This window comes from Acanthaster planci, linkage group LG10 (assembly GCF_054643075.1).
Source record: "Acanthaster planci isolate LZ-2023a linkage group LG10, COTS_SCS, whole genome shotgun sequence".
Classification (NCBI taxonomy): Eukaryota; Metazoa; Echinodermata; class Asteroidea; order Valvatida; family Acanthasteridae; genus Acanthaster; species Acanthaster planci.
In genome coordinates this window covers 10771557-11033980 of record NC_141786.1, presented here as the reverse complement: position 1 = coordinate 11033980, position 262424 = coordinate 10771557, and the positions used below count along the sequence as shown (strand labels likewise).

At 40.6% G+C, this 262424-nt stretch overlaps 11 protein-coding genes, 1 long non-coding RNA gene and 2 pseudogenes across 24 annotated transcripts; 8 read left to right on the top strand and 6 right to left on the bottom strand.

The window, feature by feature from the left end:
* Window positions 1–25630: 25630 nt before the first annotated feature.
* Window positions 25631–38854, bottom strand: LOC110983916 (uncharacterized). Of its 3 annotated transcripts, none has more exons than XM_022243587.2 (10): window positions 36875–38854; window positions 35484–35606; window positions 33550–33638; window positions 31216–31276; window positions 30935–31026; window positions 29580–29678; window positions 28777–28977; window positions 27889–28104; window positions 27301–27357; window positions 25631–27029 (listed from the first exon to the last, which is right to left on the bottom strand). In XM_022243587.2, exons 1-10 carry the CDS (start codon window positions 36942–36944, stop codon window positions 26877–26879), a joined length of 1161 nt encoding a protein of 386 aa, XP_022099279.1. In that variant the 5' UTR covers window positions 36945–38854; the 3' UTR covers window positions 25631–26876. The 3 variants fall into 3 exon arrangements, with proteins under 3 accessions (XP_022099279.1, XP_086998133.1, XP_022099280.1); XM_087142007.1 differs by having other exon boundaries at window positions 30947–31026; XM_022243588.2 differs by lacking the exon at window positions 35484–35606.
* Window positions 38855–39064: 210 nt separating this feature from the next.
* On the bottom strand, window positions 39065–48684 carry LOC110983926 (uncharacterized). The gene is made up of 9 exons (XM_022243603.2): window positions 48348–48684; window positions 47456–47578; window positions 46601–46689; window positions 44698–44758; window positions 44438–44538; window positions 42649–42879; window positions 41056–41262; window positions 40488–40553; window positions 39065–40243 (listed from the first exon to the last, which is right to left on the bottom strand). Exons 1-9 carry the CDS (start codon window positions 48412–48414, stop codon window positions 40091–40093), a joined length of 1098 nt encoding a protein of 365 aa, XP_022099295.2. The 5' UTR covers window positions 48415–48684; the 3' UTR covers window positions 39065–40090.
* A 6171-nt stretch (window positions 48685–54855) lies between these two features.
* On the top strand, window positions 54856–62617 carry LOC110983902 (gamma-butyrobetaine dioxygenase-like). Of its 2 annotated transcripts, XM_087142005.1 has the most exons (7): window positions 54907–55004; window positions 56173–56248; window positions 57285–58057; window positions 58741–58846; window positions 59116–59318; window positions 59967–60133; window positions 61454–62617. In XM_087142005.1, exons 2-7 carry the CDS (start codon window positions 56180–56182, stop codon window positions 61609–61611), a joined length of 1476 nt encoding a protein of 491 aa, XP_086998131.1. In that variant the 5' UTR covers window positions 54907–55004; window positions 56173–56179; the 3' UTR covers window positions 61612–62617. The 2 variants fall into 2 exon arrangements, with proteins under 2 accessions (XP_022099250.2, XP_086998131.1); XM_022243558.2 differs by lacking the exon at window positions 56173–56248 and having other exon boundaries at window positions 54856–55004.
* Window positions 62618–63521: 904 nt separating this feature from the next.
* On the bottom strand, window positions 63522–67032 carry LOC147797749 (uncharacterized). The gene is made up of 2 exons (XR_015426638.1): window positions 66806–67032; window positions 63522–64119 (listed from the first exon to the last, which is right to left on the bottom strand). It is a non-coding gene; the product is annotated as an uncharacterized LOC147797749 (long non-coding RNA).
* Window positions 67033–73987: 6955 nt separating this feature from the next.
* LOC110983903 (uncharacterized) lies at window positions 73988–78130 on the bottom strand. The gene is made up of 6 exons (XM_022243559.2): window positions 77951–78130; window positions 77264–77367; window positions 76789–76920; window positions 76101–76292; window positions 75654–75776; window positions 73988–75396 (listed from the first exon to the last, which is right to left on the bottom strand). Exons 1-6 carry the CDS (start codon window positions 78009–78011, stop codon window positions 75268–75270), a joined length of 741 nt encoding a protein of 246 aa, XP_022099251.1. The 5' UTR covers window positions 78012–78130; the 3' UTR covers window positions 73988–75267.
* Window positions 78131–92722: 14592 nt separating this feature from the next.
* LOC147797748 (uncharacterized) lies at window positions 92723–101004 on the top strand. 7 transcript variants are annotated; one of them, XR_015426805.1, is made up of 5 exons: window positions 92723–92859; window positions 94723–94836; window positions 99456–99508; window positions 99805–99906; window positions 100000–101004. XR_015426805.1 is itself a non-coding variant. In XM_087142425.1 (4 exons), the coding sequence occupies exons 1-4, from the start codon at window positions 98925–98927 to the stop codon at window positions 100172–100174; spliced, it is 417 nt and encodes a 138-aa protein (XP_086998551.1). In that variant the 5' UTR covers window positions 97749–98924; the 3' UTR covers window positions 100175–101004. The 7 variants fall into 7 exon arrangements, 1 of the variants encoding a protein (XP_086998551.1); XR_015426807.1 differs by lacking the exon at window positions 99805–99906; XR_015426806.1 differs by lacking the exons at window positions 92723–92859; window positions 94723–94836 and adding an exon at window positions 95283–97485.
* Window positions 101005–102820: 1816 nt separating this feature from the next.
* Window positions 102821–113497, top strand: LOC110983921 (uncharacterized). The gene is made up of 3 exons (XM_022243593.2): window positions 102821–102979; window positions 104480–105631; window positions 110558–113497. The coding sequence occupies exons 2-3, from the start codon at window positions 104482–104484 to the stop codon at window positions 111175–111177; spliced, it is 1770 nt and encodes a 589-aa protein (XP_022099285.2). The 5' UTR covers window positions 102821–102979; window positions 104480–104481; the 3' UTR covers window positions 111178–113497.
* A 3318-nt stretch (window positions 113498–116815) lies between these two features.
* On the top strand, window positions 116816–121291 carry LOC147797747 (uncharacterized; annotated as a pseudogene).
* Window positions 121292–132102: 10811 nt separating this feature from the next.
* Window positions 132103–160677, top strand: LOC110983928 (E3 ubiquitin-protein ligase TRIM56-like). Of its 2 annotated transcripts, XR_015426749.1 has the most exons (5): window positions 132103–132792; window positions 134116–135396; window positions 137249–141657; window positions 157284–157530; window positions 158093–160677. XR_015426749.1 is itself a non-coding variant. In XM_022243604.2 (3 exons), the coding sequence occupies exons 2-3, from the start codon at window positions 134118–134120 to the stop codon at window positions 137869–137871; spliced, it is 1902 nt and encodes a 633-aa protein (XP_022099296.2). In that variant the 5' UTR covers window positions 132103–132792; window positions 134116–134117; the 3' UTR covers window positions 137872–141984. The 2 variants fall into 2 exon arrangements, 1 of the variants encoding a protein (XP_022099296.2); XM_022243604.2 differs by lacking the exons at window positions 157284–157530; window positions 158093–160677 and having other exon boundaries at window positions 137249–141984.
* On the bottom strand, window positions 144236–149270 carry LOC110984917 (BEN domain-containing protein 5-like). The gene is made up of 6 exons (XM_087142479.1): window positions 148961–149270; window positions 147537–147670; window positions 146561–146879; window positions 145753–145856; window positions 144620–144991; window positions 144236–144247 (listed from the first exon to the last, which is right to left on the bottom strand). Exons 1-6 carry the CDS (start codon window positions 149181–149183, stop codon window positions 144236–144238), a joined length of 1164 nt encoding a protein of 387 aa, XP_086998605.1. The 5' UTR covers window positions 149184–149270.
* Window positions 149260–154887, top strand: LOC110984916 (uncharacterized). The gene is made up of 3 exons (XM_022245551.2): window positions 149260–150458; window positions 150719–150841; window positions 151661–154887. Exons 1-3 carry the CDS (start codon window positions 150246–150248, stop codon window positions 154040–154042), a joined length of 2718 nt encoding a protein of 905 aa, XP_022101243.2. The 5' UTR covers window positions 149260–150245; the 3' UTR covers window positions 154043–154887.
* Window positions 160678–207182: 46505 nt separating the features above from the next.
* Window positions 207183–212317, top strand: LOC147797746 (uncharacterized; annotated as a pseudogene).
* A 1246-nt stretch (window positions 212318–213563) lies between these two features.
* Window positions 213564–262209, top strand: LOC110983887 (uncharacterized). 3 transcript variants are annotated; one of them, XR_015426817.1, is made up of 4 exons: window positions 213564–213800; window positions 220080–220141; window positions 227835–227921; window positions 228869–230532. XR_015426817.1 is itself a non-coding variant. In XM_087142505.1 (4 exons), exons 3-4 carry the CDS (start codon window positions 239080–239082, stop codon window positions 259314–259316), a joined length of 1626 nt encoding a protein of 541 aa, XP_086998631.1. In that variant the 5' UTR covers window positions 213570–213800; window positions 220080–220141; window positions 239078–239079; the 3' UTR covers window positions 259317–262209. The 3 variants fall into 3 exon arrangements, 1 of the variants encoding a protein (XP_086998631.1); XR_015426818.1 differs by lacking the exons at window positions 227835–227921; window positions 228869–230532 and adding exons at window positions 223362–226399; window positions 227303–227828; XM_087142505.1 differs by lacking the exons at window positions 227835–227921; window positions 228869–230532 and adding exons at window positions 239078–240067; window positions 258679–262209 and having other exon boundaries at window positions 213570–213800.
* LOC147797745 (uncharacterized) lies at window positions 214785–219342 on the bottom strand. Its single transcript, XM_087142872.1, has 3 exons — window positions 219203–219342; window positions 217002–217120; window positions 214785–216595 (listed from the first exon to the last, which is right to left on the bottom strand). The coding sequence occupies exons 1-3, from the start codon at window positions 219270–219272 to the stop codon at window positions 216269–216271; spliced, it is 516 nt and encodes a 171-aa protein (XP_086998998.1). The 5' UTR covers window positions 219273–219342; the 3' UTR covers window positions 214785–216268.
* Window positions 262210–262424: the final 215 nt, after the last annotated feature.

Sequence of the window (262424 nt, the reverse complement as noted above, 5' to 3'; positions counted from 1 at the left end):
CGATCAATCGTTCCCTTACATCGACCGATCGACCTCTCTTGGTCGATGAAGAAAGAGCGATAAAAAAGAGCGATGAAAAAAGAGCGGCGACAAAAGTCCGATGACGAAAGACCGATGAAAAAGACCGTTGAAGCTACAACAATGTCAACGTTAACCAACCCCTCCCAGTATCAAATGAGGCACGTGTTCCCTGTAGTATAGCCCACCAGCACTCAAGGCCACCCGTGTTCATTACGCGTCGGTCTGGTCTGAGCCAATAAATTGAGTTGTCAGGTGGGTGTTAATATCAGGTTAAAACCACGAAAAGAATATCATTTCTATTCCCCTAGATTGGATGCCAGTTGTTATGGGTCGCTTCCTAGCGGGTGTGGCCAAACATATTTGCTCTCCATAACACTTCCATAACACTTACGAACACACTATTTCCTTCTGACTTATCTCAATCTAATTTTTTCAACGAGTTTAATTACGAGCAATTCACAACAGGGCGCCTCCAGGAGTTTACCAATCACAACGCGCAAAATCTGTCGACCCTTTCCTATTGTCATTCCTGATCCCCTAAGACCATAATCGAATACTGATCAGTCGAAAATACCAAATAGAACATGCTTCTCGGCGTACAAAAGGAAGGATTGTGTTTAACGTTTGTTTTACCGAGCTCCCATGCATGTTCATTGAACATCTTGTTTCTCTTTATTAAATTGTTTAAGTAATTTTTTTTGCCCATTCTTATAAGACATGTTAATTTCTTTTTAAGCTTTATGTAGGCTGATTTCTTATGAACTGTAGGATTCTCAAGATATTTTATACAGATTTTTTTCTCTCTGATTGAGTTATAGATTCCTCCCGTTATCCAAGGTGCTTTTGACTTATTGATACGACTTCGGAGCTCACACTATGGAATTTTTTTGTCATACAGAATTTAAGAGATTCTCGTTGGCCTCATTGACATTATGTGGCGCAAGTTCATTTTAATCTTAGTTAATGTTTACAGGCTACTAAGGAAATGTTCACGTTTTTCTATGTTTTTAATTTGTCATAATACTAGGTTACAAAACTTCAGAAGTTTCTTTATAGGTTCATTTAATCCTCTCGTGCCCATTCATCGGTCAAACGATGATGTCCAGAGATTGTATCAGCGGTTGTAGTGCAAATGCTACGAAATCCTTTGTTTTCTCTAAACATCCAGGGCGATAGTCTTTTAGGATCGACGAGACGCTCGCGATTATACACTCTCCTTGTATTGACATTACAAGGAGAGCAAATATGTTTGGCCACAGCCGCTAGGAAGCGACCCATAACAACTGGCATCCAATCTAGGGGAATAGAAATGATATTCTTTTCGTATTTTTAACCTGATATTAATACCCACCTGGCAACTCAATTTATTGGCTCAGACCAGACCGACGCGTAATGAACACGGGTGGTCTTAATATCAGGGTAGGGTTAACAGCAGGTTAAACTCACGAAAAGAATATCATTTCCATTTCAATATCAATTTTGCGAAAAGGCATCCTTTTTGTTCTGTTTTTGGCGAGCTTTTTGCAACTTGCAAAAAAAGGCATTGTTTTTGTTCTGTTGTTTTTTTGGGGGGGCTTTTTCGTATTTTGCAAAAAATCCATTTCTTTTGTTCGTTTTTGGCTTTTCCACAAGTTGCAGAAAAGGCATTCTTTTTGTCAGGGTTTTTTGCTTTTCCGTAAGTTGCGGAAAAGGTTCATTTTGTCAATTTTTTGGGCTTTTCTGCAAGTTGAGGAAAAGGCATTCTTAGCTTTTTGTCCATTTTTTTCCTTCCTTCTTCTTCCTCTTCTGACAAAAACTCCATTTGTTTTGTGCACGTTTTTTTCTACCCACGACTTTGGTCTCTTAGCATCCTTAGATCTTCATCAAACTTATGTCAATGAACAACCGTTATGCATAGATGGTCCTAGAACAAGTGATTTATTATTGATTTTTCAATATTTATTTCAGTCCATTTACTTTGTACACGTTTTTGAGGCGTCATTTTGGTTACCTTCGATGGTTATCAAAGTCATACCAAGGAAGGAACTCGACACAAAGATAATACTGAAATAATGACGTCATGATGACGTCATTAATTGATTTGTTATTGACTTTTCAATTTTTATTTCAGCCCCATTGACTTTGTACACGTTTTGAAACCAATTGACTTTATACATACAAGTGCTGCCTAAGCGTTTGCATGCGCATGCCCTTTACGCTAACAGCTGATCTGCTCGATCGGTCGACGTAAGCGTTGTCGTGCAGTCTTATTGCATAATTTGGAGGGAAGGTTGCGAAGAAATCGTGCAAAATATCGAGAGAAATGAACTCTGAGATTTTGTGTTATCAGGCCTCAACCAATTGTTTAAAGCAGTACTCAACACCAATCGTTCATACATGTATCGACCATTCGCGTGGTACCTCACGTCTACACATGGATTCGATCGGGACGATGTTTTCCACGGGCCCATGTGTATTCTTAGGACCTCTTCATGCTCTTGGGACCTCCCGGACCTGAAATTGCAACAGCTGGATTCTTAAATTAATGGACTTTGCTTGATCAGAGGATTCCAAAGTAATCCCACGAAAGCTGAACTGAAACCAAACTCACGAACCGGTGCAAGAAATTGCATAAGAAGTTGACACCGAATGGGCATGATCACTAGTGAACATGGGTTTAACGTACGGAAGCCCGTTAGGGCCACGTGTCTTTCTCCTTCACGGCGGTGCGTTTCTCTTTCACTGCGGTGTGTTTCTCTTTCGTTGTTGCCAGTCACTTGCGGCCGCGACTCACTTAACTCGCAGCCGCGACTTATTTATGCTCCGTGTCACTGTGATGACTTTGTTGTAATCGGATTAATTTCCCAAGTGTCTACAAGCTGAGAGCATGGCGCTAGATTAAAGATCAAATAATGTTTGCTGGTCATTTATGAATGTATTTAACTATATGCATTTTCTAATAGATCTTTGCCAGAACCGACAACGCCTTACGGTGAGTATGGCTATAGTAAAATGTACCTCCACAAAAACTACTAGTTCAATAGGCCGATTCGTTGGACCTGATTTTGATTTTGTCTTTTTAGTTTGAATTTATCAAAAATGTATGAATGACGACAAAAATACATGTATATGAAATGAGAATTATCATTAGGTACATGGTTCACAACGACCGTTTTTTTAATTCTCACTCGGACTCAATCGCCAACTTATTGTATGCTTTTGCTGTATTTTATATTTTTTTCACTTAGCTGTCTGCTGATGCAAATTCATAAGCAAAACTGTGTATGCTTAGCTGTGGCTGAAATGGATCGAGGTGTAATTGAGGCAACACTGCAAGATTGGGAATCTGTGGATCAGGATGACCTGTTGGACGTCCTTGATCGTTAGGAAACTAAAACTGTGGTCCAAAAAACAAAACATGGACCTAATTGTAAGAGAGATTAACAAACAGGAGCTTGTGCAGAAGCACATGGATGCTCATACGCTGTCACGTATCTACAGTGATCTGCAACCAACATCAAAAAAGGTTCTCAAGGTGCTGACCTTTCCGGAGAACATGGACGCAAATGGCAATACCTTGAGCAATCATCTCTAGAGACTCATTCGAGAGTTTGATCCAGAGCTACTGGCTCTCTTCCTTCGATGCTGCACTGGCTCAGATATGATGGTAATGAAGTCGATATAAACGGTGTCTTTTGTCAAATCAGACTGGTCTTGCATTGTTCGCTCTCTAACATCTCACACATGTGGGGCAATATTGGAACTGCCAGTCAGCTTTAGCAAAGATCCCTACTTGTCGGTAAGGTCAGAGTTTTGTACTCTTCTAAGAAACCGATATTGGCGAACGGACATCGTGTAGATTAGGCCATTGCCCATCAGCTCACACATACTGCACAGAGTTGTTGACCTACAGGAAAATTGTAATACCAGGTAATAGTTTGGTATTGTGTGTTCAGGGTAATTTGCCTTGTTTGTTTGTTTGTTTGTCCACGGAGTTAGAAACAATATCTTGTTCTTTCATCGTGTCTTAGTTGGAAACTGTATACATGTACCATAGGTAGTAATTAATAACATTTACCGGTTAAATCTAAATTGTGTTCAATGTACTTAATTTCATACTAAATGTTAGTACATGTTTCATATCTCTATATAATTTAGTTCAAGCAATTGTATTGATATGCACGCAGTGATTTACCAGTTAAATCGAAAATCTAATCTGGTGTGAATCCGGTTTAAATTTTCTTGTATATTAAAAGCTTAAAATTATACAAATGTACAATCAACGATCATTTAATTCATTGTTACTCTTTAAATTTCTCCTACATGTTTGTTAGTTGTTCCAAAAACTGCAGTTTCATTTGAAAGTTACCAAACACTGTCAGTAATCACGAGGGCAAAAACAAAAATGAATCAAAAAGCTGCTGTGACAAAAGGTTTATTAAGATTTTTTTTTGTTCAGCAAAAGGTTCATTTTCGGATTACAAACACTGCTTACTTTCTCCAGGCCTTGTGTCATGTGAGCACTTCCACGAGATTGGTCGAATGTCACACATGAGGAATAAAAGAAAAAAAAAACAAAACAACAACAACAACAACAACAAAAATAATAAAAAAAACCCAAAGACCCAAAGGGTTTCTTCTGGACAAACACATTTGCAACATAGTAGTACATAGAGTCAATTAAATACATGATTAGTGCATTATTATACTTTGAGCATAACTTTGACATGTACAGCTAGCGAGGCCTATTAAAGATTCAGCAAAGAACACGTGTTTGTGCTTTCTGTTATTTGTGGATGGATTCAATTCTGGGAGACTCACTTTCACAATAATTCCTTATTAGGTCTCTCGGTCTTAATTTTGTGCGTGTCACGTCCTTCATGTCCAATCTGATAGCTCTATTAATCCACCTGCGCAGTCTAAGGTAAAGGTTAAGTGCCTGCCGATGATCCCGGGGCTCCCTTATTCCGTTATCCGCCATGTATCTGAGGCAAAGCTGAAAGACATCTTGGTCGCAGGGATAGTCTTTGAAGATGCGTTCATCCAGACATGGCTGCAGCTGTCTAGGATTCACACCAACGAGGTGATTAGTGCGACCCTGTAACTCTGGCATCATGTACAAATACATCGGTCTTCCACTGACGATATTCACTCTTTCCGAATTTCTGATTCTATGGTAGTTCCACTCAACTAGCTCTTCCCGAAAAATGTAAACATTCAATATTCTTTTATTTTTATAAAATAACAAGGGCATTGGGTACCCAATTATTGCAACACGAAGCATCCCAACCAACGGTCGGCAAACAACGTTCATGTACTTTAATATGCAGTGTGTGTTCCTACCTGTATTAACTTCATGAAACAGAATTGTAACACAATTATGTCTACGAAGTCGCCAGTGAAGGCCCCCTCGTCCTTCAGCAGCCCAAAGAAATCCATCCAGTACTGGGTGAAGGACTCCCGCAAAAAGCTCCACCAATATTCTATCCGCTGCTTGTGTTGACTCGTGCCACATATGAAGGTGTTGCTTGGTTCCAAAGTCACCCCTAAGAAGTTTTGGGTGTCCCATTCGGGCGACTACTTCCTCCACATAGTATCCGCCGATAACGCGTGGATCGTTGCTGGTTTTGTAAACGTTTAACCAAACAACAAATCTCGAGAAACTGTCAATACAGCCATGTATACATAGGCCAAAACGCTCCAGTTTATCATAAGAATCGATATGCCAGATGACATTGAGTCCTCTTGCAAAATAGGCATGTCTTCTCAGTCGTCGGCGTCTGCGCAGCAGAAACCCTCAGAGCCCCGAATTTGCATAAGTCCAAGGGCAGTTTCGCGGGAGACTACAAAGCCAATTAGCTGCATACACCTCTGGTGCATCAACCTGTATCCGTGCCCACTGCTGTTCCTGATATTGTCCAGTATAAAATTGGCAACATCTACAACGTCAGATTTGTTTTTCCGTCGAAAAAGGCCAAGCCTACGTAGGGTGCGCTTAAGAGCCCGCATGCTGACAACGATGTAATGGTTTAGTGCCAAAGCCTGAAGTATTTCCTTGTTTTGAAGCCCTAGCTGGAAGTAGAGCTGGATGTATTTGTCGCCCTCCATGTTTCGTCTGGATTTCACACCTGTGAAAAAAATCAGTTAGAAAAAACTTCACATCAAAATTTAACAACGGCGTGCACTTATGCATTTGTTTAATCGTGCGTATAAATCAATCTGCTTTGTAAGGATGTCCGTAACACGCGGGTTTAATACAAAGTTATCCCTTCAAAAAGAAGGAAAATGTATATAACGTTTATAAAAGTGTACAGCGTTTTTAATTTTTGATGGCCCTATGTGATGGTAACAACTATTGGGACAATCACAAGCTTCTGTAAGCCAGTCATCTTTGGCCGAGCCTTACTGTATAGTTGGGTTTGACCAAAATATATATTTGACCATTGCTATGAGTGGGCGTAACACCAACGTACATGCACATTCCCAATGCACTGTTGCAGAATGTTGGCTTGGCAGTAATCATGCATTAAAAGGCAAATTTGCTTCAGACGTGGTTAAATGTGCTCAATTATGTACATGTACACTGCTCTATATAAGACTGCCAAAATTGACATGAAACCCTCCTTATATTGCATGGAAAATTAAACGGTGGAAAGATGCATTCACATATAACATGTGTATATGCAATTTGGTGTGAAGCAGTGTTTCTTTTAGGATTAAAATAAGTTGCGTCTTATGATTCTTGAGAGTGATGTCAACGTACGTGGATATTTTATAATAAAGAAATAAAGTTTTCCAGAACGCCACAATGCTCTATTTAAACCAACCATAAATCGTTTCCATCAGAACAGGGGAAGGTTAATAAATTTTCATCACATGTTACATACCAACAGCTTCTCCACATCTTAAAAATATCGGTTCATTTTCGGTGTGAATCTTGGAAGCTACTATACTTGCTTTCCATGTTACAAACAGTACAACATACTACGCCAGTTAAGTAAGTCGCTGCCGCGAGTTAACTAAGTCGCTGCCGCGAGTTAAGTCAGTGGCGGCCGCGAGTTACAGCCAACAACGAAAGAGAAACGCATTGTGGCCTTAATGGGCTTCCGTATTAACGAGCCATGTCATGCATGCCGAGCCCAACAGAGCAGACGTACGTGCAGCGCAGAAGGGGAGCTGGGCTTGGAGGCTGGCCTTGCATGAAGTGCTGGAACCGGTAGGCGAAACATTCTCCATTGCAAGTTTTTGGCTGCACCCAAATAAGCTCTGAATTTGCACCGGCAAAACTTGAACTCTAAGAAGGGCCAGTTTTTAACATTAAGATATGGTCACCCCGATCATGTCAAGGTGATTAACAATGATTATGTACGTCATACGTGTTCAGCACAATCCTGACAGCATCTTCTAAATATTCATTAACCCCCTCCTGAGTACATTATTCAACGGTTTTAGTAAGATGTATTTTATTCAAAGGCAAATCTAATCCGAATGGAGAACAATACAGAGGCCCTACTTGTACATTTTCAGACGTTTTACAGGGGTGCTGAAGATAGGCATGGAACTGACTAAAGTCCCTCAAGACACTCACGATGCATTCCGTGTTTCATATCTACCCCCAAGGACAAACATATCTAATCCTCCAAGGACAAACCCATGTCATTACGGGTTCATGGTAAATATCCAAACATGTATGAAATTTGAATGCAGACCTATAATTTTTTTATAAGCTGTTTATACAGAATAATTGAATTTCCTTATTTGCTTTGTGTGTATAGGTATCCTTCATACTACTGCTGGAATGAAAGCTGGAAAATGGAGATAAATCTGTTCTCCATGTTATTTCTGAACATTGAAATTCAACGTAAATGCAGTTACATATAAATATCAGAGGCACAAGTACCAACGATAAAGGAAGCTACATGCAATAAAGCACGGGAATTAACAGGTGATGGTGAAAAGGCCCAATGTTGCATTGACATACAGACAGATTGCCAGTCATGAATCAGTTTGTGTGTGTGGGGGGGGCATCCATGTTCTATCATGCCAGGTCCCCCACTTTAACATTCAGGTCCCCACGTACTCCCTATTTAGTGTTGCTATACCAATGAATGCATACATGTGCACATGTGCGCCGTATTCTTTTTCAGGTTCTGACACAAGTTTTCCCATGCATCAACTCAGAAGCTGGTGCACCTGTAATATTTAAATGTTTCCTTTTGCAATGAAACAGATGTTCATCAGCACAGACATGAGGGCGGTCTTCACACGTGTCCCTGGTGTCGTTTATATGGAAGTGCAGTTGAAGCAGGACGGATCCTGAGAAGGCTGGGAACAGCTTCTTCAAAATACACGTAGCAAGACTGCAACCGACAGGAAGTGAGATTTACTTGTATATGTAGATGTAACTGCAATAATTTATTTGGAAGACAATGGCAGAAATAGTTCAAACTGGTTTCGGAAGAACAGTGCAAAGTTATCAGTGAAAAAAAATCCTGATATTTTCAATCGGTCCCCTTGTCATTTGAAGTCTCTGCAGATCTTCAAAACGGAAAGAAGTTGGCAGGTTTAATATGATACACTTCAGAAAAAATGCCCTAAAACATGAAGACAGTGTGTTTCCTTCATTTTTTCAAAATACCCAATGTGTGTATTTCTTGTTATTCCCCAAGACAAAACCATGTTATTACCAGCTCACTGTGTTTGATTATCTATGTGTTGATATCAGCTGAATATTTCAATTTCCTAATTTGTTTCTTGTGTATAGACATCCTTCATGCTTTGTTTAAGTGAAAGCTACAGATAATAGTTCTGCATGTTTGGAATTCAGCATCACTGCAGTTACATGTAGATCAGATGCACGGCTACCCATGATAAAGGAAGGTGCTGTACAGTGAAGCAAGGAAATTAAAACGAAATGGTAAAAAGGCTTACTGTTGCACTGACATACAGATTGCCAGTTTGGATTTCTGCAGTCATGAAGCAAAGTTTGTGAGTTTATTTTTGCATTCCATTGGGAAACCTAGTAAGTCCCCGATTCATAGAGCATCCCAGATTGACAACTGTGTACAAAAGATATGGTTTGTCTTCTAAAAAAGTTGTAGTACAAACAAAGGAGGAACAATAGGGGCTCCCCATTATACACACTTGTGTGGGTGTGGGGGCATCCATGCACCGCCATCATAAATGGTTCCCTCATTAGTACCCACTTGCCCGGTCCCCTACTTTAACGTCCCAACGTACCCATTCAGCGAAAACCGAAGGTTGCTCTATGCCAGTGATTTGTATTTGTGTTCAAGTTGTGAAGTTAGTTTTTCCATGCATCAACACATGTACCTGTAATAAATGTTTTCCTTTTTGCGATGATGCAGATTGTAATTAATACAAACAAGAATACGGTTTTAATCAAAGTGCTCCAAACAAGATTATCAGAAATACTGCAACCGCCAGGAAATTATTTGATTTGCGTTATATGTATCTTTCACACTGCTGCTGAAGTGACAAGAGATAAATCTGTTCTCTACGATGTTAGTTTTAGGGATTGGAATGCAACGTCACTCTGTGGTGCATATCAGAAAGGAAGCTGTTGGACAACTAAGCAAAGAAAGTAACAAGGTAATTTAATTAAGAAGGCCTGCTGTTGGATATTGACACACGAAAGATGGCCAGTTTGATGACTGCAGTCATGGAGCAAAGACAGGGGACCCCTGCATGTACTAATGTAAATCATTCAATGTTCAACATCCATGAGACAGACGCAGTCCCTCTTGTTTTTAGCTGTTTCGGGTATTGGCCGAAATAGCTATTGTGTTTATTATTTTTGTTTCTTTTTAGCTGTTTCGGGCACCGGCCGAAACAGCTGTTGTTTTTGTTAATTTTTTTTTGTCTTTTTTTATTTCTTCTTTCACATCAAATCCCATTCGATAACATGGGTTTTCGTTCTGAGCAGGACTTCTACTCTTTTGCAATTTTTGATTGACTTCAAACTTGGCAGGTCTTTGGACAATCATCAAAGGATGGTCCTAGAAGAAATTTTTTGACGATGGCGTCATCATGCAATTTCTTTTTGAATTTTAAAATATTTAATTTTTCCTATTGACTTTGTACACGTTTTCAAGGCACAATTTTGAAACCTTTACGATGTTTGATCGTATCAAAGTAACAGCCAACAAATACCCTGATACAAGAATTATTTTAAGTAAATAACATCATGAGGACGTCATCATGTGATTTGGTATTGATTTTTCAATATTTAATTTAGCCCATTGACTTTGTACACAAGCCAGCATTTGGGTTGGTTTTAGAGGTTTGATCAACTTCAAAGTTACAGTCAACAAAGACCCTGATGAAAGAATTTTGCAAAATTTATGACGCAACGATGACGTCATCGCCTATTTTAAATTAATTTTTGGATATTTAATCTTCCCCCATAGGTTTGTACACGTTTTTCGTCAGCCCGTCCTTGGGACTTTGGTCAACCTGAATTATTTCCTCCAATGTACACTTGAAGTCCCTCCCGAAGAGAGGCTCTAAAGAAAAATCGTCAAAGTAACATCATTTGGGGTCATGTGACATGAGATTAAAGCTGCAGTTTTTTCCATAGGTTTTGTAAGCGGTTTTTTACTGCGCAATTATCGACCTTAATGAGAGAAGTCCTGATTTTCAACAGAATGTCCTATATTGAACCATAGCTGGCGTTGTTGCACAAAAACGTTAAGACTACCTGAGCTTCGTTTTTTGTCGATCATGTGTGAGCAGTCCTCAACTTCAACCGAGAATTACAACCAGAACGAAGGAGAAATCAGACTAAATTTTCCCTTCCGGTCGAGTGCAACTATACCCAAGACTCAGATTAAAATTAAAGGAGCAGTTTTCCTGCATACGTGTTTCTAGTCCGTTGACTTTGTACACGTTTTCGAGCCAGAATTTTGGTAATTTTGCAATGTTTGATCGTTCCCAAAGTGATAACAAACAAAGACCCTGATGCAAGATTTATTGGAAAGGACTGACGTCATGATGACATTATCACCTTATTTTATATTGATTTTTAAACTTTTATTTTTCCCCATATGTTTTGTACACATTTTTTTAATTAACACAAGTGAACGATTAGTCTTTTACGTCAGCTTGAGATTACTAAAAGAACGAAAGAGAAATCGGGTACTTTACGCTGTGTTATTTGACTTAAAATATGCCTAAGAGTCCTGATATGAATTAATATTTCGCAAAATTGTTCAGGTTAAGGGAAAATCACGTGACATGTACTTAAAGAAGCAGTGTTTCTTCAAACGAGTTTATGGCCCATTGACCTTGTACACCTTTTTGAGCCAGGATTTTGGTAATTTTGCGATATTTGATCGTGGACAAAGTGAAAGTTTACAGAAAATGGTCTTCCGACCCAAATGCCATTTGTTTTAAGCATGTTTTTCTGCCCACGACTTTTGTCCCTTAACAAGTTCGAATGTTCTTCAAACCTATGTCAGTGAACAACCCTTATGCCTAGATGGTCCTAGGACAATGACGGCATCAAGTAATTTATTATTGATTTTCAATATTTATTTCAGCCCATTGACTTTGTACACGTTTTTGAGGCATCAATTTGCTTACTCAGCTATTTGCGATCGTCATGAAAGCTCCACCAAGGAAAGACTTTGGGGCAAAGATGATACTAAAATTACTACGTCATGATGACGCAATCAAGTGATTTATTATTAAATTTTGAATATTTTAATATTCCGTTAAAATTCACATAAAAATCAACTGTGGCAGTAAGTGCCAGGACAAACTGTGGTCTTGAATTCTCGTGTAGGTCAAATAAGGTGACCCTTACTTCCGGTACAAACAGGAAGTGGGCATATTTTTTAAAAGTGGTAAAAGCCATTTATTTTTTTTCCAACGGAGTTAGTATATCGGTGTTGGTGCTGGGTTGAAACCCTGCTTATATCTTGACGAGGAAGTGCTTTAGGCAAATACTGAGCTCATTTAGTGATGACGTCATCAACAATCGCTTTTTTCATAACGGACATTATCGAAATGTCAAATGTTAATACTTGTGCCTGCATTCTACTTCTTGGTTAATTAAAAAAGGGGCATGACACCTGATGATCTGCGTGGGGACGTATTAATTCAGTCCTGAACCCCAAATAGGACGGGTGGTGAAGTCAGTGACAACACCTTTTTTTTTATTTTGGGACAAGAAGTCCCCAGGCAGGCTGGCCACGCCAGACCACAGTTTTTGTGAGAGTACGACTCCCCCTGCCTGACCACGGAACCTATACTAAAACCAGTCACAAAAACGACAGAGAACTATTTAATATCCCACAAACAACAAGAGCCAAAAAATTGAATTAAAAGACAGCAAAGCGTTCTAAATGAAAATCTACAGAGAAAAACGAGTCACATATACTAAGACCAAAAAAGTAGCAAAGAAAAGCACTAAGTCTGTCCCCCAAACCACAGTATGGGGCTAGACCTGTCCCGCTGCAGGGATTCCCTAAAGGACCCTACAGCATCGGTGATGTTTCGACCTTTCCAGAGGACAGGCCCCTAAATCCTTAACCCTTGGGAAAAAGGCAAACAATTTTGACCCAGACTGACTTAGCACCAAAAACTACGGCAAAGGGGCAAAACGCCTCAAAAATAGAAAGCCACTACAAATAAAATAAACGGTAGTTGTGGACAAAAATGACACTGCCCGACCTACTCCATCATTTAAAAAACAGATCTCTATCTAGTCTGCAAAAATTCGCCTCAACACGCGGTTTTAAAAAACGCTTCGAAATACGTAAAACAGAAACCGGGTCAACATTTGTACCGTCGTACATAGGTTGACAACGACATTTACGAGAATATGCCATTTTAATGTCGAAATAACAAACCAAATAAATCTGTCATTGATATTCATAAGGTTAAGACCATCTGTAATGAAAATGAGTGAAGGGGAAATAGTGAAAGTGGGACCGGAAACGGGAACTCCTACATAGGTAGCCAAGTCCAGAAACAAAAGAACAGGTTCATAGCAAGTGAAGAAGTCATTCAGTGCAGCTGCAATTGAGTCTTGGACATTTGCCACGGCCGATACCCCACGAGGACAATCGCTGAGCTGTTTTGACAGCCTTCCATGGAATTCGCCAATTGAAATCTCGCAGAGAGTGGTCGAGGTGGGTTTTTTTTACTAAACTGCAGAACAGAAAAGAAAGCATCTGAGCAAGGCAGAATAGCTGGAATTTGATTAACAAGAAGATTATTCACATCGTGTACCGTAAGGCTGTTCCAGTTGATTGAACAAAGATAAGGTAAAAAACGAATTACAGAACACAAGGTAGAATGGAAAGGTGGAACAGAAAAGGAATGACGACGAAGATGTGAAGAAAACACAGGTGGAAGAATGTCACGGAGGGAAACAGAACACCAGCAAGCGGCGAAAAAACCCAAGGTGGGGTGTTAGCACGAACAAAGGACCACAGACCTTTGACGAAAATGGCGTCCGATTTCAGCCTCACGCTGGTAACACCCAGGCCACCGCGTTCCGTTGGCTGGCAGACAGTGGCTCGGCGAACCAGTTCTGTTTTACCTGACCACGAAAATGGAAAAATGATCTTGTTAATCTTCCTTTCTGTGGAGACTTGCAGAGGATAAACAGGAGAAACATAGAACAGGTGAGAAAGGAAGACAGTATTGATAACTAAAACTTTGCCAATAGAGAGGGGGAACGACGCTTCCAACTCTCAACACAGTATTGGAGTTTATTTCACCGGTCCTCCCAGTTTTTCGTGGACATGTCGCCTTTGCCTATCCAGAAACCGTTGATGTTGATTGGCTCCCTTGTCCACAATATAGAACAAAGATCGCACAATATTTCATTAAAATCACCTAAAACAAATCCTTTTGACTAATTAACATTAAGTCTAGAACCACTAGCACCTTGGAAATGACCAATAATATTAAAAAGTTTAATTAGCGAAGTAGCATTACGTACAATACAAGTAGTATCATACGCATACTGCAAAATTTTACTATGGATGTTACTGCTATCGGGGATGGAGATTCCTTGAATGTCTTCATCATTATGAACAGCCGCCGCAAAGGTCTCAATGAAAATAACATACAGGATAGGCGACAATGGACATCCCTGCCGGACACCTTTCTGTAGAGGAAAAGAATCAGAAAGAAATCCATTGACCAGAACTTGACTAGAAATGTCTGTATATAACATACAGAGCCATTTGATATAATTAGGCCCAAGTCCGAATTTTACAAAAACTGTGAGAAGAAAATTCCAATCAACACGATCAAAATCCTTCCGTTGATCGAGAGAGATGAAAAGTGAATATAAATGTCTCTGCTCGGCATAAAAACAAGGTCACAAAGAAGGCACGCATTATCATGAATGGATCTACCTTAGTTTGGAAAGGACTAATGATAAGGACTAATGCTTTTGCGAGCAGTTTGTAGTCAGCATTCAGCAAAGAAATGGGCCTTTTATTCTGAGGTTAGGTACAATCGCCTGACTTATCCAAGAGAGTGATAATTCAGACCTTTGCAAGTTGGATAAAACCTGTAAATTAAAAGCATAGTTAAAAACACCAAGAAGGTCAGGACGAAGAAGGTCCCAAAAAGTGTGATAAATTCCTTAGGTAGACCATCGCTGCCAGGGGACTTACCATTCTGCATACCGCGAAGAGCAGAATCCAGTTTGGGAAGAGAAAGAGCCTCTTCAAGACTTTCTGCACTCCCCTCAAAAAGAAAACTAGAAATCTGGTTGATGAAAAAGGATTGACAACTCTCAACAGTGCTATCTGAAGAAAAGAGAGACGCGTAAAAGTTTCTATGAACACACAGAATTTCCTGGGCCGAAGAAGCAATAGTTCCATCTGGCCGTTGCACAAATGGAGAAAGCTTTTTTTATGATTATATTCAGATCTAAAAAAAAAAGACTAGATGGATGCTCCCCGTCGTTCAAATGTTGAACCCGGGAGCGTACATTTGCACCTTCTGTAACGAAGTCGTCGAGCTTGGAGAGCTGATGTTTAGTAGCACGATAATCAATAAGAAGATTGCAATCATTATTCCCACTGTTAAGAAGATAAGTTATATGGTCTAAGGAAGACAAAAGGTTTTGTTTTTTCCTATCCCGAATTTTGGAGAGACGATAAGAATGAGAAATAATCAGTTTCGTAGAACGAAGTTTTACATCCTCCCATCATTCGAGAAGATTATCGAAGCCATCCTTTAAAGTCCCCCATCCTGCATAAGCGGATTTAAAATCAGATTGAAAAATGGGATCCGAAAGAGTGGAAGTATTACATTTCCAGAATCCGCTGCCTCTTCCTGGAACAGAAGCGGGCCTTAAATAAAGGACTGCACCGTCATAGTCAGAAAATGAAATAGTCGAATGAATAGCAGAGAAACAAGTAAGAGAATTGGAAATATAAAAACGGTCCAACCTACTGCAAAAAGAATTAGAGGCATTTCTCCAGGTATACTCATGAAGATTAGGGCTAGAGACTCGCCAAGGATCAATAAGTGACATGTCACATAAATGGTGGAGTTCTTGGGAACCAATGTCAAATGAGAGCGATGAGGGTCTTATCCAGTCTAGAGAAGACACAGTTGAAATCACCTGCTAAAATAAAAGGACCACTGCCAGTGAGAACATTCGATAAGTTAAGAAACAACGTCCTCGTATGGAGAGGGTTATTCGGCGCGTACATGCCGATGAGTTTAGCACACCAACCTGGGCCATTGAGGGAATAGCAAACAATTCTACCTTGCAAATCTGTCTGAAAATGAGAAATTGAAAAACTGTTACGAGGTTTAAAAAGAAGAATTGAATTATTAAGATTAAAAGCATGCTGACGTTTTTACAGTCCAACATACCGTTAACATTGAGGGTAAGAAATGAAACCATGAAGTAAAAAGGGAAAGAACCCTGGAGAAATGCCATAAGGAGAGAAAGGATTTAGAAGGACCAAGAAAAATTACAAGAACTCCAAAAAGAAGTCCGTCTTTTCCTTCAGAGCAAGAGAAAAATGTTTTCTGCCGATATGAGTGCACCACATGTCTGGGTAGTAAGCAATGAAATTACACCATGGACATCTAATCTGTGAAAGGTACTCGTCTTTATGGATATTACTTACATGCAAGTGAAAGGGCACTGAACAGCCCGACATCTTACCGGTTTGGAAAAACTGGCAAGGTCCAGAGCCATCAAGTGCTGCCGAACCTTCTTTTGGACCTTGGAATCTATACCGACCGCTTCATCATCAGAGGTGGAATCCTTGTCGAAAGTAGACTCATCTCCTGAATTCTCAGAAGAAAAGAGGTCAAAAGCAGAAGTGGGAGAAGAAGAAAGAGTCCTTACCGGGTCTTTCGCTGGACAAGAATCCATAGAGAGACACTATCTAAATCTGAACCAAAACGACCCGCTGCAGTGGAAGCTGTTTCTCCACAGCTTCCAGCCGACGAGGCCATCGGCGTTGCCTTCTTTCCAGATGGCTGGACGGAGGGAGAACTGGATCTTTGTGCAGCTCCCTTCTTTCTCCTGACCACCCGAAAACCGTCGTTAGATTCAGGTGCCTGAACCGACTTGCAACTATCCCGGTGGCACACCAGCGATGGCTGACCGTTAACACCATTGTAGACTTCACAATCTAGAATGGAAAAAGGCTTGGAAAAGGAAAGAGGAAGTTTACATGAAAAACAACAGATACTAGGATGAAAAGGACCAGCACTCTGTTTACATTTGAAACACTTCCTAGCTGGCAAAACCTTTCTCTTTAAGCTGGCATCAGGAGCAACGGCTATTTGATCACCTGATGAAGTAAAGGGCTTGCGCGAAGCCGTACTCCACCGCTCTATATGGTTGTACTGCCTTGGTAGAAGATTTAGGGCAATAGCAGAAGCCAATCTGAAGACATTTAAAACATTTAGTCTTAGTACAGTATCTTGCATACTGCCCTTTTTTCCACAACGGGCACACGTGCGAATTTGACCTGGATACGAGACCCATGCATTTCAGTCCCCGATACGAAGAACAGTGCGAATAGGCTTGGTCAATCTTATTCTATACTGCCTTGTACCGTTGAACACTGTGGGGTTGTCCCCATAAGTCGTAAATCGACCGGCAATCACCTCGCCAAACTCATTGAAAATACTGCGAAAAATGCTGTCATGAATACACATGCTAATATACAGTTGAGACGGTTGAGTTGAGAAGACGGGAGAGCAGGGTATGTAGTAGATTGAGGGCTGGTTGGATGGCGGGACACATGATGAACAGATGGACGACAGTTTTTTACTATCCCCACCATCTGCAGGAGGGGAGATGCCAGAATTCAGATGATGAAGAACAGGCAGAGAATGCAGGAAGTTGTGATGTAGACAGAACTGAACGTCGCCTTCTTTCTTGGAAAAGGGGAGCGTGTAGATTTAGTTTCAGGGGATGGAGAAACTACAGTTCTTGAAAAAGCCGAGTCGATGCCAGTGGGTGATTGCGGTGGGAGGGTGAGAGTTGACAGAAACGTTGAAGATAGCGAGGGTCTGTTGAGGTTGGGAGCGATGAAGAAGGGTATTGGAGTGTCTGGAAAGCAGGGAACGGTGCAAAAAGGAGTCAGAGGAGGAAGCAGACCGGAGAAGCCGAAGGGAGAAAGAAAGACGAGCGGAGGGCGAGATGAAGATGGTAAAGCGACTCGTCAAAGAGGCGGAGGGAGGGACGACGGTTTTTGCGAGGAGACACAAAAGGTAAATCTTGGGCTTTCAGCCAGCGACCGGTGGAGTGGTGAAGGAGATGGCGGACAATCCTGATCCCGCACGAGACAAGTCGAAAACAGGTGTTCCCATTGTCAGCCGCATTTTCGAGAAGAGCACTATTGATAGGATTGTTGACAACATGGCTGATCGAATCCAAAGGTATATCGATCCGAGCTCCGGATGCCATCCAAGCACGCTGTAGCTCGACAAAGAATGGAGGAATGCTGATGACGACAGAGATTTAGACTGAGAGTGAGATTTTTCTAGGTTGAAAAAGTAAGAAGAGCAAGTGTCAACCTCATTGATATGTTGAAAATGGGCCCTGACGAGGGCACCCCGTGCTTCATTATTAAGAATCTGATTTAATTGATCGCTTTGTTCGTTAAGAAGACGTTTGGTATCGTCATTAATATCTGGCGCAGACAGAAGGTTTTCTATAGTTTTGTTAATCCTAAGCAGGGTGTCACGTTTTTCTTTAGGTACTTTTGACCCGTACATTTGGGTGAGAGTTTTTATTTGAATCTTGCAGAAGTCCCACCACGAGCAAATGTCGGGGAATTCATTTCGTCTCTCCCTCCACCCAGTCCAAAAGTCTGTTATCGTTTCCCTGTACGCTCGATCGTCTAAAAGAGAGTTATTAAAATGCCAATAGGCGCTCCCTCTACAAGTGGAGGAAGGAAGCTTAATGGTGACAATCACAGCCGAGTGGTCTGAAAAAGAACATGGAAGAATGTTACGCAAAGAGACAGAGGACAAAAGAGTAGTGGGAAGATAAAAACGGTCCAGTCTTGCTTTTGAATCGCCATACTGGCTGGAGGGGTTAACTCTATACCAAGTGTATTTTTGTTCATCAGGGTTCCGTCTGCGCTTGACGTCGTACAAGGAAAGTCATATGCAGCAAGGTATGAGACGGAGATAAATCCCCTGCTTTGTGTTGGTCATTGCCTCGCAGGAATCTGGGGAATTCCTTTCAGACATCTTGGGGGGATGTGTTAAGTAACAATAGTCTGAAATGTGTATAGGGATTGGACATGTTGGGGGGTATCCCTCGGTCTCATTTCTTGATGGGTATAAGGAAAGTTTGTTTAGAATATTTTTTTAGAGCCAAGAAAATGTTGGGGCGATGCTTAGTAGGCATGCCTAAGTGGTCTAACTCAGGATCAAAGGTGCAATTAAAGTCACCTCCGACTATAACGACACAGTCACTGATTGGTCGCGATGCTTGTAGTAAATGCAGTCGACGGCTTTTAAGGCTTCACTGTCAGATTGGGGGATGAGAATATTGTACAGATAAAATATGACGTTATTTTGAGAGATGTTAGTGTAAGTAACATGTCCATCATAAAAAAGCAAGATTCAAGGACAGGAATATTATTTTTTATTAGAGTAGTGACCCCGGATCCACGCGAGGGGCTGGGATTACAGTAGGGTGTATAGCCAGGCCATGAATTCCAGGATACAAACTGATCGTTTAAAGTATAGGTTTCCTGGAGAAAAATGAGATCCGTTTTTTTGCAAAGCGTGTTCATATAGGTGTGGAGAGACGAACAGCCCCTTGCGTTCAAAGTCAGCAGTGACAGTGTCATTATAAAAATATAAAAAAGTGAAGTGAGTAAATTCCACAATGCGAAGAAGAGGAAGGATTAGACATCTAGCTTTTTAACGAGTTTTAAAATCCTCTGCTGCAAGTTTCGTTTGAGGAGAGGGCTGTTTTTCAGGAGTTTCAGTTGAGCAACAAGGCCGGGAATGTTTGGGGTGAACTTCCGTGCAACAAGTTCAGATTTTTTGCTGGATTTGACGGTTTTCAGGAAGGTAAGGAGTTCGTCGGGTTTAGGGAGCTCGTTGTAAGTGGGGAGACCCGCAGAGCCGAAGGGATCATCGTCGGCCTGCGGGTCCTCCCACAGCGTCGAGTCCGTATCGGTGCCGTCAGCCGCGGAGGCGGGCGTGGAGGGGGTAGGAGCGGGAGTGGAAGGGACGGGCGTGGAGGGATTGGAAGAATCAGCATCGAGGGCCTGGGAGACGGTGGGAGGGACGACCTGCATCGGGGTGCTGACTTTCCTGGCAATTTTACAGACGGGAGAGGGAGATGAGACGAGTGGTGTCAATGGAAGGATCAGAAGGAGGAGATTTCTTCTGTTTAGTCACGTCCAAGAAGAGGCGGGAGGGGACCGGCGGTGTTCCCCAGATGTAGACTTGATTTTCCTTGGAAGCAGCTCCGGCCAAGGCACCCGTCGACGAGCCGCCCGGGGCCGCAAAGTCCGACCCGACGCCCGCAACAGACGCCGAAACAGTCGCACCGGACGCCCCACAGACGCCAATGAAGGAGCCCCGCGGTCCGCCCCAACAGAAGCCGGTGCAGAGGCGCCCCCCCCCTCCACGACGCCCACGGAAGCCACCACCTCCGCGGACAAAGCACAAGACCTGGCCGAGGCACTAGGCCCCGGCCGAGACGTGCAACTCCGGCCCGCAGAAGCAGCGCCGGTTGTCGGAGAGGAGGAGACCTTGGATTTCTTCCGGGGATGCTTAGGGTCTGATTTTCCGTGTACGAAGGTTGGGGGTGGGTTGAGAGGGTTGGAGGGTTCCTTTTTACTGGCCCAGCTGGCCAAACTCTCCGCAGCTGAAACACCGAACGGACTCGGTAGAAATAAACACTTGATAGTTCACTCCATTGTATGAAAAATGGATGTGATCGGGGGTGTGATATTAGCGTTGATCAAAACCTGAACATGGCGGCGGAAGACATGATGGGTGACAATTCCTTGTTTTTGAAACCCAGGGGAATGGGACAGATCTGGGAAACCACTTTACAGAACGATGATAGATTAGTGACAAGAACAGAATTTGGGAATTCAGGGTATACGTTTGAGACAGTAATTCGGGTAGTAGGACGGATCAAGGGAGTTAGCTCGAGGAAAGAACCGTCTTGGTCGAGTCCGCGCTGGACAGCGTCCACGACGGCTTCCCTCGAGCTGAGATAGATAACGAGAGGCAGAGACGATATCTTTAGCAGGGTGAACATTACTGAACAAATCGATGTAGGATTGTACGGACAAAGAGTCAGTGGCACGGAAGGTAACACCATTGTTCCTGGTGACGTTCTTGAATGGTTCGTCACCAGGAACAATGGGCTTGGTAGGAGTGGACGCCCGTACGGTTGACTGCCCCTGAATAGCCGGCTCCGCCTGACTAGCCACGGTGACCAGCCAAGACAATGGCATAAAACTAATTTAAAACAAATCAACTAAAAAAAATTCTATGTGGCTCAGGGAGGGTTACTGGAAGGAGAGGTGGAGGGCTTGCGTCACGAGGCAGAGGGACTACGAGCCATATGTCGCCGAGGCGAGCTGCTGCCCCGGACTCAAGCCGGGCTGAGAGAGGGTCCAAGCTCCTGGAAGGGGAGGGAGGGGGATAGAACAGTGATTAGATGGTCCATGTTATCATACGATTGACCACAGTAAAAAGAGAGTCGTTAATATATCACTTATTAAAAGATTTGTTCACAAGGAAAAAGACACGTAAATCAGGTTGAAAACAGACCACGTGAAAATTACAAATGAAGAAGGAATACAACCAAAAAGTTACTGAATAATCATAAGAAGAGCAAGAGGCACAAATTAAAGTACAAAAAGGCCATTAATTGGAAAAATATTAAAACAAGATCATTGAGGAGAATGATTACAATAAAATGTACAAGTGTCAAATGTAGCCAAAAGCTTGTAATCAAGGACAGGAGCAAACTATCTGATTAACAAAAATAAATTAAACAAAATGGCATACAACAGAATTGTAAATGAGAATTAAACTAAAAGAAAGGACAGACATAAATAAAAGACTACAAATTTTACCAAAAAATACACTTGGATAAACAGAAGTAAAATACGCATGTACGTTAAAGTATTAAAGATAATAAAAAAAGAAAGAGATACGCAGAGAAAATTGTAAATACGAAGACAAGCTTTTCGAAAATTTCACACAATAGTTACTCGTTTAGTAGAAATAAACGAAGGCAGTGTTAAAGAGAGGGGAGGGAAGAAGGGTAAAGGGAGGGAGGGGAAGGGTACTGGGGATCCCGGCATCACTGGTGTGGGCATCTTAAACGTCCACTGTCGGGAATTCCCCGGTTGGGGAGTGGTAGGACCGCCGAGGTGGGCTGTGATTAGATCAGACATGTTATCTTGTTGTTAGCTACTGTAAAAAGAGAGTTGTTTATATAGTATTTTTTGAAAAAAAGATCAAGAGAGGAGATCAAGCGGTGATAGTGATATTCGATGACAATTTTTGATTTTAGGCGGTGGGACCAGACGAGAAGAGGATTGGAAACGGCAGTAGAAGGATAGGACCAATAGATGACGTTTTTAAGGCTGACGATGAGATAATTTGCGAGTTTGACCGCGTCCCGGTCCCGACTCCTGGCGTTTGGGGTCGGGTTCCACTAGAGGTCAAAGTTGAGACGGAGATCGGGAAAAAGACGGGAGAACAGGGTATGTAGTAGGTTGAGGGCTGGTTGGATGGCAGGGCATAGGATGAACAGATGGATGACAGTGCCTTATTCTCCGCACCATCCGCTGGAGGGGGAGATGTCAGAGTTGAGATGATGAAGAACAGGGAGAGAAGGCAGGAAGTTGTGAAGCAGACGGAACTGAACGTCGCCTTCTACCTTGGAAATCGGGAGCTTGTAGATCTAATTCCAGGGGATGGAGGGACTACAGTTCTTGAAAAAGCCGAGTCAATGGCAGTGGGCGATTGCGGTGGGAGTTGACGGAAACCTTGAAGATGTCGTAGAGAGTCTTTGAAGATAGCGAGAGTCCGTTTAGGTCGGGAGGGATGAAGAAGGGTATCGGAGTGTCTGGAAAGCAGGGGACGGTGCAGAGAGGGGTCGGAGGAGAGAGCCGACCGGAGAAGCCGAAGAGCGACGGAAAAGACGAGCGGAGGCCGAGATGTAGACGGTAAAGCCACTTGTCAAATAGGCGGAGGGAAGGACGACGGATTCTCGAGGAGACAGAAGACAAATCTTCGGCTTCCAGCCAGCGACCGTTGGAGGGGTGGAGAAGATGGCGGACGATCCTGATCCTGCACGAGAGGAGCCGAGAACAGGTGTTCCTATCGTCAGCTGCATGTTCGAAAAGAGTACTATTGATAGGAATGTTGACAACATGGCTGATCGAATCCCAAGGTATGTCAATCCGAGCTCTGGATGCCGTCCAAGTACGCAGTAGCTCGCCATAGAATGGAGGAATGCTGAGGAAGAGTTTTGGTTCGAGATAAATTTGGACAAGTTGAAAGTCAAAGTCGAGTTTCTTGTAACGCCGTAGAAAATAACTGACCATGGTGTAGGCAGGATGTAGGGCAAAGATCAAGAAAACATTGAATAGTGGAAATTCTGTTGGCAAGCGTGCTTGCTTGGATGCAGATAAGACTGAGTCTGCCTTTGTCGGTTCTCTGATAAAGAGTTTGTTTTTTGAGCCAGTGTAGTTTCCTGGACCAGAAGGAGTCGACCAGCAGGTCCTGGAGTTCGCTAAGGATATTATCTTGGGGAAAAAAAACAGCCAAGCTGTGATTGAGTTTAGAACCTGCAAGTTGATTGGCTATGAGAACTTTGCCTTTGAGAGAGTAGAAGAATGACGTTTCCATTTTGATTTTCTTTACAAACAATCCAGTTTTGCTGAAAGTGAGCATGAGTGCTTCCCAAGCCAACTCCGAAGAAAGTGAAGACTTCATTATTCAACTGAAAGTTCAGGGGCCGGTCGACATGTCTGGTCCAGGATCCAACCCCATCCCTGGGACTTTTGAGTATTTACATTTGCAGCTTAGGGTCTCCTGAAGAGACAATAGGTCTCACGTAGAATACTAAAGCCGGTGACAGAGGTGATAAAAATTGAAATGTCGTCAGGGTATGCCGAAACCGAGCAATAAATTTCAGTACCAGGAAGAAGGAAACTGTGGCCGTTTAAGTTTTGACGTAATTTGTGGAAAAAGGGTTCGACGGCAATCGAAATAAAAGGAGGGTACCCCTCGGTCTCATTTCTTGCTGGGTATACATGGCTCTCATCGTTTTAAATGGGTAGCCGTGATCAACATTGCCAAAGGATTTCTTTTGGTCCAAGTTGACTACAGCCAGGGGAACATCATTGGAATTACAATAGTTGATAATTTCTCTCATGAGTTCCTACCAGGAACACAGTAACTCTAGTCCTGGTGGACCATAGAACCAATACATTGTTTAAGACGGTTAGCAAGCAACTTGGCAAAAGTTTTGTAATCAGTATTGAGGAGTGAGACAGGACACCAATTGGCAATGTCACATAGATCACCTTTTTTTTTAGGTATGAAAGTGATGATAGCTCTACGGAAGGAGGGTGGAAGAGCTCCGGAGCTGCGGGCGGAGGACAGAACGGAAGAGAAGTCGTCTTTAAAAGGGGCCAGAAACCCTAGAAAAGTTCAGATGTAAGACCGTCTAGGCCGGGCGTTTTGTTTTTGCCAAGTTGCTTGACCGCAGCATCCAGTTCTTCAGGGCACGAAGGAGCGTCGAAGTTCTCCGAGTCGGCCGGGTCTAGTTTGGTTAGATCATTTAACATTTGGTCGAGGGCGCCCTCGTCAGTCTTTGATTGACTATACTGATTCTGATTAAAGTCCCGGACGTTTTCATTTTTTTTAATTTGAACGGGGTCTTCCGTGACATCACAGGAGAGCGAGATTTCTCGATATTAAAGAAATAATACGAGCAGGTGTCAACCTCATTGACATGTTAAAAACGGGCTCTAACGAGGGCACCCCAAGCTTCGTCATTGAGAATTTATTTAATTCATTTCTTTGTTCTTGTAGGCAACGACGAGTGTCATCAGTAAAGTCTCGCGCAGACAGAGGTTCCTCGATAGTCTGATTAATTCTGGAAACAGTAGTACGTTTTTCTCTAGATATTTTCTTTCCATACATTTGGGTGAGACATTTGATATGTATTTTTCCAAAGTCCCGCCAGGTGCAGAGGTCGGGGAATTCGTTTTGTTTGTCCCTTCAGCCCGTTCAAAAATCTGCAATGAAATTCCTGCAGGCCTGATTGTCCAATAAAGTGTTCTTGAAATGCCCCAAGGCGCTTTCTTTACAATTGGAAGAAGGAAACTTAATAGAGACGGAGACGGCCAATGATTAGGGAAAGATTTTTCAAGACGAGACGGAAGAGAAAAGAGCAGTGGGAATATAAAAGCGGTCCAGCCTGGCTTTTTGAAACACCGTGCTGGCTAGAGGGATTACTTCCACACCAGGTGTATTTTCTTTCAGAGGGGTTCTGTCTACGCCAAACGTAGTACAGTGATAGTTTGTTAAAGGCATTTTTGAGAGCCACGGAAATGTTGGGGCCATGTTCGGTTGGCATACCAAAGACGATCTAATTTTGGATCAAAAGTATAATTAACATTACTGCCAACAGTAAGGACACCGTCACTGAGGGGGCCACTGTGAAAGGAAAGTTGTTGATGACTTTTAGAGCTTCTTTGTCAGATTGAGGAATTAGAAAATTATACAAGTAGAAAATAACTTTGCCACGTGAATGCTTAATAAAAGTCAGGTAACCATCAAAAACAGAAGTATATTCAAGAACAGTGAAATTGTTTCTTACAAGAGTAGTGACCCCAGCACCACGCGAGGGGCTGGGATTGCAAAAAGGGGTGTCGTTTTACCAGGAATTCCAAGAGGGATATTGTTCATTTAAATCACCGGTTTCATGAGGAAAAATGACATCCGGATTATTGCAAATTCTATCGGGATATGTATAAAGGGAAATATTTTGAACAGAAGAGGAACAGCCCCTCGCGTTGAGTGTGAGCAATGACAGTGTCATTACAAAGAGAACGAAAGAGAAGAAAATTCATAATAAAGGCAAGAGAGATTACACATCCAATTTCTTTATTAGTTAGTAGATCCTCTGTTGCAAGTTTTTCAGAGGCCTGAGTAGAGCTACAAATTTATAAGACCTGACAGGCCCAAAACGGTCTTGCTTGATCTATAATAAATACAAAATACAATAATTAAGTCAAACTATAGTAACAAACTCTTAAGATACACAAATTCTCCACTTACTCCGGAGCTCCAAAAGACACACATCTAAGCTAAAGAAGAAGAAAAAACAAAAGAAAAGAAAGGAATGACTTTTTCACAAAATTGCAAAAAAGCCAAATATAAACGGAAGATAAGAAATAGAATGACTTTTGGGAAAATTGCAAAACCCTCCCAAAATAAAGAAAAAGAACTACCTTTTTGCAAAAATTGCGAAAAAGACCCAAAAAAATTCTTAAGGAAAACAAAAGTTGTTTCCGCAAAGTCGCCGAAACAGCTAATAACAAGGTTTCATCGAAGATGACGTAGGCTCACGAAAACGTAACAAATACTTGGTATAAAAATGCCTCCAAGATAAAAATGCTTCCGTGTTCGTAAACGGTAAACTCAACATTAACAATATTGTAGACAGGGGCATAGATGTTTTTCACCGATTTCATATAAAGATGGCATTGCATAAGTACGTACTTCAGTTGTTTTGTAATTACTATTATTAAAGATTACAGATGATAAACGAGACATTCGCACGAAGACTCAAATAACAAGGGTTATCCCGGTTTTAGATAAATCCAAGGAGACGCGTTTCAAATGGGGCCATCACACTCACGCAGAGGTTTTAATTTTAGCGAATGCACGTCTTTTTGCCCTGTCACAACATCCTATCGGTTCGAGAGGAATGCAACGCGCGTGGTACCACATGCGTGCGCACTGGATGGTCCCACAGTAATAATACGGCGTCTAATTCTAGTCGTCTATACACCATGAGTTAATCTAATACTTCTTTAGTTTTAGCGACTTCCCACTATGGGGTGTATACATTTAACCAGAAATGCCTGAATATGATGAAATACAGGGAACTTCTTTGTACATATTTTCTGTGGATTTAAGATACTGTTTTCAAATATCTATATTAAGATACACTTTGTCTCGCTGAATATTATATAAAAAACTATACATGTACTGATACCTTTAATGGTAAAGATTTAGTCGCGAGAGAAAACGTTTGAAACAATATTGTTCAGAAAATAAATGTTATATCCAGTACAGTTTTCGCTACCTTTATCCCCTCTACCACTCAGCTATGCTATGTTTCCTTTACCTTTAACATTGTTCTTCAGTTGTTCTTTCAGCTTCATATTTGCTTCGGCTTTAGCACGAAGTTCTATGCCGATGTCATTGGCCTCTTTCTGACGTCTGTTATGCTGGGCCAACAGTTGCTTCTTGGTCATTTTCTGTGGAAAAAAAAACACAACGGAGTGCGCATGCTCATCATCGCAATTTGTCCCATGAAAGCTTAGCCGACATTGCTGTACATAATCATACACCATGTATCTTACAATACAAAATATCCATCGTCATTCAAACCAGTTGGCCTATGAGATACAGAACATTTCTATTTCATCATCCGGGTGATAATTGCCAGTGAAGACTTATCAAATTAAGCAAAAAATATCTTTGTTGCAGTAAAGGTTTTTTGGTTTACTGATCGACTCCTTGACATACCGCCGGAGTGCTGACGACATAGGCAGGCGCTTTTTGGGGCTTTCTCCAAAGTTTGTTCTGAAGAGGAAATGAAATGGGAAACAATGTGCATGAGTGGAAACCACCTTAACACCAAAAGAGTTGGGCGGAATTTGCCCTTCAACATTTTTTTCCGATATCACTAAAGTGTTCAACTGACCGTAACAGCGAAATTATTATGTGAAAATATTTTACTGACAGGGATATGCTTTAAATGCATGCTAAATTTTAAAAATAGAGCAATGGGCAGCTGAGATCGCGGGTGAAATTTGCCTCCCCTACTTGGCTGTGAAATTGTCCAAAAAAACTCAGCTCTTTTAGAATTAACGTAATAAACTTACAATGCTTTCTGCCCTACAGCCACGTATTACCTATTTGCTGTTTCCAAATTTGTTTCGTATAGTAGATGAAATGAGACCTTGGGCAGGAGTTTCTAACTTCAAAAGCTAGCTGTCAGTAATAATTCGTTTATTTGGTAAACTGAAACTAAGTGCTGCATTTAATTTTTAGCTATTTTTTTCCAAGTTTACAATCAAATTTTATCTGAAGTTTTTTTTATCTATAAGTTACCTGATATGACTTGGTGAACGCATTGGAACGCTGGCTCCATTCGCTATCAGCCACTTTACTGACAGTCTCCCCTGTGCCTTGGCTTAGTTCCTCTGCAGGGCTTGTTGCGTCTTCCTGAGGCGCATGCTTGGCCGGCTCGCTAGGTCGTGGATGCTGTGGTTGCGCATCCAGAGGAGGGTCGGGAGTTGCCTCTCCGCTTTCTGGCCGCACATCATGCTGTGGATTGCACAAACACAGAGAGACATGTTATACGGTCGATTCAAAATAGTGCGCACCCATGAGTCTGCAACTCGTTGGGCAATCACAACGCGCGAAATTTGTCGACCCTTTCCGAACGCGCATTGTGTCCACAGATATTTCGCGCATTGTGATTGGCCGACGCGTTGCAAACTCTTGGTGGCGCAATATTTTGAGTCGCGCGTATTGTGGCTTTGGTCAAATTGATTTGGGCGTTGCACGAAAGGATGCTACTTTTACAATGGCACAATTTAAGAAATTGATGGGCCACGAGCCTTCACGAATCTTGTAACCCGTGGAAACTTACGTAGTAACCTCGTAGAACTTAACACAAGTCCCAACTCTAAGATCGATCCTTTACCTTATACGCGTTCTGAGATCGTATTCACTAAGCCCACCTTCACAACATAAATCAAAACTTCCACAAATAAATGCCACCAAAGCTTGCTCACGCACACAATTCATGGTGCAACAGGACATCCTGAATTGTTTAGTCCAATCTGAATGCTGTTTACGCTTGTTCTGCAAAGGATTATGAATAATTGAGAACACAGAATGTAAAAACAATGGTGTTAGCTTAACACCCTGAGTTTTATTAGAGGAATACACCAGACTGGGCACAGTCGTCTAATAACAGCAAGAGCAGAGTACCTGCTGTGATTTGTAGGATCGGTAGGAGAAGTTGTGGGAGTTCTCAGAAGGCCCGCAGTCCGCTTTAGGCTGGCCTGCTGGCTTGGTGTTCTCACTCCGTCGAGGCGTGGCCCTCTGGGGCTGCTCGCGGGATCGATGGGGAGTATAGGAGGCCCAGGGAGGGCTTGGTGGACGTTGCTTTCGCTGACGATAATTACTTGACTGCCAACAATCCAGAAGGAATTCAATGAAAAAGGAAATGAAGATTTCTACGAGAAAGAGATTTGTCCCGGCATTCTTAACAGAGACAGCCGAAATCAAATTGCTGATTTCCATTATCGTCGCTGACAGTTCCATCTTCCTTGTTTTTCATTTCCTTGCCTCTCCTTTGTTGACTGTCATAATGATTCTCTTTGGTAGTTTCAACTTTCAAATATGCAAAAGGGACTGCCTATCCCTGTCTATCGGCTAAAGAAAGCATCATCATGGAATCTCTTGCAGGTGCATGCAATCTTTGGGCTTCAACTGTATTTGTTAGCGAAGGGTAATTTCCTTCTAGGCCGACATTTGAGTGTTGTTTTGGAAAAATACCTTTTCCAAAGTTGGATTTATATCTTGTTTCTTTCTTTGCCGTTTATTCATTGGTGCTCTTTCATTAGGTACATGGTATTTATTTTTAAATGAGAAAAGGTGTTTACTAGTAAAACTGGATCAAACGGCCTCAGAAAGAATAAAAAAAACCGACAACTGTTTAACTGGTATTTTGTACATTCAAATTGGAAAGCCAGTCCTGTAACAAGGCAACAATTCTTTTGACAACATACCGGAGTGTGAACTTGGGGTCGAGTTTGATGGTATCGCCGTTCACCTGATGTGCTCTGGTCGCTGCTTGCTGGTTGCTGATGTGCCCGGTCACTGTATTTCTAAAACCACAAAAAATACGCACGGTTACAACAGAACAATTGTGCCCGCTAAGTCACGTGACCTAGAGTGGATGTCAAAGATCAATAAACCTGACTTTTTCTCATAGCATATAGTGGGTTTTGAGTGTTATTTCCTAAAACATTAAACCGACTTTTGATGTAGTACTCAATACATCAGTATTCTGAGTAATTTTCCGACCGTTGGCTCTAGATTTGGTAAATTACACTTATGACACTTTTTGCTAAGGGGTTAAACCACATTGTTGAGCTTTCTTTTCATGGTGGGGGTTGCGAGTTTGGTGTAGAGGTTTGCGGCACCATGCAAGGATATCCTTGCATGGTGGTACCGGAAACCTCCATACCTAACATGTTTGTTAATGTTTGATACCAACTATAGGTCACATGCTTTGTGGCCGCAGTCGGTCTATTCAAAGAAATTTGGTTGAGTTTGTACTATCCCTCATCTCCAGTGAGTACCCCCGTTATTGTCACAAGCACCGGAATTTACATAACCATAATCACTTCTTGAATGCTGCAAGCAAAAGAAATTCCTCAAGGCATCTCAACTCGGAACTGAATGTGAAGCTTTTTCCGCCTCGGTATTTTCTCTAAATGTATCTGCGAGTTCCTCTAACATCCTACCCATTCTTGACTGGAGAAAAGCAACTAACCCAGAAATGCCTTTCTCAAGGACACGCACGCCGCACACTGGTATCTAAGAATGAACTCAACATGTGTTACCCGCTATTCCCAAGGCAGGCAGAAGAAAGTATTAATCGATATTTGACCATCCTTCGCCCCCACTGTTATTCTGTCTGCAGGAAGCTTTGGCCATTACGGATAATAACAACAGAGGAACTCACACGAACAGAGGAAGTTGCACTACATCGGGGATATAAAATTAATTAATTTAATTAGCTTCAGTCTGGTTTTGGATTGTGGGTAACATAGTTATGTTGCCCAAGAAGCAACAAATTTTCTTTAGTATTTCCCATAAGGGCAAAATACCTCGGTCACAGCGATGATAAGGGAGAAAAGTAACCACTACACAAAATTGTAGCTGGCAGCTGAGATTTTGTCCTGTGAGCTAGAAATTATGAAACACTAAGAAAAGTCACGAATGGTAAAACCTCTTCCGTAAATCGACGGCACGAGTGAGCAATGTCCGTACACCACTGGTCAAGAATGAACTGTGGCAAAGCAGATAGCTCTCTTGTGCCTCTGGCTAGCTAGTACATGGAATTACGAAGAAATACCGGTCTGAATACGTTGTTGTTCATGAAGAAAAAGTCATCATCGTCGTCTTCATAGGTGCGCATGCGTGGTGAAAAGAGCGGAACTCCAAACACTGCAAACAAAAACAACTCAAGATTGATATTCTAGGCCTATACACAAAGTTAAAAAGCAACCACGCTGCTGTGGGTGGAACGTAAATATAACATCATGACTGATTCTCAAAAAACATCGTGTTACTCATAAAAAGGAAGCAGCTGTAATTATGTTTTTCTTAAAGGTTCTTAAGAGGAGCCGGACATACATGTCCTGAAGAATGCTTCACGCCTCATGGCCTCCCTTCTTCGTAATTCTTCGCGTAGCATCTGTAGTAAAAATACAATGTTCAATGTATGTTACCGTGGATTACAAGGCGGTGCACAAAGTTAAATGTAACTTAATGTAACAAAGTCAAATAAAAAAAAGTCTGCGAATGGAATAGTCATCCGTAATGTCTTGCAGTGAAAATATAAAAATCTCCATAAACCTTTTCATATTGTCTTTATTTCATGGGAGGTAATCCGAAAATATTTCTCATCCATTACTTTTCAATGTGGCTGCATGCACATTTAGTATATAATGTTGCTGCATGAAAATGTGATTCCTGTTTGACTTTGAGAGGCGAGCGTTATGGATGACTGCAGGTTGCATTCGAGATTTTTTGATAGTAAACGGCTGGAAATGAAAAACTTATAAAAAAGCGGGCAGCTGTGTTTCTAGAAGGATTGGGCTAGTACAGGACTTTGATCTTCGCGATCTCCTTGAAACTCAACGAAGGAGACGAAGGACGATGAAGGACGTTGGTCTGGACTGAGGAGATGCTATAGAGCTGAATCTGATTCCGGAAGAGAAAGTTTGTGATCTGAGTCTTTAGCCGTGGCGTAACTGGGGTACATTTGCAGGAGGGAGGGCAATCGATGCCCCAGCGGCGTATACAGCAGGGGGCGGGGAGCAGGTGGAAAGTTGCCCCCTGACAGTTTTCTTTTAGAATACTTCACAGGAAAGAAAGCAATTGGTACATTGTTAAATATATTAACCAAAACCCCGAGACAATACCACGAGACACACCATGAAATAAGAGGAGGGATGTCGGGCCAATGAGTACGGCTTTTGATATTTATTTCCCTCCAACATTATGTTGAATGAGCCTATGGCCGATTTTGCTTTTGAATTTGCCACCCCCCCCCCCACATCAAAAGCTGGATACGCTGCTTTCGTTTTCTGGAGAGAAGGACACTCACAGATTCAGTCACAATTAAAATACCGACTGAGAAATCACCCAATTTCTTTTAATCTCTAATTTAAAGCGGGGGAAAGCGGTAGCTTGGCGGCCTCCTGCGCGCCTCCTCCCCCGAGTTACGCCATTGGTATACAGTTCATTATTTTGCAGTTGCTTTTTCCCACCCTTTTTGCGACAGGAGGTGCATGTTTCCCTCGCCTTTAAGTTTATTCCCGGCCGTTTGTTGAAGTGAACTTGGTCTTGTTTCAATTCGTTCCACCGTCTAAGAACTGTTCGCGCCAGGAGTTTGTCCTTTGTTCAGAGCCTGAAAAAGTCCTCACTCGTACTATTTTTTAACTAACATAAGATCTTTCTTACTTGTAAACACTAGCGTATTCTAATCACTTCTCATTTTGTTAAACGCTTTCAACACTTCTTAGGTTGATGCATACGAGAAAATCTAGGCTTTTTCTAAATAACTGACATCCACAGAGAGTTTGGAAATTATATACACGTATTTGGATCTTAAAAGTATCTGTAACAGCAGTTAATGTTTGTTTGCGAATTGGTAACACTCTGTGAACTATTTTTGTGACGTTTGCACTGATTTTGCCAGCCAATTACAGCAAAAAGGCGTAGAAAACGCGAGGTCATTTCACTGGGATTGAACGGCAGCGAAGTGGACAGAGGGAATGTCCTTTTCCGATTGTTCACCCTTTTTCGAAACCGGTGCTGGAAAGTACGTATGCGTGCTAAGTCCATGGGAGATTGTCGTAGGAACAAAGGAAAGTACATAGCATTGTCTTCTGAGGAATGACGGTCACTACTATAAGTGTGTAATACCGCAAGTGATCATGCCGCCCCTAAAATCATGCTGAGCGCCACTTGAAGAATACTCAAATAAGTGCAAGATTTCAAGATTTCTTAATCATTTCACTGATTTTCCACTTAGGCCCAACTATCATCATTATGTCTAATCAAAATAATTATGACCCTCGTACTATTTTATTGTTTTGATCTTCCTTTTTCGAGATATCAATTTCCTTTGAATGTCTTGATTTTTCGGGTCTTTAATATTTAATTATAGCATTTTTGTTCTGTTATATGAGTAAATTTATTTAATTTTAATTTTACTTTATTTCTTACTCTAATTTTTGTTTGTATACGACCATAATTTAACTGTGAATATAGGGCTTATTGTGTGAAACAAAATTTGATGAAGAAACCTAACTATAAGCATAAAACAGATGCATCCCGTATTTTCTTTGAAATGAGAAACACTCCAGTCCGTAGCGATCAGCAGAGGGTGGCTGTGAGCATCGAAAAGATTCCCTCAAAATTAGCAGAATTCTAAAATCAATGTCTGTAAGGCGTGCTAACCTCTCGCTGGAAAAGCAGCAAAAGGTCCAGAAAGGAGAAACCTTCGTCATCACTGTCACTGTCATCATTGAGAGTAGGATTATGGAAATCTGAGGAACAAAATACAACGCTTGATTTAGACAGGCGTGCAGTTAAGCTAGTGAACTATGTCACACCTGGATAGTACTGCAATTGCCAGTCGATTACAGGGAATGTGTAGGTCTCATTTGATAGCCATTGTGACAAAAACGACAACTTGTTAACCGGATAAACGATCCCCAACCCAAAAATGGCGGGTACTATACATTATCTGTAGCTGCCTTTAACAACCCCAAAGTAATCGCTGTGATAGCTACAATGGTAAAAAGGCAAAAAAAATTAAAAACAAAACTAAAACAAAACCAAAACAACCAAAATAAAACCCCCACAATATCTAGCAAAGGTATAAACACGGAAAAGATGTGACTTGAGTAATTTCAATAAAAACAATCAATTGATTTTTCTGGAATTTACAGAGCCCAGTGCAGCACTGAAGCTTCCAGGAACAGCCCAAATCCGCTTGTACCGTAGTTTCCATGAATTTGTGGTAAACGTCTCTATATCTGACCTCAGGTGTCAATTTGATGGCGGCACTGAACGAATTAGTCTTGCCCGGAGTTGTAATGACTCGCGTCGATAACTCGTTTCGAGTCCGACTCAACTCACTTTTTGGCGACTCGACTCAAGTAAATTACTCAACTCGAGTCTCTGCAACCAAATGACTCGACTCGACTCAAATTTCTCATGGACATTCAACTCGAGCACAAGCTTATAAGACTCGAGTCTCAAAAATTAAAGCAAAATTTTAGTTGGCTAGATGCCTCTTACACTAGTTTATTTTCAATATGTCTAAATGAAAATAAAAATACCAAAAATGACTTACATGGAGTGGTGTTTTTGTTGTATTTTGTCAAAAGATTTGTGACTCAAATTGACTCGAGCTCGGTACTTGACTTGACTCAAACACAAAGTGACTTGACTTGTTGACCTAATGACTCGACTCAAGTCACAACGTTAAAATGACTCGACTCGAGTAACTCTTTATAACACTGGTCTTGCCCCAAGACTGGTTTGACTGTTTTGGCTGGTGCACCGTGCATGCAGGCGACATAAGCTAGCGAGCACAGCCCAAATAGCATTACCATTAAAGGGCGCTATATTCACCTCAGAAGAACTGCCAGAAACTGTGACTGTCTTGTGGAATCTGGCAGCCTCTCCCGTGAATATAAGAGTGCTGGTAGTGTTTCGGCTGTGCTCGTCAGCTCATGTCGCCTGCGCGGTGCACTGGCCAAAACAGTCAAACCAGTCTTGGGGCAAGACTCAAGTATGTATATAAGAAACCTGGACTTGCAACGCCTTTGTATGAAGAAGAAGCCAACCAGCGGCCATTTTACCGAGCCGAATACAAAAGCGTGGGTTGGCTCCCTTCTATTGACATCAGGAAGAACAAAGGCGGGCATTGCCAGGAAAATTTTGTGTTCAGCTCGGTAAAATGGCCGCGAGTGGATTTAATGATCTCTATAAGCTGCTTAAGGGCATTGGGAGTCCAGATTTTAATATACACATAAGTAGCAAGACTATGAACGACTTCGAAAGTGGCTTGACGAATCTCATAAACCAGTAAGCCACAACCTAACTTTTTTAATTCCTATATTTTCAATGAACTGAACAGAAAAAAATCACAGTATCTTGATAAATAAAAATCTTCCTGGGTGTGATCTGTTCGAGCATCATCACCTTTTCCTTGAACCATAACCTGTACATATGCTAATTTTGGCTCACGGTGTTGGGTGGTGGACGACACTGATATTCATGGATCGCACTTACCGACAACGGTGACGGAATGATCATGGTGTTTAGTGACTTGTTGTCACATAGCTATTTTTTTATTTAAAGAGGATGTTACAGTATTATACCTTTTCTGAGTATCTGATAGGCTTGGCTAATCTCCTGAAATTTCGCCGTGGCCTCAGGGTCGTCAGGGTTCTTGTCCGGGTGGCAGTCTTTTGCTTTTGTACGGTACGCCTGCCTGATGGCCTCTTCATATAGCATACAAGAAACAAACGGGTGCGTTGGAGAACTTTGTTCTAATTTTAATGGTTGGGATGACATCATTTAGTCTTGGTTCTTCTCTCTGATTGGTCAGTTGGTGGCTGTTCCATACACTTGTATTTCACACTTGGGGCTCAAAGGGGCAAAGATAGTGTTGTGGTCTATGTGGAACGTTCTGAATTATTCTTTACATCAAACTTTGTCAGCTATCATTAGTTCTCCCAGCCTTTCAGGTACATGTGTATTTTTTCATGTTGAAGTAAAAAAAATGAGGAAAATGAGCAAATCTTTGTTTACAAAGAATGGAAGTGCAATTGAGTGACTTGAGTGCAATACTGAAAAATGAAACAATCTCCGACAGCTCTACGTACTATGTATGGAGGTCGTGCATGAATTAATCAGGAACATATAATTTCACTCGATCTGAACCAATGTCGGCTGTTCTGCACATAAATTTCAAAAACCTCGTTAATAACTGGCTTTTGGAAAAATGTTTCCAAACATCTCATGATTTGTACAACTGCAGGCGGTGTTTGTCGTGCGCTAGGCCTAGTGCCTTACTCGCGTCGTGAGACAGGATGGTTTACATGTTGGTCAAAGTTCATTGACTTGTCAAAACTAACACAGCGGCTATTTGATGTTGACTTTTTTAACGGTACTTCGAGTTCAAGTTCGAGTACGTTTTTCACGAGGTGACGCTAGGTTTGTTCTCCATTACATATTAGGAGAGAACAGTCATTTTTTACAGCCTAGCTCAAGAACATGCTGAGAGGTGTTGTCTTCGGACACAGTGTAACCGTGAAAAGCACAGGTTTTCCGTTATAGCACCTTTGAAGCGTGTGTCGTCTCTCCCCCTCGAACTGTGGGTCCGATGTCCAGCCCACTCCCACAAACAGGCCGGACGTCGGACCCCAACTTTTTTGGGGGGTATGTCGTCTCTGAAAATTTAAATGAGTACTAAAAAAAGGGCCTTTTTATCGCGGTCTCAGAGGATAGGCTATCTAGGAAAGGTCTTGACGGACTTCAACAATAAACACACTACACAACATTCAACCAAAATGTTTCACAACGTCAGGCCTATATTACATGCAGAGCACGGGATTGTAGATTATTTGTTTCTAAAGTTAAGCCCTGTTTGGCATGATTATAACAGCATTTATTTAATTCCTCGGAACAAAAAGGGAAAAAGCGTCAGCCGTATTGGCATTTGTAGACCAGGACGTACAAAAATGGCAAACATTTAAAGTCGGCTCACCTGAGGTGGCATCGGGTGGTAGATCCAGGATTTTGAAACATTCTCGACGAGTAATCGACGAAGACATCATCGGTTAGTAAAGCAGATGGTCTGGTGCTCTGAATCCAAATGATCACCTTGTAAAATGCTGGGATTCCCTTACGGTAGTGAGCCCAATCCTCAGGCTCCCTGTCCGAGCAAAAGGTGCCACTGACAACGTGTGACGCATGTAGATGTACTGTACATGAGCATAAACAGCAGTGTTTATGTGAACGCAGTCTGTCATTGCACAATGTCGTGAGAAATGCCACGATTTCGCACGGCCATTGTAAAACGTCGGGGAATCCCCATCACATTAGCGGGGGTCACATTCTGCTCGCTGCGTATGCTCTTTCCAGGCTGGTTATAGACTTGACTCAAGTCGGGATTCTCCTAGACTTGACCCAAGTCCGTATGTCTGTGACGTTTTCGTTTATGCTTTGGATACACATCGAGACTGCGCGGCATTACTTGCTTCGCGCCCTTTTTTGTGTCCATTTATTACTATGGGTTCTGTTCAGAAATCCCGACTAATCTGCCAACTGTTTGTATTCAGCGAATGGACTCATCTACCAAACGTAGTAGCAGTCAATCACATTGCCGGACTTATTTTTACGTCGTTCATATCTGCATTTGAATGAACGAGTCTACAAGTCTGACCACTTTGATTGGTAGAAATTCCGTATACATTAGGCAAGATCATGTAGTTACATGTCACCCACGGGGTGGCGTATTATAAGGGTTATGCGAGCTGCCAGGCCAAGCGCGACGACCGTGTAGTGCGTACAGCTGGCTGAAGGTACGTACAGCTGGCTGAATTGATGAAAGCCAGGGATGGCCGACTGGGGACGAGCAACATATGTCCGACATAAACCGACAACTTGTTTGAATGACGATGGGTATTTTGTATTGTAAGATTCATGGTGTATGAGTATATTCAGCAATGTAGGCTCAGCTTTCATGGGAGAACTTGCGATGATGAGCATGTGTTTTTTTTCACAGAAAATGTCCAAGAAGGAACTGTTGGCCCTGCATAACAGACGTCAGAAAGAGGCGAATGAGATCGGCAAAGAACTTCGTGCTAAAGCCGAAGCAAATATGAAGCTGAAAGAACAACTGAAGAACAATGTTAAAGGGAAAGGAAACATAGCATAGCTGAGTGGCAGAGGGGGTAAAGGAAGCGAAAACTGTACTGGATATGGCATTTATTTTCTGAACAATATTGCTTTAAACTTTTTCTCTCGCTACTAAATGTTTACCATTGAATACGTCAGTAGCTCGAACAAGCCGTTCTGGTCTATGGAGGCGACAGCCCGGTGAAATATACTGCAGGTAGCAAGAACAAATGGTGCCTGAGAAATTTTCCATAAACGAGACACTGATACTTCCAGTCCTTAAGTATGTTACATCTTTATTTTACAGCTGGGAACTATGCCAAGTCTTCTGATCACCTTCTTTAGTAAGTGGCGTAGCCAGGAGTCGGGGGGGGGGCTTCACGCTAAAGTGGAAGGGGGGCTGACTGGCAGCCGATTTGGATTATGCAGTTTGTGTAGGCCTGATCAATAATGGCGTCCCCTGGACTAGGAACCTGGGTTCAAAAATGTTTTTGTGTCCGAAACGCAAGTTGGGGGAGGGGACTGGGGCAACGAATTTTCATGTTGGGGGGAGTGGGGCCAGCCACACCGCTGTTCTTAGTCCAGCGGCGTTTGATGACGGAAGTAACAACACAAGAACGCGCACCCTTTGCAAACCTCAACTTGCACGAGTCCGGCATTCACTTTCTTGTAAAACCAAGAAAGTAATAACATAGGAAAAAATGTATCCTTAATTTACAAGACATCTGGAAATATCTGGGGTATTTTGCTCAAATTCAGTTTTTCCCCCTACATGTCTCTTGAACATGATACAAGAATTACCTCTCTTTTTGTAAAAACATTTACAATTTTATATGCTTTTCCTTTGAACATTCTGAAGCAGTATTCGAGGAAGACGCTGTTCTTTGACAGGTGTTTATGGGCCTGCTGTCATGAACTGAAGCCACAAATCACCAAACGGAATTATCAGTCAGCAAATTATCACAAAAACTGGGAGACATGGTGAAGGAAATAACTGCAATTACAAGGTTTCATCGAACAATGACACTAAAACATCTGCTTACGACACCACAACAAATGCTTGGCATATAAATGCTTCAAAGATAGTGTTAATTAAATAATATTTAAACCCCAAATGCAAATAATGTATAAAGAGGCCTAGACTTGTTCAACGAACTCATATCCAATTACATTTTTACACGTAGGTACTATTATGGTTACAAAACGAGTACTTATCGTGAAATGATTACAAAAGAAACAATGCAATATCGCTGAAGAATCGAAACGAGGATTTTTCCTGCTAACACGCCATTCCCGTGGGGCCATCACACTCACGAATTTTAACTTGAGCGCACGCACGTAGGTTGGCTAGTGACATCATTACATTGGTCCGGGAGAAATGCAACGCACGGGATGATCCATAGTATTGGCTTCTAAGAGCGTTTTACGATTTGAATTTTAATAAAACCTGGGACACTGAGTTACATGATGCCAGGTTAATTTCCCAGACTAAAGGCACTGTTGCTATGCCGCGTGATTCGGGGAAAGCTTTTGCATAGCGACCACCATCTCTGGAATGGACTGGTGCCCTTTTCTCTCTATTGAAAACAGTGTATCTTTTGTAACTAAGCAAAAGCTTGACCCGGATAACGAGGTATAGCAACAGTGTCTTTAGTATGAAGAATTTAAATTGTGTTCATGAAAACAAAGAACTCATTTTACCAGATTTGATTCAAATTTAACCTGCAAGTGACTTACACCCAACTCAGCCTATAGAAGCCATGAATTAATCTAGTACTTCTTTACTTTGATTGATGAAATTTCCCCTTAAGGAATATATACATTTAGCAGCATATGCATGAACATAGTAAAATATTGGAAACTGGTTGTATACATGTCTGTGGAATTAAGCTGCAAAATATTTAAATATTAATATAAGGATATGATTTGTATCACTGAGTATTATATGATAAATGTACAGGTATTGATACATTTAGGGGAAAATAGTTTATAGCAAGAGAAAACAGTTCAAGGCAATATTTTAGAAAGAGCAGATGGCTTTTAAAGTTTTCACTTCCACTATAGCCCCCTCCTGCCCAGTGTTTCATGCTTCGCTTCCTTTCCCCTTGCCACTGTTCTTCAGTTGTTCTTTCAACTTCATATTTACTTCGGCTTTGGCACGAAGTTCTTTGCCGATCTCATTGGCTTCCTTTTGACGTCTGTTCTGCTGGGCTAACAGCTGCTTCTTGGTCATTTTCTGTACGAAAAAGACAAAGTCCAAATAACACTACAATTTATCGAACGAAAATGAGTCTAAATTCTCGGAAAAAGGCATCTACGTGTATTATAATACCCACAATCATTCAAGCCAGAGGGTCCACAAGATGCTGGATTTGTTCCACTGTCTTCGTATTAATTGCAAGTGAAGTCTTATCAAATTCTAGAAAGAATGTTTAGTGCAATGAAGGTTTCCTTGGTTGCTGATTGACTCCTTGGCATACCATTGGTACGTTGACAGCGTAAGTAGAGGCCGTTTTGGTTTTTCTCGGTTTTCTCCTCGTTTTGTCCTAAAGAGGAAATGAAAACACAAACGGTAACAGTGAGTGGAAAGCAGCTCAACGCAGAAAAAAATCAAAATACTTTTGACTCTGCTTTGAATAGGTCTGGGTCAATTTCAGCAAACAACCGTCCATTTTCGTCAACTAGCTTTTGGATTTGCATTTACTATTTTCATTTATTTGCATTGTTTGCACACAAGATTTTGCCTTTGCCGTCCAGGTTGATGATGTTGCTCAGATGAAGCGGCATTCATATTAAACGAATTTAAATGGGCCTCGTATTTAACTGGGAGATTTCTGCTCCAACTAGAGGGAAACCTATGGAATTGTTTGTGTTGTAACAAAACTTCTTTTAAACACTTTAAAAAAAGAGGCCTTTGGCGGGCTTTTCGTAATTGGAAAGAGCGTTTCCGAGCAGTTTTTGTTTCTGCTAACCTCATTACAAGTCAAAAGTCAAGTGCTGCGATCAAGTTTGCAAGATCCCCATTCCTGAAAATTTCCTTTAACTCACCTGATGCGACTTGACTGGCACCTTGAAACACTGATCCCATTCGCCTGCAGCCGCTCTGCTGAAAGCCTCTTCCGTGTCTTTAATAACTTCCTCGGTAAGGCTGGTTGTGTTCTCGCCTGGCTCGTTAGGTCGTGGATGCTTTGTTCCCGCATCCGTAGGAGGGTCACGAACTGCCTCTTTGTTTTCTGGCCGCTCATCATGCTTTTCCTGTCAAATGCAAAGTGGTAGATTTGGCAGAAATATTATGACTTTTAAAGCGATTTTGGAGTTGCAACAATTTTTTTTCAAACAAAATAATACCCTGATTTCTCCTTTATGCGCCATAATAAAGGCAGCATTTTGATTTTAAAGTAATGACAAATTACGAGCAAACCTGCAATGTTTTTAAAGTAACAGATTGTTGAACTACAGTTTTTAGAAACGTTTGCTTACCTGATTCCCTGGATGGTCGTAAATTTGGATTACTTTGATGTTGGTTTAGTTCATGACAGTAGATCAATAAGCAAAGTTTTTCAACAGTTTTTAATGAGCAAATTTAGAATTAAAAAAAAGAGAACACAAATGAATAGTGTCTCAACCTACTGCCTAACAAGTATATCAATTAAGCTGACACAGGACCACCTAAAGAACATGTTCCAAATGTTTATCCTTAGTCTTAAGTTTAAATTTCTACTCAACATCTAGTTGGGTCTGACCGTCCACATGACCAAGTAGAGTATTTCAAATGAGCTTGGTAAATACGTAAGTGAAATTGTACCCAACAAAAGGAACACCTGGCGGAGCTGTGCATTTATTTCATTTAATGCACGGGTTTCCTTGCACCACTCAATGTCACTTATTAAAAGCTTGTCGTGACACTCTTAGGCGAATTCCACGGTTCTGTGCACCTACTTTTCAAGGACAAGCATATTTAAAAAAAATACATTGTATGTATCCTGTTTGCATGTTCTAATTTGATTTTCCACGAGATCGTTCGAGGAACAATTAAACCCTGATATTGAATTTTAATTCATTTTCACGTGACACATTCAGCAATGGCTATTAATTTTACAGTCAAACCTAAGTCTCCATCTAATTGAGAGCGCTGTGCAGATAAAATATTAGGTTAGGTAATGAACGATCTCTTGCAATGCATTTCAGGATGAAACTCCTACACCTTAGCCAATTTAGACATGAAATTACATTATACCTACGAGGCCTTACATCATCCGTTTGTCCCAAATCGGTATTGGGGTACATTTGGAGTGAATACAAAAAAAATGTCTTCAGAACCAAAGACATGCAGCGAACTCCTAGTCAAATAGCTACAAGTATCTGGCTTTGACGTGGCAGCCCAAGGCCGTGTCTCAAATATTTTTCCGTGGTTTGTTCAAACGACTCAATAGAAAGGTTGCAGCCATAACCACATATTGGTCAAACTTGCCCAGCTGTGGCTTGGACGTGCACGTTAGCCTGCAACCGTTCCCATGAATTCGTGTGTAATTTCAAGCTGCAGTCAAGCTCTTTTGGCCACAGAAATAAATGATTTTTCAGCACCCTCTTGCAATATGGTTTTTGTCCTATGTATTATATTATCACGCAGCTGGTTTGTACCTGTTGTGATTTGAATGATCGGTAGGAGAAGCTTTGATACTGCCCAGAAGTCCCACAGTCCGCTTTCGACGAGCCTCGGCACGCCTCAGACCAGTCGGTTGTCTTCTTGGCCTCGCTGGCGCTCCAACGAGCCTCAGCCCTCTCTGACTGCTGCTGGGGTCGGCGAGAAGTGTAGGACGTCCAAGGAGGGCTGGGCGTACGTTCCCGTCGAGGTATATAATCACTGCAAAACTGCAAAGGTTTCGGGTTGATTTAAATAAATAAAATACAAAGAATGTTTTTGCATGTTATCGCAATGTTATGCATGAAAGTTGTCCAGTCAGTAAGGAAACGAAACAAAATAAAACAACCAAAACAAGAAGAAAGAAAGGAAAACAGGTAAAACACGAAAGCAAATCTATGCACTGCATGGCAGCAGCTTTTCAGAAACCTAAATCCTTAATAATAATTGTCTTGACAGACTCTACTGCGTCGTCGTTTCTCTTTGTACTTTCAACTGTTATTTTCTCTCAAGTACTAACGTTACTTATTTTTGCGTTTTAGTGTCAAATGAGAATGTAAACAAGAAGTGTTTATAAGTTATTAAAAACGGGAACAGTTATACCCAACATAATGTCACAGCTTCTTGTGGTTTCTTTTTTGCTTCACCTTTTTGGGGTTTCTTTATCAGATGTGTGGTAACTATAGTAACTGTATTAATCAGAAAATTTGAAATATAAACAAAAGGCCAGAAAAACAGTGGTGAGTTTAAACTGATAGTCTCCACATCGAGGTCAGTTATCTAAAGCCTAGTTTCCATATCGACGTAAGAAGACGCAGAGAGCATCGGCAATCAGTCCCCAACGATACGCAATGTTATGGAAACACTTTGTCGTCATTAAAAGCAAACATTGATGCACACAGTTTGTAAAGTTGGATCAGGTTCAACTTCACTAGCTGTCTGCGTTGAGCTGCCATGGCCGGCCTATTGTGAAATGATGTCATGCAGCGTCTCTTTCGCGACTGTCTGAGTCCCTGACGTCTTGCGTGCCGTCGGCGTTCATTACGACCATTATGGAAACCTAGTTAATAAGGCAACGATTCTTTGGGTGTTCTACTGGAGTCGGAACCATTGATCTCCATACACTAAATATGCAGCTCAGCAGTAACTGCCTATGTGCGAATTGAAGTGACCGGGTGGCCATCTTAGGCTATTCAATACAATGGCCTCCAACTTCAGTCCATTCACTAAGAGCATTCATGCATAGCTCTAAAGCCAGTGATTTGGAAAATGCCATCGTATTGAATAACCTAAGATGGTCTCTCAGTCGCTTCAATTCGCAGAGCAGAGCTGCCTGTCCAGTGTATAAAGATCAGTGGTCGGAACTTGAGATTGAGTTCCATTGACCCCCACTAATTCACAGGAAGCAATAAGCCTTTTGTGAACGTCAATAAAATCTGGTACAATGAGTTCTTCAAAGTCACAAGAACATAACAATTTGAATTCTCTATACTACAGATACTGTTGCTATACTCATTAGTCTGGGAAAGTTTTCCTTACTTACTTAAAAGACGCCTTGCCTCAATATACTCTTTTCAATGGATGAGACGGGCACAAAGGAACCAGTCCATTCCAGAGACGGTGGTCGCGATGCAAAAGCTTGCCACGAATCACGAAGTACAGCAACAGCGTCGTTAATGTGGGGAATTGATATGTTATGTTTACGTGCAGTCAGATAACTCAGTGTACCAGATTCTATTCAAATTTAACTCGCAAAAGGCTTATTAGGAAAGAAAGATGGTCAATTACACTGAAGTCGTCCGAGTCGGAGGAGTCATAATAGACGTCATAATCATCATCATCGTCATCAAAGATGCGCATGCGTGGTGAAAAGAATGGACCTCCAAACACTGCAAACAAATGCAGCAAGTTAAATATCACAAAAAAGAGTACAAAAGCATTCAATCAACAGTGTAATGTCATAATAAATAATTATTGAAGAAGATTTTGCGTTTCAAGAAAGAGGACTGCGACTATAGGTTTTAAAATATTTTAAACTGAATGCATACAATTTCTGAAGACTGCTTGGCGTCTCATGGCCTCTCGTCGGCGTATCTCTTCCAGTAACATCTGAGAAAAAAACACAATTGCTAGGTGGAGTTAAGCTTTTCTGGCAAAGTCTAATGAGGAATGTACAAATCGCATAATGCACCTCTTTCTTATTGCCCTCATCCGTACGGGTGGCCTAAGTTTCTAGAAAAATCGCCTGTGATTACTATGTGGATTTTCTCAAAATATTCGTCACATTGCTTTCAAAGACTGCCGTGTTCTCATTTAGTGTTTCAGTCCAAGCATTAATCTCCTCATGCTACAGAAGCATTATAAAGTTGGCTATTTTTTTTCTTTAAATGAAGACTAGAAAATGGTGTAGCCAGGACTTAATGTGGGGCCTGGGGAGGAGCACTGGCATAAAATAGGGTGGCACAAAGGGCGACCCCCAACTTTTTAGCTGCTGTAAATTCAAAACGCAGAGTAAGGGGGGCTGGAACTCTCTGAACGCCATACAGGATTACTTATGGGAAAGGAAACCTGGATAAATTTGTCTTTTCTTTAATGTGACTAATTGTTTGGTAAATGGTAACCATCAGTTGTTTTATTATGATGTCCTCTTTGTATGACACCAATAAATCCAAATTTCCGTCACAGATGACGGAGCATGAAGTGGTTTAATGGACCAAGTCAGAAAATGCTTTGGCCCGAATAGCAGTTTTGATCTTGAATTCGTAGTGTCCAGAGATCGCTTTGTCAGAATTACGTAATGTTTGCAAGAATCTCCAAAATGCATGTTTCTTCTGGATTGAAAGAAATGGGGGGGGGCATATTTAAAGACACTGGGGCTATGTTGTGGCAAGAAGAAACCCTTAACTGTGGTTGTCTTCGAATTAATTATTTTGGTAGTATACTTTATGCTTAATGCTGTGCAAATCTGTGACCCATACACAGAGTGCTGGTGCAAAGCCATTTCTGACACGGTCCATTAAACCACTTTGTGCTCAGTCATGTGTGATGGAAATGTGAATTTTTTGTCATGCGAAAGAAAAAAATGAAACGGATTATGTTTACCATTTACAAAAGTGATCACTCAAGTTCAAGTTCAGATTAATTAATCTATGTTTCCATATTTAAGGCACCCTGTGGGTGGTGCTCCTTTTCCCCATAATAAATAAAATAATTAAAGACCTGTGAATAGAAGCAAACGTTCATCAACAGCACACTGATTACAAAACCGAAGCCATGGCGGACAAGCTAGAGAGTGCAAGGGTCTGTTCGTTTCACAGGGATCTTGATCGTGATCAGTGATCCCGAAGCTGGCTCTTGGGTGTATTCTGGTGACAGTGAACTGACATTGGATCATTGAGTTTGGTTGCATCCATTTCGGCTGCAGACACCTAATGAAAATAGCACTAACTCTTTTCAACCATTCATGATTAATTACTACAGTCATAATACTTTTTAAATGAAATTTGACGAGTAGTAGTGCATTTAGGTGTGCGCGTTTTTTTGGGGGGGGTCACCTGGGGCACCGGAGCTGTGTTTAGAGGACACGCCATGTATCCTACGGTTTCGCCGCTGCGACCAGCAAAAGTTTAAAATCACTGGTGGCAATAAAACACTATTAAACTCGATGAGAAGTACAAACAGAAAGATCTTTTACCTGCGATGTACGCAGAAGACGGAAGATCAGAGGAAACTCTCAATCTAGTCTGTGTATATTGTCACAAGTGATACTGCCCCCAACAAAATCCCAATGGAGCGGACACATACGCTATGGCTTCACATCCTGTCATGACTTTTGTTCGCTATTTATTGTGTAAAACAGTAATTTAGAGGGAGCACAAATTGGCTGTAAGCATCAAAACAATTTTGAGAACGTGAGGAATCTACAGAGAAGTCCTTTACATATTGTGTTACCTCTCGTTGGAAAATCAGCAAAAGATCCAGAAAGGAGAAACCTCCGCCACTATAAGCACTGTCGTCTTCAAAAGCAGGATCACGGAAATCTGAAAAAAGCAAAACACAAAAAACAAAAACAAACGCTTCCGTTAGCTGGAATGAGACAGTGAACTATGCCGGAAATGCTTTGTTATAGTCGCAAGAACCAGAGGTTACAGTGGCCAAAGACAACGCATAGGCAAATAAAAGAAAAGGGCCTGTCTTGGTTAAGCCTCTGTTGATCAAAGTGTGGTAATCCATTTTAAAATGATTAACATCGATAAACCCTTTTTACGGCAATTTATTTCTAATCGGTAGTTACTGTGCTCGATTTTAGACAAATGATCAATTTATGGTGAAGTTAGTGTCAGTGACAAAGAAGAAAAGGCGAAATATGCTATCAATTTCTGCTTGATTTGTACATTCAGCGAGCATCGTTTCCTCATTTACACACACCTGGCAGGATTCTGCCGGATTCATTACCTGCTGCCCGTCCCTACGTTCGGAGGACGTCTATAAGACGTCTGGAGACTTTGGGTATGGAAAGGGAACCAGTCTAGTCGGAAAGCGACTCTCTGGCCGTGTCCAAATCGGGCTTCCAGAGCTATGGCTATTGTCTGTGCGTCTCCACGCATTTCTAATGGAGCGAAGACCTAGACGTAGCTCTAGACAAGAGATTTGGATCCAGCTGACATTTTCTCATTTTATGAGAATGGTGACACACATACCGTCACTTCACTTTGTTGCATTCCCTTTTTATTTTTTAAATTTGATCTTTAACTTTACCGCATTGCTTGGCTTATACTTTCTGCAGAATGTTACCATGCTTTCTACCTTTTTGGAGTACTTGATAGGCTTGGCTAATCTTCTGAAATCTTGCTGTGGCCTCAGGGTCGTCAGGGTTCTTGTCCGGGTGGCAGTCTTTCGCTTTTGTACGGTACGCCTGCCTGATAGCCTCTTCAAAATGAAACGCATAAATGCATGAATGAAAAAGTCACTGAGTAACATAACTTTCTCATAATAATAATAAACCAATGCCAGCCGTTCAGAATAATTTTGCTGTCGAAAATTCACGATATAAAAGCATTGATGATTTGTTTTGTCGCAGATGGTGTTTGTCGTGTAACGTCATATAACTGACTGACTGTTGGTCAAAGATCATTGACTCGTCAAAAATAACACCAAGCTATTTCATGTCGACTCTTAATGGTTTGGGATGCTTCGAGTTCAATTTTTTGAGTACGTTTTCCCGAGGTGATTGGTTTTTAGTCTGCATCAGGTTTTAGGAAAATTCGTTTTTGTAGCGTGTGTCGACAATCGGAGGACATGGACAAAAATGTACAACATATTGCGCAATGTCTGCATAAAACGAGGATGTCGCCATTAAGTACTGCAATATATGGGACAGGTAAAAGCCGCATGCACAGGTTCCTGTTTCTGGTCCTTGTATGTCTTCTCTGAAAATTGAAATGAGCGATACGAAGTGCGCCTGGTGATCGAGCTCTTTTCTGGAGGATCTCGGACGGATCTTGACTTCAATATGGCAATAAACACAAGCATTTTGCCAAAATTATTTCACATTACCCTAGGGTTATATTGCACGAGACGGATAAAAATGGAGCAAGCAATGGACGCATTTCCTTGATCGAAAATGGGGACAACGTCAGCCATGTTGGCATAGATCAAGTCGTTATAAATAAATAAAGAACATTGAATATCGTCTCACCAGGGCTGGCATCGGGTGGTAGGCCAAGGATTTTGAAGCATTCTCGGCGACTCATCAACGAAGACATTATTGGTGAGAGGAATAGTTTGCTTGGTGCAAAGAATCGAAACAGTCTGTTTGTAAAATGCTGGAATTTTCCTAGTGGTTAGTCCAGTTTTCAGCTTTCCTGTCAGCGCGTTCCACAGCTGACAACGAATGACGCACTCAGCAGTGTTGTGCGTGCAAGTACAGTGAACGCCGTCTGTCATTGCATTGCGTACTACTGTAATTTACAGCAGTGAGAAATGTTGGGATTCGCGCAGCCATTGTGAAAGGTCGGGAAATCCCCGTTCCTTATGGAGGCACATTCTGCGCATGCTCCATACGGATAATGAGAAATCAGTCGCCCACTCGCACTAGTCTTGGCACAAGACGTCACTAATATATTGATACAATGTTTCCCGCGGATATTTTTTTTTTATACTCACAGTGTTGTAGTCTGGCTTCCTGACCTGGATGCCCCTTGACGACGCTGGGAAAAGTCTTAGACAGGTATCGTCCACAGCTACATAACTATAGATGCCTGGCGTGTTGTTTGCTGATGCGCCGTTAGCGCCGTCTAACAGCCTCGTTAGATTGCTTGAAAGAAACATCTTTAGATGCAGAACACTGTCGGCCATGTCGGTCACTTTTCTTTGACAAATCTGGGGGTTGGCGTTTTTCTTTGAATACAAAACGAGCCGACAAGAATTTCGATTTAAGCGTAAACTCGAGGTTTCGAAGATCCACCTCGGCGGTCGATACATGCATCACTGTACGCATGTTTCACTCATGTTATATCTACTGATCATTATGTGTTAGGCCGGGATGCAGTGGGGGACACGCACGCCCCCTTAAAAATGTACGGATAGGTAAATTAATTCAGATGAATTAAAACAGATGAAGGAGATGGATGGAGAAGGAAAAAAAGAGTTATACTGCCTGATATGGCACGACAGAGTGGCCTTGAATCCAAAACTGTCCCGGCTTCTATGCCGTAAGGGCTTCAAGTTTGCGCTATGCGCTCACTGGCATTTTACCATTTACGTATGTTCACCCCTTCCGCTAAGTTTGTGCGCATGCGCTAAAATTCGGCAAAGTCGAGGTCACTGTCTGTTGCTTGTTCAAAGGGCAACGCCAGCTAGCAAATGACTACACCAAAATCTATCTGCGGAGATTTTCCGAACTGTGTAAACATCTGCTGAATTTATATCACAGAAATATAATCAGGATTCAGATTTCATTTTGTGATGTGTTTCCTGTTAATCAAAAGTAACATTTGGGAGAAAATGGGATTAAGGATGTATGTCTACGTTACATTTCTGAACGTAAAAACAGGTATAGTTTAAACTTGAAAATCTGAATTGTTCTCCCGTTCGTCCACACATGTTGCATATCCCGATAACTGAAAGAGTGTTTGAAAAAGTTTACCGTTATGTTTGTGTTATGTTTAAGCTACAGCGAATATTGTCCTTTGTTAGTTTCATCAATTTCACTTTTGGCTCTCTGTCGACCGGTCGGCTTACGTGTGCACATGTGCAAATTCATGTACATGTACTCCATCAACGCACGTAACTACTACGGACAAACGATTCTCGTGCAAGATATTAAATTCGCAATAACTTGAAAATACTACCATTGTTTTTATCAAACCTTAAAACACAAGGCAGTTTAATTTGCTTGTTTGGATAAATGGGGTCACATATCACATATATGGGGTCACATGAGTCGTGTGGTAGATGGATGTGAACAGATGCTTTACACATGCTTTACTTCTGGTCTTGAAATTGCACAATTCATCTGGTGCAAATGTGCCATGTTCACTGCGAAGAGATATACACAAATCATACATCTCATCCCGTAAAAATTGAAGGTCCTCAATTTACAAAGAAGATGAGTCACGTCTTTGAAAAGTTCAGACAGTTTTAAGTTTTGACACAGGACAAGTTTTTCTTTCAGGATCTGTGAGAGTCCTCCATTTGAATTTGTTGGAAGACTGGCCAGTGTAAAACGAAAAACCTGATATTCCAACACTAGCCACAAATGTTTCCAGTTTCACACAGTTCTTGTGTTTCTGTCAGTCAAATACTTTGAGAGAATTTTTGTCTATCTCGTCAGCTCTTCTGAGATCAGCAATCAGCAAGTTTAACAATACATCTGTAATGCACAGGTACATGTGCAGGGTATCAATTACTACATACTGGATTTCTATTGAGGGAAATATTGAACATGTGAGAAATGAAATATCAGTTACGAATCCTGTGAAAACCAGCTCTACAACAAGTTATAAACAGATGATTGTCTTTGCTCTTGAAATTACCCAATCAGTGTTTGCTTACATACTTTTTATGAAATTGTGTAAAAGTGAATTCAAGTTAATCAGAATTCTATAAAATAATTGAGAAAAAAACTCGTTTGTGATTCCAGTCACTTAAGAGTTCGTGGTCTTGTTACTATAAAAGTATTTTGTTGTGATCGAATGGAAGATAAATAATTCAACTTGAAGTTTCCGTGATCAACAGTTCAGTTTGTTGTGAACATTCTGAGATTTTTCAAGAATAAATCTTGTTTCTAGTACATTTACTTTAATTGACAAGAGTGTATTGGGTATATTAATTTTCATGACTTGCATCCCCCCAAACAAAACAGCGCACGCTATTAAGTGTGCACTCTTACTGTACTTGTACGTCCACACAGCGCGCAAAACATACGTCACCCCTGCAAAATAATGGTATTGTCCCCGCTACTATATTTAGACAACATTTTATCACTTTGCGCCACACAGAGAAGACGCGGGTGTTGTTTTCCAATTCAAATGATGATGACTGACAACTTGCCATGGTAGGTTTTTGCGAAATTAGTGCCGTTTGGTTTTGGATATTTATCACATTTTTTCAAGCGTAGGCCTATGAAAATTCTTCTTAATGAGTTCACTATTTATTTCTTAACATGAAATGGAGGCCTAGGCAAAGCTAAACTTAACTTCAAGCTATTTGTACTTGTTTGGTTTGGTAAGGTGGTATGCATTAATTCATCACTCTCGGAAACTATAGAGTGTGTTGAACTTACCAAACCACATGTGACAGGGAAACGAAAAAAAATGGACCCCTAATCGATAAAATGACCCATCAGCTTGAACTAGAAAAGACAACTCCAGTTTATATATTGAACGTAAAATTCATTAGTTAAACAATTATATTCCTGGTCAACTTTTAAATTGTTACAGGGATAGACAAATCTATCTCTTATTAAATTTAGAAAAGAGAACTAGTAGGGATAGAAAAATCTAATCCTTGTTAAATTTGAATAGAGAATTTGGTGGGGTTTTTCAAGTCTATCCTTTGTTAAATTTTGCGCAAAAATTTGATGGGGCTAGACAAGTTCATCCCTCTCTAAAGTGCTGAATTGCACAAGGTGTTTTGAGCTAGGTCTGTTCCTAGTTTATAACTGTGTTGTAAGTGTGATTTTTATGCGTCAATTGTATTGTCCGCGAAAAAATCAGACACAAAAAACAAAAAGATGTGCACATAAAACGAACTCTGAGAACTACAGTCAAGAATTTGCGGAATTTAAAAGAAAATACACATATCGTTATAACACAAGTCTTTTCTGACAAAATAAAAAAAACAAGTGCAACATTTTAAGATTATTTTCAATAGAGATGAATAAATTCGCATTATGAAGCATCAATTTAAGACTTTTTAATGTTTAATTGGAAAAGGGAAACTGAATGCAGTCATTCTCCGGTTTTTCCTGAAATGTGAAAATTTGCAGTAAATTATGAAGGTGTTTTTTCTTCTGTATAGCAAGTCTGAATGCTGCCTTCAAATGATCTGCTGATTGAACTTCAGTCGGTAAAATCTTCTTAGTGATGATGGCTGTCTGAAATTGAAGACCACAAAAATTTGCATATGTCACTCTAAAGCAATCGATTGCACTCAAGCCACAGAGACCTGACTTTTTCTGCAAATACCTTGTATTCCATTTCCTATCTCAAGCTTCCGAGAAAAATGTACTTTGCAAGAGTTCTGTCGTTTACATGCATTTAATGTTTTCTGCACCATTCAGGTGATTATAAATTCCTTGTAGATGTCAGTTTTAGACAAATCATACTCTATTTCGTTTTAACCTGGTATAGCTTGGTTAAATTTGAACGATAAATCTCACCTTTTGTATCCACTTGTCCCATTTGCACCCCGACCAATGTAGTGTACTAGTGCCCAGGAGAAATTTTCTTCCACAATCTGAAGCAAACAAAAAATGAAATTCAAAAGTAAAAGTAATAGGCCTATTGAAAATATGTGTAGGCCTATATATAGTTTTTCAACCAGTGTTCTTGCTAATTGCATTCACTTTACAGCTTTAAAATAACTGATCATCTATCATGGCTACAGAATTTTTTCCCATTTGTTTTCCAACCTCATGCTTTCAGAAGTAGCTGTTCAAGTCCTGCAGTAGGCCCTTTTAACAGGCCTAGGGAATGTGACAAAACTCTAGACATTAATTAACATTGCAACAGGAATCTTTGGCCATACTTAAAGGGCTACTACTTCACTTGTGTTAAGTAGAAAAACGTGTACAAAACCTATGGAGAAATAAAATATTCCAAAATCAATATAAAACGAAGTGATGACGTTATCGTGGCGTCGTTAATTTTCTAAAAACCTTGCATCAGGGTCTTTGTTGGCTATCACTTTGTCCACGATCAAACATCGCAAATTTACCAAACTTTTGCCTCAAAAACGTGTACAAAGTCAATCGGCCATCAACTCGTTTGCAGAAACACTGATCCTTTAAGTTCATGTCACGTGATTTGCGCTTAAACTGAACAGTTTTTATGAAATATTACTTCATATTCGGACTGTTAAGCATATCGTAAGTCAAATAACAGACTGGAAAGTACCGATTTTTCTTTCGTTCTTATAGTAATCTTGAGCCAAAGTAAAGGACTATTCGTTCACTTGTGCTAAGTAGAAAAGCGTGTACAAAACATATAGGGAAAATTAAAATTCAATCAAAAATCAATATAAAATAAGGCGATGACGTCATCATGACGTAATAAATTAGGCAATGGTCTTTGCCGGCTGTAGCTTTGATGACGATTGAGCATCGCGAAGTAACCCAAATTGTGCCTGGAAAACGTGTACAAAGTCACAGGACTGAAATAAATAGTTAAAAATCAATACTAAATCACCTGATGACGTCATGTTTCTAGGACCATCTATGCACAAGGGTTCTTCATTGGCATAAGTTTAATGAAGATCAAAAGTTGCAAAACACTAAAGTAGCGGCGACAAAACGTGTACAAAACAAACGGGCTTTTGAGCAGAAGAAGAACCCCAAAAAAGAACAAACAGAATGACTTTTTGCAAAATTGCGAAAAAGCCAAAAAAAGTCCAATGCAAGTAAGCCCCGTCGTAAAAACAAAATAGTATCGTCCAACTATGGCACGAACAGTATTCGATTGTGCTGTGCCAAAATCGTCCAGATAAAATTGGTAAAATTACAAAAGAATTAGGGGAACAGGTCCAACTGAAACATACCTTTACATCAAAAGTAGCATTTGGATTCCATTGAAGAGGTGTACATGTTGTTTCAATTTTTGGAAATTCTGACAAAGATTTGTAAAAGCCTGCAGCTTTCTCTGCAGTCTTCCTCTTCGGCCGAGAGCTGGGCCCGGGTTTTGCCTGCACGTTAATCATACCGTGTACATATGCAATGTACATGCATCCGCAGCCGCCAGGAAGGCTAGGCCGACCACGCTGCCCGCCGGTAGTAAAGCTGCAGCTGCTGGCGTATCTTGTGGATGAATGGCCGTGCATAAGCCGTGCCTAGCTTAAGCTCTAGCTCACATCACGCGTCGAGGCGCGGCGTGGGTGCAGACGATCGATAAATATTTGCATAATTTGTGGATCAAATTACCAGGTTAGGGCACAGTCACTTAATGGTTATCCATAATTTCTGAAACCAAAGCGCACTGTCATAGCTTATATGTAAATGAGATGATGATATCATACCTCATTAAAGCTTGGCATAGCGCGCTCGCTTGCTTTTTGTAATACCGGTTTGGGAACCAGACTAACACTGTTGTAAATCTATTGTGACGAACTGCTGTAGGTCAGGAATTGCTCATAAAGCACTAGAAATACTCAAACGCATCTTGGAATCGATGAAATAATCTGTCTTCACGTGGGGAAGAAAGGCTGAGGTACATCACAAATCCCAAAATATTCAGCTACCCGCCAGTGACCAGAAGCCCAGATCTCAGACTGAAGGGTCCTGTTCCTCTGTCTCGTTTCCTTGGGCAGAGTGCACCAAGTCAGTTCCAGTACTTGCCCCAGGGGGGTAGGATAGGTGGAATAAATTTTGTTCTTTCAGAAGACGTGTAAGGGATCAAAGTCGATCAAGATTCATTGGTGCGCTCCAATTGTTCAGTGTGAACTTTGCAGTGACAAGTCCACTTCAAAATGGTTATCAGCACATGAAATCAAGATAATGACACTTCCAGGGAGCAATGTTGTCACATTATCTGCCGTATGCTGTTAAGTGTTTCTGCAGTCGTCGTCGTGATATATTCACTGGTCACGCTGTTCGAATTGGAGCCTAGTGGAATCTATCGGAAATAGTGGATGATCTGAGGTATGTTTTCCAAAGTATACGTGGTCTCATTAATAGGAAAATAGCTGTCGAAACTGTGTTTTCACACATGGCAAGCACGAAGAACAGAGCAGCTAAACAAACACCAGTTCGGGGCTGCGGTAGCCCATGTGTATTCTACATTTTTCAGCCTAAAATGAAAACAAAACACACTGGAAGCTCTCTTGCAAGCACAATATCCAACAAGCACCTACCTTGAATTAAGGAATTAACAGTATTAAACGCTGCACCTGCTTGCTTGATAATATTTTCTTTTGTTTGCTGACATCTCATTTGATTTTGCAAGTGTATGCGAATTATTTATTAACCTCCCGAGGAAAAACGCTGGGCTTTTTTTGTACCGATGTGGGGTCCCAGGTGAATTGCCTAACTGTTGAGCGAGCAGATTACCCAACTGCGGTGATTTTATCCTAACATGTAAGCAAACTTGTTTCATTTTATTTTTTTTTAGTTTCATATTTTAAAATCGGGTGTTATGGTGTCTTTCCCGACATTCAATTCATTTGGTAACCTACATTGGAAAATAATGTTTTAACCCTGCGCCGCAAAGGACCTTTTTTTAACAATGTGATATTCCCAGTTTCAAAGTCATTCAAACTCAAAATAGGGTCGAGGTAACCCCGGAAACGTAACTTTTTGACCCAACCAATTATATAGACCCGGATCTTGGTCAATCTAGCCCCGGGAGTTTGTACCAACCACAACTTTTCAGATAGCTCAAAGCCTGAGGTGTTGTAAAATTTTTAAATTAAATTAAAATTCGTAAAGATCGGAGCCCATTCTCTGAATAATAGTTTCCAACGATGGGTACTGGACCACAGCAGCGTATGTCGAAATCAAAGGTGGTTCCAGACCCACTATTCGGGGGGGGGCAAGCACTTTTGCATTAACTGATCTTACCAGTCACAATTAAACAACTGCTTACAAACCATGTTGAACAAAATTGCCCTGTCTATACAAACATCCTCGATTGATTCAAGGCACTTCATATCCTACTTTGATTAAAAAGAACAAAAAAATCTTTTTATTTTTTATGGGCAGGGGGGCTAGAGGGACACCCCCTGGATCCTCCCTTGGTTGCAATGTACTCATAGACGACCTAAATTAGACAGGTTCCATAATATGACCATTACCCTGCATTCAATATTAGCCCCGTCATGATGAGCCTTCCAACCTGGCTGCGCGCTGTCTTACAATGCTTGGCAAACCCCGCACAAGACAAGAAGGTAGGAAACGAAATAGAGGAGAAAAGAATGACGAGATTATGAATTAATTTTAAAATACACGTGCCTCGGAATTGACCTTCCTTCCACCAATGATAGATTCTCAGCTTGCTACCTTTTATTCCCCCCCCCAAAAAAACACCAAAAACAAAACCAAAAAACAATCACAGCGACGCTCACATATGACGAGCTAGAATAAGCCTGTTAACGACTACGTGCAGAGGTCCACACTATGTATTACAAGGCAGGCATAATGCTACTGCACTCACTATGAACATCGAACAAAAGAAACACAGTGCACCAACAAGGATCGTCCATTGTTACTGCACAGTGCTTCTTTTGTTAGATGTTCACAGTGACTATTGGCTTTGCAGATCAAACAATGTTTTTTGCTTTGGTGGGTGAGAAGGCTATGCCCCATTATGAATTTGAATAAATATTAATTATAATCTTGACGCTAACCTGTTCTTCAGTGTGTCCTTGTTTCAAGACTGATTGTTAAAAGAAATGCAATAAAACTGTCAAAGGAGAAAGGGGCCCATTTCTATTAATGATTGAGCCCCCCTCATTTTTTTGTTTGTTTCATCGGTTTCATTTCCTTCCACAGAATGAATATACCCCAGACAGCTGCTCTCTCTAAGAGAGGGCATACAAGTAGTTTAAAAATGTGTGGATTTCTTACCCATCTCGTTGAAAATGTTGATCCCAAACATTGTGGACTGAAAACACCTTGGGAAACAATATTTTAGTTTTGTGCCCAAAGTTAAGATTGATTATTTTCCCTTAAAATTGGTGTGGATCACCCTGTATTAAAAAGTTAAGATTAATTCAAGACAACATTAAGATCGATATTGATCTTAAGTTTTTTTATGAAAGAGAAACAAGATTAATCTTAATTATTTTGGAAAGAAGATTGATATTCATGACATTCGATCAAGTGTGAAGTTTTATGAACCACGCCCTCGGGGCATGTACGCGTGGTTCCGAGCACGCTTCCACCAGCGTGACAAGTCTCCAAATCTCGCCCTTTTTTCAACAGGTCAATATGGCTGGTAGACTTGGTGTCATTAGTTTGGCGAGCTTTGCAGCTACATCGTTACGAATTTGTCGGCCTATCCCTGCGGTACGCACAGCACGAAACGCTTTTGGTTCAACCAAGCCTCTGAATGGTGCGTCGAGTCAAGGAGGTTCATCAATTGAGCTGATGAAGTGCTTCTCAGTACAGTCAGAGCACGCAGTCTTTGCCCCTCCCATATCACTGGAGGACCATGCCGGTACCCGGAATCGAGCCAAGATGACAAGTGATGTTGGGATGGATGTGGAAAACAAGCAGCTCATCGTTTCCTTGAAAGGAGGCCTGAGGCAGGCTTTCCCGTTTGTCTGGCTTCGAGACAATTGTCAATGCCCGGTTTGCTTCCATCCCACAGCCATGTCTCGGAAAACATACGCCTACGAGCTCAATGTTGATATCACTGCTAAATCGGTTGAAATGTCTCCCGACTCCAATGGCGTCATCATCCACTGGGAAGACGGACACAAGAGCCACTTCACCTTTCATTGGCTGAGGGCCTACTGCTTTATCGACTCCAAGCAAGACCAATATCTGGATCCCAAGTTCGACTTTTGGGGCGCTGATATCGACCTTCAGAGCTTCAACTTCGATGAGGTACTTAAGAACGACGGAGCCTTGTACAACTGGCTGACTGAGCTGGTGAGTCGAGGCATTGCGGTGGTGAAGAACGCTCCGTCCAAGGTGGGTCAGCTTCACAGTCTTGGGGGACGAGTGGCCTTCCTGCGGCCCTCCAACTACGGGTAATCACTAATTGCTTATTTATATACCTCGCAACAATCATTATGCTTGCTTATATTTTGCACTCAAATTGCATCACTAAAATTGATTTGGCATTGATGGTCATTTATGGCAAAAATTGCAGACCTGAATAGAGCAAAATAGGAAGTAAGCTTTGTCCGCAAACAAGTTGTTCAGGAAATCATGCGCGAGGCGGCTTTTTTTCTTCCCTTCCTCCAGGGTTAGAGTTTGCAGATACACGTTGTCGAGCCATTAGACTTAGACAGCTTTATTAGACATTTAGACAGCTTTATTATGGTTAGAAGCTGACAACAAACAACTTTGTATCCGTAGTCTCCTATCATTGTTCAACATCGAGTGCGTTGGGATCTATTGCCCTTATTAAAAGATCGAGCGGTCTCCCAAAAATGTTGACGCAGTGCAGCAATAGAGGGCGCTGTTGCAGCCCTCACAGAGAGAAATAAAAAAACAAATTGCGCCTATGCTTGAAATCGACGGGCAGGCTGACCCAAGAAAAAGGCTTTTTTTGGCCTTACCGTAAGTCCCATGAAAACACACCACACTATTATAGTTATCATTCGCAGCACTCTTGTCAGAAGGGCCATCAAGCAGTGGTGGAGACGCCCTGGAACAACGACACCAAAATTAAAAATAGTTATCTTGTATCAATTTTAACACCTTTTAGACCAACCTTCCAAGTGAAGAGCAAAGTTGACCCGAATCATGTAGCTTACACAAGTGGTGCCTTGTCTTTACACACTGACATGGCATATTACATTCGACAACCAGGGGTAAGCATTAGTGTTGTCCAAACCAAGTGACTTTATTAAGGAAATTTACGTTTCAAAAGACGTTCAACATTGGGAAATTGTTCAGTCTTTTACAAAACTTTGTCGGAGAAGGATTAGTTATGGGGGGGGAAGTGAAATCTTATACCCATCAAAATGAAAACGCACAAAAGTTTAAGATGTCTTATGTCCGTTTTTCTTCAGATTTTATGAATCGAATCTTGAACAAATCTGCGCGCCCAAATCTTCCTTTAATTCATTCGTAAAACTAGATTCAAATGCTACACTGCATAGATCAAGCGGAGGGCACTGGCGGCGAGAATCTCTTCTCTGACGGCTTCAAGGTTGCCATGGATCTGAAGGAAGATGACCCAGAGGCCTTTCGACTTCTGTCCACCATTCCGTTCGAATTTTCTGACGTGGGCACAGATTACTACGGCAGCTTCCACCAGTACTCTCGGCACCCGACTATTAGGTAAGGGTCACAAAAAGGTGTGACAAGGCAATGATTTGCTTTGGAAGGCAAACGCTCCTTCTCTTGTAGTTTTGATAACTTTGTTTTCAAGTGAAGGCACGTACCACCTGTAACCTGGACCATAATGACACCGACCTGCTGGCTGTTCCGACCCATTAAGTCCGTGAGACGTACTGGGTGGCGGCTTTGACCAGCAGTGTTGCAGCCACCATCACGGGACCATATTTAAGGCCAGTCACATGTCATTGCTCTATGCAATGACAACAAAATATTTTGTTAGAGTGGTATGTGACTTTAAAAAGACTGGACACCAAGGCAGTGCGCCGTACGACGATTGTCTTTGGCGTCCTCTTGTAATCTTGAGGGGTCTTGATACATCGTTGTTGTCCAGCTTATAGTGTTAAAATTGTATCTTTCTTAAAATAGAATCCTGTTCCACCGACACTACCATTGGAAATTAATCAGAGTTAGTCGCTTAGTCGCGTCCATCGTCTTTCCATACAATGAAGCTGCCCACGAAAATTTGGCTAAAACGCATAGTTTAGAGGAAATCTATTATGCGTTTCGATATGCACTTACGCAAGAAATAAATAATAAAAGAAAAAAATTACCAAGTTTTTATTTTACAATCATTTTAATCCCGCTAAGACTGGACGAACGCGGGGAAGTCGTGTCGGTGACTTTGAGTGACCACAGCCGAGACCCAATGCTGAGGGCTCCTCTCCACCAGGTCCAGCCGCTCTATCGAGCTTTGAATAAGTACTGCAACATGCTTCTCGACCCGCAAAATGTCTTCAAATACAAAATGGAAAAGGGTAAGCACTTTTACCATTTTCTTGAAAATTTGATTCATTAGCCGTTGGAAGCATGACAAGTGATAATAAGGGCCGAGAAATGGCTCAGACGCATTGTTGTATTTAAGGTAAATTAAGATAATATATAAACCATAGTTATTGGTAGTTTGTGCGGTTTATGTAAGTAGAACACTGAGGCAATTCATATATGTGGAAATGTTCACATTACAGTGGAAGACACTTTTTTTCTGTTCAAAAGTGACATGTTTCTTGCCCGGCAGCGGGTTATCACGTCCACCAAAGAAAGTCAAATCAAATAGCAGCACCAGGACCTTTGTCTTAAGCAGTCAATTTTATTTCCGAATCCAAAACTAAAGTGGAATTTTAGCTGGTATCTGGCTTGATCACAGCACCCACTCATCGGTTAAGAAGAGCCATGTTGGTGGGGAGTGTTCATGTTGTTGATAGCGACGCGACCGTAACGCGTGCATTTCGCATTCGTCTGTGAACCAGCGAAGTGCAGTTTCTTCGATATAATTTTTTTTTTAATGAAGGTACCGGGAAATTATCATAAAAAGGCAAGTCTATGCTTATGCGAATGCGCGTTGCTTTCCAAAGTTGCAGTGCTTTATTTATCAGCGAGAATCTGGCCAGTAAGCAAGATTGCTGTCGTCGTTCCCGTTGCCCAGGCAAGTATCGTGAAGTAATTATAAAGATTTAAGTTTTCTTAGTTTTTCCTTATTCCATGATCATGAAAAAGAATAAAGATTGTACTTATTTATAAATGCGCTCATGCGATTAAAATCCTTGTCTTGCTGGGTGTGCATGACTTGACGACCCCAATACTAACCTTCTTTTTTCGTTTGGACGAAAATGGATGGAACTGATTCTTGCACACACAAACCACGAACCAAGCCTTCACACTGAAAACGCATGTTCAAAGAGTAGTGATAAGCATTTTAACTCAATGTGATGACGTTCGTATGTGTTGGCGTCTAGACAGGCCCATTTTATGATAACTGCGTGTACCTTCGTCGAAGCGTTCATACGCAAAAAGTGATTCTGCATGAGAAAAAAGTCATTGCATGGATCACTTGAGTTTGACCATCCACCCCAAGGGAAAGCCAAAGAGGAAGCTATATTGCCTTTTTAAGTGAGGCTTCTTTAATGGGATCTGCTTTTTGCTGGTTAGCAAACATACATTTGAAATTCACCCGTAACGGTCATGTTAACATGGCCAATCCCACAAAAAATAGTTCTTTCCCACCGATAAGGGGGTACTTCTGGTCGAGGCGGATTGTAAGGCAAGCCAGTAAAACCGCCCCCCCCCCAATTTCACAGGAGATATCATGACTTTCAACAACCGGCGTGCCCTGCACGGCCGAAGCTCTTTCAGAGTGACTCAGGCTAGTGGCCGCCATCTTGAAGGGGGTTACCTCGAATGGGATGAGGTCAATTCACGTCTACGTGTCCTGGCAGCACAGCTCAACTCAAAGTGAGACAAACGAGAAGCAGGGAGGTGAAATGGAAAGGTTCATGTACATGCTTGTGTTTTACTCTGCCAAAGTGAAGACGATGGAGAACGTACACGTCCACGTCCAGTCTTCGACTGGCTCGAAACTAAGAGTACTTAGACGCGAAGTACGTGATTTAAATGAAAGAGGATACAAATGAGTGAATTTCGGACAGATAAGTAACATGTAAATTAACCACGATATTAGGCCTAGTGACTATAGCTTGATACAAAGCATAAGGGAGGTTACAGTTTTACGCTCAGAAATTGGCGATGGATTCACGCCGTAACCATTTTCTAAGGCGTTGATATAAGCAAGGGGCTTTAGTTATGTTTGCTTCCACTGCATTTCTTACAAAAAAGTTAATAGCGCCCTCCTTTGACCGGTAATCTGAGAACCATGCTTTACACTCATCCGTAGACAGTGGATTTCTCACAGTGAATTGGTGCATCGTTTTCCCACATTTTCAGGGCACAAATTTTCCTCTCGCTCCTTGCTAACTGTATATAGCGCCTAGTGAAGCATTGCCTGTAAGTTGATTCCGGTTTTATTCCTTATCAAGAGGTATTTCAAGTAGTTTAGAGGCCTTTATGACAATCGGTTTTCATGTCAAGTTGTTTACACATGTATATACCCACATGTTGACATGTATAAGGAGGCAACAACATATAACACACCGAGCGATCAACGTGGTCATGGGGATGCGTGTGGATATTTTCTGCACCGTGACTAACAGGCCTGTTAAATCGACATATTTAGGGCTTTGTGAGCTCAGTATTTATGTGCACATGTACTCGTTCGACTAGTTATTAGCATGAATCTCAGTGTATTTTGAGACAAGAGACTCATACATGTGTAGTGTTTGTGTAGTAATAGTGTAGTATACGTATCCATAGCTTGTGTTTTCTTGTTTACTACGCAGTTTTACTCCATGTCAATGACATCATCATCCAATGTGACCAAATATTAAAACACCGGAGCTACATGCGAAGTTATTTCCTGACTCCCATTTCGTCAGTGATAGGAGTTTGGCTGGCTGCCAACTTGAGATTAGAAACATCTTAAGGAGGGCAGTACAGTTGTCATTTAGATAACGTCTGTTACACTTTCTTTGGACCACATCTAGCAAAACGTGTAAGTTGCGCCTTGTACCGTTTTTGCAAATAAGAAATAACTAGAATTCGCCCATTCGTTAATCCGAGTAATGAAATTCAATGTTACATCAAATTGACATTATTTGCAAGACTTATTGGTATTTCCAACGTAAATATTTGCAGATTTTGTAATCCGCTGATTTATTAGTCCATGACCGTAGGTAAGTTACGTTTTCTCAAAAAACGTTTGTTCGAGAAGATGTCGAGTCTACAATGTCAATAGGACTACTTGTAAAATCGTACAAGTACAACGAGATCACAGTAACAGCGCCTTCGATGGTGTAAAAAAACAACGGATATATGTAGCGAAATGAAGAATGAACCAAAAGGGACATCATCAAATCGTTTTTACCAAGCACATACATGTTATTAACACAAGAGTACTATGTCTTTATGTCTGTCTGTATTCATCTAACCAGCTGAATTGAAATTGTGTATGAGTGAACTCAAAGCAGAATTCCCACATGACACACAATGAAAACGCTCGATTATACACCAACGTGTCTTCATAGTTTATTTACAAGTTATCTGCAATTTATACTAATTACAGTTTAAATAAGATATAAAGCGTGTTTGGATGGTGCATAATGCTAATTTAAGAAACAAATGCAATTTTCACGAAGCTTCTCTCGATTTAAAACAGAAACAGAACAAAACCCTTTTTTTCAACAGCTCATTTTCAATAGAAAACACTAAGTTAGAAAGAATGCATTGAAAAGAACAGAATCGACAAGGCCTGCTACCAATAGCATGTACTGCGCAAGTGGGATGGATGGAAATGAAAGAAACAGTAAAAGCGCCGTCTATAAACACTCTGAAGCAAAGGACGACAGCACACGACTGGCGACGGAAGGAGCGACGTTTAGGCAGAAAAAAATGCAACAAGGAAAGGAAAGAAGACAGCACGATGCGACGGCGACTGCACGACTGCTCACGACGCTTAGCAAGGGACCCGTCGTATGGTGTTCTATAGCCTCCAAATGTGCGTGGCGTCGTCCCGTCGCCCCGACAACACGACGCGTAGCCACGACGCGATGCTACGACAGCTCTGTCGCGTTGCACCGTCGCCTCGTGGCGTTGCCTCCTTTCCCGTTACTTTTAGGCTACGTATAATGCATTACGTCGTGCCGTCGTGTCGTAGCGTCGAGACGTACTGTCGCCTCGTGGCGTCGCGTTGTGTAGATGCATCGCCGTATAATGCATTACGTGCTGTCGTGTCGTCGCGTCGTGACGTCGGGTCGTTGTGTCGTGTCCTGCCGTCTTGCCTTCGCGTCGTATCGTCGCGTCTTACTGTCGCCTCGTGGCGTTGCGTTGTGTAGATGCGTCGCCTGGAGGGAGTCTAGAGAGAGAGAAAAAATGTGTCGTAAATAGTACACCGTACTGATTACTTGTTGGAGGCAGGCTTTTGTTGAGTGTCCTACCAGGCGCAGTGACTCTTCAACAACTTACTATCTGCTGTCAGAGAAGGAAGCAAGTACATGTACATGTACGTGTAATAGTTCTGCTGGTACATGGCACACGTATATGACACTGGAGGGGAGGGGCTGTTACGGCCAATAATGTGGCAATCGGTCAATCAGTGTAATACTGGCCAATAATGTAATAACTGTAGATTTGCTTTTTTCTTAGAAGGTCGTAGGGGAGTTAGGTTTTCTTCGAAGTTTTCCCTGCAGGATTCCTCTTATACTAAAGAAACTCTAGAAAGCTCAAAAACAAGCTATGTGTTCATGAGAACAATTCAGAATATAATGATGTTGCAAAGGAGTAGCTTGAGCCAGAACGAAATTTTGACAGGTATGTGCAAGGATTTGTTTCACTTTCATCTATTTTCGAGGGTAGGAATCACTGTTAAATTGAGAGTTAGGATGCTGACCTGCTAGGGGACACTCAGGCTTGCTTCTTAAGGAGTATTATATCCAATCTGACGTGATGAGCTGCTCAATGAGCTTGTGTTCGTATATAAAACAAGAGCTTCGCACTACCTGCAAAGTTTCAAGCCACTCGGACATGCACTTCGGAAGATACAGGGCTTTAAAGGATACATCTCTAATGTCAGCCGAAATGTTAACTGATAACGTCATCGTGACATGAGGTCAGTTTTCGTCCATAACATATTTCTTTTGTGATGTCTTCAAAGTCTTTACCCAACTTGATTCGCTGTTTCGAAAATATATGGGGCTTTAAAGGAAGCACCTTTTACGTCATGTGATTTGTAAGCTGATGATGTCATCATGACATGATGTCAGTTTTTGTCCTCAACATTTCCCTTTCTAGCTACATATATTTGCAAAATTTCAACCCAGTGGAACGTGTACTTAAGGAGATACATGCATAGAGCTTTGAAGTTTGCACATTACATGTCAATTATTCCCAATAGGTGAATGTGCATGTTAATTGAAATTACCTCAACACCAAATAAAATAACAAAATTTATGCAATAAGGTCACCATAATTCATGTAAGTGTTATATACACCTTGGGAAAAGGTGATGTCCATTCAGTTATAATTTGATGACAAAATATGTTGAACAATTGTAACATCAAAAGCAATAAGGTAAAATAAGAAGGATCTGCTTGATCCGAAGCCCCCAAAGCCTTCTAAGAATTAAGCAAATTTGCGGTTTTTACATTATCGGCATCCGTGTTATTACATTATCGGACGGTTCTAGGGTTATTACATTATCAGCTGATTTTTAATACATTATGGGTGGCTTGGGTCACGGTTATGACACTATTGGTCGAGTGTTATTACATTATCGGCCGGTATTACAGTACCAGCCGATGTTTATTACATTATGGGCTGGCATTACATTATTGGCCGATTGTCACCATTTTCTGCCGTAACAGGGGCGTCTGGTAGCAAGACTCTTTGGAATTTATTAACGATTGGAATTCCGCATCTTTCCTCTGGAATCTAAAAGGTAATGTACATGACCGTCTTGAGAAGAATGAAACCGATTTTCTACTTTAGAGATACGGCAATTCAAGCTTCAGGAAAGTAAACACAACTCTGGCGTTGTTTAAATCAACATGTTTCGTTATCCTCAAAGGACCACAGCTACCTCCAGGACCTGCAGGAAATACCGTTGTGAAACCCATTGGTACACTTTAATGCCGGCCGTGTCGCTAATATTCTCGATTTCCAACCGGGCACTGCGGCACTGCACGCGCTGGGATTTTATTGCTACGATGTTCTGTGACTGCAACATATTGAGAACGCGTAAGTAAACTTTTCGTAACTTTCTTGGTAGAAATGTTGTCAGGTATGATAAAAATAATGATTTTCGTCCTTAAAAAAGTCAGGAAGGCTCTTATAAAAACAAAAAGGCACCACTGACCTAAGAGTCGGAATTTTATAGACATTAATTAAAAAATAAATGGCGAATTTTCCAATGGATCTTGGAAACATGAGTTTTTGTTTGAGGTTGTTCCCTCTAGTACATGCTTGCAAACCTATTCCTATTGCATATGCTTATAAGTCACCAAAAGGCGAACTTGCAAATCATGTTTCGTTTAGTAAGTCTACCTGCACGCTTTAAAAATACCGTGTACAGGATGAACGTTGGGAGATACACCATTCTGAGTCACTGCTGTTAGCAGGGTCATGTGATTAGTATTGAGCGCGAATTTATGGTTGATGACACAGCAAAAGAAAAATCCAGCGGTGCTATATTCAGATGGCGCTTTTCAAAGTCCCAAGTGCTTTTCAGCAACAGAGATACATGACAGAAACGACTCTAATAGTTTGGAGATGAAAACCATACATTTAGGTTCCTCTTTATCCATGTACTTTTGTAATCTGACAGTGACAAACAGACCCTTTCAGATTCGTTTGATCAGTTTGTCATAGCTTTTAGCCACTCCACTCATGTCGACATCACAAATGGCTGCGTTTTCCTCCAGTTATCTCTCCCAAGATTAAAAGGTTTTGCAACAAAAGTATTGAATTGCTTGCACAGCTTCTGCGAAAAATGCCTGGTGAAGCACCGTGACGGCAGATATAGAGGTTCTCCCAAGATCCCTTACCCTGTGTGCCGTCAAGAGAGGACCCTTCCCGAGACGGGCATACAAGGCCTCAAGACAAACTTTCATTTGGTTGGTCGGATCTAGGAATTCGCTCTGCAAGAAGAAGCTGCGCTCTCAGGGGGCTCCAAGCTACTCTGTGAGACGTGCCATGAGGACAACGAGGCTTCACATCACTGCATCGACTGCGGGAAGGATGTCTGTGCATATTGCCGCAAAACGCACTTAGGGTATCCAGTCTCCTCCAGTCACACGGTGGTAACTCTAGACAAGATTCGCCGAGGTAAAGACGTGCACAACCTCAAATCTCATCTGATGATCTCCGAGATGCAGCAGAAGTTAAGAAGGCACTCAGCAGCAACACAGCAAAGGCTCAGAAGAGGGTACAGGGCATGGCTACCAGGTCAAAGTTGAAGAGAATCAAATGCCTGATGAGACTGCAAATCGAACGACTGGATGAGTATGAGAAGACACTGACTGAACTACTGCAGAGAAAGAAACACTCGCTTAAGTCGGTTCCTGAAGTCAACAAGAATTCACCAGACGGTGATTTCCACTCACCAATGAGCCAGGGAATGGACAATCTAACCGGTCAGCGAACTCCCAAGATTAGGGCTCTGCAGTTGCATCCCATGTTTGTACAGAGGCAGAAGCTTGGCGTTGACCTTAGCAACGTGGTTCTGAAAGACACCTGGGAGTTGTGTTGAGCGTTTGACCGACAAGGAAGCTGTGTACAGGAGTTTGAATCAGCCAAAGGTATCGCCTCTGCTGCTGCTGCTGCTGTACCCGACGAGATTGCTGTGGCTGACTGGAAGAACAAACGAGTAGTCATATGCACCACTCAGGGGTATACTAATCGCACCATTCCAGTTATGGCAAGTCACCATTCCAGTTATGGCAAGTGGGTCTTTCAATGTGTACTTTTGATAAGTTTGTTGATGCTGACGGAACAGACACAGCAAAATAAATTAACATTTGCAATAGCTTGGAAAACAATGTGGAAAAAAATTAAACCAAGTTAAACTCCGGAGTAGTAAAACTGTAAGGACCGTCAGCATACCTTCAAGCCATTAAACACTAAAAAAGAGTTGTTTAAAGAGGCATATTTTTACACTCCCATTTTAAAAACAGTGAAAAATGAAATATGCCTCTTTTGCTTTCTACGTAACCAATAAAAGGCAACAACATAATGCGGTAAAACCCTCAAATGATTCTTTGGAGGCAACCTTTATATTGAACTCATGCATTAATAACGGTTAATTTGCCGACATCAATTGGTTATGATGCCCGTTTGTTCGTAAGAGTAAGTAAATGTAAGTGTTGTTTTATTATTATTATTATTCATTTTTGGTGAGTGCATAATTGTTGAAGGGTATAATGGATTTTTTGTTTAACCCTTTATGAGCCCGGGACGGAATCCGTCACTCACCCCCTCAATTTTTTTTTTCCGATACTGCCGCAATGCATTTTGTTTTCAGAAGCTGAGCCCTGTAAGTGGTTGTTAGAGTTACTCTTTGAATTTTCACACCAGTTTGTTGAAAATCCGACACACCTTTTTTTCTATGCAGGGTGGTTTTTTTTTTGAGACATGTCAACCAACGATATATACTTTTTTCCACTGCAGTGCTCAATGTACGCGCCGGCACGCACGCGTTTAGCCTTGAACTTCAGATGACTGTAACAACGAATTGCTATGTTTGATAGAGTTCAAACGTACCATAAATAATGATAAGGAGTGTCCTGATCTGCTTGACAAGTTTCATAAACACTAAGAAAGGCACAGCCGAGTTCTTAAGGGGTAAAATGGCGTAGGGGGTGCGTGTTTTCCCTGGGCTTTGGAATGTGTCAAAGTTAACTCTTCTCTTTTAGGGTTAAACTTAGCCTTGATCAAGGCGTTGTGCGATGAGTTTGACAACCCCGGCTGTCAGGCCTCCTGTACCTGCCTTGCAGTAGACTTAAAGTCAAGTTGTTGGTCGGCTGTGTTTTTCGTCCATACGCTGCGTCATTTCAAAATTAGTGCGAAGCCCATTCACTGTTGCCCGCGATCCATCCAGCATGCCACCCGATCCTGCCCTTGCTCGGGGGCTGTTCAGTACTGGGTTTGGGCACACGTCGGCCCACGACCCAGATGCCAGCGTAATGATTTGATCAACCTCACGCTGGATAAATATTCATGAGTGCGACAATTGAACTGCATGATTCATATATTTCCATGTAAAGGGCTTGTAAATTCTTCAGGACACATGGATCGCTTGGAACGTGGATTACACCCAGCCAATTACCGACTTGATTTCAAGTCTAATGTGGCGGAAACACTGCATGATTTATATAACGGGTCTTTTGCCCTTATCCAACGTATATTAATAAGCACTGTATGCTCAATGCTTGTCCGAGAGCTTACGAAAAAACTTCACAAGCATACTCGGGTGGGACTCGAACCCACGACCTTCTGGTTACTAGTGCGAAATATCTTAACCACTCGACCACCGAACTCGCTGGGGTCGGCTGGCCGGTACGAGTCAAGTAGTAAGCAGGAACGTTTTTATCAGAACATGTGATTTTGCAAGTCAACTGGTTTAATCCCATTCTGCCATTCTGATCACGTCTCAAATACATTTCAGGTCAGAACTACAAAAGGGGATTCACTCCCAGAAAAGCAGTCGATTTTGTGTAACACGCAGGATCTGTTTTAATCAATCACACATGAAGGCCACAAGAACCATTCGGTTGGGATGTTTGGTTATTGAGTTTGTTGACGGTGCTCTTGAGCGATTGGCCTGTGTTGTTGCTCGTGTTTCTAAACATAGATCTCATTGCAACAAACTGGTGACTGTTTCTCTCGAGAAAACGAACTTTGGACAGAAATAAACCTCGTACAATCGAATTTGGAAAAGATATATCCCCTAAACCGGACTTATAAACCAGAAAAATATTATTAATGGCACTTGATGACACTACAGGGTTTCGAGCAAACTGAACACAACATATAACTGACAAAAAAATTAAATAGGCTCAATGCCTAAAATTGCACTGTAAACGTGCTGGATAAGATGTAGGGGGTCAAATTCCTCCCTGCCTCCTTTGGGTTAACGTGTTACAAACAACAAAAGTGGTCAGTTTAATCACCAAAGCGTCATTTTATGACATTCCAACTACGACAGACCTTGTGGGATTCTAGGTTTACAACCTAGGTAGGCTTACAAATACAGCCCTGGATCTTGTCAACGGTGGATCTCGAGCTGGACCAAGAGAGGGCGCTATTTCCTTAGTAACATAGGCGCCTTTAGTTGTACCAGGCACAAAAAGGGACAAACGAATCTCCCAGGCACCTCGTGTAGCAGTGCTACATGGTACAGTACAAGCCTATGAGATTTCAGGTACCTTCATAGGCTTGGACTTAGATAGGCAGTATGGTTATAATTGTACCCAGGAACTAGACCAAACCCTTGAAGCCCACTGGACACACAAGCAAACACGAATGGAAGCAGATACGTCTGGGTGGCATTTTGTAACAAAAAGTGCTACACCATTGACTTGTGCACAAACCCACTGGTACACTGTGCTACAAACTGGGAATGGAAAAGTCAAGGGTGGAAATCTGTAGCAAAAAAAAAAAAATGCGGTACACCATTGACTTGTGCATTAACTCACAGGGAACATTAATGCGCATGCAATTCTAAAGTCAATAATGCGCACGCGTGGGGTTTATAGCAGGTAGCTACAAACTGCCAGCCCTGTTTTCTTTCGTCCTATTTGTGCATCAATTGTCTTTAGTACTAACTGCACATCGCTGGTTCACGGACAACTATGGAAAGCACGCTCTTTTATAATTGAACGACGAAGGGGGCATTCTGCTCGAGGCTGAAAGCCATCCGTTGATTTGAGTACAACTGTGCGTTGTCATAATGCCAAAATTTGGCATTTCGGCATTGAGTGGGATAATTTCAAAGCTCCTTTTTAACAGCGATTGTTAAATATTAGCATTGCACAGTATTCTATATGACGTTTATGATTTCAAACATTTATTACATACAAAATAACTTCAATTGGTCTTAGACATAATGTTGTAACTTTTGTTGATGAAAAATGTCAAATGTATGTTATTAGTCTCTCTGTAACCTCTGCATCAAAATAAAACAAAATTGAACTTGGCACAGTTGGAAAGATTCAGTTGTTTACATTAAATCAAATTTTAATAGAAAAAGCTCCACGACCGACTATCAGCAATGTCTTTGGGATATAGAAAACATTAACGTCAGCACAACAGTGTTTTAGCTTTTCCTGCTCTAATTTTGATATTTTTAATTAATAATTGTTTTTTAAATCGATTTTAACGTACAATACATCAATCATTACTACGTGCTTGCAAAAATCTAACATTAGGATCTGATGGGAAATTTTGTGCGTGGCCATCAGAATTGAAGAATAGACACCGTCGCAATGATAATAGTATTTACAGCGTTTTATCCAGAAACACGGACTGATATTCTTGAAAATGTGGTACTGATGAAGTTGACGACGAAGACTGAACTGAAAGAAGAGTAAAGATGGACTATACTGGGGGAAATAATATAGTGCAGGCCGGGTGCTGACTTCCTAGAACATCCTTGTGTAGTTACGTCGCCTGAAGGCAGGCTGAAGAGAAAAATGTGTTTCATAAGTAGTATACCACGAATCAGCGACACCACACACTGCCATCGGCGGTTTTTTGTTTTGTTTTTTTGGAGGGGGGATCGAAGAGGTAAAGGACACTTGCTCTACAAGTTATCGAACGTTCTCTTTGTCATTATCTCACTTCCTTTGGCTGATAAATGCAAACATTACAATAAAATGGATGTACAATCATTGGCAAGGTCTTGAAAACTGTACGTCAACACTTCCATTCCATGTGTATGTAAACTTTTGTCCACTGGTGTGTTTTGTGCTGTTTTAGTATTTTGGATAAACTAAGCGAGTAAACGTGGAACATACTGAAATAAATAAATAAATAAATAACCACATCTAGATAAATCTGGTTCTTCGACACTTCGAGCACCAAATCGCCAACAAACATTGGAATTTCAAGTAGCTCATACGAAAGATAACATTGTAAGAGTCAAACGTGTGACCTGTATACAGTAGGACTGCAGTAATCTCAAACTATCCTCAAATTCTTCAAGTATCGAAAACCTTCCTACTTCCTGTTGCCTCTTCTTTGAAGTGGCCTAAATTACAACAAACAACATATATAACAAACTTCAAATGTGTCCCCCACTGCACGGTTCAATGGCAGAAGTTAACAGCTCGACTTCAGTCAGTCTCCAGTCATGATAGAAGTTAATGACTTTATTCGACCTGAGGAACTGCAAGTGACTCGATTGGACTCTGGTCCTTCACCGTACCAATGCCGAAACTTTGCAATAAGAAAATTACGTGATTTATGTACACTATCTCGCAATTTGCTCCCGGCTCTCAGTTTTGGCTTCTTTGTCGCGTTTACATCTTAACAGGGTGGTTATGCAGACAGAACAGAGCAGTAAAGTATGGTTTCTCTCCCAACCAGCAAATACCAGTGGTCCAATGGTGGCCCAGGAGTGCCATTGGCCCATCGGTGGATCTGCTCATCGGCAAAGCAGTGGCCCATTGGTGGGTCAGGAGTGGCTGAGCGGTGACCCACTAGTGGGGTATGGGTGGCTAATTAGTGACCCACTGGTGTGTCAGAGGGGCTAAGCGGTTGCCCACTAGTTGGGTACGAGTGGCTAATCACTAGCCCACTGATAGGCCACTTGTGTTTTTCCAGTTGCTTCTGGTCGGAGACTGTTAGCGGAATATGAGCGGCCTACTGGTGGGTCAATTGTGGCTAATCATCAGCCCAAGGTAACTCACGCGCGGTCTGTTATGACGCATTCTTGAAAGCTGGATGTAGACCCTCCCTATTAGGATTAGGCGGACATTTTAGAGACAATCCTGGACAAACCTCGTTGAAACATGGCCCAATCTCGCCCCCTTTCAATGTTGTTTCTCATTGGGTAAGCTGGGCTTAATCTTATATCTTAACCAATAAATGACCGCAACATTGAGCGGGAGAGAGGGAAATCTTTTCATCGCTTCCCTCAAGGTGTTCCGAAAATTTTGTCCAGGATTGTAGCTTCGTAACTGCATCCCTCCTCTGCCTCTTCAGCCAGCAAATGAGTCAGGGGGTACGCCACCATGCCCAATCACTTTACACAGCCACCTACTGTCACCTAACACCCCCCCATGTCTGAAAAGAATTCCTCAGGTTCCAGTGAAACAATGATCAACGAAAATGGGGGGGGGGTTCTCTCCGTCTCATATCTTGCTTTATATGTCAACCAGTGATACCCGATAACTACAAACGCAACAGTTCATTGGAAGTTCATGTAAATTAATTAGACTTGAAAGCTTTCAGGGCTATTTGATGCGCGACATGTGGCAAAGCGGACCCTCTATTGTGTCTTCCTTTATGTCGGCGGAATCTTTGGAATTCCTTTCAGATTTCCCGGCGGGGATAAATTAGGCACAATAGCCTTAGCTTATGCATCAAATTAGAATGGTCCCCGTTTGCCACACATCGTTTTGGGTGTATCCAGGAGCAAGGAGATCTTCTTTGTACAAGAAAAGAAAGGGAAAAGCAAAAAAGGATTACGTTAACAGTTTGCCCAATTCTTTGAGGTCTTTTATAGAATGGCCAATAACTCTGTAACGCACTTTAAATTGCGACTGGAATGAATATTATGGAGCTTCTAAGAGGCTACTGTTAACCCAGGCACATTTTGTCTACTTGAGTGTATAGCTGCATTTCATCTGTCTTAGAATTTATTTCAGAATTTACTTTATTCTCTTCTTAAAAGGCACTGAGGATTACACGTACACTTTGGATTAAATCATCCAAACTTTGCTGCACAACTCAGGCGCTCTTGCTGCAGTGTAACCAAAAGTATCAGCCGTTTCTGTTAAGAGTTTCATCAAACCCAGAATTAACTCACTAAAATATTTATGAGAAGTGTTAGTTGCTTCCTTGTCGCTTAGAAGTCAAACAATGATCACGAGTCCACTTTCCAGTCTCACCACACCTGCTAACCCACCTTCAGTACATGATACTTCTGCGGCCAACAATTTCGGAATCAATGAAATGTACTAAAACATGTACAAATGTAGAAACTACTCTAACCAAACCAATAGAAATATGCTCTTTATAATGCGTTTATTTCGTTATACCCATAGCACTAGCATGCATACTATTACAAGCTTCATCTACCAAGAAACAAAACAAAAACAAAATGTTGACATGACTTGCTACCACTGAAGGCCGTTATTTTACACTGAAATTAATGTTGTACTGTTAGCCATGCGTTCACCAAAAACTCACCCGGAATTGGAACGACTTTGCCCAGAGTGCAAAATAACATCTCTTTTATACATTGGTTCTTTCTTAATCCTGTTTTGATTTTCTTGTTATTTAATATCCTTTAAAGATCAGGTATATCGCTTAAGAGCTCCAGGCGTTGACCTTTGGTTAAATATGTGGTTTGTGCATAGGTTAAAGATGTGATTTTTAAAGTAATAACCACGCAAGCCTGAATAATCTGTCAATTTACGGTTTGTTTTGACTGAATTGTACCCGACTGTGGAACGGAAAAAAAGTTACCTCGGTGTGACAAGGGACGTAAACTGTTTATCAGGAGCGTCAGACAAGTTGGCTTTTGAAATATTTCAGCTGCTATCAGTTCTTCGTCATGACTTTAGCCAAACAAGTCATGACCGCGTCGGGTGTTATTCCGTACAGGGTGTGAATGCAAATTCTCTTTTGGAAATTCGGTTTGCTGTTTCATTAAAATATAAAACAATACAATTGACCCAAACAGAAAAAGAAAATCTTGTAAGGGCTTGAATAATTTCAGCTCAAAAACGAAATCCTTAGCGATGACGCAAGAGCTGTTAACATAAAGTCTTCGAGCTTTACAAACTGCTCATTCCTGCAACTACAAGCAAATAAAGCAACTTAACTCAGAAATCTTTGTCGTGAAGTTTAGATAGTTCCAAGCACAACTACACAAGCATACACGGGATTGTTCTTTTCAGATGACAGGTGCTTTAACAGATTCATCCATGTGGTCTTTAATTGAAATTTAACAACCCTTATAAAATATAAAATTAAAAATAATTGAGAAAAACTGTGAAAACAATTTTTTTAAATAGTCAAGGGGGAAACAACACGAAAATACTTTTCAAAAAGGCCGTTACATTGGACTTGCAGGCTTCATTATTTGATTTATTAGAAAGTTTCCACCAGTCATGGAGTTTCTTCTAAACATTGGAAACTAGTCAAACCCACTGTGAAATTCAACTGAGAGACAGTGACGAAAAAGTCGAGAGGTACCGGTAAATAAGGGGCGGATTGACTTCAACAATCTGTCTGAGGTCATCGTCGAACAAATCCCATGTAGGTGTCCTCAAAATCAAGTCTATTTACCAGCAACGACATCCATTACTTCAGTCACATGGCGGAGGAAGTCTGCGATTGCACCAGCCAGGTTAGGAGTGTGGACGGTAACAGAACTAGAGCACATAGGCTGACACACAGACTTTGCATCCTGTTTACATCAAATAAAGTAAAAATATACATAAGACGAGTGTCGATTTGAAACGTGAGATGTTGTTCCGTGCCGTGCTTTGCTTTTATTGAATGAAGTCGCATTAATATAATCATAATAACCTCTTAAATATGCATATAAGAAGTATCATTCAGCCGGGAAACGCCATTCGGCCACATGTTCACCGACTCAACATTACTGTACCGCATTATAAAACTGAAGTTTTACAGTAAGCCCAAGTATTTCCAGCTACTTACCAAGACAGTTCCGAGTGCCATGGCGAGCTTGTTCATTTCCCGCACGTACTGACGGCAGATTTGCCGAACACACGGAGACGCTGCCAGATCACAGTAGAAGTTCAAATACACGTCGGCAGTCATCTATGATAACGATATACAACAAGATTAGGTTTATATGTCGCTTCTAAACAACTTATTCATATTGAGTCGCATTTATGAAAAGATGTGTTTCCTACTCCATTGTAAAAAACATTATGAATTTATAAAAAAAATATTACCGTTGGTTACATTTACATGAATGGCATCGAAATCAAACACATGCTCCCTATTGGCACTGATTCAGTCGCGTTGTAAAATCGGGACTGTGAAAGGAAGTCTTTTGAATATATCCAAATTAGCGCATTAGCTTCAACAAAGATTTCTTGCTCTTGTGCGTCCCATTCATTCCATTCAACATTTACTTACAATGAGCTGCTTGTTAAGAAGCATTTCTTTCAGCCAGACCACTGTTCCAGTGCAGACTCCACACACTGGGCCATCTTCGTTAAGCACACATGTATCTCCTTCTCTAAGCTGGACGGCTTTCGGTTGGCAACTTGGCAGGCTGCTGTTTCTTGCCGATGGGCAGATGTATCCACAGTATTTACGAGTGTCGTCCTATCATTAACAGAAAATACGGGCGATTCACAACAGTGTGCTTCCGAAAGTTTGCGACGCGTTGGCTAATCACAATGCGCAATGTCTGTCGACCCTTTTCAGACACGCATCGGATCGTCAGATTTCGTGCATTATGATTGGTTAGTGTGTTGGAAACTCTTGGAGGCGCGTGTATTAAATGTATCAAAGCCTCTGTGCGTACCCTCTCTACGGGAAATTTAACACAAGCTAGATCGACTATCTGAAGGATTGATGCAATGAGTGTGTCAGAGATGCAGATTTTATGCAACATTTTACTCCTCCTTCATAGATTGAAATTGCTCGATTTCTCATTTTACTTAAGTGCGCACTTTTCCCTGTCAGTAGAAAGTAATTCGGTCAGTTTGTCTGTTCATCTGTCCATCCGTTCGTTTGTTCTTCATTTGTGGTTATTTTTTTTTGGGGGGGGGAGCGGGTCGTCTTAAAATGACACATTTGCATAAATTATGAAACGTACCAAGTACATTGACACAAACAGCTTAACGTGGCCATATATTTCGTTGAAGTGGTCGACACAAGCCCCATGCTCTGGTTGTCCTTTGGGGACGAAAGGGCAGGTACAAAGTTTGCAGTACTCAATGTTGGTGCGCTGTGGATGCATGTGAAGAAACCAATATTTCAACATCAATTATTATATTTTCAAACCTTATGAAAAAAAAACACCCCGATCGATTGTTGAAACTTCCTATCAGTTTTTCGAAATGCCAGTGATTTTGAAATACAAATGGCACCATTAGTTCCAATCTGGACAGCATAAACCGAGAAGGGGCCCCTCTCACGAATCCTGGTTGTCAAATCAGCCGCTGTAAGGCCCAAACCATAATTTCCCTGAACAGACATAATTATGGAAAACATCGAATCTAACTTTCTATTTACACTATAATAAAAACAGTTTAATTTTTTTTAGAGTGTTTTCACTTATTTCTACTCACGACAAACGCTGCGTTCATGAGTGAATCCTTCATGAACTGGTAAGTTTGCACACATATTTTGCAGCCTGCAGGGTCATCGTTACAGTCTTTGGATACCGGATAATCTGTTTTCCCAGGAGAAAAAAACAACAACCAATGAAATCGACACAAAATAAATACAGAGGAATAAAAAGACAAAATTTTTAACTGCTGTAAAAGTAAGCTGACACGTTTACACGTACATTCGACGTTGCTGAGTAAACCAATGCACGACAGATACCCAGCAAACACACGTCCACGTCACACTGTAGGAAACCTGCTTTCATGGTTATTTTTTATTTCTGTTTTGAAGGTTGAAATGAATGAAAGTGAAACATAAACAATTTATGGAAGATTATAAATTGTACGCAATACATTTCCCCAACAAGGAAACGCAGATCATGAGTAAAAAGTGAGAATTTTGATTTTAACTCATGCAGAGGTAACATTTCATCGACTTTTGTATTGTGGTGCAAAACATTGAGGAGCAGTGTGGATAATATTCCCAGAAGATAGAGTATTTCTGGGAAGACTAATCTGGTAGACCCGTTGTTGGCTTCAAAATGTTCTTTCAATGAATGAGATATGAAAAACAGCGCGGCACGCGCAAAGCCAGTAGTAAGAAAAAACAGGAGATACATGACAATATATCAGAAGAAATAGGCCCACCTTTCCCAAAGACAGAGACTGCCACTGTTGCCAACAGTACAACCACCAAGGTGCGGAACATTGTGCTGAATTTGTCGATCAGGCAAGGAAACACAGACGAGAAAGTGCAAATTGCAACCAAGATGCCCAGGCCGAGACTACTGAAGAAATGTCGCTTCGCTTTCCTTTTTATAACCTCCACCTATACGAATGTATTAGCCACTAAGATCAGAGCTCTGTAGCTCTGCAAACGGGCAAAAATATCGCACTGTTGAACGGTGCACCACCATTTCCAAATAATCATAGGTTATGTAAATAACCTATTTTAATATTCATTATGAAACGTTGAACTTTTTAAGTGAAAGTCACATGCAAGGATTTCAATCTTGCCACCCGTCTGTACACCCTATTATTCATTAAAGCTTTCATCCTGAAAACATTCGATAAGTGGGTTTTGGTCAGAGTGGCAAGAATGGCAATTAAGTACTGATTACATTGCTCTTCTCAGTAAGCCATTACAGCCATTACCGTTTGTCACACTGAAAAGATTTCGACAAGGTAATTGTAGATTTATTGAGCCAGAGGACAAGATAGTCACATTGGAAACAGTTTATGTTGGGTTGTGATCATTTGAAAACCAGCCTTTGTCTGGTAAAACTGACAAGAAACTGATTCACTTTAATATTGATATTTATTGATTTTTAAGCTGATTTAACTTATTCCGTTTAACGTCGGACAGTTAACTGCAGCTCCTGTTGCCCTGTGAATTCCAGCCAACGGTCAAACCTTGACTAGCTCGATGGTCGAGTGGTGATGGGTTGACGTTGGTAATCGGAGCTAGCGCTTACATGCTCTAGGAACCATTGAAAACTTATGGTTGGTAAGCCCAACATGTTCACTCCCCATACACACTCCAGACTATTGTTACCTAACACGTTCCCTACCTGTCTGAAAATAATTCCTGAGATTTCAATCAATTAGTGAGCAACAATGGTGGGAAAGGGCGCTCTCCGTTCCATATGTAGCTTCAAATGTGAAAACCTGCCTAGATGCATTGTAATTGTTGTTTACAAACACATAGGCCAAAAAAAGTTTATTTTTTCAACATGGCAATGTTTCGAAGAAGAAAAAGCAAAACCTGTTGCTCCATGCCGTCTTCTTGTCACCATCTTCGTCTCCCAATCCCTATTCTATCTAGCTGGGCAGAAATGGGCTACTTTGCCTACATTGACAGCGGCTCACGTGCCCTCACTCTTCAAATACCGCTTTTTTTACATCTATTCTTTTCAACCACTGTCCTACCAGACCTAAAATCCACCAGTCAACAGAAATTACTCAGATTGCAATCACACCCACATCAACCTAATTCAGCCGTCGTGGTCTCTGATAGATTTTGAGTGATTTGCCTGATTTTTTTTTCGGGAGTTGGGCAAAACCTACATAGGAGTTTCTGTATGTAAACTTTTCACAGCCTTTCTGAAAAATGAGGTTGTAAAATCTGGGAGACATTTACAAGCCTGCTATGGAAGGAAAATGAGGTCCTCCCAAAGCAGGATCGAGTTAAGATTTTAGGCTAAACTCGGTGCTTCAAGTCATCTTCGGAAATTTGAAAGTTTGAAAACCCCAATGTGAAACAAAATGAGATAGAAATCTTGCTCTACGACGCAATGATCTGGGTCTCCTCAGCGAAACAATCTAAACCCCTGAAGTAAAAAGCAGTATAGCAGTAAAGCTCGACTTGTTTTCTTTCACATACCGTGTGTCATAACGAAAAACCAAGAAATAAAATCGTTTTCGTCGACAAGACTTTTTCATCAACGAGTGCACGAAGGCACTCTTTATCAGAGAAAGATAAGAATAGTACAAAAACCTTTAACATCACTCATCAACGATGTTTGGAAGAAATCTTGCCCACTGCAGCAGCTTTAAAAAATATACAGAGATGTTTACATGATGGTAACTACCATGTCATATGCTTTAAAAAAATGGAAACTTGTAAATCGTTTATGTTTTTAAGTAAAAATCTTTGGAAGCTGTACACGTTCAAAAGTTTTTTCAACTTCTTACAAGAGCTTACAATGTAAAACGTTCATGCAGTATAGATCGTAAAGAATTTTTCAACGTTTGGCATCAGAACCTAAAAGTTTCCACCTTGAAACTAAACATTTAGGTCGAGTCTCTCACTTTAGTTGCCCTTAGAAAACACCACACAGTTGCAAGCACAGATGGCTGGACGAAATCCACAGATTTCCATCGACAATGTGGAAAGAGAAGACTTCATCATCAAGTCAGCCAAACAAGAAAAGGAAATTGTTAATATTTTTTCTTACTTCTTAAACGTTGCCAATATTACAGAGTTTGGAGAAAAATCAAACACGTGTTCAGGTTTTAAAATCCAGTTTGGCGCTGGACTTTCCTGTTCAAATGGGAGTAATATATTTTATAGAGACAGTGTTATTAGCGCTCTGCTTTGGATTTCCTTTAGAGTGGTCATTTCGTTCCCTCTTTTTTATCAAAATTTGATGGGATGTCAATGAAAAACATTATTCAAAGAATGTTCCATTCATTTATTAATTTCCTAGTTTGTCACATATCTAGTGAAATAATTGAATGCCCGCTGTTAGTGTGGAAGGCATGAGTTTGTAGTAAGCTTTCATAAGACCTTGCAGAACACCTTCCATATCTGTTGCCGAACATCCTTTATCTGTCGGTGGCGTTGTGTACTCTTCCTTCGCTGCAAAATATCCTTAAGTGGTACTAGAATGCGATATTTATTTGTGTGTATCTGAGCATGAAAGATAATGTTGAAAATACTTCACATTTCAGTCAGGGGAGCCAGCGATACGTCAGTGGTACGAAAAAGGAAAAAGATAATTGTATAAATATATATGGACAGCATTTCAAAGTTAAGGTAGACCGCGGTTTGTAATGCACTGGTCGTAATGTGCTGTTTTATTCTTTAAGGAGAAATGGGACGAAGTCATACCGTAAAGTGTTGGTAAGAAATACATCATGTCAGGTTTTCCGGGTAACACCGCGTTTAGGGATACCCTTGTCCAGTGATTTTATTCTCATATCATTCAGCTCAGTCTGAATAATGTTGGTGAAGCAAACCTTAAACGGTATAGAAAATCAATAAAGGATAATAATTGACTAGAATATATTGTAATAACTCCCTCTTCTAGGCTAATATGAAAAACAGTCCTCGATTAGCGAGGTAATCTGGTATCAAATGATTTCGCACTTGAACTTAAATCACTGAAGAGAATCATCATGCCCCCCAACGTTATATTAATCCAAAATCACACTCAATATATTGAGCGCCCTAAGTGCTATTTGAATGAATCTTCAATACACAAGCTCTTTCAAAATCAGACACAACAGTGCGACTTGAGAACAACACCAAAGTTGTCTTTAAATCTCTTCCCGTCACGAACCTCAAATTGTATAGCCACGATAATTTACATAAGTTTAATCTGACACCCGTGTCATACCGGCGTTCTAGAGTCGCGCCAAACAAATTTAAAGGCATATTTTGAATTCAAAACGGCAAAATCTCGATGTCTCAAACAACCAAGAGCAACCAGACATACCAGCAGGCGAAGGATCGACACTTTGGGGCGCTTGGAACGACAACAGGGCAACTGGGTCTCAGGCGGCACTCTTTTCACGGGCCGAGCCCAAGGTAAATGTGTGTATCAAGTTCGTCTGTTTGAAACCCAAATTTCATTTGGTCGACCCGAGTCGCTCTTAATTCTACTTGGTTCGGCGCAACCCTAAAGCCTCTGTCTGAAACTGGTGTTACAATTGCGGCGATGAGGTGCAACCTCGTATGCCAAAGAAAAAAAATGCGACGAAGATCCACAAATGCAAAGCCGATCCAAAAATGCGAAACAAAATTCAGACATGCGACGGCGGTTGCACATTACGGAATACCAGAATTTAGAACATCACAATGAGCTGAGTTCAAGAATATCGAGTTACGTTTTCATAATTTTCAGTCAGACAGCTTTGAAAGTTCGAAAACCGCATTACGAAACAAAACTCCCACGTAATGGAGACCTTTGACTTTGATGCAGGCATAGTTCAGTTCAAAGGGGCCTGATTGATGTGAAACAGGTGGTGCTTGCAAGCATTCGCCTCGCTCTGGATATGGATATACCATGTTCCCGGCAAAAGGGCGTCAGCGCGCTTACGACCTTTTGCTTTTCACACGACGACACATGGCTAATGCATTTACCGGTAACGGCTTAAAGTCGACTTGATCTATGCATCACAAAGAAGGCACTGTGTTTAAATTATTTCTTTGCTTGCTAGCTACATGCCAGGCACACAGAAAGGTTTCCGAACTTAACACCAAAGTTCACTCCCAGTGCAGGTGGATTTATCATTAATCACAGTGATCTTTTTCTGCCTCTAGGGATAGGAGTTTTACAAGTTATGACCGGTGTCCCACGGTCGATGGAAAAAGGTTCTTCCCCCCGGAATCACTGTGTCTGTAGAGGTACAAGCATGGTAGGTCGGACAGCATAGTATTTCATGGACAATGAGAGATGTGAAGGCTACACTGGTAAACCAGACAAAAGAATTGAAAAATGTTCTGATTACAAGTTACATATTCGGTACGTATACAAACCCCTCACTATGAATTATAAATATTATTTTCTTGGCTGATGGTAAGGCCCGACAAAAATACCCCCCAAAAGTTCTTAGCATCACATCAATGACCAAGTTATTGATACCTGGCCTGATTATACAGTCACGAGGCACGTTTAAGGATCCCTCGATGCTGCAATATGTCCACGACGGACTGGCGTTAGACGTCCTAAAGCTATCCGGACGTACTGCGTTAGACATCCTAAAGCTATCCAAAAAACCTAAATATAAACGTCTACATATTTTTACTTCATGACAACATCATGACAAAGGACATGGTAGAAGAAAAGTGTTATTTGGGTGTGATCCCTGGCAACACGGTGTTTCAGGTTTAATGGTTTTTTGCTAGCGCCACTCGAACAGAGATATTGACAAATGGGAAGAACCATAAACATAGGGCTCGATAGCTCAGTTTGTAGAGCACTGGTACCGTGTTCCAGAGGTCGCAGTTTACAATCTCCCTCCAGTCAATTTCTATATTCATCTTTACTATTATTTATAAGCACCTATTCAGTTTCCCTATGTAGTTTGTTCCATAAGACAAATGAAAAGAGAAGAAACAGAGGGACGGGGAGGGATGGAGAACAAAAAAGGGGGGTCATAATGCCAGAAATTGAACCACAGAACGCCCAGAATAAAAAATGCCCCGGACAATACGCTAAAACCGGGCTAAGCCCTACGCACTCGCCGGACTTTAACAATTGCTGCTTTCGTTCATGCCTCCCCCCGAAAATCCGAGATCACGCCTCCCCCTTTACGGAAAATCCTGGATCCGTCCCAGATGAATGCTAATGAAATTACATTCCTTAATATTCAAAAGATACCTCTGCTTTCATCTGGGCCCCAGCAACCTCCATGAAATATTGCAACACCAGAACAAAGGAATATCAAATCAAAAGATACATGAATCAAATGTGAAAATGGAATTGAATATACTGAAAAGACACATTTACAAACTAAAACTTTGGCCGCCTGTCTCAGAGACAGACACAGGGCATATTCGTATTTCTGGGGTTTTCAATAAAGGGTTTTTATTTTACGAACTGGTGTAAAAACACTAGAATTAAAAGCTCTCAAAGCAGTCTGTCTTCCCTATCTACCTGCATACAAGTTTTCAACTCAATTGGACATGTACATTGTAGACAAAATAGTGCTTTATGCTTTTTGTCATGTGACTTTTCGCCTTATGTCAATGTGATCAGTACTTCAGGAGAAATAATTATTAAAAGGGTGGACCTTGAACGTCTTGTGACTTTTTAACTGATGACTCCAACATCACATGATTTCTAGCTATAGCCTATGCAAGGTTTCAACCCGATTGATCACGTAGTTCAGAGGATAACAGGTTTTGAAATTTCAACCTTTTTCTGTGATGATGTCATTATGGCGATTACATGAATGTCCTGACTTCGATCTCTCTAGGTTTTAGACTGCGGTTGCACCTAATGTAAAGTCAATGCGATCGATAATTAGTGCCAGAGTTTAGCTAACATAGCCTAAAAAAAATGCACCTTTAATCTCACGTAAAGTGACCCCTGAGGTCACCATTTGTGATGACCATTCGTCAATCAGATTTATAAAAGTGACTAAAATGTGCCTTGAAATTCGTACACAGAGGCAATGAGCAAAATGACCATTCAAAGGTAAGTAAAAAAATGTTAAAGAAATTAAAAAGAAAAAAAATTAAAGAAATTAAATATCGACCCAGGTGGTGCCTTAAAAACGTCTGCAAAGTCAGTGGGATAAAAAAAGTGAAATGATAATTAAAAAAAACTTGATGAGATCATCAAAACATGCCAAAGGGACAATTTGCAACTCCAAGGGATAGAGAAAAGAAAATGAGGAAAGGAACAAGGGAGGAAAAACTGTCATCTGTAATCCAGAACTGCGTTTTTATGTTCTGAGAAAGAGTAACGACGTCTCAACACCCCTCTACTCTCCTGCTTTGTAGCTTTGCCTTCCTCTCTTGGAATAACTCCTAACCACGCAAACAAAGAAGAATAAAAAGTCCAGGAACTATTTGGTATCATTTGGTTCTGTTGACTTTGGAGTATAACTGTACCGATACACCTGTACTTTCCATGGAAATCTCAAGGGTGACGAGTTTACCCGATGCGCACCTGATACCGCCATCGTCGATCTTAGGGTCGGCCAAACTAAGAAATGTGGGCTCTGAGGAGAAGCAGCTATTATCATACCACACTTCAGGCGTTGCACTGTTTGTGTCTACATTTATTTAGCAAGTGGATTTCAACAAATATTTTTAATCATGATGCTTTTGAGCCGTTAAAGAACAATTATAATTGTGGCAGAGCGGTTTTAAGCAAAACAACAACAAAAAACAAACAAACAAACAAACAAACAAAACAAAAACAACGCAAAAACAACAACAAATAGAGATGTGGACGTGACAAACAACCACACAGCTGTTTCGGATTTGGAAGCTTCTCAACATGTCAATTCGTGTTACTTGCAATGTTAAGATATAAGATATATAAACTGCCAAGGTTGAAATTGCTTCGAGAGATGCATCTTTAATAATACTCGGCTTATCACCTCATGACACTTATCACCGTCATCCTACCATGATGTCAATTTCCGTCTGTATCACTTCCCTTTCTAGTTGGGTGCTAATATTAAGCCCAAGGGAATACATACTTTAGGAGAAAATATAGAGCTTTTCAGAATGCATATTGAATGTCACGTGACTTATCTCCTGATGAAGTAATCATCCAATGTCAATGTCAATTTTCGTTACAAACAGCTTCTTTTCTAGGAATGTGCAAAGTTTGTACCCAATAGAACATATACTTCGGGAGATACTGTGCTTTGAAGTGTGCACCTTCAATGTCATTTGACTTTTCAATTGATGACGTTATCATCCAATCACGTTTCCCTTCTGAGCTTCGTGCAAAGTTTAAACCCCATCGGACATGTACTTCAGAAGATATACATGTAGGGCTTTGATGTTTGCACCTTTAATGTCATGTCACGTGACCCCCTGATGACGCCGTCATGATGTCTTGTTCCGGGGCCCTGTCTTTGTGGCTGGCTATTAGAGAGTTCATCTAATTTGACCCCAGTCAGATTGATATCAATGCCAAAGTCTGGCTGTCGAAAAACGTGTACAAACCCATGGGGAAATTAAATATTCAACATTCAAAAACAAGCCACGTGACGATAACATCATGACATATTTCTTGTAGGACCATCCGTGGATAATTTTCTAAAGGTATGGCAAGAATTCACATTTATTAAACAACCAAAGTCGAATATGGATGAAAACACGTGTACAAACTCTATGGGCAAGAGTCTGAAAAGGGGGAAAACGAGAGCTTCCGTCTATTTGCAACAGAACACGGCGTTTTCGCATTTCTACATTTTGACAAAAATGCACAAGACTAATGTGAACATTTACTATTATTCAGTAGTTCATATATAGAACTATAAAAGTCTGTGTGATGTGGTTTAAAGCGCATAAAGCATGCCCTTGTAATGTCACATGACTTTTCAACTGATGACGTCATCACCACATCAGGTAAATTTTCTTTTATTATACCTCATACATATTCACGACGGATCGCCGAACTCTCATTAGTGCGTTTAGTTTCGCTGTTTGCCAGGCGCACAAGCCAATCGTTCGCACTGGGGTAAATACGCATGTGTTAGTTAAAAATGTATGCGCAGTAGCAGAAAATCTAGGAACTGTCGCCCAGGTGTATCGTGCACTAGTGGTAGCGGTAATGAGTTCACACACTAATTTGTCAACTCCCAGTACTCCGGGGAACTAACATCGACTGTCCAACCTCAAACCATGTAACAAGCAAGTGGCGGTATTGGGAATTCAAAAACTAATTTTCAACTCCCAGTACTCCGGGGATCTAACATCGATCGTCCCACCTCAAACCATGTAACAAGCAGGTGAGACGATCATCAGTAACTTCAAGTGTGGCAACCCTAAGAAGGCTTGGCGGAGAATTCGTACAGTCACATGATGCAGGAAAAAAACAATGGGTGTATGTTCCTGTTGAAATTAATCCGACTTTTGCAAATGATCTCAATTCTTTCTTTGCTCGCTTTGACGTCAACGACTTCAAGGATGAACCGAGTACATTATATATACTCTCTGTAAAAGGGAAAGTACATCCAGCAATAATGTTTTAAAACTGGATGTTTATAATGTAACGAAGTTAAAAAAGAGGCAAGGCAAACAAAGCCACAGGGCCGGATCAGAATTCAGGTTATCTTTTAAATGTCTGTTCAGAAGAGCTGGCTCCAGTCTTTCACAATTTATTTGAATGTTACTTCATTGTTGTACTTTGCCGGGAATTTGAAAAATGCCTGTTCTTATTCCTGTGCCTGCAGTAATTAAACCATGTACTTTAAATGATTACCGAGCGATTACTCTTACTCCTTGAAAGGTTTTGAATATAGAAGGGTCTTCTGCTTCATCAAACAAAGATGCTCATTGATCATTTTCAGTTTGCTTACTTTGCAAAAGGCGGGGTTAAACATGCTATCATTACAATGTTTCATGGGATTTATATGCACTTAAATAAACCCGGAGCCGATGTAAGAATTGTGTTTGTTGATTTCTCATCGGCCTTTAATACTATGCAGCCTCAAGTTTTATTTAGCAAATGGATAGTCATGAATATCAATCCTAAATTGTCGTTATGGATAAGTGATTTCCTATCTGAGAGAACAAAACCGGTGAAGGTTATGCAGTCCCTCTTAGACAGCGTTTACTGTAACACTGGATCCCTCCAGGGTTGTGAATTGTCTCCATTGCTATTTGCAATACATACAAGTGATCTGAGATGAATAATACATAATGTGTTGTTCAGTATGGCCACGATACCTCGTTAACAGGCTTTATCACTATAACAACAATGAAAGTGAATATAGGGATGAGGTAAATCATTTTATCAAATGTTGTGAGGAGAGTTTTTTGGTGATCGATGTTCGTAAGACGGAGGATATGATTTTTGACTTCTGTAAGGTAAAGGGTGATATCACACCTCTGAGGATTAAAGATGAGGTAGTTGAAATTGTCGCAGAATGGAAGTGGATCTTATATTGAAGGGTAACAAAATTTGGAAACATTGAGTTCACATGAAGTATTTCCAAATAATAATTAAATACATAACCATTTCAAAAAGTCGTAAATTTAATATTTACCCCATTAATTGTGACCCCAAAATGAATTAAAAGGTCCTGCGTTTCCCCGCCCATAAAAATCCCATTTTGGTCGTTCCCGCTCCCAGGTTGATTGGATGACCTCTTCGCCAGAACGCTGACATGTACATGTAGAGTGTATATGTACATGTACAGTGCAATGCGCACAGTACATGCAGCATCGCACGCTTGCAATAGACGGCGTTGTGTTTGATGTAGCTTGGCAAACAGGGCAAACACTGTTTCACTGAGTTTACGAAATACACGGTAGGACTGTGTCTTTTAATTTCTACTTTGCAGCACAAGCTCTGCATTTGTCAAAATTCATTTGCAAATTTTGCATTAGCAACTTGTCAACTTCGAACTACCACAGATGGGCTTGTTGTTTCCAGAAGTGTGACAAATGAGTGTTCAACACAAGCCGGGGTCTAACTTGTTTTTGTTATTTTTAAGAGTTCGAGTTTAATGATGAGGACTGTGAAAAAGCATGTTCTTACTTCACTTTAGATAATAAAATGGGAAGCCATCTATTAAGGATGTTCGCTTAAATTGTTAGTTTAAGGATGGCAAGGCAAAAATAGACGGTTTCAAAATACAGAATTTTATTTACACGTTTTGAGGGTTCAACTGTCCAGGTCTGATTTCAATTAAATGGTTCAAATTCTTTATTTTTTATTTTATTTACAAGTAATTTCACATTCCCCGAATGACAGGCCGGTGTGCGGCAGTGGATTTGGCCTTCCAGACTGCACCTACTAATTAACAGTGTGTGGAGTAAAGATCGAAACTCTACTGTAAAGCATTCGAGTCGCCACAAAAACAAATGCCGAGTTACATGTACAGTGTACAATATCACACGTACACTTCAGGTGAAACTTTCACAATCAAGGTGGGAAATAAACTCTCCAATATCACTCATTCTGCGATTTGCTATGACCCCAATATTCATCTAGTCATTTCAGATGCTATGAAATCCTAGATTGAGATGGCGAAGAGACTACAAATCAGCTATTACAAAGTCAAAAGTTAGTTTTTGTGCGACATTTTGATTACAAGATACTCATACGATAGTGCCCACACTGGAAAGGAAGAGTACACTCGCCCACCGCACTATCTTCGCGGAAATTTGTTTCACATTTCTAAAGGCTTGGTAGCGTAATAGCTGTACGCTTCAATAGCTGATTTGTTGTGTCCTCACCTTGCAATCTATGATTCCATTTTGTGTGACCCGACTTGATGAATACTGAGGTCATAGCAGAACGCTGAATGGGTGATCTTGGAGTGAAAATCCACTGTCTTGATTGTATAAGTTTCTCGTGAAGCGTACATGTGATATTAACTGTTCCCTCTACATTGTGCTTCAGCTCTTTGTGTGGCAACGCGCATGATTTACACTAGGGCTTCGATCTTCACTCAAAGCACTATTCATTAGCCTATTAGGTGCTGTCTGGGAGGCCAAGTCCACGGTCGCACACCTGCCCTTCGGGGAATTCGAGGAACATGGAATTTCATATAAAAAATAAACAAATAACAAGAGATTTGAATCGTAATTAATAGATGGCCTATCATTACAGAAGAAACCCTGTACCCCTTACATGGAGCTATACTAACCTGGAGGGCCATGCTGATGATATGTCTCAAAAAAGTTTCAAAACGAGAAAAAAATGTTGTTAAATTATGCATTATGAAAGTCACCCTGTATATGAAGCGAAGAGGTTTCGGCTTTTTTTGTATGCCACCAGACATAGGTTGACTCTCCAACCGTATGGAAGTTTCAGCTCTTCTTATCGCAACAGTTACAATACAGACGGAATATGATATAATTGATGGCAAGCATATATATATATATGCCAAAATTTTCTGATCTCATATGGAGACCTTAACTACATCTGTAAGACTTAGACCATGGACACCGAGAACTAGAAAGTGAATAGCAAAAAAGTGGTTTTAAGACTAAACTGAAGACCAACATCACTGACTTAAATTACGAAAATATTCAATTGATTGTGGCCCTCTGTGCCCTGACAATTTGTCCTGGCAGGTTTGTGCACTGTACACTGTGGTTGAACCCTTCCCTGCGTATGTATGATTTTTATTTCCACTAATTCGTTATACGGGGATTCTGGTCACGCCGGGTCTTATAATTCCGTTATTATTATTTTTTGAGCATAGGTTTTCTTCTAAATGGTTTAATTTCTTACATGGATGTCCTCTGCACCCTCAAACCAATAAATTAAAAAACAAACAAACACCCCAACACCCCAACAAACAAAGAAACAAACACCCTAACAAACAACCAAAAAACAACCCCCCCAACAAAAAAAAAGGGAAAGGTAGTGAGCTTTGAACCTACAGCTTGACTCCCAGTTGTCGAAAAACAGGACGATTTCCATCTGGAGGATGTTTGTACACAGTTGAATGGCACTTGGCCAGGGACCAGCTGGATTTGTATTCGCCAGCAAAATACATACATAATCGCGTACCATGACTTTGCAGGTTGAGAACGATCTGAGGGAACAGCCACACAACGAATAGTGCTTTTCTTAGGAATACCCGAAAAACATGATTGAATGGGAAAGCGGGAGTCACTGGGAAAAGGCAACTTGTTGAATTGCTATATACTTTTAATCACAAAAATGCTGAGCTAAAGAGGGACCCATAGCAAGTGAGGAACTTGCTTCATTGAACTAAAACCCCTCAAATAAAGAAAAAAATCACTGTAATTTTATTTTTAAAATTCAATTAATTGAAAAAAATAAGTGAAACGAAGTCACATGATTTCTTTTTGCCATTTTCCCTTTCCTTTCGTGCTTTTTTGCAATGAAATACAAATGCATAGTGATCTCGATTCCAAACTGAGGTGATCATCTCTTTAAATTGATCATTGTTTTTCAATTTTAATTCCGTTATTATTTTTTTGAAGCATAGGTTTTCTTCTAAATGGTTTTAATTTCTTGCGTGGATGTCCTCTGCACCCTCAAACCATTAACTTAAAAAACAAACAAACAACCCAACAAACAACCAAAAAACACCCTCCCCCAACAAAAAAAACAGAGAAAGGTCGTGAGCTTTGAACCTACAGCTTGACTCCCAGTTGTTGTCGAAAAAAGGACGATTTCCATCTGGAGGATGTTTGTACACAGTGGAATGGCACTTGGCCAGGGACCGGCTGGATATTCGCCAGCAAAATACATACATAATCGCGTACCATGACTTCGCAGGTTGCGAACGATCTGAGGGAACAGCCACACAACGAATAGTGCTTTTCTTAGGAATACCCGAAAAACATGATTGAATGGGAAAGCGGGAGTCCCTGGGAAAAGGCAACTTGTTGAATTGCTGTATACTTTTAATCACAAAAATGCTGAGCTAAAGAGGGACCCATAGCAAGTGAGGAACTTGCTTCATTTAATTAAAACCCCTCAAATAAAGAATATATAGAATAGAATATCTCAAAGACCCAGGCAGTTAACTTCCTGGCAACGATTTACACAATTGCATCATTTTGGGGCCCAAACAATCTCCTTTTTTCTAAAAGATGTTGGGAGCACGTTTAATGGCAATGAGCTGACCAGAAATTCTCACTGGAATTAGTGGACTGCGCCCACTAGTGCATGCTATTCGATCTTTGTACGCTGTAGCCATGGGCATGCAGAGCCTCGAACTGACAGCTTTTGAAATATTGTCCAATCGTATAGTATAGATGGTAGAATAACTAACGCAGCATGCCCAAATCTACTAAACAACATACACGGACAAAGCTGACAGATCGAGACTCTGCATGCCTATAGCGGCAGTGTGCAAAGAGCTAATAGATAGCAGGTCTTGTTGCTGTTGTTGTTCTTTTTCATGGATGTTTTCTAACTTTGTGTTTTCATTAAGAGTGGGTTATTGAAGAAATTGTTTTTAATCAAGTGTAATTAGACAAAGCGTCACGACTTAATATCAGCATTGTCTCCAGGAAATAAGTAACATCAGCAACAACTTTGTTTTAGCTTTCAGCTCTAATTTCTTTTCCTTCTAATAATTATATAATAGAATTAATTTTGTTCCCCCACTTTTTGAAATCCTAAGTCCCCCAGAATTAGGTCAAACAATTTCTCAGAATTGTGTGGGTTGCTTGGCAGCGCGTGTGGGCAGTTGGTGGCAGAATTTGCAACCAACCATAAGAGTCCTTGAGAAGGAGCGGATAACTTCCCTAGCCAGTGACCTTCCACTTCACTTGGCTACTGTCTCTCTGTGATTTCTCCTTCCATTGCACCTGCCATACTTACAAATTCGTTCCTGTCCTGCTCCAGGCAAAGACATCACCAGAGTTAGGCAATTGAGCTACACATGCATACGTTGCTGGACAGTTGGTGGTGTGGACCAGAGCCACATTCCTTGTTAATACCAACACCTAGTGCGGTGCTTTACAATCTATACATGTAGGCATCTGATTTATGAACCTTCCCTAGAGAGACATCCGTCAGCCACTGATGGCCATTTTTGTAATTTCAGAATTAAAAAAAAAAAAAAAAAAATTAAGGCCAATTGCGATGACTTTCCATCTAATCCTACCTCTAGCCATGCTGAACAACCTAGTTTAGTCACCTTTAAGGTAGGGACTTCCCCGTTGCTGGTATAGATTTCGCCAGCGCTGGCCTCTAGCCAAGTGCAATGGGACTGTGTGTTAATCTCTTTGCCAGGTGGCCTTATTGGATTGTTTACAGAAACGTTAGTGGAGCAAGCCAAGGCCATGAGTTATGTCATGTTCGGTTTATTTGACGAGTCCTTAAGCTGTCTAGATAGCTGTCTGGGTAGTTTCATTGTATGGGGGGGGTGTTAAATTTATTGTTGATTTGGTGGGCCCTCCTCGTGACTGGAAAATGGGTACCATGACCGTACTCCGACCTTTTTTCTGCGTTTTTTTATTTGTAGGCGTTTGTAGGCAGTTGGTAACCCCTCTGATCAATTTTAATGCCATTAGAGGGGTCTGTGGGGTTTGAGGGGCATGATTATACCATAGAGCTACAATCTCTATGATTATACATAGCCACCTACCATGGATGGACGTTGCTGCTTAACAGTACAAATGGGTCCTCCTCCGAGTCAGGGTAAGCAGAATCAAGCTTGATCACTGAAAATGCTTCTTAGAAACATCTGCTCTTCTTTCAAGGCTCTAAATAAAGTTTTTAATCGGTATTGTGAAGTCCGAGTTGTTTTGTGGCATTCCTGGCTCCGGAGGATAAAGAACCAACTTCATAGATCTGGTTCCTGCCCCTCGAGCATAAAACAATCCACTAGTGCCTGCGTGGGATCAGATGGCGCCAAGACAATAACTGAAGGGTGTTTTTTTTTTTTTTCGTGAACAGCCATTTTGAATGACAGCAAGCAAAAGTGTGTATGAGTTTGGACGTCAACCCACACAATCCATCGGAATCCGCGTGCTTTACATTCACACAACCAATCCTGGTGATAATCGCAAGGATTTTGCATCCTTGTGAAATTTTGGAGGAGGTCAGGATACGTGTAACTATCAAACAGGAACCCTTGCAATTCGCTGACAGGGATACACTTTCAGACAACACTATTTGTCTGTGATAGTGACATTGATGCGATTTCAGTGCAAGGGACCTTGTTTACAGCGCACAGGTGAAGAGCCTTAAAATAAAAATTCACAACTCAAACGTGCTTGAAGGCTAAGAAAATCTGGCAAGCCGACAGCAATATTATATCAAAGAAAAATGATTCTCATTCGTGTGACTCTCCTCTGCAAGCCGTCCAATACGCCCCTGCCACTATTCCCTCTCATGCATATAAAAAAAGCGATCTGTTTGTAGCCTGTCCAGCTAGAGTGGGTTAGCGTCTGCAGTGTGACTGTTTCTGGCTGACTAGTTCTCAGGATGTTCCAGAAGCTGGTATGGTGGTACTGTGCATGTACATGTACATCTTCTTAGAAGCACAGGGAGCCATTTATTCTCCAGTGCTACCCGTGCCCTTGGTATACCTAGGAGATATTTTATGCATAGCTTATCACACTGCCTACACGAAAACATATGGATACAAGAAATGAATAAAACATTCTATTCCCAGAAGTGTCTTTACAGAATTATTTGCCTACTGGTTTGTATCACCACCAATCTCAAACGTTCAGTTCGCCTAACCTATATCTTATAAAGGCCTACATTTTAAATTCAAAGTGGTGAGGCCAGGTTCAACAGCGAAATAAAAGAAAAAAAGTGACACAGAAACGTCAATCAAATCTTCCAAAACATATATTACAATAACTGTCTACACATACACGGATAGGTTTGCACCAGATTTATCAGTGACAGGCTCATGCTTTTTGGTTTCTAGGCTGAGCTATAGTTGAAGAATTTCTTGATCTTGTCTATGGGTTCCTAGTTGATAACTCTTTCATCGCATTCTTGTTTCATTTTTTCCATGCCATTCGTGCACAATTTCAAGAGTTCTCGTCCAGATGGGTTTCGGCGATGCGGCACAAATCTTCTACATCCATTTCTGCAGGGTTTGCTTTGACCAGTATTTGCTTACCTAATAGCACTGTGCCAGGAACAATTCCAAGTCTGTCCAGATGGCAACAACCCTCAACATGTAGAAACAAAGAAAACAACTACAGAATTTAATTAATAATACACATGGCACAATTCAAAGTATCAATTATAGTTTCACACTACAAGTATCTATGGCTTCTCTTCAACATTCGTCTACAGCCAGAAACTGGTTTTCAAGAAAAAAAAGAACACAAACAACTAATATGGTTTCTGGATGGGTCCCATTTATCACCAGCTATCTTAAATTTTCCATTTGCTCAAGTTATCTCTAATATAAAGGAATTGAATTCAAGGTGGTGAACCCAGCTTCACTACTTTCAAATTCAACATAATATATATCTGAAATAAGTTGATGGTGACAGTATGTGCCTGATTAACTGCTCTTTCACATGTCACACACAGGTTGCTGCAGGCTAGGGTTAAACACAAACAGTACTCCATACAAACGGTGAGAGTTTTCAACCATCCATTAACTCTAGCTGAGAGTGGTTTCTTCTCTGGTTTACAAACCTACATGTAAGTCATTCTCATTCATCCCTAGAAGGGTTGAATTTTTTTTTCCATATTTGAGTTGAAAGTCGTCTTGTGTCATCTACAGCATGAGAATTAAAAATGTAGAAATGTAGCCTTTGATCAAAATTTAATTTCTTCACATTTTTAGTTTGGTAATGCAAAATTATTTCAAACTTAAACGACATGTTTCATATGGTCACTTCTTATTATTAGCGAAATCCAAAACACAAATGAGTATAGCTATATACTCAATGACCTCAGTTATTCATCAAAGCTCAAAATTGTTGATCTTTCCATTTTCCCTTGAAATTCATAGTGTTGTGAAATTACTCAACATGAATTGTTGATCGATTATTAGTTGATGATTATTGGTTATTTCTGGTATTTTTACCTGGCAGCGCGCTGTGCAATTATTAGTTCGCTCACCCCGCGTCTCCGCGTGCATTCACAGTGCATAGTTGAGTTACCGCTGCGCGCGCGCTATCAGAACCACATGTAAACAGCGCGCACTTTCTTGCTTGGTCGCGCTAGCGCCCTCTTGCCGTGAGCGTGAGGCACTGATGTTCGCTACACGGCACGCTGTTTTGTTCTACCTGATGTGACTTATTAGTAAATGTTATGATGGAATGTTTTGTTCTTAACACAATGTAAAAACATGGATTTCGGTTAACCCTTTCAGCACCCTTGTGCCAAAAAGGCACAAATGAAACACCCCCTTTGCATACCACGGTGCAAGATGAGCGCGAAAAATTGCAACCGCTTGTCTACCGACGTGCCATTCGGGAACAATCTAATCGGCAGGTTGAAAGCTTAAGGACGCCCTCACTTGAACACCGCTTCTGATTGGTTGCTCGACGGCAGGCGGATATTCTTTGCTGCGTTTAAAAGTTTAGCGAGGGAACACGATTGACTGCCAATTTTTTCACGCATCGGACATGTAATATACACAGCTAATGAACAATCACAGCCAAAACATGGAAAACGAAGAAGACATTTTGCTAGAATTTTTTGCTGACAGCGACTCCGTTGTCCTCAGATGCTAGCGGTATGGACAACGGTGAAGACGATTTCTAGGCAGCAGCAAAGCCCAATTATCTGCACGGGCGGAGCAAAGCCGGACCTTCATGGCGGAAACACGGGAAGACTATGGGATTCGATATCTGCCGTTGCCCGTCGTCCGCCGCCTTTTGCTTTTTGTTGTGTTCCAATTCTGCCATTTACGAGTTCCAAACATGCCATTTTCCGTCGCCCGCCGTGCGTCGTCCATCAAATTGGTTACATAGAGCCTGCAAAAGCTGGGATTTAACATATGACAATGTGATGATTCCATTCACTTTTAAGGATCTTTTTCTAACAGGCAAGTGCAAATCCCACCTGAAAAGCATATATTAGTCCCATAATTAAAGTCGATAATGCTGTAAAAATGTGCCGACTTGTTTTCATCAAATTCCAGAAAGAAATCTGCCAGCCGATACAGATATTCCATTTTGTCCTTTCAATTTCATCTTGAAATCCAGAAATACTAGATAGTGCTGTGGATAACAAACTGTTTGTTAAATGTATTGTTAGGGGGCAATGGTTTAAGTTTCAAAAAATGTGGCGTGTTGGTTTTTGTGGGTGTGTATGCCATGGTGGATAGACCAATGAGAACAGGTTTCCAGCACATCAGCATTATTTACGGCGCTAACAAGTAACGTTACTGTTAAAAGACTTCAGTGAGCCTACCTGCAACTCAAGTCATGTCTAATTTGGAGTATACAGCAGATTTCATCATAGGTATACCCGCCCTCAAAATAATGTTGAATCAGTTCGTCAGTTATGAAAACCATTAAGGAATCAATGTATCAATAAGGAATCACTTTACCGATGGCAGTCTTTAAAAATGAAAAGATTTTTTTTTATTTCGATTGGAGTTCGGCGCAACTGCAAAAACGAATACATCTTCTAGTTCTACTGCTAAAATGAGAGTCAAGCACGATGGGTCGATCGAAAAAGTACATGGACATCTGAAACGATCAAGGGTCAAAGTTTAAAATACCACTGCGCAATCGAGACAAAAAAAGGACGACGGGCGATGCGTGACGAGTGACAGACGACGCACGACGGGCGACGCACGACGGGCGACACACGACGGCAGATATGGAATTCCATACTTTATGGCGCAACAGCTGGGCCTAAATAGTGTAAATAATTCCATGTGGCCTGCCTCTCCCGACCCGGCCCAGTCAATCACAAGGGCTTATCCAGGTCTCCAGGTCAACACACTCTGTTTACACCGCTGGCGCCAACCACAAGCTTCCAGACACATTGGCAAGCATCCCAGACATTGGCCTGATGAATTTTCCAAAGGGGGAAGGAGTATTTTTTTCGGGGGGGGAGGTATGACGTGCATTATCAGAGTAAAGCAGTGTTTTTTGCACAAACGTAAGGAATGGATATGGACCCCCCCCGTTTCAGTCATTGCCAGTGCGATACCACTGGCAAGATTGACACCCCTCTCAATAGTTAGGTGGGGACAAGTTAAGAAAGGTCACGGGAGTTTTACCAGCTGATGCGTGGCAGTTAGTAGAACGATCAAATCATGTGATTTCTGAGACATTCTTGACACACGGTCCAACCCTGGAGACAACATGGGGAGATGAACAAGAAAAGGTATTTAATAGAAATCTATATAACTATAATAAATGAAGTTTCGGCCGATGTACTGTACATACAAAGATATTGCTGGTGATATAAGAAAACGAAGAAGGGTGGGATGCTCTGTTAACTCGTGGGCAAGGACTACTGCAAGGTGCACTGAAAAAATTGCATGGGTTAAATTTCAACCCAAGGGATTGAGGTTGAAAACTGCAACTACACAATAGTTTAGGTTTGTTCAACCCAATTTGGGTGGTTAAAATTACTTTCTGGTTTGTTTTCACCAAACAATGGTTAATATCTACTCATTTTGTGGGTGAAAATGAAACTGAAAGTAATTCTGCTCCAAATGGGGTTAACACACCCCATATTTGGGTAGGGGCATTGCTCAGCCATCCTTGGGTTGAAATTTAACCCAGGCAATTTTTCAGTGTGTGGTTCACGTCCAACGAGGGAGACTGACTGACCCCTGGCCCCGAGGGCGACGCGGTGATAATTGGCTTGGCAGTGAAGCATAGATGTCAAACCCGTGCAGCCGGGTAGAGTTCAGGGCAATGGGGTGGTAGCCTTGAGCGCAAGCACGATTATTGGAAGCCGGGAAGAAAAGGTCCCGTTAATTTTAAAGTAGCTTAACTCGGATACAAGTAGTAGCTGGCTTATCTGTGCTGTCAGCGTTTCGCCTGCCCGTGGTGGTGTGGTCAACGGAGAACCCAGCATGGGAGTGTCTAGCCAATTTGTGGTGTCCTAGCACAGTCCCTGTTTACCCATTAACCCTAACACTCCTCAGTCCTCCAACAGGTGAAGGATTGAGAAGGGTTAGGATTAAAGAAAGAATCTTACAAAAGAAACAAAGTTTTACAGGGCTTGACTTAGAGTGGGATTAGGATGGCAGTTCTGGAGGATGAAGGTTCAGGCCCTAGAGGGTAAAGCTAATAATCCCCACCGGCTGGCCGTCATTAAAATGCACGAGTCTACAAGTCTGACTACTTTGATTGGTGGAAATTCCGTATGTATTATGCAAGATCATGTCCTTCATATGCAATTCTGAATAACTACATATTACCGACGGGGGTCCCATTACCTCATCTGCCAAGACAGATTTACTGTCTATTGACGTACGACATATGTTGTAAAATAAATTTATACTTTGTTTTCCCTGCCCAAAGATTCACTGACGACTCTTGATGAAAATTCTCAGGTCAAGCATCACCCATGGATATATACAGATATGACGCAAGGGTCAAGGGTTATATTCTGCATTTCGTCTGGCACTGATTTCGGCCAAGACGACCATCGATTTCAGAGTAAAGTCAAATATTGTAGGATCAACAGCTACAATTAGGATACAGGAGTTTACGGGTGCACCCTGGTAATTAGGCCAGAAATATGTCCGCCGAGCTCATTAATAAAAGTTATACACTCAAAATATTCTATATTAGAGGGACCTGAGAGCCATGGAACTGAGGAATTCAAGAAATATGAGACTGGACCTCTGGGCCGGACTCGGGGCTTCCAATTCTGAGCAATTTGGATGCAATCGGGTATGAAAGTGGCACTATTTGAGCCATTTTGCTGAGGGAGGGTTTTTCAAAATGGCTACTTTTCTGGACAGGGACATTTTCTGCATTTTAGGGGTGGTCTGCTTCTGGTGAAAATTTCTCAAAAATTCATTGGTCAACCCCCCGAAAATTGAAAGGAAAATGAAAGAGGACATGTGGAACATCATTTTTCTGTGCAGCCTGAACACCTGTGAGAGTTGTGAGTATTTTTAAAATGTTTGTGAAGTATGGGGATTTATCACTGCTGTCTATGGGAATTTATTTGTAGTGGTGCACCCTATAGATCCAGAGAATGGTGGCGGCCATTTTGTTTTGATGGGGATTTAAAAAGATGTTTTTTGCTGCTTTTTGGGCACATTGAGATTAAATTGAAGCAAAATATAACAGAACACAAAATAATTTGCCCTCTGTACTTTTGAATTCCAGGTTTTTATTGACAAGAGCAGAAAAAACAAGCATAGTGGAGTAAACGTTTACCGGTAAGTGAACCATCATACACTATGGAAAACATTGAGTCATTCGAATCATTCTAGTTTCTGCTTGCTGTCATTTTTTCTTCCTGGCTAGTTTATTTATATAATTATTGAGATGGAAACCCAGATACATAGTTTTGTAGTGAGATAAAATCAAGTAAATCCCAATTTTCTGCTTGGGAAAATTTAATTTTGACTGCTGATAAAGTCGAGGATATAGAGGGCGGGCAGCATGTCGGGGGTGAAAGTTAAAACACACAGTGCATTAAGACTGACATGACTGAACTAAAATTTGTCTGCAGCCTAATAAAGTGGACAATTTCAACGGTTGCCTTGCCAAAAGGATGCTTGACTTTGTCATTCGCCACAGCAAGCGGCGTCTTTCCTGCAACCCTGCACTTCACGTAGGTTTTGCACGATTGCTCTTGATCTGGTTGCATGTGCCCATTTTTGTGACAGTTTCAGCATGTTCACGAAATTTGTTGATTTATTTGCAGGACATTCCTTGAAGGGACAGTTGTGTCCATTACTGATAAGAGCCTCCTTCCATCAGCTGTGGAAATTCTGTGTTGTACAAACCCCAACATTTCTCAGTCGGCATCAACGTGGGCTGGCCATCAGAATCAGGATTTCCTCTCTAGATCTGTGGTGTACATGTGCATGTATGCATGAGGACAGCATTGCAACTAAGTCCACTGCAGAAGGCTTGATGTCAACAAACCGCCATGCTGCTCGTACCCCTGTGACTGTCCGTTGGACTCTGTGGCACTCGAGTTTGTCTGAGAAATCGTCTCGGTAACATCGGGACGGAGCAGCGTGACATCCTTAAATTGTCAGCACTGCATTGGACTGGTCCTTGAAGACTCATCTCTGGCAACAACTACTTCCTATTTACTCCTGTGTTTGCCTTATATAGACTGTTGGTGAGTTCATCTAAAATGGACTGTAAGTTTGACAGGGACAATTTGTGGCCATTCTGACGCCAGCCTTTGCTACATTTGCAGACTGCACATTCCAATCAACCCAGTATTGCTGCAGAACTAGTTGGCTGTGCAAGTCTGATAAATTTTCTCCTGTGTGTGAGCATCTGACAAAATGCATGTGGCCACACAGACTCACTGTCAAACCCCATAATAATGAACACAGAGCACATCAAATATACTTGACAAGCATGACATGGAATAAGATTTCTTTTATTTTATTAGGGTGTGGTGTGTATGTGGGGGGAGGGGGTTGGAAGATAGGACAGTAACCCGGCTAGTACAATTGTGCTAGGCTGTGGTGGGGGCAGGGCCTGGGAATCATATATCCTCGGCTTGTAGTTTTATAGAATTGGGCAGCCACGACCAGGGATTAACCCTGACATTTAGTACTGAATCCTCTGATTTCAGTATGATTTTACGTACACCAATGCATAGCATCAGTGTCCATTGTGTACAGCTGTTGATCTTCTGTTGGTGTTTCTTTGTTGCAATAAATTGAGAAAGAGCCAAAATACCAGAGAGCCTGATGTCACATTATCATCTGTAACATACAGAAAGTCCCACATACACTTTCCAAAGTCCAACTGTGCGTATAAACTTATAATTAGAACCCTCCCCCTTTCCACCCAGGATCCGCCCCCAAAGTGGGCATATCCACAACACAATGAGCCCAGATTGATCGCAAAATGGAATGTTTGTGAAAGAGGGAAATTTTGTCTAGATTTGGTGAGGGAAGGAGAGAAATAAGCACCCTCAAGATGCACAAGGCATGCACACAGGCATGCAGTTTTCCTATTCAAATTGTGCAAAATGGCATAGCCATACCCTCATGCGTTTACCTCTGCGGTTTCTCCCAGGGGCAATATTTTTCAATTTTGTTTTTACATAATGACTTGGGATATATTCTGATTCTCTTAAGAGTGCTGTTGTGTCACAATGTGAAAGTTGCCTGCTATTATAGGGTGCACCCTGGTAATTAGGCCAGAAATATGTCCGCCTAGCTCATTAATAAAAGTTATACACTCAAAATATTCTATATTAGAGGGACCTGAGAGCCATGGAACTGAGGAATTCAAGAAATATGAGACTGGACCTCTGGGCCGGACTCGGGGCTTCCAATTCTGAGCAATTTGGATGCAATCGGGCATGAAAGTAGCACTATTTGAGCCATTTTGCTGAGGGAGGGTTTTTCAAAATGGCTACTTTTCTGGACAGGGACATTTTCTGCATTTTAGGGGTGGTCTGCTTCTGGTGAAAATTTCTCAAAAATTCATAGGTCAACCCCCCGAAAATTGAAAGGAAAATGAAAGAGGACATGTGGAACATCATTTTTCTGTGCAGCCTGAACACCTGTGAGAGTTGTGAGTATTTTTAAAATGTTTGTGAAGTATGGGGATTTATCACTGCTGTCTATGGGAATTTATTTGTAGTGGTGCACCCTATAGATCCAGAGAATGGTGGCGGCCATTTTGTTTTGACGATAATGCTCCTCAGGTGAAAATGTTTTCATTTACTTCATTCCACATGATATTGTGATGAGAAAGCGTCTAAAATATATGTTGAAATGAAAGGGGAAAAACAGACAAGCAAGAAACAGAAAGTCGATAGTTAATGTAACATCTCACAGAATGAAGGGAAAGATCTCATACTGGCAGTCTTTTGTTAAAGGTTACACGAATCATATTTTTTTTAAGGATGAAAGGAGACTCCGCTCGAAAGTCCGAGGTTCATACGCTTCATTTACATAGAATGGGCGCTGCAGTTACAAGTAAACCACTTCAAAGTAGCTTTAAGTACGTGATATCAAGATAAGGTTAGTAAAATAGGATTTGTTGTTTCTTGTCAGCGCCTGAATGTGATTTTGGCTCCCCCATCAAAAAGATTCATTATCCAATGTTCTACCAAAGGGAAAAACTTGACAGAAATTCCAACTCCTAACATCGAAAGATACCTTCCGGTAAAACCCCGTTCACCAGCACAAAAACACTCTAGAGCCAAAAGTCCCATGGATACCTTGTCAGCCTAGCGGGGCACCCAATAGTCAATAAAAATCGAAACATGCCATGCCTGAACCAATTGTGTCCGTCTGGCTGCAATCCCTGGTCTTCCATCAAGACTTCACCTCAGCAGAATCAACAACCAAACGGACTACAATCAAACAGCATCAGACGGTCACACAATCGTTTATAAAGAGTGATGAAGCCACATAGGTCTTATTTGTGTAAAGGATATTATTTGTCCATGATACAAAAATAATGAAGAACGAAAAACGCGTCAAAATTTGAATAGCCCCTGACGAGAAACAATATATCAAACTTCGTCTACCTAACTGATTTCCAGAGGCCATAGTAACTCGCGTTATCTGCAGCCGGTCCGCGCACTGTTGAATGTTTCTGTACTTTTTGTCAGGACTTTGTCAGTGCTGGCATTTTGTCATTACATGAATGTTCGAATCCGAACCTTCTCCTGAAAGAGGGAGGATAATTTAATTGAGGTAAGATTTTTGTTCACTATTCGAATTGTTTTAATAGAAAAATTGATGTCGAGAGTGTAACTCAGTTATATTGAAGTGAATTATATAAGGTATCAGGTGTTTCGAGTGAGAGAATATTCAAACTATATAAAAAAAACAGCTTCAGTTTCCAGTTTATTGTTCCAGTGATTGCTTATTTCAAGGAAGTTCGAGCTTTGCAATAAAGAGGACAAATGCTCATTTAGGCCTATAGGTAATGTCTGGGACATTGTGTGCTCTCGAACAACGTTTTCAAATGGGAAGGCTAAAGGGAAAACTGGGCACTTGGTTGAGTGTGTTTATGGTCACCCTAATTTATCAGGCTTTTGACTGACATAAGGAGAACGATGCAAGTTCATGCTATCCCCAGAGTAGTCTTCGTTCATACAGAAATAATCACCAAAAATGAAAACAGACATGTTTTCTTTCGGGGAAGGTTGTAGTTCCATTTTCCCATCCACTCTCCCTCCAGATCAGGTGATATAATTATCAAACAACTGGTCATAAATCAATAAAGGGTTCTGAAATGAACGAACTAAAGAAATTGCCCAAAATTTTCATGCAAACAATATAACCCCTTTTTGTCCCTTTCGTTGGGCTGCGGAAAAATTCCGCATGCATTTTACTATTAGAAGCTGTAGCAATGTGTTAAGGGAATGCCTCGAAAAAGCCTTGAAAGTTTTGTGTGTGGGTCTGCACTATACAGAAACAATTACTATACTGAATTCAATCTTTCCCCCAAATTTCCTCCAAATTCGGCCGCTGCAAGATTGAAAAATGGCCTCTCAGTGGCAACTGAAGTTGGGAAGTCCCAGTTTTCCTGTCAAATGCAGTGCAAACAACACGATGAGATAAACCACATGTAAAGGCGGTTATTTATGTTATCTCGCCAGGAACTGCTCATGCTCTGAGTCATAATCGTATGATCTCTGTCTCGCAAATAAAGGGACCCAAAATATCTACAGTTCTCGACCAAAACAACCTAGTCTGGTTGTATGGTTTAAGGTCATAGCAACCCTAATAAAACTGTGTAGCATCGGGCAACTACATACCAGAATTAAAGATACACACATGAAATTATTTTTGAGTTCTTGCACGTCCATGATACAGTAGGTGCATAGCTGTCGGTTTCCTGAGAAGTGCCAAATCAACAAGAACAAATCTCTTATGATAATTCATTGCAATGATTTAGGAAAATGGCCAAAGACAACCTCAGTACTAGCATTTCAGTCAAAATATGAACCACATGGTATTGATTACAATAAAAACTTATTCTGTGCAGAACAAACAAAAGAAAACAAACACAGAAAATTTTTCGAACTCATTATCAATTATCATTCATTGAACAGCTGCGGTAATTCAAAGGGCAGTTAAAAATGATGTTGATTTTTTCCTTCGCTTTCCCATTTGAAACGTCAGCTTGATTGTTCATTAGTATTGCATGTTGTTCAAATAGGTCTTTGTCTTCTTCGCATTACATAGAAATGGCTACCACAGTACCACTGCATTCTGCTATTGAGAAGCATCTTGAATGTCCAATATGTCACAACAGATACAGACAACCCAAGGTATTGAACTGCCAGCACAGCTTCTGTGAGGAATGTCTGGTGGAGTACCATGAGAGCGGATTTAAAGATTCACCTAAGGTCCCTTGCCCAGTGTGCCGTCAAGAGACTACATTTCCGAAGATAGGCATACAAGGCCTCACGACAAACCTCACTTTGGTTGGTTTGACCGAGGAATTGGAAAAAATTGCACCCTCCAAGGACTCCAAGTTACTCTTGGGGACATGCAAGGGAGACAACGAACCGTCACATCACCGCATCGATGCGTACAAATGCCACAAACACGAGGGCAGCGTGAAACAATTTTACTGCAAAACATGTGATGAAGTAATATGTCACAGCTGCATAGTTTCTGAACACACTATCCCGGTACATGATATTACTGAAAGTGAGTTGGCTGCAAAGAATTTCAGAGAGTCCCTCAACAACAAATTTCCCGCGTTCACAAAGAACATACAATTCCTCGAGGTTTGCCTGTTGCATACAGATGAGGCGAAGACGTCATTCAACAAAAACACAGCGAAGACTCGACAGGTGGTGCACGACAGAGCTGCTGAGGTCATAGCCCAGGTCAAAGCTGAAGAAAAAAGGATCATCGATGAGATCGCAGTCCAGGAACTTGAGCAAAGCAAATGCTTTGATGAGTATAAAGACAAAGTAAATAATTTGATGGAGAGAAAGAAATATTCACTTTGGTCGGCCCAGGTCATGACGAGGAACGCCTCGGATAGTGACTTTCTCTCGTTGTACCCATTAATCCAGAACGACATAAAAAATCTCAACAGCCAAGAACCGCCTAAGATTCAACACAAACTTTGGTGGCTGAGGTTTGTGAAGAGTCATAGAGCAGACGACATCAACCTAGGCGAGGTGGAGCAGGAAGGGGATAAGTGGGAGGTGCTTAACGAATTTGGCAAGCAGAGAAGCGGTGATGGGGAGTTTGAATTGGCCAGAGGTGTCGCTGCTGCTGCTGAACCTGACGAGATAGCCGTGGCTGACTGCAAGAATAACCGAGTGGTAATCCTCGACCACCGGGGGTTCATAACAAGACTTATTCCAGTCTTGTCTGGTAGGTCAAACGTATAGGGTGACTAGGCAAAAAGAGCCGACAACATAAAAGGCAATTCATAAGCCAGGAAGGAATTTTTTTAATAAAACAACACCAACATTGGTGGCTCGGTGGGTCATTTTCTTTTGATCGAGCAAACAGTGTGTACTCGTCATGAAAATTGCCATTTCGTCCAGAGAAAGTAATATTTATGATATTCTGACTGAATACGTTTCCCCACCTGCAATCGTTATGCCTCTGCTCTTCTGTCCCAATTACACACAACACCCTGGTTTAATTCACCAGCTTTCTGGTCACACAATTTCTCTGTGCGGAGTTGGCTTTTACGGCATCCCTGTTTTAACAAGCACTTTTCATTTGAAAATCAGGAAATTTTGCAACTACAGCTTTTTCTATTGACTTTTTGCACACTTGAACGTGCAAGGCGGTAATGCTTTAAAGGAGTCTTTTTTTATAAATCAAAGGAAAATCTGAAAATCTAAAGGATCAGTAGGGCTTAGGGGGTTGTCAATGAAGACATAATTTATTTAACCTTAACGGATTTCTATGTATAAGAAACTTACGCAATACGCAAACTACTGCTTGAGTGAGGAACACCACTGCAATCAACTGCATTCCCATTGTCACTCTACATTGAATGTCAAATAAGCAGTAGACTCCTCTACTGATGACTTTTTGTTTTGTTTACATGTTTGCCTTTCTTAAGGAGCTTAATTCATCCTCCCTGTTGTGTTCTAATACCGTAAGAAAATGTGCATGTCGACAAAGCGTGACATCATCAGCTCCAGGCCTTATTTACCATTAAATTACCATTACGATTACTTACCAATAACAGCATTCGCTGTATCCTTCCTGGCGTTATTTCATTATGTTCTGTGCCCCATGATATAAGGAGCGTGTCGCGACACACAAGATTATTCCGTGTTCCACCTGAATTTCTCTTCAACCACCAGCCAAGCTGTTCTGCATCAACGAGTTTCCACTGCACGGAATCCTCTCCACCGGTACTCAAGCCCCACACACTCCAGAGTTCGGCACTCTTTCTCCTGAAGACGAACAGAGCACACTGTTCGAAACGTCGAGTGAACCCCGGTTCTTTTCAGAACCACACACACTCAAAGAGAGAATTTGTTTACATGGTGTCACCGCAAACTTCACATAGTAAATTTCTCTTCAGTTCATACATACCAAAGACAGTTAATCCGTTCCTGTCGGTCAAGATTCCGACACTAGCCCAGTGTTAAACGAGTGATAAAGCATCGGCTGGCTCATTGCGCAGTGCGCACTATAGGCGCGTCAATCTCTGTACAAGCAGACTGAAATACGACCAATCGCCACGGGCTAGAGGGTTGTTAACAATTAACATTAAGTGAAATTGTTGAACAAAACAACTCCTTGCAAATTTTTCGTACTTAAAATATAATAATAAAGATAATAAATGTTAGCCGCTGCAGTCGGGTAATGTTGCGTCCATTCCCCTAAGCCGGTCTTAAACAACGTTTTAAACTTCGTTTGTATATAGTTGTTTGTTATGCAGACTGTCCTGGAGACCTGAAAACGCAGACACGAACGGGGGAGACGTTGCATGACATCATGCGTGGCACTAAGCGAGAGGGACATCGTTGCACGCTAGTCATGCCAGCATGTGTTTTTGCATTAGTATACCAAGCGTTAGGGCTACTCTGGTCTTTACCCTGACGCCTTTAAATACAAGCTTTATCCAAAATGACACGGAAACATACTTTTCTCAAATAAGTATGCTACCTTTCTATGTGCCATTAAATTCCACCATTTTGATAGGGTTCCCTAAAACAACGGACACTATCCGTACAATAAGTATTTTTTACCAAAATTCCAGTAAACAGAATGGAATTTTTGTTTTCCGGTGAAATCATCAATGACGACACCGTGAACTGAAATTTACGACCGAGATCATTCAAATTTTCTCCACAAATGCACACTTTCTGTAGTGTAGACTGCTCACAAAAAGACGTATTCTGTCCTAATGTGAACATAGGTACATCAGTGCTTGTATTACTTTCACACTTGTCCTTGATATTTAAAGGAACCAGGAAATAGAAATAATTTTAAAGGTTTTACTAAAACCTTTGAGATTGCATCTTTGGGTTTCAAATAACCTAGTTTTAAAGTTTTGTTTTGCAATCTTAACCCATATTTTGATTTTTTTTTTGTTTTATGCTGATAACCTAGTTTTAAAGTTTTGTTTTGCAATCTTAACCCATATTTTGATTTTTCTTTGTTTTATGCTAATGCTTCTTGTATATTCATGAGCAGACCTATGATGTCATCCAAGGCACTGAATCTCAACATTGCACTGATTAGTGCGCAGACCATTTCTAGATTTTTAAACCACTGCTACGGCAGATTTTATTTTTTATTGGCAATTTATTGCTGCGTAAGTATATGGCAATAATCCAGCAAAAAAATTTCCACAGAAATGATCCCAGATAGCAAATTTGGATTCCAAATTTGAACATGAAAACATGTCTTCCTGGATTTACATATCTAAGCATAAGCGCCTTCACTTGCCCAGAAATGCTTGGTCAATTTATAATGTTTGATAAAGTGCACCGTTCAGTTCACGTAACTCCAAAAAGATGTCAAACAGTCTTCATACAGGTAAGAAGAGTACAGAGATACACATAAAGTGATTCTAAGAAAATTCTCGGGCATCAGATGTGACAAGTCGTGGGTTGTGCAGATCTGTCCCCTCAAACTTGTCCTGAATATTGTGGCGGGTGGTTCCTTCGGGCCTGACATCAGTTCAAGGGTCAAGTCTGAAATGTAATTCACAAACCATTGTTGCATTACATGAACAGTTGCGCTGTCAGCAACCATGACTGATGTTGCCCGACATGAGATCAATTACTGACGCTGAACCCAAGCTGCACTGCACACCTCAATGTTGCACTGCCTGAACAATATTGCATTGCATATCCTAGTGTCACTGTAGTGATACGGCCCGCATACAAAATAATCTGTGGACCAAGCCCAAATCAACTACAATGCACCCACGTGAACGGCTGGGTTATACGAAGATAGTCCGCACGCACCTACCATAATAGTGGCACACGCAACACCTTGTAGCAACACATCACAGCAAAAGCATCTAGAACTTACGTCTTTACAGTTGAGCTGACGCTTGTTAGAACCCTATGCAAGCTTCTCCCACTTCACGCATTCGCAAAGATCAAGCGCAAATCAAGGAGCTTATTACACAGAGTGCTACGCTCCGCCCATCCTCTGTACCACGGGACATGGACACACTACTTCAGTAATGCAATCCTTATTATGCAGAAATAACAATAATAACCCTAATTATGCAGAAAGTGTACGAACTAAAGTTCGTACACTTTCTGCTATAATATTGTTAGTGTAGTTTAAAATCAAAGTTAAAGGAAATAAATAAAAAACTAGAGGTGGTGTTAGTGAAGAAACACATAGCTGTTCCCAAAATGCTTTATTGATCTTTGATGACAGCCGACGAGTATCATAAGTTTGCAATCAATTGGATTACAAATAATTTCCAAAGTGGCATGTATAACTAAAAACAAATTATCACTGCAATTGAAAGTACAGTGCATGAGATATGACGGTTTGTGTGTAACAATACAACTTCCGGTCAAACCCGAAGTAGAGGTCATATGAGGTTTGAATATAAATTTTCATCTATAACACGTCCCTGACTATGTGCATACCAAATATGAGTGAAATAGGCCAAATAGTTTACCCGATCGAACATGTACTTCGTGAGATAAAGGGCCTTAAAGAGTGCACATTTAAATTAAGGTCAATATTGCTCTGAAGCACTCCCGTTTCAAGATATCTGCAAGACTTGAACCCAATCAGACATCTACTTCGGGAGATATAGGGCCTGAAAGAGTGCACTTGTAATGTCACGTGACTTGTCTCCTGATGACGTAATCAGCACAGAAATGTGGCTTGAAAACGTGTACAAAGTCAATGGGCTGTGAACTCGTTTGCAGAAACACTGTCATGTCACGTGATTTGTGCTTAAACTGAAAAATTCGGACTCTTAAGCATATATCAAATCAAATAACAGAGCGTAAAGTACCCGATTTCCCTTTCGTTATTATAGCAATCTTGAGGCGAAACAAAGTACTACTCGGTGAATAGCGAGTTAATAAAGTAGAAAAACATGTACAAAACCTATGGGGAAAAATAAAATATATTAAAAAACCAATACTAAATAGGGCGATTACGTCATCACGAGGTCATAAATAAGGCTTTATTTTTGCATAGTGGTCTTTGTCGGCTTTAACTATGATTACGAATGAAGATCGGCAAGTAACCAAAATTGTGCCTTGAAAATATAAATATATAAATATCAATAATAAATAACTTGGTGACGTCATCACGACGTCAATTTTATATGCACTTCTTTGAAGTAAGGTCCTTCAATGAGGAAAGTTTGATGAAGGTCCAAAATTGCAAAAGGACCAAAGTTGATGGCACCATAAACGTGCACAAAACACTTGGGCTTTTGGTAAGAAGAAGAAGAAGGAAGAAGAGAAAAAAAAGAACAAAACGAATGCCTTTTTGCAAATTTCAAAAACGCAAAAAAAAACTTTAATGATTCTGTCTGTCTGTCGTCTGGGGACTGCCGGACGATGGACAGAGCATATACTGTCCAAAACGTTGAGTACCTTCCAGTTCTTGTCAGAGCAACACCAACACCATAGTGCTACCTCAAAAATCTAAACTTAACTTGTCACCTTCACTACTTAAAGCTTGGAAGCTCACGTGAACGTTGAAGACGTTGGAAAATGCTAATGGATTTCACTTCAAAATAGTTCCTGATGTAAAGTATCTTTTAACAGGAAATCATACAATGACGTATATAAGTTTAATAAATCTGATTTTTTTCTTCTATTTTTTTTTTAGCTGACGTCGTCGCTACGTCAAATGGGTGGGTATGTGCTAACCCGAGAAAGGTATTCGTCTACCGTCGAGACACGGCGCTAGCCTACGAGTTTTACACCGTACTGTCAAGTGATGTTGGTAGGAAAGACGTTCGTCTTGTGAGTGCAGCAGTCATGAAGAACGGTAACATCATAGTTGGGGATAAAGAGAACAAGGTGTTGACCGAGCACGAACCCGGTGATGGTAAAATCCTACGCACCATGCCGGTGGAGATGGCTCCTGACTGGTTGGCTGTGATGAGCAACGGTTGGGTTGTGATCAGTGAAGAGGACCAGGGACGAGTAGGCATAGTAGATGTTTCTGATGGCAACGCCATCCATGTTACCACCATCCGACCAATCATCAACGGTAAACAAGTGGAACACTGTAGCGGTGTGGTGAGTAACAGATCGGGTATTTACATAGCAGCAGACACAGGTTTCAAGAACACTGGTCACATTCATCACTACGATTGTTCAGGTCGGTTTGTCAGCTGTATTGCAGAGGGTCTGCATAACCCCTGTGGAATCACATTCACAGCAGATGGGCAACAGCTGGTACTCGCTGACTGGTACTCCGTCAAGATATATCACAAGGTGTGATGTTATCTACCGTGATGCTGATTGGCATATCCTTCCCCGCTCTGAGCACGCCACACGCTTTCTTTGATCTTTGATTTTGCATTTGGCAACAAATAAGCCCCATAAATCAGGAATTTATCTTTATATGTACCAGTGACTCCTGTGAAATATTTAGGAATTCACATAATTGGTATGATTGCAAGATTTATCAGTCCACTGTACCGTAGTTTAAAGTTAAATTAAACTTGGTCCTACTCTTTCCTGTTACGATAATGGAATAATATTTCTTTGAATGTTGGATACAAAGTATGACAGTGAAATTTTGAAACCCATGTATCATAATAGGCTAAGAACACTGAAGACTATGTCGGTGTTTTATAGGATTTCTGTATTGGTTTGTCAACATGGAGCAAGCACAAGGTTTGAAAACACTATCTTTACTGGTGCTGGTCATTATATCAAATAGCCAGATCCTTAGAAAAACAGTCCCAGGACTCACACATTTAGGTGACCAACTTTATGTGCAATGCTGTCGATAATTTGCGGCAGCAATCAACGCCATCTCAATAAAGTACGTGATTTTGCTGCATAATTTGGTTATGGTTTGTCGGCTATTGGAATATTGCGGTGTGCTCCATGTTCCAGTGCATATATTCATCCTTAGCTTTGTCAATGAAATGAATGTCTATGCTAGTTCACATAGAACGCAATGGAAAATAATGGTTTTAGTGTAAAAGGGGGCTTTTTTAAAAGAGAATCTAGCCATTATTTTTTTTATTACTGTCATATAAGGAGGGTCTCTGTGAAACACTGGTAACGGTATCAGACATTTTGCACTTCTTACCGATGGTGCAATGTGTATCCGGTGTCCCTTTCCCAATGTTTCACACCGATATGCTTCCTAAAAGGTACACTTTCGTTAATGAATAAATAAGTAAGGGAAAAAAAAATACTTTCAGCTGACTTTTTTCATGATGGACTCATGCAACGTGACAATTAACTTTTACAAATAGCAAGTAGACCTTGAGGTACATTGCATATATCATTAAAAAATATGTTCCTAATTATGTTAAAAACACACTTGTAACCTTCAAATTACTTAATTACTTTAGTTTTGCTCAACATTGCCGCACTGAATATTTTTTTCTGCTCTTACCATTAGATTTAAATTGAAAATATTAACATTATAGACTTATTATATGATAGCTGCTCATCGAATTACGCGTCCAATTGGATTAGCTCGAATTGCATTTTTGTTTTGCTCAAAACATAGATCCCTGATTCTAAACGTTAGTACTACAATAACATGTAACATTGAAATTTTGTCACCAGGTGACATTACCAGTTACCTTTTTATGAAAAAAATGCATTAGCATATAAATCATTGTGGCATAATAAGCCCCCACAATTGCATAGTGACTATTGGTAGAGAGGTTGAATGGAAAACAAGACCTGCATCAAATACATTGCAAGTGGCCTAATATCTTATATTATCAGGCAATAAGCCTCGTAATACCAAACCTGCTTTGTTCACAAATTTTTTTCAGGTGATTAATTTATTAACATGTTTTTACACCATGAATATAAACTCAATAATATATGAAATATAATAGGAGATAGCTTTGACTAAGTTTCCGTTCGTGCTCTCTCTCCAGTGTAGCCTTTAGGGCAGCTGACATCACAGCCTTTCGCCACCGTAAGCACCACCGCTTAAATACACTTCCCTGGGCGTCCTACCCCCACTAAAACACCACATTGGCTTGAAATGAGGAGGGTGGGGGTTGTATATGTCACCACGTAGAACTTTATCCCTCATAAATATTCATTTTCCCAGTCAATGGCGCGCAACTGTTACTTCGAACGCGGGCCGTTTCGGCGTCATTCGGACACCGACTGGATTGGAGATGACATCTTTTTAAAACGTCTCCTTTCCTCGCATTCATTCCCTAGGCAATGCACTCTATTTATTCCTTTTTTACCAACATAAGTCAGTAACTATCAATATCATGATGTAGTGTTTCGTCTTTAAGACTCACAGGCCTTAATTTTGTCAGTTCTTCCATTTTCCTTAATTTGTCTTCCTTTGCTGTTCTAATAATTTGTATTTTCAACACGTCATGGCGCCTGTCAAATGGAATTATGGCGGGAAGCTGATTGAGACTTTTATAAAGTATAAGTATATTTAAACTTCTTTTGCGTATAGCTTTATCGGCATTTCATTGAACCATTCGATTCATTTGATAATGGCATTTATTGGTGATTCGGACGCTTACCGGATTGGATATGATATCTTTTTAAACGTCTCCTTTCATTCTCCACAATAAATCAACCAAACCAGAAATGCCGAGTCCTCTGCTCCCTTAAACGACTCAACATAATACCAAGGGTCACACATATGACTTCAATCATTCATTTGGGGTGATGGTCCAGTTGATCATTCTACACTTTTTGGTGTAGAGAAACTTACACACTTGCCCTGTGTTCGTTGTGGATAAACCCTTCGTCATTGTTTGGCGTGCACAATTAAGGGAATTGTCCACTTCAAACAGAGGGCGAGGGTTCCCCTTGTTTTCTGAGAATGACCCAATCTACATCCAGAATTTGCATCTTGGCATGAACAGAAAAAAAGCCCTTTTAAGCTTATTATAATTGAGGTCTTATGGCGTTGCTGCTTTTTCTTCAACCAGGCCGCTGCAGAAACACCCACTCCTGAAAAAAAGTCCACAAGTTTGTAAGGCTTTGAGTGCGAAATGCACCCTCCCTTGATTCCCCTCAATGATTGTATCAACATTTATACTTCATTTCAAACAATGCCGTGAGAAAGTATTTAAAGAATATGGTGGACTTTTTATAAGAAAAAACTCCAGATCAAAATGTATTGTATTAAGCACTGCGGGTAGAGATCAAACACCGACAGGTTTTGGTAAAGGCTCTACATTATGGAAAATGTGAGGAATGGAACGATGTGACTACGCTCAAAAATCGGAGGTTCATGGCCTCATTTGCATAGAATGAATGCTATAGTCACAAGCAAACCACTTAAAAGTGGTCAGAAGCACTTAACATCAAGATAATAACTATTCCTGGGACTGGGTTGGGGTTAGGGTCATCTGCCGTCTGTTGACACTTTTTAAAGTTTCTTCAGTTTTTGTTTTAGAATATTTTCATTGCTGGTATTTGGTAATAACATGTTTGAGTCGGTGCCTTCTGGGTTGTGAAAGTGAAGGATAAGTTAAGGATAAAGATTTTCTTTAAGTATGCATAGACTTGTCAATAGAAGAAAAACAGTCAAAACTCGTCTGCTGCCCCCCACCTGTATTCATTTACTACGACTTAGCGGTCATTTATTTTAGGCCAGGGTCAAATATTGCTTGTAACACCTTATTAGGTGACACATTCAACATAAAATATATTGTACCAGTAAGTGATGGTCTTTAATGTCCGCGTCCATGCAATAAAAATTGCCATTCTATTGCCTTCTTATGTAATATGACTAAATATCTCAAAGTACCAGGGCTGCAAAGTTGTACCGTTTTTTGGAATTATTGTTACGTCATAGCACCACACACTCCAGTGATTGTACCAAGGAACAGATTTGTGCTTTAGTTAAAGCTGTACCTTCTACCAAACAAAAAAGCTCCATTCGTGCACAATAATGGAGGGGTGGGCACAATGGTATACCTCAGAAAACAGCTGAATGAATTTTGGGAATTGTTAGGAAATGAAGAGAGCACTTTCAACGTGAGTGTTTATTCTTGGTGAGAACAGTTCCAATTGGACCAGGTGATCATACGAGCAGATTATCTACAATGTGTTGGACCCCATGATGTTTATTATGGTAACCACGACCCTTTTATTCACTTTAAAATTGCACTTGGATTGCAATTTTAAAACAGAAAAAAAAATGGTTTGTGCGTCACTAGTTAATAAGAAAAAGACTGCTGAATTCATGTGCTCGTAAACCAGAAAAGAAAGTGTTCATGGCGTCCATAAACTTACAATTTACAGTTTGCCCATGTGATCGTCTCTGTAGAATCAAAATGTTCCTTTTTTGCTTCATTCCACATAATGACATGAGAAAGTATCTGAAAGATATGATGAATAATCAACAAGATAGAAAAACTGTCCAGATCACATATAGCGTGCTATAGATTGCAGGGAGAAACCTTACCCCGACAGATTGGGAAAACGTAATACTCATAGTGTGTTTAATTAAAAGGATTGAGGTTGACTACGCTCAAAAGTCCGAGATTCGTGCGTATTTCGTATAGAATGAACGATGCATTTACCAGTAAACAACTTCAATTAGTCATAAGCACTTGACATCAAGATAACGACTTTTGGTATATTTTTGCGTCGTCCGCCGTCTGCCCATACACTTTCTACAGTCAGGATACATCCAGTGCTAAAACTTTGTCATTACATGTTCGAATCAAAACCTCCTGAAATCTACTGAGAGAAGATTGAGGTATGAGTTTCTAAGTATAGTCTCGTAAAAAGAAGAATAGCTATGGAAACTTTGAAGAAATAACACAACTATCAACTGGATTATTTTGCGATAAATCATTAGATATAAATATTTGTAAGAGAGATACATTATATCAGTCAACCTCAGCCAAGGGAGTTTGAGAGCAGTAGTACAATGGGGGGCAATTCCTAGTAATACTGTAGGTACTGAAGGTAACTATGTTCAAAAGTCCGAGGTTCATGAGCTTCATTTGTATAGAAAGAACGCTGCTGTCACAAACAAACCTTTCCAAAGTGGTCATTAGCACGTGACATCGAGACAACGACTATTCCTGGGGCTATATATTAAATTTTCTGTCGTCCGTTCACTCTGTTGAATTTTTCTACAGTTTTTGCCGAGGTATATTCAGTGCTAGCATTTTGTCATTACACGTTCGAATTGGAACCTCCTGGAACTTACTCAGAGAAGATAAACTAACTGAGGTACGGTTTCTAAGTATGGTCTCATTAATAGAAGAACAACTGTCCAAATGGTGTGGGAAGCACAAGATAATGAACTAAATTATCAGGACTACTGTCATGTACTAGGTGATTCGAAAGAAAGAAAATTAGACCAGTCAAATCTGGCTTGTTCATTTTTCACTTACGTGTGTCTTTGTTTAATTCAAATAGTTTATTGCCGCTAGGATGGGTTGCTGGAGTAAATTCCCCCACTGACCACACAGGCGCTGGATTTACAACCCAGCTTCATAGGCAGAACCAATGTGTGTGCTGGTCACTTTTGTCTGAGCAGTTTGCCAGGTTGGTTCGTTCGGTTTATTGTGGGATAAATAATCAGTGTTGTAAATTTGCAAAGTATCCTTCGTAGGTTAGTTTTCTATATTCTGCAATTTATTTGCAGCTTTAGGAAAGAATATCACGTTTATTCCAGCCCCTTCCAGTTATTGGGAAAAGATGCCACGAACAGCAAGAAAAAAGCGGCGCACTGCCTGCGCTGAGGGCTCGAGACCAAGGGGGAGGCCTCGTTTGGACCGCATCGCGCCGGCTGATGTTCCGAGTGATTCATCGGTGCCCATCGGGTGAGTCTTTTTCTATCCCATCGGGGCTAACGCCTAGACCAGTGGTTTCTATCGCATCTGCCCCTGATGGCCCGGCCATTTCGGTGGCGTCTCCCCCTATTGTTCATTCTGTTATGTCTGTTACCACTTCGTTGGGTGTAGGGGGAGGCAATGTCACGCCCCTAACAAGTGTTTGCGATGATCTTGGGTCAGGGGTTTCTCAACACCTTTGGGACAAAATGTGGAATGGGGAATTGTAGATTTTGCGCTTCTTTTGCGGCCCTCTAGCAGTGTCAATAGTACCAGTGACTGCGTGTTTACTATTGGATCGCGCGATTCCCCAGCATGGCAAATTCGTTCCCACAATCAACCCCCTCGGATCACCTCAATTGAACAGTGGACCTCCGCTTTTCTAATCTTTGCATCCATCTATTTGATGCGGTACCCTACGCAGGCGAGGCACCTGCTAAAATATGCTGACATCGTCCGTTCGGCTGCTTTTCGGCGAGTAGGTTATGGGTGGCGCGACTATGATATTCAATTCAGGTTGCGCCAAGCCTGCATGCCGCCTCGGTCGTGGGCCAGCATTGACGCTGAACTATAGCTAACGTTGGTCGGTGCGCCCGTCCAACAAGCCATTTTTCGTCCCTATTCCAACCAGAGCAACCACCAACGGGCAATCGGTCACACCAATATTGGGGTAAGCCGCACCGCCCAGCGCAAGCACACTGCCGGAATCTGTTTCGATTTCAACCGCGGCCACTGCTTCAGACCCGCCTGTCGTTTTGCCTACAAATGCGCAACCTGTTTGTCCATCGGCCATTCCGCCACGTCTTGCCGTGGCGGCCCTCTCTTGGTGCGGGGAGCACTATGTCCAACCACACCTTCCAACACCGGTAAGAATAAATAAACTGCGCCCCTTTTGGCATCGTATGGTGACAGGCATGACGCTCAGGTGCTGTTGGAGGGTTTTACGTCTGGCTTCCGTATAGGGTATACGGGTCCTCGGGTTAGCACTTCTGCCCGTAATTTGATCTCTGCTCGACAAAATAGAGAGTAATGAAATGCAAACTTGACCGTGAGTTACATTTGGGTAGGATTGCTGGCCCGTTCCCCAGTCCCCCATTTCCAAGTTTTCGTTATTCTCCAATAGGTTTAGTGCCAAAACAAACCCCTGGGGAGTTTCGTTTAATGCATAACCTTTCGTCTCCTTTGGGTGATTCAGTTAGTGATCATATTAACCCAGCCAGGGCTGCGGTGTCTTGTACGACTTTTGATGATGCTGTTGGATTGGTTTCTAGTTTGGGCCCCAGAGCCCTTCTGGCCAAGTCAGATATAAAATCGGCTTTTCGTTTACTCCCTGTTCATCCCAATGATTATGATTTACTCGGTTTTTCGTTCGACGGTTCATTTTATTACGACAAGTGTATGCCCAAGGGTTGCTCCATTTCTTGTGCCACGTTCGAACGATTTAGCACCTTTCTCGAATATTGCACTCGCAAGGTTGCAGCTACTCCGCACATTCTCAACTATTTGGATGATTTTCTCTTTGTGGACGAAGGGCAATTCAATGAGTGCGCACATGCGCTTACTTCTTTCACAGTAGTTTGCCGGGACTTTGGTGTTCCTTTGGCCAGTGGCAAAACAGTGGGGCCAGTGACAAGCTTAGATTTCCCCGGCTTAACGATTGATACAGTTGCCCAGCAGATTCGGGTTCCTACGGCCAAGGTCCTTGCAATTCTGGCGAAGTTAGATTGCACTTTGTCCACTCTACGTGATGTTCAATCATTGCTGGGTAGCCTAAATTTCGTTTGTCAGGCAATACGGCCGGGCCAGGCCTTCTTGCGTCGTGTCTTTTATCTCACAAGCGGCATTCAGAAACCACACCATCGTATCCGTATTTCATCTGGTGCGTGGGCCGACATGCTGGCTTGGCGGGAATTTTTGTTCCATTTTAATGGTTCGGTGATTTTCCTCAGCAGGTATGGTATTCTAGCGGTGACTTGCACTTGTATACGGACGCATCCCAGCAGTTCGGTTTCGGAGCTTTCTTTAATGGGCGTTGGACGCAAGGCATGTGGCCACTGCAATGGCGCTCCTTGAATTTATCCATTACTTTTCTCGAACTTTTCCCGATCACCCTCGCGTTGCGCTTATGGGGCCCGGCATTGCAAAACCGGCGTGTCATATTTTGGTGTGATAATGGGGCTGTGGGGGCGATTATTAATAGCCAAACATCACGGTGTCCCAGAATTATGAAATTGGTTCGCATGTTTGTAGTGCTTTGTTTGAGGTTGAATATCCACTTTAAGGCACGCTATGTACATGGTCTTGATAATGGCATCGCTGACGCTCTATCTCGTTTTCAGATGGATCGTTTCTGGCGGCTGGCGCCCGAGCCCGCCCCCGTTATGACACCCTTGCCTGCAGACCTTTGGAACAACTTAATTTAGAGGTTCACAGTCTTTTGATGGACTCAGTTGCCCCGCGTACCCATTCAGTTTATCAATGTGCTTGGCAATTTTTCTGTTGGTTTAATTCCCGCAATGGTTTTCTTAATACATCTTCTAGTCCCACATTGCAGCAGCTTGTGTACTTTATTGCATTTTTGTCCGTTAATGGGTACGCTCCGGCTACTGTTGCATCGTATGTCTCAGGGATTGCGTCTACACTCCGCTTGCAGGGTTCCCCTGACATAACTAAACATTTTATTGTGAAACGAATGTTAGATGGTTGCCGCCGCCGGTACGGGCGGCGCGATCAACGCCGCCCTATTACGATTGTTTTACTGCGGCGTATTATTCCTGCTTTGCACTCCGTTTGTACCAATCAGTATGAAGCCCTACTGTTTCGAGTGGCTTTCCTGTTAGCGTTTTTTGGATTTCTGCGCGTCGGTGAACTCACCGCGTCCACTCGATCTGGAATTTCACCTTTACGTCGTTCTGATGTTACCCTTCATCATACCTCTTCCGGCAGTGTGGTTAATCTAAACATTCGTTTCTCCAAGACCGACCAGTACGGTCAGGGTTGTGTAATTTCAATACCTGCTGTTTCTGAGGGCGAACTCTCCCTGTGCCCTGTTCAGGCCACTACACAGTTGCTCAGCAAGTGTCCTCAGCATTTCAGCAATTTCCTGTCCCATTTCGATGGTTCTCCAATTACACGTTCTCAATTCACCGCTGCTTTAAGGCGGGCCCTTGGCTTCATTGGCATTCATGATACCCGTTATACTTCTCATTCCTTCCGGATTGGTGCGGCCACAGCAGCCGCAATGGCGGGAATTCCTGACGATGAGATCCAACAGATTGGTCGTTGGCAGTCAGGCGTTTACCGCCGCTATATTCGTATTAGCAGGGACCTTCTCCCATGAGTTTTCAAATTTGTGGCTATTTTGTACATTGGGGTCATGTTACCCCACACCAAAAAACAACCGTGATTCCAACCATACGCTAACTTTTCATGAAGTATTGATAGCTATTTAATTTCTGTTTTACTTCCATGAGCAAACCCGCCGATCGACAACAAGCCCCTTGTCTGGGAGGTTGGCGACTCGTTCATCCATTGGACCTCCCGTGTGGCGTTATCCTCTCCTTGGGGGGAGGCACTTGATGGGCTGGCAACTGTTCGCTGGATGGGTAGTCGCGGCCTGCAGCTTGACCAATTCAACGATTTCCTTCATAGCTGCTGGCTGGCTGAGCAAGCATCGCCAACATGGATCATCATACACGTTGGCTCCAACGATCAGGGCTACGTCCCCAAGAAATCAGTGCTCGAGGGGATTAAACAAATTCTTGCCGTCACCCGATCATTATTCATTATTGCGTCGCTCCATCATTTACTGGTCGGAGATTTTGCCAAGGGTCTCCTATGCCTCGGCTAACAGACAAAATTCGGTCGAGTGCACCAGGCGAGCTCTTAACCGTTCGGTGGGCAATCTTTTCCACAGGGCGCCGGGTGGGTTGATTGCTCACCCCCAAATTGAGTGGTGGCGCAGGATTTATATTTATCAGATGGGGTGCACCTTGTGGATGCCGCTTCGGAATTCCTTATTTATAACTTCCATACCGCGTTACTCCAGTCTTGCGGAGTAGCTTGATTTCCTGTTACAATGCCAGCGCAAACACCACCCCCCCTACACATGAGGTCACTTACCTATCATCACGCAGCCCATTTGGCGGCGGTCATAAATGACCGTGTGGCGGAATTTCATTCTTATCACCGTCATGGGCCTTAGGATTATGAATCAATATAGCTATATAAAACCTAAGCAATCAACGAATTCTTACATACATGGAATCAATAGGAAGTCTGTATAATGTTTATGGTTCACTTTGCAGTTATAACCCAGATGGAATGGGTAGTCTATATTCGGGTACGTACGGGTGTGACGTGAATAATGTCTATTCCGCGGATTACGCTTCGACCGGGACTTGCTTAGTTTAGCTTATTTACAATGTTGTCTCGCGGTTTACGCTTCGACCGGGGATATGCTAAACTATCACTTACATATAATGCTATTGGTTATCGATCTGGAATTAAAACTGCTCTGGCCGTACGATAACAACAGAATTAAACTTGTGCTGGTGTAAGATTTCATTCATTTTGTGTCTGACTTATGCGGCAATAATAACATATTTTTTTCAAGTGAGAATGTTGTGTGATGATGGGAAAACCCCTGATAATTTCGTAGAAATCTATAGACCAAAAGGCTACTTCCAAACGTGTTTGCATGTGGTGATCCTTTTTTGTTGTGACATGGGGGCATTCTACGTATGAGGGCTTTTTACTGATGAGGAGAGGAAGGTAAGAAAACCGTTTCATTTGCCTGTTTGCTCTCCTTCGAGATCAGCTAAAGTCTGATACCCATTGACCAAAATACAAATCATAAAAGGTTTGCCACTTGACCGGGCTGAGTAAATTACCCACAATGCTAATGGGTTTGGTACCTTACAAGAATGCCACTAGCATTACATTCGTAATTCCCTGAGAGTAAAGCTTCACAACATTTTTGGTGTGGTTCTGTATTTGGCTTTAACAGAAACAAATTAATTTCTTTCAATGCAAATAAATATTTTTAATCATTTTGACCTTCTGAAAACGAATCTCTCCTTGAGCAGAATCGGTGCGATTTTTCCGTGGCATATCAGAGAAATATATTTCATTGTAATAATACTTTGGGGCCACTGCCATCAGGGCTAACTGGAAACCAGTCAGATTTCCTCTATGTTTTTCTCCGGCTGTGGAAATCATTCTGTCTGCATTGTAACAAAGTTTATAGCACTGAATAGTAAATATCCAGTATCGAAAGCCGAACTACACATTACCCAAAATCTAGATAAAAGTACAAAAGAAAAACCAAGATAATACGAAAGCAGAGACTCTACATGACATTACGCTTACCTCTATAATACAGGCACTGTTTCTTCGGTTTAGAAAAAAGACTAAAGACAACAAAACTGCCAGCATCCTAAGTAACAATATTCGAGTAGGGTGGTGTTGATTGCCATAATGCGTTTTGCCATTTGGTGTCTAGTCCTACAAGTAACATAATAAAGCGACTCGAATTAAAAAAAAAAATACAATACACGTTACAATAACGTATGTATGGAACAAATTCTATTAAAGTCCAAAGATTCACAGTTATCATGATAATGTTGGAAAGCCCCCATAAGTTATAGAGGGCGTTGAGTTTTTTATTTTTATGCTGAATGAAGCCAATGATAAATATCATTATCTTGTTTGCAGTATAATTGCTCCTGCTCAATATTCATGTTAATGATTGTTTTGCAGTGGGCACACTGCAAAATGTATTTATGTATAGCAACCAAATATATCAATACAAAATGGACAACACGTTTTTATTTCAGTTGTACCATTAACTTTTGATCATAGTTCGATAACAACAAAATACTTCCCGAAATTGTGATTATTTATTTGAAATGGTTTCTTTCTCCAGATGACGTCGTCGCTAAGTCAAACCAGTGGGTTTGTGCTTGCCCTGGAAAGGTACCAGTGTACTATCGAGACATGACGCTAGCCTATGCGTTCCACACCGTACTGGAAAGTGAAGTTGGCGAGACAGACATGCAGCTCGTGGGCGTAGCAGTCATGAAGAACGGTAATATCCTAGTTGGGGATAAGAAGAGGAAGGTGTTGACCGAGCACAAACCCGGTGATGGCAAACTCATACCCACCACACCGGTAAAGATTGCACCTAACTGGTTGGCTGTGATGAGTAATGGTTGGCTCGTGATCAGCGACGGGTACCAATGACTAGTGGGTATGGTGAATGTTTCTGATGGCAACGCTGCTCTGGTTACCACCTTCCAACCAACCATCGACGGCCAACCGGTAAAAATACTGCAAGGGTTTGTTCAGTAACAGCTCAGATATTTACGTTGCTGCGTGCAAACGTTACACCAATACCGGACATATTCACCAATACGACTGCACAGATCAGGTTTTCTGCTGTGTGGCAAAGGGTGTGCTCGAACCCTGTGGAATCACATTCACAGCAAATGGGCAGTGGCTGTCGGTAGCCGACTGGCACTCTGTCACGATGTGTATCACGAGGTCTGATGTTCTTCAGCGTAATACTGGCTGGTATTCCGTCAAGGTATATCACAAGGTGTGATGTTACCCAGCGTGATGCCGACTAAAAAGCTTTTCAAGAAATCAATCTGTGTACAAACCCTTGAATCGTTTTTGTATTCGGTTAAAAGAAACTAAAACAAAACATGGTAGTTTTATCTTTTTGTGGTTCTTATAAAATGAGAAGATTACAAAAAAAGCTTTATTTATTTTTTTTGGGGGGAAAGCGAAGAAAAATTGGTGATTACCATTTTTCTTTTTAGAGTAAAAACATTTAAACCAAAACAGAGAAACTCTTAGACGTACAGGTTTCTACAACGGCATTTCATAATCATAATGTGTAATAATTTCCTGTATTAGTCCCTGTTCAAATTACTTAATTGCAGCTGCAATTTATACAAGAGTCCGTTGCAGTGGCTGCAGCCACTTTCAGAAAACGTTCATGGAGTAGTGTCAATGTCGGACAGGTTCAGAGCTGCCAAGTGGTACGGATTTTCCGTAATTGGTACGGAAATTGATCGTGTTTACGGGAGTACGGACTGCCGCCCCCAAAATACGGAAAACCCTCTGGCGATCATGCATAATATCGCGGCGCACAAACCACGCAAAACGGTTTATATTCGACTCGGCCCGCACTCAGACCGCGTGTGGTGTCCCGCGCTCGCGTGCGGCGGTGAAACAAGTGAAGACCGACTCCCCAGCAATCAGGACACTTTGTATACGTTACACGGTAACATGTACTTGTACATGTACATATACATGTGCCTTGTGCGATACGGTGACCAATGAATCATACATAGGACTACCTGTGGCGCGCTGGTGCCCGACAACACACACTCACACCCAAAACGCTGTTTTTACATGGGACAATTCAAACTCAGCATTGCAAGGCGTAGTGTAGTATTGTGTATACACACTGGTATGGGTCTGAGTTGGTATGGGTCCGAGCTATTTTTGGTCCGAATTGGTGTGACACCTATTTCCGCAACAATCACGGCATGCGTCTGACGCGTCGTGCATGACAACACGCCACTGTACTCGCTCAGACTTTGTCATTCTATTTTGGAAAAGAAATGGCTTCTAAGGTTAAACGTATGAAAAAAACTGCGGACGTTTAGAGAAGAATACCACAAGAAATGGCCATATATCACGGCATCTTCCAAAATGTGAAAATTTTGCGCGATGTACGCTGTGCTCCAGTGATTTCTCGATCGGACACGGGGGATTAAATGACGTCAAAGTACATGTCAAGTCAGTGAAAAATCGAACAGGTGAGGATGATTGGGAAGGGAATCAGGGCATAGCAAAAATTTTCCGACAATGGTACCATTCGAGCTGAGGTGTTGGTGGTGCGGTTGCTTACCGACCAAGTACCGGAATGTTGGTATGCACATGTTATAATAAGAATTTGGATTACATGTATTGCGAACTTTGGCTTCTATGCTTATGCTGTAGGTGCCCTGTGGAAGTACACACATCATCAAAGGTTGTACATTTGATTTATAATTTGGCATGCAAGGCAAACAGAATTCAAAACAGTTTTTCATTAAAATATTACTTTCTACATACTGAAAACTCCCATACTACATGTACAATGTAAACTTGCTGTGTTGTACATTACGCATCAAATTAAAAATAGTACTTTGGCAGCCAATAGGCTCTGCGAAAGAAATTACTGATTTCCTCTGAAGATTACAGATTTTTAGAGTTGAGATTTCTGAAAAGGCAGCTATGCAAGTTTTTCTCCACAACATTGGTCGTCATGGGTAATGTCTCGTATTGGGACATATTTTAAAAATTAAAAAAATTAAACGTCGTCGCGAACTGTCGGAAGATGGACGTACAAATTCATTTTCCTGCCCCTTGAGAGGATAACGCAAATAAAATGGGATGTAGCAAACTTACGGAAAACCAAGACCAGTTTGCCCAGTGTTGTTCGGAATAGTGAACTTCTTATTTTCAACCAACGTAGCAGATCAAAGTAGAAGTACCGTCGCTGTGTATGAAATATCTGTCAACGGAAATGAAGATTTGATTGTGTATAGTGTAATTGGACAACCAGCGTAAGAAACCATTATTGTGTCACCTCAACGTTCGTGCAGGGGTTGAAAGAGCGAGTAACATGCGTCTTCGAGCTATTGGGTGCCGTGATTTGGGGGGAAAACACGCTGGCGTGAAGCTTCATAGCGTTTGGGTGTAGTGCAACCGCAGTCATGGCGTCTTCTCAGATTTGTCTATGATAGAAATTCGTGATGAGATCATTCATTGCTCTCCATAATTCGACTATTTAAGCCTTGTCATCATAATCGGCTCCTAGGCCAACAACCTCCCCTGGAATTCTGTAGGTCTACTCGATCGTTCAGTACTCGTGTAAATTATATTCAGCTTCTTGATGTTAAAGAAATATATATTAATATTGGATATGAAAAGGCTGGTTAATTTCGCTGTAAACAACAAGTAGCCTTTGAAGATACGCTGTATATCTATTAAAAACATGGTACTGAAAATAAACGTCATGCGAGAAATGCTTGTAGAATTAAATCCTTCAAAACACGCGTTATTATCAGATCAGCTTATTACGCCTTAATTTCCTCATTGAATCGTTTGGGAGGAAATACTTATCTACTTATTCACGTAATAAACACTAATAAAACATGTAAGCAAATGCTATTCTTGAAAAAAAAACAACAACGCAGGCCACATATAATGGACCAGTGCGTTGAAATTATATGAAGCTGAATAACTGAAGTACCAATTAAACGTGCAAACCTCTTGTTTTTGATAATGTAGAACATTGAAACTTATGTTCAAGATGTGCTAGCACTTTCGCTGATACATGTAAATATTTGCTGATGCGCTTTTGCTGGTATGTGTTAATATGCCTATTCAAAAGGGCATTAGCATAAACATCAAAATGGCACAGAAAGTAGCTAACATAGCAACATGAAAATCAACTGTAAATTGGAAACGGATCATGAGTCATGAAAGTTACATGACATGTGACTTTAAACCCTTTCATACAATTTGATTACTCAATAAACCGGCAGTTATCATCTACATACCCCTTGCTCACATTAATTCACTGATTTATGCTCATTTCTTTCCGACCCAAGCCTGCTTTGAAAGGTCTGTACTCAAGATCGTCAATATTAAACTTTGAATAAACTAGTGCATGATCTTGGGAGATACGGCCTGCGAGAGGAAGCGAATAATATTGTCTACTAGCCTGTCCAATGTACACTGTGTCCAAATTTATTATGCAAGTATGTGTCCAAGCTTATTTTGCAAGTATGTGTTTTTATTGAAGTAACACAACGTGTTCCATAATGCCCTAACTGCTCTCCATGCCTCAGTGGACATGTGAGAAATGCAATAGGAGAAGCATTGTCTGTAACTCATGAGATACAAGTCCAAATGTGAGTTATTTTCAGAAAACACTGTCCAGAGTTATTATGCAACAGTCGAGTGTACAGTAAAGATGGGTACAAAAGGTGATCTCCAGCCTGCTGAAAAAAAAACTGTGAAGTTGCTTTCACAGGGCCAATCTACATTGGATATTGCCAAGTGCCTTTCCAGAGATCGCCGTACTGTGAAAAAAATTATGGCAAACAGCGAAAGTGGTCGAAAACAGCGAGTTCAATCAAAATATCAAAAAACTTAATGCCCAGCACCTTCGACAGATTCGCCGTCATGTTACCAGAAATCCTCTAGCAACCAGCAGAGAGGTATACCCAAAGTATTCAGAACCACACACTGTAAGGCCTTAAATGAGGTTGCCAAGGATTGAAAGGTTCAAAGACGACCACCTCTCAACAAAAACTACAAAGCCAAACGCATTTCCTGGGCTGAAAAATATATGAAAATATTCACGCGTTATTTTAACGGACGAGTGCAGAGCAACACTGGATGGACCAGATGGATGGGCCAGAGGATGGATAACTCAGGGGCAGTCTGCACCAGTGCAACTATGTCGACAACAAGGTGGGGGTGGAGTCATGTTTTGGGCTGCTATCGTTGGAGATCAGATGATTGGACCATTTCGTGTTGAGGACGATGTTAAACTGAACTCTGAAGGATATTGTGATCTTTTGAATGCCAACTTTGTGCCATGGTGGAAGAAGCATCCGGCCAGACAACGCAAGCTGCTGATTTTCATGCACGATAACGCACCTTCGCACGCATCCCATTACACAAAAGCCTGGATGGAGCGCAACGGATTCAAGCAGGAACAGATCATGGAGTGGCCTGCTTGTTCACCGGATTTAAATCCGATTGAGAACCTCTGGTTGGTGTTAAAGCAGACAATTTATGCTAGTGGGAAACAATAAAATTCCAAGGATGCATTGAGGGATGCGATTAAGGAAGCAGCAGCACGTGTTTCGAAGGAAACAATAAACAATTTGACAAAATCAGTGGACAGCAGACTGTTGAAAGTCATCAGCAAACAGGATGGCTATATTGACATGTGACGTTTATTAGCTTAAAATAGGATGCTTAGTGCAACTGTTTATTTTTTGTTTGTTTAGTTTTGTTTTTGATGTTTTGATTTTTTTTCTTAAGGTGCAATAAAAATGATTTCTGCTTTACAATGACTTATAATCTGGAGAAAATAATAAAACATGACTGCACTGCACACTTACTGTTACTATGTTACATAATATCTCTGGACAGTAGAAAACAAACGCTATGAAGAGATGACAATATTATATTGATCTGGAGAAAATAATTGTTTGTAATGAATTTCATTTGCAAATGAACATATAAAATATAATATTTGAAATCAATAACTTTACCAAAAGTGGTGTTTTGCAATGGAATTTTAATTTTAAACTTTGCATTTGCATAATAAGTTTGGACACAGTGTAGTCAAAAGCGAGGCATCCCCCGATGAAATACAACACACTTACCGCAAATCTTCGAATAAAACCGTTACAAAAACGTACATTGTAAAGTGCATGGACAGCATAGCTGTATATTCTCCATCTCTCGGAAATGCACTGAGTGTACGATGTTGTGAATGTACGTGGGGTAAGAGCCAAACCCGTCGTTAGAATAAGCATCTCACCGACCCAACCGCACTGTAGCACCTTACACATGTAATTTTCCACGCAGTTTTAATTATCTAGTGACGGCGAAATAAAAGGAATCCAGCCCGTTTGAAGTACCCAGGTCTTTTGCCTGCTGAGCTTTTTGTTTTGCCTGGCCTTCAATTCCCCCTTCAGTGGTGGACGGATCGCCACCCCCAAGCGATCGGCCGGGGCCGGACCGCTAGAGGATAACTTCAGTTTGCGGTACCCGCTGCTACCCCTGATTTGGACCGGCCAGCCGACACCGGCAAGCTCAGTGGTCAAGTGGCGAAGACGTCTGCACTTTGGAACCAAAATGGCTGATTGTACAGTACAGCATACAGCTGTTATGTGCTAATTGTCCATGTGTAGTGACGCATAATCCCCCATTTTGGTTCCACAAACTGTCACACCTTTGGTCGCACTTGCCCCATAAGAAGCCGAAATCAAAAGTGTCCCACACCATTGTGCGGGAAGTGCGCCCTCTTTCAATTCTACACAATGATTGTACCCGCACAGGTCAAGTTTGAGCGGGCAGGTTGTTGATGACCTAAGACTGCTTTGCTTGGAACTGGATTGCAAACAACCTCCTCATCAGGGTTTTCCCAGGAGTACATGGAAAAACTCGTGAGATATTGATTTTTAAACAGCAGCAACAAATAGCGAGATTGCTAACAAAGCAGGAGACAATGGGAGTTTTTGCAAAATTAACAAAGATAATTTTGAGAAACACAGAAATACATGTTCCGGTTGAATGGGAGGATTTCAACTCAGTTATCGAAAAATTAATCACCAAAGAATGTTCATGGCCGCTGCCATTTTACTTGCCAATATAAACCCAGCGATAAACGGTTGTCCGTTCCCAGCGTTCGACTTACGAACAACGAATCGAGCTGTTCGTAAAAAATACAGACCAAGCCTCCTGAACTCAGCCACAATGTTTGCCTGTAATGTCCAATACACCACAGAGGGGCCCAGGTAGTCTCAAGAAAATCCGTCCCTTCCGTGGAGTTGGATATAGTATGGCCCCGCCCATGGCCCCTACCCCGTTTATTTTATCCGGCAACAGATTTACTCTTCCGAAGTCATCTTGTCCAAATCCAACCCTCAAGGCCAACTAATTGGTCATGGTTGTCAATACTAGTGACTTGGGCGGTTGCGTTTCTCCAAGGGATTCGATGCAACTAATTTCTTCTTAATAATTAATTATCCTCCTTTCATCCATTTTCGTGTTTTCTTTTACACTGTGTTTTCTTGTATACTCGTCTTGGTTCCGTTTTGTGTGTTCAGTAAATAACATCATGATGATAAGTCCCTGATCGCTTTATTTAGCAGTCTTAACCACAGTGGCGTATCTTAGTGTTGAGATAGTGTTGGCGTAGTGTTTTTAAGCCTGGAAACTACCAGTAGCATCATTTGTTCAGCGATAAAATGATTTTTGTGGAGTGTCTGGCACTTTCGCTTCCTATTTAAAAAAATGGCAGCATGTTTCCTCTTCCTCGATTCGCCACTGCTTGACCGGCTGCGCGAGGCTCAGGGTGGGCAGACGAGAAGGCTGCAACACGGGGAAGCAAAATCCAAACATTTCCCTGAGCTCCAAGAAGTCGCTGCCGCGCTGTTAACACCACTAGGCCTATGTCTTCTCCTGGCAGACGGCCCCAGCAAGCAGAGAGTCACGCCCATGACAACCATACCAATGTATGCGGCTGTTGTCAGCTAGAAAACGAAACAGTACAGGCCCCTGTAGCCATCGAAAGCCTTGTTATCACTTGGTTGGTAGTTACTGTAGACCCATGCATTTCTTCAAGGACGAGATACAACGTCTGGGTTAACAGAAAGTCTGTTAATTTACCAACCACTAGCTATTGTTTTATAGTTAAGAAGAAATTAGAATGGTGCGATTTTCTTTGAGTTGTCGGGCTTAGTGATCCCTGTTCACCACTTCCCGAATAGCATCGTGTAATTAGGGCGTGGTTGTGGCTAAATGGTGATTCAGGTTCCGCGGCTTCTGACTAACCCGCCCCAAACAAAGATACGGACAAAATGGTAAGAGCCAACAACACTGGGCTGGATAGCTCAGTTAGTAAAGCGTCAGTACAGTAATTAGGGCGACGCATGTTTAATCCTGCCAAAATCAAATTCTTTGTTCGTCTTTTTAATCATTTGCAAGCACCTTGTCTGGTTTCCCGTCATACTTTGATTCATGATATATGCTTTAAATATTTTGAAAACCATTACCTAGTCTTCAGGGCAGCTTAGTGTACCTGGATGCATCCCCACTAGCGAGGAAGAAACACTGCATTAGTATCAAGTATTATAATTTCTTGGACATGATGCTGTATCTGAACAGGTTTCCGTTTCAAATACATTTGACTGAGATTAGATTAACTTGGATGTGTCCATTCCTCTGGAATGGGGTAATTGGACATTTCAAAGTGTGCAACTGCTAATAGAAGAATAGTATGGATACCAGACCCAAGGATTCTGACTACTCTACGAATCAAAGTTCCGGTATCACCTAATGTGAGACTGGAGGAAATCCTCAAGTTTTCCGGAGATAGCCGAGATATTCCGAAGTCGTCCCGTCTATATTCGGGATGTTCAGCTGTTCCCGGCTGGGTAGGTAGTCTAGCTGTTGAACGTAAACTTTTGTATTCGATTGGCAACTGTTGATCCAACTGTATTTGACTTTATACATTGAAGGTGAGGGTCGCCTTGGCCGAAATGCAGAATATAAGTTTAAGAATAATAAGTTTCTCCGACCATTGCAGGCTTTATGCCTGAATCATGCTCACAGTGGGCATACATTTGCAGTATTGCTCACTGGATATGGGAAAAACTTAATTTTTGAGATGTTGCCACTGATGAATTCTACAATACCCGGGCTCTCAACTTGTGACCCCTGACCCTTGCGTCATATCTATTTGCATCCCTGGGTGATGCCTGACCAAAGTTTTTTTTATCAAAAGTTGTCAGGGAATCTTTTGGCAGGAACCAGACTAGTAGAAGAAGATCCTGTAGTTTTATCTACTGGATAGAGACGACATTTATAAGAATGTTCATTTGTGAATGGACAACTCATTCCGGTTCGACCTTTTTTTTTAATTTAAAAGAAAATGTTAAAGGTTCAAAACATTAATAACGGCCTGATAGATACCGCCTCCCCCACCTAATTGGTGTTTACTACTATAACAGAAAAAAAGTATTATAGTCGCTTCAAGAGAAGTCTATCAATGGATATTTATTTTCCCATATGATATTGCTTGAAACAATAATTCGCTCGCACATAACGTCATCGTTGTTTTTTTTTAAATAAAAGTTGTTTACATTTAGAAGAAAAACTCTTTTTTGAGGAATCGCCCAGGAACTTCTCTTATTTCAAAACCGTAAAAATAGGAAATGTGGAACAGGTTCATACAGCAAAAACCCTCAGATGATCTTTAAGAGGTAAACCTTTGCCTGATTCAAGGAATTATAATGAACACAGTGGGTAAATAGCCGAAATCAATTAGTAAAAATGCGAGTCTGGAACCGTGAAATTGAAAATTCTTGGTTTCCTAGCTTTTTGCTCTCTGCATTGAGCGTCACTAACAAAGATGTGGGGCTCTTCGTCAAAACAAAAATCCTTATTGACTACTTTTCGGCCTTGCCAGTAAACACGTTTTCTACGTGATGAAAAGTAACATTAGTGTCTCTTCGTGTAAAGGCAAAATGCACTTATCAAGATTCTTCCCTTCACCAAATGAAACCAATCGAAATAAAAAAAATGCTACTTTCACTAAATGCGGGGTTGCAGATTTGCATTCACGTGAAGGGACATCTTTGGTGCGTCAAAAATGGACCACCCTATTGTTTCTTTTTCTGCAAGTAGATTTTTGGGATTTGGGACTCTGCGTGAAAGTATTTTGAAAACTTAATTTGCTGCTTGCCAAAATTTGGATTTTACTTTAAGAAAGCTTCGCAGCGCCTAAAAAGTGGACGACGGGTGTGCTGGGAAATCGGAAGTTTGCGGTACCATAAAGGACTGTCAGGATTTCAATTCCCATTTGCAAGTTTCTCAATGGAAAAAATATATCTTCCAGATTGTTTTTTAGAGCTGTGACACCACCCGTCAGACAATTGACCCTCTACCGTTAAATGTTGGCTGTTCATCGTCCCAAGACCGTTCCATTCTGAGCGGCGTTGCAGTCGTTTCGGTTTTCAACTTGTCCACTTTTGGACCACCCTGCAGTCGTCAAAGTGATATCCCAATTCTGCTAGTAGAAAATTGGGTTTTATGAAAAGGGGTCGTGCAACTTGATATAACTTAAAATCTACTGGCAGAAAATGAGAAGACGGGGCTGTCCACCTTTGAAGCTCCATAGACAGGACCCGCCCTAGAAATGGTCCGACCCATGTAGGAAAAGCATATCAGTGAACTGCTCACGCACGGAAGTCGACGTTGCTGCTTGTTGGTGAGTAGAATCTTCCATTTCTCCAGCCTGCGAGGCCTGTAGCCTTATTTAAAGTCAGTCCATAAATGCATACAGCGACTGTACATGACAAATATATGAAGCAACTTTTCAGTAATGCAGGCAGAGGGTGCCTTTTTACTCTTCGTGCTTGAAGCACACGTCAGCCATGTTGCTGTTCAAGCGTGGGCCCATCAAAAACATGTCCATGTTGAGCACACTCGGCTTGTTGGCACGATTGCCCGATCTCTCTGCGTGCGATTTGGTCATTGAAGTCTCCAACTTGCAATATTTTAACTACCGTGAGAGAAAACGAGCCGTGAGGAGATGGTGGAATTATCATGAAATCGATCCCATGACCGCGCTAAGCAATCGCGTTTCTCCACCGAGCGAGAGCCCCCAACAACACTCGTTCGTCCATGTACATGAAAGCGTACCACTCAACACAGCACGTGTACTTTGTATTACCAGCGATATCGATGTGAATGTACAGTACATGTACTGTATATCGTCCTGCATGAACGCTGTCTGTGTACTGAGGATTTCTGGACATCCCTACGCGAAAGGTACTAAGTCAGGGAATCCCCTTGACTTGAAATCAACACGCGAAAGTACTGAGTCGGGGGATCCCCTAGACTTGAAATCAAGTCCTTAGTCGGTCGTGTTTGTTGTCCAGAACAATATGAGCCAGCATGCTCCGTTGATTCTGTTCACCGTTGCCTGTAACCCAGGGTGCTGCGGTTCGGCCCGCCTACGACGAGTGTTCGTTGGCTGTTCAGGCTATTATAAACCTAACGAAAGACACTCCGCAAAAGCTTAGACATACCATGGTGTCCTTGTCAAACACTTTTCACTGCGATTACGAAGATATGCAGCACGTGTGGAACAAGTGAGGAACACTTCAACATTTTGATCGTAAAATTCTTTTTTTTTCAGAAATGTAGCGTACACACATCTTTCACCCCATTTTCCCCGAAATATTGCCTAAGATTAAGAAGAAACACATCACAAATTGAATCTGAAGCCTGATTATACTTCTCTGGTATAAATTCAGCAAGCTTTTACACAATGTAGAAGATCTCCACGGATGGATTTTGGTATAGTCTTTTGCTGGCTGGAGTCGCCATTTTAACAAGCACAGAAAATGACCACGAATTCGCCGAATTTTGGCGCATACGCACAAACTAAGTGGAAGGGTGAACGTACATTTGTACAGTGATTCACAAACGTTCCATCGGCGCTCAGCTTTAAAATCGTTCACTGGACTGTTCTTTAGTGCTGCAAGTGGTTGAAATGCTCTATCTTTGTCTTTTGAATACTTTGCAGAAATGGCTACACGTGCATCCATCCCTTCTGGCGTTGAGAAGCATCTTGAATGCCCAATATGTGGTGACAGATACAGACGGCCGAAAGTACTAAATTGCTTGCACAGCTTCTGCGAGGAATGTCTGGTGAAGTACCGTACTGGTAGATATAAATATCATCCCAAGATCCCTTGCCCTGTGTGCCGTCAAGAGACAACACTGCCCAGGACAGGCATAACAGGCCTTAAGACAAATTTCCATTTGGTTAGTTTGATTGAGGAATTTACTCCGCAAGAAAAAGCCGCATACTCACTGGGCTCCAGGCTACTCTGCCAGACATGCAAGGAGAACAACGAGGCTTCACACCACTGCATTGACTGCGGGAAGAATATTTGCCTGAAATGCTACGAAGACCATTTCCGCTTCCCGGCGTTATCTAGCCACGCAGTTGTAACACTAGATGAGATATGCGGAGGTAAAGTGAAAGTGATCAAACAACTCGATGGGTACAAATGCCACCAACACAACGACAGAGTGAAGCAGTTTTACTGCAAAACATGCGATGAGCTGATCTGTCAGGGCTGTACAGTTGTTGAGCACGCTAAACCCAACCACGATATCACTGAAAGTAAGACAGCCGCTAAGATTTTGAGGGAGTCACTAACAGATAAGTTCCCTGCTTTCAATAAAGACGTACAAGATCTAGAATATCGTCTTTGGGATGCAGCTAAAGTAAAGACAGCACTCAACAGTAACAAAGCCAAGGCGCAAAAGAAGGTGCAGGAAAGAGCTGCCGAGGTCATAGCCAAAGTCAGAGCTGAAGAGAAACGGATTCTTGGTGAGATCACAACCCGGGTACAGGAGCAAAACGAACGACTGGATGAGTATGAGAAGACACTGAGCGACTTACTTCGGAGAAGGAAACACTCGCTGAAGTCGGCGCTAGACATTGTCCAGAATACGTCAGACTACGATTTCCTATCGCTGCACTCCGTAATCAGTAACGACCTGGACGAACTCAGAGGTCAACAAACCCCCAAGATTACGGGTCTGCAGTCATATCCCGTATTTGTGCAGAGCAACATGCTCGATGTTGATCTGGGCAATGTGGTAATGAGAGACACCTGGGAACTGTGTCTAACGTTTGGCCAACAAGGAAGTGGCGATGGAGAGTTTCAATCAGCCAGAAGTATTGCTGCTGCTGCTGAACCTGACGAGATGGCCGTGGCTGACTGGAAGAACAAACGAGTTATTATCTGCAACAACCAGGGACCCACCGGGAAATTCCTGGCGATAAACGCAAGTACGTTGTTAGTTCACGTGCGTTTCAGATTGCAGTGTCCAGGGGATGTCCATCCCCACAACTGTTTAAAGACAAAGAAGTATATATGCTTCCTGTTACCGTGTTTCCTTTGTTCCTAACAATTGCCTTGCTCCAAAAAAAATCGTCAGATACATTGTGGACAGATGCAAATGATGGCTTGCACCTTTGCTTTAAAAAAGAGAAATTTAATTAACAATCTTTCTCTCGTAGCATTATCATAACAAGGTCAATTTGCTCATGTAAGTTTATTTATTTCATATTCCTACCTAAGGAGAATGTATCAAGTTGCAAATCTATTAACACACAGTCGATGGGTTCTTGATTCACGTGATCCAGTCTTGTGCCTCTCTTGTCAGCAAAGGTCAGAAAAGACTTGAGCAGGTTTCGTACAAACAGATTAATCCTGTTAAGCTCATTTTGTAAACCCTTGTCTGCTGCAGCTAACCGTAATGTAAGTTGTAACTTTCCATCTAGACACGAGTACACCAAGTCGCACTGGCCATCGATTATTTTAGATTTCGAAGAACAAGAGTTCATTTTTTTTGCTGTGATTTCAGGGTTGCCATTTTGTTAATTTTTCAAAAAATAAATTAATATGTTGGTAGTTTTTTTCTTAGAGCTAAAAAATACAAATTAGTTGCAAATTCTACACGTTTTTCACGTTACTTTTCTTATTCAAGGGTTCTGAAAGCACTTAGTGAGGGGCAGCGTGCATACTGTATTGTTTTTAGAATCAACTGTAATCATCTTGAGTAAAGTTGTACCCACTGAACGGCCCTGCACGATGGCTACCATGCAAAGCCTGTACAGCTTTGTAGCATCACTGTAACCCTGTTAATATTAGACAACCCTTGAAGGGGTAGCGTCCACTTACAAGTCATGGACGTCGACGTGTTGAATTTGTAAAGACAGCATCGAAAAGCACGTCATGCTGAACTCTCTTAAAACCATCATTTGGGTTTTATTGATGATTACGACAATTATATAATTTGCAGAAATATTGTGGGTTATTTTTATCCATGTAAATACTTTTTGCAGAGGGCACACTGTGTTTACCCTGCGAGGCAGTACGAATTTTTACTCATACGGTGGCTGGAGCGGACTATTCCGTTGAGTCCGTTTCATTTTTCAGAGTTGCAAAGCCCTGAGTCCGTCCTAAAGGTATTTTAATGCTTCAGTGGTTGTCCCCTAGCCTCTACAGATCTTACAAACTAACAGAAACAACCAAAAGTACATCAAAGTACGGTGGGGGCCGTTATCACAGGCTATGCCGATTTGAAGGGGGCGCCCTCGCCACGCGCCAGCCAAGCCATACCACCACCACAACACCCCCAACAAAAATAACACTTCAAAGACGGCCGAAAGCTGCCTCCGACAAGTTCCAGACAGCTGTCACTGATAAAGAACATTCCACTGCCTGCCCCAGGCACCGTTTTGTAAACAACCCCCATTAGATTGTACACAAAGGACCACTTAGCACACAGTCCTGTGGGAATTGACTGGCTCAAGGCCGGCTAAATTTTTTCCATTTTTTTCAGGCTAGGGGAGGCCCTGGCTGTAAAGTGACTAAACCAGGTTTTTCAGCATGTACAGGGGTAGGATATGATAAGTAGTCGTGGCATTTGGACTTTAAAAAAATTAACGTTAATTAGCTACAATGCACTCGCCAAAAGACGCCGCTCCCTAAGTCTTCATTCAGAGTGAGCAATTCTCAACTGAAAAACGGAAAATTTTCCATTTCTGCTTAAATATTAAATTTTGATTACAGTTTGGTAAGAACAAAATTCCAGCCAAAATGTGATCATTCATTCAAAATTACCTTTTTTTCCAGATGACGTCGTTGCTATGACAAACCACTGGCTGTGTGCTAACATCAGTAAGGTTCTCATGTACCGTCGAGACGCAACGCTAGCCTGTGAGTTCTACACAGTCCCGGAGACGGAGGTTCATGGTGAGATAGATGTGCAGCTTGTGAGTGTAGCCGTCATGAAGAACGGTAACATCCTTGTTGGGGATAGAAAGAGGAAGGTGTTGACTGAGCACAAGCCCGATGACGGTAAACTCATACAAACCACACCAGTAAGGATCGTACCTTATTGGCTGGCTGTGATGAGCAACGGCTGGATCGTGATCAGTGACCGGGACCAGGGACTAGTGGAGATAATGGATGTTTCTGATGGCAATGCTATCCCGATTGCCGCAATTCAACCAACCATCGACGGTCAACAAGTGAAACACTGCAGTGGTGTGGTGAGTACAAGCTCTGGCATATTCGTTGCAGCGTGTACAAGTTACACTAAAACCGGTCACATTCATCATTACAATCGCGTAGGTCAGTTTGTCAGCTGTGTGGCAAAGGGTCTGTACAACCCCTGTGGAATCACACTCACAGCAGATGGGCAGCAGCTGGCAGTAGCTGACTGGCACTCCGTCAAGATATATCACAAGGTGTGATGTCATCCAGCGTGATGCTGACTGGTAGTCCGTCAAGATATTGGATTGTTCACCGTCCAATATGTATGAGGACTGGTAGATAGCTGCAGTTTAACGTATGTGATTAGCCCTTTCAATTTGGATGCTGAATTTTTAAATTATTGGCGCGCCAATAGCAGTGCAGTAAAGTGAATCATCCTTGATGGGCCTCTACCGGTCGCAGTGTGTTATTTAATGATTGTTTATGACTATCATTGATACATTAGTTTACTTTCAACTTGTTTTTCGAACCAGAGGTTATTTTGTAAATCTTTACATAAATAAACAATTCAAGGTCAAGTTAATCTCTGTAATTAAAAAGAGAAGGCAAAAATGTCTCTGAGCTCCTGCTTGATTTGTACATCAAGCAGGTGTCGTTTCCCAATCAGCATAAAACTGGCAGACTTCTGTCGGCTTCATTACCAGCTACCGGTCCTTATAGTCGGAGGACGTCTGTAAGACGTATGGAGAAAACGTGGGAGACGGTAACCAGTCGATAAAAATATATTACAAGGGGTGATGCTAGCCAGTGCGATGCTGACGGGTACACCTAACTCTGAGCACCGCGTGATGTGTTTGATCTACGTTTGCATTTTGATATAAATTAGTTTGTTATGTCAGTCTTTGAAACGTTACTAGGGTTTTCTTCACGTACCATTAAATTGTTTCAATTTTCTTTTCCCCCGAATCGACAAATTAAAATGAATGCTTTAATATTGTTATATTCCGAGTGATAAGATGACGCAAAAAGGGGGCAAATGTTGTTGTTTTTCTTCTGAAAAAACGGAAATTGGTAAACTTAATTTTTCTTTTAGTGGACTAGTCAAGACATTTTATATTGGAATTTCAGGCTGTTTATAGTGAAGGACAGCAACAGGTGGAAAGGCTTGCGGTAACACCATGCGAAGGAATATATATTTCTCTATGAGTATGGAGTCAGGAGTCTCCCGACGGACTGAGCACGCAGTCCGAAACGTTGAGCATACTCCCGGCTCTTGTTAGGACATTTTATATTATTAATGCTACTGGAAGTAAAACAATCGGCCCATTGTGATGATTTTTCAGGTTTTGGCTGAAGTGAAACGAAATTAACAAGAACCTGTTTGGTTTTTCCTATTAAAGCAAACGTTTTTTACATTATTCAATTTAATTTGTTTAAATTGTCGCTGAGTTTAACAATGAATGAAGTCTTACTCTGTGACCTTTAAAACTGAATATTTCATGATAAAATGCAAAATGTAATGTTCTGGTTCTCCATATTTGTTTTCAGTAAAATTTAGAATCACTTTAACAGTTTGGATATTATAGTATGTCATTTTAATACATTCTGAGGCATCACAGTAATTACAAACTAGTCCATATCAGCAGAAAATAATGAAGACAGCAAAACACGACTTGAAATGTTGCAATATTCGGAGTTTAAAAGAGCTTTGACAAATAAGATAACCTTCATTTACTGATTTTCTAAATTTTGTAGGCTATCTAGCAGTTCTCTGGACAAACTGCCCGGTGCACAGTATTGTTCAGGCTTGAAGCCACGCTGTGTAGATGTATTCCAACGTAATTATGTTAACAAATAAGAAAAGAAAAACTTCACTCTCATCATACTGACATCCATGGCTGCTCTAATCAGCTAAATAGATACTATTTCAGCTTGATGTCGAGCCTGAATACTTAACATGGAAGCGTTGCGTTAGTTTATTCCGTTTGTACATGTGACCTGTTTGTCTCTTTGGTCACTGAAACCAGGGCCAGCCTAGTGGATATTGCAAACTAGTTTTGGGATCACTTATGGTGAACCATGTCCATGTGGAACAAACAGACCCTTTGCTTTATGAACTCGTCAAAAGGCTGGATGCACACCTGTTGTTGCATGTAGGAAAGATGTTATTCAGCCGACCCGACTACCCATCGCTGTTTACAAACGAGACTCCATTTATCCCCAGTGAAATAAAAAAGGACGAAAAAATACACATTCTGTGTATTTATGACAAAAGCACGCAATGTTATGTAATAAGTAAATATTTCATATAAGTCTTTACGTTTTTATTTACAAATTTTAGTAGACATTTACATTTGTGTAAAGCTGTAGTCAGGTTAGTTTCAATGTAATCTCAATTCAGCTCCTATGTATGTTTCGAAGTATAGCTTTTTAACTGAACTGATGAATAGAAACGTAGCCATCAATACTTCTCAGATGATATTTCAAACGCCTGTGTTCTCCAAATGAAAAAGATATCCCACTGTGATCCAAGGACTTCGATTCGTAATCATGTGATTGCAACCTTATTGTGACGGGAACGTGGCTTGGAGTCGATCACTCCTTAAAAGTGATAGGATGCTGACAAAACTTGGATTGTCTACTCCAGAGGATAATTTTAGTATCAGAGAGCCAATGCAGAAAAAAACCCTGTAGGAGGAGACCCTGAAATTACAACAGTAATTACTCATCTCTATGTATTGGGCTCTTAAATAAAAGGCTGATTAAGTTTATATAAATGTATATTAAAATAATGTCCACACAGAAGTGAATAATTGGAATATTGCAAGCAGCAGAGACATAATAGAATAAATTCAATCTTACCCCGATGCAGATAAGAATATAATGTGTTACAAATGAGTGCTCCCCTCTTCCATGTGAGTCCTCCCAGAATTAGCTACAATATGAACAAACGAGGCACATACTGTACATCACCATACACACATAAGAATGGTGCATTGATCCTCATAACACGCACGGTGTTGTACATGACACATTTGAGTGCATGGAGCTGGTAGTTAAGTATAGCCTACGCATACGACGACAATGCCATACAGTGCTAACATAATGTGTGTGTGTACATGTACGTACTATACAAGTACATGCCAAAATTGAAAAGTTGCGTAAATGTAAAGTTCGAAAGGTCGCGTAAAAATTGCACACTAAGCACTCTAGAATTACTTAAAATCAACGATAAAGACCCAAAGCAGGATTCACTATGACATTAAGGGATCGATTCATATATATATCTTTAGTTGGGATTACCGGAATAAGTGTCAAAATGGCATATACATTCGGACAACCGACAGTCCAGCCAGTGAAATCGTTTTTATAAAAATTACATTCGACCATTAATGAGCATCTTGGTTGCAAGTATCCTGCGAATCATCAAGGCAAGAGTTTCAGCAATTTCTTCCAGAGTTTATAAAGTGGACGTTCAAAAACTCTGAGAACAATATAAAGCTTTACAAATTTGAACCACAAGTGGTAAAAATCGTCACTCGACAAATTTTAAGAGCCAATATTTCTTCCACCAAAATAAGTCAGACTAGTTATTTTCCAAGTCTTCTGACAGCGTCAGACTGATTATAACTTAATGAATACAGTATATGTATATTATGCGTCCAAAAAGTATCACATATGAATTACTTCATTAAACAAGCACACCTTTACTCGAATAAAAAAATCAACTGTGGGATCTCCTACCCCAATCGAGATATAAGAAAGAGCAACAACCATACTCAAATTAAAATTAAGACACAGAAAAAAAGGATAAAGTACTGTGGCGAAACAGTCTGTGGACTGACGCAAGTTTAGTAATACATGTCTGGTTCCCTGACGCGCGGAGCATCCATTGGCGCGTAGTCAGTAATTTGGTAGTTAGTTCGTCTCCAGACGTCGTGGTAGAAGCATCGCAGTGCAGATAGAGGGAAACGCTAATTCAGCCTCACACACAGCTGGCGGGTTGTGCAGCGCGGTGTTCGGCGATCTGTCGAGGGCAGCGAATGGTGAGACCTCAGAATATTTGTTAGCAAGCTATCACTTATAATAATTGGGATTGAGTGTCAGTTTGGCGGCTGTAGGTTGAGCAAGAGTGGTGTGAGACGTTTAGGCCTGTGTGGCTTGTGCAACAGTGTTCTCACTACGTGGGATTGGGTTGCTGGAAGCCTGTCGGCCTGGTCGCATGTGGTCACACTGAGGTTCACTCAGAGCTCCGTAACCTAAGCCGAAGCTTGCATGTCTTGGGGTTTGCTACGAGGTTACTCCTATGTTTATTGGGCTAGTGTGTGCAGTTGCAGGACATTACTGTTTATCATACTAGGTGCCACAGTGAGGGTTATCCAGGAGAAAATTCCCATTGGGTCCCATTGAATGGGACCCAATGGGAACCCATTGGGTCCCATCTAATGGGACTCATGCAATGGGACCCAATGGGATTATCATGGAATTTGGGACATATCCCATTGGGTCCCATTGACGTATCCCATTGGGGTCCCATTGATATAACCCGTTGGGTCCCATTGACATATCCTATTGATAAAACCCATTGGGTCCCATTGACATAACCCATTGGGTCCCATTGACATATCCCATTGATATAACCCATTGGGTCCCATTGACATATCCCATTGATATAACCCATTGGGTCCCATTGACATATCCCATCGATATAACCCATAGGGTCCCATTGACATATCCCATATGTCCCACTGAATAAAATCCCATTGGGTCCTATTGAATATTAAAAACCCCATTGAGTGATATCCCATTGGTCCCACTGGCTCACTGATAGAATCCCATTGGTAATGTATAGAACACTTGTAAAGCAGCGACACAAGACATACATGTATGTGATTAAATATTGTAATAAATATCTTGAAAACTAAGAGTTAATTGGTAATAAGTAGACTGACTTACAAATCTAAAGAATGTAAAATTTAAAACTTCATTGATGGTCAGTCCTTGATGCGGCAAGTAGCAGTGAAGTCCTCCTTACAAAGGTGGCATGTTTACAAAAATAAAATAGGAATTGGCTAAACCATGGCAAGATTTTAGTCAAGCAATTCTTTTAAACCTTGTTTCCAGTTGATGACTGAAAGAAATCTGGTCACTTTGAAAACTACAATTGGTTTACAGAAATGCAAAATGAATGTAGAAATGGCAAATTATCAAGACAGTTATGGTGTTTCTGATAGTTACAAGGAATTTAAACATTTAATAAATACATGCAATTAAACAATGCACTAAAATTGGCAAGTTTTCCAGTCATTACTCAAGAATGATTTTTTCAATATCTAATTTTCACCCGTTTGCAATGATGTTTTCAAAATCTAATTTTCACCCGTTCGCAATGATGTTTTCAAAATCTAATTTTCACCCGTTTGCAATTATGTTTTCAATATCTAATTTTCACCCGTTTGCAAAGATGTTTTCAAAATCTAATTTTTACCCGTTTGCAAAGATACACTGGCTTAGATAAATGCAATTAAATAAATGGCAAGTTCTAAAGAAGGTGATTCCTGTAAAATTACTTTCACAAACAATAGCAATAACCACAGTGAATGCAAAAATATTGTCTTCTTAAATTATAAAATATGGGTTACAATGACACACATTGAGTCTGGCAAAGAATGGGAATCAAGCAATATAAAACAAAGTAAAAATACTGTGCTTTTGTCGTTACAAAGGAAATAATAATACGTGGCCCGTTCTGTGAAAACTGAAGTTTTGCGTTAGCTACATTAACGAAAAGAGAATGCAACACTGTTATTTGGTATATATCATGGACCTCTCTGGGATATCTGGTTGCATTGCTGTGCTAGTTTCATTCTGTGCACTTCTTGTATGAAATATCTCAATGGAGAAAAGGGGTTTGAAAAATGACAAATGTAATGCAGATAACCTAGAAACACAACCCAAAATACTGATTTTGTTATGACAAAATGTAAACAAAATAAAAAAGCAACCAAAATTAAATAAAAACACAAAACCCAAACTTTGACTAAATTTTCACTCCATCCACTTAAAATGGCAAAAACATCGACTGAAAGTATGGGATATCAGACTCGTTTTCACAGAGTGGTTCACACCTGTGGTTTGCCATTTTTATTAAACACTAATTAAGACTGCTGGAGTCTGGACGCTGATCTGAGGCAAAGGTGGGGGTCATTATCAACGTCCAGACATTCTAACCTACTTATACAAGTACATGTATATGAAAATAATTAACACACAGAATTTGAACTAAATTTTGGTGGTTAAAGCGCACACCTAACGAAAATTGAGTTTGTTGCTTTTGTAAATTTGTAATAAATTACATAACAGTGTTCTTTTTTTTTGTCATTTGTTAATAAACTACATAATCTCCAAATATTCGTTTGGTAAAAGAAATCGATTTCCGACCTGAGCACGGACAGAACATCTTTAATATATGCAGGCAGGTGTTATAGTGTAATTACTGCATTCCCTGCTTTTTCATTAATCTATTAATATCTTGTATCTTTTCAGAGAGATACCTCTTAAACTTCTTACATGTATTTTCCATCTCCATTTCTTCTTAACTAACCTTCTGACGCTGAAGGTGATTCATGAAGCACTCTGTATGGGGGAAAGAAAAAGAATACTGAGCATTTTTTTAACTGAATTGAAAAAACACGCACTTTTGAGAATTGAAGAATGCATGCAAAAATGTGCAGTGATACAGCGAATTCAACTTCAATAATGTGAATTGCTAGTGTTAAACCAGACCTTTTGGGTGTAAGTGTTCTGGAGTTCAGGAAACTCCATTCCCCCCCCATCCACAGGACCATTCCAAATGCAAATTGCTGGAGATGGTCTGAAACATCAAAAATCTCACTTTTTGAAATAGGGTTGAGGAAAATACATAGATGTACCCAATCCTCTATCAAAACTTGTATTTGTAATGGCCATGTGAAAAAACAGACGTTTCCTGACATCCGGAAAACTAACATCCTTAACATTTAGTATCACCCCTGATGTTGCTTGCACACAGCACAACATTTGACCTTCATGTACATGGTGTGTGTGATGTAGACCCTTCTCATCACAATGGCCAAAGTAATAATCATTGTCCATATTCCTAAAAGTATATGTACAGTGTACTTTACCTTTCACAGCCTTCAATTTCTCTGGGCTTAGAGGCGCTTTGGCCTCTCGCTGGCTAAATCGGGGACAAAGTTTGCCCTCCACTGACCTATCTTTCAGGACATTGGTCCCCCATACCGCCACTGCAAGGCCCTTGACAAACAAGGAGTTCTTGTTTTGGCTATTGACGGCATTCCACTGACGACTCGTCAGTGAAATACCTGCTCCCAGAGAGATCTGTTGAGAAGCAGAAGAAAGAGAAAGTGGTTTCCAATGTACATTTGTATTTCAACATGGTTGGTCACAATTCAGGCAATGAGGCACTTTGTTTGTTTCATAATAGTACAACTGGCAATGTCTGTGCCCATACTACAATTTTATTTAAAATGAATATACAAATGTGATAAGGATTCAGACAGGAGTCCTGAGTAATGATAGCACAAAAAACTTAATTAAGATTATCTTTACAAAGAGCCTCCAATAATGAATTTTATTTTTCAAGTACCAGATTCTGAATTACTGAATCAGCACTGTGTTTTTCTGGTAGTTGTGAAAATTCAAGTCATTGTGAGCTTAGAATTTATTAAGTAGAATTACATCGCCCAACAGAATTTTTTTGGAAACAGAGCGAAACAGTATATTCTAGCAAAATTTAAAGGAACATACATGTATTTCAATCTAACCATTGTTACAAGGGCTGAAAAAGGGCTTTCATTTTTTTCACTTTTCATTTAAAATATATTGTATTTTCATCTGCCGGATGAGACTTGAATATCTGATTCTTGAATCTTAAGTGGCACAACTTTTTTTTAAGTTATCAAAGTGAATGAGAAAATCATGTAAAAATGCCAATTTATCTAATTTATTTAACATTTAAAATGGCTGTTCAAGCATCTAAAGGCCATCAAAGATTTTCACCTGATGCATTGTTCTGCATCTGGCAGGGTTAGGGTTAAGGTGGAATATAACATTTCCAAGGAATAAAATATTTACAGTACCTTTCCGTCTTCTTCAACGTAGCTTGGGCCTTCTTTAGCTGGCATGTCATCCACACTGCAAACCTCAGTTTCTAGTGGTTCTGGAGTGGATTTCTTAACATTGTCTTAAATGTCAGAAAAGAATGAACATTATATAATTATTATTTCCCAAAACATAGGCCTATGTACATTTTTAGCAATAGTAAACACCTTATGAGTAAAAAATTTGTACAGGAAAAATTACATCTGCCTAAACTTCAAGACATGTAAATTTGCAATGATTTTTGCAAGTCTTGGAAGACTTGTCTTGAACTAATTCTATTTTGTGTATTTTTGCTTCCAACAGCCCATAACAATTTTGCAAAGTGTTCAAAGGAATTACAAATTGGGAGATTTTTTCCCTTTCACCAATTCGGTATGTTTTGAGTCCCGGGGAGCACAACACTAGTGACTAAAGGAAGGAATCAAAGCCATGACCTCCTAATACGGACAAGAAGCAGACAGGTCATGGTTCGTATCTCGCTGGAGACACCAGATAATTTTTTTCCATGAGACTCAAAACACGATTAACCTATAGTGTCCACAACATATGAAGAGCAAAAATTCCCAGTTTACATCATTTTTCTCATGAAGAAATGCTGATCAATGTTTTCATTTCCGATATGGTTTCAAGTTGGAAAGAACTGTTTGTTTTGATAAACAAAGTGTTTCTTTGTGAAGTTTTATTGCTAAACCGGCCATGCAAGGTTTCAGGTCATCAATTTGGTCAGACTCTAAAGTTTTAATAGGTACGTAGATTGCAAAAAACAAACGGTTTGTTTGGCCTTACCGTCTGTTTTTCCTCTCAATGCTTCCAACAGCTGAGTTTGCAGTTGTTTGTTTAGTTTTTGATATTCTGCTGCTTCAGTGCGGGCCCGCTTAGTCTCAGCTTCCAGTTTAGCAATGGTGGCCTCCGCATCCATACAACGGCGCTTCATGCTGTGCAACTTTGATGCACAGTCCTTACTCTGGCATGACTGAGCCACCTCCTGCACTGCATGATTCACTGATTCAAACACTGGTGATGCCTTCTTTTTTTCCAGCTTTTGTTTGATCATTGACTTAAGGCTTCTTTGCTTGGCAGCTTCCATACTTCTCTGTGCCTCTTTCTGTCATTGAAGTAAAGGTAGCAGCTTCTTTTTGAAATGATTTGTTTGTGCAATTTACTGCACACTGGGCTTACTTAATTGAAAGGAATGGAAACACATTAACATCTCACTTTAATACAACTCATCCATAAATCCTCCCAAGATTTCATAATATTGCAAACAAACTGACAGGGTAGTTAGTCCATGCATGAGCCACAATTACATGTACACGTTTATTGACTTCCTATTAGGCAAAGTAAAATAACATACATGTTTATCGTCCCCGCCCACTTCCTTTAAGGGGGCTGCCTCTTTCAAAAAGTTTAAAAACCAACAAAAAAATCTTTTTCCAAAAATTTGGAGGAAAAGATGTAAGCCCTTGAAAAGCTGAGTCCAACTGGGCACATTTAATAAAGTTGGTGGTCATCTTGCAAAATAGGGGGCTGGAGGACTAATAAAAAACACAAAAAAAAGGGGGCCTCCTCCTTCCTTTTCTCCACAGAGGGAGGAAGCTAAATATGTTTTTTAAAACTTTGCCTTACTGTTTGTATGTAAATCATCAGACCCCTTTCCTTAATTTTCTGAAAAGGGACTTATCTGACCTGCAACCAACTTTTCTGCCAAGTTGACTTACGATCAAATTGTTTGAGACCGAGTTGACCTGAAACCATAACTTACACGGATCTTTGCTGTTTCCTTTTGAATGACTTCACATTCATCCTCAGAGGAAGAACTTTCCACACTTGTGTCCAACACCTTTGGGATTCTAACTCGGGAGGCTTTTTTCTTCTGTTCAAGTTCCTGTCGGGTAGCTGTTTTCACAAAATGTAGTACCACATCAAATTCAATGACACAGGCTAACTACATGTAGCAATCATGACAGGCATTCAACATGTTTCTCCAGCAGTTAAGACAACAACTAAACTCAAGTTAGGGCCACCTCATAAGTTGGGGCCACTCCAATTAAATTTCATTGTCACAGTATTATGCGTTCAGACTTGGTTGGGAATTGAATTCGGAGTTGATCTGTTATGTGCAAAATGGGATAAATGTTTCAACCTGACGCCACTTTTGAAACCGGAAAAAAATACATTTGTGACTGTTGTCTTTCATACATTTATGTGTAGAGTCCACTTGCATGTGAGCACTATAGTATGAGGAGTTTGTGGGGAAAGTCTTTCATGGAGTCTGGTCAACTGAGTGCATTTTTAATGGGCAGCTGCTATCGTGGCATGTGTAACACATTGGCCTTTTTCTACATGTACATGTATATCGTTACAACTGCGTAAGCATACTAACTTTAGTGCAGATTTCATTTCCCTAAAAAAAAATCTTCCAATATGCCTCAGATGAGGAAAGAAAGAGATTCCTGCTTTCAGTGCTTACACAATTAGTATCCAACAAAAAGAAATTCTGGTAGTGGTAGGGCCTCTAGGCCTTAAACTTGAAATTTAAAAAAAAGGTCCAAACGCCGATTAGAAATCTCACACCATGTGGGTTCGAAACGCCTTAGTCACTCGCCCACAACTATTGCTCGGCAGTAGTTTGAATTTTAGAAATATATAAACTGTCATAATGAACAGTAACGTCATCGTGCTTGTGCAGTTCAGTGCCGTAATGATAGAATTTAGACATGTTAGAAATGGGAAGCATGTTCATGGTGTTATGACTGTCAGAACGACAGCCACGCACTAAGAGTTTAATGTGTGCACCCCGTATTGGATGTACATAGGCCTAAAAATGTGAAATTTTGTTCCGGCAAAATGAAAGACTTTCCCATAAACTCTACTCATACTCATGTTCACATGCAAGTGGACAAAGTTAATGAAGGACAAGTTATGAGTTTAGAAAGTAGCATCATGTTGCTACACTTATCCTCCGACCCCCATAAAATTATTGAACTCCCCATGCGGGCGAGACGGAGGTAGGTTTAGCGCCCGGAGGTACATGTATATGCCACACAAAAGTTTCTTATTCTTAACGTCAAATATTTTTACAACTGGTGTATCTATCTATTTATTGTATAAATGGCTGCAATTGAGCTATTTTTGCTGCAAGAGTCTTTTTAAATAAACCATTCATAAAACAGTGGGGCTACTTACCTCCAAGCATCAGTATCTGAGCCTTGTAGTACACGTCCTCGTCACTGCTGCTGCGATCAGCATGGCTTGCCACGTCACCACGCCACTGTACTAAATACGCTTTCGCTGAGTCAAAGTCATTCGCTGCAGTTGGTCTGAAGTTCTTGATATAATGTATAGGAACAATGTCCTTCTCGTTGTCCTTTAAGTACCTCACAAAGGCAAATTTTATGGTCGAAGCCATATCTCTGACTGACTGATGTTACTATTAGGGTTTTACTAGTTCAAGACGATTCAAAAGCTGCGCGTGTGTGCCACGTATGCACGAGATGCGCCGGGAACGTGGTATGGTTCCTTGCCCTATGAGCTGCCAGTGTCCAGCATGAGTCCGTTCTGGGAACCAGACTTAATGACGACCGCATCGTGACGATTCTTATATAACTAGGGTGCAGTGTCCCAATTCAAGGAAAATTCTCCGCCAGGCGGCGCCGCAGAAAAAGTACCCCCCAGAGATTGTTTCAAAAAGAGGGGTCTGTTTGGGCCAAGAAATGGTGGGATTGTGTCAATGTGGCCCAGGATTATATGTGTAGATTCAAGGGCACCCATCTGGGGGTAAAGCAGACAAAAATGGGACTGAAAATTAGTCAGAAGAGCCCGAGGAATTAAGGTGAGGGATGTCATTTGAAAAATGGCCGCTTGGAGGGCTTGGTAACCTTCACTTTTTGGGGGGTGAGTTTGTTTTGGGCCGATAATTAAAAAATTCATTGGTGAACCTACTAAAAATTGAAAATCAAATGAAATCTGAAGGACCACACAACACATTGTTTTTTGTTTGAGAGGCCTCAGGGACTTCAGTTGCCTGCCATGGGTCTCCAAACTTGGTTGATTTTACACTATTTTCAACGGAGCTTGAATTGGTTCAGTGCACCCACTATGTACATGTTGGTACGATCGACCGCGCGCGCGACTGTTGACCGTGACGAAAAAAGTCATTTGCAAACGAAGCTTACAAATGCGTGCTAATTAATTTTCCCGTACGCTTATAGGCCAGTGAGGTTTCATTTTATTTTTTTTATTAACTGAAGTAATTTTTACGATTTTAAATATCAGTATCTAATATTTTTTTTGATTGAAGGGGGGGGGTGGAGTTTGTATGACGTCATCCCAGCTCAGTTCATGGTTCATGTGGTTTGTGTTCATCATGCAGGTTGAACATGTACATGTACATTACATGTACATGTACATGTACGTGTACCGTACATATACAGTGCAGTATATATGTATATCGCGCATAGCAGATTAAAAAATGGCTGATCCCAGCACATCAAATTGCACAAGGCCAACTCGACGTGGCAGGCAGTACAGAACCTACTTAGAACCTAAGGATTACGACAGCGATGCAGCTGAGGTTCCACGTTCTTCCCGGCACAGATGGAAGACCTGGAAGAAGCAGGATTTCACTTCAAGTGCCAGACGCAAAGTAGAGGGACGCGTGCGCGAGGGGACATCCGTCCTGGCTGTAAGTTGAACTAAGTTACATATACCCAGTACATACATGTAGTAAGTAGTCAGGCAGTAGGCTAGTACTAGCAGGCTAGTAGTTGGTCCTACTGTCATGACAGTACTGTCAATGACCTGACACTGTCAGTGACAGTAGACATGGTATACTGTAGGCCTAATTTACTAATTGGAGACCAAGTGTTTTTGATAAATTGTTAGCAATAGCAGATATTCTCTCGATTTGCAAGAGTTCTTTTTTCTTATGATTGTGTACTGTAGGTTCACACCCCTTCTCCAGTTCAGGATTTTCAGCCAACTTTGCTACCAGAATCAGAGATGTTGGAAAGTGATGACATCTTGGACGCACATGTCCCTGCCAGCTTCAGTGCAATTATTCAGGAGGTATGTACATACATGTGCATGTATGTGTACCATTATAAACTTTGAAATTTTGTCGACTTTTCCCCATAGATGTGCTTGTAAAAACAGGACTTCCTCCTTGGTAAAGTGAGCAGTACAATGACTAAAAAACTTCTCTCATTTTGGACCAAGTTTGCAACAACCTCAATGGCTGAGTTTTTTGTTCATGCATGATATTCTGTTAACATCCACTAATACATTGATTGCATGTCAGCTATTTCAAATAAAAGATGTACAAGTATAAAGTTTAGGCAACCTTTTGCAGTTCAGTCTGGGTCCTGGTACTGCTTTATATCAAGGTTCATTCTCCTTTGTAAAAAAAAAAGCATATTTAATCCTGCCTAGTTTTTAAGTCCTCATTTTACGTCCACTTGATGGGATTGGTGGTTTGAAACTAAAAGTATGTTCTCCAGGATTATCCATGGGGGATACATGCACCCGTATAGCATATACATGAACACTTATGCTGTGAAACTTACTCTGAATAACTCTCCTATGTGTAACCCACTTTTTGCTCCAGTTGGGAGGTGGCAGATAATTGCACAAATTGAGCCTCAAAGCACTGTGTCATTTGTGCTGTCTGGAGCTGGCAACGTCTTGTATGAGTTGCAAAAAAAAACAAGCATGTGGTGACTGTGTTGTATTCTTGTACATGTATCTTTTGTTTATGGGTTATAGTGTTAGGACTCAATCTGGTCCTAGACTATGGGCAGTACAACACAAGTTGACTTGTATCATGTTTGCAGTTGACTTTGCTTAGGGTGTACTCATACCTATATTTAATACTTTGCATTAACACAGGATGTTGCACCAGACAACTGTGATGAAAATGATGCTGCATCATCAGTTGGGTTCAGTAGCTCGGAAGTAGACACCCAAGCAAGTGATGGTGACGACCAAAGTGATCCCTCAGATTACGGTGGCGAAGAGCAAGAGGGGTTGTTTTCCAGCAGTGAAGATGAAGAAGATGAAATGTTCAATATTGATGAAACATTGAACCATCCACTTTGTGATGGTGTTGAAACAACCCGGGCAGAGGCACTTTTAATGGTGATGTCTTTTGTTATGAGGTATGCCCTTTCCACTGCAGCACTTGTTGGGTTGTTACAGCTCATTAATGAACTGTTTGGAAAACCGGTGCTAGTTGCGACAAGGTTTCTATGCCAGAAAATATTTAAGAACAGACTCTTCAAGTTTTCATTTCACTTTTATTGCCAGTGTTGCTATAGTCTTGTTGGTACTTATGAAGGAGCTGGACAAGGACATATTCCTTGTCCTCAGTGTGACAGACCTTGTTCAGTTCAGAGTTTATCAAATGGCAACTTTTTTGTGACAACAAATTTAAGGTCTCAGATCAAATCTCTTTTTGAATTACCTGATATAGCGAGAAATCTCACCTATCGATACACTCGTATCAAATGTAGGCAAGATGGTATCGAGGATATATATGATGGTGAGATATACAAAATGATGTCTCGGCCTGGGCAGCCATTGGCAAATGAAAAAAACTTTTCGTATTCATTCAACAGCGATGGTACGCCCATTTTTAAATCTTCAAAGTATTCTCTATGGCCCATCTATCTGATGATAAACGAATTGCCCCCTAGGATGAGAAGAGACAATTTGATTGTAGCTGGTGTTTGGTTTGGAAAATCAGAACCCAAGATGAACATATTTTTAGAGAAATTTGTCACGGAGGCTAATTTATTAATTACTGAAGGTATTTCTTGGAAAAACAATGGGCAGTTTGTTCACAGTGAATTATATGGCATTTCCTGTAATGTTGATGCACCAGCCCGTGCAACCATGAAAAATACTGTTCAATTTAATGGCTACATGGGCTGTGGGTTGTGCTATCATCCCGGAGTGAGTGTGGAAAGAACAGTGAAATACCCTGTTGATGTTTGTGATTATTCTGAACGCACTGATGATGAATTGCTGCATGACATGATGAGAGCTACTGATGAAGGGCACGTTGTAAGGGGGGTAAAAGGGCCAACTCCACTAATAAATTTGCCACATTTTTCCATTGTTTGGGGATTCCCAGTAGATTTTATGCACTGTGTTCTTCTTGGTGTAATTCGGCAGTTAACAGAATTGTGGATTGATTCACCAGCTGGAAGTCCATTCTACATAGGGTCAGTGAATAATATTGCATATTTAGATAGCGTGTTGAAACAAGTGAAACTTCCCAGTTTCACACCTAGAACTCAAAGACCAATATCTGAAAGGAAATTCTGGAAGGCAAGCGAGTGGTATAATTGGCTGTTGTTTTTATCGTTGCCTTGTTTGTTGGGGATTCTTCCACATGCATACTTCATTCATATTTGTAGCCTTATTGAAGCAGTGTTTTTGCTCCTACAAAAATCTGTATCTGAAGCAGATGTGAACCGCGCAGATATACTCCTTTATTCATTTGTTGCGCATATGCAGCTCTTATATGGTAGAGGAAGCATGACGTTCAACATTCATTCCCTAACTCACCTCCCAAAAGGTGTAAAAATGTGTGGACCCTTGTGGACACATTCATGTTTCCCATTTGAAACGGCGAATGGTAAAATCAAGGCTCTTCTTCATGGCAACAGAGGCATCATAATGCAAACATTGCACAAATTTCTTATGATTAAGTCTTTACACATGTTCAAACTTGTTTATGGGATATCCGATCAAAAAAAGGCATTTTGTGAACAACTTCTGTTAACCAACAAATTTGAGCCATCACATGTGATAGGTGAAATCCAATTATATGGCGTGGGCCATATGACTAATCTGTCACCTCAGGAAATGGCTGCCATTCAGTTAACTGATTTCATTATTGGTGATGAAGCGTTAGCTTTTAACAGGATGTCACTAAGAGGACTGTTATTTCACACTGTGCATTATCAAAAGTCCAAAACCAGAAATAACACAGTCATTTTTACTGACCGTGGGAAGTTTGGTGTACTGCAAAGGATAATTTGCACCAGTCATAATGAATGTGTAGTATTATTCAAAGAAATATGTGTTGCGCCTGTAAATGTTTTTTCTGATGGAGCATGTACAGTCTCTCACATTAAGAAATGTGTTGACTTTTCTGACCATATACATGTTGTAAATGCATTAGGTATTAGTGGGAGTTGCATTATAATTAAGGTCAGAAACTCATCTTATGTTTGTCTCCCACCAAGTTATGTTACAATGTAGAAGTCTTCATGCAGCAATACAGCATGTACATATGCTATACTATCAAATTCTTCCAGGTTTCTTGGAAAATGAGTAATTGTAAAACTGCTGCAAAAGTGCAGACAAGTGTTGAAGTATGTGTATTATGGCTCCTAGTCATGCCCCAGAATGAAGATAAATTTATGCACAGTGCTGTATTTGTGAATCCAATATTTTACACCAACTATACGTTTCTTATTTTGTTTCAACTGTACGTTATTAAGACTGGCCCACATAACCCATTTCTTGTATAGTTACTCAAAGTGTCCTCTATGGATAAAGGCCCAGTACTGAGTTGGAATTAATTTGCATATTATTTGGAACATTTAGTTAATAGAGTTAGAGTTTTAGGCTGGTCAACTTTTTAGTCGGATCTCATCAGAGGCTCAAGCAGTTCAGGTTCGGGTGTGTTTGCACAGCAGATCCATAGAGCATTAGCTCAAGATACATGTGCATGTATATTTAGGGGGAAAATTCTTTTCCTGAGCTAATGGGGATAGGATACAGACCAGTGAAACAGCTGAATTCCCAAAATCTTCAAGAGAGGCTGGCTTTTGAAGGCAACTCACATCTCGAAAAACCAAGTATATTTTGTATGAACTTCATTCAACCTGTTCACTCCGGGGTTGGACACTTTCACAACTGTCACCAATTTGGGCTGTAATTTGACTCAAGTGTACATGTAGCAACGGTTGTTGGGCTTGATAATTCAGTTGTACTTCAAAATTTGGAGTTTCACTAGATTCTGCTAAATTGTGTTTTGAATGACAAATTTGTGATGTACATAACTGTAAATAAATCTTTTTTTGTTGTAAATGACAAGCCAAGTTTCAAGAAGTTCTCTCGTTTTCAATGACGTGTCCTGTAACAGAAAAATAGTTTACAGTTGAGGCCAGTTTGTCAGAGTCCTATTGAAATTCATGAGACTATTAACTCTTGATTGGTAACATTGTTAATTTTATATTATATCTGGTCCCATTGTATCCAGTTGGAACAATTGGGTGACATTAAAATGACCAATGGGACTCAATGGGATTCAACTGGGGTGATAAAGTCTGTGTGAATATGTCCCATTGAAACTAATGGGGTCACATCCGGTCCCATTGTATCCAGTTGGAATCCAGTTGGAAACCAATGGGTGACATTAAAATGACCAATGGGACTCAATGGGATTCAACTGGAATAATACGTCTGTGTGAATATGTCCCATTGAAACCAATGGGATCCCATTCTGTCCTATTGTATCCACTTGAGACCTATTGGGTCCCATTGAAAAATCCAATGGGATTCAATGGGAGTCAACTGGAATGTAAACTCCTCGACTGTCTCCCAATGAAACCAACTGGATCCCATTCGGCCCCATTGTATCCAATTAGAACCTACTGGGTGCCATTTAAATGACCAATGGGATTCAAATGGACTCAACTGGAATGTAAAGTCCACATGAACATCTTCCATTGAAACAAATGGGATCCATCTGGTCCCATTGTATCCAGTTGGAACCATTGGGTGACATTAAAATGACCAATGGGACTCAATGGGATTCAACTGGGGTGATAAAGTCTGTGTGAATATGTCCCATTGAAACTAATGGGGTCACATCCGGTCCCATTGTATCCAGTTGGAATCCAGTTGGAAACCAATGGGTGACATTAAAATGACCAATGGGACTCAATGGGATTCAACTGGAATAATAAGTCTGTGTGAATATGTCCCATTGAAACCAATGGGATCCCATTCGGTCCTATTGTATCCACTTGAGACCTATTGGGTCCCATTGAAAAATCCAATGGGATTCAATGGGAGTCAACTGGAATTTTCTCCTGGGATTGTCGCTGTGGGTTACTTGTGGTAATACACGAAGGTTATTACACAGTCTTTATGCTTATGTTCCATGATCACTTGCATAAATTGATAGCTGTGTTGAGGTTTATTAGTCAGAGACCTGGATGCACAGTTGAAGCTTATACATGTACTGTGAGGTTGACTTGGGTCAATAAAACAGTTGTTGTTGCTCTCTAAGACACTATGTGTACTGAGGTTTATTGAGATTTACCTGACTTGGTAGATTGGTAGCCACGTTGATTGTCATTCCTTTAGGGTTGGTATATTTCCAACAAACGGACAGGCCTAGAGTCCTCCGTTCGTGACATAATCCCCCCTTGTGTGTACATAGCCGCTCATGTGCATGTGAGGTTTATTAAATAATTTTGTGGGATTGCCCCGCCCGCTTTTGGTGGGTACTTCGGTGTTCGTCGACCGGCGGGCGACGGCGAGTGTCGCCGCCACAGTACTGTTACACTTCTTAGAATGTACTAATATGATACAGTCCACTCACAAATCCAGCATCAAAGGTTTGCACTAACGAGATGCAAAGTGAATCACAGCTTCCTTGATTCCAACCGCATATTTGACAGTACCTCCCTCATTCAGATGGCACCCATCCGACAAGTATTTGGGGGAATTGATCCTTCTTTGTTAATACACATGTACACTTGGTATTTCGCAGAAGTGCCTACCCAATAATTCATTGAAACGTCTGGCTCTATGACGGACGGTGGTCATTCGAACCTGCCCTTGTCTTGTAATTACGCTTCTTTGTATGACTGAATAATGCATAATATGACGAGGAACAATGCCTACGGACTCCAAGAGGCTGGGAATATAGATTACCTTATCAAGGAGAACAGTTGGTGTTATGTTGGTATCGCATAACTCGTTAGTCCCTAAATCAACACAGAGAATATCTACTACCTGTGACTTACGGTTGTGCAAATACCAATCAGGATAAGTTAACACCTTATCGTAGGTGAGACCAGAAAACCCTTCTATGGATAAAATGTATCTTCGACTTATCATAATATACGAACAAGGCGTTAAATGGTTCCTACGGCTTTCCCTCTCAAGCCTAACGGGAAACGAGTGACCAAACAAAAGTACATTCATTTGGTTAGACATTTTCAAAACGCGAAAACTATGAAAACTGCAGCCAAATTTGAAACAATAATAAAAAATAAGGTAGCAAAACTATGGCAAATAGGGTTGCTGATCTGCCTGACGCTGCAAATCAGGTAACCTTTATCCACAGCAAATCAGTAACGCTTCATAATGTTAATAGTTTAGTACAACTAGAATCATAGGTTAAAGTAAGAAAAGTTGATAAAATTTAAGTTAAGCCACAGCACCAGTACAACACGTCCTAGATTCTCTCTTTTCTTGTAAGCACTTAGAGCGACGGAGTCCAGAAGAAGTAGCTGCACTATCACTTTCGAATTGGACAGTAAGTTCGATTTCCGCTTTACCTTGAGACTGGGCGCCTGCTGGAGTTGCAGCTCGTCTACCAACTGGCAACTGAACAGAATCTAAAGGAAAAGTTAGAATAAAGTCCACATCAGAGTCATCCGACTCATTCTCGGATGGTTCCAAGTTCTGCTTGAGAGCAAGATCACACAAGAGATCTCTACCTAGTGGTAACTCAAATTCCTATCACCATGTTACAATAGCGCATGTTGTATTGCTAATAAGTTCAATGCACGGATTGACCTTCAACAGTAGAACCGCCTTCCAAGTAATGAGCCTCACTTAAGGAATGACTAGTTGAACCACAAGGCCCTTGGGAAGGAAAGCTGGGCTGGACCGGATGGGTCATGAGGCAGCCCACTGGCCTTATAAGGAAAAGTCAGTGTTCATTAATTTGACTAACCCTACCCTCAAATCCAAATGAACCAAACATATTCATGCACGCTGTATTAATATTCAAAGAATAGTAGCTAATACCTAATAAGGCAAGGAAACTTGTGTGATGGATGAAAAATGGAATGTCCAGCAAATGTATAAAATCCCTATGAGTTCTGGCAATTGGGCAGAGAGCCGCACATCGAGCCAGCCGAATAAACCACATCAACTACAGTACAACTTTGTCTCAAGTCATCCTCTTGTGTCGATTCATATAACCTGTCGGGTTATATTCCCTTCGTGGATCAGGTACCAGTAATTTCCGATTAACTCGTTCACTATCACCTCCTGCCGCAGGTCTTATCAAGAACACACTCTGGTCCTCGTCACACTCAACAACAACAAAGGATTCTTCCCTGAAATGGTCAGCATGCTTATGACGCTTGGTGTGCGCAGTCTGTTTCAACAAAACACGATCACCTACTCTCAGCGGTGAAGCTCGGGCTCGTTTATCATGACGACGCTTGTTCGCTGCTGCAGCACGTTCCAATCCGTTTCTGACAATAGCGTTCGACTCTCGAAGGTGCTTGCCTTTGGATACTATCCTCACCCCAATTTCCTCTGGTATTACCCAACAAGTGATCCAGTGGCACAACTGCCTTGCGACCAAACATCGAGGTATAAGGAGGATACCCAGTGATACTGTGAGGCGTTGTTTTGTAGATATGAACCAAGTGCATCAAACGATCAGGCCAGTAGTTACCTGCCCATTCCCTTGCGGGAGGTAGGGCGTTGTCTGTGACTTATTGATCCCATAAAATGAACATAATTCCTTAATGAGTCTACTTTCAAAGTCCCGCCCCTGGTCTGAGTGGATTCGAGCTGGCACTCCATAATGAACGAACCATCCATCACGAAGAGCTTTAGCTACCGTTGAAGCTAACTGATCTCGACAAGGAATAGCTATTGAAATCTTTGAAAACACATCTGTGAAAACTAGAACATCATCCATATTCCCCTTTGAACAATCCAATTTGAGGAAATCGATTGTGAGGCATTCCAAAGGTTGGAATGCTAACAAATGCTTCAAGGGTGGTCTAACAGTTGGAGTTAGAGCCTTTGACTTCCTACAATGAAAACACTGAGCCACATGCTCCTTCAAATGACTTGACATTCCCGGTCAAAAAGCTCGTAGTTTCACAAAAGCTGTAGTGCGTGCCCCATGACGCAGGCCTTTTCTTACCCTATTGCTTCTTGTCGTAATTTTTTTTTTTGATTGGCAAAACCACATAAACTTTATTTCGATTATACTTCGGTTTAAATCCAGTGTGTCAGAAATTCTTTAATCATGTTGTGTGTCTTAATTTTCTCAATGTAATCTTTTATGCCCAAAGTTTGTATCTTTTTTCGTGAATTTCTTTACCATGTTTAATGGGTCTCCCCTGGAGTGGCTGCTCGTGCAAACGAAGCGTGGTGTAATACCTCTGCTCCTGGATGAGACCCTCGAGTTTTTTTCTCCACTGCTTATCTGTTTCTTTAAGTTAATTATACTTTTTATTTTTTTCATTTTTTTGTTATTTATCGCTAAGTGTTCCTTTTCCTTTTCACTTACCTATTATACTGTTCATACATTTGTGTAGTTGTATGTACACTGTTATAAGCTTTTTGATTTTTCCTTGAATTTTTCCCACCGCTTCCAGGATCGCCGTTGCGTAGGTAGTCACCGCTGACCCAAAGCCGGGACGTTGTGCCTTGCGCACAGCCTACCCGGGCGGTCCTACCACTCCCCAACCGGGGATTTCCAACAGTGGGCGTTTAAAATGTCCACACCAGTGATGCTGGGATCCCCATTCCCTCCCTCCCTTTAATACTGCCTTCGTTTATATCTACTAAACGAGTAACTATTGTGTGAAATTTTCGAAAAGCTTGTCGTCGTATTTACAATTTTCTCTGCGTATCTCTTTCTTTTTTTATTATCTTTAATACTTTAACGTACATGCGTATTTTACTTCTGTTTATCCAAGTGTACTCTTTGGTAAAACCGTTGTCGTTTATTTCTGTCTTTTTTTCTTTTGGTTTAATTCTCATTTACAATTCTGTTGTATGTCATTTTGTTTAATTTATTTTTGTTCATCAGTTAGTTTGCTCCTGTCCTTGATTACAAGCTTTTGGCTACATTTGACACTAGTACATTATATTATAATCATTCTCGTCAATGATCTTGTTTTAATATTTTTTCAAATTAATGGTCTTTTTGTACTTTAATTTGTGGTTCTTGCTCTTCTTATGATTATTCAGTAACTTTTTGTTTTTATTCCGTCTTCATTTGTAATTTCACGTGGTCTGTTTTCAACCTGATTTACGTTTCTGTGTCCTTGTTAACAATTCTTTAGATAAATGTTATATTAACGACTCTCTCTTTTTACTGTGGTCAATCGTATGATAACATGGGCCATCTAATCACTGTTCTATCCCCCTCCCTCCCCTTCCAGGAGCTTGGCCAAGGCAGTGGGCAGAATTGCCCACGTCCAGAGACGCCGGTGGCCTACTCCGCCCCTTCTCCCACCTCCCCTCTTTCAGCCCGGCCTGAGTCTGGGGCAGCAGCTCGCCTTGGCGAGACATGGGCCGTAGTTCCTCTGCCTCGTGACGCAGGCCCTCCACCTCTCCTTCCATTTCGTGGCTGAAAATGGTGTGTTTCCGGGAAGTCTTTCATCGTCCAAACCTTATCATTGTGTAGGACCTACAATGTTTAACGTGTAAAAGGCAACCGGGTCTTGTTGGTATTGTTCGTTGCAGTAAGGGACTGGAGTGAAACAAGCTGACTGTGGGCTGTTTTTCCTATTCTACTTATAGATTAGTTACAACTCTTATTAGCTTAGGTACTAAACCAAGACAAATAATGAAAGGGATGAACCCGTTAAATAAAGGTTAGGACTTATCAAGTCAAGATCTCTATGCAATTCGTCTGAGTGTTGATTATTCCCAGAAAATTCACACCTTCATCCGAAGGTGGAATGCACCCCCCCTTGGCAGGAATCAAATGGCTTCTATTTCATGACAGTAAAAAGGAACAACAGATTCGTCGATAATGGAAACATTTCATTACCTCAACAACCAGTTTGGCATTCACGTAGCATTACTTTTCACTATTCATTTTTTTTAAATATTATTTTCTGTATAAACCTTATTGTGTACCTGCGTAGAGTTTCAATGTAATCGTCTGGGAAGTTTATGCGAGGTCTTTATACAAAGGCTCAAGGGCGGGTGCGCAAGCTTTTAAGGAGAATTTTGTATGGTTTACGAGGGTCTAGTCAAATAACGGCCGTATATGCATAAATCATTATTTTTACACTTCCAATGGCAGTGAAACATATGCGCATTACACATTCCTGCAAACACAAAGTGTATTTCATAAGTCAGGTAGGCATGTATTATCACAATTATTCTGGAAAGGTCGGTCTTTGTTGAATTCCGTGCTTTGCGCACTGACCCGTCAAAAGGCAACTTACTTACTGAAAAAGGGGATTTCCCCTCGCTTTCCCGGCCTGATCTTGTTACTTCTCACAGTTCACAACCGCCTTAAATAAACGGACTATATATAAAAATAACAATAAGTAAAAAACATGTTAAATCAAGTCGTTAGAAATATGAGAAAAATTTTCAAAACCTATATATAAAAAGAGACATGAACAACGCACAACACAGGCCTCTACTATCGACCTTTAATCGATTTAAGAAGGCGTTTTTAGAAGATTTTGTTAAGCAGTATAGCATTCCATTACCGGCGCCCAAGCGTAAATTTCACACCAAACCTTAGCTTGTCCAAGCCATCCGAACGAACCAAAGGCAATTCAGGTACCTCCCACGTCAGTCATATCGCCAGCTGTTGAAAACGGTCCAAGACAACGACATCACATTTACACACAAGGGCAGAGTTGTCAAACAAGATATCATCAAAGCAATTAAAGCTTACACTCAGCCCAAGGAAATTACAGAAATCGACATTAGAAACGCGAGGCGCTTTCAGGGTAACTGCCGCAATTGGGAGTTAATACCTAGTTTCTTTGAATATGACCTTGTGCACTTTTTTTATTTTTACAAAAATTTCATCGAGAAGACGGCGTTAGACGAGTTAAAAGAAATCGGTTCTTACAAACTGCAAACGGCTTTAAAAGTGCAGTTTAGATTGGAAAAACCCGACCAAACTGACTTTGGTGTATTTACCTTTCTGAGCGAAAATAAAGTAGTTGCAAATAAAGCCGACGTGAAAAAGGCACTAGCAGAACAGAGGCAAAAACAGATAGAGGATGGAGAGGCTAAAACGCAAAGCGGATCGGGATGGATATTTGATAAAGTTGACGCTTTTTACATGAACGTGATGAAATACAACCCGGTGGGTGCAACTTACATTCCACTACCTGCACAATTGGCGTATGAGAAAGCAATCATCAACGTCCAAAACAACGACCAGCAGTGTATCAGATGGGTATCGACAGCAGCATTAATTAAAATTATATTCAGACTACGTCAAACCAAGTTTTATAATATAAACAACGAGCGCACATCGACTCACATAGAAGCAAACATAAGCTTTTCAACACCCATCTCACAAATCCCTCGTATCGAATCGCAAAACAACTTAGCAATCAATGTGTTTAGTTACGAAAAAAAAACTAAACAACCGAACTAATCAAGCCCATTTACTGCGGCGCACGCTTGCTTGACCAATCCAAAACTTTAATGTATGATTTTTACTACAATTATCTGACAAGTTTGGCGATAAACTAAAGTTACTTTACACGGATACGGACAGTTTACTCGCTCAGATTCAAACTGCCAATTTAAACGGCTACTTGAGTAAAAAGCGTAAACTATTTGACTTTAGCAATTACTCACCCGATCATAGACTTTATGATCCCCAAAACAAAAAAAAGTCATAGGCAAGATGAAAGACTAATTTGGAGGTAAGGTCATTTCGGAAGTCGTTTGCATTAGGCCTAAAATGTATTCGGTTTTAACTGCCGATCAAAATTTAAAGAAAGCAAAAGGCGTCACAAAGGCAGTGACTCAAAAACACCTATCGCATGAGATGTATAAAATCTGCCTACTTGAACGGGTGCAGCATTTTAATACACAGCAGCTATTTAGGTCTGACAAACATCAGATATTCACGATGTGGCAAAAAACGTTGAGTCTGTCACCGCTAGACACAACTGCTATATATTATTTTAAAGCAACTGACCTAGAGCAATCTAAGCAATCTGTTAAACCTAAGACAAAGGAACAACGCGAACTGTGTATCTGTCACTGGGTGTATAACTCAGATTTAAAAGAAAAAAGGCTCTTGATTCAGTTTTTGCGCTGTTAAGGTTAACAAAGTCACCTTGACCTTTGGCGCTTAGATCTACAAACCACCCCGGAACTTAGATCTACTCGCACAGACCAAAAAAAACTAAGCTTTCTCGGGTGGCAATTCTGTATCCTCGGGTACGACTTGAAGCTCTTTTTGACGAAACTTTTATTTAGCCCGTTTAACAGATAATACAAAGTGGGACCCGTTTTTACACTTTTATCCCGGACTCGTTTAAATTGGCCCGTGCGTTTTTCAATTTGGTAAACGTCTGCGGACCAGACTGGATCTGTTGTCCTTCTGACAGTTCCACCCTCTTGCTCACTCGGGCAATAGAGGTACCTAACGACCACGCTTGGAGGTAATTCTCGCTTGCTCGCTCTTGGAGGTGCACTCGGTGCTTGTTTTACTCGGTCTAATTTGATAGCTTCCGTGGGCTCTTTGTCGATTAAATGCATTTTTTCCTCGTTTAACGATTTCACGACTTGAGACAAACGTTCTACCCATTCTACGTTTCGCTCACCGACGTTTAACATTTCTTGAGCGTATTGATGGCCAAATAAACACTCAGCCAAAGTACGGTTAAATCACTCTACGATCCCCTGCAACCTATGAACGCCTGGCTCGCCCACTGGAATTTCTACTTTATTTTTCGTCATTAACTTTTTAAACTCGCCTTTAAATTCAGATCCAGAGTCTACCGTTATAATTGTAGATCTTGTTAGCGGCGATCGCTCGTAAATTTATTTCACGGCTTCAGACGTTTGCTAGGTGGTTTTACTGGTCAACAGTTCTGCCTCTGTATATCGCTAACAGACGTCTACTACGGTAAAAGCAAATTTAAACGTTTTTCTTTTAACGCGATCCCGGGGTAAATATAATATCCATTTGGTGGGCGTAATTAGGGGTGTCAGATACCAATTGCAACGTCATTGGCGGTGGTACGTAATTTGGCGCGGGTAAATATATTTGCCAAACGGCTTGCTTTTTTAGCCAGTTTCTAATACCTGATTTGTCTGTGCCCGTCCTTTAGTGTTAATGGTCGACAGCACTAATGATGGTTGGAGGAGCGATAGTAAACGCCCTGGCATTCACGGGTTCAAATTTTTTATTTAATAGTCTAGCTAAAAGTAGAGGAAGAACATAAACGTCACGACCTCGCGTTAGAACAACTGGTGCAAGCAAAACACGAGTGGGAACAAAATAGCGTACACATGCTAGACTTTTTAAATGAGCGAATGAGACGAGCGTGCGAGTCAGCAGACCTTTGTAAACGTTGACGAAGCTTTACGGGCTTACTCAGAGTTGACGGGTAAAAACATGTGGCGAAGTTTACCATCCGAACCCAAGTCATCTGATTTCTACGTGCCGTCCGAAGATAAAAAAAACTCGCGAACTTATATGGATTTTAGGTAGGACTCCTTTTGTCGTTTTTTGGTTCATCGGTAGAGTTAAATTTACTTTATTTTAAAAGAAACGGATCAACAAATATCAGGCCTACAAGCTGACCTAAGCAACATCGAGCAGATGCTGGGTGACATGCGTGCAGATATCGATCATATTGGTGATATGGTCTTAGAAATCCAAAGTGAAACGTTCAGAAAGCAAAATACATTAATGAAATATGAAGATCTATTTTTCACAGTGGGTTTAACGTTAATAGCGTTTTCTTTGCTCTTTAAGGTTTTCCAGTAAAATAAAAATCGTACATCTTAAAAATATGTCCCAACAATACAACAAAGTACCTAGCCCGATCAAAGGCGAAAGACGCAAAGTAACCATCACCCGTAATCTGAGTACCATAGCGGCGGGTCACACGTTAAACGTAAAATTCCCCGCGTTAGGAATGGATGACTTAATAGTACCCGGCACAGCAAAGTTGGCTTTAAAACTTGATTTAGACGGGGCCTCAGACGACAAACGTACCGTGTATAATAACGCAGCGCGTAATTTAATCTCGGAAATCAACGTCAGCTTACAGGGAAACGAAATTGTCAGTTACCGAGACGCGGAGGTGTTTCATAATTTTAAGGACAATTGGCTGCCAATTTCACAGACGAAAAATATGGCATATTTTGGTATAGAACGAAAGAACGTGACGAAATTGAGACTGGGTGCAGCCAGTACCAGTGAGACCCTCTAACGTACCGATCGACTTTTAACGGTGACAATAAAGTGGTCAACTCGACAGACACAGCCGCGGAGTACTCAATTTCGGATTTGACCTTGGAATATGAAGTCGTAACCAATTGAGATTTGGCGCAAGGTTTTAGACAAAAGCACAAGGGGTCGTTTATTACCTATTTGACCGCATTCCATCGTGGAAAAAACAAGCGGTAAATAAGTCATAATAAATAAATACGTGATGAAACATGAACATCGACCAAACAATTAAGAGCTTGAAAGGCGTCTTGATTTTGTTTAAAGATCCAGTGGTTAAAATCCTCAACGATTTTATAACCTGCACGTCACGAAAACACTAGTAACAGTCGAAGGTAAGCCAAATCATTTGTATTCTCAGTCTATTTGAGTACGAACATTGGCCAGAAATTAACACGTACTTTGGTGACTCGGATACGGAATTGGCAAGAGCGGTGGTGAAAGACTTAAATTTAACCGGGGCTGATATGGCCGACTATTTGAAAGATAAATATTGTCTGTGGCTCGATTTCAGAAGTTCCGACGATTATTCTGCCTACGGGTCGGGTAGGCCTCTCGGCGGTGGTGAAGACATATCGATACAGATGGAACGCGAAACAGAAACCGCGGGCCCTTTAACAATGTACGTGTTTTTGGTGGTGGATTCCCATTTGACAGTTGAAGATGGAAATTTTAAGAGCTTGGTGTATTAAATCGGGTTTAAATTAAATGAACATGTTTAAAAGTGCGCGTAAGTCGTTGGCAATACTGGGAGCGGTAAGACAAATTGGATATTGGATCTTCTAGAAACAGGGTATCGTTTTGAGTTTGAAGCGATAGTAATTATTTGTCCGACCTTATTTAAAAATAAAACGTATTTAGATCATTTACGGGTTTATACCGACAGAGTTCCCTCGAGCGTACGCGACGTTCGCTCAACGCGTACGTTCATTCATTATTTCGAAACTCTCATGGGGGTGTTATTTGGCACCCCCAGATCCAGTGGTCGTCCGCGGCGTTATTTCATGCGGACGAATTTCATTTGACTGATGATAGTTGTTCGCTCATTCTCCACAACTTCTACCAAGCCCTGGCGCCATATTGTTTGCCTGTTGCATCTCCCCTTAATACCACCACCTGAGGTCTATTTGGCGGCGGTCATGTTGCCGACTTCATTCAGCAACAAGCCCGTTTGGCGTGAATTTCATTCAGGGACCGCAAATTGACCTCGGTTTAAAGGCACTGTATTCTTATTTACGACACTTATGGGAATGTGCCGAAAGGAAAGGCCTGATCCCTTCCTTTGTCGGGGGAGTCACTAGATTATTAAGGGCCAAATTAAGGAAAGCCATTTCGTACTCACTAATTTCTGCTGTTTGACATAAATAGCTGTAAGTGGTTGTTGAAAATGCTCATTAGTTGCCCATTATTCCAGCAACCCAGTGTAAGCCCAAGTCGGGCCGCACCTCGTGGAAATTGGTGTCCGATCCCAGCGTTTGATGGCTGGCCCAAAGTTATTGTTTGCTGGAGTAAATCCTTGCTAATTTGTTCATGAAAGTTGGGTATTTTTGCATTCTGCCAGTTGTAATTGCTGTTTGAATTTGCATATCGAAGGCTTTGTACCGAGCAGGTACATCCCAGTATTAATTTACCGCTCCACGTGCTTTGGGCTGAAACAAATGCTGATATGATAATTGCTTTCATACATTTTTGCTGATGGCTCTATGTATTTGCTGATATGAGTTGCTGTTCCGCGTCACCAGGCTCGGGCGGGAACAATTGCTGACATTTGCTGATTGTCATAGTACCGGTACTTTTGCTGATATGTGCTGCTGTTCCGCGTCACCGGGCTCGGGCGGGAACAATCTCTGTAATTTTTGCTGAATAGCTACACTTTGCTTGAAACGCATTGTAAGATATACTTGCAGTTCCGCGTCACCAGGCTCGGGCGGGAACAATCTCTGTAATTTTTGCTGAATAGCTACACTTTGCTTGAAACGCAATGTAAGATATGCTTGCAGTTCCGCGTCACCAGCTTCGGGCGGGAACAACCTGAACTGTGTCAAGTTCAATAAACGGCTGCTCAGGCCAATCGACACAAAAGTTGGAATGCGAGTGTCCACCTGTCCCTGAGTTCAGTTCTCTGGTCCTGTGCATGCTGGCATAATCAATTTGAGGCAAAATAAATTGCAGCTTCAAATAATTTATCACCGCGGAACATTGGAGGCTCTTGTCACTAAGTGGGTCAGTAGTGTTTACTTGCGGTTGCTGGCAAGGTGATTTAATGCCTCGAACTAGTTACTGGCGTGACCTTAAAATGGTAGTAGCACTGGAGAGAGTTACTCCCGGTCACTTTTGCTTGAGCAGCCGTGGCGCTTGGTTGGAAAAGAGAAAATCTGTCTGTTTTGCAAAAGCAACCCTCCTCCACCCCGTTCAATGCCACCACCTGTCAGCTGTAGCTTACTTTTATACCTATTTTGTTGCCTTGCAAAACAAATGTTGATGGCATTCCGTCGGTAGTCCACTTTGCCGATTCTAGAGTAATTGACAGTGATCCGGTAAATCCTGTACTCGGTTGCCAGTTTTGCGGAGCCAGAAGGGAATTTCCCCCCTTTTTTTCTCCTTAATGGTTTTAGGGGGGTTTTCGCCCTTCTTAGAGTGGCAAAGTCACCGACGTACATGTAGGTGGTTTGTTTGGCGTGAATTTCATTCAGGGACCGCAAATTGACCTCGGTTTAAAGGCACTGTATTCTTATTTACGACACTTATGGGAATGTGCCGAAAGGAAAGGCCTGATCCCTTCCTTTGTCGGGGGAGTCACTAGATTATTAAGGGCCAAATTAAGGAAAGCCATTTCGTACTCACTAATTTCTGCTGTTTGACATAAATAGCTGTAAGTGGTTGTTGAAAATGCTCATTAGTTGCCCATTATTCCAGCAACCCAGTGTAAGCCCAAGTCGGGCCGCACCTCGTGGAAATTGGTGTCCGATCCCAGCGTTTGATGGCTGGCCCAAAGTTATTGTTTGCTGGAGTAAATCCTTGCTAATTTGTTCATGAAAGTTGGGTATTTTTGCATTCTGCCAGTTGTAATTGCTGTTTGAATTTGCATATCGAAGGCTTTGTACCGAGCAGGTACATCCCAGTATTAATTTACCGCTCCAGGTGCTTTGGGCTGAAACAAATGCTGATATGATAATTGCTTTCATACATTTTTGCTGATGGCTCTATGTATTTGCTGATATGAGTTGCTGTTCCGCGTCACCAGGCTCGGGCAGGAACAATTGCTGACATTTGCTGATTGTCATAGTACCGGTACTTTTGCTGATATGTGCTGCTGTTCCGCGTCACCAGGCTCGGGCGGGAACAATCTCTGTAATTTTTGCTGAATAGCTACACTTTGCTTGAAACGCATTGTAAGATATACTTGCAGTTCCGCTTCACCAGGCTCGGGCGGGAACAATCTCTGTAATTTTTGCTGAATAGCTACACTTTGCTTGAAACGCAATGTAAGATATGCTTGCAGTTCCGCGTCACCAGCTTCGGGCGGGAACAACCTGAACTGTGTCAAGTTCAATAAACGGCTGCTCAGGCCAATCGACACAAAAGTTGGAATGCGAGTGTCCACCTGTCCCTGAGTTCAGTTCTCTGGTCCTGTGCATGCGGGGATAATAACAGAAAAAGATCAAATAAGACTCGTTTTGCAGATTAGTTAAATATCTTATTAATTAGTTACCCTTTGTTAAAGCTAAGCTAATGCAGTCTGGCGGTAACAATTTTTTTATTTTGTTATAAATAAATATAAGCAAATGTTAGAATACATTCAACTAGTTATTTAATTAGTTATAGCTGCTAATTTAACTTACTATACAATTGATTACCTACGCCTAAAACAAACGTTCAACAATTTTAAATCATATATAATAAAATGGAAGATATTAAATCAATTCTCGCTGATTCAAAAAGCGAATCAATCGAACCCAAACAAAACGTCAAAGATCGCCTTTGCTCGATAGTGGTTTTAGGCAAATCTACAAAATACCTAGGCAAGGAATTTACGGTCAAAGACATCGAGTCACGTAGCCCACAAGAACAAGAAAAAATATTTAATTTATACCAAGCACGCTTTGGCAGAAAAATTGTAAACAACAGCTCGCAAAGATGAAAGCCAGCGAAGCAAATGCCCCGAGCTCGGAAAATAAAATTTATGAAACGGTTTCAAAAAATAGAAATCTGATATTGGGCGGTTTAGCGAGTGGTGCAGTCGTGTTTTTTGATTTGGAAAAATGAATGGACGCCCGCGATATTTCAACCAATTGTTCAACCAAAAAACCTGAAATTTTAGACATGGAATAAATTTAAAAATACTGTATAATAAAAATGAGTAACGCTAAATCAATCGACGTAAACGGAATCGCAAACACAGTTTACCACGGTGCCATAGGTTGTCGAGTAAGCTTTTATAAATTAAAATCACCCAAATCTAAATAGATTATCTGCCAAAGACGCGTACAAATTGACCACCCTGTCTAGCAGTGCATTGGCTACCCAGGGTTGGCTCGTGTAATAGGGTATATAGCCAGCGAGTTTGCTAACCGCTTGAAAAAACGTATATTATAAAAAAGGAATTGCCGAAGGAGGATTTGATTTAGGTAAAATTGATTCAGACGATTTTACTACACCCACAGAAAAGCAAGAAGAAGACGATCAAGGAGAGCCTACATGGGACGATATCACGCCCTCATTAACTCAACTAAAAATGGGGAAAGTACTGATTGAACAAAAATTGACACTAAACCCCAGGCCCGTAATAGAACCACAAGTGAGACGTTAGAACGAGGGAGAACGGTATTTATAACTAATCCAATTGTAGACGATTTTTATAGATATTTTCAAATTGTCCAAAGAAAAGATGTACCATCAGTAATTAACTCTGACAACTTTGAACTTCGCAAAGGCCAAGGTTTATTTTTCAAAACACAAGGAAAACATGGCGAAGTGCTATTAACCAACAAAAGAAACCCGGATTTAGTTGATGGTTTTGACACAATCCTAAAAAAATGCCCAAGCTGCCGGTTATACTGGACTGGAAAAATTCTCATCTGCAGATTTTATTAGAAACTGTTTAGGATTTAAAAATTATGGGAGAAGACTGCAACAAATTGAATCAGAGTTAAAATCTATTCAGCCTGAAAATATTGAGATAAAAGATCTCCCCCCAAAAGCCGACCAAGTCAAAGTCAGTGACATCGTAGAAGAGCTTACCAAAGATACAGATGTTCAAACAGAAGGATTAAACTACAGGGAACTCGCCACCCTGGACGAATCGTTACAAACCGTAAAAGGGGAATTAATTTCAAATCAGGGCAAATTAGATCAGTTAGATGATAAGATTCAACAGGTGAAAAAAATGAATTAGAAGAAGCGACGACGGATGCAGAAAGAGCAGAACCCCAAGAGCAATTAGAAGATTTACAAATCGAGAGAACTGGAAGATTAGAAATTATAAATAGAAATACGGGTAAACTACGTACGCAAATTAATCGAAATAAAGAAACAGTTACGGCTGTAATGGATTCTGATTTGACACTACGCGAGAGAATTAGAATTTTAAATCGGGAGCAAGGCGTTACGATCGTAAGTATTTTAACGGCTTTTAGATTGGCCGTAAATCGCAAGTAGTATCGTAGCTAGCGTCAGAGCTAGTATAAGTCCGACGCCCGCACCATGGCCAATGTATTGAAGAAACTCGGGCGCTCGCAGCATTGCTGGGAGTCATCGTTAGCGTTTTAAGTCGGATTTGTAACGTGGCGAGTAAAGCGGTTGGATGGGTCGCAGAGCACGTGTGGACTTTGTGGGTTTGGGTGTTTTGATTTTGACATATGTGCAGAAAACGTAGATTTATAATGAACGACAAAAAATTAAACCCCTTTTCAGATTTGGGAAGGGATTTTTTACGCCTTAAATCAAACTGTTTAAGTCAAAACTTTAAACAACATTACACCAATAACACCTATAGCAATAACTCCTACGGTAAGAGACATTTTGTCTTCGTTTTGTACGCCCAAAGGTTTTTCTCGGGGGTTGGTTTTACAGGGAAAGGTTTTGGGTTTTAAGGCGTTTTTGCGTATTGCAATGAATCTTGAAATTTGGTCAATCGACTAATCGAGATCGGGGGCTGAATTAATTAAAGATTCCACGATCGTAATAGATTGCCGTTGCGCTTCCAATCCCTAGCGGGAGGCCAAAACGCAGGTCTTCGTTTGTGTTTGTGCCCCGAGTAACGCGTATACGTAAGCCCTAATGGATTCGTTCACCTTGGTGATTCCCACATCCGTCAAACTACTCTTTTTAGGAATAAAATCCCACCAGGCCAGGGTAACCGCGTCCGACTGCAAAATCCAATTGACCGTGTAAGTACTCGCGTGACCCGAGCCTTTAGGCGGCTTAGCCCAGGCGAAGACCATGTAACTAGACCTCGCGTATTTGCCATTAGTGACGTGTAAGTCGTGTGGATCGTAATTTTTTATTTGGGACAGGTACGTAACCGTTGTCGTAATAATAAACAGTGCCTTATCCGTTTGTTTAAACGACTTGTTTGAATCGACGTTAAATAGCCGACACGTGTCTGTAAAATCCCGATGATCGGTGATGGGTATTATGCAGTCGTAAAATATTTTCCTTACGGTATAATATACGTGGAAATTGAATAAAGACGACACGTATGGATTGGTATCAGACAGCAAATCAAAACCTACCCCGCAAGCAGTCGTCGCTCAATAGACCGCAAAGTTAAATTGATTTTGGTAAAACGACATTAAAAAAAAACGCATTCGTTGGCTAGCGCTTCCGCTCTTTCGTTTACTTGACGTTCAAATTCGTCCTTGCTAGTGGATTTAGTTTCTTGTAGTTTGGTACTAATGCTTGACTTGATCTTTTCTTTCATTTCGATAAACCTTTTCAGCTCAAATAAAATCAGTACAAAATTCCTCTTGCGATATGTCAACGTCTTCAATCGCATGATATACGTACTGCTCGATCGTGTTTAATTTGGCATCGGCAAGTACGCGGATTTGATCGTGCATGTTTTGTGAGTTAATCGGTGAGTGGCGTCCTTACGCACCGCACAGGCACCAAACGCACCAATAGCGATGCCTTCCATCACCAGTCCCACGGGTCCAGTAACGTCGCCTAAAATAGCGGGAATGCCGACGGCTGCCGAGGTCGCGCCTAGTACTTCTACTCCGTACTCCACGTAACCGAATGCACTGAGTACCTGTTTGGTCATTTTATAGCTAGTTTCCCGCGCGGCACGTTCTCTTTGAATCTGGGATTTATTTTTTTTTATCTTTCTGAGTCTGTAAATTTTGGATTCTGGTTGTTCGAGTGGGTTTGAAGTTAAATCCGGGTATACGTCTTTTTTTTTATATATGCGTTTTATATTGTCGCGACTAATATATTTAGCTCGATAATTAATCCGTCGTTTTCATTTTGTTAGAGTACCCCATTTGCCGATCTGATTAAAAAGTTAACTCGTCTATATTCTTTGGGTGGTGACGACGGTGGTAGCGGTTCGTCTTTATACCGATTAGGTAACAAATCTCTGCGTGTGTCATTGTTATTTATATGTTGTTTATTTATTTAAAGTCTTTTTATTTAAACAATTTTTCTTAAGGTGCTTCTTCTGGCCTCCTACCCCAGACGGCTTCTATTTCCAACGCGTTTCTCAAACATTCACGCACAAACTCACTTTGATTCCAAGGTTCTTCATCTTCGTGTTCTTCATAATATTCTTCATAATCTTCTTCTTCTTTGCAATAATCCTGGCGTACATCTACTACCTCTACCGTCTCGTCTATCATCAGCCCCATTTTTAAAAATCTCTTATCTAAATCTGTGCATGGCTCAAAGTTTAAGTCTGTAACAAGTTTTAACTTTCTATAACACCCACCTACTATATCAAAAAATCATGGTGAGATAAAACCATACAATTCACGCAATGCGTGCAATCATAACAAAACACTCAATACATCAAGTACAGTCTGTACACTCATAACAACTTTCACAAGAAGAACAACCTGTGCAGTCATAACAATCCTCACAGTCCTGGCTATCTTTATGACAATATTTATACTTAAAACACCTCTCAAGTTGGGAAAAATCAAAACAAAAACTACTACGCTTTGAGTCGCGACAATGAGTACAATTGTTACAGTCAATTAAGTCACAACACGTTTTTGCATCCAAACAGAAATGACAATCAACGTTTGGTTTTGGCTTTTTGTCGACAAATTTTGAAATTTCAACATGAAATGTTACGTCTTTAGTGTTTTTCATCTCTCTTCTTATATTACTTTTAAACCTTTTTTTAATTTTTTTTTCTCAAATCTCTGTTGTTTTCCATCTCAAATTTTACAGATCTCCCCCAAAAATCTCATTTTCCTCAATCTTCAAACTCATTTTTTGGCCCAAAACCATCAAACGCTTGTAAAACAGACCTATCTGAAATCAGACCTTCCTTTTTTACTCTCAACACTTTATACCTAACACTAGCTCCACATGACATTGAACCGTGAGTACCATAGTATACGTCTTTTGGGCAAATGAAAGACTGCAGGTCACATTTCTTATCGGTAAATTTTTCAATGTTTGACGAGTCAAAGGGTCTTTTTCGGTGATCAAATAGAGAGGCACGGGGGTGTATTTTAACGCACATTTGGTTTTTCGATTCGGTTTAACTACATAGTAATCAATATTGCGACTGGCTTTCTAGGCGTTTATGGTATTAGACAGATTAGACCCGACACCGACTTGAGATTCGACAAGCCTGTAAAGGGAGAAACGGGGTGGAAAAGGGGGTTGCGCTTGAACTGTCCTTTCCCTACTACTACTTGTAAGGAGTTTGCAATGAAATAGCATACCGAAGGTTGCATAATTTGGAGGTCCAACAAAGGCCCTGCACTGGGCAGAAAAGATTCTTTATCCCCTTACATCTGTTTCGTGCAAGACCAACTGTAAGCAGAACTAGTAAAAAATGTTTAGTCCGAAGTGGACCAGATTTTGTCTGACGGTCTCACTGCCAGGGGTTGGAAGTCCCTCTAAATGATTTGAACCGGATTCTTTAAAAATTTTCGTGCATAAAAAAAAACAAACTGCATTTTACCTACAGACGAGAAGTTTCAACACAATCCAACCTAAAACTGTGTCAGGTCCTATGTGTTGACCACGTTGATGGAAAAAATTCAGCTTTCTATGGATGCTGCATGAGAACGATATGGCTGTTGTTTGGAAAATGTGGTGTCAAAAGGACGGAAAGATACATGGGTCATTCCGTATCTGATCAACACACTTTTTACCATAGGTCTTTACATTTTGATAAAAATTGCTGTCCTTGTAGAGATCAAAAAAATAATTAATACTTGCAAATCTTTAGTGGAATCCGCCCCTCCATGTGGTCATGGCAGAGATCAACAAAAATTGGCATTTTTCACTTAAAATCTACCTTTTTGATAAAAAATGAAAGTTAAGAAGGCGTACTTGTAGAGGGCTTGTAGACACCTGCGCAGCAATATAAATGCCTTAACAAAATCAATCAGTCAGTCGGTTTGTCCGTCCGTCCATCCATCCCACCAAAATAAAAGCGACTATCCCGTAGAGGCCGTTTCAGACTTCATAATAAACATATTACGTAAAGCCTCGCAAACGCAATGTGAAGGCTTTACCGGCAATAATTAAACGTGAGCACTGAAGGGAGGGGAGAGACTTTTATACGCTACATGCCTTTGAGGCATAACGCAGACTATACTTCCAAGTAGCAGACACCGTTGGTTATCAAGAGAAATACTTCAAGATCAATGTGCACCCCAGTAGACGTGCCTGATTCCCGAAACGTAGTGGAAGTCGTTTTCCACCGTGTGTTCATTGATGGAATGGACTACAACATTTGGATCAGACGCTCTTTCAGGAGGCCCCCAAGTTACCACAGAAAGACACATCGTCCTAAAGTGCAGACCAACTGCAACGCAATCTATGCTGTGTCTGGGAAAATGGACATGGTGCCCCACAGGATGAATTTGATACAATGACTAGTGATACTATTTGAGGTTTTTCTAACCGATACAGCCTACGGGTGTGAGAATTTTTTTCCTCCAGACTAGCAAGTCTTTCTCGTGTACGACAATGCAAGACCCGACATGTACACGTGTCTCTCACCAAATATCAACCAGCAGATTAGCTGAATTTTTTAAACCGTAGGTGCCGTTCTTGAACATGATTGAAATGTCTCTTTCGGTATTTGCGGCTTGCTTAGGGACCGGGTCCAGTGGAAAATGCAGAATCAATTTTCAAAGCGGAGAGGACTTAATCCTGCTTGAAGTAATTTTGCTAAAGAGAATTTGGGAGAAATAGGTTTTGAAATGTGCATGAAATAGGCCACTTGCAAGTTAAATTTGAATAAAATCTTGTACACTGTGTTATCTGATTGCACCGGAACGTACAAAATTGAATTCCCCAGGATAAAGACACTGGTGCTTTACCTCGTGATTCGGGGCAAGCTTTTGCATAGGGACTACCATCTCTTGAATAGACTGGTTCCTTTGTGCCGTTCTTATCCCTTGAGAACAGTGTGTTGTTGCAAGGCGTCTCTTATGTAACTAAGCAAAAGCTTGCCCCGAGTCACGCGGTATAGCAACAGTATCTTAGTATGGAGAATAAGTTGTTATGTTCACATGAATTTAAAGAACTCGGTGTACCAGCTTTTATTCAAATTTAAGTCGCAAATGGCTTAATGTTCAACCATAATCAGACCTACATGACAAGATGCCTTGCTCATTAGGCCAGTGAAGCTTCATTCAAAAACAAACAAACAAGCAAACAAACAAAAAAACCTTGCAGAGGACTAAAAGACAAATACAATTAAAGCAAAACTCGCCAAAAAGTACCACCGCCGCCACCCGTACCGTTCCTGCCTCCACCCTCCTCATCACCCTAACCACAATCACCACATTACGGCCGCTATAAGACTTTTTCAACGTAAACTCAGTATAAAGAGCTAATAAATCACCCACTGCGAATCATGTACTCATTAACATCACAGATATAGCCATGTAAAAATTTAAATAAAAACAAAAACTGCTGTGGCCCTACTTTTGCTGCCGTATTTAATCATCAAGCCTATATACCGCTGAAAAGTTTGCTTCTGATAGTGTTATGAAAAGAATATTTACCGCGTCCAATAACGTGATTAGACTCCGTTGAAATCATCAGGTATTGCACTGTAAAAATGCGCTGCATATGACGCACTTGTAGACTAGCCGCTATTTGTCCCAGAATCATGAACACCTGAGGCACTTAGTTTTATGCACCTTAGGTGTTAGACGGCCAACTAGTGCGCTTTTCCTATCACATACTGACTAGGACGTATTTGTCCCAGAATCATGAACACTCGAGGCACTATTGTACTTTAGGTGCTATTTTCCTAGCACATAACGACTAGCACGTATTTGTCCCAGAATCATGAACACCTGAGGTAACATTGCATTTCAGGTGCTATCTGTGCCCCAGGTGCTAGTTAACGCACTACTTGCAGCGCAGCATTTACCTGAGGCATGTTCATTACCTCCTGTATTTCAAGCATTGTTGCATTCACATACATGCACCTGAGATGACACGGCATTTCCATTACTTCATGAACATCAAGCAATGAACAAGTGCATCAGCAGACTTGCGCTTAACACCGCAATGTTTGACATGTACGCATGTATGCGATGAGCGCGGACTACATAAAGTAATTTTTAGTTGGCTTCTATTCACGTAAAGATTATACACTTTATGTTTTGACGTGATTATTAGCACTGGATGGTAGTTGCAAGCATAGAATTTGAGTATATTCTTGTTTTTGCATGTAGTAGCTATAAAAGATCAGGATATAATTTGGTATTTTACATGGTACAGAACATGATTGGTTAATATAACTACCACTTTGTACCTCAATTACTGACTGAAAAAAACAAACTTGGCACAAAATGCTCCTAAATGCCTGAATAATCCAAGATAAAGGGTTATTTTCCCGTAGTGTTTCACTCTCAGTAGACATGAATCAAATGTAAGGCTGTAGGGAACCAATTTTAGCTGGATTGCATTCGGTCACAAATGGGTTAAACACAAACAAATTGGACTGAATAAAATGACCTGAAACAATCAGGTTTTTCAAACAAAAGTCGGCCGACCAGTGTTGGAAATTGATCAGAAATGCTATACTTTTCTGGTGCTATTATTTTACAGGATCAAAATTTGAATGTAAATTACCAACATTTCAATGAGGTACTACGTGAAATGACTGTAGTTTTGCATGCCCATGTTGTACATTCCCTTAACACTCCCAGTTAAATAACAATTAGTATTATCAGTTTCAGGTGACGTATTTGATATAAAAAATTACAAAACTTTTCAAAAACTTTGAAACTGTTGCCACACTTAACTTTTCATGAAACACTTATTAATTAAAAAACTACTAGTTGGCATTGGTTAATATTTTCTTATTACTGAATATGGATGCCCTCCTCTTTGTTTGGAAGACCCTCTAAAAATGTTTTAAAAATTATACACCCTTTCATTACGTTATTTATAAGAGAATTCTGATTTGTCAAGTTAACTTGTTTTTTTTCTAAATGCATAATGACAAACAGGAATTATGAATTAGAAGAGAACACAAAGTAGTGAGTCTTTTTTGCAAATTAAAACTGAACTGAAATCAAAATGAGGGTTAACATAATTTGAGGGTTTGTCAGTGTCACAAAAGGGTAGGGATATGTCTCACAATAGTGCCCACCATTCCCACCACACATCCAACTGACAAATTGTTGCTGTTGAAATGTCACGTTAACCATAAAACAAACCACTGCACAGAAATCCAAAACAGGTTTTAAGTAACTTGTTTTGTGTTTATGGAAATGCATTTGTCACAGATGAGAAACATACCTAACATCCAATCCCCTGAAAAAATCTCTGCATTTAAATGTTGATTTGTCTGTGTCCAATTCAGTTTCATATTGCATGAAATCCTCACACTTAATAAACAAGCAAATTATATATAACGGGTTTGCCCTTACCCAACGTATATTAATAAACACTGTATGCTCAGTGCTTGTCCGAGAGCTTGCGAAAAAAAACCTCACAAGCTTACTCGGGTGGGACTCGAACCCACGACCTCCTGCTTACTAGTGCAGACGTAAGCAGGAGGTCGTGGGTTCGAGTCCCACCCGAGTAAGCTTGTGAGGTTTTTTTTGCAAGCTCTCGGACAAGCACTGAGCATACAGTGTTTATTAATATACGTTGGGTAAGGGCAAACCCGTTATATATAATTAACATCTCCCCAACGCAAAAATACATCTTGAAAACAAGCAAATGTTGTAATCACCATTTGCCAACACGAAAAAATCTTTTAAAAGTCATGTACTGTGTCTCTCCTGATGGGCATGCAACTTTGGAAAGTCGTTTATCTAACGATAAAGATCCAACCCTGACACCTGTATGCTCGATCTTTATTAACTGTATAGGTTACTCCAACCTTTGCAAACAGTGTTGTTAACGACTTTTGCATGTCTTTCACCATTTTGCCCAGAAGAAAATGCTGCCAAAATTTGAGCATGACAGAGTATCCAATTGGATATTCGAATTCAAGAATGTAGTATCCACCCAGTAAAGTGAGTATCCTCCGCTTGACTGGTTGTTGTCCATTTAATTCAACCACAGTTCTTTGAAAGCCGACAAGATGTGCTCCAGTTGGTACCTTGTCGACCGTGCTGATAACAAGGGTCGGGGAATTTTGTGTGTTGTCAATTTTCTCACCAGCCTGCGTTATTACGAAAGAATAAGAGAGAACATTGATTTATCACACATTTTCATATGTTGAAATGTGCATTTGGATTGTCAAGCAGTCTACAGGGAATGTTTTTTTACTCTCCACTGTCGTCAGCACAGCCACTTTGGCTTCAGCAAACAAATACCCGTATTGACACCCGTATTGTTTCCTCAACTATGGAACAAGAAGGTGTGGGATTTTTTCCAGCCTATACAAATTGTGTTGCTCATCATAGGTATGAAACAGTTTATTCAAAAGAGAAAATGTCACACTTGATTTACATTTAATCTAATTCTATTGAGGAAAATGTGTAAGGATCTGTATTTCATGTAACAAATATTAAGTGGCTTTAAATTGTGAAATCGGAGGAAAATTATTGCATGGTAAAATCTAGACTTTTCCAGTTCCTTCTGTTTGAAATCCCCCTGCCTGTCAAGGAAAATGCGTGCGTAATGACAATGAACATATGCAGAAAATTTTGAGAAACTTAAAAGGAAATGGAACAATAAACGGAGATGGCTCACAAAATTACAAATGTAAACTTGTAATAGTAGCTGTCCTAATTTCACTCTGTGCCACTCTGTATTTGAACAGCTTCCTGAGAAATTCAGCGGGCGATCTGTATGAACAACTTGTTACAGGAAACAATTATAAGCCCCCCCCCAAAAAAACCCCACTTTCTACAGCGGTGGCCACATACAATGGAGGGGGTCTCACCCTGGGCAACCTAGCCTACATATACTTGATTATAAACGACCTGTGCCGTTTATACTTCGACAGAAGGTGTTTGACTAACGTTTGAGCCTATACCTACCGACACGGGAGATCCCATTCTTTCCCTGCATGGCCTTTGCATACGTGCGGCCGTGCACGGGTACACATAGCGTTGGGATTGGTCACAAGACCTAAACGTTAGGGTCACAGTGAATCCCAGCAAGTAAAATCTGTTTCTCCCACAATAAAAAACCGTTGAAAACTAATGCAAACTGCTTGAGTACTTACTCTCAAATTTCTCGGTGACATCATCGGAAATGTCCTGTTCCCGACGGAAACCACACAATTCTTCTGTTGTCTTCGTCTTCAGTTCTTCGATCAGCGACGCCATGTCACTTGCATGTGTGCAATTGTGCCAACAACATACAAACAGCCGCCGGTGCATGTAGTATGCTATAACGTACATGTGCCAGGACTGTTTTTATACGCAGCAGGAAAAATAATCCGGTTTAAGACTATACTCTTGAAATGCAAAACGGCACTTTGTTACTTGGCAAAAGAAATGAACAGTCTAAAGCCTCCTTCACATGACCAATGCACGATGCATTTATAAGAAAAATTACTGAACTAGAAATTAGTAATAAAAGGGGGGAAAGTGTAAATTAATACGCGAAGCGTTTCCCGTCACGTGATCAAAAGGGCGGCAAGTGATGCATCAGGCGTCTCAGGTGGTGAAATTCCCCCACTTCAGCCTTTGATAATGTGCCTTGCTGCCGAGGTTTGCCTTGGGCTAATGGCTGCTCATAATGAAGAAAGCTTGCCAAAATACGCCTCAGCTTTTCTTTGATGGGCTAATAAATTATGGTTCACAGGCTGCGCTCGCCGCAATGACGAAATATGTAATGTTACTTGCGCAGTATTATTCTTTATCAACTCAGGTGTATGATTAACAATTCAAGAGCGGTAAATACGTGCCCCATTAGGTAAAAGCAGACTCAGTAGCTACAGACATCGAACCACTGCTTCATGTGGAGTGAACCAAGTCTTTTAGCTGTTGAGTATCACGTACTTTGTCTTATTACGTAGACAATTCAAGAGCAACATGGATGTACAGGTGGCATATTCCCTTAAAGTTAAATCCTAATGTTTCCAAAGCCACAGGCAGTGACGTCGGCACGTCGAGTTATAAAACATTTTTATGTTTACCAGGTAGGCCTACGTGTTACGTATGAATATATACTGGTGCCTCATGTTAGATCAAATTCACTACAGGTATCTAATATACTTAAAGTACGTTGGTGCTGCAGTACTTCAAGCATATGAAGCCCATCACGTGTCAATTGCTACTTTTCAGGTGCAGTGAGTTTATACCGGTGCACTTCAGGTACCTAAAATTGTACTTCAAGCATGTTAGGTGTCATTGAATGAACCTCCGGTTTCAGTATATTTCCGCTTGAACGATTCAGGTGCAGCGAGTTTATACCGGTGCGCAAATAGAGGTGCATGAGATGAGATCAAATGCACTTCAGGTACCTAAAAGTGCGATTCAATCACGTTAAGTGCCATTGAATGAACCTCAGGTGTCAATATATTGCCTCTTGAACGATTCAGGAGCAGCGAGTTTATGCTGGTGAGAATGAATATGTGCATGAGGTGAGATCAAATGCACTTCAAGCACTAAAAGTGTGCTTCATGCTTTTGAAGTGGTTTGGTTGAAATGTTTTAATACGGTTACCTCACATGAGTCAGGTGTCCACATGTTTTCACTTAATCGCCTCAAGTGCAATATGTACTAAGTCACATACACATGCACTTGCACGAAGTGCGTGCAATTTTTACAGTGTAAGCATTTGCAATTGGAGGGAAATTCAAACCAGTCAAACTCTGCACCGTCCAGTTGTTATCCAAGTGTTTGTTTTGTAACAAAATTATTTGGAGGAAATTTGACGTATGATATGATGGGACCAACACCTGGTAATTTTGGAGGCACCGTCTCCGACAATGACTGTTTCTGTGTTTGAACAGGACTTTTTTGGTGGAGATATCCGGGATTTAATTATGGCTGTTAAGGGTGACCCTAAGTTTGAGGCCTTTTTTAAAATCGAAAGGTAACGGAAGGTAAGAGAGATTGTATACCCAGCAAGAAATGAGACCGAGGGGTACCCCCCACATGTCCAATCCCTATACACATTCCAGACTATTGTTACTTAACACATCCCCCAAGATGTCTGAAAGGAATTCCCCAGATTCCTACGAGACAATGACCATCACAAAGCAGGGGGGGTTCTCTCCGTCTCATACCTTGCTATATATGGGAAATTGTTCCTACCAATTCCCCAAATGGTCCTTGCAAAGAGTTACTTACCAAGTAAATTATAGTACAAGTAACGTGAGCTTCAATTAACACGTCACCAAAATATCACATAATACAAGGGGATTATTGTACCCGACAATAGTTTTGATACATTCAGTCACTTGTCATATAATAATATTTGGGCTTATTTTCCTGGTGGAAGTGAATCTAGTCCTTGTGCGTGGGAAGCACAAGGGTCACCCAGTAACAATTACTTGATATACAAACATGCAAACAACCCAGATACAATATAGATCAAGATGTATTTTTTTTTTTTTGCGTTGGAGAAAAAAAAATAATACATCTTAAAAATAGTTCGCGGTGCCCGCTGCTTCATTTGACTCGGACCGGCCAGCCGACCCCGGCAAGCTCGGTGGTCGAGTGGTTAAGACATCTGCACTAGTAAGCAGGAGGTCGTGGGTTCGAGTCCCACCCGAGTAAGCTTGTGAGGTTTTTTGGCAAGCTCTTGGACAAGCACTGAGCATACAGTGCTTATTAATATACGTTGGGTAAAGGGCAAACCCGTTATATATAATTAATATAGATTAACTACACAAAGTGCATATTCATGTTTAGAATTAAAACAGTGAGGTCGCCATTGCTAAGGCACAGTCTCCTACAGTAATATCCTCAGAGTAAAGCTTTGAAATGTGCATTGTGTGGTTTTTATTTAAGTGTTAAAGAAGAATCCATGTCATGCAGCCACAGGACTTTCATTCGAAACACTACACACTACAGTCATTTCGAAAATCTAAAATTGAAGAGCACAGTTTTGATACCAAATACTTAAATGAGTCAAGACCAGATTGACAAATTTACTTTGAAATGCGAATTTGTAAAAGTTGCAAAACAAATAATTATGCCAATTATTGAAAGATTTCATTCAAGTTTTGTTTTGACATATACACCAAAGAGCATGAAACAATCGGAGAAAGAAAACTCGTCGTTAAGAAGGGCAGTGTAATTTCAAATGTTAAGAAGTATTGCAGTACACCTATAGAGTTTAGCGTTCATTCCATGAAAATGTGTCTACCGTTTACCATTAAAGTTACCGAGTGTGGATCCCTCTAAGACATTTTGACCAACCATTCCAATATAACCCTCCCTGTGATAAATATGTCTTTACCTCTCACTGATGACAAATATTATATGCAGCATTGGACAATCAATTATTAGTTACAAAGTCAGAGTTTAGTTTAAGAACTGCCTCAATGGAATTTGAATTTCATTTCAGAAAATAGCTCAGCCATGAAAACTGAATTGAAAGTACATGAAGTATAATATTTTAATAATTTAGATGATAAGAATATTTTGCAAGGATGTACACAGAAATTCTCAACGTTCTAATGCAAAGTTACTGCAGTAGAGCTACGCAAAAGACCAAAGTTGATGAAACTTTCAGAAGTTGGGAAGTCCAAAAGTTGTTTTCAGGTGGCTCGCTGTATGTGCAGTGCTTACAACACGATGAGACAAACAAACCACTTCCTAGTGGCCATTTGTACTGTCTCTTCAAGACAATGCTATGCGTCATAATCGTGTGGTCTCATTCAAAGGAGTCAAAATATCTGCAGCTCTCATCCACAGCAGGGCCTGGTTCCAGGCTATAGTAACTTTGATTTGTAACCACCTGAATTAAAGATAACGTTAGTCCTATTATAGGGAACATTCCACAGGTATAAGATGAAGCACTTGTGCGACCGTTAGTCTTTGAAATTGATTGAAGCTAAAGGTTTTCCTGGTGATAGTTCCTTTCTTCCATTTGGAAACTGAAAATAACCACACGGTTAGCATTCTGTCAGGAAGTGACAATATTCAAGCAATGGTGTTCATTTCAATCATACATTTTGCCATGTTGTGCCCTGTACTATCATGTTGTAAAACAGTAATGGTTATAAGCAGTCCAGTTAACTACTCCAGCTGATCTAGATGCTGCTGATCAATTTTGTAAATAAAGAACATCTTATCCAAAACGGCTCAAAACTCACGTCTTCACGGAACACGATTTAGTTGTTAAAACCCTGGGTAGATAGGGCGGCCTCTCCTGGCGAGTCCATTGGAGCTAAATAACATACTATTTTTTAAAGTCCAAATGCTACGACTACTTATCATATCCTACCCCTGAACATGCTGAAAAGCCTGGTTTAGTCATTTTACAGCCAGGGCCTCCCCTAGCCAGATTAAATGCAAAAAACCCAGACGGCCTTGAGCCTGCCTCCAGGCAATTCCCATAGGACTGTGTACTAATTGGTCCCTTGTGCACAACCTAATGGGCTGTTTACAAAACGGTGCCTGGGGCAGAGAGTGGAATGTTCTTTATCAGTGACAGCTGTCTGGAACTTTTCAGAGGCCTCTGTCGGCTGTCTTTGAAGTTTTATTTTTGTGGGGGGGGGTTGTCAATGTGGTATGGCTCGGATGGCGCGTGGCGAGGGCCTCCCCTTCAAATCCGGATAGCCTTGGAAAACGGCCCCCACGGTACTGTGATGTACTTTTGGTGGGTTTTGGTGGTTTGTAAGATCTGTAGAGGCTATGGGACAACCTCTGAAGCATTAATGTACCTTCAGGACGGACTCAGGGCTCTCCAAACCTGAAAAATGAAACGGACCTCAACGGAATAGTCCGCGCCCGGAACCGTATGAGTTTAAATTCGGAACGCGTCCCAGTTCAGGCCCTGCTGTCAAGAAAGCATCCAAATGAACACCAGCCTGTGGAAGATGGCATTTGAATCTATGTAATCAAAATTTCCATCCTATACAAGTGATGATTGAGACTTTCTTTCACGCCAATTTGAGCATGCGTCTGCCTTGAAACAAGGATTTCATTTATTATATATTTAGCACTTAACTTCGAATCTACTTGAGTCTGCTTTTTATTGATGTTTTAAATTCATGAAGTGAATTGTGATTAACAGACATCTTGACCATTTCTAACCCATATGTACTCGAAATGACGCTTTTCTCGCCTGCTGAATGGCCTTACAAACCAAATTTCAATGGCGCAGATGTGGAAATTGAAACTTTGAAAACAGGGCGAAAGCATGCTTCACTGATTTCGGCAACAAAGTACTAAATACTAAACTAACTATTAGTAATGATATATTCCATCTGTAATGATGAGTTAGAAGAAAACGCACGGTGTTTGAAAGTAAATTTAAAAAAATGAAATCACCCGTTTCCATTTCAAAAAGAGCAATTACAATGTTTTTGAATGTAACTCTGAAATCTTTCCAAAAATAACAAAAATGATTAGGGGGTTTAATAAGTACAATCTTGTGGTTACTCACAAAAAGACTGATTAAAGACCAAACTCCTAGATGATCACGAGTCCAAGATTCACATTCAAGGTCATTCAATATATGCAAACTAAATACGGAACAGTGACAAACCATTATTTTATGTCATACTGCATTTTCCGTGACCGGAATGAAGAAGCTTATCTTTTGCATTATGATTCCTTAAGTGAAACTCAAATAATAATATTGAAATTATGTTTTGTTGTGTACAATTTGATTATGTTCCATTTTGCCACTGAGGGGTATTTTGGTATAATGATTACGTCATGTTGCTTTTACAATGAAGAATTAGAAACTACTTATGATTAATTCAAAGGCAAAATGCCGTTTACCTGAATTAAAAGAAAAAAAAAGAAAGAAGCACGGCGGTTGCAACCGTTAGTACTAACTTGCACTTGCAAGTGACTTGTACCTTATCTCTTCTGAAGGAAAATCTGCCCAGAGCAATTTTCAAACCAATTTGTACTGTATTTCTGTGGAAATGCAGTAAAGCGTGTCAGTTTCAGCAGATAGAGCGCAGTTATGTCGAGTTTCCAATAAAAGTTGTCTCACGATGTTTAAATTCTGTTGAACAATGACGTTTAAAAGTTGCAGTACGACGTTTCAAAGCTCGTCTGCCCGTTATTCAGCAACACAATGTTTCATTGAGGTCCGAGATTTTGAAGTTTTCCTCATTACACTGATGCCTGTGGTGAAAGATGCCTCACATGCACGTGCTGCGGTTCCACCTCTTTTCTACTTTTTAAATTATACATGCAATTGTTATTTAACAAGAAGGGCTTCAAATGTCGGGTCTTTTTCTTTTAAAAAATTTGCAGAAATGGCTACGGGAGAATAAATCCCTTCTTCTTTCGAGAAACATCTTAAATGCCCAGTATGTCATGAAAGATACAGACAGCCCAAGGTACTTAACTGTGCGCACAACCTCTGCGAGGAATGTCTGGTGAAGTACCACGACAGCAAATATACGGGTTTTCCCAAGATCTCTTGCCCTGTGTGCCGTCAAGAGACTACACTTCCTAAGACAGTTATACAAGGCCTCAACACAAACTTCAATTTGGTCGGTCTGATCAAGGAATTGGCTCTGCGGGAAAAAGTTGCGCTCTCGGAGGACTCAAAGCTACTCTGTGAGACTTGCAAGGAGGACAACAAGGCTTCACATCACTGCATCGACTGCACGAAGAATATCTGCATGAAATGTTACGAAGACCAATTCTGCTTCCCGACATTGTCCAGCCACTCTGTGGTAACTCTAGATGAGATTTTCCAAGGTAAAGTGAAAGTAATCAACAAACCCGATAAGTACAAATGCCACAAACACAAGGACAGCGGGAAAACAGTTCTACTGCAAAACATGCGATGAGTTGATGTGTCACAGCTGTACAGTTGTCGAGCACGCAAAACCCGAACATGATATCACTGACAGTGGAGCAGCTGCTAAGAAGTTGAGGGAGTCACTAGCAGGTATATTCCCTGCTCCCAGTAAAGACGTACAAGACCTTGAATTTTGTGCCCGGGATGCAGTTAAAGTAAAGACGGTACTCGACTGCAACAAAACGAAAGCATGGAAGGGGGTGAAGGACAGAGCTGCCGAGGTCTTAGCCAAGGTCAAAGCTGAAAAGAAACGAATCCTAGATAAGATCTCAACCAGGAACAGGAACGAAACAAACGAATTGAAGAGTATAAGAAAGCATTGAGTGATTTCCTGCAGATAAAGAAACGCTCGCTGGAGATGGCGCAAGAACTCACTCAGAATGAGCTTCTGCAGGAACGGCATCGATTAAACTCGTTTTTTCCTCATTTAACGATTTCACGACCTGGGGCAAACGTTCTACCCATTCCCCTGTGGTGGTTATTAAACTTAACCGGAGTAGATATGGCTGAATATTTAAGAGATAAATAGGGGCTTTGGCTCGATTTCAGAAGTTCCAACAATAATAGCGCTCACGGGTCGGGTAGACCTTTAGACGGTGGAGGGGTTATATCGAATCAAATGGAACGACAAGCCGAGACCACGGGACCTTTGACGATGTATGTATTCTTGGTGATGGACGCGCAATTGACGGTGGAAGACGGGAATTTTAAGAGTTTAGTTTATTAAATTAAATGAGTAATTATCCGCACTGCGCTTTAATCGTTGGTAAAACTGGGTCGGGCAAAACTCTGTGGATTTTGGATCTTCTGGAAACTGAATATAAATTCACGTTTGAAGATGTCGTGATCATCTGCCCGACTTTATTTAAGAATAAAACGTTTTTAGAACGCCTGTGGATATACACGGACGACAACGTTTTTCTTTGTGATTTTGATTTGGATTAAATGAAGCGATTTAACTTTATCAAAAATCATTTGATGGAATAAATACGCTTTTTATAATCACCGATTGCGAAGCTGATCAATTCATCAAATATAGAAAGAGGACAAAAGAGTGTAACACCTGCGCTCTCAGTAAAATGGCTTTCTCGGGTCGACATTACCTTCACAGCTGCTGGCTACTAACGCAAAAGTATAATTCGGTGTTAAAAGATTCTAGAGAAAATACGGCGTGGGTAGCTTTGTTTAATTGTAAGGAATGTGTTCGTTTGATTAGTGTCTCGACGAGAACGATGTAGTACCAGGCAAAAAACGACGGGAAATTAAAAAACATTTACGCGATATTAAATCTAGTAAATTGATTTTAAATACCGAACCACCGGTGTTGTATAATTTATCGTAAGAAAAAATTAGACATAAAATGATTATTAATAATAAAAAGTAAAGATGGTCGAAAATAATCAAAAGCAATGCACCAAGTGTAGATGCTACGTAGATTTGTCAAATTTTAAAACAAAAAAACAGGTAAAATTAACTCGACTTGCGACGAGTGTATCGTTATGGTAAAGATGTACCAAGAATTGAATAAGTGCCCCAATGGGAGACGAAAAATATGTGCAAAGAGTGCGCTGGTTTATTGATTTGCGGGCACGGGCGAAAAAGATGCACTTGTAAAGAATACTAAGGCAAGGGAATATGTATTCACCAAAGACAAAGACATGATTGTAAAATCTGTTAAGATGCCATTGAAGTAACGATTAAACATTGGATTAAAAACGCCCGACATTGCGACAAGAGGTACGATCACTTTGACCCCGAACGCTTTATTGATACGGACTTCTGTCGTGGTTTGATTGAGGATTACCCGCATTGCTTTTACCTGGATTGCGAGGTTGAAATGCAATATTTAGAGAACAAAGATGATTTAGGTACAATTGAACGTCTAAATAATAAAATTGGGCATATTAAGTCAAATTGCGTTTTAGCTTGTCGCAGATGCATTAATGGCAGGAAGTCTGATAAGCTAATTATTGAGTATTCAACATTTGAAAACCAGCTATAAAGTACTTATCAATTATTCATTCCTGCTAATAGCTTGGCTAAGGTAGCTTGGATATAAGCAAATTTTATTTTAGTTATAATTAAATGATAGCACTGCTCGAATACGCTCAACTAGTTATTCAACTAGTTATCGCAGCCAACTTGACCTACTTTTACAATTGAATACCTGTGCTTTAAAGAAACGGTTAACAATTTTAAAATCGTTTATTTAAATGGAAGACATCCAAAATATCCTTGCCGATTCAAAATTCGACGCAACCGAACCCAACCTAACGTAAAAGACAGACTTTGTTCGATAGTTGCATCAGGCGAGAGTAAAAAGTATCTTGGAAAAGAATGTACGGTTAAAGACGTCGAAGCCATGTCACCCAAAGACCAAGAAAAATTATTCAATTTATACGAAGCACAGATAAGCAGAGAAATCGTGAACACGCTCGGTAACGCGATCCTAAGCCTGTACTCACGTTTACTCGGAATAGCCACCCGGTCGATCTCCTGGGATTAAACGTCAACTTAAAATTAGAAGAAACGCTGACTAAAGACCTAGACGACGACCCGATCACTAGTCAGACGATGGGTCACTTACTTACCGAAGTTTGTTACAAATACGGCGTCTATCTATCACCATTGGCAGGTATGCTAATTACAACAAAGCATCTATCGATAAATAAAAACGCTTCCATTATAAAAGACGATGTCAACAAACAAAGCGAATCCGACCTCAGCGAACAGCCCGGTAAAATCTCAAATTCAAACGGTACTAAAGTCAAAATTCCAAGGTGAGTGGCACAAGGTAGGAAATTAGCCGAGCATTATGAAAAGATGAAGCAGCAGCTCGCCAAGATGAAATTAGCGAGCAAAGTGAGCAACCAAAACCAAAGCAACTAAAACCAGAACTTCAGCTCGGAAAATAAAATTTTCAAACGACCTTAGAGAACAGAAATTTAATTATGGTGGATTGGCCATTGGTGCGCTTGCGGTCTATTTGATCTGGAAAAACCGACAAACTAAATTAGAAGAACCAATTAGACCAACCAAATTACAAAAACCGATTAAAAGCGACCGACCCTAGATTTTGGATATGAAATAAATTTGGATTAAATTTAAAAACTTCTTAATATTAAATATGAGTAACGCTAAATCAATCGACGTAAACGGAATCGCAAATACGGTTTACCACGGTGCCATCGTTTCGGCTATTTCCATGGGTTACGACATGCTATCGAGCAAGCTAAAATATAAATAAATCGCCATACCTAAATAAATTATCTGCTGAAGACGTGTTAAAATTGACCGCGCTGTCAAGCGGTGGCTAGTGGCGCAAGGTATATTGCCTGCGAGTTTGCCCACCGTTTAAAACGATTTTTAAATCGTTATTTAAAGTTGTAGTAAAAATGGCTGAAGAAGGATTTGATTTTGACGAAATACCACTAAAAAACAAAGAAGAGAGCGATCAAAACTTGCATTTGGCGTGGGAAGACTTAATACTTAATCCGGCGCAAACAGAAACGTCCTTTACTGTCTATATTGAAACGTCGTCGTTAAAAGACCCTGATTTTACACATCCTATTGACGTTGGGCCGGACGACGAAGATGAAATATATGGTGGCTTAGAGATCAAAAAGCGATACAACGAGTTAATTAAAGACGTCGATCCTTTACACGAAACGGAACAAGACAAGTCAAATTAACAGAGCTTAGGCAATTGTTACACGAACCTAAAGTGAACGATTTTTACTCAGTTATTAAAAAAGAAACTGGTTACGAAACAAAAATTAAAGATCCATATATTTTTAATTTAGACAGTAAAGATCGCCTGTACGTAAAGTTCGAAGGCAAAAAAGTTCTTTTAACCCAAGAAAATCGTAATAATGTATTTCTTAGCCTAAATACTATAAGACGCGTCTTAGGCTTACGAGATTACGTTTCTGGCAAAACAAAACAGTAGGCGCAGGAAGTGGCTTGTAAACTGGCGAAACTTCACCCCGAGAGCACAGAATTAGTAAAACTACCCCTAGAAGCATATCTAGCGAGCGACATCGTAGAAAACATCACCTGTGACGTAGACGTTCAATCTGAAGGGTTAAATTACAGAGAACTCGTTGCTTTAGATAAATCGTTACAACGATAAGCGACATCGGTTGGAAATACCAATCAATTGAGGAGCCAAATTAATCGCTGCAAGGAAACGATCAAAGAGATCATGAATCGGATTTGTCGCGAGAAGATTCGAACGATATTTACAGAGCAAGGCGTCACGATCGTTAGCATTTTAACGGCTTTTAGTTTAGCCATAAGTACCATTGTTAGTAGCATCGTAGCTGGCGTCAGAGCTGTTGGCAAGCCAAGTCCTGCGCCTGCACCTGAACCGACACCTTAGCCAACGCCAGCTCCCCCCTCCAAAGATGGAATTACCAATTGGATCAAACGGCAACTGTGGAATTTGGCCAATGTATTGAAGAAACTCGGGTTGAAAGCTTTAGGCGCCTTGCCCGGAATCATAGGTAGCGTTTTAAGTTGGATTTTTAAAATGGCGAGTAAAGCGGCCGTGTGGGCAGCAGAGCGCGTGTGGACTTTGTTTGTAGGCGTGGGTGTTTTAATTTTGACGTACGTGCAAAAGATGTAAAAAGGCCACAAAATTTAATTTGTACGCCTTAAATCAAACCGTTTAAGTCAAAACTTTAAACAACATAAAACCGAGGACACCCACGGCAACGGCTCCAACAAGTGTGGAGCTCCAACGGTTGAGGACATTTTTTCTTCGTTGTGCGTTTCTAAAGGCTTACTTAAAATTGGCTTTAAATTTGGCTTTAAAATTGGCTTTAAATTTGGATCTGGTAATATTGTTGGTTCTTTTTTGTTCGCTTCGGTCGTTTCATCACTAAAATCATTTTCCAAATTTAAACTCGGTACGTATCCAGTCTTCATATCCGCAGTCGTAATTTGTAAATCATTGTTATAACCCTCAGAATTACCGATGCGCAAGTCCATGTCCGAATGCACTAGGTATAACCCGTGGCGACTACAAAGTCCATAGGCGTTTTTGCGTATTGTAGCGAATTTTGGAATTGGTCAATGGACTGTCCAAGATCGGGTCTGAATTAATTAAGGATTCAACGATCGTAATAAATTGCCGTTGCGCGTCTAACTGGTGCTGGTGGCTAAAACGCTGGTCTTGGTTTGTGCATGTGCTCTGAGTAACGCGTAGACGTAAGTTCGAAGTGAATCGTTTACCTTGGTGATTGATTCCCACGTCTGTCAACCGAGACTTTAAATCGTACTTGCCTTCATAAATCACGTTGGGTAAAAGTGTTATTTTGGGTAAGTTCAGTAGCTTAGACACTTCTTTATTTAGTCGCAACTTGAGATTGGGGGCAGTAATGGCCAAAGTAACCCTTTTACATTCTGAGTGAACCTTAAAAGAAACGCCGTGAAACCAGTCCATGGTTTCACCAGGCTCATCTCAGCCATTACCCACTCAGCGATGATTCTAATTTCTTCCGCGTAACTGCCTTTTTTATTTGCTTGGACCAATCTGGTTTTTGCTGTTTGTACTAATTCTGAATTGGGAGATACATCTTTTCTTTCCTCTGAAGGTATTCCGGGCGGTCGTTCTCCAAGTACCCCCGCGGGCCTAGCGTCCAAGTTTGTATCCCACTCAATTTCAGTCGCATTTGTTGCGTTAAAATATCCAGCTTCAAACTGAATATCCTTTACTCGGACGACTTTGTCGCCTGCGTTGTTTTTAAGGAAATCTTTCAATATAAACGTCTGCTCGCTCTCGGTTAAGTAAAACGTGTGAGTCTCCATTTCATTATATACGTTTTGAAAAATTTTGTTTGGCGAGGTTTAATTTGTCGAGGGCGTTTTCGCAGTGCTTATCCGAAACTTTAAATAGATCTTTTACTTTAGATTCGGTTTCCCCAGTTACATCTTGATAACGGGTTACCTCGAGAGATCTTGCCATTTAAAACTCGGTTTAACACATATTATATTTCTTACGTTTCACCGTTTTCCAATTGAACGTTAAACTCTTTTGAAGTTTTTCTCGATTTTGGTGGTGGCAGTTTTTTCCTAACGTGATGCTTGTAACATCTATCTCCTCTGTCTACAGGAGTGTACGAGGAAGCCCACCCAAAAATTAGACCGCAATGTCTACCACGCGTATCTTTCGTCTATTTCAAATATTTGGTGCTCACAGGTGTTTTCGGGTCTGGGAGGGGGAGTTGGCCATTTAGGTAATGAGCCGGATAAGTGGTAGATTTCTGCGTCCGTCATTTTTTATTAATAGTCCATTTATTTAAGGAACGAGTGACGTGAAAACAGTTATTCCGAGGAATAACCGAGGTTTAAGTTAATCATTCAAATTTAATCGACTTTTCGACTAGTTTCATGGGAGATTCAGATCTAGATTCAGATCTAGATATGTTAAACGCTTGCAATGCCGACTTACTCGAAATAAGTCCGTGTCAGACTCCATTAATTAATTTTATATTTTATTCCTATTTTTCCATCAGGTCAATTAATGTCAGACATTTTCTATTTCATTTATCTGAACTAACCTTTGGCATGTATTATTCACTAGACTTTCTCTTCATGTTTAATTCATCACTTTACTTCTTCAGGTTACACATCAATGACCAGGGCCATGGCTTTCTGTACTTAGGAATTTGGATGCACTACCTTGTCCTTTTGTATTGCAGTGGAGCTTTCTTTTGTAAAGACGTGTCACAGGTTGTGTGGATAAAGAAAATAAGGCTGGAGTTCTGTGGGCGATTTGAAGGTGAACAGAGCACAACTGGGTATAAATGTGATGAACAGCGATAGACAGTGGAGAACTGAGAGATGCATCATGATGATGAGATGTGTGGGCTGAGTTGATAGTCCCTATCCCAGTGCCGCGCGAGTTTTGTACTTTAGCTGCGCCATTTGCCACAGCCAGTAGCAGATTTGTCAGGCTGCTTATGAGAAAAAATGGGTTGTCAGGATCATCGTAGCGGCTGATTGACATTCCAAGATTAGAAAACTGAAGAAAACCGTAAGTTTAAATTCAAGTTATTTTGTTATATATCAGTGCTTTTGGTTGTGAGTCTCAAGAACTGGATGGACTGATATTTGGAACTTCAACAGCATCAACTAATTTGCTAAAGATGTGTTCGAAATCAACTTGATGTCAAATTACTGATCATAGTTGTTTGAGTTCTGACAAGTTTTCTTTGAAATGACTGTTCGAGATTGAGATACAAATTTTTGTTATTGTACCATACTATTTGGCATTTTGGTGAATTATTGCTTTAATTAGATGGCCTTGAAGATCTGAGCTTGGCTCAATGACTGGTTGAGTTCCGTTCCTCCTCACGCTCGATGGCTGGTTCTTGAATTCCATTGTAACCTTGGTCACAGCACACTGCAGTGAGGGTTCACATCTAAGTTGCGGAGGTGGTCCCACAGATGTACCAGAGTCGATGAGCAAGCTAGCAAGGGCAGATTCTTATAATCAAGGAGAGACGAACTGATATTACGTCGAACTGTATGTCAGATATTTAATTTGAGAGCAGACGTACATGTAGTGATAACACTTGTAAATTTTGACTTCAAGATCTTCTATTACATGTACATGCCTTGAACCTTTCAGGTTTTTCCAGCTCGTGGCATACTTTTAATCAACCTTGATTTCGCTGGAGTTTATACTGACATTTATTTATTTTGAGGTGCTTTTCAGAGCTGAAATTTTACAGCATAATATTACAGAAATTAGAAACTATCAAAAGTGTCTCTTGATGCACTAGTTTGTGTAGTTTGTGAATTTACTGTGAATTCAAAATTTTAAATCACACATACCTGTACTTACCTGTAAATACTTGAATTGCAAAGGCTGATTTTCATGCGGCCGTGAATAGACATTCATTTGATTAATGTAATTTAATTCTGAGTTGTAGCTACACTCACTTGAGAGACATCTGATTGTAAATACGGAATGGTGGATATTTTGTATTATAAAATCGAGAAATTTTGTAAATAAATTCATATCAAATATTGTAAATAGTACAGATTGGGTTTTGTTACAATCATTTTTCTGGCCTGCATCCAGTCCTTCTGTTGCAGTGGCCGTAAAGTGAGCACACTGTGACAGTCCGTCGTTTCTAATTTTTAACATTGTCGGTGTCACTCTATACCGAACGCTGGCGCCGCACGACAGTGAACCGTGGTACCGTAGTATACGTCTTTTGCACAAATAAATGATTGCGCTTCGAATCTCTTATTGATAAATTTATCAATATTTGACGAGTCAATGGGGCGCTTTTGGTAATCAAATAGAGAGGCATAGGGATCTATTTTAACGTACAGTTCACCTTCAAATCGCCCACAGAACTCCAGCCTTATTTTCTTTATCCACACAACCTGTGACACGTCTTTACAAAAGAAAGCTCCACTGCAATACAAAAGGACAAGGTAGTGCATCCAGTTCCTAAGTACAGAAAGCCATGGCCCTGGTCATTGATGTGTAACCTGAAGAAGTAAAGTGATGAATTAAACATGAAGAGAAAGTCTAGTGAATAATACATGCCAAAGTTTAGTTCAGATAAATTGGGCACAGGAGCTGACACTGAAATAGAAAATGCCTGACATTAATTGACCTGATGGAAAAATAGGAATAAAATATAAAATTAATTAATGGAGTCTGACACGGACTTATTTCGAGTAAGTCGGCATTGCAAGCGTTTAACATCTAGATCTGAATCTAAATCTGAATCTCCCATGAAACTAGTCGAAAAGTCGATTAAATTTGAATGATTAACTTAAACCTCGGTTATTCCTCGGAATAACTGTTTTCACGTCACTCGTTCCTTAAATAAATGGACTATTAATAAAAAATGACGGACGCAGAAATCTACCACTTATCCGGCTCATTACCTAAATGGCCAACTCCCCCTCCCAGACCCGAAAACACCTGTGAGCACCAAATATTTGAATAGGGGTGAAAGATGGATAATGCACAGCCACTTGAGAAGTTGTTCATGAGGGGTGCTTCTGGTAAGTTTTCTACTCATCATGACTGGCTTTAGGTGTCTGGTTCCAGCCTAATCGGAATATGGCAATATTTTAAAAGGACAGTTCAGAGTGAAAATGTCCACAGCTGCTAGGAATTTCTTTCGTACATGTATTTCTGTATTATCAGTTAAAGTACGCATCTAGCTATGCCAAGAAGACAGGTTTTGAAAACTCGTTGAAGGCAACAGTGAAAACACTGCCCGAAAGAGTAAAAACCACTCAAAAATTCTGAAAACCACTCTGATGAGAGTGAAAATACTGTAGAATAAAAATCACTCATGAATGGAAACCACTTCAAAAGTGGATCCAAGGTACATGTACATGCACCGGTATGCGTACATATACTATTATGTATGACTCTCATTTATGGCTCCATGAAAGAGTGGACATTTTGATCTTGGGAGCAGAGTGCATGGTTTCCAGTTCCAGTTTTCCAAGACTTTTTCACTCTTTTGGATTAAATTATAAGGGACTCTTTTAAAGAGTGAATTTTACTGTAACTCTCATGCTGGAGAGCAAGTACCCCATTGGGTTACTGGCATTGTACATGTACATACAGAAAGACACTTAATACTACATGTACCATGTTTTGATTTTTTTTCCATGAGCCAGGAAGCAATATAAGAAGTGAACGATCACACATTCTGTCAAATATTGACTCATCTGTCTCACTACGTTAAAAGCTTTTAAGAATGGTTGTGTTCAAGTTGTCACGAAAGTGAAAACACTGTAGAAGTAGTGGGACGAGGGGTGACAAACCGTCTGTTCATGTACACTTGCGAAAAGGTTTACAATTCGAATGACAGTTCAGTGAATACTAAATAAATGGTTAGAAATTCAAATTTTCTGAAATTCGGAGCATACAGTAAATACATGTGGTAACCATCTGGTTTAAAATCATTTTATATTCTACATGCATGCAAATGTCCACTGCCATACATATACATTTACTTTTTTCTTTGAAATCGTTTGAAACTATTGTTGATGCAACACCTGAGTTAGTCACGGTGATAAAGAGGCTAATGCAAAGGTGAGAGTTGCCATGGGTTGCAAACCAACATTGTGTCTGTTTGCCATCAAGCCCATCACGAAAGGACAAGAGGTACTGTACAACTACGGAATAAGTGAGCTCCCGTGGAAGACAAAAATGGTATGAACATGCAACATGTGCACTGTAACCGTTTAATCTAAAACACTTTTACCAGTATTTCAGTCTCTACTTTGTGCAGTGCAACTTCTACATGTAGATGGGAATACATCGGGGCAATCAAGTTGTAAATCAGGCTATCTTCAGATTTGACCCCATCCAACTTACAGCACAGCAACAGTATTTGTAGATAAACATTTTGACACTGAGATCAACACATACATGTAGTTCTTAAAGGACTACGTGCATGTGTTGATTTCCGTGTCAAATTTAAAAAGAAATCAGAATTGTCTGAAAATGTTTCCAGATTTAACACGTACTGTGAGCCATATACCGTGTACTTTTGATAATTTTTAGTCACAATATGAGGCCACGTACAAGTAATATTCAAAGAGGACACTTTGTGCTGTGAACTCAGGAATAACAAAAGAAATTTCACTCAACAAAAATGTACACACGGTACACACAAATATCACACATAGTGAGGCGAATGCAACTGACACCTCTTGTGGTGGACCCAGTAACCGGCCGGATCAGGGATGGAATTGACCTGGCCAAACCCCACAAATATATTTATTAACCTTGAGCAAGGATGAGTGGCTACCATGATACAAGGGGGGATATCAGTTAACGAACGGCGGACTAAGCCTAGGGGCAGTTCGTTGGGTGGAAGTTTACCACCAATTAGGAAAGACTGGATTTATCTGGCAATACAGTAATGAAACACAGGGAAACCTAAATAAACCTCACAGTGACACAGGATTTCCAAGGACAATAATCAAGTATTTGATTTATTGCAATAAAAATCAATAAGGTATATAAATCACACAAGGTTTATGTACACAATACACTTCACAAAGCAATACAATATGCCTCACGTGGTTAACTAACCACCAGACTAACTTAAACATGCAAAAACATGTCATGCAAAACAGGGTCAATCTAACGAAAGGGAAATTACCCTCACCGCGATCTGAGTACATCAAGTAAACCTCAAAGCTAGCTAGCACAATGACAAGATTGCCTTCCAGCCGTCATCCCACTATCATTGCTTACAGACGACAAACAATCAAACCGCAAAGACCACTAGCTCCCAGCCTAGGTTCACGACACTCAGCTCTATCACTAAAGTAATCTAGACCCAGTACGGTTCGCTACTACACCTACCAGTTATAGTCACTACACGAAGCGCCCCTGGTGCAGCGTCCACGCTATACCTCGCAGAGGCACAGCACAGAATTGTAGACAGCGTCCTCCACGATCCTGCCACTCTGCGACCCAGCAGCAAAACTAACTAACTGATTGTGCGCGCTCTAAGCACGCCGCAAGCGCCCAGACCTAGTGCTCTACGCAACGCTGATTGGTCCACTCAATGCTTAATAATTCGTGACTTAGACTGGCATTCATGCCTACCCCTGTTTCGTCACACAGGCCCCAGCTAAGCTTGGTCTGTCCCGTGCCAAATGGCTTAATCTAAAACTATAAGAAACAGTGCTGTATTATACAATTACAACAACATGAGGTCTACCTAAACCCCTACATCAATAAACCTTATACAGTTATAACCCCTGCCATGAGGTCCATAAACCTCACACCAGTTATAAGTACAGATATACATTACTTACACAATGTGGAAATCACTCACTTCATACAAAACAAACCTGAGATTTACCTAATGAACCTCGTTACAATTAGCATAATTTATTCACAAGTGTACTCTCCACTACGTTCATAATATACCTCAAAACTCTCCTGCTATTTATACAATTAAAACTTACTTGTTTTTTCTGACATAAAAATAAAATTCAAGTAGTAGCAAAACCTTTAGTGATCCTCAACACTTCAAACTTCAAAATACACTGAAAAAATAAGTTAACTTTAATCTGTAACACAAGCAAAACATATTTACAAAGTGCTTTTCCTTGCTAGTCATAGACAAAAGGTAGAAGCAAATAAAAACTAAGTGCCGTCTTCTGCAACTGTGAGATACTCATTAGCATCGACAGGTCTCAGGTATGCCTGATGATGGACTTCTTCTCGAATCAGCCTGCCATCGAGGAAGATCTTCTATTCTATGGTTGCAACCTTCTTCATCTTTGCTGGTTTCCCTTGTCTCTGTCAGTCTTCCCCTCCTCATGCTCTGGGCCGGCTTCTGTACCTGAGCTCATGGACATCATTGACTTGGTGACTCGGGAGTCTGACGCTCCTTCCTCACCAGTTCCAGAATAGAGCGAGGCTTACCCTCATTGCGAAAGATTGGTACACTATGATGAACCTGCGGCTGGTCAAACGCTGTCGAGTGCTCAGCTTCTGTGTTCTTGGCTGGACTCTCTTGCTCGTTGGACTTTCCTGTTGGGCAGCGGACCAGAGGTGATATGGGGGCTGGGGAAAGTGAAATTACAGCTTCTCTTGTGGGACTTTCACCTGTTTCTTCGAAGGCAGCTGTCTTTGTCGGCTCTTGGCTTGTCCCTAGGCCGGAACTTTTCACTAGGTCGAGAATGGAACAGGGCCTTACAGTCAAGCGAATGATCGGGGATATTGATTAGCGGCTTACATGAGACAGGTTGCTCACCGTTGAGTGAGAGGCCTTTTCATCTTCAGCCGGGCCCTTCCCAGCTGATGAGGTCTCGCCTATACCTAGAGCATCCTCATCAACCCTATCTCGGGGAGCCACCCTCTCAGTCGGTGCAACCGAACCTACCGCCCCCTTGTTGACCATTCTTCCCACCGACGACCTTGGACTACTGGAACAGGGCATCGTAGTACCCCCGTCTTGTCGATCCTCTGTCATTTGGACACTGCTGCACTCATCAAGATAATCTGGATGGCAAGAACGATAGTGCCGCCTGATGTTGCTACAATAAACCAAACCCAAGAAACAAAACCACATTTTTGTTTAATAACAATCCAATCAAATTAATTCCTCAAACTACCCTGAGGTTACAGGCCATCTCTCCCCCGGGGAACTTTGAACACAATTTATAGTTTGTCCAAATCCTCCCTATATCGCCGGTGTTTCCTCGGAAGGTACCTTCTGGGAGCTTTTGTCGGGCCATTCCCCTCGTCCTTTTATCCTGAAGGACCAACCGTTTGAGCCTTAGGAGGCTCCTCACTTCTTCCATGAACCTTAATCACTCCATCATGTACTAGCTCTACTCCAATTGATTGGGGACCCTTTGCTATTTCCTGCATCAAGGGTTCCTCAATCACCTTTGGCTGATATCGCCATGGTTTTAGGGTCTCGCCAGTGTATGGTTTGAGCCTGTCTCCATGAACTACAAAAGCCTTACTTCCAGGCTTCCGTTGAATCCTGTAAGTTACACCAGAGAGTTTCTTGACCACCAGAAATGATCCATCCTAGCGAAGTTCTAACTTCGGGGACCTCCCTTTCCTCTTGGACTTATTGAAAAGCCAGACGAACTGACCTTCCAACAGCCCTCCTCCATGCACCTTGCGGTTGAAGTTCCGCTTCTGATACCTTGCACGTTGTTGGAGGCACTCTCTGGCTCTGCTATGAGCCTCCTGCAGCTTCTGCCTCAACCCTCGTGCAAAATCTGTTTTTACCGGGTCCTCCACTTAGGACCTTCAATTACCAAGTCCACTGGCAACATGGTCTCCCTCCCCAGCATCATCATATTCGGGGACTCACCAGTCAACTCTTGGGGAGTGCACCAATATGCAAAGCATGCATATGGTAGACACTTATCCCAGTCACGCTGTTTTTTCTTTGGTTCAATCATCACAGCAACCATGTTGATCAAAGTCTTATTGAATCGATCAACCAGTCCATCGGACTTTGGGTTGCATGCTGTAATTCGAGTTTTGGATATACCCAAAACCCGACACATCTCAGCAAAGACAGCCGACTCAAAGTTTGTCCCTTGGTCTTAGTGCAGTTCCAAAGGAATCCCAAAACTACAGACAAACGCGGTGACAAATTTATTTGCCACGGTGTCAGCCCTGGCATCGGGGAGGGGATATACCTCCATCCACTTCGAGCAGTAATCCCCGACCACTATGATCCAAGAATTGCCACTGTCACTCCGGGGCAGTGGCCCCAGCAAGTCCACAGCCACTCTTTCCATGGGCTCGCCAACCACGTACTGTTGTAAGGGGGAAACTTTCCTCTTTACAGGAGACTTCCTCCTTCCACAAAGTTCGCACTGTCTTATGAAAGACCTCACGTCAGCGGTCATTCCCGGCCAGTAATACCGCGTTTTTACCTTGGCTAGTGTCTTTGTGGCACCCAAGTGACTGCTCGTCCGACCACAATGAAGCTCACGAAGGACCTCTTCTTGAAGCTTCCTCGGGATTACCAGTCACCACGTGACTGACTTCCCATCGTTGGACTCCCACCTTCTGCAAAGCACCCCATTGCACATTTGCAACTGGTCCCAGAGGGACCATAGCTTTTGTGGGCAGCCGAGGTGCCTGAAACAGTTCCACAAAGAGGTCTACTGCTCAGCTCCTCCTTAGAATTAACAATCCAACTCATGCTGGGATCCTCCAGCTGTGCTTGCCCAACAGCATCCCTCGGCATACAAGGTTGGGCAAAAGTTCCCCTCTCCTCAACCTTTGGAACTACTGGATCAGCAACAACCTCTCCCTGACCCACAAAAATACCAGGAGGTTTAGCACCCTCAAATTCATCTGGTATTTGAGGTACCTCTACTGCCTCCTCATCATAATCATGCCGACCGCACTGCTTACAGATCTTCCTGGACAGCCCATCGGCACTCCAATGCTTTCGTCAAGGTCAAAGAAATGGTCAAATCATTCTCACTGATGACTTCAAGCCCTCTAGCAAGCTGGCCCTTGGGGCTCTTAAAATTAAGCAACCACCGTAGGGCAGCATGGTCAGTGCAAAAGACAATCTTCCTACCATGCAGGTACTGCCTGAACTGTTTCAACTAGACCACTACCGCCAAAAACTCCCGCCGCGTAACACAGTACTTCTTTTCAGCTCTACTCAATTTGCGGCTGGCATAGGCGATAACGTTCTCTTCGCCTCCGTGGACCTGGGACAAAACTGCCCCTATCTATTCCAACTCCACTAGCATCCGTGTCTAGGATGTAGTCACTGTCTGACACAGGGTAAGCCAAAACAGGAGCTGCCTGCAACTTCTGTTTAAGCGCCTCAAATCCTTCTTGACATGCCTCGGTCCAGACAAATTTTTTATACTTTTCAGTCAAAGTATGCAACGGTGAGGCCACCTCAGCAAACCCACGGATAAACCGCCTATAGTAGGAAGCGAGGCCAGCAAAGCTTCGCACTTCCTTCACACACTTCGGTGTCGGCCACTCAGCCACGGCTCGCACCTTTTCGGGGTCCGTAGCTACACCCTTGGACAACACAATGTGTCCCAAGTAGTTAACCTGCTTCTGGATCAAGAAGCACTTAGGCACCAAGTCAAAATAGAAACGGTTCATGAAGTGGGAAACGATACATAAACGATAAGCTCCTTACCCGCTTCAGAGTAAAGCGGGCAATGATAGGGAGTCACTAGCTAAATGCTTGTGGTTTGATGAACACCACTCCTGGGTGATGTTTTCTAACAATAGAGAGCTTTAAGGATTACACTCCATTGTGGCTGGTGGTTGAGTCATTAGAGCTGTTTATCAACAGCTGGGACCCCAGCCCATTGATATGTCAACAATTTTTTTTTGGGGGGGGGTTAAGGATGGGTTTATACTACCGTTTAAATGGATAAGGATTTTTTTCTTCAGTTTGCCACGCTACCCAAACCAACATTAGTGGACTTTTCTTATTTCACATTTTAGATTGATTTTGAAGTCCCGTGATTGTTGCATCTATAATCTTCTCCATTTACTCTATTGTCTAATCCAATTATTGACAAATCTGTGATGTGGAAATCACTGCCTGACAGTGCTAGATTTTGGGAATGAAAACTACAGATCTTAATTCAGTGACACGAGACTTAGTGATGCACATAGGCCCGTTGACTCTGATGGAATTAGTCTTTTGTTAAGAGATTAATTGCTTCCCCTTCTGAATAAGCTGTGCTAAGCCTGTGGATGAACTGGCCCAATTTACATAACAAAGCCGATGCACAATAACCATTCATGGTAAGCTGGGAGTCAGGGCTTTTGTACCAAGGTGGGGGAGATGGTAGTATGCATCAAAGGGGTTGCCGCATAGCCAATTCTCTTTCGGGAAACGGTGTCTTGCAACCATTACCCACTTGCAGTTGAATCGGGCAACGGTTTGAAAGTGGATTAAGGGCAACCATTTCCCGCTTGGTCAACCGTTTCTATTTTGACTTGGCGCCTTACTTGGCTTCAATTTCAACCCAACTTCTCTCAACCTGGAGAGAACGACTCTCAGTCGCTCGATCTCCTCCTTGACTGTTTTGCGAAGTACAATGGCATCATCCAGGTATATCAACAGGTTGTCCCACTGAAGGCCTGCCATTACTTTGTCCATCAGCCTCTCGAATGTGGCTGGGGCATTGCAGAGGCCGAAAGGCATGCATTTCCACTGATACAAGTCACTTCGGACCACAAAAGCTGATTTCCTACCGGCATCCTCGTCCATGACCACCTGCCAATATCCCGAAGCTAAGTCTAATGTCGAAAACCACTCGGCACCCGCAAGAGCATGGAGTGTCTCGTTAATCCGAGGCACAGGGTACGCATCTTTAATGGTCACCCTGTTTAAGCCTTGATAATCAATACAAAGTCGACGTGACCCGTCCTTTTTCTGGACTAACACCACATTAGCAGCACGTGGGCTGTCAGACGGTTCAATAACCCCCCTCTTCTGCAAGTCCTCTACTTCCTTCATAATCTCCCGCTGATTGCACAGAGGGTGGCGCCTTGGCCTCTCTTTGACTGGCCGGGCATCACCAGTGTTAATCTCGTGTCTCACCACCTCTGTTCGCCCTATATCATGCTCGCCTGAAGGAAAGACATCTTGAAATTCAACCAGGCAATACTTCACCTCAGCATGATAATCCTCACCAAGGTTGACCTTACTACGGTCAAACAAATCATGCAGGTGACTCGGGAGGTCTCCTCCAACCTCGCCCGTACATTTCCGAATAGCAACAGCAACCGAATTAACATTCACTGTTGCAATCGTACCAACGGCTGTCCCCTTCCGAACAACCTGTTTCTCCTTGTTTGGATTTAAAATCCGCAGAGGAAGAACCTCTGCCCTCGACTGGACCAGTGTTCTGGCTAGCATTAGGCCTCGCTCAGCCAATTCACCCATGGTTTCAGCCACGAGCACCCTTCTAATGAATGGCTCTCCAGTACTGCTTGTACATTCAGCCGCTCACCATTCAGCCTCAATTTGAGACTTTGGAAATCTAAATTTACGCCAGGGTCAACAAGAAATCCATGCCCAATATACCGTTACATCGGCAAATATTGCTCACACTGGGAAAGTTGTTCTTTCTGAACCTCATCATGTACATCAACCCAGGCAACGCCCATCGCTGACAATTTACTGCCATCGACCTGTGGAATGTTGGTGCTGTCCATATCTAGCACAGGCCTCCGTTCTTAGGCCATTTCCTGGTAGACTCGACTACTGACCAATGTGTCTGTAGACCCTGAGTCCACCAGGAACCTACAGCTTGTTCCCCTTACAACACCACCCAACTTAGGCTGAGTGCCTATACGCTCTCCGCCTTCTGATTTCCGCCTCTTCCTGCCTTGCTTGGGCCCTCTGGAACATCCAGCCTGCCTTCGGGCCCACCGGTCCGCTGGCTGACGTTTCCCTGCTCACTTCTCTGCTTGTGAGGCTTACTGCACTCACGAGCGAAATGACCAGCATCCCCACACTTAAACCACTTCAACTCACTAGGCTTCTTCCTCCCAGGCTTTGGTGACTGCCTTGGAGGGGCCTTCGCCTGTCCACTTGGGCTTAGACCTTGTTTGCTGAGTCCTTTCAGCAACTCAACCATCTGGTCTAATCTCTTTGACTGATGGCCAGCATTTTCCTCGAGTTTCTGAAGACGTCACTCAATGTCAGAGTCGATAGCCCTCGCGAATTTCGCGGGCTTTCCCTCGGCTCTACTCTGAACCTCAATCTTTTCGGTCTCAAGAGCGGCCAGTATCGCTTCGTGTAATGTTTTGGGATGAACACGATGAACGGCTTCCCTCACAACCTAACCACTAATTGCATCGAGAAAATGATTTTTACCAAGGCGCTCTCGGGCCTCTTCGGGAATTTCAGGGTAAGCCTTCACCGTGAGATCACAGACTGCTTGGCCCAACTCCTGTAGAGTCCCCTGTCTTCTGTGTCTAAATTCCACTAAATAGTTTTCGGCCTGTCGACCAGGGCCCAATCTTATCTCCAACACCTCACTGTAAGTGAACTTCTTTGAACCATCGCCCAGACGTCTTAGGGCATCACCCTGAAGGCTGGCAGCCAGAAATTCTTCTGCCTGTTCCTCACTCTACATATTTACCTTGCGGCATGCCTCAAAATGTTGGTAATAATCGTTCCATAGAACTTCACCATTGTATCGGTCGGGGTTAATTGTTGGCCTGTGAGGCTTACTCTGAGGTTTACTAGGAACCCCACCAACGACTAACCTACACTCCCTTATAAGGGACCAGGGCCCATCCCTAGGTGAGTCAACCTCACCAACAACTTTGTTGGGTTCCCCACAGTTGGGCGAGTTAGAAAACTCAACAACTCAGTGTGTAACTCTCACTTCACTTTTTGGCGCAATCAGCACAGGATTTCCAAGGACAATAATCAAGTATTTGATTTATTGCAATAAAAATCAATAAGGTATACAAAACACACCTACCAGTTATAGTCACTACACACAGCGCCGCTGGTGCAGCGTCCACGCTATACCTCGCACAGTCACAGCACAGAATGGTAGACAGCGTCTTCCACGATCCTGCCACTCTGCGACCCAGCTACGAAACTAACTGATTGTGCGCGCTCTAAGCACGCCGCAAGCGCCCAGACCTAGTGCTCTACGCAACGCTGATTGGTCAACGCAATGCTTAATAATTCATGACTTTGACTGGCATTCATGCCTACCCCTGTTTCGTCACAATAGGAAAGACGTGAAATGCAATCTGTGATTGGTCATAACTTTTTTCAACAAAAAGTATGACTTTTTGACTAATGGCAAAGAAGTTAAGAATGTGCCTTACATGTACATTTTTCAGTTTAAAAACGAGGGTCATCAATGCACGTTTGGTAGTTTCCTGGCCGAAACAAAGGTGATTTATTAATTAATCTCTGGGACAAAGTAGGTACACCATACCAGTTAATTCATCAACCTTTTTTGAGACACATTTGGATGAAACCCCAAGCTTTCCATTGTGTTCAATTCACGTCTTTGATAGTAAATACTTGTCGGTTTGGGGGGAAAATACGCTTTTAGTTTTGCAGCATATATGTAGCATGTTGGTCATTATGTTTTGTAAATATGGTACTTGTAGCCTCCAAATGAACCATGAGGAGTATCAAGTGAACTATTGAGAGACTTGTGTGCAGCACTGGGCCACTCAAGTACACAACCTTGAGACTCTCGGATTGAAATGCCTCCTGGCAACTCAAGTGAACAACCTCAAGACTCCCGGTGTGCAACACTTCCTGGTGACTCAGGTGAACAATCCGGAGACTTGCACCACAGAACATTTCCTCTTGACTCAAGTGAACAACATCAGGATCACTGGTGTGCAACACTTCCTGGTGACTCAGTGATTCATCTACCATCATTTCTGATGACCTACTGGTACCAAAACAGAGGGTGTGTACAGCAATGTCTCAGCAGGGTTCAAATACACCTAGTTTTCAGGGAAAATCTGCTGACATGACATGCAAAAAAGGAAAAGGGGAAAGCTGGAAAGAAAATTGTGCTTGAAGAAATCACTCCATGGCTGAATCTTCAGCAAACACAGCAAAAAAGGGCAGAGGGTATGGGACAAAAGACATTACTGTGTTTTCTGCCTTAAGCCTTACAAAAAATTGACAGAGCACTGGAAAGATATACACTCTGAAGAAACTGAGTTATGCAAAATATTTGCACTTGAAAAAAATACCAAAGAGAGAAGGGACCTCACTGCAGCCTTAAGAAAAGCTTGGGACTACGAGCACAATAAAATGGTGAACTTATTGTTTACAAGCGACCAAATTATGGTGACAGGTCAAAAAACAGTGATTACATTTTTGTTCTGATTGCAGAGGCCTCTATAATAAAAAGGCCCTATAGAGGCACCAAAACATGCCCACAACGTAAAACAAGCAAAAAACGTTCAAGGCATATTAAAGAAGGGGCTGCTCTTATGCCAGTAACACACCATGTTTCTGTGTTTCTAAAGAAAGTACTAAGTGGGATGGAGCAAGATTATGTAACCATGGTTGCCAGAAATGATCCCCTGATTTTAAAATTGGGTGAACATTATGCAGCTTCTGCTGGTCATACAAACAACAGCAATCACAATATTGCGCAGAAAATGAGGGAGGCTTCACGCCTACTGTTTACTGCGTGGGGTCTTAATGACCAAGTCATTACTGCAAAATATTTGGTCAATCCTAAGAACTTTGACACAGTTGTTGATGCTGCTTTGAAATGCTCAAAGTTTGATGATGCAACCTTTGAGTTTACTACCCCATCATTGGCAAAGAAACATGGCCATATACTGAAAAGGATGGCTGAAATTGTAGATGCCGAAGCCCTAAAAACAGGGGTTTTTATTGGGGATGGGAACAACACAGGAGGGTTTAAACGACTCATGCAGTTAGAATGGGGAACTCGAGTCTCGGAGCATGCATTACAGCAGGCAGGTGCTTCCAAATGGAATGATCCCCCAAAGCTTCCACTTACAGAGGGCATACTGAAATTGCACAAACACATGCGTGAAGAAGAGAACAGAATTAAATCTCAAATAAAGCAGTGCGGCATTTCAGGGGAAAGCTTTACACAGTTGGCACAAGTAACCCTTGCCCAGCTCATTGTATATAACAGGAGGAGGCCAGGAGAGAGACCCAGTTTCTCAAGGTAGAATCTTACCAGAAAAAGTAGCTCGTGGAGTTGATGCACACAGTGAAGTGATGGAGCCACTGTCCCTCTCTGAGAAACTTTCCATTGACAGACTTGCCATAGTGTATATACGAGGAAAAAGGAACAGAGGTGTTTCACTCCAAACATCAGAGAATCTGTCGACATGCTTGTTAACTCACGTGAGGAAGTCGGTGTTCATCCTGAAAATCCATACACTTTTGCCAGAGTTAATGCAAATGCAACAGGCCCACATAGGGGTTGTGACTGCTTACGCATGCTTGCAAAACAGTGCAGAGCACAAAACCCTGAAACGCTGACTGCAGCTAGACTCAGAAAGCATGTTGCGACTATGAGTCAACTGTTGAATTTGAAAAAAAAAACATGAGTTAGAACGATTGGCCAATCACTTGGGTCACGACATCTTAGTACATATAGAATACTATCGATTGCCTCATGAAGCTCTTATCCTAGGTAAGGTTGGGAAACTCCTAGATGCATTAGAGCAAGGCAAAATACATCAGTACAGGGGTAATCACTTGATGAGGTGGTGCTTGATGAAACAGACAGACATATGAATTCTCAAAGCTCAGATGAGGATGCTGTGCCTGAAAGAGCAGAAGTTGAACAGGAACCATGTGCTCGACATGATGAATCTCTACCTGAAAAACATGCCCCAAAAGGAGGAAACACTGGCTTCAAATTAAGTGAGAAAAGCAAAAACAAACGTGCTCACAGTTGTGTTAGGCAAGCTACCACAAGACAGCCCTGGAAAGCCCAAGAGGTTGAGGCTATTATGAATCACCCTGGTCTAAGAAAATGTTTGAAATTGGGGAAAATCCCTACAGAGTCCCTCTGTAAGCATGCTAAGGGCAAAAACAAAAATCTAGAATGTGGAATTGTTGTGCAAATTAAATCCAAGGTTTGGAACATACTTCAGGCTGATAGAAGAAAGCGTGAACAAGCTTAAAAAATGGTTAGTTTTTTCACTTTTCTGCCTTCTTGAATCATTCCATTTTGAAGTCATTTTATAACAAAGTATTTGGGCTGAAAATGTGGACGGTTGTTGTCTACAGTTCCAACTTGTAATGGAGAAAATTGTACATGTTCAGTATGTCAAACTTGCCATGGTGGCAACCAGTAATGCATAAAATTCAGGGATCCTGAAAATTGAAATGCCTTTAAAATCATGAATCACAGAGTCAGTAGTCATAGTCAGTGTCATTTTTTATTTTTTGGTAGGGTTTTTTCAGCTTTTTACTGTTTACTGTTTAGAATTATACTTGTTCTTTACTTGTTTAAATAAATGTATTTGACCAACTCCAGCAAAGCCCTAGACTTCGCTGGAAAAAAGTACTACCTTTTTGAAATCTACAGTGAAATTTTGGGGAGCGGGAAGATAACAGTCAATTTTCACTTGAAAGAGCACAGAAAGAAAAAATTTGGAATTTGTTTGAAATTGAGGGGTGGAACAACATTCCAACTGTTGCAGTGGATAGAACAAACACTGGGAATAAAGTGAGGAAATATTGCTGTTTTCTCTGGCCTGAAACCTCGTTTAAATGAATGCTCATACCAGCAACATCATTTTGTGAAATTCTTAGTGTTGGGTTTTCCTGGAATTGGTCTCATTTGTTCATGCGTTATATTTTACTTGTTTAATATAAAACGGAAGTTGGTTTCTTGCCTGTGTCCATGATTTATGTACATGTACATGATCATTTCCAATATTTGTTTTTGAGCTCTGAAAAGTAGAGTTATAGCTCAAAAATGTCGGTTTTATCGTAATAGCATTTGTACATGTACATGTACAGGTATGTTGCCGTGATGCCACCGAACAGGTTTGATCATGTTGATCGTATTGCATTATTCCTGATGAAAAAGAAAACCCATGAAATTTGTTTTTAAAATACCGTGTTGTCATGGAAATAACACTTACATGTAATGCATTTTGGAATCTGCGGGTATACATGTACATATTGGCAGGCATAATAATTAGCTTTTATTGACCTTCACCCGTTTAACTTGTTATAAATGCACTATGTAACCTTTATCTTGGTGTGAAGGTGTGTTCACTGACAGTACAGAACGAGATGTTTTTGTACTGAGCGTGAACACATCTGCACACTGAGACTCATCTAGTGGTACTGTGAGTGAACACATCTACACACTGGAACTCCTCTTTTTGTACTGTAAGTGAGCACACACACATCTAGTAGGAAAAGAAGGTCTTGATGTTGCAGATATGCTCACTCTTAGTACAAATAGAGGAGCCTCCATGTGCAGATAAACTCACTCTCAGTACATGTACAAATAGAGGAGTCTAAGTGTGCAGATGTGTTCACTCTCAGTGCAAATTTACTGGGAAACTCATCATTTTATGTGGACAGTGGTCATTTGCCAATACCTAATTTTATGGGATTCATTTTACAAAACATTCCACTTGTGTCTTATCATGGACGTACATATACCAGACTCCAATCTCCCTACCATCGCTTATCTTGTAACAAATGAAGAGTTAGTTATTAATCAAATGATAGAGTTTTGCAAAGTGTTTAAAATGTATGGAGCAGCTGGATGCTATGTGAGTGATTTTGGTTGGTATTATTTGATGAGCTACAGGTTGCCTTTCTTGAATTTCATGCTGTCAGACGAGGATGGCCGGTCAGAGTTTACAAGGTTGGCCTTACAATGTTTGCTGTTTATTCTATTTACTGTTTGCTGTGATACATGGAGTCATGATTGAATATGAACAAATGTATCCAGGTCCACATTCGTATATACAGATTTATGCAGGTTATTTATTGTTACCAGAATATCCTACTCTACTACATGTAGTGTTGTGTCCTATGATATCAATGTACTCACGAAATGCACGTGCCCAGGCTGTACAAAACTGCAGTTGAATGGTGACCTTGGTAAAGCTTTTCGATCAATGGATGTACATGAAGCTTAGCAAAAATACAATTTGAAAAAAAATGCCAATAACTCAAACCTGAGTACAACTTTAATTTTCATCTGTACATAGATGGAAGCAGTCCTAAACTGTGTTGGTTAGGCTGGGGAATGATGCAGTACTGTTGAGGGTTTGCTTACCTACCCAGATGTGGTACTTTTGCTACGTTCATTCAAGTTTTGTTTTTCTTTTGTTCTTAGTAAAATCAATAAAGTTATTAAATAACCTGAAATGTTTGTTAAAACCTATGTGACATGTACAGCTATGTCAGACCTTCTACTTAAAAAAAAAAATCGTTCTTCTCTGAGGGCTAAATATGCTTACCAACCTGCCGGTTAATTGCACCTAGATGTACATGTGCCTTCCATTTAGCTGCTGAAGTTGGGGATTCTGCTTTTGTCATCTTTAATGCCCTCCATATTAAATCTGTGCTCCTCTCATGCAAGAAATTAAAGTATTTGAAAATGTCACAGAATTGTTTAGTGTTGAACATTTTCCTATTGTGAAAACCAGTTACATGTACTCTTTTTGCTTAACTGTACAAGTAGTCTTGTAAAGATAGACGTACATGTACATGAGGCACATGTCGAAGTGTTGGATTCCTTTTGACTTGATGTTAAGACCAGTTTAAGACCAGTGCAATTGCGTAATGGATGCTTAAAGTGTAACAGTTAATTACTAAACCTCATAATTATTCATCAGGCTCCAGGAGCTCAACACTTTTACCTAAAGAATATTTATGACATAAAAAATTAAATAAATACAACCTGATATGCAGGGGGACATACGTGTGGGGGAAACTAATGACCTCTTGGTATTGGATGATTTGGGACTTTTTCAGTTTCACCTTGGGAGATAGTCCCAATCACCCAACACCGCAAGAACATTGGTTTTCACACTTTCCCTGTACCATGTTATACTTGTATACTGTTGTCAGGTTGATGATTCAGAGAATTCTCTGACGAAGCTTTGCAAATTTAAGGGTGATTATTACCTACAAAAAGTACAGTACCTGTAGTTTAACATGCTGCTCGAAGCATTTCCAGGTGTACGGCAGTAATCTGCAATTTTTGTACACAGAACAGTGTCTTGAAGATGTGTAGACTCGACTTCATAGCCTTGGTATAATAACTGAATTTTCACCAATGGTAACATTTTATCTAGCAGAAGTTTTGTGTATCGCAAATATTTTCGCTACTTGTTTCCTTCTAATTAGTCCATTGAATATTTACCACACAGGCTTATTGTTATCCACCAGAAATTCTAGAAATTAAAGCATTTGACACTGGTTGCATTTCAATTGTTTTAACTTGGTATTCTGTTTTTCTGATGTTTTGAACATTTTAGCTGATCAAGGAGCTTTGCTTTAATAAAGCCTCTCGATATTGTAATTTCCCTGACATTTCAGGTATGTTTAGTTGCGTTTTAATATAAAAAGGCCAGTTGATCGTCCAGCTTTTTCCCACAAAGAGGACAGTGCCCTTTTATTTGTCTACAACCATGGCACAATTTCTTAAAGTGAATATGAACAGTAGTTCTTTTTTGTACTTTTTAACTTCACTGTGGTTGCAACATACAATACAACATGAATTTCGGGGTTTTGGATGCTTGTTAATATTAATATGCACACTCCTTCCTTTCCTGTAATATTTCAACCTTCATTTCTGCAAAGAAAAAGAAACTGGATGCTGCCAGATCATGCACGGCATTTCATTTCTTTTATTATTTCTCAGTTAGTAACTAAAGACAACATACAAGAAAAACACTAAATTAAGGACAATGATATGGACAAATTATGGGCCAGTTACACGCCCCAGGTATTGCCAAAAACCAAACCAAATTGCTGTTCAATGGCTTTCCTAAAATGTTATCAGTGATATAAAAGGTGAAAGAGGGACAAAGACAAATGATTTGAGATTAACAGAACTTCTGTGGGTTGGGATAAGCACAAACACCTCGACAGGCTACTAAATCAGTAAAAATTGACAACAAAAGCTACATGTGTTGTGATATAATTCAATAAAATTGTCGACATCTAATTTATAAATGTGTAAATAAATGCAAAAACATATACAAAAAAATGAATTATAATTTCAATTTTTTCAAAACGTTTTTGATTTTGACCCACTCACACCCTGAATCTTATTTTTATAACAAAATTATTTTTGCCATATCGAATGCTGCTCCGCGACGGCATGTACGTAAATATTCCCAGTACAACACTCCCTTGTGTGATTTTCTTCTCGATGTAAAAGCTCTTTTTTCCCCAACCGTACATGTTTTTGCGTTGATTATGTACATTTAATTTGCATGTGTTCACTCTCAGATTATGCCATGTGTGCTGTACGGTGCGGGTACACCCACCTAGTCTATGCAAAAGGTTTACATGATTATACTTTTTCTTTTTCTGTCGATAGGATCCTATAATTAGAAACGAAAGCAACCTACCTTCCTAGGAAGGTAGGTTGCTTTCGTTTCTAATTATAGAAAACGGGAAATCCGAACATACGCAATGCCGTAGATGGGTAGTACCATTTTAAAAAGGGTGAGAAGTTCCGAATTTTATTCATTTCACACTGTGGAGTGAATAGATTTGGTCATTTTTAATGACTTTAAGACCAAATTTACGTACCCATGGAAAAAAAGAATGGTACACCCTACAGCGCGTCAATCGTTCATTGGTTGGGCTTTCCAGTCTGCTATAAAAGCATATGCACAGTTGTATCTCTACAGATCTGTGGAAAGTTGCATATTTTGAGGAATCAAGTGTGACAAAGGCTAATAAAACTACAAGCAAATTGTTTGAAACAGCTTGAAGGATACAACTTTGAAGGGTAAGTTTTGCAAAACGCGCAGTTGACTTTTGAGTAATGTGTAGTTGGACCTTTCTCGCATGCGGTTTGTAATTAAAATATCTTTCTAGATGCTCAAGGCTGAAGCAGTAACCCTCACGGGTACACACAGGAGGAGGGCTGCATATGGAGGGGTGGAAAGAGAAATTCCCGTAGGCCCAAATGCTAATTCCGGAAGTTTGCTACGGGGCTAAATGAAACAAAATAGCTATAGTAGGAATAGCCTCATGAAACGTATAGAAGACTATTAATGCGTGGCCTCGTTGCGTCTACAGAGAAAAAACTAGTTCCTCGTTACTCCTGAAATAGTTTTAAGATCATGATAAGGGTATATTCGTTATTTGGTAGGATACATTTAATTAAACACATTATGGGTGGTGTTTGTTTGCATGTGTGCGCATGCGTGGCATACACAGTGTGGACCTCTGCACAAAAGAAGTCCGCATAATGTAGGGTGCGATGGCGTTGTGTGTGTGTGGGGGGGTTGTGTGTGAGTTTGTTTCTGCATTCAACTGGGGACCCTGAACAATAGAGGACAATAAGGTCCCCAATTGACAGAGGGTCTCCGATTGACAACTGAGTGCAAAACATATGGGTGGTCTTCTAAAAAAGTTAAAGTACAAACAAAAGAGGAACAATATACGGTTGTGTAAAATTTTACACAAGTTGTGTAAAATTTTACACAACTGCTGTTTACTATATGAACCTAGCAACAGTTGTGTAAACACTTCACACAACCCTGGTTGTGTAATTTTTAAACAACAGTTGTGTACTATTTCTTTACAATAATTGTGTAAAATAAACTTACACAACAGTTGTGTACTATTTCTTCACAATAATTGTCTTACACAACTGATGTTGAAATGATTTACACAACAAATGGTTAAATTTTTACACAAACGTTGTGTATTTCTAACTGAATTGGGGAATGGCTAGTCGATATACACATGTACAAACAAAATGGCAATACAGAATTGGTTCAGATTTAAATCTTGTTAATTTTTTTGACAATAACAGAGAAAATGCATACATTACCACATGACAAATCCCTTTGCTAGTTTTTCACAAACAGCAGTAAACAAATACTGTAACAGTGACTCTTCTTGTTTGCATATGTTGTTTTCACGAAAAATTTAAGCTTTGAAAATTATTTTTTAAATCAGGTTTTGGTTTGGTGAAATTTGATCATCAAAACCAATGTAACAGGCCACCGCATCAGTGTATTTTATGGCAATCCTGGAATGTGGTGTATCTATAAAAACCGAGTCTTTACATTTGCAAGTAAGCTGCTTCTAATATTACACTGGAATGCTGATCTATTTGAAATCTCATTTTAACAGTATGTACCTGCTGGATGGAGGGAAAAGGGCTATCTTTAATAATACAACACTTTGAGTTAGGAGTGACTGTGCATCATGTAGTGCAGCCAGACAGTGTAATACTTTGGGAGAAACGCACTTTTTATGGTCCCATGATGAAGCACTGTCAACACAGTTACCTCCAGCTCCCTGTGAGAAAAACGATTTTACTGTATAACTCTTCAAAACATGTAATGAAATTTAAAATACTGGTTCTGCAGTTACTGCTCAAAATCACCTTTCCAAAAATTTTGAGTAACACTGTTTTTTTTCATGAACTCCACTTTTTTTCATCAACTCCATCAAGTCAGTGATAATGGTGTCTCAAGACAACTGGCTTAACACATGTCTTTGCATCACCTTTCACCAATGCTGGCACTATCAAGGAAAAATCACAATTTCAACCTCATACTATCAAAATGCATGTGGTTGCACTGGTGGAAAACACTATAATGGGCTGTAATAAGGGTAGGCTTACATTCTGTTAACCTCAGTGATTTCAACAGGGGCAACACTTTTACCAACATGAATTTGGCCCCATTGTTCAGTTACACTTGTTCAAATGTAGTCTCCACAGTAGCCTGTCATGCTCTACCTTAAATGTATCCAGTATGTAAAATGACTAATGTATCACGGCTTCTGATCAACAAAACCAATCTCACAATTTTAAAGAGGTCTGACACACCTAAAAGTTTGATGACCTTTAACAGCGCATATCAGCAGCAGGCCGCATATTTGAAGATAATTTTGGGTTAGGGTTCCCAGAGTAATTTCTTTGGAGTCAAAAATACTCAACCAAATGGAAATTTTAGATAAATAAAATCTTGGTTATTTAAAAAGCTGGTAACCAAGAAAAAATTACACTCTTTTTTGTGAGCAGCTAATTGATATGACAGATGAAACAACATGGCGTACTGCAAAGTCTCAAATGGTGACTTCACCTAAGCACAGAGAACATGCACCTTCCAAGGATGAGATTATGAATTAGACGAAAAATGAACACAGTTACTGAATAAAAATTGGCTTTCGAAACTGAGAGTACTGCAAATTTAAGGAAAATAGCATTCACAGTCCCTATATCCAGGACCCTAGCTAATCCTCGGTCAAATGTTTTAGCCATGTTCGAAAGTTAATCAGTGACACACCAGTGAGGGTACCAGGTGGCAATCCATAGACGACGTGCTGTAGCAGCTTCCACACAGCACTACACTGAGGCTGATAGTCTACATCCAGCACGTCGATCATCTTCATGCATGTGTCAACTGCTTGAAGTACAGAGGAGCAAGCCACAGCCTTTCTCTCTACAACCATAAACACCTGGTTCGGCTTGAAGCGGGTTCCTCCGAGAAGCAAAATGAAAGGTTGTGGACGTTCTTTGGCAGGAATGGTCGCCATGAAGTGCTGGATATCTGTACCTTCCTGTTTAATAAGAAATAAATGTATAACAAAAATATTCATAATCATTACACAATGCCCAAAACACTTTTTTGTACAAAAGTATATACTTAATGTGCCTTTTTGGAAAAACAGCTTTAAAAATTGGTGATAAAATGGGCTATTTATGACTTCATCAACCAATCACAACACCATTTGTACGGGACTGAGTTTTATGAAACATCATGGTACAAATGTTCGTGACAATAGCTTTAAAAAAAACAAGTTTGCCAAGTCATGACTTTCAAGGAAAAACAAAGAATGACCATATGACAAATGCAAGTCATAATATACAATGGAGCAGCTTTTGGGCAAACATTTCCAGACATGCCACCATTTTGTTCTCACAATTTAACTTCCTCTTTGTGACAGTGAAATTAAAATGTCTTACTGGTTTCATATCTATAAATGATCTCAGTGATTCTGCAGGGGTGCATCTTCCTTTCATTCCCGTGCTCCTCCCCACGAAAAGTAATGGTAGAACGCTCATGGCCAGTTCTTGACGCTCCTCTGATGAAAGAAATAGACAAACACAAACTAGACTTATGGCTTATTAATGCATTACATGTAGTATTGCCTTCTAAGTTAGCCTCGTCTGATATGTTTTGTGTTCAGAATAAATAATATGGGGGGTTTTTTGGTTTGGAATTTGGGAAACTGAGAAATAGATCGAGGCTGCTTTTCGAGTTTTTGTGTGTGCAGATCAAGAAATAGGGTAGATGTTTTCATAAAACATACATAGTACTTAGTTTCAACCTTTGGCAGTGACTATGGGGTGGGGGAGAGGAATTTACAAAATGGCCACGAATTTGACACATATATATGTCTAAGTATACTGATGAAAGCGGGTCCGGGTTACATATTGCTGTAACTTCTTCCCAATATAATCAATCAATCAATAATCAAGCTGCAAAAAATTAAAATTTGTACAACACCTACATGTACGCTAGTTGAAATTTTAGCCCATAGGCATGATAGGGCTGTAATTTTATGGCTCTCTTTCCGGTCACCATTCACAGCACTACTTCAAGGCATGACCAAAACGCTTGAAATCCAAAAGGCAGAATTGTCACGGCAAACTTTGAATCCGAATACCTAGCTTTTAAAATACTTGTGACTCAACAATGCCACTTACATTTTCGTATTCCTCCAACTTTGATTTTTCACACATAGCTCCTTAACGGCATGCATTTTCCCTTGTATTTCACCACAGAAATCCCAGTTTAATCCAGTGACAGTGGACATAGACATGTTCATTATAAACAGGATACCAATGAAGGCTGCAATTCATGTGTTGTACTTCAGGGCACCCGGCGGGCACGACAGGTGCGAAGATTGTGTATGTTAATTTTCAACATTCAAAACTCATCCTGTTGATGAATTCATGCATGCATAATGCTCGTGCAGGGAACGAAAGAATTAAAAGTTGAAACATTAATATATGCTTTATTTTAGGTCGAGTATCACAAAAGATCATGAAAATTCGTTTCCTTGGTTCCCTGCTCGTTCGTTATGCATGCACGGATTCAACGGGAACCAGTTTTGAATTGTACAAAATTAACATACACACGTATCAGCGTGCCTGTCGCATTGGGTACCCTGGAATCAAACAAACGAATCGCTGCCTTTATAAATGGTACTCATTATAATAAATATGGTGACGTCGACTGTCACCACATCAATCCCACAACCTCAGAATTAAAGGTCAGATATACAGTTACTGTGTATCTGACCTTTAATACTGAGGTTGTGTTTGTGTTGCTGTAAATGGCTCTCTTTTAAGAGTATCCCAATACATGTACTAATTTGACACACCAGGTATTTATAACGTAAAAAACATGAGTTCAAAATGAAATATAAATGTGGGGCCTAAAAATGGAGGAGGGGATGAGTGGTCGTGAGTGTGTGTACTATATTTACTTAAGTTTCGAATAAGTTTAATATTAGGAATAAGTTAGATATAGGCTACACTGAAAACGCAAGGTCCACACTCCCTCAGAGCGTTTTGTTTTGTTTTCACTCCAGCGCATGGTTGGTATGCGAATTGACCTCAGGTCAAGTACCCATGTACATATGTACGTACGTATACACTGTACATGTTCGACCGACAGAAGACGTGCGCTCAACATGAGCAGGGCCTTATAATATTGAAGACATAATGTATGAACTAAATTATCATGGGCCTAACGAAGTTGATGAGTGAACATGTCCGTCAAACTCAAAGTTCAAAATCAAAACCCTCCCTCTTTCTCACAAAAACATGTAATCCTGCAAACACCCAAGGTATCCTCGTCGCCTACGTACGGAATTTGAGCATTTCAGAAGTAGGCCTAAATGTAATTTGCCGTTCAAAAAGGGGAGTTAAAAAGTTTCATCTAGAATTGTTCATTGTACGGGAGTACACGTACCATGCCGTATCCTACGACTACCACCGGCCGTACACGGTCATGACGGTCGCAAACAGTGCAAGCTGACCATGATTACGTAGGCTTATAATACTTTCAGTGTCGCAGGCCAACTCAAAGAACCATACTAACGTTTTACTCGTCTTCGTACTTTTCAGTGAAATTAATGAACCGCTGTCTTACTTACCGTCAAATAGATCTACCAAATTTTCGAATCCCCACTCGGCCAGCAGGCCTGCCGTGTCAGCGTCAGCCATCTTCCGATCCGCGCCGCGATTTCGATCCGGCCGGCCGGCCGCAGTAAACTTTGGTGCGTCGTGATTGGCTACTTCTTATCACATGTTACAATGTTTACACAACAGTTGCTTAAATTCAGTTTTGGCGGGAATAACAAGTTTGTATAACGTCACACAACTTACACAACTTAGTATTAACACAACCTGGATATGATTGCACAACGTTGTTCAATAGTGACACATTATTGTGTAAAATCAATTTTACACAGCGCTTTTTTACACAGCAGAATAACAGTGTAGGGGGTCCCCAGTTGCAGGCAAATACACACCTTGTAACCCAGTGTCTTCCTATGAAGTAATAATGTCTCCAGCGATGTGCTATACACTTGTTAGTGTAGATGGAGGAAAGCGTGTACGTGGACATCTCTCAAACTTACTCTTCAAATCGCTTGATAAGGTTGACTCGCTCTTTTGTCGGTATAACTTATTAGAATGATAACTTTAAACTGGTATCTGTTTAACAGCCCTGGTTCTGTGTACATGACATTTCATGAAATACAGGGAGTCAGATGTCGGGAAAATATGCCTTTAAAAATAAACCCCTGCTTTAATGCAACTAATGCGAACATTAAAGTTAAGGTAGACCAATGCACTTCCAAAAACAAGAACAGCGTGTGGAAATGACTTTTTAAATCAATCGAAACGGTATCCGGATAGTACTGTTGCAAATTCTGGCAAGAATGCAGTTAAATCGTTTATTCATTTCGAGGGGAAAATTTAAATCACCACCTCAAGCTAAACTGTATTGTTGTCGTTTTTAAATTCTAGGAATTGCTCTTGTTGTCTTCAACTTTCTTCAGATCTCCACAGGAGTACTAGCTCCTAAAAAGGTAGGTGTCTTAGCAAAAAATGTGAAAACATGTATTTGCTTACTTTACAGATTTGTACAAGCGAATTGTCAATTGTTAAATTTCTGAAATGGTTGACGTCACAGCGCCATTTAAAAAGAATTATGTCCTTGCTTTCGACATTAAACGGCAAAAAAGGCGCAACCGCAGGCTGTTAGGGGTTGTTGCGTCAAGCTATTGTCTTGCGGAGTTAAGCAGAATCTTCAATTTCTGCAATGGGGTCATGCATTTCAATTGCATTGAATAGTGTACAGATGTAGATACACGGATGAGGGTCATGTTGCTGAGAGTTACGTAATCATGAAATGTGACCAGATCTTACAAAATAGTTGTAGGTCTCTGGAGCACTTTTAGAAATCAATTATAGCCTTCACATTGTCCACCAACGTAAGTAATACACAAGAACCAGTAAGCAGATTTAGCCAGCATTTCTCGTGCAAGTTTAATAATTTTATGTACTTATATACTATTTATTTATAGCCAATTTAATTCATTTATGGCCAAATTGCCAACGACACTCCCGTTAAAATCTCCCGTCACTAGTTGTCACCATTGGGCCGTTCAAAAGAGGTGGAGAGTGTTGGATTACACAATTAGGTAGCATAATCGTAGGTAAATTCACAATAGCTCCTTGCAGTGTTAATCAGTCGAAATTGTCAAACATATACTGGAAAAAGCAAATACGAAGTTTCATCTGTCACTACACCGATGTCCACTCTTATGAGTGACTGGCAGCTTTACATCGGTGCATGTATTTCGAAGCTCAAAGCATTCCAAGGCAAACTATGTATCTACTGTGATTGTGCAAAATATGATGGTTGCTTACAAAACTCAACTATAGGTTAATTTAAATCTCAGCAAGATGTCCAATAAAAGGAAAAACAGTCTTTAGGTGGGCCAAAAACTGAAAATGGAGGTAAACGTCAGCGCTACCTTTAACCTGTGAAAAGTTTTGGAGGAGAAATAACGTATTTGTAGTTTTTCATATCATAGGCGTTTATGGTGCGAGAGTGTGCATGCTGTCTAAGTGAAATAGATGCGTCAGTTTATGAGGGGGATTAAAGATAATTATTTGAAAGCTAAAACGTGAAGCAACGTCTGAATACAGACTATGTGTTTGGTACATAGTAGGTATCACATGCGTTTCAGTTTGAATAAGAAACCACACATTCATAAAATAATTTTTCACTTTGTCATCGGCTAAGCATCATGCCGATACGTATGACAAACCGGAATGCTGAATTCGCCAATTCAGTAGGCGACTAGAGTTGGATTCACATTGTGCACATACCATAAGACCCACGCATCACACTTTACATGGACGGTTTCACATGGAAACTTCAGGGGCGTATTCGAGACCCCGTTTTCATGGGACTCATGAACAGTGTTCCTGGGTTATTGGTTACGAACGCCGATGTGAAAAAAGAGTGCAGCTGTTTTAAAATGCAAGATATATTTTACACTAAATGGAAAGATGACATGATATTCATGATCTTACAATTAAACTCATCCCTAAATATCGAATGGTTACGGTAAATTGTCTCCTAAAGCCATGTATATAAACCTTTGGTTGTGTTTTCCTTTTGAGTTGCTTCAGTGTACTGCCCAAGCAGCTATTGTCTTCGTAATTTGTTTTTCTTCTTGGCTTTGATGCAATTTTTCGAAAACAAGTAATTTTTTTTTGTTTCAGGCTTTTGTAGCTCTTTTGCGATTTGCAAAAAGTCATTTCTTTCTGTTTTAGACTTTTTCAAAATTTTGCTGTTATGGCATTCTTCTCCTTCTTAAGCTTAGACGTGTGTCATTCGAGCTCCGGAGTATGTTGTAATTTTGTGTATTCAAGAGTTTGTTGCCGTATTTAGACTTCATTATAGTGTTTTCTATTTATTGTATAGATCAAGCAAGACTGTTTTGGGCCTGTCGGGTCTTACAGTTTTCTGTATTTTTAAGCTCAACTCCGTGTCAAACCCTGCATAGGCTGCGCTGGTTTGTCTGGCCGACACGACGAGCTAAGCGTGGCCTTCTGTTCAGGCTCAGTCAAGCGTAGGGGGTTCCTTCCAAACCTATTGTTCCTGGTGGCAAGCCATTCAAGAACGTTACCACGGACCATGATGTTACGTGCCTTGCGTCTGATACAGTATCTATGCAATCTTACATGGACTCTTTTACTAATGTACACCCTGCTAAAGAAGTTAATCAGCCCCACGAATTTCTAATGGCAGAATCGCTTTTAATCTTAACTCGAGGGAAGTCATCATAGATGTCGCTCAAAATGGACTGGATCATGACGGCACTTTCCTAGAACTGGCTCCACTCGTTCGTCCCACCACTCGTACAACTCTATCAAATGTATATCCTAAGGGACGGCGACCATTTAGACCCGGTTTGAAAAGGGCCCCCCGGTAGCCCACCCGGTATAATGCCTGCCCGGTATTCAGCCTAATCCAGGCCGGTATAAGGCCTGTTTGCACATTGGCATTTCAAAGTCCCTGATGAAAGGCTTCCCCCAACATGCTTGCACAGATGAATAGGGGTTTAAGCGAATTAGTGTAAACATTGTATAGAGCTGAAGGATTAAAAACCAAAAGCAGGTTCCTTCTGGGATAGATTACATGTACCAGTACTTGCAAACAATAGACCCCAGGATGAAGAAGTTCGAGATCAACAACCAGTCCAGCATCCCAGGCCGGTAGCCAGGCCGGTATGAAAGGGGTTTTTGCAACCGGGCGAGCTTACCGGGGGTCCCTTTTCAAACCGGGTCTAAATGGTCGCCGGCCCTAAAATACCCAACTCTGTTATTGTTCATAATCGTTCCTCCTTCAGCAAGGTTGTCTGTCAGATTCGCCCCGTTCCCCTGGGCTTCAAAATAAAGAACTTTCACACATCATGTCCTTCCACCATCACGTCCAAGTCCTTATCAACGACAATATAAAACAGTCCGACCACATCCGCAAGGGCTGTGGCCTCCGCGGGCGCCTCGGCTGAGGTTGCATCTGGAGGGGCTTCGGATAAACGAAACCAGTACATCTGGGGATCCCCACTTGCCCCTTCTCGTCTTTTTTCTGAAGTAACAAAATGGACAAAACTTCTTCCTCCAAACGTTTGCCCAAAGATACCCCCCGTATCATTCCTCTAAAATCCCCTTAACCTGTTCGGAAAATGGCTCGTAAAATTTCATTCCCTATGCAACCCACGTCTCCCACAGCCTCCCAAGCCCTGGATCCCCATCCTTTCCACCCAGCCTATGTGGTTGATAACACTGACGCGGACTCGACGCAGTCGGAGGACTCGTAGACGAAGACTGTCTTGGATCTGCGGGTTTTCCTACTTGCCCCACTGGTCCCCTAAAACAAGAGGAACTACTCAAATTCTTGAAAAATGTATGTAAAATCTAGCAAACGTCCTGAACTGATTGCACGGAAGTTCACGACCGATATTCCAGGACTGGTCGCTCAACTAGGGTCTCTGAAACCAGCCCTTGCTGAAGAAAAACTTGCAGCAGAGGATCTACAAACTTACAAAGAAATTGGATATGTAATCTCTCTTACCTTATGAATTTATGATTTTTGTTCTCTTTCGTTTTCTGTTTGTAATGACACTCTCATTGCTCTCACTCAACACGAGGGGCTGTCTCTCTTCCGTCAAAAAATGTTTCTCTTTTTACATATGCCAATAGACTTTGCTATAAACCGGATGTCTCCAACCGGTCGTCTCCAACTTCGATGAGAAGCAATACCTCTTTTGGTAAAAAAGTCATTTGACTTACCAACTTACTCTTTGACAATAATGAATTTAAGAAGCGTGGAAAACTACGCAACTAGGCACAGCAGGAGTTGAGCTGGTCAATGTTGCATGTGCAACACACTAACTAAATTCCGTCCCCATTTTTTTTTTCATTTCTAAAACAAACTACCGCGGAAAAAGGTTTTCTAAATTATATTTATTCAAACCTAACATCAAAGATTTTGTAATGTAGGGATGTGTACTTTTTAATGTTTGTACTTTTCAGATACTTTCCACTGTTAGTTGGTTTGAGACATACATTTCGTATTTTGCTCCCAAGAAAAACATTTTCAAAAACCTTGTTTCTATTTTAGGAAATAAATCGTTCTTACCAGATACATTTTCTGATTTCATCATATGAAGTGTATTTCTTTCATTTTCTTTTTATACCGTAATTCCTTTGTGCAAGAAGTGCACTCTCGAAGTCGTTGCAATGGGATCCATTTTCTTTTCACTTTAGGAAGCATTTTTTTCAGATTATATTTTTTTCGGTTCATTTTGAGCTTGAAAACTTTAAGATAGGCCCCCTAAACTTGGGAAATTTACCTTTCGTAAAAACAATTTATCCCCATTTTTTTACAAATAGAGCTCACAAGAACAATATGGAGAATACACATCCCTCACAAACAAAGTTGAAAAACATACTACACAAACAAAACAAAAATAAAAAAATAATAAATAAACTGCACACACATGAATTTGGGATAAAATACATTCCATAAAACCAATTTTACTGGAAAAAAAACAATGCACATTTTGAAAATATTTCATACGTCTTGACAGGTCTGGGCTTTATGGGAAGTGGTATAATTTGTGTTAATTTCTTTAACGATGCCAATCAATGCGGCAGATGATTTTAGTGTGGTTATAGGCATGTAAACTCTCTCTACCAATATGAACGTGGAGAATGCATCGCATGCCTCCTAATTCATGTGCTGTTCCATTTTGTACATTTACTGGGTATTGCAAAGACGAGTCAGTCTTTGTGCAGTTCAGTGACCTGACCAATATTTGTGCCTGTCCTCTCGCTGCCCTGTTTTTTGGCAGGTGCATTTGTACATTTAGGACCACGACACAGGTTTTAACCAAGTGCATGGTTGCCCTTTGAGGAATTACGGAGTAGACTATGTACAATTCAGACAAACTGTAAAAGCAAAAGTTTTGTAAACGGACTAATACATGGTATTTTCAAACTCGTTTGTTATTGTGATTGTCTGTGTCAGTTGTTTCACCGCTTGGATTTATTTGTCAGCGATTTTACGAACTGGGAAATTAGGCAAATTACATACATCTTTCGAGATTCACTTTATTGAATATTAATAACGTACTTGTTATAGTGTACCGTCACGTGAAGCTTCAACCCATGAAACGCCATAGATTCCAAGATACAAAGCATCTCTAAAATGTCTTGTGACTTTACGAAACGAAAAAGCTCATACACGGTCAGTTTGTAAAATATATCAATACTACTTATTGAGGGTGCTATGTTTGTCGGTTCGTAACTTGAATGTCTCACAACGAGCTACGATCATGACCAGACGAAGGGGCAAAATACATCCTGCATGCTACATGTAAAGGTAAGCATTGTAATAATTAAAATGCTCAATAATATATATTTGAATTCTTCCTTTTCAGTAATGCTTGAGCATATGTTTTATTAAGGGTTTACCATCAACCCGTGTGGATCGGCACAGTCATCGTGCGTTGGATAGGCTAAACCCAACACGACTTAGGCCTAAGCGTTATGCATAGGCCTCGCTTATGACATTCATCAGGCCTGCACTAAATAATGAAGTTCTTGTTAGATGCAATCAGTTTGAAAGTCAGTATTTCAGGATTACCTGTGTTGTGGATATTACTGTCACAGCTATTATGTGTCAAAAGTTAATTAGGGGGCCATGTGAAATTCATGATCAAGCCAGAGGGTTTGGGATGACTTATTTTACTTTATTATCTCGTTTTAGGTGGTGTGCATCTTGCAACATTTTTTATAAGCTAGGCATTGATATTTGGCATTTATACAGAGGATTAAGGCTTGTTCATACATCAGAGCAATCATAATTTTTTATACGTTGTACGAATAGATATTTCCCTTCAAGAACGGAAGAATTAGGTAAGTCAGTACCTTAAGTTTTTTTGCCGTGCGGCCTAGTTTTAAAATGTAATTTATTATGTTTTGTAATTTGTTGAATCTGTTGGCATAAAGCGTGCCTCTCAAAGATAATATTGATGTGGTTGTCAAATGTAAACAAAGGATTGCTCTCTCAACATTGTCAACGTGAGAGACCTTTGTAGCTGCGAAGAAACCTCTACAAAGGAGACAACAGTAAAAATGAAAAGTGAAATAACATGGTGGAAGGGCTAAATCCTGCAGGTTTTACCCACAGAGACCACTCTTTTGAATGTTGAAGGCACTGATGAGAGGGATGTGATGATGATGACCTACCCTAGCGACAGTAGGTAAGATATTAAAAAGTAATCTGGTCGTACACTGGTGTCCAAAGTAATTGAAAAAAAACAGCAGTTTTCTTCACTGAAGACGGACAGAGTACACTGTTCGAAACGTCGAGTTATTCCCCGGTTCTTCTCAGAACCACACATAATCAAAGAAGAGATAAATACATTATATATAACGGGTTTGCCCTTACCCCACGTATATTTATAAGCACTGTATGCTCAGTGCTTGTCCGAGAGCTTGCGAAAAAAAACCTCACAAGCTTACTCGGGTGGGACTCGAACCCACGACCTCCTGCTTACTAGTACAGATGTCTTAACCACTCGACCACCGAGCTTGCCGGGGTCGGCTGGCCGGTCCGAGTCAAATGAAGCAGCGGGTACCGCGAGTGGTTAAGACATCTGCACTAGTAAGCAGGAGGTCGTGGGTTCGAGTCCCACCCGAGTAAGCTTGTGAGGTTTTTTTTCGCAAGCTCTCGGACAAGCACTGAGCATACAGTGCTTATAAATATACGTTGGGTAAGGGCAAACCCGTTATATATAAATAATTAACATCTCCCCAACGCAAAAATACATCTTGATAATAGATAAATACATGGTGTTACCGCAATCTTTACTATAGATCTAGTTTCTTTCACCATGAAAACCTTTAAGTCTTAAAATACATGTACTGATGACACGGCTAGGAAAAGGTTGTCATAACTGTCCGACAGTGTTCAACACATTTTTTGTACTTTGTGTCTTATGGACTTATTACTTTCACTGTCTATAATCCCTATTCGCTTTAATTAACACGCATACTTTAACGTGCATATGGAGCAAGCGTTAAAACAACAAACACAAATCCTTTGACTCGCAAAATGATTTCTGGTATGTCTATTTTCTTTTTTACTTCCATATTCTTGATAGCGTCTCGGACCCTGCTGGTTAATACCAGTACGTCCCCCAGTGAAAGTGTCAAGCCTTACACTCAGACACCCAACGGGGTCCAAACTGTGAAGACAAGTATCTAATCCTGCCTAACAACCAACCCGACACCCAGCCTGGCACTCAGTGTGGTCCAAACTGTGAAGTCTAGCATCTAATCCTGCCTAACACCCAACCTGACATCCAGCCAGACACCAAGCGTGGCACCCAGCCTGGTCTGAATCGCGCAATCCAGTGTCAAATCCAGCCTAACACCAAACGTGACACACAGCCTGACAACCAGTCCGACTCACTGTCTATTTTTCAGCACTAAATCCAGCCATATGCACCATACAACATCCAGCTTGACTTCCTGTGTAATGCTGGATCACCAGCTCTTCCACGTGATCTATGGACATTATCCTCATTGCAGGCATCATACGGCTTGAGTTTGGATGACGATTGATTTTAATGATAATTTTAAAGGTTTACCTCAAAATTCACATTTCTCGTGTTTCGAATTCTCTTTTTGAAGATTCTACAAGTATCAGTCTTGAGATTTACATCGAAATTAATGAACAGCTGCCAGCCTTCCCACAGTTCGAAATTAGTCCCCTTTAAGGTGAGTGTGTATCACGATACAAATGCAGAAGTTGCAACAGTACCAGCCTCCCCCGTTGAAATTTGGAATTGCACACAAACATCAAGTTGCTTTTGATGCAGCCCTTGAAAAAACTGGATATTTCCGACTCCTCGCCTAACAAATTCTAGTTGTGCAACTTGCTTCTTGAAACAGTTCCATTCTTAGAACTTTGATTTGTTGGTTGATCCCTCGAATTGAACATGTTTACATTGAATCAGTTGCAAAGGCTCATGTACTTTGGTTGGGTGACACCCATGAAGCATTTGTCTGTTTTTGTTCTCAAGCATCTTCTCCGCCACCATTGACATCGACGCAGTTTCTGTAAATGGGAATGGATAGAGATCCCCGGACAAGGTGTTATTTGCATAAATTCCCTTTTCAGACAAAAATTTAATAAAATCATCTTAGAATTCTGTCATTTTGTCTCAAAATTATATTTAAACGAACTATGATGTCATATATCTGTCCTTTATAGGTAATTCTAAATACAAAATATAAACAAGATAAGCATGATAACGTTTATTTTGTTGACTCTGACTCGCTGCATCATTTCTTCCGCATATGAACATCGAGCCAACAGGCACGTATTACTGTGAACTGGTATAGTTTGGAAGATGTTATACCACTTTTGTGGACCACTGTGAAGTAGAAGTTCATTGTAAAATCTCATTTTTTTAGACTAGGTTGTAACTAAATCTGTGCACTCTGCTTGCAGAAGCTGTAATGCCACTCGATGTCGAAGGAGCGACTAAGAAAATGTCAATATGCTCCGATTCAAAGGGGAAAGTTCGGAAGTTGTTGTGTACTTTTTTGACTTGTTCTACTTTTATAATATTCCCAAACAAAGTCACCATAAATGATACAAATCTTCAACTAATTAGGCTTACAATATAGGTAAAGTCCCTTTTATTATATTTCCTGTACAGGGTCAGTTTCAGCAACACTCAGAATTGATGCAGCCATCGAGTCGGATGGTGAATATCCATAGGGCATTATTATTGATGAGCCTGTTGCTCGTTCTGTTGTGCCATTGTTGGAGGAGTTGGAGAACCCTCCTCCCCAACCCAAAGTCTAAGAAGAAGCTGGTCAAACACAACTGGAAGATAGTGCTGTCTTATTACTCTGAATAGGCACACAGATTCGTAGTGGGTAGAAAAACCCTTCAAGTGAACAAATGTAAGGGAGAGAGATGCAATTACAAGTTGGACTGCGCTACGTTCGATGTAATGAAAAAACATAATCTGAAAATCCAAAGGCAAAAAGAAAAAAAAGTGTGGAATTGGCGAGACATATCATAAATGTACTGAAGAAGAACGTCCAAATCACCAAGTTGCGTATACCAGGTACCGGCAAGAGATTTCTAAAGTAAGGAAACTCAAAGAACTGAAGTAAAGGACGTACCATGGAGGAAAGCAGCCACAATTCCTCTGTTTTGGATTTGCAGCAGAACATATACCTCCCTAAATCTAACGGGTGAAATATTCTATGCATTTTATAATTTTACCATTTGCTATCTCTCAAATGAAACCATTACAAGGCAAGGGTAATGTGAAGTGTCCTCTTACCTCATGGACTCCAAAAGCTTGACAAGGAGGATAAGAAGTCTGTTGATTTTTCTGTGATGGTTGCGCCGGCCAATCCTGCCACCATTGTTCAAATGTGTCTTGTCAGAATTATTAAACTTAAAAGAAATCACCATATACTTCTTTGAGAGTAACCATGGACAAAGCGAGGGCAACAGCCTGCACTCTGCTATCGAGCAGAAGTTGTCACGTACTGAAGAGGTATTCCATCCTTGTCATTTATCCAACATAAGACGCTCGGACCAAACCTTGCTCCCTTGAGGTCAGACATGTTAAAACTTCTGATATCAAAGACTGGAAGTCTTATGGGCAGCCTATTGATATTCGTAAATGCACCAAGGCTAATGATGGTAGTGATGTCGATTAGACAAAATTCAAACAGGTCAAAGTTCCAGTTCCGTTCTGTTCAGTAAATAAATTCAGCTTCTTCACCTGATTCAGATTTTCCAGGGTGCTTCTGCCAAAATGTCAGCTGTTAAATATTATGACCAGGTGAGTCTATGCACAGGGTCTTTTCTGCTGATTGCTCAATAAGACCCTCTTGACTCTTATAAAAACTTGCCTCACGAATAATCAATCTATAAGCTGAAGCAAGATCGCTTGTCAAACCTGAACATCTGTCCCGGTATTGCATAGATAAGCTGTTCTAAATCTGGGTAGTTTTGCACGGTTTAAAATGATTAAAATTGATGAATTAAAATTACAATCCCAATAATTTTAGAAATATACATGGAAATATCACTTTGTTCACAAACTTTTGTGATAACACTATTAAAGCGAGTTATTCTGGGTTTGAATGTAATGAAATTTGTATTATGTGTTATTTCAGTTATTAAAGAGAACAAATTTAATTTAAATTGAACTTCAATATCAACGGATGAAATAAAAATCCACAAATTAAATATCCACAAAACAATCACTGTAGGTTTCGAGGCCCTGGAGGAAATAAGGACGTCTGGAGGATAATTTTTGTTTGTTTAAAGAACCATGCAAATAAAATACGTTTTAAGTTTCTGTATCGGCGTTTTCTGTGTCAGACCTTAATGGTGATTTCAGCATTTTCAGATTTTAAAAGTCCTCATGAAAAATCTTGACATCGGGAAAATTCCTTACAACTTTCACTCCTACTTTTGAGCTTTGGTGTACATGGATTAAAAATGGTGCAATTTTATTATTTTCCAACCATATGTGCAAAAACCACACATTGACACCGTGTTTTGGTTTTTGGCGAAGATTTTGAGCGGCAGGTTTATTTGTTTTTGCCGATTTCAAAGCCACTTTCTATTGTCATACTTGGTAGAAATTCTGGAATATTTTCCTGGCAAACTTGCCATATTTGTCACACTTGGCAGAAACTCAGGCACACTTGCCAGAAACTCAGCCACACTTGCCAAAGAGATACTTGCCGGTGTGAGAAGGGTCCTGCAATCCTGCCTAATTCAATTTCATCGCGTAATTTCTGGAGATCGATTTCTAGCCTACCCATTGCGGACTTAAGACAGTCAGAATCTTTACGTACCCTCGGACCATGATAGCTCAGCAAGAAACCGTTTGCAAATACGGCTGGGGTGACGCACAGCGTAAATGGCCATAAACACATGAAAGGCACTGAGCCATTTATCCACGAAATCTAGTTTACGCAAGTGCGTTGTCGCTGGCTTAAAATCTACACGGCCTTGTTCGACAGCTGAGGTCAGCTCAGAACTGTGTCATGTCCGGCGGACCCCTTCGCTTTAGCAGCGTTTTCACGATATAGCAAACCCATTTCCACTTATTTCCCGTTCCAAATCTTCTCTTTTGCGGATTGCGGAACGTGAATATCAAGGGGAGCCCCTTCTCCCATGGCGAGCGGCAGGACAGGTCTATTGATTCCGAAATCGCTAGGAATAGCGGGCAGGGCTACTGTAGAATTAAAAGAATTGTTGCCCATCGCCCAAATTGTAAAAGGGGAGTTGCTTAAATCTGTACTTGAGATCTGATGAGCCTGGGCCTGAGTAATTGCCACGTTATTGGTTCCGACATGAGGCTGGCAAGAGCCTAAAGCCGGGTTTAGAGCAAGCCCTACAGCTGGGGGATTCCCAGCATTGTCGTGGTTTGTTGTTGCGTCAGGTTGTAGTCCTAAGGCAACTGAACTTGACTCACCACCTGAATAGGTGAATGTTCCTGACAATGACAAATGTTCCTTACAGCCTCCTCTCCACACCAGCTCAATTGCAGAGTGAAATTGGCCTCTAAGATAAGTGCAAATATCCACTTCAAAACACTTGTCATAGCCTTCTACTCCTGGTCCAAACGTTGAAGAGCGCAAATGAGTTAACCGTTACGTCCACGCGTCTATCCTACAATGAGTCAAAAACTGACTGCGTGACAAAATACTACGCCAAAGCCTCTTTGCAGCAAATTTCTTCCCCCAAAACGGCCCCACCGAGACCCTTCCCAGGGGAAACCAGACGCGTCCAAACTTAGAGTCACCTACACTTGGCGCTATCTTCTACAAGGTATGGGTTGCAAAAATAAATATATGAAAAGCCAGAAGAGAATTTTGGCTCGCACTTCTTGTGTGAGAGGGATTGGAGAGACGTCGTCTAGCTTCTGAAATGAATGTGAAACATTCCTTTATAAACAAAGATGCTGCTGGAAACACCAACGTGAAGCTTTGACATTTCCCGACGAAGCGTTGAAGCTGTTTCAAAACAACCTGGCCCACCAGTAGAATACCTTCCCTCACCTCATTAAACGACACCTTTTTCGTTTCCTTAATCCAGAAAGATTAGGACTTCGAAGGAATTCCCACACCCAGATGAATTATCCTTGAAGATGGCAGAAGAGGACTTTTCTTCAGATTGATGAAGAACCCCAATTGTGACTTTATGTAGCAAACTACATCAAGCGATCTCAGAGCCCTGTCGGAGACCCCGCCATTTGACGCATACCGCGCATACTGCAATACCAAAGAAATAGAAAGGAAAACGACATAGCATTATGACGCCAAATAAGCCATTTTGGGGATGCCCATGTGCAAGAACACTTGCCTATAAATCCAAACATCAATCCAAACTTCGGCCTGGATACCCCAGTTCTTCAGCCATAATGTAAGACAAAGACGTGCTGCTCTTGAACCCAATTGGCAAGGTTGTGTCTACGATTTAAGATTTGGTCCCTTCATCGACAGAACTGATCTTGGCTTCTTCTATTCTTGGAGGGGAAAGTTCGCCATATACAACAGGACCATCCGCACATTCGTCAAGAACGGTGTCCCAAAGACCTGGGTTCACATTCAAGGATCCAGCTATGAAACGATTTGGGTCTCTACACCACAGCACCTGCATATCAGGAGAGGCCCGGCCTAAAATGACATCCAAAGGTCTAGGTGCATCAACAATAGGGTGACTTACAGGCTTACCAGCTATGTCAACCCATCTGAAGTTTTCCTTCCCTCTCCTTGCTGCCTGAGCTGCGAAAGGGTCAAAACATCGAATAGAAGACTTCTCCCATGAGCGACTCTCCAATACTTTCCATTTGTGCAACAGTTCCTATCAAAACGGCATGAACATTCCAAGGGGCTTTATTCTATTTTGAAGAAGCAATGAAAACACACAAATGTTGTTTTTGAGACGCCCATAACTGCTTTAATTCAGTTATTTATTCTTATGCCTCTCAATGGCCAAAGGAAATTGTGTCTTGCAATCTCAATATGCATGATATAAAGAGCGATAATTGTACTCATATAATGGCAGCCGCCATCAAGGAACGACAAAGGCCCATGGGTCGCGGTTTCCAGAACCACATCGATCGAATGATATTCGAACGCATATCCTCTTTGACCGTCTACAGTCTATATTGTGGTTCTTGTTTCTCGTTCACTAAACGATTGAATGTGCATGTATTCCAGTGATAATATGCCGTCCTACCTTTTTTCTCTCTGTGTTGGGGGAAGCAGAGCATACTTTTTGTGCCTTTCTTCGCACTTCATCAGTCACCTTTTCTGATTCTTTTATTCACGTATTTCTTTATGACAACAGATGACAAAGGGTCCTTGTCTGTGCCGTTGTCCCTCAAGCCAGTGCATGCTTTGAATAGGCGGATTCCAATTTAGGTTTCTCTGGTGTGGAATTCTGCACGTAACCGAAACTTCTTAATTTTGTTCTTCAAGGAGTTCCATTGGGATATAAATGTTCTCCACATCTAGTTCGTTTTTCTTCTTGTTTGGATAGTAAAGAGCGATAGATCCTCGATCGTAACAGGTCATCCTTTATATTCTTATGTTTTTATTGGCAGTGATTGGAGAAGGTGGATTCTAATTTAGGGTTTTCTGGTTTGGAATTCCATGCCTAACCGACAATTCTTAGTTTTGTTCGTCAAAGAGTTCCATTAAGATTTGAATGTTCTCCACATCTAAGCAGGGAACACGACCGAGGTGGCACCTTCGGAAGGGGCATAGGTCATGGCCTGATTTAACTAAACCTGCATACTGCAATGTAACTAAAGTATTTTACAGCTCTCGTCAATTGGGATCCCACTGGCCTGTCTTTGGATTCTACGTAATTGGCTTCAAATATTCATCCTTCCCCCTCTTGCATTGAGGTCCTACCTCCAGAAGCTCCTTGCAAGGCCCTAACCGAGCTCTGATATATCGATATTGGATCCAAACAACCTTCGTTTAACCATATATTTGACTCTAATTGGCTCGATGCTGCCTGGCAAAGTGAGAACACCCTGAAAATCGACGAATTCCGTGTTTGGACATGGTGGTCATTCGCACACATTTTGACATACACACAAAAAAATTCCGACTAAATATCAATGATTAAGACCACTTACTTTCATAATTACCATGTATAGTCAACGGACATTTGATAAAACGCCCGGGCAAACCTTGGCGTTCTGCTTTGAGGAAACTACACAAAACGAACTTACTCGCCGGGCGATGCGAGAACCAGCATAACGGAGAGGCGACGCTTAAAAGAATACCGCGCATCCGCACATCAGGCGCTATATCGTGAAGGAAGACTAGATTTCCATGTAAGAATGTCACAATTTTTCCTCTATAGCGACTTATAAACTCCCAGCAGACAACTGCGTGGCATTAAAATCAATTTAGGGAGTGGGAAAATACAAGTCTTCTCTTAGTAAACACTAGAATTTCTCAGACCACTATTAGGGTTTGTGCACAGTGTCAAATGACACTCTTAAAATGGAACTCTTTCCGGGAAAGACATAGGCCTGGGTGCATGACAGCGCAAGCCTTGTGACCCAACGATTCACAAAGGAAAACAAACGCTCACACAATAGAGAAACGTGACTGCTTGCGACACTAGCTGCACTATCTGTATCAATGCAACGAATGCGGTCAATGCCCTGCCACACTCCTAGGTCTCGATATGACTATCGGCTATTGTTGTTCAATGATTTCTTCTAAAAGGAATTGCTAAAAGGAACGATCAGATTAACAAATTCTAACCGCTGGGAAATAAAGCAATATCCCAACGCTGCCTGACCTGCACAGAGTGCATAAAGAGCTTTAATTTCAGAAAATCGTCCGAGTACCCCTTAACACAATTCGAAAAGACTTCTAGTCCTACATTCATACACCCAACATTCTTCACCGATTCAGTTTCATTGAGGTGATATCACTAGAAAATCGTCCAGTTGTATGAATATTTCTTGCCGTTGCATGCTCAGGGTAGCCCCCGCAACCGCAACACTCTGGCGGGAGAGCCGAAAGGGCGTGACCACCTAAGTTTCCATTCGCAAATAGGAACGATCTTACGGCGAACTTCTTTCAAGTTCCAGCATACCAAAAACTTTGCCTTGCTTTGCAGAACCGAAATCCCTCGAAAAGCATCGTAAAAGCCCATAGGGAATTGCAAATATCGCAAGCATGGCTCATGGACAGCCCGCTGGTGAGAGGCTAGAATCACGAATGGACTTGATTCATCTGTCGCCCTCATCGTCTTGGGCGATACAAATAGTTATAAATTTATGACTTCATAAATAAAGTTTTATTTGTTAAATCCAAATTCTGCGCAGCATGTATATAAATGTAGGGTCTGCTGAAAAGTTGTCTGCCAGTTTCAAATCATATTTTATTATAATGAAAATGGAAAGCACTCGTGATTTGTAATCTTTCCCTTTTAGAGCACGATATTTTGTACAGTGACAGGCCAGCTAATGTTTGCCTCTTTGCCCTTAGAAATCATAGCAATTCCATGTACATGAAGTATTTCTGAAACCCGAACATCACTGTAGTTAAACTGGTACAGAGCATTATCTGATCTGTAAGCTGGGCTGATGATCATGCTAACAGAGTTTAATGCCCTCTGAAACTGAAAATTTGCCAATTTGAAGGTCTCTTGATGGGTAGCTCTTTACGTGGTGTGATCTTTCAAGTAATTCCTTAGGCTGGAATTATCCCCAAAACATGTCCATTTGCCTGTCTTTGCCTCCTAGTAGGAAAATAATGTCAATGGCTAAAATCCAAGATGGCCATCAAGATGACCGCTAAATGAACCTCATGGGACAATATTTGACGCGGGGAACATCAATATTCATTAACTACGCACTTTGGCGATTTTAAAGATGTACGTTAGAAAAATATATCCGGGGGTGCATGGGAGGCCTATCTTCCTCCCCAACTAAATGTGACGGATTTTGTTGCCAACATTTCTTAGGTTTAATGCTGAATCAGATAAGGAATGCCATGACGAAGTTTCTGCAACGGCTGCCTACGACAACCCGAAAGAATGTAGAGTTTGATAAGATGACTAAGCAGGAACGGCTTCAGAAGCTTTTCAAAGAATTTGAGGCAGGTAAATCTGATGATATAAGCTCTGTCCTCTGGTGGAACTACATGGACACGGTCTCAAGCTATTAAAATTCGCTCGCGCTCAGCGCGACGGACTTTGGGACCTTCATCTACATTCCTTCAATCAGATGCTGCCTCATTTCAACCGGAATGACCACCTAAACTATGCTCGATGGGGTATGTTTAACTGAGATGCAGCAACTTCCAGAGGCCATGTTATCAGAGTTTCAAAGAGGCAACCTCGCTGTCAAGCGTTCTGTTGGAAATTTCAACCAGGTAGACTAAGACCAAGCTATGGAGTGGATAAACGGTACAGGAGAGGGGGCGGCAGGATAATTGGCATCACAGAAACTACATTATCTCTTTGTAGATGGGCACTTTCATGCAACCTGAGGTCTCACGTTGCAGCTGCAACAGATGCACTGTACAATAACTGTCCTGGTAAGAAAGGTATTCACAGTGAAGCTACCAAATCACGGTAAAGCGGGACAGCGATGATGAGATCGCATTGCTCTCAGCCTTCTAGGGATTCAGGTTGTTTGCATCAACTTCACCAGGGTCCTTGCAAAATATCGCCATCAAAGACCTAACAGCAGGGGAAATCAAAATCTCGTTACAACTCGGACAAGGCTCATCTCACTTCTACGACCGTGATGGAGCTTAGTTTTGCATGCAACTTGTTGATATTTAATTAAGTTCTTACCTGCACCACACAAAAGCCATAATTTTGACTATGCTTTTGCAAAAGCAGTTTTAAATTTTCAACAGAGATAAACAGATATTCTAGTCCGGCTGTCAAAATAAGCCATAGTTTGGAGGGTATATGTGTTTCAATAAATTTTTTATTTTGTAGACAATAGTCAACTGGAGTTTGCTTGATCATCAACTGGAGTTTGCATGATCACCTTTAATGACGTTTTGGCATTTCGAAAAAAAAAAAGCGAAAATGTTCTTCAGTTGTTCACAGATCCATAAGATTGAAATCTTTGACAGATTATTGGCGGCGCTTTAAATATATATATATATATAGTTCAAAACTGACATTAAAATGTTTATATAGAAGCCAATTAAACTACACAAATACACGTTATAACCTTGGAAATTCTCCAGGGAATAATTTTACATCTTTTTAAATATTATTTTCTTAAAACATGCTAATTTGAAATAGTAACGAAAGTTCAGTCCGTTTCCATTTTTATAAGTATGTGTCACCCAATCTTAAATGAGTCAGGGTATGCACACATGTAAATATGGTGTACGCTGTAAACAACACTTTTTCGCTGATGCTGTCTGGAGTTGAATTTGAAGTATGAAATAATGGCCAAATTATTTCATAAATACCAAATATTGGTATCAGGTTCGTGTTTGCAAACTAAGGTAAAGTATTTTTGAACAACCAGTTAAATTGATTACCAGGAGGCCGAATAATGTTCACGTTTAAACAATACAGCTTACACCGACACCGGTGCTCTTGAAATTACAATAGCTGTGTTCAAATTTGTTTTGAATCAGTTTGTTTAGAATAGAATGCATGATTCGTTGAGCAATTCTACGAATGGGCAAGTTATTGAAATCACTAGAAATTTATTTTTCGAGCAAATCGCGTGTGGATCTGCTCTCTTTTTCAAACACTTATTTCCCAGGTTTTTAACATGCCTTAGCCTCAAGTAATGCTACTGCTTAAAAAGGGGATCTTGAATGACATAAAACCGCCAAACAATACCTATAACAGTAATTTACAATTGTTTAAGTTGTAAGCGAACAAATGCACTTTTTCCTAACAGCCCTAAAATTCATAAACCGTAAAACCCTTCATCTATTTGTGAAAAAATGCAATTTTGATATAGAGGAAGGTTTAAGCTGCAACTTTTTCCTTTTGTGTACATTTCCAGAATATAATCGTCTCGTCTTGAAAACAGGGAAACGGGTTTGTCCATGAATTTGCCCTTTGCTGCTAACGCTGTATCAATGGAAGAAAAATGCGCCCTTTCAGGAAAACGCTAAATGCGGTTTACTTTATAAATTTGCTCCAGATAAATTATCCTGATTGGCTGATTTCAGTAAATTTGGGGAAAATGACACCAAGCTGTAGGCATCGCATAGCTTACTTAATTTCGCCCCAAAACAGAAATTTGTAGTATTCATGAGTTTGGGCAAAACTGTCTCTTTGTGGAAACACTGACGACCAAAGTGTAAGTTACAATATTTGGGCCTAACATTGTAAGTTTAGTGTTTGACTGACTGTTGTCGGGAATTGTGTTGTTCGGACTGATAAGAGTGAGAGCAACCCAGCATATCCGAACTGGTAATGGTCCATCCAGCTACATTTTTTAATCATAATTGATGATTAAAAATCATTTTTAATTGCAGTTATGCCAAAGAGACTTACATCTGGGACTCAGAAAATACCTGTCTTCATGACTACCTACAAACCTAGCATAGAACCAGTTTACTGATCTTTACCCAATACATGTACATTTTTTAGCCAACACGGCATAGATTTTAATTAATATCAAGACCATATATTTTCTAAGTACCTTAAATGGAAATGGTGCATTCTGCTACTGTTTGCGCTGTGTATGTCTATCAAGCTTGGCGTTTGCGTGGAAGCGTTGTTAAAAGAATTCCATATACTTACACACAACTTTTAAAACTGCCTACGCAGACCTGCTCTAGTTGAAAGTGTACGTGTTAGTTTTTTAAATTGGTTTAATTTCTCCCGGTCTTTGTCTATTTCATTTCACAAGAAATGGCTACTGCGGCGTCGAGAAGTTCTTCTTTCAAGGAGATTGGTGATGGTCAACAAGAGTACAGACAAAACCAAGTATCTGGAATAAGTATTAATGCAAACGGTTTGAGAGAGAAAATGGAACATTTGGTTTCGTTTCTCAAACAAAATGGAACTGATATAGTGTGCATCACAGAAACTCACCTGGATCTCCATATTGATGAAAAGGACTTAAAATTTCCACAGGATTATACAGTTTATCGTCGTGACAGGCCTAAAGAATCTTCCAATACACGCACGGCAGGCGGCGTTTTGATTGCCGTCAAATCCTACTTAAAGCCGCAACGCATGGAGAAATATGAACGCCAAGAATTGGAACTGATCTGTGCTGAAATTTTAATGAACGGGCATAAATGGATTATCATTGTCCTTTATCGCCATCCAAAAGCTAAATCTGATTACTGGACATATTTTAAAGCCAGTATTGATACGATTAAACCTGAGCCATACCAAGGGGTTATACTTACTGGTGACCTAAATGTTGATTTGCTCAAAGACACATACAAAGCTCGCCGGTTAGTATCAATAATGAATAGTATGGGAATGTCTCAATTAGTTAGATCTGTTACCCGCCCTGAAAGGGGAACATGCATTGATCACCTGTTTACTAATCGTAAAGATGTTTCCGTAGAAGTACTCATTCATGATAACCCGGTTCAAAGCGACCATCACGCGATATTCTTCACATTCCCCATCCCTGATGAAATGGCAAAGTCAACACTGAGCACTGCTTTGATGAACTTGACGCTTACGCCAGAAAGTACTTCAGAACCATGGGAACTATTTCACAAGTTTGGTCAAGGTGGAAGTGATTACGAGAAACTTGCATCAGCCATAGGTGTCGCTGCTGCTGAACCTGACGAGATCGCTGTGACTGACTGGCAGAACAAACGAATGGTGATCTTCAACAATCAGGGGTGTACTAAGTACATCATTCCAGTCAAGACAAGTAAGTTGCTCAGTTATTAGAAACTTTGAATAATTATTCAATTTGTGTACCAAAGAATAAAAACTGAATACAGCAATTTGAAGTGTTGGCAGGGGAAAAAGGAGCGATACGACTTTGTAAGAATGTCCAACTTATACCAGAAACACTTTTGTGAGTACGCATTCGTCCTTTAATTAAAGTTCCAAAAAATGAAGTCAAAACATCTCTTACTTCCTTGGTTGTCAAACAACCTTCTTGCCTGTTTACGTGTTTGTTTGGCATAGGTCAATGCAATGCATCCGCCCATTCAAAACATGAAATGCATTTTTCTGCCGATTTGTTTTGTTACATTCTTTGTAAATGCATTAATTACCAAACTTTTTCTCATGAAAAACGATACTTAGAAAAATAAAAGGCTATATTCCTTTCTGGCTTTAAGTGAAAAATGTCAACAGCACAAGATCAGTACCTGCATTATTGTCATTCACGATCCTTGTTCAAGAAAGAAACCAGTGTTGATGAAAGAGATTAAGGAAATTTTGTCTTTAAAGCAATGTTTGTTTCCCAGGTAATCCATTTTTTAATCTCGAATCTTGAATATACTGCTTCAAATGAGAGTAAGAGCGTCATTAAGACAGAAGCATGCTTCATTATCTCAGCCTAAGGCTGCAAATAACCTCCCGTCTCTCTACAGCATTACCATTTTATGTACAAATACCTATATACACGCACTCATATACTCTTCATTGAAACTGGCCACCTCAGATTACTATTTAGACAAACTTGTATTTCTTTTCCTTGTTTTGTTTTGTTAGGTTTTGTTGTTAAGTTAAAAAAAACAATTACAAGAGTCAGTACCACTGTGTTGAAGGTAGGATTGCAACATGGCTAAGAAGAGATTTTGTCTTTACTTGTAAGGTTTCACCATTACATTTTAAGCTTCTGGTTGAGCTTGGTCATGTCTAATACACGGTAGAATTGCTACAACTGGTCTGCTCAGTCATCGATTAGTCACTAGGGTTCTTACCACATCTATAAAAACATCAAATAAACCCAAACTCTGTAAGTTCTTTTTACCAAAAGAACTACACTTTGTATGATCTTTTTTTTCAATTTCCACAAACTTCTTCCCACTAATTTCATTTCTCAGCATATTTAATCAAAGAAATAAAAACGTCAAATAATTTCAAGTCTCCTTTCGTTGGAGAATCTAGCTCTAGGAGGTGAGTAAAATGAATCACAGTCAGTTTTTCTAAAAAGTTGTTGACTTCCAACAGAATAAATATATTCTTACAGAATAAATATTGGTCCTACCAACTCCATTGCCAAAGAAATTTTGGTGGTGCCAAAGGTACAGCAAATTTTAATAAGAGTGACATTTAATGCAAAGTTATTAAGTAAAAAAAAAATAAGTTCTGTGACTTACAGTTCCAGGTTTAAATTCTGCCAAAACAGCTTTTGATTTCCTTTTCAGATTTTTTTTTCTTTTTTCGCTGTCTCGCAATTTTGCAGTTTTTTTGCAAGTTAGACCATGGGCAAGAATTTGTAGCTTCACTGGAATTGGATGTTCATTCTCACTTTCGAGTGGCAACATGAAATCGTGTTATAGGTCAATATGAAGGTGCTAAATTCAAATCTGACTCTTGCCACCTCATCTCACTGCTCCAAAGGTCAGCGCAAGAGTGTTCTAATCCCATTTGTGATGAAAACAGTATTTTCGGCGTAGTTTTCTCAATTGTTTATTAAATGCTTTTTAAATTTGGCACAAGTACTATTTGTGGCAGAAATCAATAAACTTGTGCAGCCTGACTGGCCACCATATTCTTTTCATGTAGATGGCAAAGAGAAATCGATGCCTCACATGCATATATTGTGGGAAAACCTTCCATTACACAATGGAGGAATGATAGAGTCTCTTAAGAAGGACGGAATTCCAAATGATCAGATGTCTTTGCAAAATGTGACGCTGATTTTTATGGAACACCAAAAATGCGGAATTTTAACCAAATTTAAATGAAGTAAAACCTATCCCTTACTTTTTTCTCGATGGACACAACTTCCACTTGCATTATACGTATCCAACTGGTCAAAACCTGCAGGTTGGTAAGGAGGGACGTGGTTTAGACAGTCATTGACCTGAGGTGACCTTCCATAGAAATGACATCAAGAGATGACGAAAAAACGTACATGAAAGGTGCACTCTTCAAAGCACTGCGCCTCATGAAGTACATGTCCTCTTGGGTTCAAGTCTTGCAGTGAATAGAAAAGGAATGATTTAGAGGAAAACTGATCTGATGTGATGATGAAAACCTCAAAGGGTGAATCACGTGACATTACAGGTTCCCTCTTTGAAGCACTCTTTTAACCTGAATTGCATGTCTAATTGCGTTAAAACATCGCAGAGATCTTGAAATGAAAGTGACTTAGGTGAATGTTGAACTTATTTGAAGATTACATCATCAGATAAGAGATCACGTGACAATAAAAATGACTTTCTTAAGAGCCCTATATCTTGTGATGCACATGTCAGAAGTTTGGTAGGTAACGAGAAATGGAAGTGTTAAGACGAATCGAAGTGGTGTTAAAGGTGCTCACTTGCTGTGTACATGTATATTCTATAACTATTTTGCGTAAATAGCTCTGGGGTAGATCTTTGAGCAAAAGGTGAGAAATAGAAATGTGCTAGTATTTCAATTGAACAGATGTTTTTCTTTTGGTTTCTTTTGTGTTTTTTTGTTTGTTTTTTAACTAACACAGACAAAACCTCTAGTTTCTTTATCTTCGTTGTCTTCTGACCCAAATTCCCTTTGTTTTGTACACGTTTCTTCCCCGACTTTAATCCTGTAGTGACCTTGGATTTCCATCAAACTTGCATCAATGAAAGACCTGTGTTTTCTGAATACAAAAATGCAACAAATCACTTTGTTCTGTCCTTTTTATAGACAGATATACCTCTAGTTTCACCTTCTTCTTCTTCTGATCCAGATTCTTTTTGGATTGCACGCGTTTCTTCTACCACCATTTGTATGCGTTTCTTCCACCACCGACTTACAATTTTGGATCTTCATCAAACTTAAATCATTGAAGGATCCATGTGGAAAATGTGTCTAGAAGAATGACGTCATGGTGACATTAAGTGATTTCTTATTGATCTCTCAATATTTATGTCAGCCTATTGACTCTGTACACGTTTTCAAGGTTATTTGGCGATCTTCAATTCTAAAGATATTGCGATCAAACACCTTAATACAAAAATAAGTCAACATTGATGACGTCATGATGGGGTCATGAGACATTTGAGTGAGATGGAATATGTGATTTTCCCCCGTAGGTTTGCACTCTTCTACCACGTAGGGAGGTCCCAGAAATTTCGTTATTCTGATATCACAGGGTTCACGCAACGTGGCATTAAGCTGCAGTTTTTCTTCATAAGTTTTGTACACCTTTGTGTATTGCACAGTATTATTACTTTTGATGAGTGAGGAGTCCTTAGCTTTGGCTGAAAACTACTATGGGAAGTAAATGGATAGCGTATATTTTATGCGGCTTTATTGCACTTCAAATATACCCAAGAGTCCGAATACCAAGAAACATTTCATGAATAATTTTCACTCTAAAGGCAAATCACAGGATTTAAATTTAAAGGTGCAATTTTTCTGCCTTGGAATTTTTAGCCCTGTGACTTTGTACACGTTTTGAAGCCATCATTTTGGTAACTTGGCCACCTTTATTCGTCTTCAACGTTACAGCCAACAAAAACTGTCATACAAATATGATGTCGAGATTAGGAAGTCATGATGAGGTCATCACTGCATGTTTTATTGATTTTTGTTGATTTTATTGATTGATATAAATTTGTACATATTCTTAACACGTCGTTGTGGCAGTGTGCCATTTTTTTGCGACTGTGTGGCACGTTGTCCAAAATGAGGCCAAATCGTCAGAGATTTTTTTTTTCACACTGCCAGAATCAGATTCGGGGGTGGGGGTGCAGCACCTTGTCCACATTATGACAAAATCATATTATTACAAAAGGGTCATCAATCACATTTTTTTCGCTAGGTTTCTGAATAAAAGAGGTGGATACCTTCTCAGCCAAGAAGGTGTGTCATTTTGCGTGGTCACTCAGAATTTTTTCCACATGGCCAGGCTCTAAGGGGGGGTGGCGATTCTTTGGACCTTATTCATTGGAGGTAAGAAAACTATCTGCTTGGCGCCTGCTGGAAAGCTCCAGACACGCTAAGAAGCAGTGACGCAGTGGCTTGACCCACTTCTACAAGTGTGCAGCAGACACGTGGCAGTATGGGAGTTTGTGTACAAACATATGGGAGTATCATTTTGTGCACAAACATATGGGAGTGTCAGTTTCGCCCGCCCAGTTTCAGTGACTGCCGGAAGAGCCTGTTACTGAAACCCTCTCTGGAAGTAGCATCAGGGATAGTTAGAAGAAGTCACGGGGTGTGGATTAGGTCATGTATAGCATTCGGTGGAACAAACATATTACGTAATTTCTGGCCATTCTGTAGCGACCTATCACCAGCAAGTGGGCATTAAAGCCTGTTGAATCGAGTGCGTACCTTGTCCACATGTATTACACAGATAAAACGCCAACGACATAAACACACCTTACGATATTTGCGCAGTGGAGAACCCCATTTGCACATATACACTGGGTATTGGCTTCAATGTGTCTGAACACCTTACATCTGCCTGTAACAAAGACATTGCACGGTGTAAGACATACTCAAGGCATGTGAAGCAAGTACGTGGCGTTAAAGTCAGAGCACTTTGTATGAACCGCCAAAACGACAAAGTAGTTTCAATCAAATCAAACCTATTCCTTGTTTGGGGGGCTTGGGTTGGGTTTAGGGTCTGGGGCTTGTGGCTTTTTAAGCCTCCCATTACGTAACTTTGAGAACTCTGATCGTCATCAAAGCCATATCCAACAAAGACCATGTAAAAGAATTTTTGCTTAAATCTATGACGTCATGATGATGTCATCACTTAGCTTTTCATTTATTTTTGGATATCTAATTTTCCCTTAGGAAAGACTAAAATTCCCTTTTGTTCGATGACAAATATACGCAGGAGTCAAAACATCAAGTAATATTTGGGGTTTTTTCAGTTTGACTACAACTCACTTGACATGCACTTAAGGAGCAGATTTTCTGCACATGTGCTTTGAGCCCTTTGACTTTGTACATGTTTTCAGGCGACCATTTTGTTAACGTCGCGATTTGTGATCGCAATATTTGATTACGTTACAGCCAACAAAGACCCTTGTCACTTGAACACAAGAACAAAGGAGTTCGGCCGAAATAAGTAGCTGAAAATCCATAAATATATTAGATGATGACTAATAATATCAATTATGAAATATCAATTATTCAAAATTCAAAACTAATTCATGTGATGATGTCACCACGACGAATTTGTTCGAGGACCATCAAAGAATGATCGTGTGAAGGTCTACTGAGTTTAAAGTCGATCAGATATATGGAACTATCGAAGTTCTACGGGGCAACAAATGTGTATTTTTTTATGAGAGAAAAGAGAAAAAATAAACGAAGTGGCTGTTACAAGAACTACCGCAAAACTGTTTCGGATTTTGAGTTGTTTAATTACTAAGGAAAACTTGGAAATTGAAAAATTATATTAAAACAAATTAAGAGAAGAGGTTATCATGACGTTGTGAATCTGGAATAATTCTTGTATCAAGGTCTTTGTTGACTTTAACTTTGATGACGAGCAAATATCGCCAAATAAGTTACCAAAATAGTAGCTTGAAAATATGAAAAGTCAATGTGCTAATTGAAAAAAATCAATCAGATGAGAACGTCATCATGAAGTCGTTCATTTTTGACAAATCTAGTATCAGGGTCTGTGTTGGTTTTCACTTTGAACTATACGATCAAACATCGCAGTTACCAAGATGGTAAGCACATGTACAAAGTAAATGGGCTAAAACACTGAAGCAGAAACACTGCTCTTTTAAGTGCATGCACAAAACCTCCGTAAATAAGCTGCAACTTTAATGTCATGTCACGTGACCCATGTCATTTTGTCATTTTGATGATTTTGTCCCAGGTCCCTCTGTCCACGGTGGACTACGAGTTTAAATAAATGGAGTAATTAGCTTGACCACAGTAACAAAGACTGGCTATTTGAAAGCATGTACAAAAGCTATGGGGTAAATTCAAAATCGAGAAATCAAGACATAATCTAGGTTATGCCATTATCATCACGTCAAACATTCAGCAATATCCTTTCATCGGTGTCTTTGTTGGCTGTACCTTTGATGGCGATCAAAGAGCTCAAAAGTACAAAATTAGTGCCTTAAAAAGGTGTGCAGTCGATGGGCTGAAATATGGTAAAAATTGTAAAATCAATTCTAAATCAAATCATGACGTTTTAATAACGTCATCCATTTGACATTATTGTTTTATCGAGGTCTTTCTTGGCTATCACTTGGCAAAGTCCATTAAGAACTTAATTAGTGTAAATTCAGGTCCGGAAAGTCCCAAAAGGTCCCAAGAAAACACATGGGACAGTGTCCCAACGGACGACTTTTCTCTCCCTTTTTACGCACGGCCATTCGAGTTCTGTCAACGGTATAACGGTCCAGTTGTCCGAAGTCGAGCTGGCAAACGGTCGAGGTGGCCGAACCCCGAAAATATCGTCCCGATCGAATCTATGTGTTGGCATAAGACTGCACATATGGTCGATACATGCAGGGACAATTTGTGTTGAGTATAAAAATTGGTTGAGGCCTGATTACGTGAAATCTCAGAGTTCATTCCCCTCGACATTTCACACATTTTTGCAACCTTCTAGCCAAATTATCTAGAAATCATGCAATAACACTGTGCTACAACCATCGCACAAGTCGACTGGTCGCGGAACAGACCAGAATAAGCCATATAGCAACCTGTGTGTAAAGTCACTGGGTTCTATTTGTACAAAGTCAATGGGAAAAATTGAATCTTCAAAATGGATTTAAAAATCTTATTATGATGAGAGGTTGACGTCATGCTTCTACATTCATCTATGACGATGGTCTTTGCTTGTACCAAGTTTCGTTTTCGGAAGCGGTCAAAGTCTAGGCCATTCTGGCTGTTGAAAAACGTGTACAAAACCTATGGGGAAAATTAATAATCAAAATTTAATTAAAAAATCAGATGATCACTTCATCATGACGTCATGCTTCGCACCATATCTATGCCATAGGGTCTTTGCTTGAGGCAACTTTGATGAAGATCGACCCTTGCAAAGGGACTAAAATGCTGCAAAGAACTATATACAAAGGCATGGGAACAAGAAGAAAAAGAAATGAGAGGTTCTATGGCTGTTTGCAACAGAATATAGGGCTTTTTACTTTTCATTGAAAAGGCCATCGTCGTGATTGCATATCTGCAAAGCTTCATCCCGCTGGCACATATACTTTTGGAAATATAAGATTTTAAGGGATACACCTTAAATGTCACATGACTTGTTTACTGACTTTGCTATCACCCCATGAGGTCAATTTTCGTCTATCACACATCCCTTCCAGATATCTGCTAACTTTCTACACGCTGAGCCATGTCCTTTTGGAGATACAGGGCCTTAAGGAGTGCTTCTTTAATGTCACGTGACCTGTCTCGTGATAACTTCATCATCACATGAGGTCGGTATACCTCTGAATTACTCCCTTTTCAAGATATCTGTAAGACTTGAACCCGATCAGACATGTACTTAAGGAGACATTTAATGTCATGTGACTTTTCTCCTGATGACGTCATTATCACAAAATGTCAAAATTCCTCTAAAGCAATCCCTTTTCAAGATATCTGCAACATTTGAACCAAATGGGATATACACTTCTGGAGATATTGTACTTGTAAAGGCTCACTTATAATGTCAAGTCACTCGTCTGATATGGCATTGCCATCACGTGGGGTAAATTTCCGTTCCTAAACCTTCCCTTCTTAACTACCTGCAAAGTTTCAACCGTATAAGACATGTACAATACATACATTCAATACAATATATAATACAAAACATTTTACTTACCGCAGAAAAGGCACAGATTAGATTTTTAAACATTTGTTTCTTTTGGCGTTTCATACAATGTGCATGATCTGCTCTCGGCAGCACGTTGGCAGCATTTTGCCAAGTACCAAGTATATGCCCTACGCACTCTGCGCTGTCAATGTTGCAGGCAGATATTTGGCGTCCACACACACACAGTAGCATATACACAGCATGCAAAATGGGATTTCCAAGTTGGCAATTTATATTTTAAGGGGATTTATGTCTGCGGCACTTTAATGTGTGTGAAAAAGTACACCAGTTATGCACTTCATGCAGCTGAGTCCATTGTTTTAGATGTCATCTCATGCACATTTTACGCTTATATCTCTTAAGGTTGGTTTTTTACCGAATTTTAAAGTTTTTATTGTAACTTCCGGTCTGATGACGTCATCAGCCCTAAACTTTGCACACGTGTTGACAGGGTAGAGATGATCATCTACATCAATTTTCATGGTTGGTTTTGTATGACGTTTTATAATTTTACCGGAATATTTATATATTCAATATTTAATAATAAATCACTTGATGACGTCATCTTGACGTATGTATTACCTTTGTGTAATAGTCAGTGCATGCTGTAATTTTGACTACGATCAGCGATTACTAAAGTACCGAAAGAGTGCCTCAAAAACGTGTACAAAGTGAATAGGCTGAAATAAATATTGAATATTCAATAATAAATCACTTGGTGACGTCATCATGACGTTATAAATTTGAACGTATCTTTTCATTAGGGTCTTTGTTGGCTGTAACCTTGGTTACAATTGAAGATCGCCGAATTACTAAAATAGTGTCATGAAAACGTGTACAAAGTTAATGGGCTTAAATAAATATTGAAAAATCAATAATAAATAACTTGACGTCATCATGACGTTACACTTCAGCACACATCTATACAATAATGACTATGCCTATGCCAACTTTGAATGCTGTACAACAAAGATTAATGACAAAAATCCTGCGCAGAAAGAAAAACTTGTGCAAAGTCTGTGGGCTTTGGGCCTAAAAAGAAGGACCCCCCCAAAAATCCTGGTGATTACAAAGGCTTTTTAGCAAAATTGCGAAAAAAACAAAAAAGAACGCCCCCTTTTGCCAAATTCGGGAAAGCCAAAAAAATATTGATGGCTTTTGGCTTTTGAAATTTTTGTAATTAATCTACAGCATAAATCTTATCATGGAATGATTTCATCATGTCGATAGAGGTTCAAGTTTGGAACCCAATCAGACATGCACTTCAACAGACATAGCACTTAGGAGATTTACCTTTAATGTCACGTGACATAATTATCTGATGACGTCATCAATGGGTAGAGAAACATGTGCCTTTTCAGATGACACCTCTATTGCCTAATTTGGACCATTCTCAGTCATTCTAGAGTCGAAAGTAGGAAGTCAACTCTACGCAGGGAAGAGGCCGGTTTACGTGTAGATAATAGGACAGTTGCTGAAAATAGGAAGCAGTCGCACGAGAACTGTTGCCTTTTTTCTCAAATATTTCAATAACTACAACAAATATAGAAATGAAAGTTACATAACTTATTCCGTATATAACACATCCCTTTCTAAATACCCACCAAGTTTCAACCCAGTTGGTCATGCCCTTCAGGGGATATAATATTCAAAGGATGCACTTTTATTGTCACGTGATTTTCACCTTGACATCACTGTCAAATGATTTCAATAATTGCCTAAAGAGCTTTGTTTCCAAGATATATGCAAGGTTTGAACTTAATCGGACGTATCCTTATGAAGATATACAGTTACAATAGTGGACCTTTAATGTCACGTTACTTCTCACCTGATATAGTCATCACAACATGAGGTCAATATTCGTCTAAATCACTTTTGTTTCAAAATATCTGCAAGGTTTTAACCCATTTTGACATATACTTCAAGAGATATAGCGTATTTCATAGTGCCCCTTTGATGTCACTTGACTTCTCCCCGATGACGTCATCATCAACGTTTGTATTAATTGCTTTGATCTAAAAGATTTAAGCCTAAAACTTTCAACCTAATCAGACATGTATTTTAGAAAAACCGCTTTGAGTAGCGCATCGTTCATATCACGTGACACGATCATCTTATGACCTAATCATCAGATGAGGTTAATTTTGTCTATAACACATCCATTCTTACACGTCGTTTCTAAGTACCTGCTCATTTTCCAATCCAATCGGAAATGCACTTCGGGAGATACAGAATTTTGGAAGCATGCACCTTGGTGTCAGGTGACTTGTTTCCTCTCCTTGCATTAACCTTTCCTAACTAATTATCTGCAAGGTTTCAGACCAACCAGACATGTACAATACAAAATAAAATGCAAAACATTATTGTTATCGGGGAAAGAGCTCATTTTACATTTTATACCTTTTGACGTTCCATACAATGGAATCTCCTCCCAGGACATTATAAACAATTAAGCTTACTTCCAGTTTCGAACGCAAGTAAGGGTCACTTGATTTGACTCACAAGAGATGAATTGAAGACCCAATTTTACTTAGGCACTTGCGTTAACAGAATGTTGCCTGAGGCCACTTTTGATTTTATTTGGATTTTAACATTAAGATAATATTTCAATTAAAGTCACTTGATGGCGTCATCATGACGTCATTAATTTAACCACACTCCTGCACCATAGTCATTGTTTGCTAGGACTTAGATGACGATTGGTTGTTTGATTGATCGCAAAATTGCCAAAATCGGAATGCCTGGAAAACGTGTACAAAGTCAATGGCTAAACACACCATGCAGATAAAGTGCACCTTTAAGTGAGTTTCTGGATCGAATTTTTGGTTTTTTCAATTATAAATTGTTAAGTTTAAGCACAAATCAGGTCGCATGAACTTAAAGGAGCAGTGTTTCTACAAAAGGGTTTATGGCTTAGTGACTTTGTACACGTTTTTGAGCCACGTTTGCTAACTTCCCAATGTTTGATCGTTGACAAAGTGATTGGCAATAAAGACTCTGATGCAAGATTTACACAAAATGGGTGACGTCACGATGACACTATCCCCTTAATTTATATTGATTTTTGAATGTTTAATTTTTCCCAGAGGTTTTGTACACATTTTGCAACTTAACAATAGTGAACGAGTAGTCCTTTACTTCACCTCAAGATGAATATAAGAACAAAAAAGAAATTTGGTACCTTATGCTTGGTATGGACGTCATCGTGTGATTAGTCACGTGACACTGAAGGTACATTCTTTACAGCACTACACTTCGTGAACTACATGTCTGATTGGGCTTAAATTTGGTAGATAGCTAGAATGGGAAGTGTTATAGACAAGGTGACATGATGTAAAGGGTGCAAACTTTAATTCTTTGTATATCGTAGTGTCCGAAAGGGTTCGAATATTTGTTATAAGGAGGTCACCAAAACTTTGGTAGACGGTCGGAACTCCTGAATAGATCTTTGAGTAAGAAGTGGGAAATCCAAATGTGGTAGTATCCCAAATGAAGGAATGCTCTTTTCTTAAGCAAAAAAGAAAATGCTAAAAAGCTTTTTGCTCTGTCCAGAGAGACAAAACTACGTTTTTATTACTTTATTACAGATGTAGATTCTTGGGTATATTTGAAATCAAATGGAAAGCACAAAAATACGATTTCTCATTTGTTCTCATTGTAAACCTCGGCTGAAGTTGAGAACCCTGAAGTCATTCAGATCGATAACAGCGCGTAGTAAAAAACTTTGTACAATCCTTGTGGAGAAATACTGCACATTTAATTTCATGCCACGTAACCCCTGATGATGTCATTATTACGTTTTAGTTCTGCGACCCTCCTTACGTGATGGAGTACATGGGTGAACAAACATGAAATCAGTTACATTGACCAGAGTCCCCAAGTCTGGCTGTTTAAAAACTTTTAAAAAACATATAGGGAAAATTAAATATTCAAAAATCAACACAATAAGCCAATGACGTCATCATGACGTCATAAATGTGGCTTAAAATTTGCATTAGGGTATTTGTTGGCTTTAACATTGACGATTGAATATGCCAAGTAATAACATTGTGTCTGGAAAACATTGTCAAAGTCAACGGGCTGAAATAAATATTGAAAGTCAATAATTAAACACTTGGTTATGTCATCTTTACTTCATCGTTCTATGACCATCTATGAATTGGGGTCCTTCATTGGTACGAGTTTGATCAAGATCCGAAGTTGCAAAAGCACTAAAGTCGTGTGTAGAAGAAAGTGCACAAAACAAGTGGAATTTGAGCAGAATGAGAAGAAAAAGACAAAGAAGAAACAGGAGATTTTCTGCCTGTTTGCAACATGCAGGGGGCTTTTTCCGCTTTTGTTTTCAGTCACAAATGTTGAAATAGCTTCATGCACTGTATGACTTGATCACTAAGTAGTTATGACACATAGTTGTTAAACAAACCTTAAATGAAACGAAGGACCTAAATTTACCCTATCACTTAATGTGAAGAGCAAAATGAGGGATCGCACGAATCAGTAGATGTTTTTGAAGACTGCTATCTGGTCACAGAGTAACACCTTTGAAAGCAAGTTCATATCGGTCACCAATTCCGACCATAAACCACTTCGACCGAAAAGAAGGGTCGTGTGACTTTACATGATGAAATGAATATTTCAATTTTACTACCACTTTAGCGCAAACACAAAGTCAGAGGAATTCACGCTTAATTTTTTATGGATTTATTTCATTAATTAATCAATAAAATCAACCATCTTTAACTGATTGTAGTTAAACACCTGAAGACGTCATCATAACAAACGGTCTCTTCCTTAAAGTCATTCCTTAGTGAGTTAGATCCGAGATTACAATTGCCCCAAAAAGATCTTTTGAAACTCTACAAAGTCAATATAGAAAATAAAATATTCAAAATGTAATAGTAAAATCATGACGTCTGTGAAAGAGAGTCAACATTGCTTTTAGTTTTTCCTATGGTGTAACTTTGATGACAACACATTGCCGCTGTGTAATAAAAATGTCCCTTGAAATGTGCGTAGAAAATGAATGGGCGAAATAATTATTAAACATTACATAATAACCCCCACGATGACGTCATCTCGACGTAATGCTTGGCGGCAGAGCTTTGTCAAAGGTTCTGCCTGTATTCTAAAGATATCTTGTGGATTTGATATGTGCCTCAGAAGATTTTCTATTTTCATGTCGCGTGACTTTTCACATGAGGACGTCTTCATCACATGCGGTCAACTAATGTATATGGTACTTTCCTTCCTAGAAGGTCTCAGCCAAATTGGGTATGTAGTTCAGGAGATACAAGGCTTTGAAATTTGCACATAAAAGCATATAAGGTCAGTCGTACCGATAAAACTGCCCCAGACTAGCTGTTGAAAAAGATTTACAAAACCTATGGGGAAAAATATTTAACAACCAATGGAGAATAACATGATGACGTCATCATGACATCATTAAATTGGCGTTATTTTTGTATCAGGGTTTTTCTTGCTTGTAACTTTGATAATAATGAAGATTGCCAAAATACCAAAATGGTGCCTTAAAAACATGTACAAAGTCAATGGGCTTATTAAAACCCCCATGCAAAAGTACTCCACCTTTAAATTCAAATTAACCTGAAGAAATCTGAAATATTACTTGGTAGTTTGATTCTGGGGTACATTTGTAATCAAAAAAAGGGAGAATTTAGCCTGGTTCCTCTTTCGGTCTGGTAGTAATTCTCTCGCAGTTGAGGACTACTCACCCATAAAGTTCGGTAATGGTATGAAGTACAAAAATGTGTACAAACGCTATTGAGAAGACCGCAACTGTCATCTCACGTCACGTGACCCCTGTTGATGTGGGCATGACTTTTTTCAAAAATTGTGATAGCCCCAGGGGATTATGGATTAATTATACTACCGATGCAAAGTATGGAGATAAACTGCACCTTTTTAAAGGTAATTCACGTGGTTTGTGTTTATATTGGGAAAACATTATGATATATTAATTGAAATTTGGACTCTTGGGTATATTTGTAATCAAAGAAGATGAAAAAATTCGTTTTCTCTTTCGTTCTGATAGTAATCTTGAGCCGAAGTTGTGGACTACTCGCTAATCAGGATTGACATTGCAATGTACAAAAACTTGTATAAAACCTGCGGAGAGAAACTAAATATTCAAAATTTACTAATAAGTCACGTGATGATGTCGTCATGAAGATTTCTTTCCTACGCCCTTTCTTATTGTTGGGCTACAAATATCCACCTAACATGGATCGAGATACCTTGAGAATAGTTTGGAAGTCTAGCTGTTGAAAAAGTGCACAAAACCTATGGAGGAAATTAAATATTTTAAATCCAAATAATATATCATGTGATGACGTCATCATGATTAATTTCCCCTATCATTAATCTTGCACGATTAATTAATCTGCAAGTTTGAAATCAATCAGACGTATAAAACTGTCGAGGTCGACTGGTTGGAGACGAAGTTCACAAAGCCTGTGGAGAAAGAGTCTGAAAAAGAACAATATCTACAATTTGTATCCGTTTTAAGAACAGAGCAAAGGGCTCTCTTGCATTTTCTTTTTTATTAAGAAAAAAAACCATTTGTTCATTAAAGATATAGCACATTTCCATTTCTCGAGTTTTTGCTCAAAGAGCTACTCAAATCTACAAATATTTACCAAAAATATAAAAAACGTCCATTTCTCATTACCTACAAAATTTCAATCGAATCGGACATGTACATTGCCAGATATAGCGCTCTAACAGATGTACTTCTAATGCCACGTTGTTTCTCACCTGATGATGTCACCCTCAGATGAGGTCAATATTGGCCCAAGCCATTTTCCTCTCAGCAAAGTTTGAACACAATACTACATGCAATTAAGGAGATATGGTGCTTTGTACATTACACCTTTAATACCACGTGACGTGCATGATGGCGTCATCACATCAGGCCAGTATCTGTCTTAATCAACTTTCATTCAAGATCTCAGCAATGTTTGAACCAAACCGGCCATGCAGTTAAAGAAGCAGAGTACTTCAAAGAGTGAAATGTCAATTGATGACGTGAGATCAGATTAGGCCAATTTTGGTCTAAAATTCTCCCTTTACAGCTATACTCAAATATAGTGCACATTGAATGTCACGTGAGTACACATTTATTGACTTGTGACTTGTCAATTGATGACGTCATTATCACTTGAGGTCAATGTTCGTCTGAGGCTTTTCTCTTATAAGATACCTGCAAGGTTTGGATTTAGTCGGACAAGTACTTCACGAGATATTGTGCTTTGAAGAGAGCACCTCTAATGTCACGTGACTTGTCACATTAATGACATCATCATCACTTCAGGTCAATGTTCGACTAAATCCCTCAATATCAAGATATCTGCAGAGTTTAAACCCAATCAGACATGTTCATCACGGGATGAAGTGCTTTGAAGAGTGCAAATTTAATGTCACCTGACTCGTCACATAATGCTTCATCACATGAGGTCAATTTTAGTCCATAAAACATCCTTTAAATTGGACACGTCCCTCAGGAGATAAATGACTTTGAAGTTTGATTCTTTGAAGTCATGACACCTGACACCATACGACGTCATTATGACAATATTGTGTTTTTATCCTCTCGAGCAGGGGGACTCAAAGAGTACACGTGTACCCTCATACATAGTCAGATCAAGAAAATTGCCTGTGGAACAAAAAGCATGCTTAAAATCTACAGGTAATATAAAAACATTCAAAATCAATAAAACATTAGAAGTTGACATAATCATTACGTCATGCAATTTGCGTATTTTTGTATTAGGGTTTTTGTTGGGTGTAGCTTTGATGACAATTGAAAATCGCAAAGTTACAATAATGATAGCTTGAACACGTGTACAAGGTCAATAGGCTAAAATCCCAGTCAAGAGAAACTGCACCTGAATATTCAAGTCACGTGATTTGCATTTAAACTGGGAAATTTTTGTAAAATATGAATTTGATGTTATAACTCTTTGTCATATTTCAAATAAAATGACGATTTCTCTTTCCTTCTCATAGTCATATTCAGCAAAAGCTAAGAACAATACCCACTAAAATAAAAACTGAACTAAAATCTAAAAACTAAAACTTAACAAAGGTTTCAAATTAGTGGCTTTAAAACGTGTAAAATACAACGGGCTGAAAACACCTATTCAGAGAAGCTGCTCCTTTATGACGATGTCAAGTGATTTGTGTTCAAACTGACAGATTTTTAAAGCTCTTGTGTATATTTCCATTCGAACGGAAGGGGAAATTTAGCTTGGTTTTGTCTTTCGTTCTAGTAGTAATTCTCAGCCGACGTTGAAGACTCCTCACTTAAAAACTCGATAACAGTGCGTAGTAGAAGAACTTGTACAAAACCTATGGAGAAAACTGCAGCTTTTATCACGTCACATGACCCCCGATGATGTCATGTTGACGATTTTTCTTTGGGAGCCTCTCCCATAAGGACTTCAAGTGTACATTGAAAGAAATCCTTCAGATTAACGAAAGGGACTAGAAAGTTGTACTGTGTGATATACACTTCGAACCAACTCTGATATTCATCGGCAAACGACGCCATGTGGGATCTGCAGGTAAAGGGTATGGTGTTGTCATTGACTTCATCACCCGTCCTGTTTGTGGTTCAGGACTTAATAGGTCCCCACACAGATCAGGTGTCATGCCCCTTTTTAATCAACAAAGAAGTAGAATCCAGGCCAAATTAATAACATTTGACTTTTCAATAATGGCCGTTATGAAAAAAGCGATGGTTGATGACGTCATCAATAAATGAGCTCAATATTTGTCTAAAGCACTTCCTCTCCAAGATGTAAGCCGGGTTTCAACCCAGCACTAAAACCGACAGACTAATTCTGTTGAAAAAAACTTTATGGCTTTTCACGTTGTTTGACCTACACGAGATGAAAACAAGACAACTTTTTTATCCTGGCACTTGCTGAAAACAGATTTTATTTAAACATTGAAGTATTCAAAATTTAATAATAAATCACTTGATGATGTCATCATGACGTAAATATATCAGAATTATTTTCGTTTTACAGTAAGTGCTTGCTGTAAGTTTGACAACAATCAATTGATTTCTAAGGTATGAAAATAGTGCCTCAAAACGTGTACGAAGTCAATGGGCTGAAATAGATATTGCAAAATCAGTAATAAATCACTGGATTCGGACATATCTTTGCATGAGGGTCTTTGTTGGTTGTAACTTTGGTTACAATTGAAGATCGCCAAATTACCAAAATAGTGTCATGAAAATGTTTACAAAGTCAATGGACTGAAATAAGTATAACAAAATCACTAATAAATCGCTTCATGACGTCATCACAATGTAATTGTTCTATGCACATCTTTGGATAAGGGTATTTCATTGATGTAAGTTTGATGAAAATCCAAAGTTACTAAGGGACGAAAAAAAGAACAAAAAGGAAAAAGGAACGTGGTTTTGAAAAACCACGGGGCTGTATCGGAAGTCTCTTTTTGGTGATGACGTCCTCATAAAGTTATAAATTTAGGACATTTCTTTCATGGGGGTCTTTGTTGTGTGTAACTTTGATGCTGATCAAACCTCTGAAAATTGCACAAATGGTGACTTGAAAATGTGTACAGTCAATAGGCTGAAATAAATATTGAAAAATCAGTAGTAAATCACATGACGTCATTTATTTACAATAATTCTCGTATCAGGGTCATTTTTGGTTATCACTTTGCTACCCATGAAAAATCGCCAAGGTTTGAAAATGGTGTCTTGAAAACGTGTACATAGTCTATGGGCCATAAACTCGTTTGCCGAAACACTGCTCGTTTAAGTAAAGGTCGCGTGATTCGCGCTTAAACTGAACAATTTTTTATGAAGTATTTTTTAATTCGGAGTCTTAGCCATATTTCAAATCAAATAACACGGCAAGTACGGGGTAAAATACCCAATTTCCTTTTCGTTTTATAGCAATCCTGAACCGTAGTAAAGGACTACTCCTTCACTAGTGTCAAGTAGAAATGATTTGATTTTGAAAATTAATTATTTTTGGATATTTAATCTTTGCAATAGGTTTATACACGTTTTCTTCATCACGCCATTACCAATCTTGGTGAGTGAGTAATTCTCACTCTCTGCTCAAGATTACTTCTAGAATGAAACAAAATTATATATTTCATGCTATGTTATTCGATTTTGAACATACTCAAGAGTCAAAATGTCAAGCAATATTTCATAAAAATGCTTCGGTTAAGACGCAAATCATGTGACATAAACTTAAAGGAGCAGTTTCCTACATATGTGTTTATTGCCCATTGGCATTGTACATGTTTTCAAGCCACTACTTGGGTGTAACTTTGCGATGTTTGATCATCATCAAATGTTTTTCATCAGCCAGTCTTCGGCACTGTTGTCTATGTGACTGGCTATTTATATTTAGGTGTATACTCTTAGCCCAGCTGAAGCAGAGGGCCCACGAACAAAATCGTCACAGATCAAAATTATCTGTTCAACGACTCGAAATCTGAAACAGCTCTGTGGTTGTTGCTGTAACAACCACTGCCTGCAGTTTTCATTATTTTATTCAAAAAGTCGTTTTGCTTTCCAGCTGATGTTGTCGCTACGTCAAAGTCGTGGGTGTGTGCTAACCCAGAGAAGGTGTTCGTATATCGTCAAGACGCAACGTTAGCCTATGAGTTCCCCACTGTACCAATGTGGGATTTTGGTGAGGTTGGAGTGATGCTTGTGAGTGTAGCCGTCATGAAGGACGGTAACATCCTAGTGGGGGATATGCACAGGATGGTGTTGACCGAGCACAAACCCGATGACGGTAAACTCATACACACCATACCAGTGGAGATTGCACCTAACTGGTTGGCTGTGATGAGCAACGGTTGGATCGTGATCAGTGACGAGAAAAAGGGACAAGTTGCCATAGTGGATGTTTCTGATGGCAACGCTACCCAGGTTACCACAATCAAACCAATCATCGACGGTCAACCGGTGAAATACTGCAGAGGTGTGTCCAGTAACGGCGAGGACATTTTCGTAGCTGCGGTCAAAAGTTACCCCGGCACCGGTCACATTCACAATTACCATTATACAGGACGGTTTGTCAGCTGTGTTGCGCGGGATTTGGACTGGCCCATGGGAATTACACTCACAGCAGATAGGCAGCGGCTGGTAGCCGCTGACTGGTACTCCGTCAAGATATATCACCAATTGTATCGTAATACCACTTCATAGATGATGAATTTTGATATGCCCCAAGCGCGGGTAACATTCACCATCGAATGCATTTGCAATTTTGCCGTGGTGCAAACAAAGAAATATAGCCATGATCTGTCCCACATTTGATTGGCTATTTTCCCTCCCGCTCTTACAAGACACCACAGACCCCTTCATTGTAGGCTGGCTCCGCAAAAACTGCCCTTCGGCTCGTGTGTGACCAAACGATTTTACGGAATGCTCGCAGGAGGGGGCATTTCAATATGGATTAAGTTTTTTGTATTTTTGACCTCTGTCGAACATTCTTTTTTTTAGTTTTGTTTTGTTTTTGTTTTTTGGGGTTTTTTTGTATTTCTATAAGTTCTTGCAGCTGGATGTTAATGCAGAGTAATAAGTCTGCTGAACTGTAGTGGTGATGGTATGTGTGTGCGGGGTGGGAAAGAGGTTGAAACTAAACCTGACCTTTTCTGTGCTAATAATAGAACATTCCTTCTTTGCGCCGTGAATACAATGTCTGACCAATTTCCTTTTTTTTTTGGTCAACTTGAGGCAGGCGGTGGCTTGAAATGACTATCTTTATGGGGGTAGGTCATAATACCAAATGGCCATGTTTTTAGTATGGTGTTCTACAACCGCTAAATTTGCGTTGCGTCGTCCTGTCGTCCCGACCGCACGATGCGACGCCATGACGCGACGCTATGACGGCTTTATCGTGTCGTGGCGTTACCTCTTTTTTATTACTTTTATGTTGTGTTTAATTAACCCTCCGCTGCACAGGGCCGATTTTTTCTGTTAATGCTCAAAGGGAGTCATACGTGTATCATGTAAATTCACTGCGCAGAGCCTACTTTTTACGCTCATTGCATCAAGGTGATCTTTTTGAGATCACGTCCGTTATAACCACAACAAATTGACACCCCCAACACGATGAAACTACTCAAACAGCTGTCTACAGCTCAGAGACACATAAGAGAGACCGACCATAGATATAAGACAGGCCCCAGCTTTCCCAGGCTTGCCCAGGCACTTTCTTTGTCAATAATTCCTTATCAGCACGTGGCTAAGATATTTACGTACAATCCCCATGGGACTTCGCTGGAGGCGGGCTCTGGAAAAGTATTACGCAGCTCAGGGGAAGTCCCATTTTTAAAGGTGACTAAAGTCGGCTGTTCAACATCTACAGAGGTACAAATTAATAAGAGGTTTTTGCATTTGGCCGATTTTTTTTAATTACGTAATTAGGAAAAATTGGATCCCCAGTTTATCAAATCTGCTTTAATGCAATGCGTCGCGTTGTGCTGTCATGAACGTCGCGTTGTGCCGTCGACCTATTGTGTCGCGGCCTTCAGCCGTCCCGTCGTGTAGTCGTATTAAGCTCTCGCCGTTGACTCATTACTGGAGGAAATGGAGGCGCCTGTTGAGACGGGGGTGAGCTCAATACCAATAGATATGATTTTTCATGATCAAATCTTGTAGGCCCATTCCACCAAATCATTGCATTTCTGCGCACGAGCTCGTTAATATTTTGTGATCCCGCGGGGGTGTTACAATAAGACATGCCATAATCAGGAGGGATCATAGAAATATTTCTATAAATCCCGAGTTTTGGGACGAGTAGTCTCCAGTTCCGGCGTATTTCTTCCATAAAAGTCACCAATTGCGAGGCTACTTGGATAGAGGTGGGTGACAGAGCGCATAGTTTTACTACTATTTTCTGGGTACCGTAGCGTCGGGGAAAGGCGAATAAAAAAATCAAGTGTTCTTCTCACCATAATCTTGAATTTGGATTTGTTCAATTTATCGTTTTGTTTTTTAGTTTTACACAACGTAAGTTTGTTTACACGGAAAAAGCTACGGTCAGCAAATTGTTGTATTCCCTTCAAATTTATAAATCCGTTGCAAGTATCACTCGGAAGTTTTCCTGTTTCAAGTTTCAAAGTATTAAATGAACTATAAGAAATGCATTTCTTTCTGGGTGTTTATTTCTTTGACCTGAACGAATTGCATTCGCATAAAACTACTTTTTTTCTCTTCAGAGGAGTGGGGAAGTAAGAGCGTACACACACTGTCTTGGAAATACATTGTGATCATTTCAGGATTTAGAATTATACCAGTGTACCCCGTAAGGCAGGGTAGTTAAATCACGGATGTCTTATTTGATTTGTTACATTGAATCAATCGCACATATGATTAAAGGAAAATGTAGGAATTGTACGCAGGTTTTGTAATGAATGTTTAGTCTTAAGAGGGTCAGGTTTTGTCGGACCTTATCATCCGGGGGGGCTGGAAATCCCCCAACAAATTATGCAATTTCATGCTACATTTTTTTGCAACTCGACTTTAATTTACAAACGCTCAAATGGTGCACACGTTTTAAAGCAATCCAACGTTGCCAGACCCAGTGCGTTGAAGGGGTCTGTGGAAAACAAGCACATCATTCTGCCTGAATTGTCTCACAGAATTGGATACTGAATGAGAATTGCATGTCTGTTGCTTAAAAATGTAGTGTCCGGATGACCGTAATATGCATACACAAATGAAAAGGCCGACAGAGACTTGATACGGCGCAGTGTGCTGCAGCAATATTGGAAACAGAAGAATAAATATTGAAGGATCTTAAAGGGTCTTTTACACGTTTTGAAGGTATGTTTATTATGTAGAAAACGTACAGCATAACCAATAATTTACGTTAAAATGTACGAATATTGTTTGGTATCCTATCGTTCACCAAGATTTAAAAACTGATTTCTACAGGTAAAATTTTGTGATGGTTTTCTTTAGATAAATGAGGGGCCGTACACTTTGAAACATTGTTGTCTGTATTTTAATGTTAGGTTTTGAAATTGTAAATAAAAATTGAAACATTTTTGTTCACTAATTTAGGATGAAGTACAGAACTACAAAAAATACACCTCAATGAAGCATTCGATAAGTGATTATTAATGTACTGCAAGTATGATGTAACATTAAATTTCGTCCTGAGATGATATTACAATTTTGCTATTTATATACATATGAATTAGCTTATAAATCATTGTATCACAAAAACACCAAATTGAGTTGACAATTGATATAAAGGAGATAAACGGCATACAAGAACTGTATTGCATAAAAAGACGTAAGTGG

Bases quoted from the DNA above. Each gene is read 5' to 3' on its own strand.
- LOC110983921 (XM_022243593.2), top strand. From the start codon at position 104,482: ATGGCTACCACAGTACCACTGCATTCTGCTATTGAGAAGCATCTTGAA. The intron at 105,632-110,557 runs GTAGGTCAAACG...TTTTTTTTTTAG, and splicing joins ACTTATTCCAGTCTTGTCTG to CTGACGTCGTCGCTACGTCA.
- LOC110983903 (XM_022243559.2), bottom strand. From the start codon at position 78,011: ATGTTCCGCACCTTGGTGGTTGTACTGTTGGCAACAGTGGCAGTCTCT. The intron at 76,921-77,263 runs GTGAGTAGAAAT...ATGCATCCACAG, and splicing joins TCATGAACGCAGCGTTTGTC to CGCACCAACATTGAGTACTG. The intron at 75,777-76,100 runs GTAAGTAAATGT...TCGTTATCATAG, and splicing joins TTCTTAACAAGCAGCTCATT to ATGACTGCCGACGTGTATTT.
- LOC110984917 (XM_087142479.1), bottom strand. From the start codon at position 149,183: ATGGCTTCGACCATAAAATTTGCCTTTGTGAGGTACTTAAAGGACAAC. The intron at 146,880-147,536 runs GTAAGTTATGGT...CTTCAATGACAG, and splicing joins AGGAAACAGCAAAGATCCGT to AAAGAGGCACAGAGAAGTAT. The intron at 144,992-145,752 runs GTACTGTAAATA...GCTTCTCAACAG, and splicing joins ACGTTGAAGAAGACGGAAAG to ATCTCTCTGGGAGCAGGTAT.
- LOC110983887 (XM_087142505.1), top strand. From the start codon at position 239,080: ATGGCTACTGCGGCGTCGAGAAGTTCTTCTTTCAAGGAGATTGGTGAT. The intron at 240,068-258,678 runs GTAAGTTGCTCA...TTTGCTTTCCAG, and splicing joins CATCATTCCAGTCAAGACAA to CTGATGTTGTCGCTACGTCA.
- LOC147797745 (XM_087142872.1), bottom strand. From the start codon at position 219,272: ATGGCTGACGCTGACACGGCAGGCCTGCTGGCCGAGTGGGGATTCGAA. The intron at 217,121-219,202 runs GTAAGTAAGACA...TTCTTTCATCAG, and splicing joins TTTGGTAGATCTATTTGACG to AGGAGCGTCAAGAACTGGCC. The intron at 216,596-217,001 runs GTAAGACATTTT...CTTATTAAACAG, and splicing joins CATTTATAGATATGAAACCA to GAAGGTACAGATATCCAGCA.
- LOC110984916 (XM_022245551.2), top strand. From the start codon at position 150,246: ATGGCTGATCCCAGCACATCAAATTGCACAAGGCCAACTCGACGTGGC. The intron at 150,459-150,718 runs GTAAGTTGAACT...TGTGTACTGTAG, and splicing joins AGGGGACATCCGTCCTGGCT to GTTCACACCCCTTCTCCAGT. The intron at 150,842-151,660 runs GTATGTACATAC...GCATTAACACAG, and splicing joins TCAGTGCAATTATTCAGGAG to GATGTTGCACCAGACAACTG.
- LOC110983916 (XM_022243587.2), bottom strand. From the start codon at position 36,944: ATGATGTCTTCGTCGATTACTCGTCGAGAATGTTTCAAAATCCTGGAT. The intron at 33,639-35,483 runs GTATAATACTGT...TTTGTTCCTCAG, and splicing joins CTATCAGATACTCAGAAAAG to ATTTCCATAATCCTACTCTC. The intron at 27,030-27,300 runs GTATGTCAAGGA...TTTTTTCCACAG, and splicing joins ATGTCGTCAGCACTCCGGCG to AAAATGACCAAGAAGCAACT.
- LOC110983902 (XM_087142005.1), top strand. From the start codon at position 56,180: ATGATGAGCCTTCCAACCTGGCTGCGCGCTGTCTTACAATGCTTGGCA. The intron at 58,058-58,740 runs GTAATCACTAAT...AACACCTTTTAG, and splicing joins CTGCGGCCCTCCAACTACGG to ACCAACCTTCCAAGTGAAGA. The intron at 59,319-59,966 runs GTAAGGGTCACA...AATCCCGCTAAG, and splicing joins TCTCGGCACCCGACTATTAG to ACTGGACGAACGCGGGGAAG.
- LOC147797748 (XM_087142425.1), top strand. From the start codon at position 98,925: ATGGAACTGAGGAATTCAAGAAATATGAGACTGGACCTCTGGGCCGGA. The intron at 99,509-99,804 runs GTAAGTGAACCA...ATTTGTCTGCAG, and splicing joins AGTGGAGTAAACGTTTACCG to CCTAATAAAGTGGACAATTT. The intron at 99,907-99,999 runs GTAGGTTTTGCA...ATTTATTTGCAG, and splicing joins CCTGCAACCCTGCACTTCAC to GACATTCCTTGAAGGGACAG.
- LOC110983928 (XM_022243604.2), top strand. From the start codon at position 134,118: ATGGCTACACGTGCATCCATCCCTTCTGGCGTTGAGAAGCATCTTGAA. The intron at 135,397-137,248 runs GTACGTTGTTAG...CTTTTTTTCCAG, and splicing joins ATTCCTGGCGATAAACGCAA to ATGACGTCGTTGCTATGACA.
- LOC110983926 (XM_022243603.2), bottom strand. From the start codon at position 48,414: ATGTCTTCGTTGATGAGTCGCCGAGAATGCTTCAAAATCCTTGGCCTA. The intron at 44,539-44,697 runs GTATGCATTCAG...ATTTGTTTGCAG, and splicing joins CCAAGCAGTCTTCAGAAATT to TGTTTGGAGGTCCATTCTTT. The intron at 40,244-40,487 runs GTATGCCAAGGA...TTTTTCGTACAG, and splicing joins ACGCTGTCAACGTACCAATG to AAAATGACCAAGAAGCAGCT.